A 288,358-nucleotide genomic window follows, 5' to 3' on the forward strand; every position below is an offset into this window, starting at 1 on the left:
AGAATGATGCTCACTGAACTTGGAGATGAATAAATGAACACAGAGAGAACTTCAACAAAGAGAAAATATAAAAAAGAACCAGAGCTGAAGACTACAATAACTGAAATGAAAAATACACTAGATGGAATTACAGCAGATTAGATGATGCAGAAGAAGCTGAGAAGCCCAACATGGGACTCAAACCCCTCACCCCTTAGGGAGGATGCAGAAGAATGTATCAAGAAGAGAGAGAGAGAGAGAGAGAGAGAGAGTAGTTTAAGGGATCTCTGGGACAACATCAAGCATGTTAACATCTGCACTATAGGCATCCCAAAAGGAAAAGAGAGAGTGAAAGGGATAGAAAGCTTATTTGAAGAAATAATGCCTGAAAACTTCCCTAACCTGGTGAAGGAAACAGGTATTCAAGTCCAGGAAGCATAGAGAGTGCCCCCCCATCAAAGAACCCAAAAAGATCCACACCAAGATATATTATGATTTAAATGTCAAAAGTTAAAGAAACAACCTTAAAGGCAAGAGAGAAACAACTAGTTATGTTCAAGGGAGCCACCGTAAGACTATCAGCTTATTCTTCCGGAGAAACTTTAGAGGCCAGAAGGGAGTGGCACTATATAGTCAAAGTGCTGAAAGGAAAAAACTTACAGGCAAGAATACCTGGCAAGGTTAGCATACAGAATTGAAGGAGAGAGAAAGAATTTCCCAGACAAACAAAAGCTGAAGGAGTTCATAACACCTAAACCAGCCACACAAGAAATGTTAAAGGGACTTCTTTAATTGGAAAAGAAAAAGCCTAACTAGAAATCAAAAAAAATATATGGAAATAAGAAAATATCACTGGTAAAGCAAACATATAGTAAAGGTAGTGATCAACCACTTACAAAACTAGTGTGAAGGTTAAAAGACAAAGGTAGTAAAATCAACTATAACTACAGTAATTAGTTAAAGGCTACACAAAATAAAAAGAGAGCAAGAGAAAAAGAAAGAACAGTGAAGAACTACAAAAAACCAAGAAAACAATGAACAAAATGGCAATAGGTACCATTTAAGTGTAAGTAGTTTAAATGCTCTAATCAAAAGGCGTAAGGTGGTTGAACAGATAAAAATACAAGACCCATCTGTATACTGCCTACAAGAGACTCATTTCAGATCTGAAGATACAGAGACTAAAAGTGAAGGATGAAAAAGGATATTTCATGCAAATGGAAACAAAAAAGCTAGGGTGGCAATATTTATATCAGACAAAATAGACTTAAAAGCAAAGGCTATAACAAGAGACAAAGAAAGATATTACATAATGATAAAAGAGTCAATCAAACAAAATAACACTTATAAGTACTTATGCACCCAACATAGTACAACTAAATATAGATAAAGCATATTTATATTTAACAGAACAAAAGGGAGAAATTGACAGTAATACAATAATACTAAGGAACTTTAATACCCCACTTACGGCAATGGGTAGATCATTCAGACAGAAAATCAATATGGGAACACTAGCCTTAAACAACATATTAGATCAGATGAACTTAATAGATATCTACAGAACATTTCATCCCAAGACAGCAGAACACACATTTTTTTTAAGTGCACGTGGAACATCCTCCTGAATAGATGGCATGTTAGGACACAAAACAAGTTTCAGTAAATTTAAGATTAAAATCATATCAAGCATATTTTCAGACTACAATGCTGTGAGACTAGAAATCAACTACAAGAAGAAAACTGGAAATAACACAAACACATGGTGAATAAACAACATGCTACCAAACAACAGTGGGTCAATGAAGAAATCAAAGAAGAAGAAATAAAAAAAAAATACCCAGAGACAAATAAAAATGAAAACACAACCTTCCAAAATAAAAACAGAAACAGATTCATAGATCCAGAGGAGAAACTAGTGGTTGCCAGAGAAGATGAGGCTGGCGGGGATGAGTGAAATAGGTGAAGGGAATTAAGAGGTACAAACTTCTAGTTATAAATGTCATGGGGATGTGTCATGGGGAGTAGAGTCAATGGTATTGTAATAACTTTAAATGGTGACAGATGGTGACTAGACTTACTTTGGTGATCATCTTAAAAATGTGTATAAATAGTGAATTACTATGTCGTATACCTGAACCTGATATAATATACTTATATTAATTATTGTTAATCATACTTCAATAAAAATAGGTAAAACATTTTCACAGCAATATCTAGATTAGTATTTGACCAAACAACTGGGCACCATAGCCTAGCAGAGTTGACACATAAAATTAACTATCACAAAGACCAAAGGAGGGACAATGAAAGCCCAAATCGGGAGATGGAGCTAGGGCAGGGGCTTGAGAAGAGCCATAGACAAACTCAAAGTCTGTGATCAGAAGTGAAGAGTCTGTATTGGATTGGTCAGGGCCAGGGAACCACAAGATACAAGTTGAACTGATGGTGAACTTGACCCCACCCTACCTCTTCTGATTGTGCTGAGTGGTGGTGCAGATGATACAGATCCAAACTCCTGAGGTCTTCCACTGCAGGCTTTGCTCAAGTGGGCAGAGGCTATTTTTCTTCCCTTGTTTCTCTAGCAAAATGTATCAATACCTGTCCTAAAAGTCTCATTTCTTTAGGGTGCCTTCTTAGTGTTGCAGAGCCAAGTTTTAGTTCTCTAATCTCATGTGACAGTAAATTCTAACCTTTTGTTAATAAAAAATAAAAATGAGAATGAACTTGAGGACACGGGGAGGGGGAAGGGTAAGCTGGGACAAAGTGAGAGAGTGGCATGGACATATATACACTACCAAATGTGAAATAGATAGCTAGTGGGAAGCAGCCGCATAGCACAGGGAGATCAGCTCAGTGCTTTGTGACCACCTAGAGGGGTGGGATAGGGAGGGTGGGAGGGAGACGCAAGAGGGAGGAGATATGGGGATATATATATATATATATATATATATATATATATATATATATATATGGCTGATTTACTTTGTTATAAAGCAGAAACTAACACACCATTGTGAAGCAATTAGACTCCAATAAAGATGTTAAAAAAATGAATTATAAACTTGTTTGATAGAAAGCAGATGGGGAAACTCATGCCTGGTCCAGGTACTTTTGCAGTACGACTGTTTGCTTGAAAAGTATCTCCTTCACAACACTTTGAAGTATTCTCTTTATCCTTCCCTCCATGGACACATTTTTTTGTGTGTTGTACTAGCTACCAACCTATTGTTTCTTAACTCATGCCCACCCTTCTATACTTGGCTCTATGGTGTCAGTCTAAGAGTCTGCAAACTACATTTTCAAGATACCTTTGCAATCCAAAGGGAGGAACTAGCAGGAGACTGGAAAGCAGGAGAAAGGGAGAAGGGACACTCATCCTGTTCCCAGGTCCTGTAAGCATCCTTTCAGCAGAAGGAGATACAGGAGCAGCAGATGCTTCCAGCTCCTGCATTTTTTGGTTTGCCAAACAGCAGCTGCAAGGCCTCCTCCTCAGAAGTCTAAGCACGAGCTGTGCAGTACCTCTTCTGAGTACTGGAACATGGCCCTCAAGAGACCTCAGTTCAGAGCTTTGAGTGCCACTGGGAAGCATGCATAACCCCTGAAAAGTCCAAGATTAGATGGGCGCTGCCCTCTCAGAGATCTGAGCACCAGTCGTTCAAGGAACGGACTCAGGAATCCAAGATCAGATGAGCAGTGCCTTCCTCAGAGGTTTGAGAGCCAGCCATTGCAGTACCTTCTCAGGAGTCGAAGCACCAGACTGCAGTGTCCCCTCAGGGGTCCGAGTACCAACCATGTGGGCCCACCGCTGCCCAGAGGTCTGTGCACCAGCTGAGAGCACCCCTTCACTGTCATAACTCCAACTCCATGGCAGCGCTTCATCTGAGGTCCTAGGATCTGGTAACATCCATCTTTTCCTTTTTGTTCTCCAAGCCCTAGGGGTGATGGCTGCCTCCTAGGGTTATCTCAAAGTCCAATTTTTGTTCTACTAGCTTTCCAACACCTTCCAAATTCATTGCCAGTATTAAACATCCTGTATTTGAAAAAACTAATTTTGCTTCTTTTTATAGCCCGGACCCTGAAATATGCACACATCTCAACTTTCCCACAGTCTGGGTAGCTGGAACATTCTAGGATTGCTGTCCTCAGGGTAGGTTGATACTATGGAAGAGCAGAAGGAGAAAAAAATTAGATTTGTGGGTTTTTTTAAAAGTTCTTCTGAAGGCCAAGACAGAGAATAATTTTGAGATTTAAGAACTTGAATTTTGATTTCAAAAGCAGAGCTCTCAGGTCAATTTATTTGTCCTAAACAATAAGTATTCTCTCTCTCTCTCAGACTATATAAGTATTCTGAAAGGTAGGGAGAAGGCAAAAATTGTTGGAAATGTAAGCAAAATACATAGAGGCTATTGAAGGTTTCTGAAAAGGGGCCTTGTTTCTTGCCCCTCCCCTCTCAGATTAGCAATACAGCCATACATAGGTCTGGGAATCTGAGAGCAGAAGAGAGGTTTGTCTTCTTATCTGGAAAGCACTGCACTGGAACTCCCACTCCTACCCTGTTGTAGGGGCAGTGACTAGAGACAGTCTATGTGAATAGCAGATACAGAGTCTCAGTATGAGGAACGGAGGGCACCCAAGACCACTCCATCAGGGTTCCTGCCACTCCAGGCTGAGAAAGAGAGCTGGCCCACCCAGAGTGGTCTAGAGTTGTGACAAATGATGCTTTTGATGGAAATTAAGTGGAAGATGTAGCTGGAGTCTTCCTGAGAGTATGGATGCTTGTGTAGATGCCAGTGTAGAGAAGAAATGACCATACCTAAGGGCCACAGGGAACTGGTATGGAAAGTGAATCCAGCCGGCACTGATAATCCTGCCTGAACTGTGGTTCCTGTTCCCAGGACAGTGAATTCAGCATGTACAGAGGATCGAGCCTGGACACAGAGTCCAAGATGGACAAATGTCTCATCCTCATGCCATGACACTAGGTCATCGCTGCCCCAGGAACTTAGAAGATACTAAATGGGGGAGAAAAATGGTGATAGAAAAGTCCTATATTGACTTTCTAACTAAATTTTATTGAATTTTAATGGAAACGTCTAACTTCAGCAGAGTTGACTAAGATTGTATTCTCTCTCATCAGATGGAATTGGGGGGGGCTTGAAGGAAATTATGTTACTACAGAAGTATATAGAAATATTGCTTTTTGCACATCCGAACACATGGACGTTTATCCCACTATATATATTTAGTGTGACCCTCCTTTACAAAGAAGTGCTGGTGCAAGACATTTTTAGGCTAGAGGTGCTTTTTCCTGCCTAAAGTATGGTTTTGTGTCTAGGAGGAACAAAAATAATGTTTTGTTGCTTGCAATATAAAACAGAATAAATGAATCATTATAAAGATTCTGAGTTTGTCCCTCAATTAAAAAGAAAAAGAAAATATCTGAGGCATCTAATATAATCTAGGAGACCAAAAGCACAAAACTAAAACTACTTTTGACTTACTTACTTTTATAGTTATTTTTAAAATATTTATGTATTTTTCGCTGTGTTGGGTCTTCGTTGAGGCACGTGGGCTTTCTCTAGTTGCGGCGAGCAGGGGCTAATCTTTGTTGTGGTGCGTGAACTTCTCATTGTGGGGGCTTCTCTTGTTGAGCAAGGCCTCTGGGTGTGCGGGCTCAGTAGTTGTGGCTCGCATGCTCTAGAACACAGGCTCAGTAGTTGTGGCGCATGGGCTTAGTTGCTCTGCGGCATGTGGGATCTTCCTGGACCTGGGCTCGAACCCATGTCCCCTGCACTGGCAGGCAGATTCTTAACCACTGCGCCACCAGGGAAGTCCTTGACTTACTTTTAAAAGTCAGAAGTGTTCAAGAATTTTTCCTATACTTAAGAAAATGTTTAATTTTTAGTCTACGTGGGTAACGTAAAATATGCTACATTTTTGAGTTCCCAAATCATCTTCAAAGTTAGACAGAATGAAGTTAGATTCTAGAGAAAAAAAATGTCAAAGGAAATCAGTTGTAGTGTTGTGTGATGACAGGGTTCCTAGTCAAAAGCAATAAATGTGGTCCAATCTAACAATCACTGGGTGAGACTTTACCCTGTGTCAGGTGTTGTACTGAACATTTTGAAGAGAGAGGCTCTGCCTTGGAGTTGCCCACAGCTTGGCAAATTTTTAGTGATTTGGGAAGGGATCTGTCAATATTAATGATTGAGGAAAAAAACCTGTGTACTCTTGTGAACCGGCTTTGGATGAAAAAAAAAGTCTTACTGACTCACACGATATGGGAGGCCTTCAACAATTTATCTTTAATTTAAAAGGCAGAATTCAAGTATCTATGTATAAATAAAAGAGGATTTTTAATTGTAATGACTCAGAAATGGAAATAGTTGAGCTTAAGATTAAAACAGCTATCACTAGGTATTAATGTTTTAGTATCTAACCAACAATTTTGGTGATTCCTTCTAACCAACATTAGTCTCAGTGCTGGTGTATTGTGTGTTTGTGAAAAATAATGTTTTAATCAATTCACATTTGATTGAAACAATAATTGGACCCAGATACCCATTTACAATAGCATTACTACAATAAAACTTCATTTAGAAGTCAACTTCTAATAAAAACTCAATTCAATTTAACAATAATTTCTATGGCATATATTATGTATACGTGAAGTACTGAGTGAGGTGCTCTGAGGGATGTTAGAATGAGTAAAGCTAGTCTCAATTTTCAAAGATGAGGGCGGGGGCTTTTAAAATCGTCTTAACGACTATATTTCCAATACTTAGGATAGTTCTTAATACATAATTGGCTTTCAGATAAACCTCTGTAAAGTATTAGCTATGATGCGAGGCTTTACATGTGATGTACTTTAAACAGGAAGTACAACTAGGTCATAGAAATGTGAGGCAGTAAAACAGGTACCTTACCCTCTTGCCATTTTATCTAAGCACACGGAAACCCACTCAAACATAAAGTGCATGTGTACACATACTACACACACACACACACACACACACACACACACGCAACCACAAACACCATGTTTCCTGTAGTCTGCAAGATAGATTTCCTGTAAGTTGATCCGTCCCTAACTAAATGCTATATTGACAGAGAAGTAAGATCCTGGCAGATACAACAATTGTGTGGCGTAACCGTTATTTTCCACCACTGAGAATTTTAAACAGACAAATGAAACCTTGAGGATTTTTCCTTAAATATTTGCTATATCCATTATTGAGAGCCCAGTTCTTCTGAAATATAACATGTAAAATTTCAAATAAAATTACTTTTTAAATGCTGACCTTTTGTTTCTGAGTTTTTCTTGCACAGTTACCATAGATATTCCATGGATCTATGGGAGAGTTATAGGTCCCAATAAAATCACCCAACTCTATTCAACTGTGGGAGTCAATGACACTGTGTTGTCTGAGATGTGCATCTCTTGGGCCCCAAGAACACAGATTTGCTCTTTTCAGCTCTCTAGGTGAATCTTACTATCTGGCAATAAATATTTTACCTTTACTTCCTCTGATTATAGATTTAATCTAGTTTTGTTTTTAAGACAACTCTTCTATTGCCTTCATTCTTGGAGGAAACACTGGAATATATTTTTAATCTTTGTGTTTTAAGTTTACTATCAAAGACAGGGCATCTCTTCTCTTTGGGTAGGAGATAACAGCAATCTAGATGACTCCTTACATATGACCTTTTTGTCTGTTTGTTTTTATTGAGTGTTCTCTTATTTCCTGGCATTTGGGTCACCCATCTCTTTCTCACAGGGTCACTAGACTTGATTTAGTCAGAACAATAGTCTGTCTCAACTGTGGGGTTAATAAGGTATTTCCTGTGCTGTTGAATATTTGCCTTTCTGACTACTGATAAAATCATCTTTGCTATTTGTCTTGGTCTCAAGAGAAAAAAAAATGTGTATTCACCTTCAAAGCATGCAAGATAATGAAGAAATAGCTCCTGGATCAAGGAATGTCACAATCAGTGTAACTTTAATATCTTTTGTGTCTCTGTGACTTTCATGTTCTGATGCTGTTATTACTGACCCTCAAGTTTAATGAGAGAGCGGCAAGTGTGCTCCATTTCTGAGCTCATGTGCCAAAGTCTGATGGCCACCGACCTGCTCTGGTTAAAACGTCTTTCTCATTTTAAAATTAGAAACGAAAAGAATCTGTTCCTATAAATCATGAATGCTGGGTGAAAATTGACTAAATGATTAAAAGGCTGGTTTTTTTTGTTTGTTTGTTTTTAAACAGAGCTCTGCAAACGATCTGGTCTGGCTGCCGGAAGCTGTGTGTAGGGTGAGAGCCTGGAGGACCTGGGTGGCCTGCTGTCTTCCAGTTTAGAGACCGAAAGCTAAGGTTAGTTTGGGAGAGCCTTTGAAAAGTGTGTGGAAGTATCTAAAGGTCTGTGACAATTTCAAAGGTAAAATATCAATAGCATAATGGACTTCCATGGATCTATATTTGCTCTTGATGTTGGCTGAAGTTATAAAAACTGAGGCTGTCACATCTCTGTGTGTCTGTAAGAGACAAAACAAGCGCCTTTCCCCTTTGTACAAAAAGTTAGTCTTTTATAAGTGTCTGTCGGTCAATATAGCCCTTTTGCATCTGTGCCTAGAAATCTGGGGGGAAACCCTTTTGGAAATTAATTGGTCATAGGAATTTGTGTTTGTACACAAATGTGGGATGTGTCTAATGTCTACTTCCAATAAGAGGCACATGGGATAGGAGCAGGGTGGAAGGCAGGTACCAGACACTTCCTCTGTGGTGAGGAGAGGATCTTGATTGGTTGGAAGTGTCTAAAAGAGACAGCTAGGACCCTGGACTCCTGCCCCACTCCCTGAAGTCAGATGAAGCCCTTTCCACACCTGCCAGAGGACTGGAGAATTGTTTGGAGAGACTGAACTCTAGTGATACTCAGGCACAGCTGGAGGTAGGGTGACAAACCTGGATGAAATTCTTTGATAAAAACAGTAGGGGATATATATATATATATGAATTGTATTAGATTATTGAAACTGTTTTGCATAGCTTGGAAAAGAGAAAACTAACTTGGTAATCCTTTCCTGGTTTGAATAATGAGCCTAATGTGTGTTGGAAGGAACTGCAGGTGGAATATGAATGATCCTTTCTGGTTTGTCTGGAAGTGTCTTCTCAATGGACAAATCTAAAGGGTTATGAATTTTAAATGTCTTCTCTCTTTGTTCTAAAAAAAATGAGACATTTTATAAAAATACACCAAAGCTATAGAACACAGAATATTTATTCTGTTCTCTCTGGAATGACTCTTATTTAGTTGCTAGCCGCCACTCTCCCCCACCCCTGCCTTAATGATCCGCTGATTTTCTTATTTTTTTATTTCTTATTTTCTGGTTTTATTCTCTAGGAGACTTTCTCAACTTTATTTTTCCAATGCTTCTCTTGAATTCTTCATTTCTGCTATAGTATTTTTAACTTCCAAGATGTCTTTTTTGTTCTCTGATGGTGCTTTGTTTTTTCAGTCTCCTATTTATATTTAAAATGCAATATCTTCTCTTGTCTACTGATAAGAATTAATTATTATACTTTGAAGATTTCGTGACTACTTGCTCTGCTCCCTGGAGTTATTTTCTTTCTTAAAAAACTTTTTTCCTATATGTTCATTTTTTTTAAACATCTTTATTGCAGTGTAATTGCTTCACAATGGTGTGTTAGTTTCTGCTTTATAACAAAGTGAATCAGCTATACGTACACACATATCCCCATATCTCCTCCCTCTTGCGTCTCCCTCCCATCTTCCCTATCCCACCCCTCTATGTGGTCAAAAAGCACTGAGCTTATCTCCCTGTGCTATGTGGTTGCTTCCCACTAACTATCTATTTTACATTTGGTAGTGTATATATGTCCATGCCACTCTCTCACTTTGTCCTAGCTTACCCTTCCCCCTTCCCATGTCCTCAAGTCCATTCTCTACGTCTGTGTCTTTATTCCTGTCCTGCCCCTAGGTTTTTCAGAAACATTTTTTTTTTTTTTAGATTCCATATATATGTGTTAGCATACAGTATTCATTTTTCTCTTTCTGACTTACTTCACTCTGTATGACAGACTCTAGGTCCATCCACCTCACTACAAATAACTCAATTTCGTTTCTTTTTATGGCTGAGTTATGTTCCATTCTATATATGTGCCACATCTTCGTTATCCATTCACCTGTTGATGGACACTTAGGTTGCTTCCATGTCCTGGCTATTGTAAATAAAGCTGCAGTGAACATCGTGCTACATGACTCTTCTTGAATTATGGTTTTCTCAGGGTATATGCCCAATAGTGGGATTGCTGGGTCATATGGTAATTCTATTTTTAGTTTTTTTGTTTTTGTTTTTGTTTTTTTGCGGTACACGGGCCTCTCACTGTTGTGGCTTCTCCATTGCGGAGCACAGGCTCCGGACGCGCAGGCTCAGCAGCCATGGCTCGTGGGCCCAGCCGCTCCGCGGCATGTGGGATCTTCCCGGACCGGGGCACGAACCCGTGTCCCCTTCATCGGCAGGCAGACTCTCAACCACTGCGCCACCAGGGAAGCCCTATTCCTAGGTATTTTATTCTTTTGTTGCAATGGTAAATGAGAGTGTTTCCTTAATTTCTCTTTCAGATTTTTCATCATTAGTGTATAGGAATGCCAGAGATTTCTGTGCATTAATTTTGTATCCTGCTACTTTACCAAATTCACTGGTTAGCTCTAGTATTTTTCTGGTAGCATCTTTAGGATTCTCTATGTATAGTATCATGTCATCTGCAAACAGTGACAGCTTTACTTCTTCTTTTCCGGTTTGGATTCCTTTTACTTCTCTGATTGCTGTGGCTAAAACTTCCAAAACTATGTTGAATAATAGTGGTGAGAGTGGATAACGTTGTCTTGTTCCTGATCTTAGTGGAAATGCTTTCAGTTTTTCACCATTGAGGATGATGTTGGCTGTGGGCTTGTCATATATGGCCTTTATTATGTTGAGGAAAGTTCCCTCTATGCCTACTTTCTGCAGGGTTTTTATCATAAATGGGTGTTGAATTTTGTCAAAAGCTTTCTCTGCATCTATTGAGATGATCATATGTTTTTTCTGCCTCTATTTGTTAATATGGTGTGTCACATTGATTGATTCACGTATATTGAAGAATCTTTGCATTCCTGGGATAAACTCCCCTTGATCATGGTATATGATCCTTTTAATGTGCTGTTGGATTCTGTTTGCTAGTATTTTGTTGAGGATTTTTGCATCTGTATTCATCAGGGCTATTGACCTGTAGTTTTCTTTCTTTGTGACATCTTTGTCTGGTTTTGGTGTTAGGGTGATGGTGGCCTTGTAGAATGAGTTTGGCAGTATTCCTCCCTTTGCTATATTTTGGAAGAGTTTGAGAAGGATAGGTGTTAGCTCTTCTCTAAATGTTTCATAGAATTTGCCTGTGAATCCATTTGGTCCTGCGTTTTTGTTTGTTGGAAGATTTTTAATCACAGTCTCAATTTCAGTGCTTTTGATTGGTCTGTTTTTATATTCTATTTCTTCCTTGTTCAGTCTCGGAAGGTTGTGCTTTTCTGTGAATTTGTCCATTTCTTCCAGATTGTCCATTTTATTGGCATAGAGTTGCTTGTAGTAATCTCTCATGATCCTCTGTATTTCTGCAGTGTCAGTTGTTACTTCTCCTTTTTCATTTGTAATTCTGTTGATTTGAGTATTCTCCCTTTTTTTCTTCATGAGTCTGGCTAGTGGTTTATCAATTTTGTTTATATTCTCAAAGAACCAGCTTTTAGTTTTATTGATCTTTGCTATCGTTTCCTTCATTTCTTTTTCATTTATTTCTGTATATATGCATATGTGCACAAGTTTATGTATGTACATGTGTGTGTATAATATCTATGTATGTATATCAGACCTTGGTCTCTAATATCATTCCCTTTTGAAAGGAAACAGGGCTCCTTGGAGAAGTTGCTAATTCCAGGGCTGAGGCAGGGTAGGTTAAAAGATGATCCTAGAATATCTCATCTTGCTAGATTATTATGTTAGCCACTAGTTTTGGTGGCTATTTAAAATTACATTAATTAAAATTAAATATAATTAACAAATGTGTTCCTCATTTGCACCAGCCACATTTCAAAAGCTCAGTAGCCACATGGGGCCAGTGGCTGCAGCATTGGATAGCATAGATATGGAAAATCCCCAGCATTGCAGAAAATCCTATTGGATGGCATTATGCCAGAAAGTATAAAGGAGTGCTCCCAGAAATAATGAGATCATATCACAAGAACATATGAACCAGTTTGAAGGGAAGAAGGGGGAAATTTGAGCTCTGAAATTGTTAAAAACATTAATGACTTATATACCATTGGAAAAATAGAAATCCATGAATCCATACTGATGATAAGTAAATAAATACATGTATAAATGGGGAGAGGAGGGCTCTTACTTACAATAGAATGCTAAGGACTAACCAGTAAACGTGCAAGGAATCTTGTCGTTCAAAATCACCATTTTGGGTCTTCCCTGGTGGCACAGTCATTAAGAATCCTCCTGCCAATGCAGTGGACATGGGTTCAAGCCCTGGTCCAGGAAGATCCCCCATGCCGCAGAGCAACTAAACTCATGTACCACAACTACTGAGCCTGTCCTCTCGAGCCCGTGAGCCACAACCACTGAAGCCCGTGCGCCTAGAGCCTGTGCTCTGCCCCAAGAGAAGCTACCGCAGTGAGAAGCCCGCGCACTGCAACAAAGAGTAGCCCCTGCTCGCCGCAACTAGAGAAAGCCAGCGCACAGCAACGAAGACCCAACGCAGCCAAAAATAAATAAATTTAAAAAAACCCCAAGAGACAACAAAATCACCATTTTGCAACCATCATGGTACAGACTGGTTCAGTTAAGACTCATTAATGGATGCTGAATTTATAGGGAAATTTTGATGAAGGGCAGGATAGTTACATGGTCTCTGTGATGTATTGATTGTAAGGAAAAAATTGTAACTACGGTGGAGAAATAGATACACCTTGACTGGGTGATCAAAATTAACATGAGGGGCAGATGGACGTTGAGTGCCTCCAGATGGGCTAACCTGGGAAGAACATATCACTCAGGTAGTGTTCTGGCTGGGATCCATTACCTGAACCTACTCTCCAAGGAACGATTAGACCAACCCATGATAAGTAATGTTTTACTTGGGATATGAAAACTAATGAAATCCCTGATTCTAGACAAGATTCTGTACTGGAGGGGAAAAAGGCTGTAAAGGACATTGTCATTAGATCAACTGATAGAACTGGATCATGGTGCTTAGACAAAAGTGTTGTATTAATGTTAAATTTACTGAGGTTGATTACTATATAGTGATTATCTAAGAGAATATTCTCATTCTTAGGAAATACACATTGAAGCGTTTAGGGGCAAAGGACCAAGATGCATGCAACTTACTCTCAAAGGGTTCTAAAAAATTGTACACACACACACACGCAGGCACACACACCACAAGAGATAAAGCAAATGGGGTAAAACGTTAACAATATACAAATCTGGATAAAAGCCATTTGAATCTTCTTTGTACTATTATTCTTTAAACTTTTTGTAAGGTTGAAATTATTTCCAAATGAAAAGATTTTAAAAAATCTTCTTAACCTTGTCCTTGAAGGTTTTTTGTCATCTGGTCCCCACTAGTTCTCTGCCCTTGTATCTGATGTTCACTCTCTCCCTCTCCCTGGGACCTGGAATACGCCAGGCTTGTTCTAGACTTAGGGATTTTACATCTGCTTTTCGCTCTGCCTGGAATGCTCTCCCTGGATCTTTGCAAGGCTGGTGTCCTCACATCACTGAGATTCAGGTCTCTGTCCAAATGTCATCTCCTCAAAGAGGCCTTCCCTGAAATGCTGTGCATTTCTTCTTTATACTTATCACTAACTGAAATTGCGCACTTTTTTTAATTGCGTGTTTCTTTAGGTGAATGCACATTACATGAGGACAGGGACTTTGTCTTGTCAACTGCCGGGCCCTTGATATCCAGAACAGCCATTCAATAAATATTTGTTGAATGAATAAATTAAGGAGAAGGAGTTTTCTTCATGGTCACTGTGGCCTTGACTGTATCATTAACATTTCTAGCAGGTTAAGCACTCGTTTATGACCCCTCTAGGAGCTGGTCCTGGGTCCTCTGCACCTTGGCAGTGACACTGAAGAGTTCATGCCTGGAGTCAGATGTCTCAGGTCCTAGTGTAGCTCTGACATCTATCTGTTCTTGCCTTTGGGTATGGTACTGACCTCATAGGCTTTTTGGGTGAAGATTTAATGGGTAATAAATAAAAAGTGTTTAGCACAGGTGCCTAACACATAGTAAAGAGTCAGTAAAAACTTGCTACTTCAATTATTATTGTATCTGCCTAGCACAAAGCCTGCCAGATCAGAAGTATTTAATGAATATTGAATTGCCAAATATATGAATGCCATTCTTATTTCTTTTTGTTCTTTATTTTGGAAAATACTTCCTAATTTTGGTTGCTGTCTTTTGTTGGCAGAGAAACAAAAAGTCAAAGATTGAAACAATCTATGTACTTATGAGTTAAAATTTTTAAACTTTTTTAAAGAATTTATTTTATGATATTGTTTGAAAGAATCTAAATGTTAGATTTTTGTGCATGTGTTGTTCTGATTATAATGGATTTTTTTCCACAGTGATTTAAAAGCATAGTTTAACTATGCATTTAAGGATGGCATTATCCTTTGTTTTCCAGTGAATTGCAAAAAATACATAGCTCAGTTGAACTATCTTTAATGCTATTTTTTCCTTTACTTGTTTTGTTCGTTTTTTTTCACAAAATCTCTATAAGAACTCATTTTAAAGAGAAAAGAAAATCTCTTTTATTTACTTCTATTCGTCATATTCACATTATTTTTCAGTTTATTTGCTCGGTTTTATGTATTCATTAATTGTGATTTAAAATCCCTGTTGGCATGTCCTTTCAATATTTTAGAGTAATTTTAATTTTTTGTTCCAGAGTGCAAAACATTTTAAATTTGTTTGTGAATCTATGTCTTTCTCCATATGTTTAGGACTTTATTTTTCTATCTATAATTTATATATTATTTTAATTCTTATTCATAAATGTAACATTTCTTACCCTCTTCTAGATGTGATCATTACTAATTCTGACTTATAATAAATTATTAGTATACTTTTGTTACTTTTTGTCTGCATTACTGATAATATTTTATCCCATTTGCTTTTTTAATTAAGGCTTTTTCTTTTTTTGATGGTACATTTTTATCGTTGAATAATGCAAGAAGTTTTAATACCCTGTTTCATTTCTTTTAGATTATGTTACATTAGACTTAAAATCTGTAAGGACCTGGTGTAAAGTTGTTTAAAAAGAATTTATGATCAGAATCTGTACCCGTTACTCTAATCTTTATTCTAAATTAAAAATCAGAATGCATGTATGACAAAAGATTTCACCCCCAGCATCCATTTTGGAAATGTAGAGAACTCAATAAGGCGTTGTGAATTAGGGTATTTTCTGATAGCCACACCAGTGAAGTCAACACTTTGTATCTGCTCTGTGACCTCAGGGGGCTCGACGTGGATCACTCATGTTTGTTTTGAGGATCCAGCAGGGTAAGACTGTTGAGCTACTGGAGTACTGTTTCCCTTGTATTTAAAAAACTCAGCTTGGTTAATAGTTATTAATTCTTACTTTAAAAAACATAGTTTGACAAGGATTATGGGCTGAAATGTGTCCCTCCAAAATTCATGTGTTGAAGTCTGAACGTAACTATTTGGAGGTAAAACTTTCAAAGAGGTGATTAAGTTAAAAGGAGGCCATTGGGGTGGGCCCTAATCCAACATGTCTGATGTCTTTATAAGAAGAGGAAATTTGGACACATAGACACGGGGGATGTGTGCACACAGAGTAAAGGCCATGTGAAGACATAGCAAGAAGGTGGCCATCTGTAAGCCAAGGAGAGAGGCCTTAGAAGAAACCAGACCTTGAACTTGGACTTCTAGCCTCTGGACTGTAAGGAAATAAATTTCTGTTGTTTAAGCCACCCAGTATGTGGTACTTCGTTATGGCAGTCCTAGTAGACTAATACAGTTAGTCTCTCAAGACTTCTCTTTGTTTGACAAAGAGATTTTTTCAGCTTTAATGGTTGTTGAAAAATGTTCTCATTCCTCAAATTTGTTTATATACCTGAAGCAGAGGTATATAAAATGTGTGGGCTATTAATATTCTTTAACTTAACCTACATTCTGTCATTCCCTTATCCAGTGTTATTACTTTATTCTCATTTAAGTAAGACTTAAGGCTAGAAAGGTTATTAAAAATTTCACTATATAATGAAGTGAGAATAGTACTTTCCAAAAGATATGAAATCTTTTCTGGATTATCCCATGGAGGACTTTAAAAAATGGGATACAGGAAACGGGAGAGATCCCAGTAAGACTTAATATTCCAAAGTTTTTTCTCTCTCAGGCAATTAACAGAAGTTCTCCTTTGTCACGTCCAAGATTCAAGTCACAATTCATAACAATGATTTTTCTTCTCTATGATGTGAGCATTATTATCATCAAAGAACATGCTCAGTTTTACCAAGTGAGTTTACTTGATGGACTAAGTTTTATTTTATTTTTTTAAATAAAGTGTTCAAATACTTAAATTAATGTTTAATTAAACATTAGAGTGCATTCTACTCTAGGTATAGGTAATTATTTTAATTTTAACTTTATAATTTATTTTTATTGAAGTATCGTTGACTTACAGTATTATATTAATTTCAGATGTACAGCATAGTGATTTGATATTTTTATAGATTACACACCATATGAAGTTATCACAAAATATTGACAGTATTCCCAAACTAGTAATTGCCGAAGGGAAAAATGGTGGGGGAAGGGTGAAGTAGGTGAAGCAGATTAAGGGGTACAAACTACCAGTTATAAAATAAATCACAGGGATCTAAGTTTTAAATACATATTTTAATATTTTTTCAGACATTCAGTTTTTAAACGTAATTGCTTATACAGTTTAAAATCTGAATCTGAAAAAGCAAACCATCCTTTATCTCTGCTTTTCAGTCTTCTGGTCTTTTTATTTGGTGAACTGTGTTATCATTTCTATCAGCAGCCTGTGGAATTTGTAGAGGAAGCACGGGTCCCGTTGGCATCTTCTTAGAAGCAGACAGAAATGTTCCACAGCTGTCTCTTCATAAGTTCAGTTTCCCTTGTCCAGGTGTGCATGCTTTGGCCAGTCTGCTAAATGTGCTGAGTCACAGGTAGTACGTTCAGTGAGCCCTTTGTCTTCTCATTTTAGGCAAAGGAACTAATTGCTCTGATATGTTAACTCGATAACATCACTTAGTCCCATAAATGAAAAGGCAGGAGGGGCCAGAACTGGGAATCTAGTGTGAGGAGAAGTTGCCATGGATTTGGAAGCACAGGGCATTTGGACAGGGATGGGTGTAAGAGCATCACAAACCTGGGTGGGAAACGGAATCTGGAGTCACCAGAATCACCCGGTGGTGGGTGTGAGATGTGATACAGAAAGTGGGTGTGAGGACTGAGTGAGGAGGTGTGCACGGTGGACAGGCCTTGGAGTTCATGGAAGGTACTCTGTGTCCGGAAACCGGGAGCCTCGGGCAGCGTTGCTCAGGAAGGTGGGCCAGGAGACCCAGGCACTGGGGATGCAGGTGAGTCGGCCTGAACAAAAGGGAGTGGACTCCAGCTGGGCTGCAGGGTCTGGAGCCTGTAGTTCAGGCTGGGCTTCAGAAACCGGAGGGAGCTCCCCAGACAGGGGAAGAGCAGGGCGACTAGTGGAGGATGCAAGGGTCCCAGGACAGGTAGAGGCTGCTTGCCACCTTTGTTCCAGGCCTTTTGCTCAATTTGGGCCCACTAGTCTGGCAGGTGTATGTCAAGAGCCTGGGAGGGGTCAGCCATGCTTGCAGCAAAAGCAAAAGCCTACACCTAACATATTACTGGATTTGATTAATTTTATTTAACATTAAAGTTAAATGTTTAAGAAGCTCAGGTAATTTAAGTAGTTCAGGTAAGCACTAGGTGAGTACTTTTTTTTTTTTTTAAAGAAAAAGAAAGAAGTCCAGTAACAAGATAATGGTCTGAAATACTTCAGCAGTATTTCTAAAAACTGCTTTGCTTTTCAGGAGAAACTTCATCTAAATCCAATGTCATAATTAGAGTAAGCAGAGAGGTACTTTGTGTCTGAAAGTATTTACTAACTTGGGGGTTTTTATTTCTCTGTTGGGACCAAGAGCATGTCGGAGGTGGGAATGCTGGGCTTAATGTGCCCAGTGCTACCAAGACACGTGTTTTCATCCAGCTCCTGCCATTTTGGGGCTATAATGGAAGAATTACATGAATCATCAGCTTTCCGAGTGAATCTAATTATACTTCTGAAACAACACTGGGGGGGCTGCCCTGCCATATTATTGTCTCTGCAACTACATCCCATTGACACATAGCCCTGCTGCAAGGATGTGCCTAAGTGCCCATGTGACCTTGTCCCCTGGCTAAGCTGTTTGGATTATGGTGGTCACCTCTCCCAGTGGACTTAATCCATTGTCTGGCAAGTTCGCCAAAGATTCTTCCTCTCAAAAACTTGAATCAGGACTTCACTCATGGTGCAGTGGTTAAGAATCCACCTGCCAATGCAGGGGACACGGGTTCGATCCCTGGGGTCCGGGAAGATCCCATGAGCCGCGGAGCAACTAAGCCCATGCGCCACAACTACTGAACTTGCGCTTTAGGACCTGCGTGTTGCAACTACTGAGCCCACTTGCTGCAATTACTGAAGCCCATGTGCCTAGAGCCCATGCTCCACAACAAGAGAAGCAACCACATTGAGAAGTCCTTGCACCACAACAAAGAGTAGCCCCTGCTCACTGCAACTAGAGAAAGCCTGCGTGCAGCAACGAAGACCCAACACAGCCAAAAAAAATTAATAAGTAAGTAACATTTAAAAAAAACATAAAGTGATTATAGCAGAGGAAAATTCTGTGAGGAGCAGAGCTATAAAAAAAAACCCAACTTGAATCAAAAGACTCAGTTTGTGGTAGGTGCTGAATCTTGAGGTCGTGTAATGTTGGGGTCAAGGTCAGTGCCTTTAAAGGCAAAACCACCTACAAGCTAAAGTTGGGGGCAGTTAGAGAAACTATGAATAAGAAATTCTATCTGCAGCCCAGATACTACAGCAGTTACAGAGAAACAGATGGAAGCCGGAGTGGGGTGGGGGAGTGTGGAGATTGGTGGGGAGAGAGATTTAGATAAAGAAATAGACCAAGAGGCTGAGACAGTATTTGCTTTGACTTTGGATGGCTCCATGTCCTGCGAGGCCCTCTTTATTTGAACTCGCTTGAACTGTGTTTATTCCTTGTTCCTAAACTAACTTTGACTACAACAAACACAAAAAGTTAGGCCAAAGACCTGCTTGTAGAAGTGAGGTATGTTCAAGAGAAGGTAGTTCTTAAAGTAATCAAAGCTTCATGGAGAGAATTTGACACGAATAAAAACCTCTAGACATATTTCAAGCTATGAAGAGTCAGTAAGTGTGAAACTATAAACCATACTGTTCCCAGAAGCTACTTTTACTGAAATATTTTCAGAGTCAGCAGTCAGGAATTTTGGAAACTTCTTGTTTAGTTTATCTGACTTCTGAAAACTTGGCTAATAATTTTAATGTCACCTTTTATTTGGTATTTTATACCTCCTTACCTGGAGATGTCTGAGGGAGGGAAAATGTACTTATAATATTGTGGAAGAGACAAAAGCTTAAGTCTGTACATTCTCAGAGAGAATTTTGTCACATTACCAAGTTGCTGACAAGAGAAGGTGAAAGAAAAGTAATTTATTACTCTCAGCTTGCACCTAAGAGTTATGGTGATGGTTGAGTCATCTGTCCGCCCTGACCTATTTCAGTGATATTTGTGGATTATTTATTTCCCTCTGGCATTATTGGGTGCCAGAGTTTTGTGAAAAGAATTGCAGCTCAGAACTCTGTGGGAGGATGTGTTTTGCTATTGGCTACTTACACAATTAAAAAAAGAGAGAGATGCATTTATATATTGAGTGGGCTGACCAGCCATTTCTTTTGGAGTTTAGTGAAAAGAAGGAAAGAAAACAGTACTATCACCATGAATGAAGATTTGAGAACATTTCAAAACAGGAGTTCAAAGATTAGGGGTAGCAAGGTAGATAGTGGCTGGAGCCACTGAGAGGCCTCTCTCCCTCTAAACTAGTGACTCCCATTTTGGGGGGGAAACCCTCTGGGCTATGCTAATTATCTCAAAAGATACTATGAGATTGATTTTATGAGATTGATTTTTATTCATTGATTTTTATGATATTAAATTTAAAGAAGAAACCATGTCTTCAGGAGAATTAAAAGGGACATTATATGTGAAAATCTCCACCTCGGTGTCTGCTATGTGGAAGTTGTTTCACAGAAGCATTTTTAATTTGGGAGGAGGTGTCACTAATTCAAAAGCCATCATTGTTCTATGATTTTCGAAGAAGATCTTTAAACCTGAAGATTGAATTAATAGGGTCTTGGGAAAGAGAACTGACGCTTTTTCTGTGGTTTTGGACCATTGGTCATGGCAGGAATTAGGATTATCTGATTGTCTAAGTGACTGAAGTTTTCCTATAATAAAGCTGTTTCTATGGCTTAAGGGGTGTGAAGTCTGTGATCAACAGAACATTTTTGATTTGGTAGCAAAAATTCTCTGAAATAAGCAGTGCCCTGCTGATCCTTTCCCTAGTGTCTGTCCGTGTTAAACTTACTCTATGGTAAAAAAATATGTGACCGTGTGTGCTGAGGGGGCTCCTGTCCTTGCTGATTCTTTGAGAGAGGGAAACGATTAGAGATCCAACTTCAGCACAGCTCATCCCGGGTTAAAATGTGAGTTCTTTAACCTGGACGCAGAGTCCTTCTTGATCCAGCCCTTCTTCAGGCCCATCTTCCCTAACACCTTGGGCCTTGTAGACATTAGTTACCACCCATTGTTCTCTGGAAACCAGTCTGTCTCTCTTGCATCCATATTTCCTCTCCCTGAAATGACCTCGTACCACATCTCTCCTGTCTGTTCTTTTTTTTTAAAATAAATTTATTTATTTGTTTATTTCTTTATTGGCTGCTTTGGGTCTTCCTTACTGCACACGGGCTTTCTCTAGTTGCAGCGAGCGGGGGCTACTCTTTGTTGCGGTGCGCGGGTTTCTCACTGCGGTGGCTTCTCTTGTTGCAGAGCGCAGGCTCTAGGTGCATGGCTTCAGTAGTTGTGGCACACAAGCTTAGTTGCTCTGCGGCATGTGGGATCTTCCCTGACCAGGGCTTGAACCCGTGTCCCCTGCACTGGCAGGTGGATTCTTAACCACTGCGCCACCAGGGAAGTCCCACCTGTCTGTTCTTTCAGAGTCACCTCACATGTCTCCGGGCAGCCCTTCTTGACTCTTCCAGTTGCAGTTCCTTTTACAGCCATCATTTCATTTGATCATCACGGCAATTCATGATTTAGGGAGGGCAGATATTAGTCAATAACATCCCCATTTGATGAACGAGGCAAAGGAGCTCAAGATAAGTGACTTACCCGAGGCCAAAAATCTTATAAACAACGGGATCATGACTGGTACCTAGATGTTCCTACACTAAGTCTAGTGTTTTATCCCCGTATCCCACACTGATTTTGGAAGAGAGAGGCCAGGATGGAATTTTACTTCTAGTTTTGGCTGCTGCGGTTGGCAAGGCTAATAAGATGAAACAAGTTTTGGATGAGAATGAGGGACAATTCCTAGAGGAAAATTGTGCTTTACTTTATGAATAAATATTTATTTGGAGTTCAATAGTCGTCTCCTGGTGTAACTGGGGTTTTAGTATTAGTATCTATTAACAGTCTTGTTTATTAGTTTCTTGGCTTAGGGACTTGCCTATATTAAAATCTAATCACACCTCCCTAGATCAGAAGTCAGCAGAACTTGATTCCTAGAGGCACAGGATAATGTTGCCCTTTCACCTCAGTCCTACTGGAGGGCTCTGCTTATGGAGTGACGATTACTTCATTGCTATTGGACAAAACTTTATTGGATCATAGTCAATTTAACATGTGGACAGTGCACATGACAGCAACTCACTTTCCTTGGAAATTTAATTCTTGGTATTCAACTCACTGATATTTTTATTTCTTCATGTTGTGCTTTATATGTTTTTCTTAATTTTATTTCTCTGGGTTTATTTCTTCAAACACTTCTTCATTTCTTTGCCTAGTTTATATTTTTAAATGTTTGTGGACTCCTTTTTCATTAAGTCTTTTCTGAGACATTTAACATCTCTAGGATTTTCCCTCATCAACCAGTCTCTTCATGTTTGTGCACACTTTTGTTTTTATTAACTTGCTTCAGATTCTCTTTAAACATACTTAAAACATATCATGGGTGTGATCTCATCAGTCAGATGCAGGCTAGAGAGAGACATCCCTTTCTTTACTCTTAATTTAATGCTGCTTTTATTGCTAATTTGGATTGTTTATGCCCAAGGGCCATACGTTTCCCAGGAAGCTCATGATAATCTCTTTTCATGGAAAAGATGAGGGAAAGAGTAGGGCTTATGGACAGAAGCCTCACGGGATTATGGGATTCAACAGGAGTTGTCTGGACTAGGACTTGAAATTGTACCCACTGGAGACTGTAACAGAGGTCAGAGTCCTGGGAAAGAGTTGTGAACAAAGAGTGCAAGATGAAGTACCTCGATGTCTCCAGATATGGACAGAGAGTATTAGTATGGATTCTGGGGCCAGTAACTCTGGAGATCGAGGCAGTATGTTAGGGATGAAGTTTGGGGAAGAAGATGACTAGAGCAGGTGCAGGCTGAAGAGGACCCTGGAGCACCAGAGTCAGAACTGGCGCTCAGAGAGGAGAGGAGAGCAGGGCAGCCTGTGAGCACTGGGGTGGAGGCTTGGGAGTGAGGCCATTATCACTCCTGGGACATGGACCAGTGAAAGGAAAACTCAATATTGGACTTTTCTTGACCACACTACGTGGAAGCTTGTGTTCCATTCTCCTAGGAATTTCCTTGCAAATGATTCTCTGTGAATGTAAGAAAAGATGATTAAATGGAACTCCAACCTCATCCCCTTTCTTCTGTCTTGAGAACTAAGGCCATTTTTGCCATTTTCTTTCTTGGGACAGCATTTTGTCTGTGTTGATTAACCTAGAGAAAAAATTATGTTGGTTAGAAAGTATTTCAGGAGAAGAAAGTATTTCATTGGCAAACTTGCGAACTCTGTTATGATGAAGAGAACTGATTTAAAGTAACTTCCACCTCTCAGTTGGAAAACAAATGAAATGTCACTAAGGCAGTTTCTAAATTTCTGGCCATCAGCTCCAGGCTTTCTCCCCATATGTATGTAGTGACAGCGCCCTGTCCCCACTGTAGGAGAAGGACACTCCAGTTTCTGAGCAGGAAGTATATTAGCAGCTGGATTGCTAATCATAAATAAAAAGTTGAATTTTTGACTTAATTGTTGCTCCTTAAAGAGCAGGCACTGGGTGCCCATGATAGCAGGATTTCCTGGGACAGTGACAGATTGCAAGGTTGTCTCTCAACAACAGTTGAGAGACCCTGAAGTCCTACTCTCCTATGAGCTCCAGGCACCATTGGGTCGCTGGGTATTATGGCTGTGCTGCTGGGGTCAACTCTGCTTGTTTCCTAATGCTGTGATACCCGGTCCTGGTCAGATAGTCTTTCCCCTGGTTGGTATTGCCAAGGTCAGGCAAGCCTCATTTCTAAGATAGTACCCATTATGACAGGAGCTGAATGTGGCTGGAACCATGGCCACCCTGACCAGCACCACCATCGCCATCGTAGCAACATAAGAAAATAACTGGGAAGGAAGAGATTTGGGAAGACAATAAAAGGAGGAAGCTTGCCTTCTTTGAGTGGGAACTTGAAATTTGCTACCTGTTTCTAGAGCAGGTTTATCAGCCGCCTAGTCTTCCTTCCTCCATCCTTCCCTTCCTTCCTTCTTTCCTTCATCTCCTCCTGGAATTGAAATATAGATTAGCGTAGCAGTCATATTTTGGAGAGGAATGTATGATAATGTTTTTGTGTTGTCATAAAAACAAATAAAGCAAACAACAATAGCAACAGCAATAAAGGCCAACATCACAATAAAAGAAGCAACCAATACCCCAAAACACTTGATTCGTGGATTCTGTTTTCATACTCTATGTGGAGAAGGGGAGATGTTCCAGTATTAGAAACTCCTCCCTGACCTTTGAAAGATGGAGCGCTTATTAGATTTACATAGTTAATTTTAAAGAATAGTCAATAGAAAAAAAGGATTTATTAAAGTTGTGGATGGTGGGTCATGACAAGGACCTTCTATCTTGAGGAGGAAGATAATTTCATTTCCCCCCAAATATGTTTCAATACAATTTAAAATATCATGTCAACCTTATCTTCAAATTATTTTGGCTTGCAGGCAAATATCCTTGCAACTCCAACCTTTAAGATGCCCTCAAAACTAAATAACATTAAAGTTATACAGCAATGCAAATGAGCTTTTGACATTAGTGGAAACACTTTCAACGTGTTGATAAACTGCAACTTAATTAGCAATCTGCTGTAACTAAGTCATTTAATGAAAAATAATGCTGATGTATTCCTGAGTGACTCTTACATGTACATCAGGTAAAAATGCATGGTAATAAGTTTTCTCATGAAGGTTCTGTAGCTATGTGAAATATATAGATGACATTCTAAGAAACCAAAAATACTAAAATAGTCTGACCGGGCATTTAAAGATGTTAGTTCTGAGCAGTGATGCGATCTCACTGAATTTGGAATATTTAAGCTTCAGCATCTTAGATATTCACAGGGGTGTTCTACTCCTCCGAATCGTATAATTGTCTGGGTAAAACTTGCCCGTCCTTTGAACCCCAGCTCAGATGTCAGCTCCTTCAGGTAAACTTTCTTATTCTTCCCCCTTCCTTTGAATATCCACCCCCCCCTTTCTTCTATCTCTCTTAAAATATTTGACCCTTCCTGCCCTCCTCGTGTTGTAGTTTGTCTTATTTGTTCTACTAGATAAGCACCCTGAAGGTCACGATTCATTTCCTTCACCTTTGCATCTCTTACAATGAGGATATTATAGAAGTTAATTTAATAAACAAATGTCTCCTTATTCTATTATCCTGCTTTGTTTTCTTCGTGGATATTACCATTAGCATTTTGCTGTGGTTTTTTTCTTACTCACTTATCATTCTCTTACTCTCAACTTAAATGAAGCCCCACAAGGAGCAGGGACCTTACCTGTCTTGTTTATACTTCAGTATTCCCAGCACTTAGCATGATAGCTGACACATAGCAGGAGCTCAATAAATGTTGTCAGCTGATTACGTAATTGAATGTAGAGATGTATAAATTATTCAATGATGCAAATAAAAATTATAGAGGAAAGTGTATGTTGGAGGCCCAATTATCTTTATTGATTCATAGGTATGTCTCAAACTACAAGCCCCTTCCAGTCGTTTCCATGAACATTCTAAGGCCTTTCTCTTTTTCACTGTTTCATGGATCACAGGCACCGCTGGCCAGGTAAGAAATGGAAGAGCAATGAGAATCAAGAACTCACTCATAGTTACAAAGTATCGATGAGAGAGGCGAGATGAGAATTCACAGCTCAAGAATTTTGGTCCATGAATCTTTTTTCTCTGTCTTAATTTGTGGTAGATTTACTATGAAACTAAGGAAGCATAAGCTTCAGACCCTTCCCTTGCATGGGCCCCTTCCAAAGCCCTGGACCTAATTTTGTATTTTTAATTTTTATTTTATTTCTCTTTTAAAGAGGATCTCCCCATCCTCAGTTATATGAACCTCATGCCCCACGAAACCTAGATGCATCTTTCCTCCTCCTCCAAACTCTAACTTTGCCTCAGTTCTGCACAGCCACTCACCACACTAGCATTCTTTGAAATCTGTACTCTTTCAGTTTCTGCTTTTCTTGAGTTCTCCGATTGCTCTCTGTGTATTGATATTCTACCAAAGCTTTCCCCCAGTCTCAAAAATTATAAAAAATACTGTGGATTTGTAATCAGACTACCAAGTTTAAATACAGATTGTGATTTCATAATGTTCCCTGGCCTTTAGTTATCGGGATAGTCTAAATTTCCCATGTTTTAAGGAATATTCAAAGCCTGGATTTAGAGATTTTATTTAGCCTGAAAGCAGTTTTGTTTTTCTCTATAACCAATTAGGCCCTCACGTGTAATGAGAAGCATGTCACATCTTTAATAAATACCTGAACAGACCTGGGTCATTGTCACAAACAAAATTCCATCAACTCTAAGAACCAAATACCCTGGCTGTGCAAGAATTTGGGGGGCACCAGATACCCATGATGTTTTAGCTTTTAATTCCCCTCCAGGTCTATACATTGCATTTTCAATTTTTTTCCTGAATTATTTCCAAAATGCATCAGAAGCACAAAACTATATTTTCAGTCTTTACTGTTTTCTCTAAACATCTCCCTGAATTTTAAAATTTGGTTGTTCTTTAAATGTTGAAAACTTCAGTAGGGAAAACACCTTTTCTTTCCCCTTACTTGTATTTTTCAGCTTCCAAACATAAGGCACGCTATAGCAGCAGCTGCAAGCATGAATAAAAACACAATAATAAATGAGTTGGAGCTCAAAGAAAACATTCCAGGCCAGTTCTTGCATCCCCTATGCCAGCCTTGGCAGAGGTTTTATGTTGCTGGGTCAGCTGGTGGGAAGGCTGCAGGGAAATCAGGAGAGCTGCCTGCTGGCGATGATAGCTCTGCTCCTCTCTGCTCCTGCAGGTGTTGGGCCAGCTCCGGGGGCATAGTAGGTGCTTAGCAATTGTCTGCTGAATTGGTTGCCAGTACCAGGAATCTAGAATGGCAGCAGCAAAGGAAAGCGATATGATGGCCACCATTTATTGAGCACTTACTATATGCTCGAGCATATGCACAGTGCTCTATATGCACAGTCTCGAAGGGCACTGGACATTTTGCTTGAGCTGTTCTGTTGTAGCTGTTTTGGCATAGCTATTTGGACACTTTAGCAAACAAACCATGATGTTTTCAGCTTTCTAAATACCAAGTCACTGACACTCTGACTCTCTCTGAGCCATAGCCCATTACCAACTCCCAGTCCCGAGGCAGGGCTCAGGCAGGCGTGAGGGATAGGAAGCCTCTCACTTGAAAGCACACGAAGCAGGGTTCATATGATTATCACACTTGCTAAGTACAAAAAGCCTTCTCATGCCATCAAGCATCCTAAAAGGCAACTATTCATTCTCTGAGAATTCGCTCTTGTGTATCTCGCTGTCTCAGATTTCTTTTTGAACGTGTAATGGTCATACTCAGTGATTTTTAATTAACAAGCACATGTATTTACTTAAAAATAAAACTTTTTGATTTCCAGTTGGAAAACTAGAGCAGTGGATCTCAGTGCTCCTAGAGGCGCATGTGAGAATACAAGTTTTAAAAAAGGATATTCAGTATGTAATATACTTTTATCGCTGGAAAAGGATAAGAGTAATCATTAAAAATATCAACTACACAAAAATAAGTAAAATAGATAGTAAAAGTCCCCCACAGTTAGGGTGGGCATTTAGGATCGAGCAGCAGGCAGTGATAGCTGTATTTATTATTCGATGACGAAAAACAACAACAGCAAAACAATGATTTTCCTACATCAAAACAAGCAGAGCAAAAATTCTTGCTTCAGGGCTTCCCTGGTGGCGCAGTGGTTGAGAGTCCGCCTGCCGATGCAGGGGACGCGGGTTCGTATCCCGGTCCGGGAGGATTCCACATGCCGCGGAGCGGCTGGGCCCGTGAGCCATGGCCACTGAGCCTGTGTGTCCGGAGCCTGTGCTCCGCAACGTGAGAGGCCACAACAGTGAGAGGCCCACGTACCACAAAAAAAAAAAAAAAATTCTTGCTTCAGTCTCTACAAGCTGAATCTCACACACCTATCTGGTAGACCTTGTCCAAGTTCACATGACTTTGTAACCATCAGAGTCATGTCTGTCTGATTCACCAGGCTTGCCCTTTTCAACTATACTTTCTGTGCCAAGCAGAAGATCTGAAAAACAGTGACCAAGCAATTGCAACCCACTGCAGGCAGCCTTTGGTGCAAGATGCTGGGTGTTGAACAACCTTGGCTGATAGCCCTGGCTGGGGCATGAGGTAGGTTGGGACAACATTCAGATCCTGCAACCTGAAGATGTCCTCTGCCCTTTGAAGGGCTCTGGGTGGCTGATCCTGGTGTTTTGGGGGCACTTGCTGCCTTGGCTGAGATATAATAGCTTTGCCACCTCATGGAAGTGTCAGCTGGTGTCATATCACAATGTCATCTATGAGTAAGGATGGACGGGAAGCAGCCACACTTGTCAGAGCTGTTTGCAGTTTTGTAATGCTGTGGCGAAAATGGGCCATTATAACCATTGTCTTAGAAGAAAAGCCATAGTAACAGCAAGCTATGAAATGATGTTTTGGCCTGTTAGTCTGTCTGCCCTAGATAGAGAAAATGATATTCATGGAACTTTCTCTCTGCTCCCACCAAAAGGTTATACTTAGCAGAGCCCTGCTGAGGTTGTATGTATTGTGAGATGTGATGCGGATAATTGATCCCTTTACTCAAAGATCCCTTTTGTTAATGTTTAATAAATAAGCAAAACCCACTAAAGGCTGTGGTCAGTTGATCTGGCTATGGTGAGAATCTTTTCTCTCTCAGCTGGAGAGGCTTAGGGACTTACAGCATTGAATTTTGAGATTATAGGAACAAATAGGTTTAGCTATTTCCATTGCCAGAGGTAGAAAATATTTGGAAGTAAAATGCCATGAAACAATTATTGGAATTCCAGGGACCAGAATTATAAAATATTAGAATTGGAAAGAGGATTGGAGAGTAATGATTTTTTTAAACATTTATTCATTCATTAATTTAACAAATATTTATTGATCGCCTACTATATCCCAGGCATTGTTCTGGTATTCATTGGAATCAGTGAATAAAGTGGACAAAAATCTCTTTCAACCCTGTTTCCACTGAGTTCTAGAAAAGTCACAACCTTAAAATCGCACAGCTAATTAGGAGGAAAATTATTCTTGGACCCTAGTTCTCCCACTTCAAGCTTTGAGCTATTTCCATGATATCCCATCACCTTAGTTCTAATAATATACAGATGAAGTCAGTGTCTGCATTGAATAAAGTGTTGTGTTTATATTTTATAGCAGATTTTTTTGTTGTTCATTGAAATAACAGAGCTCTGTGCATACTATGCACAGAGTGCCTGGCATATAGCAAGCATTCCACAAATATATGTTGAATACATGAATGAGGATAAGCAATGAACAAGAGAGACACATTTCCTGCCCTTGTGGAGTTTACATTCTAGAGGTTGTGTGAGATATTAAACATGGTCACACATTATTTGCAGCTCCTCCCATCAAGAGGTGGAACATAAAAGTTTTAAAATTTACTTTATATTGAGATATGATTGACATATAACATTTGTGAAGTTTAAGGTGTACAAACTTCTTGGTTGGATATATTTACGTATTGCAATATGATTACCACTGTAGCGTTAGCTATCACCTTTATCATGTCACATAATTATCATTTTTTGTGTGTGTGGTGAGAACAATTAAGACCTAGTGTCTTAGCAACTTTGAAGTTTACGATAACAGTATTGACTATAATCACTATGCTGTGCGTTAGGTGTCCAGAACTTATTTATTTACTAGTTGCAAGTTTGTACCCTTAAACAACATCTTTCCTATCTCCCCACCCAACAGTCCCTGGTAAACACCCTTCTACTCTGTGTTTTTATGAGTTCAGCTTTTTAAAATCCCACATATAAGTGATGTCATAGAATATTTGTGTTTCTGATTTATCCCACTTAGCATAATACCCTCAAGTTTTATCTATGTTGTTGCAGATGGCAGAATTTCCTTCTTTATCACGGCTGAATAACGTTCCATTGTACGTATATACCAATTCTTCCATTCATCCACTGACAGGCACTTAGGTTATTTCCGTATCTTGGCTATTGTGAATAATGCTTCAGTGAACACGGGTGTGCTGATATCTCTTCAAGACACTGATTTCAGTTCCTTTGGTTATGTACCCAGGAAAGGGATTGTTGGATCATATGGTAGTTCAATTTTTAATTCTTTGAGGAGCCTCCATACTGTTTCTCATAATGGCTGTACCAATTTACATTCCCATCAACAGTGCACAGGTATTTCCTTTTCTCCACTTTCTCACCGACACTTGTTATTTCTCATCTTTTTGATAATAGTCATTTTAACATGTGTGAGGTGATACATTATTGTGGTTTTAATTTTCATTTCCCTGATGATTAGTGGCATTGAGCATCTTTTCATATACCTATTGGCCATCTGTATGTCTTCTTTGGAAAAATCTCTATTTGGGTCCTTTGCTCATTTTAATAGTGGATTATTTGCCTTTTTGCTATTGAGTTCTTTATGTATTTTGGATATTAACCCTTATCAGATATAAGGTTTGTGAATGCTTTCTCTCATTCTATAAGTTGCCTTTTCAATTTATTGTTTCCTTTGCTGTGTGGAAGCTCTTTAGTTTAATGTAGTCCCACTTGTTTATTTTAAGATGTGGAGCCTATTTTCCCATACCTAAAATCTAGGTTGACCTTGTGACTTGCTCGAGCAACAAAATGCAACTTTTGTGATCTTATAGGATATCCTTGAAGCTTCTTTTCTTACTTTCTTCTTCTTTTTTTAAAAAAATATTTATTTACTTATTTGGTTGCACTGAGTCTTAGTTGCGGCAGGCAGGCTACTTAGTTGCAGCTTGCTAGCTCCTTAGTTGTGGCATGTGAGCTCTTAGCTGTGGCATGCATGTGGGTTCTAGTTCCCTGACCAGGGATCAAACCTGGGCCCCCTGCATTGGCATTGTGGCGTCTTAACCACTGCACCACCAGGGAAGTCCCTGCTCTTACCTTCTGAGAACACTTTTGCTACCTTGTGAAGAAGTCTGATTGAACTTTCTTGAAGATGAAAGATCACACAGGGAGAGAGTCTCAGCTCTTCCAGCTATCCCCGCCAAGCCTGCCTGGTTCTTAATCTACCTGACAGTGGAGTGGCATGAAGAACCTCAGCCAAACACAGAATCAGGAGAAACAACAATCGTTGTTTTAAGCCAGTACTTTTCCAGCAATAGAAAAGCAATATAGAGGGAGATAGATAGTTATTAATTTAATAATCATGTAAATTATAATTACAAGTCAAAATAAGTGCTATAGAGGAAAGGAACATGGTACCATGAAAGTATGTAAAAGAGGAATGGATTCTCTCTGGAAAATTAGCAAAGACTTCTATAAAGAGTAAAGTTTATGTTGAAATCTAAAAGCTGAGTTAAAGTTAGAAGCATGAGGGAAATGTGTTTCATTTAGAGGGAAGAATATGTGCAAAGGCACTGTGGTGTGGGAAAGTGTGATGTATTTAATGATCTGAGAGAAGGTCAATTCAGCTAGAGGGTTGAGGGAGAGGGAAAGAGGCAGAGGATGTGATTTATAGGACCTTGTAGGCTATGTTAATATTTTTGGTTTTTATCCTAAAAGCAATGGAAAAGGTTTTAAGCTGGTGTAGGGGTAGGACGGAAGTGGTGTTAACATGCATGGGTTTACATATAAAAAAGTCAGTGTGACTGTGAATGGAGAATGAATTGTGAGCCATCCAGACTGGATAGAAGAGAACTGGTAATTATAACTACTGTTTATTGCAGTGGTTCAGATGAGAAGCTGCCCCAGGATGAGTCAGTGGAGATGGAGGGAAGTAGACAAAGATCTACTGGATTAGATGTTGGAAGGCAAGGGGCATGAAAGTCTCAAGGAAGATTCCTAAGTTTCTGGCTTGGGTTACTGAATGTAAGGTAGTGCCATTCAAGAGAAAATACTGGAAGAGGAACTGGGCTTTATATTGTGTGGGAGGTGGCAAGGAGGCCATGAGATAATTTGGAAATGTTTAATTTGATGAGACTTAGTTCTTTTAATATATCCACATGGAGAAGTCAAGAGAATATTGAAATCTGGAACTCAGAGGAGAGTTTGGGCAAGAGATATACATTTAAGGGCCATTTGATTATAGATAGAAATTGAAGTTGTGAGCACGAATGAGATTTCCCCAGTAGAGAGGATAGTGTAAGAAGCAGAAGGAGCCTGAGCGTGAATTTTGGAGAGCTCCAACATTTAAAGAAAGCTAAATTAATGACCAGGCAGTGGAGGAATGTGTTGATTTTCAGTTTGCTCCTCTCACCCACTCCCAGCCCTCCTCTGCCCTGCTCTGTGCTGGGAGTGGGGTGTTTACTTCTCCTGACTGTGTTACCTGGGCTTCCTTGCCTCTGGCTTCTGGGTGGGTCAGCTAATGGGAAGCATTGATGGGAATTTGGGAGTAGGAAGAGAAAAAGGTCAAGGGATTTATTTCCTACCCCCTCTTTGTTCCCTCATCACCTGGATGTGGTTCTGGTGAGGCTGTGATTCTTTATTACAACTCCTCTCAGGTATCCCATCTTCCAAGGATCCCAGCACTCTCTAGGCTTGTGTAACAGCATTCCGTCCTCTTGCCCCTTCAAACATAGGGGCAGTAATGACTTCCTGCTGACTCACCCCATCCCCAGGTGCCCGCCTTCACCCTCCCAAACCTGTAAAGAGTCTTCGCATTAACTATGAGTATAGCATGTGTTTTCTGCCAGGACTCTGGCTGTGAAAAAGATAAAATGGATAAAACTTCAAAGGAGACAGAGAGTTAGGGGACAAGTGACAGTATGCTATGATGGAAACCAAAGGAATGGAAGGCTTTAAGAAGCAAGGTGTAGAAAATAAACTTATGGTTACTGGGGGGTGGCAGGGGAGGAATAAACTGAAAGATTGGGATTGACATATACACACTACTATATATAAAATAGATAACTAGGGCTTCCCTGGTGGTACAGTGGTTAAGAATCCACCTGCCGGTGGGACCTTCAAGATGGCAGAGGAGTAAGATGCGGAGATCACCTTCCTCCCCACAGATACACCAGAACACGTGGAACAACTCCTACAGGACACCTACTGAACGCTAGCAGAAGAACTCAGACCTCCCAAAAGGCAAGAAACTCCCCACGTACCTGGGTAGGGAAAAAGAAAAAACAGAGACAAAAGAATAGGAACAGGAACTGCGCCTCTGGGAGGGAGCTGTGAAGGAGGAAAAGTTTCCACACACTAGAAGCCGCTTCGTCAGTGGGGCTGACAGGGTCTAGGTGCTCCAGCCTGGTGTCAGGCCTGAGTCTCTGAGGTGAGAGAGCCAAGTTCAGGACATTGGACCACCAGAGACCTCTGGGCTCCACGTAATATCACTCAGCAAGAGCTCTCCCAGAGATCTCTGTCTCAATGCTAAGACCCACCTCCACCCAACGACCAGCAAACTCCAGTGCTTGATGCCCCATGCTAAACAACAAGCAAGACTGGAACACAACCACACCCATTAGCAGAGAGGCTGCCTAAAATCATACTAAGTTAACAGACACCTATAAAACACACCACCAGATGCGGCCCTGCCCACCAGAAAGACAAGATCCAGCCACACGCGCCAGAACACAGGCACCAATCCCCTCCACCAGGAAGCCTACACAAGCCACTGAACCAGCCTTACCCACTAGGGGCAAACACCAAAAAGAAAAAGGGAACTACGAACCTGCAGCCTGCGAAAAGGAGACACCAAACACAGTAAGTTAAGAAAAATTAGAAGACAGAGAAATATGCAGCAGATGAAGGAGCAAGATAAAAACCCACCAGACGAAACAAATGAAGAGGAAATAGGCAGTCTACCTGAAAAGAATTCAGAGCAATGATAGTAAAGTTAATCCAAAATCTTGGAAATAGAATGGAGAAAATACACAAACGTTTAACAAGGACCTAGAACAACTAAAGAGCAAAAAAACAATGATGAGTAACACAATAACTGAAATTAAATTTTCTCTAGAAGGAATCAATAGCAGAATAACTGAGGCAGAAAAACGGATAAATGACCTGGAAGATAAAATAGTGGAAATGACTATCACAGAGCAGAATAAAGAAAAAAGAATGAAAAGAATTGAGGACAGTCTCAGAGACCTGTGGGACAACATTAAATGCACCAACATTTGAATTACAGGGGTCCCAGAAGAAGAAGAGAATAAAAAGGGGACTGAGAAAATATTTGAAGAGATTATAGTTGAAAACATCGCTACTATGGGAAAGGAAATAGTCAATCAAATCCATGAGGTGCAGAGAGTCCAAACAGGATAAATCCAAGTAGAAACACGCCAAGACACATATTAATCAAACTATCAAAAATTAAATACAAAGAAAAAATATTAAAAGCAGCAAGAGAAGAGCAACAAATAACATACAAGGGAATCCCCATAAGGTTAACAGCTGATTTTCAGCAGAAACTCTGCAAACCAGAGTGGAGTGGCAGGACGTATTTAAAGTGATGAAAGGGAAAAACCTACAACCAAGAATACTCTACCCAGCAAGGATCTCATTCAGATTTGACAGAGAAATTAAAACCTTTACAGACAAGCAAAAGCTACGAGAATTCAGCACCACCAAACCAGCTTTACAACAAATGCTAAAGGAACTTCTCTAGGCAGGAAACACAAGAGAAGGAAAAGACCTACAATAACGAACCCAAAACAATTAAGAAAATGGTAATAGGAACATACATATTGATAATTACCTTAAATGAAAATGGATTAAATGCTCCAACCAAAAGACATAGATTGGCTGAATGGATACAAAAACAAGACCCATATATATGCTGTCTACAAGAGACCCATTTCAGACCTAGGGACACATACAGACTGAAAGTGAGGGGATGAAAAAAGTTATTCCATGAAAAAGGAAATCAAAAGAAAGCTGGAGTAGCAATTCTCATATCAGACAAAATAGACTTTAAAACAAAGGCTATTACAAGAGACAAAGAAGGACACTACATAATGATCAAGGGATCAATCCAAGAAGAGAGTATAACAATTGTAAATATTTATGCACCCAACCTAGGAGCACCTCAATACATAAGGCATATGCTAACAGCCATAAAAGGGGAAATCAACAGTAACACAATAAGAGTAGGGGGCTTTAACACCCCACTTTCAACAATAACAGATCATCCAAAATGAAAATAAATAAGGAGAGAGAAGCTTTAAATGGCACATTAAGCAAGATAGACTTAATTGATATTTATAGGACATTCCATCCAAAAACAACAGAATACACTTTCTTCTCAAGTGCTCATGGAACATTCTCCAGGATAGGTCATATCTTTGGGCACAAATCAAGCCTTGGTAAATTTAAGAAAATTGAAATTGTATCAAGTATCTTTTCCGACCACAATGCTATGAGACTAGATATCAATTACAGGAAAAAAACCGTAAAAATACAAACACATGGAGGCTAAACAACACACTACTTAATAACCAAGAGATCACTGAAGAAATCCAAGAGGAAATAAAAAAATACCTAGAAACAAATGACAATGGAAACATGACGACCCAAAACCTATGGGATGCAGCAAAAGCTGTTCTAAGAGGGAAGTTTATAGCAATACAATCCTACCTTAAGAAACAAGAAACATCTCAAATAAACAACCTAACCTCACACCTAAAGAAATTAGAGAAAGAAGAACAAAAAACCCCTAAATTAGCAGAAGGAAAGAAGTCATAAAGATCAGATCAGAAATAAATGAAAAAGAAATGAAGGAAACAATAGCAAAGATCAATAAAACTAAAAGCTGGTTCTTTGAAAGGATAAACAAAATTGATAAACCATTAGCCAGACTCATCAAGAAGAAAAGGGAGAAGACTCAAACCAATAGAATTAGGAATGAAAAAGGAGAAATAACAACTGACACTGCAGAAATACAAAGGATCCTGAGAGATCACTACAAGCAACTCTATGCCAATAAAATGGACAACCTGGAAGAAATGGACAAATTCTTAGAAATGCACAACCTTCCGAGACTGAACCAGGAAGAAATAGAAAATATGAACAGACCAATCACAAGCACTGAAATTGAAACTGTGATTAAAAATCTTCCAACAAACAAAAGCCCAGGACCAGATGGCTTCACAGGCGAATTCTATCAAGCATTTAGTGAAGAGCTAACACCTATCCTTCTCAAACTCTTCCAAAATATAGCAGAGGGAGGAACACTCCCAAACTTATTCTATGAGGCCACCATCACCCTAATACCAAAACCAGACAAGGATGTCACAAAGAAAGAAAACTACAGACCAATATCACTGATGAACATACATGCAAAAATCCTCAACAAAATACTAGGAAACAGAATCCAACAGCACATTAAATGGATCATACACCGTGATCAAGTGGTTTATCCCAGGAATGCAAAGATTCTTCAATATATGCAAATCAATCAATGTGATACACCATATTAACAAATTGAAGGAGAAAATCCATATGATCATCTCAATAGATGCACAAAAAGCTTTCGACAAAATTCAACATCCATTTATGATAAAAACTCTCCGGAAGATAGGCATAGAGGGAACTTTCCTCAACATAATAAAGGCCATATATGACAAACCCACAGCCAGCATCATCCTCAATGGTGAAAAACAAACCATTTCCACTAAGATCAAGAACAAGACAAGGTTGCCAAGTCTCACCACTATTATTCAACATAGTTTTGGAAGTTTTAGCCACAGCGATCAGAGAAGAAAAAGAAATAAAAGGCATCCAAATCAGAAAAGAAGAAGTCAAGCTGTCAGTGTTTGCAGATGACATGATACTATACATAGAGAATCCTAAAGATGCTACCAGAAAACTACTAGAGCTAATCAATGAATTTGGTAAAGTTGCAGGATACAAAATTAATATACAGAAATCTCTTGCATTCCTCTACACTAATGATGAAAAATCTGAAAGAGAAATTAAGGAAACACTCCCATTTACCACTGCAACAAAAGAATAAAATACCTAGGAATAAACCTGCCTAGGGAGACAAAAGGCCTGTATGCAGAAAACTACAAGACACTGATGAAAGAAATTAAAGGTGAAACAGATGGAGAGATATACCATGTTTTTGGATTGGAAGAATCAACATTGTGAAAATGACTATACTACCCAAAGTAATCTACAGATTCAGTGCAATCACTTTCAAACTACCAATGGCATTTTTCACAGAACTAGAACAAAAAATTTCACAATTTGTATTGAAACACAAAAGACCCCGAATAGCCAAAGCAATCTTGAGAAAGAAAAATGGAGCTGCACGAATCAGGCTCCCGGACTTCAGACTATACTACAAAGCTACAGTAATCAAGACAGTATGGTACTGCCAAATAACAGAAATATAGATCAGTGGAACAAAATAGAAAGCCCATAGATGAATGCATACACATATGGTCACCTTATTTTTGCTAAGGAAGAGAAGAATATACAATGGAGAAAAGACAGCCTCTTCAATAAATAGTGCTGGGAAAACTGGACAGCTACATGTAAAAGAATGAAATTACAACACTCCCTAATGCCATACACAAAAATAAACTCAAAATGGATTAAAGACCTAAGTGTAAAGCCAGACACTATCAAACTCTTAGAGGAAAACATAGGCAGAACACTCTATGACATCAATCACAGCAAGATCCTTTTTGGCCCACCTCCTAGAGAAATGGAAATAAAACAAAAATAAACAAATGTGATCTAATGAAACTTAAACGCTTTTGCACAGCAAAAGAAACCCTAAGGAAGACAAAAGGACAACCCTCAGAGTGGGAAAAAATATTTGCCAACAAAGCAACTGACAAAGGATTAATCTCCATAATATACAAGCAGCTCATGCAGCTCAATAACAGAAAACCAAACAACGCAATCCAAAAATGGGCAGAAGACCTAAATATACATTTCTCCAAAGAAGGTATACAGATTGCCAACAAAGACATGGAAGGATGCTCAATGTCACTAACTATTAGAGAAATGCGAATTCAAAGTACAATGAGGTATCACCTCACACCAGTCAGAATGGCCATCATCAAAAAATCTAGAAACAATAAATGCTGGAGTGGGTGTTGAGAAAAGGGAACCCTCTTGCATTGCTGGTGGGAATGTAAATTGATACAGCCACTATGGAGAAAAGTATGGAGGTTCCTTAAAAAACCAACAATAGAACTACCGTAGGACCCAGCCATCGCACTACTGGGCATATACCCTGAGAAAACCATAATTCAAAAGGAGTCATATACCACAATGTTTGTTGCAGGTCTATTTACAATAGCCACGACATGGTATCAACCTAAGTGTCCATCGACAGATGAGTGGATAAAGAAGGTGTGGCACATATATACAATGGAATATTACTCAGCCATAAAAAGAAACGAAATTGAGTTATTTGTAATCATGTGGATGGACCTAGAGAAGATGTGGCACATATATACAATGGAATATTACTCAGCCATAAAAAGAAACGAAATTGAATTATTTGTAATCATGTGGATGGACCTAGAGACTGTCATACAGAGTGAAGTTAAGTCAGAAAGAGAAAAATAAATACCGTATGCTAACACATATATATGGAATCTAAAAAAGTCGACCTTTTATCTCTCTAAGGGATAGCATGGAAGGCAGCACACCCAGCAGTAGTCACTTTCATGAGGCTAGGTTCCAAAGTCAATATGCAAGGCAAAAGTTAAGTGTTAGCAATGCCTTGAATTACTTCCTAAGTTCTTGTATAATTTCTCTTTTGCTCTTCCTTGCTGCCCTGAAATTGCTTTTTTCCAAAAAACGTTAACTCTCAATATTTGCCCGTGGCTCTGTTTTCTAGGGAACCTGAAATAAAACAAATAGCTACTTACTTTACAGTTCACAGAGATAATGTCTCTAAATGGTAGTCTGTACTCAGTAAATGCTAGTTCTCTTTCCTCCTTTTACCTTCTTCTTTTACCTCTCCAACAAAAAATAATTATATTTTTCTGTCTTCTGCATTATCCTCCTATTAATATACTAAGCACGATTTATACAGTGGTTATAAACTCTTAACTAAAAAATTCCTAATGAAATTAAGAGAATAAGAGTAAGCATCTTTACAACTAGATAATGTGCAGAGAGTTCTATGTTTTCTTGTCATAATTATATGAGCACAGTTAAATCTCTAAAGTGTTGATACATCAGGGACTCGATCTGCGTTGGTGAAATGCTTGCAGAGAAGATAATACACTGCATTACCTCCAGCCACTCTGTTGAAAAGCACTGGGTTTGGTAACACATCTGTCAACCCAAGGTTACCTGAAAACAGTTCCCTTCGCAGTAGACTATAGCACTCTACCAAGAGTAATCGTTTTATGTCTTTTTCAAGAGATTTATTTGTGCTTTTTTGTTGTTGTCTTTTTACAATTGTAGAAATACAGTCTAAAGGAAAATTCTTTTACTTTCCCCCTCTCCTGAAATACAAGATTTCTAGCCATTTGGGATTATTATATCTGCTTGCTCATTTGATTTCACAGTCACTTGTCTTCTTTTCCCAAATTCCTATGGATTAAGTTACCTTTTAAAAATAGTTCTTACAACCTCCCTAGAATAAGTTAATCTCATTATGAAAGTTTTCAAATTAAAATTAGAAACCATAGTCTTACTAGTTAACCTAATCCCTAGATTTAAACCCCCCCCACCCCCCCTCAATTTTTCTTCTCTGAAGAATCATTTTTTATTTTATGGTTAAGTTCTAGTTTTACTCTTCTTTTGTTATTCAGATACTGTATATATCTTATATATTTTTTTCTTTTTTTAAAAAAATTAAGGCTTTGTTTTAATCAAGGTTAAATAATCTTATTATTTAAGGAATAAAGTATTCCACAGTACTATGGCAAGCAGCAGAACTCTGATTGCTCCGCCTTCTGGAGCCAAAATTCTTCTTCCAAAGGCAACTACTTTGAACTCTTTTGGCTGGTTATTTTGGTAGTACCCACAGCTCCAAAACACAGACTTTTACTGTTATATCTTGAGTTTTCCATTTCAAGCATTATTCATTGACTTCCTGCTGTGGGAGATGAGGATTTAGTTCTTTTCCCTGTCCTATTCCCTCAGACACTCAACAGAGTTCTGTCTCTTCCTCTGTTATGACTTACACCTTCGTTTTGATTGGCTACATTCTTCAGTAGCTTTGAAGTGTATGGATGGTTAGTCTTTTGAGATCTTGCAAGTCTAAAAATGTTCTATTCGACTCTCACACTAATTTTACGATTTCTGTGGTTGCATAACTTCACACTGAAAAGAATTGTTTCTCAAAATTTTCTTCAGTCTTTTCTTCTCCTTGGTCTTAGTTTCAGTAATTTCTATTTACTTGTCTTAAAGTTCATTGATCCTTTTTATTTTGCAGTGTTCAATTTGATGTTATCCCAAATATTTTAAAATATTTAGATATTGTATTTTTTCTTCTTCTTCTTCTTTTTTTTTTTTGCGGTACGCGGGCCTCTCACTGTTGTGGCCTCTCCCGTTGCGGAGCACAGGCTCCGGACACACAGGCTCAGCGGCCATGGCTCACGGGCCCAGCCGCTCCGCGACATGTGGGATCCTCCCGGACCGGGGCACGAACCCGTGTCCCCTGCATCGGCAGGTGGACTCTCAACCACTGCGCCACCAGGGAAGCCCTAGATATTGTATTTTTTAATTCTAGAAATTCAATTTGATTTTTTTTCTTTTTAGAATTTCCACATCTCTCTTGAAATTATTCCCTCTTTATATGCATCCTTTTCTATCAATTTAAAATATTTATAAAGTTATTTAAAAATCTTTGGCTGTTAATTCCATCATCTGGGTCATCTATTCCTCTCCGTTTATTGACTATGTTACATTGTCCTTCTTGGCATGTCTGTTGACTTATTTTGTATATTGAATATTGTGGATGATACAATGTAGACACTTGATTACCTTCTTTTTTTCTCCCCCACCCCAGCTTTATTGAGGTATTATTGACAAATACATTGCAACATATTTAAAGGGCACAATGTGATGCTTTGATATATGTATAGTGAAATGATTCCCACATTCAAGTTAATTAAGACATCTATCAACTCGAATAGTTACCCTTTTTTTGCAGGGGTGGGTGGGATAAGAACTTGATCACCTTCTTCTAAAGAGGATTGTCTGATTACTCTGATCCTACAGTGGCCTGGTTCTAAACTTTGTTGAGATAGGTTTGTGTTTTTTTTCCCCTTAGTCTAAAACTTCAGCCCTTAGTTCTGGGATATGGCCTTTAATTCTAAGGTGTGGCTCCTCTGATATCTTAGTAACAGCTCAGGACTTCATCTTAATTGCTATATTCATGCTATTAGGCAGCTGCTAACATCTCACTTCTTATCCTTCCAGCTGCTGCTTCCCACTAGATTCCTTACAGTCTTGCTCTTTGCATTTCGTTTTAGGAGTCAGTAACCATTTGAGGGCATTTAAAAAACTATTTATTTATTTATTTGGCTGTGCCAGGTCTTAGTTGTCACATGCAGAATCTTTGTTGCTGTGTGCGAGATCTTTGTTGAGGCACGTGGGATCTCTAGTTGCAACATGTGGGTTCTGTTAGTTGTGGCATGCAGGCTCTTAGTTGCGGCATGCAGGATCTAGTTAGGTTTTGTGACTTTTCTCTCTGTAGTTCTCTCCTTTCTAGATTCCCTTCACCCAATTTCCCACCAGTGTGGTAACCTTAAACTTTGATCTCCGACTCCCTAGGCACCTCTCCTTTCTGTATGGGCTCCCCTCCTGTGCATCTGGGAAGTACTATTAGTGGCAACCAGAAAGCACTGTAAATGAAAAAGTCTGTTAAATTTGGGTATCATTCGTGTACTTTCCTTCTTTCAAGGCTCCTATCTCCTTATTTCTGCCTGCTTTTCATTGCTCGCTAGTGGTTTTAGAAAGTTGTTTTATATTTTGTCCAAAATGTTGATATTTTTATAATAATTATTAAAGGGAAGATACATCAGACATAAAATATATTGCTATAACCTAAAATTAATGAAGGTTTTGGAATAATCGAATGGGATATATTCACAGAACAGGAGCTAATCTAACACTGAATGTTAAAAAATATGACTGTTGTTAAAAGGTCTTTGGCCATCAATGATGGATACCTCTCACTTTTCTTGGGACTTTCCCACTTTCTCTCTCCAAATCTATTCTTCTACCAGTTCCAGGCACCCTAACCTCTGCCTCCCAGTCTTCCATGTGTAAATTTTAAAATTCCCATTACTTTATCACTTTGCTGTTGACTCCGTAAGCCAGGACACAGAACTGATCCCCTTTACTTTTTTCCAGATGAACTCCAACTATAAGAAGGTTTTCATCTGTGAGTACTCTTTTTTTTTTTTCCGGTACGCGGGCCTCTCACCGCCGCAGCCTCTCCCGATGCACAGGCTCCGGAGGCGCAGGCCCAGCGGCCACGGCCCACGGGCCCAGCCGCTCCGCGGCACACGGGATCCTCCCGGACCGGGGCACGAACCCACGCCCCCCGCATCGGCAGGCAGACTCTCAACCACTGCGCCACCAGGGAAGCCCATGTGAATACTCTTTATTGAATCTTTTTGGGGTTATAGAGAGTTGTCATGTCCGCCATGCACAGCATTTCCATTAAAACACCCCCATGCAAGGTTTCCACCTTCCAAAGTGTCTCCTCCCTGTTGTCAGCAGGCATTCTCACTTCCCTGTCTTCAGGGCACCTGCCCTCCCTCTCAGATTATTTCCTCTTTTCTCTTCTACATTTATATTTCAGAAAAGATGACTAAATTGCCTTTGGTTGGTTGAGGATCCCCCTGGGTTCTCATCCTCAGTAGCCAGTGGCTCATCTGAACACATAGGTGCTTATCCTCAGAGGAAATACGGCAAAGCTCTTATTTCTCTGTCTTATTCCATGATGGTGTCTTGTTCTCATTCTTTCGATCTTTGCTTTCCCAGATTATCTTGGACCTTGTTTTTATTTTATTTTATTTTTCATTATTTTTATATGTAAAAGTGGCCCTTAACTTTTTCTAAACAAAAAGGCCATTTCTACACTTTATAAGAGATTTACAAATATATTTTTGGTGCTTTGGTCTTTGTAAATCAGTTGATTTTGGTGAATTATGACAGAGCCATTGATAAGTTTGAGGTCCCTATTAACCCTGGATCATATTATTCTATGACTCACTAATGTGAAATAGAAGTAAGTAGGCCTTATTCTATTCTCAGCTACGTAGCTGTTAAATACTAGGCCACACAAAATCATATGCTCTCCAATGACTTCTTGCTCATACCAGAGAGTAATTATACTGTTTCTGTTGTTGTTGTTCTGTTTTTTTTTTTTAGTTTGTCCATGGTCACATCAGTGGATGGTGATTATTCCACCTTTATGTATAAGAATAAAGCAGACTGTGTGTAAAATGAGAGCATCGAGCCCAGGCACTGGTGGGAAATCTTTGTCTTGGCTCCCAGTGACTGGTAATCAAGGAGCAAACAACAGTGGTGGTCAGGTTGCCATGAAACTGAGTGTTACGATCCTCTGGATTTAGGTTAACTGTCACTATGGTTTTCTCAGAGTCGGTTCTGACATTTCTCAATCACCATAACCTTAGAGTGTCTTGTCTACTCGATAGAAAACACACACAATGTGGCCTCTATATTGTTGCTTCGTTTTCCTCTCCTTTGGACTTGGGAAGAACCAGCTCATTCAGGGAACTGGAATCTCCCTAACTTCCGTAGAGCAACTAGATGCAATAAAGAACAAAGCAAGGATACAGAACCCATTTTGTTATTTCTAGATCTGGTTGGACATCAGGAATAGTATGAAAGAACTTCTTTAAGTGATAGTGAATAATGAAGATTAAGGGCATTTACACATTGATCATATAAGAGACGAGCTATTTCATTTGTTGGTCGTCCAAGAGCTAAGCTAACAATCATTGTGTACTTACCATGTACCAGTGCATAACATGTGTTTTTGATCACAACTCATCCTCGCAATACCCAGTGAGATAGGCAGCTTTATTATCCTTCATTCACAAATGAGAAGTAGGCTGAGGATTACATAAAGTGTTCAAAGTGACAGGTTTCATAAGTGGTGGCACTGGCATTCAAGTCCAGGTGGCCCTGCTCCAGGACCTACACAGTGGACCAGAATTGACACATCAGTTTAGTTAGTCACAGATTTAATAAATGGGTATGGTCAGCTGATTTCTAGGGGCCCGCTTCTACCCAAAGGTAATAACGTCAAGGACTCCATGGGCCTGTTTCCAAGGACTGGTTTTTCCAAGTTCCGAAATCTTCACTGTCTCAGATTGCTCACAAAGTTTATCCAGACTTGAGTCTCCACTTCTATGCTTTTTGGAGTGAATATCCCATATTAAGGGCTCTTTTATCAATTGTCATGCATACTTCTTCCCTCTGTATGAAGCATTTGAGATATTAGGAGGGAAAGGAAGAATGAATTAGACAGTAGAAGGAGATTTTAGTGCAAAAAATATTGCTTCCCCCTTGCCCTGCTTTTTTTAACCCCAGGAAGAGTCCTGGAGAAAAATGTAGGGTACTCAGAGAGTAGCCCACTGGAAACAGGTCCCAATATTTAGAAAGATCTGTGATTTCCCAGTGGCTGGAAATATTTTAATTGGGAGGCTGATTCAGTGCAAATGGCCTGCAGCACCCAGCTGTGCCTGAACAATTTTGACAGACACTTGAGTCATCAGTTAACGCTCTGCTGTATGCGCAATGAATCAGCTTTATTTATTATCCCTTTTAATGGTTGACATTGCTGGAAATTGTTGTGCTCTACTGTATTTTGTTGTTGTTCTTAATCATACTTTGATTTAGCTTGGTAATGAAAGCCAAGGAAATGTGCTGTTATGCAATTTTTGATTCAGATTTAACATGTCCATATAATTTGGCCTGAGTGTCTGGCTCTAGAGGAAAAATCCCCGTAAATGAACAACTGAGTCTTTATCCAATATGAGTATGAGATCAAATCACTGGATTTTGAAAATACTGTGTTTACTAGCCCTGGGTATTTCCTAATAAAGACAGGGGCTGGGGCTGGGGAGCCACTTTGTTTAAAGTATTTGGCTACTGTCATGTAGTGATTCATTCATAACGGTATTTCTCCTCTGGACAACAACAACAGCAAAAAGAACATTTCAATAAAACGAAAAGGCAACCTACTTAATGAGAGGAAATATTTGCAAATCATACATCTCATAAGGGACTAATATCCAAAATTAATAAAGAACTTATACAACTAAAACCAAAAACAAACGAAAAAAACCAAACAATCTGATTAAAAAATAGGCAAAAGATCTGAGTAGATATAGGTCTCAAAGAAGACATACAGATGGCCAACAGGTACATGAAAGGATGCTCTACATTATTAATCATCAGGGAAATGCAAAACCACCATGAGATATCACCTCACACTGTTAGAATGGTTATTATCAAAAAGAACACAAATAAGTGTTAGCAAGGAAGTGGAGAAAAGGGAACATTTATGCACTGTTGGTGGGAATGTAAATTGGTGCAGCCACTATAGAAGGCTCCTCAAAAAATTAAAAATAGAACTATCATATGATCCAGCAATTCCACTTCTGGATATTTATCAAAAGAAAAGGAAAACATTAATTCAAAAAGATGTATGCACCCTCATGTTCATTGCCTCATTACTTACAATAGCCAAGACATGGAAACAACCTAAGTGTCCACTGATGGACTAATAGATAAAGAAACTGTGTCATATATACAATGAAATACTATTCAGCCATAAAGAAGAAGGAAATCTTGCCGTTTGCCACAGCATGAGTGGACTCAAGGGTATTATGTTAAGTGAAGTCAGACAGAGAAAGACAAATACTATATGAAGCTTCTTATATGTGGAATTTAAACTAAGCTCATAGATGCAGAGTACAGATTGGTGGTTGCTAGATGTGGTGGTGAGGGTGTGAGTGGGAGAAATGGATGAAATTTTTTTTTAAGTTCAAATAAGTTGGAAAGAAAAGAGGACTTTTTTTATGGTGCCTAGATGAAGAGAGAAACTATAACGTCTTTCTTTGTTTCGTGCCACTTGAGAAATGACTAGATTATCTAAGCTCTAGCTACTGTACTGTGTACTTTGATAGTGCATTTTAGCCAGTGGCATGGATAGTATGATTTTTCCTACTTTACTGATGAGAGAGATGAAGTAAAGAAATGTTAACAAAAGTGGCTAATGTCACATAACTGAAGATCAGATCTTCTGACTTTGACCTAGGGCTCTTTCTGCTACTGCCTGTGATTTTCACACCATATTCCACAGAGATGCCTCGGGTGGTCATGTGTGTTGTGTGGCGATGGGGAAAGGGAAAAGGAGTGTTTGAAGGGAAGGTTGAGCTGATGAGCTCCCCTCCACCTTCAGATCAGAGCAATATTGCCTTGATTCATTTTAGGTACTAGGATTCCACAAGGATTTCATTTAAAAAGAGATTTCAGTTCAGTTCAGTTCAATAAACATACTTTGATTACCTATTCCTTCAATATTCTATTCAGTAGATATTGGTGGAGTCTGTTCTTCGATCTGGGGATACAAACACAAATAACATGTGGTGTCTGTCCTCATCATTGAATGTGTGACTTTGGGGTGGGAGTGAGGAAGGGAATTTCGAGACTGAGGGACCACAGATATTTAGAGATGAGAACTTTTGCTAACCCCACGGTGACATGGGCTAGGTAAAGTTTGGCTTTTGCTGACTCTCCAGTCCTGTGTCAGCATCCTCATTTCTCACATAGGTGAGGTTGAAGGACATCCTCTTAGAACAGCTCTGAAGAGAAAACCAGAAAAGCCAAGAGGACTGTAGTGCCTTCTTGTTCTCACCTGAGTGTTGCTAGGAGAACAGAGTTGAAGCTACAAGTTGGATGCAAGATTCCAATCTTAAGTGTTTTTAGTTAGACTACACCTCTTTTGCTAGCTGGATTGTATTCACACATTTTTTTTTCAGGCAGGAAATTCTGTATGTGAGCCCTTAGAAGCTATCAACAGCCAATCTGGATTCAATTAGAATGATAAATGGTCCATCATATTCTGATAGTCTCAGGAGATGCCACATAACCGCTGGAAAAAACACACAGAATTCATGAAACATTAGTACAATCAATGCATGTATTTTCCTCAAGATGCTATTGTTTCAGCGTTAATAGACAGTTACCTGAATTTTAGAGACAAACATGATAACCATTAACAAATGCCCATTTTATGTTCTAAAGTTAATTATATTTGTGCTGCAATGTCACTCTTACAGATATTAATGCTCATTCCTCAGGATATAAGGACAGTTTTAGCTGGGCTTCTAGTGACATAGTAGAGACCTTCCTTGAAATTACTTATTTTGAGAGTTTTCCAATTACTGGTGGCAATCCTGTTAGCAACGAGCAGGGAACTTTTTGTTAGCATAATGAACCCTACTCAGAAATCAAGTCTTTGACTCAGGGTTTGACCTGACTATAGGATTTAGACTTGCTAATGGCTAAGCTGTAAACTTCTAACTACTTGCAGGTCTATCCTATAGTGTGTATATTAGTTTGCTAGGGTTACCATAACAATGTACAATGGACTGGGTGGTTTAAGCAACAGAAATTAATTTTCTCACAATTCTGGAGTCTGGAAGTCCAAGATTAAGATGTTGGCAGGGTTGGCTTCTTTTGAGAGCTCTGAGGAAAGGGTCTATTCCAGACTTCTCTCCTTGGCTTTGTGAAAATGAATAAAGGAAAACCTCATTCAAAATGGAGTCAAGAAGCCTGGAAGGAGGAGCTCTCACACATGAACCACTCAACACAGCTGACTTTACAATCCCAGCAGGAAGAAGCTCACGTTACATACCTCAGCAGGAAGAAAGAAGATTTTCTCCTTGTTCAACAACAACCCAGCCAATGAGAAACTGCCACAACCCTCACTCTTTCCAATGAACTTTCATTCAAAACAGGCCCTCCCAACTTCCTTTCCTCTATAAAAGAACTCTCCTCTCCTTTGTTCTCTGGACTTGCCTATGGTTCCCCATGGTTTGCACACCCTGAATCACAATTCCTTTGCTATTCCTGAATAAGCTCCATTTTGCTGGCTAAACCGCTTACATTTTTATTTTAAAGGTTGACAGTCTATAGATGGCTGTCTTCTTCCTATGTCTTCACATGGCCTTCCTTGCATGTGTGTCTGTGTCCCAATCTCTTTGTCTAAGGAGACCAGTCATACTGTATTATGCCCACCCCTATGACCTCATGTTACCTTAATTATCTCTTTAAAGATCTGTCTCCACATACACTCACATTGTGAGATTCTGGGGCTTAGGAATTCAACATATGAATTTTGAAGGGATACAATTCAGCCCATAGTAGCGTGTATTTGGGATAAGGCATCTTAGTTAGAACATTTCATGTAGATATGAATTGGTGCACATTTTTCAAAATAAACTTTGGCTTCATTAATAGCATGGGAAAAACATGAACTGAAATTTTATTTTGGTTTATTATTTTAAAGCTCTAAACACAGGTAACAGATTTATGCACGTGTAAATCTCTCAAGAGTGCTATAAGATACTATAAATGGAAAAAGGAAGATAAACTCTTTGTTATAGAACCGTGGTGATGGACATTGCACAATAGATAACTAGATACTTAAGACTAACTCATTATGTGGTAGGAATAAAGAGGAAATGGACACTCTCCGGTTTAAGCCTTAGCGATGGGGTTACAATAAGATTATTATTGTTATGAGACCTTATTTAAAATTGCCTCATGCTGACTGATTTTGAGGAATTAAATATTATTCTGGCGAAATCAGTTATAAGAATTATAGGATTTGTTGAATCCCAAGAGCTGCTTTAGATTAAGTGGAATCAAATTCTGAACAAGATAAGCACATATATCATTATGATGCCAGCCTCCTGGGTAGTGTTACTGAGCCACTCACTGTAATGCCAGCCTGTTCTCTAGGCTAGTTCAATTGTTGCCTGAAATTCCAGAAATGCAAAGCATCTTCTTGCAAAGTGTACATGTATTTATTTTACAAATAGTTTCTTAGCACTGGCCATGTACTATTTGAATGACTTGAATCTCCTGGCTAATTGAATCTCTATAATAACTATGTGGAAGGCACTACTATAATTATCAATTCCATTTTATAAACAGGGAATCAGAGGCACAGATAGGATAAGTTACTTGTCCATAGTCACACAGCTGGCTAGTGATAATGCTGAGATTCTGGCTCTAAGGTCTGGGCTTTTGCTGACTGTGTCGTGCTACCAGGAAACTAAGGGAAATGAAGAGAGATTGTGACCCCATACGGACAAGAAGAGGGTGATGCTGAGGAAGGTCCACAAAACAGGCAGAGCAAAAGGGTCTCTGAGGACAGACCAAACGATAGGACTGTGCCCTTTGGTCCTGGGTCAGAAGCTATTTGTTCTCTCACCTCCCACCCCATGACCTCCTCCATCTTCTGGCCCATCTCTCTGTTCCCCTTCACAGCTAACCCACTGGGAAGACTTGTCTGTATTCAGTTTCTATGTCATCTCCTTTTCTCTCTTCTTCCCACTTGAATCTGATTTCCATCCTTTCTGCCTGGTGAAAGGGATCTTGCCAACGTCACCCCTTTCTTGCCGCATACAGTATCTGTTTGTTTGTTCTTATCTTAGACAAACTTTCAGAAGCATGCCACACAGTGTGTGCTTCTTTCTTTTCCTGAAACATTTTGTTCTCTTAGTACCTCCCCCTATCTCATCAGCTACTGCTTCTCGATCTGTTCCTGCCTTCCTTTTATGATGTTGGAATACCTTTCAGGGGCTCCTTCTGGGCCTTCATCTCCTTTCTACTTGTATTATTTTCTTAGGTAATTGCCATGGACTGAATTGTGCTTCTCCTCAAATTCATATGTTGAAATGGTTGCCAATGTGGCTACATCTGGAAATAGGATCTTTAGGAGGTTAAGATTAAATGAGGTCATAAGGGTGGGGCCTTAACCTGACAGGACTGTGGCTTTATAAGAAGAGGAAGATTTCTCTCTCTCTCTCTCTCTCTCTCTCTCTCTCTGCCATATGAGAACACAGTGAGTAGGAAACTGTTTGCAAGCCAGGAAGAGAGGCCTCACCAGAATCTGACCAGGCTGGCACCCTGATCTCAGACTCCTAGCCTCCAGAATTATTAGAAAATAAATTTCTATTGTTTTAAGTCCCTCAGTCTATGGTATTTGGTATGTCAGTCTGAGCTGACTGATACAGTGATCCCATCAACACTTTGGTTTTAAATACCATATACTACATGCTGATGACATAAAGATTTCTATCTTTAACATTCTCCACTAAGCTTTAAATTCATATATGAAACTGCCTATCTGACTTACATTTGATGTACAATAAATATGTCAAAGTTAATATCAAGTAGTCTTGATGTTTATCTGCAGATTGGTTTCTCTCTATCTTCCCCTTCTCAGTAAGTAATACCATTGTCTATCCCTCCAGTAATTCAAGCCAAAAATTTGAGTTGTTCTTGAGTCTTTTCTTTCCCTTATTCTCCATGTCTCTTTCGTCAGTAATCCCTGTCAGCTTTGCTTCCAGAACATATTTCAAGTCCATCTATTTGTCTCCGTCTTCACTTCATAAGCTTAACCCAAATTGCTACAGTTGTTTGCTGGATTACCATATTTCTTCCTAGCTAGACATCCTTCAATTCTATTCTCCTGAAAGCAGGGAAAATCACCATCTTAGAAAATAACTTGGACTATGTCACTTACCTGCTTAAAATCTTTCAGTGACCTCCACTTGCCCTTAGAATAAAATCTAAATTCTCTACCATGATCTACAAGGTCTACTTGTTTGCTGCTGTATCTCCCAGAGTTTAGAAGAGTGCCTGGCATGAAGTAGGAACTCACTAAGGCAATGTTGAATAGATAAAAGATCTGTTCTTTGTATCTCTAGCCTTATTTCCTACTATTCTCCCCCAACTCATGAACCTTCAACCACACTTGCTTTTTTTATTCTCTTGAAGAAATATTGAAATGTTTGGAGAATATGAACTATTAGAGAATATGACATATTTCTTCCTCAGGACATTTGCATTTATTTCTAAGAAGAATCTTCTTCCCACGATATTTGCGTGACTGCCCTCTTGCTTATCATTCCGTTTTCATCTCAAGTGCTGCCTTCTCAGAGGGGCCCACCCTGACCACCCTCTATTCCTTTCTCTATTACATTGCTTCTATATTTAGGTATGCCAGAATTAGGAGTGCCTCTCTGTCTGCTGGAGTAGACCATAACTGAGATAGAAGCTGCATGGTCTTCAAAGACTGAAAACCATTAAAGGGTTTCAATCACCATTTGCTAACAGGGTTGGACTCTTGGATATTCTAGATAAACAGTCCTGGACGAGGATTATTCTTAGGGAGGTTTCCATAGAGACATTGTGGACACCAGGACACAACTCATATTCAAGCCTCTGTGGGGAAACTCAGCAACTGTTCACGGAAAGAATGTGGATATTCTGAGCCTAGAGTGTATGCTGAGGTGTGCTACACAGATCTGCCCTTCAGTACTGAGGCTTCATTCCTCCAGCTGCTGGAAGACTTGCTGCTGACAGTCATAGCTGAGTCCTTCCTCAGGACCTGCCCTCCAGCAAAGGGAGCTGCACTTGCCCAAGTATATTCACCCTCCCCAGGGGAGACCCCTTTCAAAGACTAGTTGTTGGAGGTTAGGAGTTACAAAGATCTTGTCCTGTTGTCTTGAACTGGGACATCTCTGAAAGGCTATCAGCTCCACTGCTTCCTATGGATAGGCACCTACGTCACATGTCAGTTTCTCCTCTGCCCACTCCTGCTTCCTCCACTCCCAATAACTTCACTGATTTGTTATTCCCAAGGGCACACCCAGTGATTCACCTAATGCAGGTCTGTGTCTCAGACCTTGTTCCAGAGGCATGCTGCCTGTGACAAGCACTTTTGTCTGTTATCCCAAGACAGAAGTTATGGGCCTGTGGGGATATCCAATTTCCACTTTCCTTTGCTTTATTGGGGTTACAAAGATAAAACTTTCTTTGTAATTAGATATGTATTAAAAGAACACTACAGCAAGATTTCTAAACAAAGAAGCTGTAAGCTGGGGCTTCATTGGGGGCAGATATGTGAACCAATTTAGCCTTCTTTGCTTAAGAACAATAGAAAATAGTTGTAGTCTGCAAATCCCATCAATTTCCTGTGATTTATGAGCAGATTAATACATGCATTTTGGTGTTAGGTGTTTCAGGCACATGTGGATGATTTTCTTGAAAATCTGTCGTATCATGCTGTTTTATTTTTTCATAGTACTTGTCATTATGTAAAAGCATCTTTAGTTTTGGGGTTTATTTACTCACTGTCTTTCTGCTTTCACTAAAATAGGAGCTCCCTGAAAGCAGGGAGCATGTCATTCTTGTTTCCTGCTATAGCCCCAGCTTCCAGCATCTTGCCCAGCATGCAAAAAGTCTTGATAAATGACTGTTAAATGAATGCTTCTCTGTGCTCTTCTTTCCTGTTTTCTGATGTGTAGGTAAATGGTCAAGGGTCTTTAGTCTGGCGTGTAGAGCCAGTGAGAACCCTGAGTCCTGCAGATGTTGATTAAGGTGGAGACGAGGAGGGTCTGGTCCTCCTAGAAGGTTCTTATAAACTGCCAAGAGGGGAGCTAGGACAGGCAAGATTTGAAGCTCATCTGGATGGGAGGCTGCCAGGCCAGGAAGTCAGGACAAGAAGTAGATTATGAAGCCAAGAGGAGAATCCAGAAACCAGAGAGCAGGTCTTTGTAGATTACAATGCTGTGAATGTAGGTTTCTGAGCTGGGACTGAATCCAGTGTTGGCCAAGTCACTCAATGTGCCTGAGTCCTGGGTTTCCTTATCTACCTAATAAGGTTAATAACAACACCCACGAAGTCTTATTGTGAAGACTTAGCAAATTAAATCTTGCACATGGAACATACAGTAAATGTTAGTTCCTTTTTTAATATATAATTTTGAAAGATTACTTTCCAATTACATTTATTAAAAAATATCGGTTATAGTCCCCGTGTTGTACAATACATCTTTGAACCTATCTTATACCCAAGAGTTTATACCTCCTATTCCCCCACCCCTGTATCACTCCTCCTCCCCTCCCCACTGGTAACCACTAGTTTGTTCTCTATATCTGTGAGTCTGTTTCTTTTCTGTATTATTCACTAGTGTGTTGTATTTTTTAGATTCCACGTATAGGTGATAGCATACAGTATTTGTCTTTCTCTGTCTGACTCATTTCACTTAGCATAATGCCCTCCAAGTCTACCCGTGTTGCTGCAAATGGCAAACATTAGAACACTCTCTAACACCATACACAAAAATAAACTCAAAATGGATTAAAGACCTAAATGTAAAACAGGACGCTATAAACTCCTAGAGGAAAACATAGGCAGAACACTCTTTGATGTAAATTGCAGCAATATTTTTCTTGCATTGGTCTCCTAAAGTACAGGTAATAAAAGCAAATATAAACAAATGTTAGTTCTTCTTAAATAAGCCAGCCAGTGGGTCGGAAAGACAGGGCAGAAGCTAGTTGGAGAAGCAAGTCTTGTGATTTGTGCGCTCACAGAATGAATAACTGAGGTTAGATGTCTGTCTGCTCATAGTGGCTGGACTTGCCATTTTACCCTTGATCTAGGGCCTAAACCAGAGGTAGCAGGAGGCACAGAACTTTGCAGCTGAGGCAGGATCCTGTGAGCTTTCTCTGCGAGCTCAGGGAAAGCCAGGGAGTCCCACACAAGCGGGACAGGCTCACCATGCAGAATAATTGAGAAGTTCAGGAGCGCAAAAGCAGAACCTAGAGACAGCCCTGCTCTGAGACCCCTTTAATTAGAGGGAGGGAACAGGAAGCCTTACATTTCTGCTTCAGGGAGTCAGCCCAGCAGTCAGCATATCCGAGAGATCAGAAGGCTCTCCTCTCCACCACAGTCTTCTGTGCTGACTCTCCAGCTACGAGCTCCTCTTGACTTAACAGATGAGGTTGGCTCTACCCTGATCAGTTCTAGGTTTGTGATTTCTGAGCCTGCAACCAGCACAGGCTGTTAAGTCCACTCTCTGGCAATTTTATCTAAGGGTCCCTTTAAGTAAATATCAGCCTTTCTTTTCTCTCTAGCCAGAAAAAACGGACCCTGTTAAATTTAATGGCAGTGCTTTAAATTAGTGAGTCATCATTCCTCCGATGTGAACTCCCTGTAATGTGCCACGAGACCTTTCTAGCAGCCTGCACTCAGAATTGCAGAGCTGATCCCTCATGGCTAAAGTATCTACAGGTTCTGCGCCTGTGAATGAAAGCAGTAGAACGGATTAAGCTGTATCTGAAGGCTGCTTGAGACTTAGAGGAAACACAGCACTTTTACTTTACTGGTGTTCCTTTCCTTCAGGTAGACTTGCAAGCTTGTCTAAACTTTTGGAATTGTTTCTGTGGGTTACATAATTATAAGGATAGCAAAAGTTGCCTTGAAAGAGCTAGAAAAACCCATAGAATAAAAGGTTGGTAATGATATGAAGTTTGAAATCACCTTGAGAGTCCAACTGATGATTAGGAAAAAGGTTTTTAGATTTGGGGCCAGGTTCTAAAACTTGGGTTCTGGTCACAATTCAGCTGAAAACTGGCCATCTGACTGTGGACAAATCATTCCTCCTTCTAGAGTCTTATTCTTCTGGGAAATTGGGAAGGGCTAGTACTAGAACAGATGATTGTCAAGATCCCCTTCAGTGCCAACATTCTGGAAAATGACCTCTTCTAGCACATGTGCATGTATGTGTGTGTATGTGAGTGCACACACACACATATGAATACACACACACACACACACCCATAAGGAAGATTGGTCCTAGGTTTCTATCTTAAATAATGGGCTAGATGCCAAGGCTATTTCCGGAGATTGGGAAGTCTGCCATGGGGAGCACTGTGCTTTTATTGGAATGTGTTAGGTTTGAGATGCCTGAAAGCAGGTGCCTGCCACGTAGGCAAATTAAATACAAATCTAGAGCTCAGAAGTGAATTTGAGATAGAAATTTGCGAGTCAGCAGTATACAGATAATATTTAACCCCATGGGAATTGATGGGCTCACCTAGGAATAAAGTTTAGAGAACAAAAGGCGAAATTTCTAAAAGAGGAGTTCCAGGCATGTTTTAAACAATGGAACAGTTGAAGAAGTGTATGATATTCTACGTTGGACATGATTGGAGGGTATCAGCCATTTGGGTATTCGTTATTTCTGCTAAAAGAACTCATCGACTTCTCTCTGTTGTTAAACTCTGTTAATGTAAATCCGGTTTATATACTCTCATTCAAGTGGAATCAGATGTGTTTGTGTAAAATAAAAGCTGAAATGTTCACTACTGGGTGCTTACAAGGATCCACTCCCCCCTCCATCATTACAGAACACCATTTTTTGTCCCTGTGTCTCAGGGAAAGTGAGGCAGCCTCTAGCTCTAACCATTGACCTGATTGGTCTAAGAGTAGTCTCACGTCCTTTGCCTGTGATTGGTTCAGGGATTGTCATGTGACCCAGTTCAGGGCAGTGGAATGAGAGGAGAGATTTTCTGGGGTTTCTGTGGAACCCTGGGAAATCTATGGATTTTCTGGGGTTTCTGATACTCCTGGGAAAGTTTCGGGAAGTGGCTCCTTTTTCTCCAAAGTTGTTGTGCATGGATGTGAGGACTAGAAGTGTAAGGACCAAGGATGATTAGAGGAGGGCAAATCTCAGAGAACAGCAGCGAAAAAAGAGGAGAGGACCCTGGATAAAGTAAGCCCTGAAGCTCACCTTGTGTCTAGACTTTTAGAACTGGTAGCCAGTATATTTCACTTTAAGCAACTTTGAATTGGATTTTTGGTACTTGTGGCTAAAAGTAGCCTCTATGATATACAGTCTTGCTAAATTAAATAGTTCATTTATAGGTAGAAACTTGCAAAGTACAAAATGTTTGGCTCCATATGTCTTATCTCCAAACATTTCATTTGTGTTTTTAAAATAAAGGTTGAAGCTGCGACAGAAGTGAAAAGAACCTGTCTTTTCAAGGGTGATATTAAAAGTTCTCGCTTTCATATTTAGCTGTCACTGGCAGACCTCTTTGACTGCTGAGAGGCACAGGTTCCAGAATTAGATCCTCAGTCCCCTTTGTTGATCTTTTTTTTTTTTTTTTTTTTTTTTTTTGCGGTACGCGGGCCTCTCACTGTTGTGGCCTCTCCCGTTGCGGAGCACAGGCTCCGGACACACAGGCTCAGCGGCCATGGCTCACGGGCCCAGCCCCTCCGCGGCATGTGGGATCTTCCTGGACTGGGGCACGAACCCGTGTCCCCTGCATCGGCAGGCGGACTCCCAACCACTGCGCCACCAGGGAAGCCCCCCTTTGTTGATCTTACTGTGAATGCTAACTCTGCCTGTCAGATCACAAGCCCTGAGCTAGAGGTGTGTTAGGAGGGAGAGGGTGAGAGGGAGAATGAGGAACAGGGTTCAAGGGCATGGGTACTTGTGAGAATCAACAACCTGTGCAACGAATCCTGTGAAGTTTGCTCAGGGTGACAGAAATGAGAGCGGTTCTTAGTTCTAATCTTCCTTATCAATAATGGTTGCAAAAAAGGGAAAAGGAAACCAACCTGTATTAAGTAGCTACTCTTTTAGAGACACTCTGCTTGGAGCTAGGAGCTTTTGTGCGTGTGGGGTGGTAGAGACAGGACACTCTCATTAAGGTATGTGTCTTCTCCTGCTTGCATGTTGGGTGGCATATTATTGTATTTAATTCTCAAAGAAGTTCTTTGCAGTGTTATTATTCCTGTGTTTATAGAGTGAACAGAGGCATAGAGAAGTTGAGTAGCTGGCTTAAATTCACACATGGTGTTGAATCAAATCAGATTAAGCCACTCTTTTCACTATGTTATCCACACTTCCTCCACCATTCCCATCCTCACCCCTCATTCTCACCCTTACCGCTCTCTTGGGTAAAGTGTCTCAAGTCAGCCTGTCTTAAAATGGGGATAAGAAGTAGTTCTGGGTTACACTTTGCTGGCCTTAGTGATAGGCACAAAGTCTGGAGAGAGAGTGGTTTCTAAACAATCCCTTCTTCCAGATTCCTTTGCCCAGCTTCACCCATGGTCTTGCTGGTCAGTTCATTTCCTGGCAGAAGTTTGTGATGTTTATTTGCTTCTGTTCTTACTCTTAGTTTATCTGTTTCCTGTTTATATGGTTTTTCAATAGACTCCCTCTCAAACCCAAATAGATTTTTATCAGTTCAGTAAGGATAAAATGTAGGAAGGATCTGAGTGTCCAGGAACAATTATTACTTGCAAAATATACTTTAGCATGCTACATGGTCGTGCTAGCTGCTTCTTCCTGTAAGTGATCTCACCTATGCTTTTCATACATATTACTTCCTGAGGAGAGATGTCTACTCTCTCATTCTTTTGTATTGTTTGTCGTTCCTGGTATAGTGCTCTGCAGATAAGAAGTGCTTAGTAGATATGATACTTGTTAATTGCCAACGTGATTGTAGCAGATGAGTTTCAGTAGTGAGGACTCAGAGGTAATGCAGTTAGGGAAGAAAAACACAACTTTCTGTTGGAGGCACAAAGATTACTGTACAAACAAGAAATGTCACATTTCTACTCTTTCTTAATCTCAACATCATTTTGACTCAGCCTACATCTTAGTTGTTATTGTGGCTTTCTTCCATTTTGTGTGTTGCACAAGAATTCCAAGACTAACAAGGGTGTGGAGATTAGAGGAGGGCCTTGAGTCTCCATTTCATCGAGACAAGCCCTAATGCCTTCATTTGCAAGCCTGGATTATCCAGATGGGCCCAACGTAATCACAAAGGTCCTTATAAGAGGGAGGCAGGAGGGTCATGGTTGTAGATGTGACAAAGGAAGCAAAAGTCAGAGAGAGAGAGAATCAGAGATGCTATACTGCTGGCTTTGAAGACGGAGGAAGGGGCTGTAAGCCAGTGAATGAAGGTGGCCTTTAGAAGCTGGAAAGGGGAAGGAAATGGGTTCTCTTCTAGAGCCTCCAAAGGAATTCAGCCCTTCCCTGATTTTTTTCCCCCAAGTGAGACCCATTTTGAACTTCTGACCACCAGAACCATAAGATAATGAATTTGTGTTTTAAATCACCAGGTTCGTGGTAATTTGTTATAGCAGCCATAGAAAAAGGATACAGATGTGCAGTATTTTGAAGCTTTGTGTCCTGTTACTTTCTTTCTAAATGGGGGCCTGGAGCAGGACTGTGGTGGTGGGTTGGGTTTGTACCATGGTGCTATTCTCCTGTGCTGCATTGCTGGGATATTGCTTGGAGCAGGGGCTATTCTATGGATTGACAATGATGCGTTTCCATTTTTTCCCCTCACCATTTCTATCTCCCCCTCTATCTCTTCAGTAAATCTCTACATTGAGCTCCAAGTTATGAAGAGATAGACCGTCTTGAATAGAAGAGGGAAAATTCTGTGCAAACAAATCACACATGTATAGCTCAGTAAATCATCTTACCAAATGTACTTACAGAATAAATACATTTTAAGCAGTGTTTGTTTTTTTTTTTTCAATTTTCTGACCGTGCTGCACGGCATGTGGGATCTTAGTTCCCCGACCAGGGATTGAACGCATACCCCCTGCATTGGAAGCATGAAGTCTTAACCACTGGACCACCAGGGAAGTCCCTAAGCAGTGGGTTTTGATCCAGGAAAGAATCTCAGATACCCCCGCCTGTCGGATAAGTCTGTTTTTGTTGGCTCACTTGCTTTTTTCCTGCTCTCAGTGAACCTAAAACTCCTTCTCTGCTACCCTTTATATATGTATTCATATGTGTATGTATCTGTGTGGGCATATCTATATGTCAAATTATTATATACGTATCACTGTATATAAAACTACCATGCATAATCTCACTTCATAAAAGGAATGAAGAGTTAAATTTTTCTAATTTATCATTTTTCTAGAAAAGACTAGTTAGAAAAAATTTTGGTTGCTTTGTGAGAAGAAGGATGGAGCAAATGTTTGTTTGAAGATTATGCTAAGAGTTTTCTTGGAAAACATGGGTTTATGTGCTCTAAATGATGTGACAACAGAACATCGGATGAGATTCTTGGCTCCTTTAAAGCCATGAATGGTGTGTCCCTATTTTTCTTCTGGCAATTGTTAATATATATTTTCTTCTCCTCGGGCTATAACTGATAAAATGAACAGTTGAAAAGCAGAGACTTGTATCAAACATTAACCTGGAATGAACTATACTAATTTGAACTGAATCCAAATATTACATTTGTATTCAATCATAAATGCTTCAGTTTTCTTCCTAAGAAGTGAACTGGTTTGAACCAGAACTGAGCCTGTATATACTTTTCCCCCGAAATCACTGAATTGGGAGAAAGCAGAACAGTCAGAATGTCCCCTGAACAAAATTTGAGCTGAACTATTTCATTTGGTTTGAATCTCTGATGAAAAGGGAATTGTATCTCCATATGTTTATCTTCATCTCTGGCTTTCCTTTATCTTTTAGGTGCAAAAAGCATGAGGATCTCTTGTTATTCTCTAGCTTTCACAACCATAATTAGTCATACTAAAAATGTTGTACAGAGTTCCAGGTCATATTATCAAAAAGACTCACCCTTATATGGGCACACACAGGGACTGACAAGGGGACAAGTGGAGGCCTACCTGTGACCAGGGAACTAGGAAGAAGTATTCATAAGACTAATTGGTCCTTTACCACTTTTTTTAAAAGAGCAATCCATTCATCTTGACTTCCTGCTGGCGTTCCCATTGTGTTGAGACCTTTTTTCATAGGCCTTGAAGATCATTTTGAGTTGGTGCTATCTACTATTTCTCTGGTTGGATGGGTTTTTGGATTAGAGGTAGGAATGGGGGTGCATATAGGGGTTGCCTTACTGGGTAATGATTAGGAAACTTGTCAATATTAGGTTTCTTCGGAATCAACTCTTCTGAGTCAGGCTCTAGATGGAACCCATCTTTCAATATAATAAATTATGCTTTGCTGTAAAATCTACAATACAGAGTGAAGACCTTTAAAATCATGTATCTTGTCCCTTTGATAGAGAAGGCCAGTTCTCTGTAATACTTTCTTTGGGATTTTCTACCAACCTTTGAAAATAAGAAACCCAGTCCACACTGGCATGTAGAATAATTCTCTAAAGGGATTATTTTCCTCATAGGCTTCGCAATCAAACAAGTTTCTTAAGTTTCTTGATTCTACCCATTATTGTGTTTGAACTTTTTTGCCAGGTTATTACCTCCTTCTTTTACTTTTAGGCATTTGTAATCAAATATATCTTTCCTTAGTTCTGTTATTTGCTTCACTAAGACCTTATTCTTAAATATTTCTCAATATCAGTTCATTACTCTTTAATTAGCCTTTATATATTTTTTAAAATGAAGTTATGATAGCTGACTACATTTTGCAGTTTGTAAATGCCTTTCTAAAAGTATGTTTTGCATTTCTAATCCCTGATGATTATATTGCCCTTGTAATTGCATAAGTAGAGAAAACATTGAGAATTTAATCTAAGTACATTTTTATAGCAAACAGTAATTATGGAAACAGATAGAGTAAAAATTAATATAGCAAATTACCTAGGTTCATGTGTGCTCTCTGAGGAGCACACAGACTATAATAGATTTTATGGAGATTTAAAGACTAAAGTAGAAGATTTATTACTGATCATTTGAAGATGATAACGTTCTCTCTGATCTTGATTTTCAGCTTGCAAATCACTTTTGTGTACATAATCTCATTTTGCCCTGATCACAACCCCAGAAACAAGGCAGAGAAGGAACAGTTATTTGTAGACTTGGAAAGGATAATTACCTATTCCAAGGACAAGAGCTGGGAGTGGAAGAGTACAACTTGTTCTTGCTTCTCTCAACAATAAGCTTATGTCCTCCTTATCACCCGCTGCTGCTTCCTGAAGTTTTTGCAAACACTTCTCTATTTCATTTTTGTTTAGTTTTACAAAAACAGTAGTTTTTCTTGGCTTTGATCTGAATGAACCTCTAGGTCCAAACAGTTTGAAAAAGTCTGAGAAACAACATTCAGACCAAATTTATCTCATCTTTGGAGTAAAAAAATGTTTCCCTTAGGACCACACAAACAAACCTAATTCCCACTGAAATTCTGACCAAAGGATTTTATTTGTCTTCTAATTAGATGTTATTTTATTTCCTATATCTACTAAGAGTTACATGTAAAAAAAGTTTTTAAAATCCTGCTTTTGTTCATTAGCCTACAGTGAGTTTATGAATTTAGGAAGAATTAAGGCAGGGAGGCATATTCTACAATAGCCCTGACCTGAGTGGGAGACCAGTGCCCTAGTCCTATATCTACCACTGATTCCTTATGCCCATCTGAGCATCATTTAATCAATCTATAATGTGAAATAGTTAGACTAGCTGATCTCCGCAGTTCCCCCTGCTAACTCTAAGATTCCAAGGTCCTGGGCTTAAAATTGTTGATTTCTGATTATGCCAGATCTTCCAGCCTATCTTCTAGAATAGCGAGATCTATATTCTTCTAATTACATGATGGGAGCAATATTAGAGTTGTTTACAGCAGAGACTGCTATGTGTCCACCAAAGCTTATTTCCTCTAGCTTCTGGTACACAGCAGGTGACTAAGTTCTGGCCTCTGGAATGTGGGTAGAATGTGAGCTCTTTCAAGTCTGATTGCAAAGCACTCAGCCCAGCCATCTTTCTCTGTCCCTCACCTCTGGCCAGAAGCTCAGGACTTGCTGGTTTCAGGTGAGAGTGGAGACACAAGATAGAAGGAATTTGAGTCCTTGAAGCTCTGTGGGGAAGGTGGACGGTTCAACACGTGACTAGAATACATGTGAGTGAGAAATAAACATCTGTGAGTCCACTGAGATTATCTTTTACTGCAACTGGTACCAGAGTTGGATACTGACATAATACAAAAAATTAAAATATGCATCATTGGTTTGATGGTCAGGTGGTGGCAAATAAAGAAGAGATAGAGTCACCTGGAAGGCTGAAGGGCTCTATTTTGCTGTGGCAAAATGTTTGGTAAAACTATCACCTGTGGGGACTTCCCTGGTGGTCCAGTGGTTAGGACTCGGTACTTCCACTGTTGGGGGCCCGGGTTCCATCCCTGGTTGGGGAACTAAGATCTCACAAGCTGCACGGAGCGGCCAAGAAAGTCACCTGTGACAACTTGGAAGGCATATATTTGCCTAGGACTATGTAGCTCTGGCATCAATGAGCGTCATTGTGATTATATTGGCTGTCATTGACTGTTTTGAGAAAAATAGTATAATAAAGAGATAATGCAAGATTTGGCTAGTTCTTAAGCAGATAATTAAGGGAATAGAGAAATTCTACATATTAAGGTCCTTACAGGTTGCAAAAGGCACCTACTTCTGGACTCTGAATAGTAGGCTTTAAGATTAAAAGGGATTTATTGAAAAAGACCAGTAAGAGTTTTCAGTTAAACACAACTCAGATTAACAGTGTTACCTTCACACTAAATTGTATTATTTCAGATAGCCTCAATGTATTCATCATTAAATTGGGAGAGAGAGAGACAGACAGACAGACGTGGGGTGAAGCTAAGAAATAAGGCAGGTTTGAGAACTATGTCTGAGAAAGAATTTTGGATGTGATGATTGGCACTTAAAACTGACTGGAAACGGCTTCTGGCCTATGAAATTTTTGAGGGATTCTACTGCCAAAAAAAGCATGAACCTGTTCTAAGTTTGGGACTGACTAGAGACCTTAAAACAACCTTGGGCAGGAAGCGGGCTGCAAAAGATGCACAGCCTACAAATGTCTGTTTCAGATATGGCCTTGCAGGTTAGTGGACAGAGAAAAATCTCCGAAGGTAGTGTCTGTGGCCATGGAAACTGATGGACAAAAGAGTACCTTCCAAGAGCAGAATCAGTGTGTAAATAAGGAACTTCCCCAACTCCCAGAGTTGAGGGCCTTCACTATGGCTGCCCAGCAGGATTTCTTTTTTCTTTTTTCGTTGACCCAGAACTGCTATGTATCTTACATTCTTTCCTATTTTGAATGGGACATTTTATTACAATTATCCTGTCCCCACCTCACCATTGGATGTAGGCTGTTTGTGCAGGAGTGGACAGATAATTTGATACTTAGTTCTTAAGTCACTGTTTTTATTAACGTCCTATCTGCTGGGCTACAGGAAGTCACCTGATAGAACTGATAGCTTAAGGGGAGAGCCTGCCTTTTGAACTGGCTGCAGTGACTTCATGGGCTTTGTAAGCACCTTGTGTGGAGGTGCTTACTAGATACGAGGAAGTGTAACATTGAAATTTAGTGACAAGCAGGATGGACCATGGCAGAATTGCCATGTGTTAACAATGTCATTTCTCCTATCTCTTGGCAAACAGTGAGGCTGCTTTTCCCACTCTTGCTTTATGTGGTCATTTGATTGAGGTTTGGCCAATGCCATGCAGACCGACGAATGTCTGCCTCTTCTGGGCCTGGTCCAGAAAAACCTCTAGCACAGTCTCCTGTGCTCTCTCTTGTCACTTGGCTAGAAGCAAAACACTCTGAAGTTCTAAGGCAGGGGTTGGGCAAACTACAGCCTGTGGGTCAAATCCTGTCCACCACCTATTTTAAATCAAGTTTTACTGGACACAGGCAAGCTCATTGTTTAGGTATTGTCTGTGACTGTTTTCCTACTACGACAGCAAACTTGAGTAGTTGCAACAGGGACTGACTGTTCAGGCCTGCAAAGGTTAAGATATTTACTAGCTGTCCTTTACAGAAAGAATTTTCTGGGTCCTGTTTTAGGGCATGGCAGATGGGAGGATTCTGGATTTCTCTATCAATTCATGGAAGACCACTCACTGGTCTCTAATTTAGATTTTACTAGAATTAATTCTGTTGTGTTAGGAATCGAGATCTTTTGGATTTACCTGTGCAGCAACTAGAATTAACTTGACTGACCTGCTGTGACTGAGACTTAAATGTGGAAGGACCTGTTTTGCCTATGACCAGGGTCTCAGTGTGAGATTCATGTCTATAAACAGTAAAATAGACCTAACTTTTCAAAAGGAAGCTTTGAAAGGAATTTTGGCTCCAAGAAGGAAGAGAGATTAATGCATTCTTCCAAGAAAATTCTGCTTACACCTGTATTTTTAAGGATTAATTTTTTTCGGGTGAAGAATTGTCTTGTGGTTTACATTAATTTCATTTGTCATCACAAGAAATTAATGCATAAAATGCATACTCCAGTTGTCTTTTAAATGTTTGTTCTTATGGAGTGCTTAGTTACAGACTCTTAGGCTGAATGCAAGCTCTGTTTTGCCATTATATGGCCCTAGCAGAGCATCTGTGTGTCTGACAGCTTTTAACTGAGCTGCCTTTGCTTTCTTCTTAAAGTGGACCTTTACTGAATATGTTAAAAAATATAACCACGTTCCTTGACAGATCAACTCTACATTGATTGTTAACTTTGGAAAATACCCCATAGAAGTTAAATATATAAAGCATATCTTCAGAAAGGTTTACACCAGACCCCTGGCTCATCCTGGCATGTACCAGCTCCAGTAGCACCAGGTGGTCCTCTGGCACCAGGCTACCTGCATGTCGTACAAACCCGGGCTCCCGGATCACCACAATGCTGGCTGGCTCCCACAGCTCCAGGCAACTCTTATGGCCTCAGGTTCCCACTCAGCATCTGACAGGGACAGAGCAAAGGGACAAAGTAGGTGATTAAATAGTTAATTCCACTAGGAGATTGTAAGTAAAGAAAAAAGTGTGGGAGACCCCTGTAAGTTAATGATCACTCAAGAAAGCAAGTTTGCTTAGCAACAAAACCATGCAACAGAAACATGAAACATGCCCCCAAATAATAAAACAATGGTGGAATGAGACCCATATCCTGCCTAGTGAGCTCAGTAAGTTAACAGTTCTTAGGACATGCTCCTCTGAGCACACTAAACACAAAAGTATAAGGAAAGGGTGGCATTATACTGAAACCTGAGATGACTTGCCATTCTTAGTATATGTTACCACCTTTTTGCTCATTTCCATTGCACCATGACAGTCCCAGCTTGACCATATAGGGACAAGAAAACTCCCCCACCCGACATGGAGGAGGAACTGATGTCTACTCAAGAATGAAGAAGAAGGTGGTCCTCTCCCCCTCCCTACTTTTCCTTTGATTATAAAACTGTAGCCCACTAAGTTCTAGGGGTGCAGCACCCTCTCACCTGCCCACCTGGAAGCCTTACAAGCATCCTATTCTAATAAATCACTTCTTATCTATCACTTTGCCTGTTGCTGAATTCTTTCTGTGCTGAGACATAAAGAACCAGAACTCCTTGGAGCCCCCCAAGACACATTTCTGTGATTTCACCCCCCCGAAACCCTAGCTCCAGGCAGGTACCTGTGAACTCAGTTTCCAAGATACAAAAATTCTCAACAAACCAAATTCAATAGCACATTAAAATGATCATAAACCATGATCAAGTGGGTTTCTTCCTTGGGATGCAAGGATGATTCAACTTATGCAAATGAATAAATGTGATACACCACATTAATAGAATGAAAGATAAAAATCATACAGTCATCTCAATAGATACAGAAAAATTGTTTGAAAAAATTCAACATCCATTTATGAGAAAAACTCTCAACAAAGTTGTTGTTGAGGGAACGTGCCTCAACATAATAAAGGCCGTATATGACAAAACCACAGCTAACATCATACTCAACAGTGAAAAGTCACGCAGACACGTAAGCCCCTTCTCCAACCGTTATGGAACTTCCCCCATAAGTTCCCCAGCCCTCTTCCTCTTCTGACTTGTAACCCCTCCCCTCCTACTATAGCCTTTCTACAGACTCTTGCTGTGAGGAATGTCCCCTGTCGTGCAAACCTGTCCAAGCACCAGCCAGTAAACATGTTGTGGTTCCTGCTTCTTGTGGTCACATTCTTTTCTTTGATCAGCCCCAAATACCTCGGAACGTGACAGTTGGGTTGATTGATCATTGCTCTGCTGGGAAATGGCAGCTCTTTGGATTGAGTGACACCCCACTGGATTTTTATGCTTCTGCCTTATGTCCCAGCCTCCTCTGACAACCTTATTTAAATATAATACTGCAGTTGCTCTTTACATAATTATTCTGTTTTTTCTCCTTGGTATTAATAATCATATTTATAAATTTGTTAATTTCCTCTCTGCCCCACTAGAATGTAAGTTCCATGAAGAAGGAAATTTAGCTGTCTTGCCTCTTCAGTGCCTAGCACGGCTCCTCCACCTAGAACATATCAGATAAATGTTGGTATTGGTTGTGTCGACTGAAATAAAAGAGCACAATGTAGAAGTTGTGAGTTACGTTTTTTTTGTTGAAGTATAGTTGATTTACAATGTTGTGTCAATCTCTGCTGTACAGCAAAGTGACTCAGTTATACACATATATACATTCTTTTTTTTCTTTTGGTGAGTTAAGTTTTATTCAGAGGACTATAGCTCCAGAGACAGGCTCTCAGCACTGAGGAACTCCTCTGAAGAGGTAAGGGAGGAGCCAGCATATATATGAACTTTCTTGCTGGGAAAAACTTGTAGTCAGGTATGAAAAGATTACTGATAGTCACAAAGAACAGATGATTTTAGTGCTTTTCTATGAGAAGATGCAGGAATCTGGGGTCATTGAACTTTTCATCAGATATGTATCTAATCTAGAAGCCAGTATATCAAAAGCACGGAATGCTTCCTGTTTTTCTGCTTCCTGAATTCCCCTCAGGGTGCACTGTCAGTGGGTGACTACAGTGGCTAATGGCTTGATCCTTGTAGAATTGGAATGGCAGGCAACATTTTTTTCTTTACAATTGAATGAATGAATGACTATATAAATGATTACCTCTATTAAAACTCATGTGAGATTTTTTCCACATGTCATGGTACACACCTAGGTTCAGCTAGCCCTTTTATAAGTGTCAGTTTATAATCCAAACCAATAAATGATTATCTCAAAAACTCGTTAAGCATGGATTTCTTAATTGTTCTTTTGGGTAAGTCTGTATGAGATTTTAAACTAAATACATACAAATAAGGAGAAGCATATTGTATTAGTAATATACTCTCTGCTACAACTAGTGGAATACCTCACTAAAAGTGCCTTAGACCGTTGAGGTTTGTTATTCTTCCATAACAAGGAGCTAAGAGGTAGCCCATTCCAGGGCTGGATCCATGCTCAATAATGTCAGAACATTTGGATAAACTTTTGCCTTATGGTCACAAAGTTGTGGCAGCAACTCCAAACCTCATGTCCTAAAATGGTGTCCTAAGCAGGAAGGAAGGAGGAGAGCACAGAACTTTCTAGTCTTAGTCAACAGAGGAGAATCCTTTCCAGCAGTCTTAGAAAACTTTACAGATTCCATCAGCCAGCCTAGGGTCATGTGCCCATGCTTAGAACACTCACTGACAGGAGGGGATAAGATTTGTGTGTCTGGCTTAAGCTGATTTATCCTCTGCCTTCACGAAGAGAAAAAAATCTCTAACAAATCCTGAATTAAATTGGGATTTGCCAGTCAAGAAGAAGGGAGGAGGGAATTCCCTGGTGGTCCAATGGTTAGGACTCCACGCTTCCACTGCCAGGGGCCCAGGCTCAATCCCTGCGAGGAACTAAGATCCCTTTGGTTGGGCAATTGATAATATCTGCTGCATATAACTGAGTCTCTAGCCCCCAAATTTTTATTTCCCCCCAGTTTTGCTTATCCTTTTTATTAGTTAAAAGTTTTGGGGCATCCAGTAATAAAAAATCTTAAATTTTAAAAGTATCTGGATTTGTGTGTATCAATCAATCGATTTTTTTTAAAGTCATGCCAGTTTTCTCTTTTTTTTTTTGTAATATTTACTTATTTATTCATTTAATTTCAGCATGCAAACTCTTAGTTGTGGCATGTGGTATCTAGTTCCTTGACCAGGGATCAAACCCGGGCCCCCTGCATTTGTGAGCAGAGTCTTAGCCACTGGACCACCAGGTAAGTCCCAGTCAATCAATTTTTAAGTATTTACTGATCACTTACGATGGGCTCTGCATTTTGCTAAATTCTGTTTTCTGGTCTGATGAAGGCAAAAGGTATAAAAACACAAAAAGGAATAGAGAATGTAGTTGGAAAGATTCTATACCTAACTCTCAGATGAGAACTGCTTTCTGATTTTCTGGAGACCGTCATTAGTGCTCACTTAACTGTTCAAATAATGGTTAACTTTGTGTGCAAGGTGTTTCTTCCACAGAACCTTACCTGGCAGGGGATTGTTTTCACTGTTTGGGGATTTGTAAAAGGAAGGGGAGGATCCAGATGTAACGTAAAGCTTGTCTTGCTTCTGTGGCTTCTCCAGAATAGTTTCATGTTCATTTCGAGTAGCAACAAACAACTGTGGGGCTAGTGGAGCTAGGACAAATCACAAGGTTGTGACTCAAAAGGATGGCAGGTCTTTCTCAACTTAACGAACAAGCATAAAACCCTGTGACCTGGGGTCTCTGGGACAGATTTACGCAATGGCCTGTTTTAGTTTTTGTTTCTTTGGCATATAGACCATTAATGACGCCATTTTGCCCCTCACGGCTTTTATGAATCACTGCGCAGTGATACCTGACTGCCTCGATAGGTTATAGTGCTGTTTCTAGGAGTACTCAGCTTTTTTGCCTTTTGAGATGCTGAATCTTTTTTTTTCTTTTATTTATTTATTTTCTTTTTATTTTTTTTTTACATCTTTATTGGAGTATAACTGCTTTACAATGGCGTGTTAATTTCTGCTTTATAACAAAGTGAATCAGTTACACATATACATATGTTCCCATATCGCTTCCCTCTTGCGTCTCCCTCCCTCCCACCCTCCCTATCCCACCCCTCTAGGTGGTCACAAAGCACCGAGCTGATCTCCCTGTGCCATGCGGCTGCTTCCCACTAGCTATCTATTTTACGTTTGGTAGTGTATATATGTCCATGCCACTCTCTCACTTTGTCACAGCTCCCCCTTCCCCCTCCCCATATCCTCAAGTCTGTTCTCCAGTAGGTCTGTGTCTTTATTCCTGTCTTACCCCTAGGTTCTTCATGCTATTTTTTTTTCTTAGATTCCATATATATGTGTTAGCATATGGTATTTGTCTTTCTCTTTCTGACTTACTTCACTCTGTATGACAGACTGTAGGTCTATCCACCTCATTACAAATAGCTCAATTTTGTTTCTTTTTATGGCTGAGTAATATTCCATTGTATATATGTGCCACATCTTCTTTATCCATTCATCTGTTGATGGACACTTAGGTTGTTTCCATCTCCTGGCTATTGTAAATAGAGCTGCAATGAACATTTTGGTACATGACTCTTTTTGAATTTTGGTTTTCTCAGGGTATATGCCCAGTAGTGGGATTGCTGGGTCATATGATAGTTCTATTTGTAGTTTTTTAAGGGACCTGCTGGATCTTTAATGAGTTTGAATCGACTCTGCTCTCCTTAGTTAGCCACTTTAGAGAGTCTAGTGCCTCGCTATTCGACGTGTCATCCATTGACCAGCGACACTGGCCTTAATGGAACGTGCTAGAAATGCAAAGCCTCAGGATCCATCTCAGACCTACTGAATCAGAATCTGGATTTTAATAGGATCCCCAGGGGATTCTTATGCACGTTCAAGTTTAAGAAGCGCTTGTCTAGTAGACTTTATCCATGGTTATTGCTGTGGTTGCTGTCCTTGTTTTCATCATCGTCATCATCATCATCATCATCATCATCATCATCATTACATGTACCAAGTGAGAGTCACAGGGAGCACTGTTAACTAAAAACAGACAAGCAGGCCACAACTCAAACACGGAGACCTCTTCTCGTTGTCTCACATCTTTCCCAGCTGGCCCTCTGTGAGAAAATCCTACTGAGAACTTGAAGGAAGGGTCCTTTAACAGAAGGGCAGTGTGAAAAGGGGTCTCAAAGGTTCTGAACATGACTCTGCATCAGATAGATTCGTTATACAGCACACAGATTTCTGAATCCCACCCTAGATCTCTTGTATCAGAATCTCCTCCGAGGGCCTTGGAATCTGGACTTTTCAGTAATTCCAGGAATTCCTGTGCAGCCCTCCTGGCACCAGTTCACATAATAGCATTGGGAACAGCAGTTTGGGCCCCACTTGTTCCATTTGGTGCTGACATTTTCACCCCCACAATGTGACTCATTGTCATAGACCTCAGATTAAACATGTCTACTATTGGGGGAATTACTAGAAATCTAAATATAACTTGGATGCTCTTGTGGCCTCCTGAACTTCTACTGCCCTGGCCAGGTTTAATTCTTCTTTTTCCCTTTTGTATTCTGTGTGGAATGGTGGAAAGAACCCCCAGATCAGGTCCTGGTTCCAGCTGTACCATGGTTTGAATTCATTTTGGGCCAGAAGTATCATTTTGCAGATAAGGTCTGAGGACAAAAAGTTTCAGGTAATTGTGGGCAAGCTGCTAAACCTTTCTGGTTTTTTCATCTGTAGAGTAACAGTGTTGAACTGAAGTTCCTTTTCCTAAAACCCATTGTGGGATTCTAGGAAGATCCAGGTCCATTTTCTCATCTTTCAACAATTTAATTGGCTTCTAAGTCTAGCACTGATGTTACTGCAGTATGAATGACCATATAGCAAGCTGAAGCAGACCTTTAGTGACTCTGAAAAGACTCATGTACATTAATATTTACTTGGTAAGAATGACATTTAGAATGTATTTTGATGAATGGTCCTGGAAGTAAACAATTCCATATACCAGCCAGATTCTTGGAGCCTGCATTTGTTTGGGGATGTAGAAAACCAAGACATATAATTTTTCAGTCTTGTCCATGGGCAGTAGTTTTCTTTCAAGGATTTTCAGTGGAATTTCTGTTTATTTAAAAATTCCAAGTAATTCCTTCAGAATTTAGTAAATATCATTGATCATCTTATGGGGAATATTTTAGGAGTCAAAATGGTATTACTTCAGTTGTGCATATTTTCTAAACTATGAGGACCCCTGTGAGGTGAGAACATGTGTTTTTAAGGAGGAACTTAAGTCATCCGGAAAGTTCAAAGTGAGAGTCATAGGGACTCCACAGCTTGGTTGTGGAGAAATGCCAAGTCCAAGTTAGAAGAGTCTTTGGCTAATATCAGGTCTGAAACGCACACTGAACAGGAAGCCACAGCAGGGTGAAAGAAGGCCAGGGAGGGGCAATTTGTTGCTCATGAGACCCAGCTGAAGGAGACTGGGCTGGGAGGACGGCCTGGCACTGCCCCTTCCCACAGATCTCAGTCTTACCGCTCACAGTGTTCTCTTTCCTATTCTTGGAACCTCACACAGCTTTCTGTTTGGGCCCAAGAGTTGTATCATTTCACAGTTAAGATCTGAGGAGCCAGAAAATGCTGGTGTCCCACGGTGAGGTCAGGACATGCAGACACACGTTTGTCTAACTCTCACAGTAGAGTATTCTCAGAGGAATGTCTGTGGCTTACCATGGTGCTGTGTTTAAAGAGAGAAACGATGAATTTTCCAATACTATGTTTTTCAAATCTTTAAAAACAATCATTAATATGATTACTACGTTTTTCTAATAGAATTTTTTAATTGATGAAACCACATTATGTACAACGAAGCTGCTCTGGCTGAACTAGGGAAGGGACTCTGCCTTTTTGGTCATCCCTTCATTTCCTCTTCAAATCCTTATCAGTCCATGTAGTCCAGTGACACAAGTACAGTTTATTAACCCCTGCTTTATGGTATCATCTTTGTAAAATTTGCTTTTCTTATTTGAAGTCTGAACCCTCACCCATATCCTTCAGCAGTCTTAGAAAATTTTAATTATCATTTTCTGGGTCTCATGTCATCCTAGTGAAAAACATATTCCCATTTTTCAAGTCAGCTCATAATTCTTTTCTTGGGGGCAAACTTTGCTGGCCCTTCAAGGTTGATTTAAATGCTTCCTCTTCTGCCCTCCAATAGTGCTTTCTAGGAGCCTGTCTGTATCCCCATGTAGCCACCTTGATAGAGGGAATCTCATGATTAGCCATTCCAGTCCCAAGTTCCTGTTTCCAGAGAGATAGTTAATGCTATGCAATGAGAGTTTGTTTTCAGATCACATTCCAGGCAGAAAGTGCCTTTTCCGGACCAAAAAGGGGTTCACGCATTTCATTTCATCTCAACAGAAGAATAACGCTCATTTTGGCAGAGACTCATGAGCCTCCAAATGGAGAGTCGTGTCAAAAAGACAGAAAGCTGCAGCTTCGTCCAGGCTCTCCCAGGTTGCCAAAGAGCAAAGGCAACTGTAGGGGGAGAGAACTAAAACTTTCCAAAAATGTCATTTGATAATAATTTAGTATTTAAACGTTATACTTTGGCATCATCCATTAGCAAAGGTAGAGCTTTTTCGGATGAGTAAGAAGGAAACTGAGGCAGGAACCAGGCATCCCTATATATAGATGGGAAAAGAGAGGCATGGGACATACAGAAGAGGAGCAGAAAAATTGCCTTAGCCACACTGGTTCCCCAGAGAACTGGGACTGGAAAAATGTTCCTAAATCCCCTGTACTTTGTGGGGAAGTCATCATTTGCAAGTGTGTGTTGTGAACCATATACACAGAAACATGACCTGTGAGAGGATGAAGACTCAAATTGAGAAGAGCTGACCAGGGTGCTGACGTTCTCCTGACTTGTCCGTCAAGTTTTATGTTTCCGGCGTCTATCCTCCCACCAAAATCTTAACTGACATTTCAACTCCTACTAGATTGCTTCCTCACTTTAGGAGCACATTTTGCACTGGATAAATACGTGTCGAAAGAGTTTCATGAACAACTTCTTTTTCTAGTCTCCATTTAAAGCATGAGGAGGACTTGCTCATGTCACAGACCTGAGTCCCTGTGAGACGTGATATTCTGTACTTCAGTGCTAGAAATCTAGCACTTCTTTATTTTGGTTAAAGGTGCCTCTTTCTTAAATCTCCTCACTTTCTCTTCACTCGAATGACCAGCACTAGCTAGCACTTGCCTGTGGTTAGAAAACTTACGCTTACAGTGCAAATTACTGCATGCTGTCTTCATGAGACTAACTTCTGTCTGTGCATGCTTTGTGCTATACTGTCACCTTTCACATGCTGTAATTTATTGTCACCCATCTTCCTTTCCCACTAGGCTATGTGGTCCTGGATGCAGGGATTAGTCTCCATTCATAGCTGGCTCTTCACATTTAGCATATATTTTGGCTCGTGGAAAGTGTACCATAAAAGTTTGTTGAACAAATGATTTGTCTGAAATAAATGTTTTGAGAGTATTTTAAAAATATTCGTTGGTGTGCTTTGTTATTGATACATCTTTTTACCCTGTGGCTCGTCCTTTTCCTTATCTAGACAAGTGTGCTGCATTTGTTGCCTCCACTTATTTGGGATTGAAGTGACACACTTCTAGAAATAGGAAAAAAAAAAATCTGAGTCAGTATTTTGCCTACATCTGGAGAAGGAGGAAGGGGAGAGACCTCAATGCATAGAAATTGATGGAGAAGAAAATTCTCATGAGGGAGAAGAGTCAGGTTTCCCCCCACTTCCGAGGTTAGGAAGGATTCTCTGGGCTGGGGAGAAGGAAAGAAATGAGAGCACGGGCAGGTGTAAAGTTTGTGAGAACAGGGGCCAGGGTCTGGACCTGGAGGGATACTGTGGGAAGGAGCAGTGCTAGGATCCAGACACCACGTAGCTGGCCTTGAGTAACCTCCAGCCATGGTCTACACAGGAGCCCTATTTTCTGTACTTCTGTCCATGCTGGGTGAGACCATCCTTCAAAAGCAGCCTGTAGCTCACCACTGATTGTCCAGAGGAAACTGCATCCATCTGTGCCACAAAGACCTGTGAGGATGCCATGTGCATCCCAAGCTCAGAGTGAAATCATGGAAGCCAGATCCCTTCCAGTGGCCCCCAAGGTCTTGAATGCTGTACCTGTATTACTTCTCTGATGCCATCTCCTATAACTTCCCCCCTTGCTCCCTGCACTGTAGCCATGCTGGCCTCCTTGTTTTTCCTGGAGCCCCCCAGGAATACTGTCAACTTAAGGCCTTTGCGCTGGCTGTTCCTCCTGCCTAGAAGGGCTCTTATCTAGAAATTCACCTGTCGTGGCTCAAATGTAACCTCCTCAAAGAGATCTTCACTGACCATTCTGTTTATAATTGCAACCCAACCAAAGCCCACCCCTGGCACTCCAGATCCTGGTCTACTTTTTCTTTTTTCCATAGTACTTGCCACATTCTAACATACTATATGCTTTACTCATGTATTAAGTCTTGTGTTTATTGTCTATCTTGCTTTGCTAGAATACAAGTTCCACATGGGCAGGAATCTCTGTTTTTTTCCACAGATGTATCCCAGACATCTAGAGCAGTGTCTCACATCCATTAAATGCTCAATAAATATTTCTGGAATGAATGAATATGGTAAGAGAGAACTGCTTTTTAAAAAAAATTTATATTGGAATATAGTTCATTTACAATATTGTGTTAGTTTCAGGTGTACAGCAAAGTGATTTAGTTATATACATACATATATCTATTCTTTTTTAAATTCTTTTCCCATATAGGTTATTACAGAGCACTGAGTAGAGTTTCCGGTGCTATATAGTAGGTCCTTGTTGATTATCTATTTGATATATAGTAGTGCGTATATGTTAATCCCAACTTCGTAATTTATGAAAAGTAGTATCTAGTCATAGGTTTGCCTCTGATGTAACCACAAAACCTTTATTACTCACAGCTGCAGAAACCTGAAATATGTGACATACAAGTGAGCATATCCTTCTGAGACCAGGCATTTGTGTCACACTGGACACAAGTTTGTGTTTGTTTTTAATTAGACTTCTTCACTAAACAGAATTAAATCTTGCAAACCATGAATTCACAAATTAGGTCACACATTGCAGCGACTATTAACATTTTTGGGTAATTAACCTTTTTGAGAGTCTAATTGACCTTATACTTTCTCCGTAGGGAATAGGTACATATAAATATACCAAATCTGCTCACATTTAGAAAGGGCCCTTTGATTTCAGTTTAGAACCTTTCTCTAAGAGGAGCCAGGGTAGGGCACTTGAACTTGAAAGAAGTGTTTCATCTTCTCATCTTTTACTATCCCACTTCCACCCCCAAATGTCTTAAAATAAAGGTGTTTTATGAAACAGTATGGTGGCAGGAGTCTCCTTTGTAGAATCTTGTTCACAGTCTTTATTCTTTAGTTTAAAGTTAATGATTCTGAGTATTTCCCAGAGAAGTCAGTCGAATTAAAAAACTATTAGTATTCTCAAATACTATTAGCCACCTGGGGCCCAGGCTGAATCAATCCAATAGTTATCTACCCTACAGCTGACACTGAGTAGTCTATCACTGTGGTCCAGAAGCTCCCAGTAACGCTGTGTTCAATTGATCCGGAGAGGTTGGCTTCATTCCTCCAGGCAGTGAGTGCTTACCTGTTGAAAGCTATATCATACGTGTGGTGCAAGGAGAATGAAACTACCATGGTGCCAAACTTTTAAAAGGCGAGTCTCGCAATTCTTCCTGGAACTGTGAAACTTTAGTGGGATTGCTAGAGTTTCCTTACTGCCCTAAAGGGTATGTTTTTCTTTTTACAAAATAAACTGGTTTAAAATAAATTTTATTTTAAAAATTTGTTAGATTTTACAGTCATATATTTAGGTAATTAGAGAAAACTGAGATCTCATAAAACATGTTTCTGGCTTTTAGGACTAGTAAGAACTCTGTTATATGTGGGTAAATAATGAGGCACTGCTATGCAGAGCACCAGTTAGTTACTGTATCTATTCCATCAGGGGAATGTTTCAAAGAATTAGATATTTGTATTAAGTTTGTAAACAGAGGTTTTGGTGCCCAGGAGCCATTAGATATCACTGTTTAACACTGTCATTGAATAGATTGTTGATTTGTCTTTTGCAAAGGAGTGTCAAGGTCACATGCTAATTGACCTAGAACTGTGATTTTTTTTTTTTTTTTTTTTTTTAAAGAGTAACTTTCTTTAGTCATGGTCTGAAATGTTCTTCCTGAAGTTTTGGAAAGTGTGATTGACACTCTGCTAAATTTACTCTAACTTGTGCATTAAGTCAGAAATTTTGGCAAACCTTACTTCTTCAAGTGTTTTGTTTCCTATTTTTCCTCAGTGCGTTCATGAGAATCTTGATCTACCCGGTCCTGATAGCTGCGTATCGGATCTTTCTGAAATTATTCCGTAGCATTTTGAAAACAGTAGAAAAGATTTGTGAAGAATGACTACATCCTCAACAAGTAACAAAAGTTTTATGTCTTACCAAAGGATTTAATTCATCAATCACACATTAGGGTTCTGTTATTAATTTCCAGTTTATCTTCGTTAAAAATATTAGTGGAAGCACTCAGCCAGGTTACCTCTGCCATAACTCAGGATGAGTTCTCCTGTTTTATAGTCTAGACTTTGCTGACCTTCTTTTACTCCATATCATTCTTGTCACAGGTGTTTGGGTAGGAAGATTATTATTTGTGTTTCACGTTCTTTTTACTACTGACCAAAAATTCTGTCTCTAATCTGCAAAAGTTCAAAGTCCATGTAACAGAAAATTTTAATGTACTGTATTACTATCAAGGATTATTTTCTTTCATACTCTGTGCAAAATGTCCACCGCTAATTCTTTATTAACATGGAAATAGCATCTCTGTCTGGCTGCAAGTCTCTCTAGTGGGGCTGTCTGTGTCATACTGACTCCTGGGTGCAACCTCTCCATCCTCTGTCTGTCAGTGGGCATAGAGAGGGAGCAGTGAGAAAAAAACCTGAATCTTATTACTTCCCAAGGTAGATCTTGCTGTTCGTGAAGAGCTTGACTTATTAGGAACTTCAGCCTTATACTGATCCAGATCTGTCTTCTGGAACTTTCACTAGTCCCTGTTCTGATCTTTGAATCACACATCGTCTGACCTCCTTGTAGCCCTATAGCCTATTGATGCAAACAATGACTGTGAACCATGAAAAAATGACTGTGGAAAAACATTTACTTTGCGATTACTGTAAAAATAACGTGCTCATTGTTTAAGATTTAGAAAATATAGACATATAAATAGGAAATTAAGAATAATCTATTATTCACCTCAATAGATGCTGAAAAAGCCATTTGATAAAATTCAACATCCATTCATGATAAAAACTCTCATCAAAATGGGTATAGAGCGAACATATCTCAACACAATAAAGGCCATTTACGACAAAGCCACAGTCAATGTAACATGCAATGGCGAAAAGCTGAAAGCCTTCCCATTAAATTTAAGAACAAGAAAAGGATGCCCACTATCATCGCTTCTATTTAACATAATATTGGAAGTCCTAGTCACAGCAATCAGACAGGAAAAAGAAATAAAAGGTATTCAAGTTGGAAGGGGAAGAGGTAAAACTGTCACTATTTGTAGATAACATGGTACTCTATATAGAGAACCCTAAAGTCTCCACTCAAAAACTATTAGAACTAATGAATGAATTCAGCAAGGTTTCAGGATACAAGATTAATATACAGAAATCTGTTGCATTTCTATACACTAATAATGAACTATGAGAAAGAAAAAAAATCCCATTTAAAATTGCATCAAAAAGAATAAAATACTTAGGAATAAACTTAACCAAGAAGATGAAAGACCTATAGTCTTAAAACTTAACCAAGAAGATGAAAGACCGATACCTATAAAACACTGAGGAAGTAAATTGAGGATGATTCAAAGAAATAGAAAGATCCTATGCTCTTGGATTAGAAGAATCATATTATTAAAATGGCCACACTCCCCAGAGCAATGTACACATTTAATGCAATCCCTATCAAAATACTCCTGCCATTCTCCCCAGAACTAGAACAAATAATCCTAAAATAGATATGGAATCACAAAAGATCCAGAATTGCCAAAGCAATCCTGAGAAGAAAGAACAAAGCTGGAGGTACAACCCTCCCAGATTTCAGACTGCAAAGTTAAAGTAATCAAAACAGCATGGTATTGGCACAAAAACAGACACATAGATCAATAGAACAGAATAGAGAGCCCAGAAATAAGCCCACGCACCTATGGTCAATTAATCTATGACAAATGAGTCAAGAATATACAATGGAGAAAAGACGGGCTCTTCAGAAGACAGTGGTACTGGGAAAACTGGACAGCCATATGTAAAGCAATGAGATTAGAACATTCCCTCACACCATACACAAAAATAAACACAAAATGGTTTAAAGACCTAAATGTACGACTTGAAACCATAAAACTCCTAGAAGAGGACATAGGCAGGACACTGACATAAATCATAGCAGTATTTTCTTAACTCAGTCTCCCAAGGCAAAAGAAATAAAAGCAAAAATAAGCAAATGAGACCTAGTTAAACTTAAAAACTTTTGCACAACAAAGGAAAGCGTCAACAAAATGAAAAGACAACCTACGGAATGGGAGAAAATATTTGTTGACAATGCCACCGACAAGGAGTTAATATCCAAAATATATAAACAGCTCATACAACTCAATATCAAAATACAAACAATCCTATCAAAGAATGGGCAGAAGAACTGAATAGACATTTTTTCAAAGAAGACATACAGACTGCTAGCAGGCACATGTAAAAATGCTCGACACTGCATTAGAGAAATGTAAATCAAAACCACAATGAGGTATCATCTCACAGCTGTCAGAATGGCTATCTCAAAAAGTCTACAAGTAACAAATGTTGAAGAAGGTGAGGGAAAAAAGGGACCCTGTTACACTTAAATTTGTGTAAGAGTGCAAATTGGAATTTGCACAAAGGAATGCAAATTGGTGCAGCCACTATAAAAAACAGTATGAAGTTTCCTTAAAAAACTAAAAATAGAACTACTCTATGATCCAGCAATTCAGCTCCTGAGTAAATATCTGGAAAAAATGAAAATATTAATTTGAAAAGATACATGCATCTCAGTGTTCATAGCAGCATTTACAATAGCCAAGACATGAAGCAACCCAAGTGTCCATCAACAGATGATTGGATTAAGAAGGTAATATATATATGTGTGTATATAATATGATATATAATATGTGTATATATATATATACATATATATAATGTAATATTACTCGGCCATAAAAAGAATGAAATACTGCCATTTGCAGCAATGTGGATGGACCTAGAGAATATTATGCTTAGTGAAATAAGTCTGACAGAGAAAGACAAATACCATGTGATATGACTTATATGTGGAACCTAAAAGAACCCACAAATGAATGTATATACAAAACAGAAACAGACTCACAGACATGGAAAACAAAATTGTGTTTACCAAAGGGGAGAGGGACTGGTGGGAGGGATAAATTAGGAGTATGGGATTAACAGATACAAACTACTGTATATAAAATAGATAAGCAACAAGGATTTACTGTATAGCACAAGAAATTATACCCATTATTTTGTAATCACCTATAATGGAATGTAGTCTACAAAAATAAAAAATAAATTAAATCTATTATTATAATAATTATAATATTCACTTTCATTTGATAGAATTTCACATCTATGTGTATTTTCCAACAGTTTGATCCTATTGTATACCCAGTTTTGTTTTCTAAATATGAAATGAATTTGTAAATTCAGTCTCTTCATTGAAAAAGATCAGAAGACACACCTATTCCACACATTACTTATGTTAGTGATTACTACATACATTGGGATGTTAGGATTTCATGGTCATGCCCAATATCATATTCTTCCTGTAAAATGCATAGTGGGGAATGTGAAGAACAATTTTGCTATAGAGCTCTGCTGAATGTTAGTCTGTTTCAGAGTAAAACCCTGTGCTATGTTCCTCCTGAGGCTGGCATGGAATTCTTGACATTCATTCTTCATGCTTGAATGGAGAGGCAAACAGTAAGAAGTGATTATTCCTAAACACAGCAAAGAAAATTTCTATTTGTTTGTTGTTCTCTCTCACAATAACCTATCTCTGACAAATCCCAGGACTCCTTTCCCAGGCCAGTACATGACCGGGCAGGTTCTGGATTAATTACAGTTGAGGTAGTTTGCAGGTAGCCGTGGCCAAGGCTTTGGGTAACTCTTGTACCTTAACCAGCGTCTTCCTTAGCAGCGTGGGTGAAGTCAGGGATAATTCTCTTCTCTTCATACTCATTTACAAAGGTTTTAATCAACATAAGACCCCGCAAACCTTGAGCTTGACCCAAAATGAATTTTTCCGGGATTCCTATGCAAGCTTTAGGCCTGTCCTAATTGTGTATAGCCATTGGAAGGATAAAAAGAAGATTTGGGAGTATGGATTAGCAGGAAGTGAAGTTTGTTGAACTTTGGATCAACTTTCAATGCAATTGAAGGCACAATTTGATAGTTACAGAGGCCTCGAACAGTAAGGAATTGGCTAACTTCAGTTCCAGAGAAGATGCTAGGAAAAAACACTGAGTAGATCTGCAATCATCTGGAGCAGCTGTAATTGGTGTTGCTCAGATTATGCTTAGAAAACAGTGTTCGGTTTTGATTTCAACACTTGAAAAATGATGTGGAATAGGGCCAGAGAAGAAAAACCTGACATTTTCTGGCATTTTAAATTGTCACTTGTACTATTTAAGTTAAAACAAAATTCCCCCAAAGCAACTAACCAACAAAGAATGTGAATTTTGGGTCTGACAGATTGCAGTTTGAATATAGGCAATATCTCCTTTAGCTTTGTAACCTTGGAAGTTAAAAAATGCTAATATTAAATATATTAAAATATTTATAGTTATCATACAGGATGGCATGAAATATAGCAATAAAATGAACATTTTTAGTTCTGCTCTAGGAGGGTTGTGTGCAGACAGAATATCTGTCCGCTATACTATCAGAAATGGAGGTTGGGTTATCAAAAAAGTTTCTCCGAGTTTGTTTTCTTATCTATTAATAGGAATAATGATCCCTGATTCACAGGATTTCTGTGACGATTAGATGAGATAGATTGTGTGAAAACAGCAAGGAGAGTACCCTCTTAGGAGTGGTCCCACCCACTGCCCACATTCCCACGGCCCATTCAAGCCAGCACACACACCCTGGCCTCTGCCCAGCCCACCTCTGAACCAAAGCTCATCAAGAGCAGCGAAAGAGCCTCTTGGTTCCTAACACTGATTTCAGGGCAGCCTTTGTCTCTTTTCTCCACTTTCTCTTCTTGAAGACCATCTGCTGTTGTTTGTGCAACGCTGCTTGCTCTTTGTTTTCCTCCTACTGTTCTCACTAGTCTCGCTCATTCTCCTCCTCAGCTTCTTCCTTCTTTACTTATCCCTTAAATGCCAGTGTATCCCCAGGCATCCGTCCTTAGCCTCTTTTTTCTTTTCTCTATATAGTCTCCCTGTGTGATTTATTGACTTGGTGTTCAAACTACTACTTCAGGCTGGTAATACAAATCTCTATTGCCAGCCACAGATTTCTTCTGATCACCAATCAATTTCCTGTTGGTCCTGTGCCATTAAATAATTGACAACATTTCCCAAACAAAAGTCATTGTCATGCACCTATTCCATATATATATATATATATTTGTGTGTGTGTGTGTTTGTTTGTTTGTTTTGTTTGCTTGTTTGTTTTTGTTCCATATATATTGATTGGGTGCCTGAGATGTGCCAAACCTTGACTATTTCTCCAACCCTATGTTCAGTCTGTTCCTCAGCTGGTGCCCTGCCTTACAGTCAAGTGGCGCTATAGAGTCTCCCCAATCCATCATGCTCCCTTATGTTTCTATGCGTAGAAAGAAGGAAGAAAGAGGCCACCTGATCTTGGACCAATAGAGAAAACTACTTGAGGTCCTGATTTTCCAGATTCCTGATTCCAGTCCTCATGAGACCCAGCTTTGTTCTGCTGATTCTTGACTTCTGTGAAATAAATACACCTGTTATTTCTCCAATAAAATTTCCTTTAAGGTTGGGCTAGTTTGAATGGATTTATTCTTGAAGATCAAGGAGATTTGAAGTAAATGGCCTTTTCTTGGAGGGAGCTTTGGAGGTGTTGTGGTTCCAATAATGAGCTAATCTGCTCCCTTAATAAATGAAATCAATGGTCTCTGCATAATGGCATGGCTGCAGATTGCTTTCCTTTAGGGTAATTTGGGATGATGGCTAAGAACCAGGTGCTTCTCCCGATGCCATGAGATGACACAAGGGACCCCAGAGAAGGAAGGGAGGGAAAGAAAGGATGGAACAGGGAGAGGTTGTACCCTCGAGGGTGGCCTCTCAAGTGGCAGTTATGAGATGCTTTTTTGTTATTGTTCTTCAAGCCCAAATCAGCACTGAAATGGTGTTGAGAGGTGCAGGTGGAGAAAATACAGACTGAGTTGTGTTTGGGAGGGGGGCTATTTGGGGAGGGCTGAGCAGCGAGTGGGCTTCGGTGGGGCAGGACAAACAGCCTGGAGCCAAATGCCTGGCTGAGGTGGAAAGGGACTTGGGGAAAGTGTGAACGGTGGACCCGGAAGGTGTGCACATTATCTGAGGATTCCAAGAAGCATCTGAAGAAAGAGAATTCTTTACAAACCAGGTTTGGTAAATAAACTTCAAGCATGGGTGATTCAAAAGTCATTAGAATTTGCATATTAAAGGAAAGGAGACTCCCTGCTAACACTTAAAATGAGGGAATAAAATTAGGTTATCTCTAAGTCCCCTTTCCTAAAATATACCTTTTAGTCCCTCCCTATCACTTTTTTTTCAATCTGAACAATAAACAACTGTGACCAATCAGGGTCTTATGAGATTATTACTTTTTATGCCACAGAAACACGGGCTCCAAGTCTAGTACACAGCTCAATGCTGAGGGAGCTAAAAAATACTGAGGCCTGGGCATAGCACGCTGCCCAAGCAGAATTCTGATTTAGTTGGCTTGGGACATTGTTTTTAAAAGCTCCCCAGTGGTTCTAACGCATGACCAAGGCTATGAACTACTGCAGTGATGACTTTAGATCGTTTAACCTGTGGTTTTCAGGAAACTATCTATAACAGCATCTATGTCCCTTTAAATGGGACAGAAATCTATTGAAAAAGATTCCAAAATCATCAATAATCAAAGGAAGAGAAAGGGGGATGTCATAGAAAGCTAAGGTTGGTCTTATCTGTCAGTCTCTCTGTGTCTGATCTTTTAGCTTGTGAGTGACCCAAGCTCTTTCTGTAGTGTCTTTTTCCCTTTGGCGGTCTACCTTCAGGACATTTCATTTTCTTCAGCTGCTTTAAAAGAAGGTGGATGAAGAGTCTATTTTGTTGCTTGTTTGATTAAAAAGTTTGGCTGGACAAAATTGAAAACTATTCACGTACGATTGGGGGACAGGGAATACACTGTATTAATCTATACTATGAACAAGCATGGGGGATATGAAAGCTTTGCTGTGCTTTCTTAATTTCCACTTTTCCATTTAATTTGGAATTGGAGACATAAAGTGGCAATTCTTAACCTTTTTAGAATTAAAAAGTACCCAACAGATATTTGTGTAATATCATTACCTGTCTCACCAGCTCTGGCCTCAAGGATGCGGCATGGCACAGGTATGGTTGAAGTCAAAGGATATAAGAGGAGCCCTCCTTGAGAGGTCACTGAAAATTGTTGGCACCAGTGGCTGAGATTTTTTTGGTTTTTGTTCATGTCTGGTACCATCTTCCTCACTATTTGGGCAGAAAGCTTGGCTTTAGCTCTTGTACATTTTTCCTTAATGTGCAGCTTTTTTCTACCTGATTACCTTGGGTAGAAAAGGTTCTGATACAGTTCTAGTATTCTCATTGTGGGAAGGTGGATTCTAGAGTGAAAGGCAATCTGTTACTCTTTTATGACAACTAACTGCCAACTAGGCTCAAGTCTTTGTTCTGGAGAAAAATTAGAAATTATCTACATTCCATTAAAAATAAAGGCTCATGTAGCAATGCTCCTTGCCACTTACTTTTCAGTTGTTATTTCAGGTAGCTTATATGTTACTCTGTAAACCAGCAGAACTTCATGACTTTACAGATGTAACGTTGAAAACAACCTTTGGATAAAAGTAAATGTCTGCACATAATCTTAGGAGTATCCAATTGTATAATTTTTCACCAGGTTCCAATGCAAGAGAATGGTAAGAGAGTATAAAGAACTAGTTTGCAAGGAGAGTAATGTCATTTTTCTTGAATCACGTATATTACTTTAAGCTGTAAATATATCTTTATTAGCTTTCCACCTGGGGAAGCTAGAATTAAATTCCCAACAATGTGATCACAATCAGACTTACTCTCATTTGTTTTATCTAGTTTTAGCTTATAAAGGTTGGTATTACTACAAATGAAAACAAAATCTGAAGGTAGCTTGTGGTTTTTTTCTATTCTTTGGGTTTTACTTTCTAGTCATAGGAAAATATAATATTATGGGCTACCAAAGCTGGTGAGGACAAGAAGCAGTCACTGGAACACTATGAGTGAGATGGTGCAAATTTATATGGCTTTTAGAAAGCAAAGGATGTTGATATCTTTAAATTATTTATGCTGTTTAATGCAGTGATTCCACTTTTATGAGTTTATATAAAAGAAACTGCCCTAAGTAAGTAATAATTTAAAAAATGTTTCATGTGCATATTCATCATAATGTTATTTAAATGTAAGAAAGTTAGAAGCAATCTTAATGCCCAGCTATAGGGGAAAGGCTAAGTAAACTATAGGACACCCACTGTATGAAATATTACAGTGCCATTTAAAAGAAGGAATATAGATATATAGAAAAATGTTTATGATATTATATGAAAACAGCAGAGTAAAAAAAATTGTGTAAGATGTGCAAGCGCAACTTGGTTAAAAAACAAAACCAAAATCTATGCATAAATCCCTGTAAAAATACATTATATTGTTTATTTCTGGACGGTAAGATCAGGAAAAATCTTTTTTTTGTTGTTCTGGCTGCACTGTGTGGCATGCGGGATATTCGTTCCTTGACCTGGAATCGAACCCATGCCCCCCACAGTGGAAGCAAGGAGTCTTAAGCACTGGACTGCCAGGGAATTCCCAGATCAGGAATAATCTTTAAATGTTTTTCCTATTTTATGTATATTTCCAAATTTTGTAGGAAAAAGATAAATTTAAAACATTAAATATAAATAAGTAAAATGATGGGGTAACTGGTTTATGGGCTAAAGAGCTGCAGAGAAATTGAGGAAGAAAGGAGGCATCCTTTCCTTGGTGGGTGAAAGGCTATCAGAAGAGATCACCAGGGTGAATGCACAGGCTGCTTTGCAAATAGTAAAGCCCCCATATATTTCTCGGTTTCCCAGTCTTTGTGAGCCATTGGATTGTTCAACTGTGATTTTAAAATTTGTTTTAATCAGAGACTTTTTGTTTAGAAGAAATGTCATATAGAAGCACAACAGATGGAATAAAATTAGGTTCTCTCTCTCTCGCTCTCTCTCTCTCTCTCTCTATATATATATATATATATTTTGTGTGTGTGTGTCTGTGTGTGTGTGTGGTACGCGGGCCTCTCACTGCTGTGGCCTCTCCCGTTGCGGAGCACAGGCTCCGGACCCGCAGGCTCAGCGGCCATGGCTCATGGGCCCAGCCGCTCCGCGGCATGTGGGATCTTCCCGGACCGGGGCACGAACCCGTGTCCCCTGCATCGGCAGGCGGACTCTCAACCACTGTGCCGCCAGGGAAGCCCAACAGTCTTCATTTTAAAGTCTATTTTATCTGATATGAATCTTGCTATTCCACCTTTCTTTTGATTTCCATTTGCAGGGGATATCTTTTTCCATCCCCTCACTTTCAGTCTGTGTGTGTCCCTAGGTCTGAAGTGGGTCTCTTGTAGACAGCATATATATGGGTCTTGTTTTTGTATCCATTCAGCCAGTTGGTGTCTTTTGGCTGAGGCATTTAATCCATCTACATTCAACGTTATTATCGATATGTATGTTCCTATTACCATTTTCTTAATTGTTTTGGTTTGCTTTTGTGGGTCTTTTTCTTCTTTTGTGTTTTCTGCTTAGAGAAGTTTCTTTAGCATTTGTTGTAAAGCTGGTTTGGTGGTGCTGAATTGTCTTAGCTTTTGCTTGTCTGTAAACGTTTTAATTTCTCCGTCAAATCTGAATGAGATCCTTGCCGGGTAGAGTAATCTTGGTTTTAGGTTTTTCCCTTTCATCACTTTCAATATGTCATGCCACTCCCTTCTGGCTTTTAGAGTTTCTGCTGAAAGATCAGCTGTTAACCGTATGAGGATTCCCTTGTATGTTATTTGTTGCTTTTCCCTTGCTGCTTTTAATACTTTTTCTTTGTATTTAATTTTTGATAGTTTGATTAATATGTGTCTTAGCATGTTTCTCTTTGGGTTTATCCTGTATGGTACCCTCTGTGCTTCCCGGACTTGATTGACTATTTCCTTTCCCATGTTAGGGAAGTTTTCATCTATAATCTCTTCAAATATTTTCTCAGACTCTTTCTTTTTCTCTTCTTCTGGGACCCCTATAATTCACATGTTGGTGCATTTAATGTTGTCCCAGAGGTCTCTGAGACTGTCCTCAATTCTTTTCATTCTTTTTTCTTTATTCTGCTCCCTGACAGTTATTTCCACCATTTTATCTTCCAGGTCACTTATCTGTTCTCCTGCCTCAGTTATTCTGCTATTGATTCCTTCTAGAGTATTTTTAATTTCAGTTACTGTGTTGTTCATCACTGTGTGTTTGCTTTTTAGTGCTTCTAGATACTTGTTAAACGTTTCTTGTACTTTCTCCATTGTGTTTCTGAGGTTTTGGATCATCTTTACTATCATTACTCTGAATTCTTTTTCAGATACGTTGCCTATTTTGTCTTCATTTATTTGGTCTTTTAGGTTTTTACCTTGCTCCTTTTTCTGTAACACGTTTTTTTGGTCGTTTCATTTTTTTTTTTTTTTGATGGGTGGGGCTGTATTCCTGTCTTACTGGTTGTTTGGCCTGAGGGGTCCCACACTGGAGTTTGCAGGCAGTTGGGTAGAGCTGGGTCCTGGTGCCGAGATGAGGACCTCTGGGAGACCTCACTCCGATTAATATTCCCTGGGGTCTGAGGTTCTCTGTTAGTCCAGCAGTTTGGACACAGCGCTCCCACCTCAGGAGCTCAGGCCAACCTCCAGCCTGGGAAGCAAGATTCTGCAAGCTGCATGGCGGGGCAAAAAAAAAAAATAAGAAAAAAAGGAGCAATACAATAACAAAGAATAAAAAATAAAATAAAATTTGAAAGATAAAAAATATATTAGGAAAAATAAAAATATAATTGAAGGAACTGCAGCAAGGTAACAAAACCACAAGAGAAAAAAAAAAGGAGGGGGAGGGAACAAGCCAAAAGGAGCAGAACAATAAAGCATAAAGAATAAAATAAAATTAGAAAAATAAATGATTTATTAGAAAAAATAGAAATATAAATGAATCAATAACAACAAGGTAAAACAGAACCCCAACCTAAAAGAAGAAGAAAAAAAAGACCTTGGTATGGGAGGCAGAGTTTAGGGGTGTGGAACTTAGGCAAGGGCAGGGTTTAGGGTGGGGCGGGGCCTAAGGGGTGACGTTTGAGCATGGGGCGGGGCCTAGGCTCAGGACCCACAAGGCTGGAAAAGGTTTTGGGGGCGGGGCCTAGGCGGGGAGATATCCATGCGTGGGACAGGGCCTCTGCTTAGGACCTGCGTGGAAGGGGAGAGGCAGCACGTCCAAAGTGGGGGGTGTCCAGAGTGTGGAGTTCCAGAGTTTGGAGGTAGGGCCCTGGGTGAGGGTGTGTGTGTGGGGTTTAAGCCCAGCCAGGTTGGAGGCGGTCTCCGAGTGCAGAGTCAGGGCCCTGAGTGGGAGTGCAGGGGCGGGGCTGGGGCTCTGCGCAGCAGGAGGGAGGCTCTGAGGGCAGAGGATTAGGCCCGGGAGCCCAACAGGCTCCCGGGCACCTAAGACAGGGAAAGCACTGGCTGCGTTCCCTTCCCTTCCTTCGCGCCCCTCCCCCACCATCTCCCCCAGGGTCTCCCCAGTCGCTGCTGGACCCCTAACCATGGGTGGGTCCCGCTGGGTGTAGGAACTCCTCCTCTCCCCCAGCCGCCCCTCAGGGGTGCCGGTCCTGGAGGTCCGGCCTTTACTTTTGCTCACCCTTCCCTCCCTCCCACTCCCCCAGGACCTGCATGGCTGGAGGGGGCCTCGGTGGGCAGAGGATCGGGCCTGGGATCTCAGCAGGTTCCTGGGGGTCCAAGAGAGCAGGGGAAACCTGACCACACTCCCTTTTGATCATCTGCCCTCCCAGTGGTCCCCCAATTTCCCCCCTCAGGCGTGGGATCCCTTCCCCTCCCCCAGCTGCCCCTCAGGGGCACCAGTCCCATCCTGCCTCCACTTCTCCTCCCCCTTCACTCCCCTCATGCCCCACATCCTACTCAGTCGTTGGGGGTTCCTCCCGTCCCCTTAGGTGTCCGTGGTCCCCCACCAGTGCCTGGTAGGTGCCCTAGTTGTGAGGAGATGCGAGTTCCATGTCTTCCTTGTCCACCATCTTGACTCTCCCATAGTCTACAGTGGTACGTTTGTTACGATTGATGATTCTACACTGACACATCATAATCACCCAAAGTCCGTAATTTATTTATGTTTCACTCTTGGTGTTGTACATTCTATGAGTTTGGACAAAGTTTAATGACATGTATCCATCTCTATGGTATCAGAGTGTTTTCACTGTCCTAAAGGTCAGATGTTTTTAAGGTGGCAGGTCTAATTGCTTCAGATCCTATGTAAAGTGGCATAAAGATAAAAAGAGTGTAATTGAACTGTATTAACTAGACTGATATGCAAGTGGAATAACAAAGAAGTAGGGGAGGATGTACAATTGGTGCTTCTGTATGGGCTTCATGGGCCAGTCTCACTGGCTTCAGCAAGAGGCCTTTGGGAATCCAGACCGGAAAGGAGGAAAGTGGTATCCGTCACATGGAGGCCTAAAGAACTGCTTCATAATTCCAGGAAAGACACCCTCTAAGGATTCCTAGAGGAATCTGAAAGGGCTGGAGTCATAGAAATGCTTTTTGGGTTACATTAAACACAACCAGATTTTTACCCTAAACTGCTGTGTTTACATAAGCAAAGAGCAGATAAACTTTATGCAAGTTTATGAATTGTTTCCTCCTTGATGCCACAGTCCTGTTGCTTTTTTCAGCAAAGTAATAAAATAGTTTTAATGAAACCGATAGAAATGATTCCCCCTGCAGACATGTGGTAATCCTCAGCTTGTGACCCAAGGCCCTGCAGTTCTGGGTTACTGAGTAAGGGAATTATTTCATATTATGTTAGATGCAAAGGGGATTCCCCAGTGTTCTGTGATGGCGACAGAAACATATTAAGAACCACAAATAAAAATAGCAGCATAATTAAAATATAACGTAAAAGTTAAGAAGTTCAAACCTCAGCTTGTTCTGTCCTTCATCCCGAGACCTCTTGACAGAAGTGTGTCAAAATTTTGCTTTTTGAAGAGATCTCATTTTAATGTTTTAAATTAAAGGCAGACCATTTTTGTGGAATTAGCACAACTTTGAAGTAATGAGAATTATGCTACTTTGATTTGCTTTTTCCCTGAAGATTTTTTTTTTTTTTAAATCTGACATAACCACATTACGTTACAGGCACCAGGTCATTCATCCAGTGCCAGGGGCTTGGGGCAGTTGAAAGGGACACAGAGACCCCCATGTGTATCACATTACCTACAGAGTGTCCTATAGAGTGTCTACCATTCTGTGGACTCTGGTCAGGACCCTGGTTCAAGCCCGACTGACAAATTTCACAGCATTTTATTAGTTTCAATATTAGAATATCTTCGTTTTCGCTTCTCTGTTTCACCTACTTCCTATCAGCAGTGCCACACTCATAACTAACAGGGCAAGAGAGGCGATCCTGTTGCTTACCGGTTCAGGAGGCTTGTCTTGTTTGATGTATCATGATACGCCAATAAGTTCAGCATTCTGCATTTTCCCCCTCTTTTTTTAACTGAGACATAAAATGCATAATATGAGGTATATTAATTGAAACATATATTTTAAGGAGTTTTTACATATGTATACACTTGTGTAACCACTACACAGATTAAGATATAGACTATTTCCAGGAGGTTTCCTGATGCCCCTTGCTGGTTAATGACACTATCCTGGAAGTAACCATTTTTCTGACTTCTCTACATACAGAACGCTTTCCTTTGCATCTGGCTTTTTTTTTTGCTCAACACCAGGTCTGTGAGATTTATCCAAGTGTTTCATCCATGAGCAGTTTCATTTTTTTTTTATTGCCATGCCATATTCCCCTGGATGAATCCACCACATTTTATTTATTTATTCTCCAGTTGATGGATTGTTTCCAGTCTATGACTTTTATGAGTAAACCTACTCTGAACACTCGTGTATATATCTTTTGGTGGATGGAGATAAGCATTCACTACTCTTGGGCATATGGCCAAGACTAGCATTGCTAGGGTATAGGTAGGTATATGTTTAGTTGACTAGTTTCCCTTAGTATTTACATGTTACATAACCATAGTACAATATCACAACCAGGAGACTGATGTTGATACTATGTGTGTGTATAGTTCTATACCATCTTATTACCTATGTATATGTGTGTAACCAGCACCCCAGTTAAGGTTCAGAACCATTCCATCGCCACAAAGATCGCCCTCCTGCTATCCCTTTGCAGCCACGGCCAACCCTTTTTCCTCCACCATCCCTAATTCTTGACACCCACTAGCCTGTCATCCATCTCTAAAATTTTGTCATTTCAAGAATATAAGATGAATGGAATTATACAGTAGTGACCTTTTGAGACTGCCTTTTTTCACTCAGGATAATGTCCTCAAGATCCATCCAATTTATTGCATGTATCAATGATGGTTACTTTTTATTGTGCAGTAGTGTTCCATGACATGACATGACCTCTGGTTCTAGGGCAGGGGTCCCCAATCCCGGGCCGCGGACTGGTACCGGCGAGTGAGCGAAGCTTCATCTGCCACTCCCCATTTCTCCATCACTCACATTACCGCCTAAACCATCCCCCCCACCCCCAATTCGTGGAAAGAGTGTTTTCCATGAAACCAGTCCCTGGTGCCAAAAAGGTTGGGGACCGCTGTTCTAGGGTATTTGTCCAATGGAGGAGAGAAGCTGTAGTTGCACATGATAAATGTAATCTGACTGGATAATTTTCATCGAAGCTCATAGAAGTCATGACGAATAAGCAAAAGATGATGATGATGATGATGACAGTGACAATCAGAATATGTTCAGTTGAAGAAAAATCTGTTACAAACTCCTGCTGAGTTGTTGCCAGTGTCCTCATCAAGAAACAAGTAGGAGTCCAGTTGCCATGTGAGTCCCTTTAATCAATGTTCTTTTTTTTTTTTAGATTTTTAAAAATTTTTATTTTTTTCATTTATTTATTTTTGGCTGCATTGGGTCTTCGTTGCTGCACGTGGGCTTTCTCTAGTTGTGGCGAGTGGGGGCTACTCTCTTTGTTGTGGTGCGCAGGCTTCTCATTGCGGTGGCTTCTCTTGTTGCAGAGCACGGGCTCTAGGTGCCTGGGCTCAGTAGTTGTGGCTTGCGGGCTTTAGAGTGCAGGCTCAGAAGTTGTGGTGCACGGGCTTAGTCGCTCCGCGGCATGTGGGATCTTCTTGGACCAGGGCTCGAACCCGTGTCTCCTGCATTGGCAGGTGGATTCTTAACCACTGAGCCACCAGGGAAACCCTTAATCAATGTTCTTGACATTTCCTAGAAATAAAGCTAAAGAATAAGAAGTGGCAAGAGATTCTCAATGAGATATCAGGTATGAGGGTGCTCCTTAGCTTACATTAGATCGCTGGCTACGTTTATTAAGTAAAAACAATGTGGCAATGGCAAATTTATATATTGGTTTGATGAAACCTACTCTGTTACGAAGATGCTTTCAATATTTTATTTCCCTTTTATCAATAACAAACCAATAAGGAAGGTGTTATTATTGTTGCAGTTTTAAAATGAGGAAATTGAGGCACAGAGGATTAAATAATTTACCCCAGAAATATAAATAGTAAGTGGTAGTGTTAGATTATACTGTAAGTGGTGTCAGCTGGGGCTGTGATTATCTGGGGACGGTATGAGGCTGAAACTACCAAGAGGGCTCACTTACACGTCTCCCAGTCTGTGCTGGCTTTTCTAGGAGCTCAGCTGGGACTGTCAACCACAGTGTCTCGATTTTCCTCCATATGCTTCATGGGACTTGAGATCCTAACAGTATGGTGGCCAAAGGAAATGTTTCAAGCATGAATGCAGAAGATGCAGATTTCTTAAGGTTCAGACTTTGAAACTAGACAGCATTACTTCCACTGCATTCCATTGGTGATAGCTGTCTAAGGGCCAGCCAAGATTCAGAGGAAGGGGATATTGACAGGAGGGGCAAAGAATCTGTGGTTGCCTTTTTTTTTTTTGCGGTACGTGGGCCTCTCACTGTTGTGGCCTCTCCCGTTGCGGAGCACAGGCTCCGGACGCGCAGGCTCGGCGGCCATGGCTCACGGGCCCAGCCGCTCCGCGGCACGTGGGATCTTCCCGGAACGGGGCACGAACCCGTGTCCCCTGCATCGGCAGGCGGACTCTCAATGTGGTTGCCTTTAATCTACTGTAAGCACTGACTAATTCAAACAAGAAAAATGATGTAGGGCAATGGTTGCTTTAATAACAGGTCTGTTTCCGGTCCTTGCATCTGACCTCATATTTGGTATCACTTCATTTTGTCTTAGCCAACAAAGCCTGATATTTAAACATACAGATTTAATTGATCAATAGAATTTCATGAATAGAATTAATATTTCAAAACGTATTATTGTCTAAGGTGAATTTTGGAAAAATCACAACTTCACAATTATCAGCTTAGGTGGTATCAGGTATGGACTTCTCATCAGTCAATCCTCTACTCCCTTTAGGGGTGCTAGAGTCCTTGAGAGTTCTTGTAATGTTTGAAGCAGGGCCAGTGTATTGGAACTGATTTTTGAAAAACATAGTCAGAACTTAGTCATGCATATAGTGCTGTTCATATCTAAAACATTATCTTGGAAGCTTCGCAATTGTTCCAATAATACTGCCTTATTAAAAAAGAATTTATGGAACTATTACTTTGGAATTGCTTTCAGAGTCTGTAACACTCACTTTGAAAATCCAAGCCAGTTATTTTTTTTTTTTTAGTGTGACTAATTTTTTAAGTGCTATGAGCTGAACAGACCTAAGTCTGATGAATGTGGCATGGGGGTCAAACTACGACTGCTGGTTTTGATGCTAAAAAAGATTTAATGACAAACTAATTAGGATTGATTTTCTTATTGCTTATAAATTGGCTTCTGATAGCAGTTCCAGGAAAAAAAAATCAAACATATTTTGAGCAATAGCTTCCTATTAAATTAGTGTGCCTCTCAGGGAATCCACTTTGAAAAAGGCAGCACATATTTGGATGTATAAATTCTGGCATATTTATTCAAAAAAGCAGATGAGTTACTTTATCTTCATCTTATATCACTTATAGTCTGATCTCATGTTTTTCTGATGTATGTACCATGTATATAATATTAGTATTTTATACATATGTAGTGATTTTAACTTTTAAAATATTTTACAAACTTTTAAATCTTCGCAGTGAGGTCATGAACATATTATTTCATGAATATATTGTTCAGTTTCGAAATGAGGAAATCAAGTTATAGAGATTTAAGAACCTTTCTAAAAAAAGAAACAAAAATAAATAAATAATAAAAAAGAAACAATAGATGGTAAATGCCAGAACTGCAATAAAATCAGAGTTTTTTCCTTCATAATGCAGTAATAGTCCTTTTTATGACATGGTATCAGAAACAGTGGAAGAAGATAGCTATTTTGTAAAGGTGTTTGGATCTCAAAGAATAAATTAAGGTAAAATAATATTTTTTCAGAGAAGCGTTTAAAAAAGCTTTTGCAGGGCTGATCTGAACCATTAATTTTTCTCATAAGAATCTCAATTGATTCAGTAAATAATTCCATTCCCATCACTTTGGGTTCAATGGATTTTCTCCTTGTTTCTAACTGTAGTATCCTAAGCAGGGTGCTTTTGTGGCACTTTAAAGCGGTGCATTGGATTTTTCTAACACTGTACCTAAGATCAATGGTACCCAAACCGCATGTCAGTCTGCGAACTCACTGCTGTTCAATTAATGCCTGTGGAAAAAGAGGTCCATACTCCTGATAGAATCCCAGGAACAAGTCCCTTCCTCAGGAGGAGAAATTGCCTGTGACCAAGAATGAGTGGGCTGCCGTACAATCCTTGGACCTGTCCTAAGTACTTCGGCAACTGCCCACTAACCTCTGCATGTTTCTCAGCAGAGTGAAGAATACAGTTCATTGTAATAAGCCCTAGGCCAGAAGATGTCCCTATAATCATGGATGTGTAGCTCTTCTCTGAGCATTGTCTGCAATTTCCTGCTTTAATTAAAGGATGAGAGTTTCTGAAGAATGTTAGCCTACAAGGACTGCAGTCGGAGAACTTAGTCTCTCTCCAAGTGCCATTTCAGCTTTCTATCAACCTTACAGGTAACCCAAGACTGAGATCTCAGAATTCTGCCTGGCCTTGCTTTTGCTTCCGGCATGAATGAATAATTTCTGTCTTCCATCCTATCCTTGCTGATAGCAGTCTGTCTTCCTGTTCAGTCCAGCAAGGTTGGGCTTTCAGGTGTAGTAAAGGGGGACAAAGTGAAGAAGGTGGTCTTTTTTCCCCCCCATGAAAATGTTCCAAAGGTGGGAAACTTTTGCAAAATTGCTGGTCTTTTTCTTTTTTAAACAGAGCAAAATTCTTATATTATGAGAAATTCTAGTTTCTAGATTATAAATAATAGGGGGAATTTCTCAGGTTGACTGACGACAGAGACATGTGCAGCCTTCTTCTGTATGAAGAAAAGAGCAGACAGATTCCAAAAATGGGAAAAATAGCTGTAGACTGTGCCAGAAAGGGTTCCAAAATTCTATTCTTAAGCCCCTTGAAAGGTCAGAGCTCCAAACTTTGTTGTTCAGTTAAACCAAAACTTGGAGGAGCAAGAATTTCTAAACTAGAATTCATGACATTGCTCTGTGTAGATCAGAGGGTACGGATCTCCAAAAATGGGAACATATATTTACATGTGGGTACATCTAGGACATGTAGACAAGGGTTCAGAGAGGAAGATTATTAAAATACAACAATTTCTTCTAAATCTTCAGTGGATCATGTAAAAATTAAATCAGTGGGTGACTTAAGGTGTTGTATAAAACCAAATCACAAAATAAGTCCTATAATCCTGAGATGCAAGTGAGTAAGAACTCCTTTCACACATATCCAGGTTCTTTATCAGAATGAAATGTTGTTTTTAAGGGAAATATTTTTGTTTTTTAAGAAGTATGCTGAGAACAGGGTGGAGAAATACGAGAACACTGAGAAATAAGAGTGATGACCCAAGGTTCTATGGTTGTATTAACCTTATTTTTTAAATAAATTTTAAAAAGGAAAAAAGGAGAGATTAAATTAGTGAAGACTGGAATATTTAAGTGTATTAAGTAGGTGGAAGATAGGAGATGAAGAAAAGATAGAAAGAGGTCCTGCTCCTGTCATATACTCCATGATAATTAGCCATGTTCTAGACTGAGACAGCAGACCCTCCCAAATGGGAAGCCATGACCTCAGTATTGCAAACATGCCTCTCACCAAGGCTGCTGATAAAAATTGTTAGCATTCAGAGATTAAGAATTCCTTTTTTGTTTTTTTTAGAAGAGCAAGTAACCAGTTAGGCAGGGCTAATTCTCCTAATTTAGTTCTGTTACACCATGCCTAAAGAGAGAAAAAAAGATGGGTAGGACCATGGTGTTTGTCCTTAAAGGACTCCTATGGCACTACAATTTATTTCATTTTTTAAAACTAGTTTTAAAATTTAGGCTTTTATACATGGGTTGGAAATTACAGAAACCGATAGGAAAATACCATGAAATACTCTCCAACCAGAGGGGGATTGGGGCTCTTTCTCTTCCTCTGCTTCATTCTTCCCATCCTTACTGGGGGAAGGATTTTTTAGCATAACAATACACTGCAGGATTTGCCTGGTAATACCTTAAATGATTGTGACCTCGACATCCACAGTTGGGCAAGAAACCCTTGTTCTAAGTCTGAGGTTCTCACTTCAGGCATATAGGTGGACCAGGCTATGTAGGTGTGGAGAGGCTGTGAGGTATCGATGAGGAAAGCATAACATGCACACGCCTGAAGCTCTGTGGTCATGTGGCCCATTGTACAACCCTGAGACTGATGGTGTGTAGCTGGCTCAGCTGGGGTGGTCTTTTGCACATTTCCAAGCTAGACTCCATACAGAACTGTTCCCGTCTTATGTGTACATAAGTTCTGTTGTATATAACTTTGGCCTTGAAGGGGGCCAGCTGAGCTTCCACAAGTCTGATTTGGTGCTCAGTCCTTTAGGTGTTAGCTTCCAGAAATGCGTACTGTCTTTCTTCTTTGTATTTTCAATAAGTAAACCATATATGATTTAGCCGAGGTTGTGTGTCTGTCATCAGTGCAATCCTACTCCTGACGGCGGCCAATATGCTGATTATACCCACACATCTGAGTTTCTCTACAAAAGGTAATAAACATTAGCAAGACAGACATTGTCTTGTTGGTACTCTGCTTTGAAGAACATGAGGATCCACATTCCCTTCTAGGATAAAGCCAGGAATATATCCCCCCAGCCAGGGTCATACCAGGAAATAGGTCCCCTGGGTTATAAAAATTAAGGGAAATATGGAGTAGAAACCCTGAAAGGAAGTTTGAGTTGTGAAATAGCAGAGGGGCTGCAAGGTCAATGGGGAGAGAATTCCAGGTGCCCATCAGAGGCAGACTCTGTGAATTGAATCCATCCAGATGGAAATGGCAAAAGACTATTTTGCATCATCCTGAAGCCCCTATATATGTTCATGTCGAGCTATTCGAGATTATTCTTCTAGTCACTGAGCCAGTATTTTCTTTGAGATATTGGAGATAAAATTAAATTAGAAAATATTAATCAGTTCTGTGTACTCTATGTGTCTTTTACCTCGTTTAGCAATTTTACTAGAATAAACTTTTTACTTTGTTGATCTTTATTTTCTATTTCATTAATTTCTGCTCATCCAGCACGTGGCTTCATTCTTTATATACATGCTCTTTGGTGGTTGTTTCCCTTTTCGCATCATGACTTGTCCAGATCTCTGGGGCTCATCCAATCCTCTGGTACAATGCAGTACCCAGCTCTAATTTGCTACTTGCTCTTCAATGTGTTAAGGTATCCAGCCTTTTTTGCAGAAACACGTATTGCTGCCATTTGGAACTGTTCTCAATTAACAGATTCCACAACACCAGAGTCAGGCTTTAAAATACATTTTTTTTTTTGGACAGTGCCTAAAATGTGGAGCCCAAAGACTGTACTTCCACTGTATCTTAGAATATTATTTCATCAGAAGGGGTATTTAGGTGGACTTTTGAAGTGTTGGCACTTTTGGCGAGTTTGGAGGATCCCCGCAGAAAAGGCAGGGAGTATTTTCTTCTAATGCTAGTCCTTGAGTGGTTCCCAGCGTGCTGCTTCCTCTCTCACATACATATGTTAAAGTTGCTTCAGTGAAGTGGTGAGCAAATTCTTGATTATTTCCAATTTTCTCATTTTTCTTCAGGTTATTTACTTTACATCACTTTGGCATAAAATTCTCTGTACTATTTTGAGGACATGAAAGATAAACTCTTTGTAAATTCCCAGTTCTCCACAGAGATGGACACCAAAGTCAATTCGTTTTCTGTTGTTACTGTGTTCAGTGCACACATGCCATGGGGTTGTGAAACAATAAGTATATACCCTCCTTAAAAACTCATAATCTGTTGGGAAATAGTTATGTGGATAACATTAGAAGTGTCAAAGAAGATAAATTGCTGGGGAAAAAACTCCATGGATTGTGTGTGTTCGTGTTTGTGTGTGTGCACGTGCACACGTATACACATATATGTACTCTTGTCCTGGGGGTAGGGCTGTTGAAGATGATATGCAAGGGAAGGACTTCAGTTCTTCTGAAGGATGGATGATATTTCACCAGATGAAGTTGGAGGAAAAAGGCTTTTCAATGGAGAGAACAGGGAGATAAAGCCAGGAATGGAAGAAGTATGGTTCTAGAGATTGCAGTTTGTTTATTCTCGTGATGTTAACATAACTGCCTCATTACAGACTGCAACAGAGAGATTAAATATCCTCATCAAACACACATGAGGAAGCTAAGGAAATGGAAGTGGAAATCACTTCTTCCAATTCATATACTACCTTCCCATCAAATTTCTAAGGAAATAATGTGTGAGCTGTCCCAGCAAAAATTTGGAGGAGGTATTAAGCCATATGCAATGCTCTCTAGGACCAACCCTGGTCCAGTGGTAAAGGAAAGAGAGAAGTGAAGTAATATTTATGGAACATCTTTCCATCAGATCTAGATACCTACTGACATACTTCTATTTAACACTCATAATGATTGGTTTTATAGGCGTCAGGGCTGTGTTTCAAAAGATTAACTTTATGTTTATGCTGTTCCCCACAAAAAATCCACCAAGTAAGGATAAATAAACTTCATTTGTTCATTTTAGTTGAGAATTAAAGGGTAAAGTGGCTTCGCCTAGGCAAAGAGACAGGGAAGGAATGCTTGGGCCAAGGAAGCCAGTTGGAAGAGACAAAGGGATTGGAGAGGCATGATGAGGTCAGATAGCTAAGGCCGTATCAATGTGCAGTTGACACTCATTCATCCATTTATCAATTCATTCATTGCACAAATATTTATTGAGCTCTTGCAATGTGTAAGACACACTGCCCTGTGGACTCAGGATATAACAGTAACCAGATAGACCAGATCCTTCTTCTCATACGGTTTACATTCTTGTGGGTAGTTGCACACAAATAAAAAGCCAATGAATAAGAAAAGAAAATATTAGATAGTGGTGAAAAGTGCTGTACAGAGAAATATAAAAAACTAACCAGTATAGCTAGATGGCTGCTTTAGATTGGATTGGATGGTTGGACGATCAAGGAAGATAATGTACATAGGCTGAAGTTTGAATGGCAAAATCAAAACAAAATACCAACCCAGAACACACAAACAAACATCATCTAGCTATATGAAAGCCAGGAAAAATAGAATTCTGAGTGCAATGTTCCTGAACTTAGAATCCTACTATAAGCTCAAGGAACTTAAGAAGCTAGGGTAGTTGGAGCATAGTGGAAAAAGGGAGAATGATATGAACTGAGGCCAGGTGAGTAGGCAGGTGTCAGATCACTTATGGCATTGTGGGAAGTTTGTATTTTATCTTATGGGTAATGGGAAACAGTTGAAGAGATTTAAATTAGAAATGATCTCATATAACATTTTAAAAGATTTTTAAAACCTCACTGACTGCTGTGTAGAGAGTGAACCTAGAGGCTCGAGAATAAAATCAAGACCAGCTGGAGATCACAGCATCATATGAGAGAGAGTATTGTCTTGGACGTATATGGTTGCCTAAGAGGTTACGAGAAGAGGATGGGCTCAGAACTGAATCATTCATGCCAATGAAGACTTATGCAAAAATCTATGAGATATGATGGTATAAAGAGTGACGAGCTGCCAAACACTTGGAACACAAGCATTCGTGCAGCAATGCTTCCGGATGCAAAGTGCTTCTTTTTACTCCCCAACTTTTAAAAGACACTGATAGCCTTTGAAGTTTCTGAAAAAGGCTCATAAAATTGAAAATTTTCTTTGATGTTATCAATGTGCAAATAATGATTGAAAACCAGGCACTGCCTTCATAGATAGTGCAGAGTTTCATCTAGATCCATGCTGAAGGGACATTGTGTAACAGCCATTTCTCCGTGATGTGCCACAAAATATTAGAAGAAATGTAAGCAACTATGAGTATTTATGGACTGCATAATGTCACCTGACAAAGGCACGGCTTCAATTTTCCTCTGCTGCTCTCCCAAAGCCACAGAGCATTTGGATGACTGCAAGACACGTTCAGCAAGGAAGTAAATCAATGGAAATCTAAGCCTCGTATTTTCTTTTCTTTGAAATCTTTTATTTTAAGCTAATGTAAGCTTGATATAAATCAAGACAGCTATTATAATAACAACATACATTTTCCTTAATCACCATCAGTTAAAAATAATGTTTGACTTTAAAACCTGAAGAAGATAGTAACTTCATTTTACTTGTGTACAGTAGGATTTGATGTCATCTCACGAACTTTTGTAGTGAAATAATACCTAATTCAGACTTACATGATTTTTATGAAGACACTTTTTGATGCCTAATTCATATTTGATCCTCTCAGTAAGTTTCTGTCAATACTTTGCACCCTAGGGTGAGTTGGTAAGAAGAATTTCCCCCACTACAATTAGCTTGAAGTCAGGGCACTTAGAGGATAGGAACTTTAATTAGAATTAGGGAAGCAATAATTTGGGTGACTTTAAGGAAGATTTTCTGAGTGGATAACCATGAACATCAAGTAGGTACTGGGTACATCCTAGGGAAATCTTGGAGAACAAGACCAAAAGACAAGATGTTGGCATCACCTAGATGGCAAAGGTGCAGCAAATTAGAGGCAAGAAGTTGTAGTATGAATAATGTGGGTGGTTGAGTCAGAGCCATCTCAATTACTGTTGTAAGGTTTTGGGGAATGTTATATGCAAGAGAGTTTCATAATTGGTAAAGAATTAATATAAATGTTAGATATTTTTATTTTTGAGAAGATGCTAGGAAGAAAATGATTGCACAGATGGCTCACTAGAATTTGAGAGCTACTGTTCCAGTGAAAGGACAAACAGTATTACCCAGTCCAATACAGAGTAGGAGAACCTCCGACTTCCACACAGATTCAGGGACACTGCTGGACCACAGTATTAGAGGGTGGCATACAGTAAAAAAGCAAGAAATATAAATGGGCCTGAATTCTGGAGAAACTCTTGTTAGCTTAAGTTTAGCTCTCTGTACATTTTATCATCAGAGTAGCAAGTTCTCAAAGCCTGGGGTGGAACTGTAGACATAGGGTTAAGGTAAGTTACAAAACTCACCAAAATTTAGTCTTGGTGCATTAATCTAAAAGTTGATGTATATCTAACAGTCATTTCCTACTTTTCCCCTACTAACAGATTCTGATTTTCTTCATAAATTGGATAGATAGATTATTCTGGGAAACTGATCACATCCAGACTCAAGGAATGATTCCTGCTTGCTAGTCTAAATCAGTTATGGCAATTCCATCCCCCTTGCCAATAAGTGGTTTCGAAATGGCAAGTGACCCAATTCTATTTAAAAAAATGGAAAGCTAATGCCAGAGGGATTTGAAGCTGATGGTACACTGGCAGTAACTATAGCAACAACAACAAACAAATCTAGCCCCTGGCTAAATTGACTTAAATTTCCAGGCATAAATATTATTTACCTCAGTATATATTTTAGATACTCTATGTCGGAAAATCGTGAAATTATGAAACACGTAAAAATAGAGAAAAAGCCCACTGTGAAGAGACAAAACAGTGAACAAATCTAGACTCAGAGATAATCCAGATATTGAAATCAGACAGGGATTTTATTTTATTTTATTTTATTTTATTTATTTATTTTTTAACATCTTTATTGGGGTATAATTTCTTTACAATGGTGTGTTAGTTTCTGCTTTATAACAAAGTGAATCAGTTATACATATACACATGTTCCTATATCTCTTCCCTCTTGCGTCTCCCTCCCTGCCACCCTCCCTATCCCACCCCTCCAGGCGGTCACAAAGCACCGAGCCGATATCCCTGTGCCATGCGGCTGCTTCCCACTAGCTATCTACCTTACCACTAGCTATCTACCGTTTGTTAGTGTATATATGTCCATGCCTCTCTCTCGCCCAGACAGGGATTTTAAAATAAGTCTGGTTAATATGTTAGATGCTCCAATATGGAAAAAGTAAAAACATGCTATAGCCGGTTGAGAATTTTAACAAAGAGATGGAAAGTATAAGAAAGAGTCACATGAAAATGCTAGAAATAAAAAATACAGACATGATAATGCCTTCAGCAGGCTTATGAGTAGTTTCCATACAGCTGAGACAAGAATTAGTAAACTTGAGGAAATTGCTCAAACTGAAATTCAAAGAAAAAAAGTGAAATGAATATAAGCATACCTCAGAGATATTGCAGTTTGGTTCCAGACCACTGTAATACAGCAAATATTGCAATAAGTGTGCCACGCAAATTTTTTGATTTCTCAGTGCATATGAAAGTTATGTTTATGCTATGCTGTAGTCTATTATGTGTGCAATAGCATTATGTCTAAAAAACAACATACATACCTTAATTAAAAATACTTTATTGCTAAAATTGCTAACCATCATCTGACAATGCAGGATTGCCACAAACTGCAGTAAAACAAGGTATGCCTGTAAAAACAGAGCACCCAAGAGCTTGGGATAATATCAAACAGTCTAACATAGGTATAACTGGACTCTCCAAAGGGGAAAATTGAGAGAATGTGGTGTGATAATATATGAAGATGTAATGTTGATAATTTTCTAAGAATTATGAACGATATCAAACCACAGATCTAAGAATATTAGAGAACCACACTGAGGATGAATATTGAAAAAATCACTCAGACACATCATAATCAAACATCTCGTAACCAAAGATAAAGAGACAATCTTGAAAACATCCAGAAAATTTAAAAACACAGAGAGACACCTTATATTCAGAGGAACAAAGGAAATATTATAATTACAGCAGACTTTCTTCAGAAACTCTGCAAGCCAGAAGACAATGAATCAACATCTTTAAAATACTGGAGGAAAAAAACCCAACAACAACAACCAAAAACCTGTCAACCCAGAATCTATACCCAGCAAAATTGTCTTCAGCATTGGTCATGATGTCACCATGCCTGCATAGACAGATTTTGAAATCTTTCCTGACTGCTCCAGTCAATTCTGACCACACCCTTCTCTGAATTTCTATAGCTCTGATCTTCGAATCACATGTTAGGTGTTTGATTCTTTCCTATAGTGTCTGTTCTTCAGGAATTACATGTCTGGAAGTCTCCAGAAAGTTGATAGTTTTCAGAAGGAGAGAAAATTCTGCTGCACTTTCCTGTCCCTAGCTCAGTGCTGGGCTCATGGTAGGAAGGTGACACATTTAAATCAAGTTTCTTCGTTGGTTGCTTTTGACTAGAAGGTGGCATATTTTTCTCATGTATTATAATAGATTTTTCTCATGTAATAGGGGCAAGGAGTCTATCTGATAGGCAAAATAGAAAAAGAGAGGACAGATAAGGCAGTTACCTTTTCTATGCCAATGTTGCTCTTTATTTTCTTATAAGCAGAGTCTCTCCCTGCTCTAAGCACTCCCTACCTCACTTCTCTTCCTCTACCCCCAAAAGATACGCTTTGTCTGGTGAAATCTTCGATACATTGTTTGGAGACAGAAGAGCAGGAGCCTTCTCACTGGACTCACCCTCAACATCGATAATTCGAGAACTGCTTTCTTTGGAGCAAGGGGATAAGGAAGGTCGGCCACAGAAGGCTTTGTTTTGTTGAGTGGGGCATTGAAGTTGAAGATGCTTGTGAGAATAGACAGAGATTAAAGGGGGGCTGCAGGGGAGACATGAGGGTTCTGTAGTGGGAGAAGAACTTTAGCAGAGAAGATATTAGAGATCTAAGGAGGAAAATTTGAAAGTTTTGCTGAGGTGTGTTAAGTAACTCTGTATCCCCTGACGTTGCCAACACTTTAGAAGTTGGATTTATTAGGAGGGGAGGGAAGAGGGTAATACTGCAAATGCTGACTCTGGCCTCACAGAGGGTGCCGGGTAGGGTCAGTGGTAACCACAGGAAGTCTAACCTTCATGGATTAATTAAGTACCATTGCCATGATGAAAAGAACAGCTGCAATTCTGAGTTTTGTCAAGATCTGCCTGGACACTGCAGATAAACAACACTTCAAAAAATCATTTAGTTTTTAAAGTGGGCAGGTGGAAGCTTTATTTTCGCTTCCCAGTGGGAATTATATTTTGAGCCTGGGAGTAGATACACAGGCTAAATTTTGCTTATCAAAATGGAAACTATGGACAGACCTTAAATGATTACCTTAGTAGTCAAAGAGGCCTAGACAAATACGGATAATCTCTAAATACAATGTACTTTAAATATAAACAACAAACTTATAATGGTACTGAGAGACCACAGCGGCAACTAGATATATTTTAACAAGCCTGTGCCTCCTTTTCCACACATCTTCCTTTAATGGGCATTCTCCTTTCACAAGAAGTACCTGCCTTGCACACACTAGGTCTGCTTCTCTCTAGGTGTGAGTACTATACTCCTGGCCGGCAAAGCTAGCCAATAAGCAGATGCTGTACGTTAGCTTTGATCGCCATTAACTAAATGAGGCTGAAATTGTGCTCGTTATGAAAAGATTCTCAAATCCACATCCAGAGCTACTCCTGACGAGATGCAGCCAGACCGCCAAGCAGGACCCTGCTATAGCACGAAGAGAGGCTCCTGCCCAGACACTGCTACTGAATACATAACTAGTTGAGTCAATAGCTGACTTAGAAGGTATTTTCTAGATTTTCTTGTACAATGGGAAGATGGGTCTGGGTGTAGTTACCTGAGGCTATTTCTGAGAAAGTGTACAGAAACTGTAGTAGATTGTTTCCAAAGGCGGCCTCACAGTTCCTCCCATCCAGCGTGCAATTTTATAGTGTGACTTTGCCCTTTCCCATTAAGAGATGGAGTTTATTTCCTTTCCCTTAAATCTGCCTGGCTTCAAAGGCTCACTTTGAATAACAGAATGTGGTAGAAATGACATTCTAGAATTTCCAGGCCTAAGCCTTAAGAGACCTTGCAGCTTTTGCTCTTGCCCTCTCGGAGCCCAGAGCAACAGTTTAAACGAGTCTGACTACCTTCCTTCCAAGTGGGTGGCCATGTCGGAAAAAGGCCTTGAATGATGCGGGATTACAAAGAAATAGAAACTCAGCCTTTCCCTGGCCATTCCAGCCACCCCGGTGGCAATCCCGCTGGGAGAAATGGATGTGAATCCACCGTGGGTTCTCCAGCCCATCTAAGCTCCTCCAGCTGACATCATGTGAGGTGCAGCCTTGCTCCCACTGCAGAATCGTCAGCAAATAAATGCTCTTTATTATTTTCAGCCACATTGTTTTGGGAGCAATTTCTCATGTAGCAATAAATAACCAATACCTAAGTAAACTAGCAGTGTAATAGTAATAAATATCAATGATGGTGATGATAGCAGTTAACATTTATATAATACCTCATATGTGCCAGCACTCTTCTAAATACTCTGCTTAAATTACTAATTTAATTTATTAATTTATTTTATTTTTGCTGTGTTACATCTTCGTTTCTGTGCGAGGGCTTTCTCTAGTTGTGGCAAGCGGGGGCCACTCTTCATCGCGGTGCACAGGCCTTTCACTATCGCGGCCTCTCTTGTTGCGGAGCACAGCCTCCAGACGCGCAGGCTCCGTAGTTGTGGCTCACGGGCCTAGTTGCTCCGCGGCATGTGGGATCCTCCCAGACCAGGGCTCGAACCCGTGTCCCCTGCGTTAGCAGGCAGATTCTCAACCACTGCGCCACCAGGGAAGCCCACTAATTTAATTTAAATGGCCCTGTGAGGTAGGTATGATAACTTATGTTCATTTTAAAAGATGAGAAACTTGAGACCCAGAAAGGTTACAAAGTCCAAAGTCACAAAGTAAGTGGTAGAGGTGAGACTACATGAACACCTCTTAGGTGCTAGGTACTGTCTCAGGTCCTTTCTATATATCATCTCTTAATTCTCGTACACCCTGACTCATGACATAAATATTAGTTCCTCTGTTTTATAGGTGAGTAAACTAAGACTTGGAATCTGGTTAATGCGAGAGACAGCTTTTAAACCCAATGTAGCTGACTCCAGTGCCCAGTCTCTTTTCACTTTATGATGTGGAGTACCATCCACATTCAATTAGTTGTTCAAAATCATCTACAGGATGTCTTCCTGAAAACCTTTATGAATGTTGGATGTGGAACAAGGTAAGGATGTCCCCTCTCCTCACTCTTATGCAATACTGTATTATAGGCCTTTGCAGCGGGCAAGAAAAATAAATGAAAGTCATACTAAAGGAATAACTAAAACTGTCCCCATTTACAGACAATGTGACTTCCTGTATATAAAAAAAGGAATGAGAAGGGAATAACTAAAACTGTCAGCATTTACAGACAGTGTGACTTCCTGTATATAAAAAACTCCCACCAATAGAATAAGTGAATCTAACAAGGTCACTATGCAAAAATCAATCATATTTTCATACACTGTGAATAAATAATTAGAAATTGAAATTAAAAGTATCAGTTTTAATAGCACCAAAACCATGAAGTACTTAGGTGTAAATCTAACAAAACATTTGCAAGATCTGTATGTGGAAACTGGAAGACACTGATGAAAGAAATCAAAGACTTGAATAAGAGATATATCATGTTCATGGATTGGAAGACTCAATATTGTTAAGATATTAATTCTCTCCAAATTGATCTATAGATTAAATTGCAAGTCCAACCAAAATTCCACCAGGATTTTTTTATCTTAATCTTTTATTGAGGTGAAATTCACAAAACAAAATTAACCATTTTAAAGTGAACAATTCGGTGGCATTTAGTACATTCACAGTGCTGTGCAATCGTCTCTATCTGGTTTTCATCATCCCTAAAGGAGACCCTGTACCTGCTAAACAGTCACTCCCCTTCCCTCCCTTATCCTCAGCCCCTGACAACCACCAGTCTACTCTGTCTCTGTGGGTTTGCCAATTCTGAACATTCATATAGGTGGGATCATACAATATATGGCCCTTTGTGTCTGATTTCTTTCACTTAGCGAGTTTTTGAGGTTCATCCACACTATAGCAAGTAAAAGAGCTTCATTCCTTTTATGGCTGAATAATATTCCATTGTATAGATGAACCACCATTTGTTTATCAGTTTGTCAGTTGATGGGCATTTGGACTGTTTCCACCTCTTGGCTATTGTGAACAGTGCTGCAATGAACATGCATGTCTGTGGGCTTGTTTGAATCCCTGTTTTCAATTGTTTGGGGTCAGATGAGTTTTGTAGTCTCTCAACACACCTTCCCTGGGTTTTCTATCTCACTTCACATTTTACTGCTCTTTGTCCTTCTGTTTAACAGATCTAGCCCCAAGGCACCGAGAAGCTGATTCATACATTTCTTTTTCTTTCTTTTTTTTTTTTGAAGATTTTTTTGATGTGGACCATTTTTGAAGTCTTTATTGAATTTGTTACAATATTGCTTCTGTTTTATGTGTTGGCTTTTTGGCCACAAGGCATGTGGGATCCTAGCTCCCCAACCAGGCATCGAACCCACACCCCCTGCGTTGGAAGGTGAAGTCTTAACTGGTGGACTGCCAGGGAAGTCCCTGATTCATACATTTCTTAATCTGAACAGGGGCTGCATTCACTGTGTGAAAATTCTTCAGAGTTCTAGGTGCAGGTGCTGTGGCGGTAATTTTTCCTTATAAGCATCTGGACCAATCAGGGTTATTGACTCTAAATACCAGAAACAAACTCTAACCAAGCAGAATTAATTCAATGAGATAATCCTGTAGCTCACAGAATTCACAGGGATCTGGACAATCAGACTTGAGAATATGCAGGAACTGTGGGGAATATGCAGGAACTGTGGGGTGGTGGGTACAGTGGACATCCTAGGACACCCCCGGCCACACCCTAGGAAGAGCTGTGTCAGCAGGCTGTCCTGGGTGTCCAGACTTTGAACAGAATCCACAGGCATCATTAAGGTGGGATACACACTGTTTTAGCTCCCAGCAGACACACACAGACATATACAGAAACACACATGCAAACACAGACACAGAAAAATATACTCACATACCACTCTTATGCCCAGAGGCAGAGCTCTTCATGTAAGCCTAAATTATAACAATTTGAAAAGTCTAGAGAATTCCCTAGCGGTCCAGTGGTTGGGACTCCGTGCTTCCACTGCAGGGGGCATAGGTTCGATCCCTGGTCAAGGAACTAAGGTCATGCATGCCATGGGGCATGGCAAAAAAAAAAAAAAAAAAAATCCAGCTGAAGACTTGATAATATCTCCTGTCCCAGGTCCTGCGAAGGCTGGATAAAATCCCTTCATACAGAACTACCTTCCTCTCCCTTTCCTGTGGAGACAGCCCTTGACTCCTTGTCTGAAGAAAACAGGACACTTTCTTGAATAAGATGAAATGGTACTGCTCAAACTATCAATTTTCACAGACCACTGTTGTTCCTTTTTAATTCACTGTTGCTTCCTTCTGGAGGCTATGAGAGGAATTTTTTTTCCCCCTTCTTTTCCAGTTCATATATTTTTGTTTGTTTGTTTTTGTATGTATGTATGTATATATGCGTCTATGTATTTATTGAGATATACTTGACATATAACATTGTGTTTGTTTAAGGTATACAATTTAAGGTTTGATACATTTATATATTGCAATATGATTACCGCCCTAGCATTAGCTAACACCTCTATCATGTTACATAATTATCATTTCTTTTTTTGTGGTAAGAACAATTAAGATCTAGTCTCTTAGCAACTATTAAGTTTATCATATGGCATTTTTTTTAACTTTTTATTTTGGAGTATAACGGATTAACAATGTTGTGATAGTTTCAGGTGCACAGCAAAGTGGCTCAGCCATACATATACATGTATCCATTCTCCCCCAAACTCCCCTATCATACAGGATTGTTGCTTATAATCACTATGCTGTGCATTAGCTCTCCAGAACTTATTTGTCTACTAGTTGTAAGTCTGTACCTTTAAACAACATCTCTCCAGTTCCCCCACCCCGTAGTCCCTGATAACCACCATTCTACTCTCTGCTTTACAAGTTAGACTTTTTTAGATTTCACATATAAGTGATATCATACAGCATTTGTCTTTCTCTGTCTGACTTACCTTACCTAGCACAATGCCCTCAAGGTCCATCCATGTTGTAGCAAATGTCAAGATTTCTTTCTTTTGAATGGCTGAATAATATTGTTTTTTTGGTGTGTGCTTATATACATATATGTGTATATGTATACACACACATATACATAATCTCACATCTTCTTTATCCATTCATCCACTGACAGACACTTAGATTGTTTCTATATCTTGGCTATTGTGAATAATGCTGCAATCCAGCAGAATTTGTGTGTGAGTGTGTGTGTGTGTGTGTGTGTGTAAAAATCAACAAACTGGTTCTAAAATCTATCCAGAAAGGCAAAGAAGTAGAATACCCAAAATAATTTGGAAAGAGAACAACAGAGCCAAAAGACTCTCACTACGCTATTTTGAGACTTACTAAAAAGCTACAGTAATCAAAGTATTGTGGTGTTGACTAAAGGATATACATACAAATCAACAAAATAGAGTCCAGAAAATGACAATAGATTTTAAACAATAGATCAATAGATTTTAAACAAAGGCAATTTGAAGGAGATAGTTGGTTGACGCTCCACAAAAGAGTACAGTTGACCCTTGAACAACATGGTTTTGAACTGTGCAGGTTCACTTATACATGAATTTTTTTTCAAGAGTAAATACTACAGTCACGGGGGGAAGAGGAGGGTGGGATGACTTGGGAGATTAGGTTCGACATAAATACACTACAATGTGTAAAACAGATTGGTAGTGGGAATCTGCAGTATAGCACAGCGAGCTCAGCTCGGTGCTCTGTGATGACCTAGATGGGCGGGATGGGTGGGGGGATGGGAGGGAGGTCCAAGAGGGAGGGGATATATGTATACATAGAGCTGATTCACTTCATTGCAGAAACTAACACCACATTGTAAAGCAATTATACTCCAATTAAAAAAAAAGTAAATACTATGGTACTACAGGATCCATAGTTGCTTGTATCTGTGGATGTGGAACGAAGGACACGGAGAGCCAACTGTAAAGTTACATGTGGATTTTTGACTGTAGGGTAGGGCATCCTTGCCCCCGAATTGTTCAAGACTCAACTGTATATCCAAACAGTTAACAAACACGTGGAAGATGCTCATTCTTATTAGTCATTAGGGAAGTGAAAATTATGAAAAGTATGTAGGTGTCTAACTGAATTACTTTGCTGTACACCTGAAACTAACACCACATTATAAATCAACTGTAATATAAAATAAAAATTAAATTTAAAAAAACACAAGAAGCAAAAGAACAAAAACAAAATAGGATAGCACTACTCAACCTTCCAAAGGGTTAGAATTAAAGATTGAAAATTACAATTTTCAGTGATGGTGTAACTGGAACTCTTAGATGCCCCTGCTGGGAGAATAAACTGGTACAATCATTTTGAAGAACTGTTTGACTGTTTCTACTAAAGCTGAACATTGCATACCCCATGACACAGCCATTCCACTTCTAGAAATATCCCAAGAGAAATGCATGCCTCAGTGCCCTAAAATACATGTTCAGGAATGTTCATAGCACTATTATTTCCCATAGTGGAAAAAGCCCCAAATGGCCGTTAATAGAATGGATGAATAAATTAGAATATTCATACATGGAATCCTGTATAGCAATGAAAAAGAACAAACCACTGCTATATACTATGGCATGGATGAATTTCACAAAAGTAATGTTGTTGAAAGAAGCCAGATATAAAAGAATATATACCATATGACCCTATTTACATAAGGTTCAAAACAGGAAAATCTGTATTTGAAATCAGATAGTTGATTCCATCTGAAGAGAGAAGAGAAAAATGACTGGTTGGCATGGGGCACAAGCAGAGACTTCTGAGATGCTGGTAGTATTTCATTTCTTAACCTGAGTAGGGGCTGCCTTCACTTTGTGAAAATGCTTCAGCTTGTATGATTTTGATTTGAGCACTTTTCTCCATGTAAGTCTTTCTTTAATAAGAAATTTATTTTAAAAATATGTATACATATTTGGTTTTGCCTTTTTTTGATCTTAAAATGGAATCAGACTGAACATATTCTTATATGATTTGCTTTTTCATTTAACGTTCTTATTTTGCATTTATATGTTTATATATTTATTTCATATGTTGATACATGCAACTAGAGTTTAGTACGATCATAACTGTGTTTTAGAAAAATCATTCTTGTTGTTTTGTAGAGAATGGATTTGAGGAGGAAAAACCAGTGGCAGGGAGACAAGTCAGAAGATGATTGCCAAAATTTTGGAGAAATTAGGTGGCCCGATCAAAGGCAGTGGAAATAACCGTGACAATAGGGCCTGAAATTTAAGAACTGATCTTATGGCATTCCCGTAAGATCTGGTGACTAATTGGATATTGGAAGTAGCAGAAAGTACGAGGTCTAATGTAACTTCCAAGTTTCTTTTTACATGGACCATAGGCTGGTATTCCAATATACCAGGGTTTTCCATCCCTGGCTACACATTAGAATCACTTAGAGGACTTTAAAAAAAAATAATAGTGTGCTTTCCTCTTCAATAAAGATCAATTAAATTGGAATATCTAAGGGGAGGGACCATGCTTTGGTGCATTTTCAAGAAACCAGGTGATTTCATTTGTGGCTAGGGTTGAGAACTGTTGCACTAGATTTTAAATTTCTTGTGGGAACATCTAATTTGTCATTGAATCCTGAGAACCTGGCAAATGTTTGGCATTCAGTATGTGTTTAACAGAATTCATTGATAAATTAAGGAGTATAGGAAAGAGGACCATGTTCTGTTGAATTTGAGATGCTGTGATGCACCCATGAGATGCTGTGTAATGGATTCATAGGGCTCTATGGCTCTAACTACAGAGAGAACTTGGGGCTGGAATGTAAACTTAGGAAACATGACAATATGACTGGTGGTTTAAGCCAAAGGTGTAGATATAAACATGGCTCAGGAGGGCGGCGTAGACTGAGAAACAAGAAGAGAAATCTAGGGGAATAGATGAATGAATAATCCAGTCCTTGAATTCATGGCCCATAACCTTGGTGCAGGAATTGCATTGTTTATACTTCTTCCTCTTCTACCATCCCTCTGAGGACAGGGACCCCACTTCCTATGAACAGACATTCTTGGTACAATGTCTTACCTGCCTGGCTGTCGGTGTTTTGACTTTCTGCACCTCAAAGTCCCAGTGGCTGCCCCACTGGCCACGATTGCATCTATTTCAATTCCCTGGCTTTCTAAGTCTTTGGTGTTTTGCTGCCATTACTTCCTTTGCTGAGTCATATTTTGGAACATGACTATTACAGCTGAGAGATTTTTGATGCCTATAGAGTTCTCTACAATTTTTTAAAAATATGCATATATCTTCTTTTTTTAAAGAGTTTTCTTTTGATGTGGACCATTTTGAAAGTCTTTATTGAATTTGTTATAATATTGCTTCTGCTTTATGTTTGGGGTTTTTTTTGGCCACAAGCCTTGTGGGATCTTAGCTTCCTGACCAGGGATCTAACCAGCCCCTGCGTTGGAAGGCTAAGTCTTAACCACTGAACCGCCAAGGAAGTCCCCAAAATATGCATATATCTTCTTTTTGGTAAACCTTTGGTAAATAAAAGGCTTATTGGGATTGACATATATACACTATTGATACTACGTATAAAATAGATAACTAATGAGAACCTGCTGTATAGCACAGGGAACTCTACTCAGTGCTCTGTGGTGACCTAAATGGGAAGGAAATCCAAAAAAGAGGGGATATATGTATGTGTACAGCTGATTCACTTTGCTGTATAGCAGAAACTAACACAACATTGTAAAGCAACTATACTCCAATAAAAAATTTTTTAAAAACCTTGTTTAGATGATTTTAACCTTGTGATCATCCTTAAAACCAGTAAACATGTGTTTTATACTGTCTTAGAGAATGAAAGGATAAAAACATCCCACTTATACATAATAATATTACCCATTTCAAATGTGTTCACTAGTATATTTTTCATCATAAATATTCTCTATTTACAGTCTGGAATAATCACCACTAGTGGGGTGCAAACAGCTTCCTCTTTGTGTCGTTAAAAAAAGCAGTGAATGAAAATGTTTTCAAATTTAAATTTTGCAAGGTTTAATTTTATGCGAAGGGATCAGACATAGCAAATTCTTATATATAAATTTATCTGATTATGGCAGAAAATATTTCTAGGCAGCAATTCGTCTTACTAATATGTTATCAAGAAACTCCATTCATTAGCTAATTGCCATTTTGTTTTGGTGATCGTTGCATTTAGAATAATACCTTACTTTTGTTGAATGCTTGAAAATTTGCCAAAAAAAATTTTGAATTTAATAACTTGTTGAGAACTTGCTACGTTGATTGATGTGCTCGATGCTGAGAATGTTGAGATAAACAGTTCATGTTTTTAAGAAGAGGATGCTGTATCAGTCAGGGTTCCATTAGAGAAGCGGAATCAATAGGACACATTTTTATCTATCAGTATCTATAGCTATCTACTTCTATATCTACACCTATAGATCTCTATATATAGAGAGATCTATCTATATCTATCTACTTCTATATCTATATCTATTTCTTTATATATGGTAGTGGATGTATTCTAGAGATTTGACCTTATGCAATCATAGAAGCTAAATAGTCTGGGGGAGATTATTTCTTCTGTATCCGAAGCTTCATTCTGGAGGCAGCAGTGCAGGCATTTGAGAGGGGCAGATGGATGTGAAGTGGGGCAGCAAGGAATGGATGAGCTGTAACCCACAAGGATGGACTGGACTTCTTGTCAGTGTCTCCCTGCCTTTAATCCTTGATGGAGTGTATTTTGGTGAAGCTGGGGTTCTATATCATGGCGTTTAACAAGCTCCTGGCCTAGGACTCAGAGAAGCTGAAGAAGAAGCCAGCACGACCGTGAGTGCTGCGGGCGCTGAGGCCCGGCTGCTGCCCCAACCCCTCCAGGGGGCTCTGCAGAAAAGCAGCACTGAGTGTGAGATGCAGCATTGCCTCAGGTTCACCGAGCCTCCGAAAAGATGGCTGCTGCTTCACTACCACCTTCCACATCCTTCCTAATGCCTCCTGCAGCCCAGACTAACCTAGAATTATGCAGGGAAGGGAATTCTGGGAAATGTAGTTGCATTCTAGCTAAGTTGATGCAGTGCAGCTACATGTGCATGTCCATTCCTTAGCGACCCTGGGAAGAAGTGAAGAAAAATATACCCATTTTACTGATGAGGAAGGGCATCGAGACTCTGAAAAGTCATGCACCGCCAAGGCCTACGTAATGAGAGAAGGGTGGAGCCAGGGTCAGAGCACACATCTGATTCCCGACCCTGTGCTCTTCCAGCGCTCCCGCTGCCTGTAGACTGCCGCCATGCCAAGTGTACATTGCTCCCCAGTCGTATGTACGTAGATTTGATGTCTGATTTTTTTCTGATCTCCCACAGATGAAATTCATATTGAAATCATCACCCTTTGCTCCAGTAAATCCAGGAGGACTAGAAAATGAATTGTCCTTTATGAGAGGAACACTAACAAAACTTTGAAAGAACTGATTTAAATTTTAAAACAATTGATTTTGCTTTCCTCAGTTCTCTTTTTCTCCTCTCTCAGATTTTCTTCTCTGATAATTGCAGGGAGACCTATTTCAGGAATGATTTGTAATACCTGAGTGGACTGCTTTCTGGATGGAATGCAGAGACTTGGTCTCCCCAGGGCTGACTCATTTCATTGCAACTGGATAACAATGTGCTATTACTTCCAAAGATCAAAGTCTCCAACTTCCCTAAAGATTACATTGTGGGTAGAAGCAAGAAAGGAGGGGTTGAGAGTAGTGAGTGTATTTAACAAATTACTCCTCAGTAACTGAGAGCTAAAGCTCTGCAGATGGTCTGATAAGAATTCATTTTCAGTGTTGAAAAATGGTAACATCCAGGGCATAAATTCTTGTAGCTGCAAGTTAGGTTTAATTTGGTATCAGTTACTGATGTTCTGTGGAAGGTTAAATAAAAAATCATTTAACTTCTCTTTAGCTCCACTTCCTTTTATATGAAATGGGACTAATTTTTTCCCCACTACTTCCTACAAAGACATAAACTGAAAATTAATAGCTAGTAATATAACAGTTGGGATGAAATGACAGGCTACAGCTTTGTAAGTGCAATCTTATATTTAATCTTGGCTCTTCCAATCAAGATTTCTGATTCTGATGACGATAAGTCCTCAAAGTGCTGAAAATCGACTGCAGTCTCATCTCCAGTAATCTCACTTACTGCAGCCAGTTCAAATCATGTTTTGTTTCTTTTTAGCTTTATAATCAGTAACTCATGAAAAAAGCAGCCCATTCAATGATACTCTTTTTCAAGTTTTTAAAAATTAGCATTTTGGCTTGTCATATGTCTAATTCGTCCTACTAGAACTCTGCTTTGTGGAAAATTTCTAGCACAGTGCCTAAAACAGGGTATTTTATAAATATTAGTTTTATCTTCATCAGTCTGAAAAATATAGCTGTGCTTTTCAGTAGAATCTTCATTTTATACCTGGTAAAATCATAGAGTTTCTTTCTGGGTTGGAAGCATTGTATTGTCCAAACTAAACTTTGTCCTTATTTCATAATTAAAGAGTTATTGACATTTATTTATTTTATTTTTATTTTTATTTTGGGGATGGATTTGGGGAACCGATACATTTAGTGTTGAGCAAGAGAAATCAAGAAAGAGAAATACTCTATTTATGCTGCACCCTTTGGGGCTCTATTTTCAGAGTCGGGTTCTCTTGTTCTAATGCTACTGAAAACTTGATTGGGGATTTTGTTCTGGATCCAACTTTTCAGGGACAGAGTGTCCATCTTTGTTGTTCCCCTAGTTTGGTAGATACATCTGGCCCCAAGTGCCAAGGGTACAAAGGTCTCATTAAAGGTACTAAAATATGTTTGCACACTCCTTCTCAGTATGTGGATGTCAAGCCAGACACTTCACTAGCTACCTAAGGGCCATTTCACCGTCTGGAGAAGCAACCTAACTTTTCCACACTTTTGCTTCTGATCTGGACAAAAACATATTCTTCTTAAGGAAAGGAAGAAAGCAAGCTAGGGCATCACAGTCTGGGTGTGTTGGGGGCTTGCACCATTAAAATAAATAGAAAATCCGGATCAAGGTTGAGGGAAAGACAAACAGGTTAATTCTTAAGACATGGGACTCTCTGTCCTGGTGATCAAACAATTCTATCATCCAGGTTTTTTATTAAAAAAAAACCTTTTCTACCTTTGGTAGAAATGGCAGAACTAAATAAAACCTGAAGAAGCCAACCAGATGGGTCATGGGTGCAGTGAAACCAAGGGGGATGTGGCCAGGCAGAGAAAGGTCTTCCAGGTATCACTCTATTTGCACTGGAAGATGTAACGTGACCTTTGAGAGATGCACCTGAGGGACAATTACAAGGAAAGGACACCTGTAGAGGGGAGAACAGGGATTTCAGGGAGAGAAAAAACAGCTTCCTACTTTTGCCTCATACTGGATAAAAAAGGTTGGAAGAGGCGGTGAGCAGAGAAAATTGACTAGTGTTAGTGAGTGTGGACCTTTTAGTTCCTTCTCTCTGCAGGTCCCTTTGATTCTCCAGATCGACTCTTGTTTTCCAGCTGAACCCTGGGTCCCACTCCAACATTCATAACAACGTTGTTTTCCTTTTTCTATCACTTAACCGGTTCTCCCTGATGTTTTTCATAAACACCATGAGGCCAGGGCTTTGTCTCTCTTGTTCTCAGTAACATGGCTGGCATCTATCTGGCAGAGTGACACATATGAGACACTTTACTAATATCCGCTGAGTAACTTCATGGTATCACAAACCTCCCTTCCAGTTACCCGCACAAAGCTCGGGGGTGGTCTCTGATGTGTGTCATTGATTCACACCTTGCTGTATTTTCCTGCTTCCTTCCCACTCCCCTACCCTGGTTTCCAATACCATCATTACCTCACCCTTGGATTATTGCCATTGCTTTTTAGCTATTCCTCCCCCTTCTGGTCTTTTCTAGAAATTGATGTTTTATTGCCTTAATAATTTTTCCTAAGCACTATTTTTTTTTAACTTATTTTATTTATTTATTTTTGGCTATGTTAGGTCTTCGTTTCTGCACGTGGGCTTCGTTCTGCACGTGCGACGAGCGGGGGCTACTCTTCGTTGCGGTGCGCAGGCTTCTTATTGCGGTGGCTTCTCTCGTTGTGGAGCACGGGCTCTAGGCACCCGGGCTTCAGTAGTTGTGGCACGTGGGCTTAGTAGTTGCGGCATGCGGGCTCCAGAGCGCAGGCTCAGTAGTTGTGGCGCACGGGCTTAGTTGCTCTGCTGCATGTGGGATCTTCCCAGACCAGGGCTTCAACCCATGTCCCCTGCCTTGGCTGATGGATTCTTAACCACTGTGCCACCAGGGAAGCCCCCTAAGCACTATTTAAATCATAATACTTTCCTGCACACAGAATGACTCCTCTTCACTTACCTCTTATCATCTAAACTGATCTAACTTCTTAATTGGGCTTACTTCCCTCATTTAATGGGGGAATTAAACGAGATCATCTAAAAAAATCCAATCTTGCGTTAACACCCACATAGTTCTACTTCTCTTTATGATTTTTTTTCAGAAGGAAGAGGTTTGGGACCCTTGAAAGTGTCTGGTTGATCATCTTGAGTGAGAGAATTGGGGCATAGGGTCTGATGCACTTCTCTTTGAAAAGGCGTGGGTCATTGGGGAATAGGAGAACAGATACAGAAGCATCTGTGGTTTTGACCCAGTGGCCCCCACTAGAAGAACACAGGAAGCTCCCCAGGGCAGGTGGAGGCCCTATGGAGGCGGCAGATGGCACTAATAGGCGTGGATGTCAACAAGCATCTGAGGAAAACCAGCCTGCTTTAGCCTATGGCTGAGAAGGCTAAGAAGGATGCAGCTAGCCACTATTCAATTAACAAGGCACACAATTTGCGTGTTGCATTGTAATTTCAAATAGTTATAGTTTGCATTTGATAAGTGGGGAGTAAGTAGTCTTCACTCATCCCTATGGTATTGGCTAATAATTTTTCTTAAGTTATAGAAAAGTATACACAAGAATACGAAATAGGGCTTCCCTGGTGGCGCAGTGGTTGAGAGTCCGCCTGCCGATGCAGGGGACACGGGTTCGTGCCCCGGTCCTGGAAGATCCCACATGCCGCGGAGCGGCTGGGCCCGTGAGCCATGGCCGCTGGGCCTGCGCGTCCGGAGCCTGTGCTCCGCAGCGGAAGAGGCCACAACAGTGAGAGGCCCGCGTACGCAAAAAAAAAAAAAAAAAGAATACGAAATAGGTAAAGTTTTCTGTGATATTTATTTATTGTTTTTTATTTTATTGGAGTATAGTTAATTTACAATGTGTTAGTTTTAGGTATACAGCAAAGTGATTCAGTTAAACATATACATGTATTCATTCTTTTTTAGATTCTTTTCTCATATAGGTTATCACAGACTATTGAGTATAGTTCCCTGTGCTATATAGCGGGTCCTTGTAGGTTATTTATCTTATGTAAGTTTTCTGTGATTTATATTTGAAGTAAATCTGATAGAGCTTTCCTCATGCCATGCCACATAGTTTCTAGTGAAGGAAAGAGAGCACAGAGGATTTAGAATCAAAAGGACATTTTGTGGTTCATCCTGAAATATTACCCACTAAAGTTGGGAAATATGAGTGGCAACTCTTTAAGTTTCTGTGTTATAGTCGTCCTCATTTTTGTTTGGTTCATCTTTAGGCCCCTAGAACTAATTCCATCTGGGGAGCTGGGGTTCAGGGACCAAACGTGTCTGGCATCTACCCAGCAGCACCATATTTCCATGATTTTTTTTCCCTGGAATTGTCCACATGAAATGTCTATCCCAGACCAAGTGGACTTCTAACTGGACCCTCTGTTTCCCTAAACTTAGATGGCAGACTGAACATCAGGGTGATTCAGTGATAGAACCATGGGATGGGGAATCAGAAAGAAACCTCACAGACCTGCTAAGAGGCCAAACATCAGCTCTAAACCAGCATTGTCGTCTTGTGCAAGTCAGTTATCCCTCATAAGCCTCAAGGCCCTCACTTGTCAAATGTGGACATTAGTTCAGAAAGCCCCAGATCTTGAGGGTTACATGATATAATGTACAGGCAAGTTCTTTACACATTTTAAAGTGGGGCATGGCTCTGAGCTGTTATCCTATCTTGTACTCTTCTCTGATTTCATGTATTTCTCCAAGGAAGAGGCCGTAACTCCTCATTTTGTCTTCCCTGACACATCTTTCGTTCTAGAGATGCTGTGGGACAGAGAGCAGAAATTATACAACTAAACTGTCATACGCATCCAGATAAGTGCTAAAACCTAAATTTGGTGTCGCCTCTTAACTCCTCACAGGGCTTGCTGCAGCCATTTGCCACAGCCGACCACTGAAAAATCTTATTTTGAGAATACATGGCTAAATGGAAATGCTTTGAAAGTAGGACTGTTAGGCTGTAGGGAAACTTAGAAAAGACAGAGACTTTCTGATGTGGGATTTAGAGCCAGACACACAGCATATACTCTCTTTCGTTGGGAGCCTTAGGTATTTTGCTTTATTTGGTCACTTGTATACAGCTGCTCAGGACACAGTTCTCTTTAGGGGCAAACACAGCTGAAGGATGTACAGTCTTCAGAAGACAGCTGGGAGACAAAACCTTATGAGATTATGTCACCCTTTGCCTCTTAATAATTGAGCAACATTATGGTCATCCCTTGTTATACAGGGGGCATTTGTTCCAGGACCTCCATGAACACCAAATCCGCTGATGCTAAAGTCCCTCATGTAAAGTGGAATAGTACAGTCATCCCTCCACATTCACGGATTCAACCAAACATAGATGCAGAACCTGCAGATGAGGAGGGCTAGCTGTATATAATTTGACATGTTTGTACACTATCTATTTTTTAACCCATGTAACAGGTTTTTAAGTGTACATTATTGTTGACTGTAGGTACAATGTTGTGTAGCCGATCTCAAGAGCTTTTTTTTCTCGCTTAACTGAAACTTAACGCCCATTGATTAGTAACTTCTCATTTCCCCTTTCCTTCAGCCCTGGCAACCACCATTCTACTCTTTGATTCCAGACATTTAACTATTCTTGAAACCTCATATAAGTGGAATCATGCAGTATTCATCCTTTCGTGACTGGTTTATTTCACTTGGCAAAACGTCCCCCAGCTTCACCCACATTGTCACATATTGCAGAATTTCCTTCTTTTGAAAGGCAGGGTAATATTCCATTGTATGTGTACACCACATTTCCTTTATGCATTTATCCACTGATGGATATTTAGGTTGTTACCATGTCTTGGTTATTGTGAATAGAGCTGCAATGAACATAGAAATGCTAATATCTCTTCAAGATCCTGATTTCAATTTTTTTGATAAATATGCAGAAGTGAGATTGCTCTATCATATGGTAGTTCTATTTTTAATGCCTTGAGGAACTTCCATACTCCTTTTCATACAGCTACACCATTTTGCATGCTCACCAGCAGTTGTATAGTTGACCCTTGAACAACATGGGGGTTGGGAGTGCTAACCCCATTTCCCACCCTGTTAAAAATCCACCTGTGACTTTACAATTGGCCTTCCTATCTGTGGTTTTGCATACGGATTCAACCAACCTCAGATCATGTAGTACTGTAGTACATATTTATTGAAAAAAAAAATCTATATATTAGTGTACCTGTGCAGTTCAAACCTGTGTTGTTCAAGGGTCACCTATATACTGTATTTTAATGGCTATTATATTCCCCTGGTTCAAAGGTGCTTTGCCCTTGGCTAACCATCTTCCAGAAGGAGGCACCAGAAGGTACCTCTAAATGTGTTTATAACTTCATACTTATAAGCTTCTTCTCTTCCTTTTGCCGTGATAGATAGACTCAGCTAGAACTGCCAAGTACAAAGAAAAAACTTCAGCAAGGATGAAGTAATCTGAGTCTCTGACCAAACCTGCTAAATATTAATTAAAAGTGGATGGTCACACAATTTTAAAAGATGAAGTTTTTAAGAGCTCTGAGCATAAGACGTCTGATCTTACTCTTTTCTTAAACACCATGGTAGATGGACAATTTTAGCAGAGAGAAGAAAGACTCAAAGTGGTAAAACTAGCACTTACCATTTGCAAGGTGCTCGTACTTCTACACCCTCTATGTCCATGAACTCAATTCAGTAATTCTCTCAGCATCCTTCAAGGTAGGGACAGTTGTGATCTGTATTTTATGGAAGCTGATTAATGGAGAAGTGAAGCAGCATGCCCACATCACATAGACAGTAACTGGCAAAGCTAGACTTTCCACCCAGGGCCTGTCTCTATAGCTGGTGCTCAGAACCACTGCTTTGTCTCCTTTGTAATAGGTGAGCAGATCTGCGATCAAGGCAGTTAGAGGGGCTCTCCGCTTCTGTTAGCTTGGGTAACTGAAGACTCCTTTGCAGACTCAGACCCATGTGGCACCTGAGTCAATCCTGAGGAGAGCGAGAAGCCCATTAGCAACTCAGCTGCAGTAGGTGAATACAGAATTATTTGTGCTGGCACAGACCCAGCGTCCCTGGAGTGAATCCTGACTGTCCCCTGCCATCAGTCACAATTTGAGCTTTCCCTAATCTTTGCTCTATTGGCCTTGGCAGCTGGATGAGGCTTCAGCTCAATTCTCCAACCTGAATTTTATATCCCTGAGACTGGGACCGCTCTGAATTCCAACCAGCTTCTCTGCAGCTCTGGGTTTGGCCTAGCTTTTACAAGTCTTCTCAGGATGGAAGGTGAGAAAAATCAGATCTTTCTCTTGATGTCCTCAGCCACTGACTGGGATTCTGCTGTGAATAGCTTGGAACCGATGTTAGCCTTTAATTACCCTGGCTGTTCACAACCTACCATAGCCATTTGGCCCTATTGATGGATCAGTTAACTTGCTCTGACGATGTCTTACAGATGAATGCTAGTATAGGAGGCCCTCCTATAGCTGAGGTTAGATTTTCCAGTCCACTTCCAACTGCCTGTCCCCCCTCTTTCCTATCAGCTTTTGTCACAGCTTGACTCATGCTCTGACCTGCTTGAATTAGGATAATTCCCTTTATACAGAACCCCCGGGCAGAGGTACTGTCAGTTCTGTGCAGCTCCTCAAGTTCCACAACCAGGACCAGCCTGGAAGACTGTGAAGCCAGAGGTCTTTGATGCCACGTGGTGCCCTCACATTACCCAGATACCCTCACTCTCTCACCCTTTCCTTGCCTCTTCTTTCTCATATGTTAGGGCCCAGCTGTTAACATTAGTGACAATGAATTATTCAGGTAAACCGCTCAGAGACGACGCAGAGGGTTATGAAGGACTCAGCGGATAATTCAGCAACAAAAGCATTTTTAAAGTTAGAAAAAAAAATCAAACCAAATGTTTGCAAGGAAACCAACATTAGCAGTATTCCTTTAAATTTATAATATATCTTCTTTGTTCGTGTGTATGTTTTGACCACTTTCATCACCATACAAAGATATTATTGACGGTTACTATTGACTGTATTCCCCACACTGTACATTTCCTATCCGTGACTTACTTTGCACCTGGAAGTTTGTGCCTCTTATTCTCCCTCACCTGTTTCCCTCATCCCCTCACCGCCTCTCCTCTGGCAACCACCTCTTTGCTTTCTGTATCTCTGACTCTTTCTGTTTCTGTTTTGTGATGTTTGTTCATTTGTTTTGTTTTTTAGATTCCAGTGAAATCATGTGGTATTTCTCTCTCTGACTTATTTCACTCAGCATAATACCCACTACGTCCAACCGTGTTGTTGCAAATGGCAAGACTTCATTCTTTTTCTGGCTGAGTAGTAGTGCATTTTATATATATGATATATAAACATACACCTCACATCTTCATTCATTTATTGATGGACACTTGGGTTGTCTCCATATCTTGGCTATTGTGAATAATGCTGCCATGAACATAGGGGTGCATATATCTTTTCGATAAATATTCTTTTGGATTTTCTTTGGATAAATACCCAGAAGTGGAATTGCAGGAACATATGGTTGTTCTATTTTCAATGTTTTGAAGAACCCACATACTGTTTTCCATAGCGGCTGCACCAATTTACATCCCCACCAACAGTGCCTGACGATTCCCTTTTCTCCACACCCACGCCAGTGCTTGTTATTTCTTGCCATTTTGCGTGGTTTGTTATGCACCAAAGCTGACGGATGGATGCATGTTATCTCATTTGATCCCCATGATTGCCCTGCAGTGAGAACAGGACTAAGATGCTTAACTTGTAAGTGGCAGAGCCAGGAACAGGACCTGGGTAGCTCTCAACTCCTATGCACCTGTGTTCTCCAACGCACCCCCTCTGCTTCTCAGTCGGCCCGAGGAGTATCTGATGAGATCGAGTGGAATAGTGAAACACTGGATTAGAAAGAGCTTTAGGGATAACCTGCACTCCTCTCTCATCGCACACTTGAGGGATCTGAGGCCTGGGAGGGTTTGCCTAGGTTCTTAAAGCTCGGAAGGTACGTAGCAGGGATGCTGTCCCCAGGTTTGTCCCTCACTCTCCTTCTCATGCTCTCTGCTTCATGAACCTCTCTACTCCACCTTCAGGCCCCCCAAAATTCACTGTCTTAAAGCGAGATAGTGACAGTAAGGTGGTATTGTGGTGGGGACATTGTAGGTTTATGACAAGCACGAGTATGTGTTTGTGTGTTTGGTGTGGGCTGCTTTTAGAACTCTGAAATTAACAAGAGGTAGCCAGCTGCCTCTTCGCCTGCCTAAAGTTTACCTTCAGCAGTGGATTCCCCTTCTCAGAGAGAGCAGATGGCCTCCTTCTAGAAGCACATTACTGGTAACAGTTTCTCCCTGTTGTTTAGCAGTAGCGCTGCCTAAAAGCCTGGTGAAGGAACCTCTGGAGAAGAGGTACCTCTGTCCAGAAAAGGAAAGGGAAATAGACCCTGATTTTAGGCAAGTCACACACAGGGGCATACAGAGAGCAGAACTTAACTCTACTGTGGCCTCCTGGGCAGAGGGCTGCCACTTCTACATCTTTATTTCTTTTCATCCCCATAAAGACCTTTCTTTGCCAATCTGTATGTATTCAAACAGCCATCCACCAACCTTTGGGGTGCAAGTAAAGCACCTCAACCTTACCCCCGCCTTGCCCCAAGCCTGAACAGAGGCCTGAAAATGGGGGGTACCACTATGAACCAGCACTTTTCCTCTGTTAGTGTTGATTTGCAGCCCTTCCCTTTCAGGTCTACTACTTTAGGTATATTGTTTCTATTCTGTGAAATGTCTCCCTTTAGAGATTGTTTCTAAGAAGGTAATTAGATAGGCAGACAGAAATAGGATGTGCAGTAATGAGAGCAGGCTGTATGGTCTGGGAAGGTTTTTCATGCCTGTAATGGGGAGAGGGCCAAAGCAAGATTACTGGTGTTTAGTAAAGTGGCAGGTACAATTGTCTCTTTTCCCTTATCAAATTACAACCCTCTTGTTATTCCATTTCCTGACTTTGAATTCTTCCTTTTGTAAAGTTATATACTAACTGGAGAAATGGAACACCTTATCATTGCCAACATAGATATGTATATATATAATATATATTCTTTTAAAAAAAATAAGAAAATAGGGGAAATGTACTTGAATCTTAATCGCTTGTTTTTTTTCTAGAGCATTTCTTTTGTGGTTCTCCTTTCTGAGTCTTAGGTGGCTTATCTGTGTATCAGAAGCATAGCGAGAGGGAGAAGGGGAAGAGCAAGGCCATGGCCCTGGGGATTCAGGCAGCAAGATAAAGGCTCCTCTCCTCCCCGCACTGAGGGAGGAAACAGGAAGTGATGGGGATGGCCTGACTTTAGCCCTACAGAGACTTTTATTTTATTTAGTTATTTATTTTTTGATAGTAGCCTTGGACTTGGGTGTGATCAACAGTGATATGTGCGTGGAGAAACAAACAAAATAGGGGTGAATTAACAGAAGTATAGTCTCTACAGCAGCCTTTAAATCATTTGATTGTAAGAGGTGAATTCTTTTAAATAATTTAAAAAGAGGAATAACAAAAAATGGCATTATGCACACTTCTTAGACAAGATACAACTAATTTGGCTAAATATTGGATAAGGGGAGCTGAAAGCCCTAGGGAAAATCAAGTGACTGGTTTCATCCAAGTCTTCTATATATATGTGGGCAATAGCTCTCATTGTCATATTAGGAAAACTGAGAAGAGAAAATAGATGTAATTGTCTATTCATGTCACTGCGTTGCTCAGAATCCTTGAGTAGCTTCTGAGTTTTACTCTAGATATCCAGTGAAAACTTCTAGCCCTGGCCTTCAAAACTGCACACCATGCTTACCTTGCTTGTCTGCTCTCATCTCCAGCATCCAGCAGGAACCCTCTTCTGCAGCACAAGCAACCTCCCTGTAGGATCCTGAGGTCAGATTTTTCCATTCTCCCTATTCATTAGGTTCATACTCTGAGCAGGTGCTCAACCAGCCCTAGAGATTTTGCTCGGGTTCCTTGCACACACTGGAGTCTCCAGATATCTCATCTTGTGTGCTCCTACCCAGGATCAGGTTAGTGTTTTTGTTTGTTTATTTATTTATTTTCTTTTGGCTGCACTGCACGGCATGCGGATCTTCCAGGACCAGGTCTTATTATTTTCTTTTTTTTAACATCTTTATTGGAGTATAATTGCTTTACAATGGTGTGTTAGTTTCTGCTTTATAACAAAGTGAATCAGTTATACACAGTTATACAGTTATACATATATATATGTTCCCATATATCTTCCCTCTTGCGTCTCCCTCCCTCCCACCCTCCCTACCCCACCCCTCTAGGTGGTCACAAAGCACCAAGCTGATCTCCCTGTGCTATGTGGCTGCTTCCCACTAGCTATCTATTTTACGTTTGGTAGTGTATATGTGTCCATGCCACTCTCTCACCTCGTCACAGCTTACCCTTCCCCCTCCCCATATCCTCAAGTCCATGCTCTAGTAGGTCTGTGTCTTTATTCCCGTCTTACCCCTATGTTCTTCATGACCTTTTTTTTTTCTTCCTTAGATTCCATATATATGTGTTAGCATACAGTATTTGTTTTTCTCTTTCTGACTTACTTCAGTCTTAGATCCATCCACCTGACTACAAATAACTCAATTTCGTTTCTTTTTATGGCTGAGTAATATTCCATTGTATATATGTGCCACGTCTTCTTTATCCATTTATCTGTTGATGGACACTTAGGTTGCTTCCATGTCCTGGCTATTGTAAATAGAGCTGCAATGAACATTGTGGTACATGACTCTTTTTGAATTATGGTTTTCTCAGGGTATATGCCCAATAGTGGGATTGCTGGGTCATATGGTAATTCTATTTTTAGTTTTTTAAGGAACCTGCATACAGTTCTCCATAGTGGCTGTATCAATTTACAATCCCACCAACAGTGCAAGAGTGTTCCCTTTTCTCCACACCCTCTCCAGCATTTATTGTTTCTAGATTTTTTGATGATAGCCATTCTGACTGGTGTGAGATGATATCTCACTGTAGTTTTGATTTGCATTTCTCTAGTGATTAATGATGTTGAGCATCCTTTCATGTGTTTGTTGGCAATCTGTATATCTTCTTTGGAGAAATATCTATGTAGGTCTTCTGCCCATTTATGGATTGGGTTGTTTGCTTTTTTGTTATCGAGCTGCATGAGCTGCTTGTAAATTTTGGAGATTAATCCTTGGTCAGTTGCTTCATTTGCAAATATTTTCTCCCATTCTGAGGCTTGTCTTTTGTTCTTGTTTATGGTTTCCTTTGCTGTGCAAAAGCTTTTAAGTTTCATTAGGTCCCATTTGTTTATTTTTGCTTTTATTTCCATTTCTCTAGGAGGTGGGTCAAAAAGGATTTTGCTGTGATTTATGTCATAGAGTGTTCTGCCTATGTTGTCCTCTAAGAGTTTGATAGTTTCTGGCCTTACATTTAGGTCTTTAATCCATTTTGAGTTTATTTTTGTGTATGACGTTAGAATTTCATTCTTTTACATGTAGCTGTCCAGTTTTCCCAGCACCACTTATTGAAGAGGCTGTCTTTTCTCCACTGTATATTCTTGCATCCTTTATCAAAGATAAGGTGACCATATGTGTGTGGGTTTATCTCTGGGCTTTCTATCCTGCTCCATTGATCTATATTTCTGTTTTTGTGCCAGTACCATACTGTCTTGATTACTGTAGCTTTGTAGTATAGTCTGAAGTCAGGGAGCCTGATTCCTCCAGCTCCGTTTTTTGTTCTCAAGATTGCTTTGGCTATTTGGGGTCTTTTGTGTTTCCATACAGATTGTGAAATTTTTTGTTCTAGTTCTGTGAAAAATGCCAGTGGTAGTTTGATAGGGATTGTATTGAATCTGTAGATTGCTTTGGGTAGTAGAGTCATTTTCACAATGTTGATTCTTCCAATCCAAGAACATGGTATATCTCTCCACCTATTTGTATCATCTTTAATTTCTTTCATCAGTGTCTTTTATAATTTTCTGCATACAGGTCTTTTGTCACTTTAGGTAGGTTTATTCCTAGATATTTTATTCTTTCTGTTGCAATGGTAAATGGGAGTGTTTTCCTAATTTCACTTTCAGATTTTTCATCATTAGTGTATAGGAATGCCAGAGATTTCTGTGCATTAATTTTGTATCCTGCTACTTCACCAAATTCCCTGATTAGCTCTAGTAGATTTCTGGTAGCATCTTTAGGATTCTCTATGTATAGTATCATGTCATCTGCAAACAGTGACAGCTTTACTTTTTTTTTCCGATTTGCATTCCTTTTATTTCTTTTTCTTCTCTGATTGCTGTGGGTAAAACTTCCCAAACTATGTTGAATAAGAGTGGTGAGAGTGGGCAGCCTTGTCTTGTTCCTGATCTTAGTGGAAATGCTTTCAGTTTGTCACCATTGAGGATGATGTTGGCTGTGGTTTTGTCATATATGGCCTTTATTATGTTGCGAAAAGTTCCTTCTATGCCTACATTCTCCAGGGTTTTTATCATAAATGGGTGTTGTATTTTGTCAAAAGCTTTTTCTGCATCTATTGAGATGATCATATGGTTTTTCTCCTTCAATTTGTTAATATGGTGTATCACGTTGATTGATTTGCATATATTGAAGAATCCTTGCATTCCTGGGATAAACCCCACTTGATCATGGTGTATGATCCTTTTAATGTGCTGTTGGATTCTGTTTGCTAGTATTTTGTTGAGGATTTTTACATCTATGTGCATCAGTGATATTGGCCTGTAGTTTTCTGTTTTAGTGACATCTTTGTCTGGTTTTAGTATCAAGGTGATGGTGGCCTTATAAAATGAGTTTGGAAGTGTTCCTCCCTGTGCTATATTTTGGAAGAGTTTGAGAAGGATAGGTGTTAGCTCTTCTCTAAATGTTTGATAGAATTCGCCTGATCTTCACCATTTTTAAGTGTACCGTTTAATAGTATTAAGTACCTTCATATTGTTGTGCAGACCTCACCACAATCCATCTCTAGAACTCTTTTCATCTTGCAAATCTGAAACTCTGTACCTGTTAAACAATAACTCCCTATTTACCGCTCCCCCCATCCCCTGGCAACTACCATTCTGCTTTCTGTCTCTATGAATTGGACTACTCTAGGTACCTCATGTAAGTGGTTCCTTTTTCTGAATGAATTATTTCACTTAGCTTAATGTCCTTAAGGTCCATCCATGTTGTAGTATATGTAAGAATTTTCTTAAAAATAAGGCTGAATAATATTCCATTGTGTCATGTAAAACATTTTGCTTGTCTTTTCATCTATCAATGGACATATGGGTTGCCTCATTATTATAGTTATTGAGAATAATTCTGCTATCAACGTGGGTGTACAAATATTTCTTTGAGACCCTGCTTGCAATACTTTTGGGTATATCCCAGAAGTGGAATTGCTGGATCACACGTAAATCTATTTTTAATTTTTTGAGGTACCACCATACTGTTTTCCACAGTGGCTGGGCTATTTTACATTCCCACCAACAGTGCAAAAATGTTCCAGTTTCTTCACATATTTGCCAACACTTCTGTGATCTATCCTGGAGAATATCCCATGTGCACTTGAGAAGAACATGTATTCTGTTTTTGTTGAGTGAAATTGTTCTCTGTATGTCTGTTAGGTGTAGTTGTTTTATGGTGTTGTTCAAGTCCTTTTTTTTAAAACGTATCATATGTCTGGTTGTTCTATCCATTATTGGGAATGGGGCATTGAAGTCTCCAACTATTATTGTGGAATAGGGTTCCCTTTTCTCCACATCCTCACCAACATTTGTTATTTCTTGGCTTTTTTGATGATAGTCATTCTGACATGTGTGGGGTGATATCTCACTGTGGTTTTGATTTGTATTTCTCTAATGATTAATAATGTTGACCACCTTTTTATATATCTGTTGGCCATTTTTATGGTTCCTTTGGAGAAATGTCTATTCAGGTCTTTTGCCTATTTTTTTTTTCAGTAATATGTTTTGTTTTTGTTTTTATAAAAGGTATACCTAGGACATACTTTTTTTTCCCAAAGACATATTTATAAGGAATTTTTTTAACATAAAGGGATAGAAAAAGATATACCATGCAGTTTTAATCAAAATATAGCTGATGTAATGATATTAATTTAAATTAAGTAACCCTTAAGACAAGAAGCATTATTAGCAAAAAGAAAAAATATCATTACATAGAAAATAATTTGCTAGGAATATATAATCAGAAACATGTATTCTTTTAAGAAAATAATCCTCAAAAATATAGAGAGGGGCTTCCCTGGTGGTGCAGTGGTTGAGAGTCCGCCTGCCGATGCAGGGGACACGGGTTCGTGCCCCGGTCCGGGAAGATCCCACGTGCTGCGGAGCGGCTGGGCCCGTGAGCCATGGCTGCTGAGCCTGCGCGTCCACAGCCTGTGCTCCGCAACGGGAGAGGCCACAGCAGTGAGAGGCCCGCATAACACACAAAAAAAAACCCCCAAAAACAAAAACAAACAAACAAAAAATATAGAGAGTAAAAACTGAACGAATTGCAAGGAGAAATTGACTAATATGTAATTTAAATGGGGATTTGTTTTTTTAATTTTTATTGGAGTATAGTTGATTTACAATGTTGTGTTAGTTTCAGGTGTACAGCAAAGTGAATCAGTTATACATATACATATGTTGACTCTTTTTTTAGATTCTTTTCCCATATAGGCCATTACAGAGTATTGAGTAGAGTTCCCTGTGCTATACAGTAAGTTCTTATTAGTTATCTATTTTATACAAAGTAGTGTATATATGTCAATCCCAATCTCCCAGTTTATTCCTCCCCGCATCCCCTAGTAACCATACATCTGTTTTCTACATCTGTGACTCTACTTCTGTTTTGTAAATAAGTTCAATTTTTTAATTGTATATTTGTATGTATTGCAAAATGATCACTAAAATGTCTAACATTTGTCACCATACAAACTTACAAAATTTTTTTCTTGTGATAACTTTTAAGATTTATTCTCTTTGTAACTTCCAAATATGCTATACAGCATTATTTTCTTTATTTTTAAATCAGGTTAAAAAAATTTTTTTTGGCTCATCAGTGTTGACAATGGAGACAAGTTTGGATAGTGATCCGTCCTACTTCTGCAGGGCAACTATGACGCATGGCCACGCTCTTACTGGAAAGGTTGTCCCCCTCATTCCTCCTGGCTTGTCCAATTGTGTGGTCTGATGATTGTGCCTTGATCACAGTCATCTACAGATTACACGTGTAGGTGTGTCTCCTAGGTGAGATCTTCACTGGTTGGTATCCTGTTGATAATAGTCATTTTTCTATAGAAAAATTACTATTACATAGCTGATGTTGTAATAACTTGAAAAATATCAAAGCATTGCTTTTGGAAATCAATACACCTATTTGTAATGCTTGTTGTTTTTGTGGCTTTGAGGTGCTAGTACATTATTTTTCTCCATCCTGATGCTTCTGTCCTTTCATGATCCTTCACTTCTGCTGAACGGTCTTTGTCCAAAAATAACAGTAGGAATGCTCAATACAAATTTTAAAAATTCTTTATTGTATTTTACATGTAAATGATTTACAAACGTATTATTAATTCTTTCCCCAAAAGCTAATAGAAGAGATTCTATTATTACATCTTGCAGATGAAGAAACTAAGCCCCACATGTTACACAGATGAGTAAATTTTAAATCCATTGCTCTTTCCATTTCTTCATGCTAAATCCTTTGCTTGGTCCTTCAGAATCTTTTCCATGCTGTAGTCAATCTGAAACATCCAGCTCATCAGATAATATGTTATCCCTCATGCCCCAAATTTGCATATTTCACAGGAATATTGATATCTTTACATAAAAGAAATGATTAGCAATAAGATTTCTAGACCACTTGCTTAGTAATGTCACTTCCAGTTATAACTGAGTGGAAGAAGTCTCCTTAGCCCCTAGCATTTAAAATTGAGTTATTCCTGAGATTGTAAATAAAAGGCTAAATGTGGTCTGTCCACCTTCCTCAGCATCCGTGGCGGCAGGGTGCACTATTAACTGCAGAGAGAGGTCAGAGGTAAAGTCACAGAAGGCCAGTGCTAGGAGAGACCTTAACAGCCATCCAGCCCAGAGCCTCGCCTAGGGTCAAGGAAGATGAGGCTGGAGGTGGGGCATGGGGGTGGGATGGAGAGCCTGCTAGAATCCTGTGATGAACTGGCAGGAGAGTTGAGGCTAGGGCCTGGGTCTCCCTTCTTATGTTTCATCAGAAGACTCTCAACTGACACATTTGTACCTGAATCCAGAACAAATTTTCTACCCTGTGAGGTGCTTGTACAAATAGAATTTCAGAATAATAAGGATGCTAATAAAAACCAGTTCCTGCCAAGAAGAGCTAACCTAACATTACTACTGATACATATGTACATTATCCTAAAAAGGTACATTCCTCAGCAAGGTGAAAAGAATTTGCAGATGACAGAGTTCAGACAGGTTCCTTGTCTGAACAAGAACATAGTGCACTATTTTGAGTCTTGCCTGTGGGCAGGATGCATATTTCAATTAGTCAATCAGCAAGTGATCACTGTACTCTGCAAGGCCTCCTGAAGGATGCCAAGAAGGTTTCCTGCCTATGGGGAGCTTCTAATGTATTGGGAGGCCCAATTAACACCCACAGAATAATTAGGAACAATTAAATACAAAACTGAAAATTATCGACCCAGAGTTCAACAGACGAAATCTGGGTGTTGAGACCTCCTCTCCCACCGCCTTGCCCCGCCATCAGTACAATTGCAACTTCAGCTGGATGTGATCAATAAGAAAAATGGGGAAGTGTCAGCAACTCTTGCACAGGTAGGACGGTGTTGTATGGGAACCATTCTTGGCACAGTGGGATAAGATCCCTGATGTAAACTCAGAACGAACTCTTTGCCCGGCCCAGCCTTGTATGTTTTAGCCATTCTATGTTCCCTTGAGCTTCTGGCCCACCCTGATAACCAAGGCCTGAGCTCTTTTGCCACATTCAGGGTCAACCTTTTTAAGAGTTTGAACTTGTTCTGTCTCGAACTCTGCATCTTGCTTGTTTCTGCAGAGCCCTGGCCTTTCACCTCTTCTCCCGACTGGACCTCTGACTTGCCCTTCTGCTGGAGTCTCAGTACTATTCCTCTGGTACTAATGGTGGCCATTTTAGTGGATATATTTTATATCCACCCATTGTGTTAGGTTATCTCTCCACTGAGGGTAACATCTGACTCAGTCAAGCCTCTAGCCTGTCACAAAAATGCTTACCTGTGGGGCTGGGATTTCCTTGCAAAAGGCACCTGAACTATTCATTCAATCCTTCCTATATTAACTTTTCAATCATTTGCTGAGAAATTACTAAACTGGGCACTGTGCTAGTTGTCAGAGTTGTAGAAACATTGAAACATGGTCCCTTCCACAAGGAGTCAGTTCTCGGTCTAGTGTGGGAGACAGATAAGAATATAAGAAAGTTCAATGTCCTGAGTTAAAGTTTTGAGAGGTATAATCGCAGGGCACTTTGAAAATACAGCTGTGGAATGTTGATCCATATTGAGGGCATGTGTGTTGGGGGAGTGACAGTAGGATGAGGTCTCAGGAAAGGTTTCTGAGCAGAGCTGAACTAACAAATAATACCTGCTGAAATTTTTGAGCAGCCATGAAGATTATCGTCTTCTTACAAGAGCCTGGAAGATCCACACACATTTTTGTATTTGGGAATGAGTCATTTCAGTCCCTTGTCATCTCAGTTTAATTGCTTGTGAGTAGGTGCAGGGTTAATAGCCATGCCTCTATTAAATGTTAGCAAGAGGAATACATTTATGAAAAATGCCTAGCATTTTGCTGGAATTGTCTCAGAAACCACCAAAGTGTGCTGATTCCTACCTGAGCCAGCACTTGTGGGGAAGCAAAATAGGATCTGAAGAGATGCAGATGTGGTGAACTTGTGTACTTCTTTTCTAAAGACGTAATTAATGCATGTGGCACAACATTCAAACAGTAGAAAAGGTGGTATGGTATGAAGGGAGTCTAATTCCTGCCCTGGCCCCCCATTCCCTAGTACTCTCTTTGGAGGCAATCCACGTTACCAGTTTCTTATGCACCCAAAGATGGTCTATGCATTTAGAAGTGTGTATGTATATATATATTCATATATCTTATATTCATATTTCCCCACATATAATAATTGTAGCACACCATTCTGTGCCTTGCTTTTTCTCACTTTATTACCTCATCAAATATTTGTTGCAAGTCTAATGTGTGCTATACATTGTTTTATGTGTTAGGAATACAACAGTAAGCAAAAGAAAAATCCATGCCCTCAGGAAGCTTATATTTCAAAACATCTTTCCATATCACTACATTTGTTCCTGCTTCTTTATAATAGCTTCATAATCTGTCTTTGCATGGATGCGCCATAATTTGTTTTACCAGGCCTTTATTTGTGGATACTTAGTTTGTTTCTAATCTCCTATCTAGTGGCTATCCTTATATATAGAGTGCCTGGAAGAGAGCTTTCAATAGAGTAGGCACTCATTTGTTGAATGAATGGATAAATCCTTTCACACATGTAGGGGTATATTTGGGGATAAGTGACTGGAGGTTGAATCCATAAGTCAAAGGGTACGTGCATTTTAAATTTCAAAAGATATTGCTAAATTTTCTCAATTTATGTTTGAAGCAATTTATACTCTCACCAGCAATATATACGAGTAAAGTCCTGTTTCTCCTTACCACCATATGTCAATCTGATGAGTTAAAATGCTACGCCGTTTAATTTTAATTTGTATTGCCCAGAATGAAACTAAGCATCTTTTCTTATGCTGAGAGGTCATTTGCTTTTTTTCTGTGACCCATCTATTCACACCCTCTACTCTTCTACTGCATCGATGGTCTTCTAGTTATTGGTTGTAGAGCTTATTATATATCAAAAAAAGATTCCTTTGCTGTGATATGAGTTGCAAATATTTTTCTCAGTCTGTTAGTCTTCTTTTGATTCTGCCTATGAATTTTTGCAATGTTGTATACATTTTCTTTATTTTTCTGTAACTGAATTTACATAAAATTCAATCATTTGTTTCATGGCTTTTACCTTTTGTGTTAAGAAAGATCTTCTTCCCTCTGAAAAAATTTTTTAAATTCTATGATTTCTTCTTGCACTTTTATGCTTTTATTTTTTACAGTTAAATCTTTGATACATATGAAATTTAGTGTGAACATGTGAAGTAGGGATCTCATTTTTTTCAGATGGTTATCCCATCCCATTTCCCAATAACATTTATTGAGTTGTCTATCTTTTATTTCCTGATATGAAAACATCACTATTATTTTTATCACATATCTTCTTAACTAAATATTGTAATATTTTCATCTTTTTTTTAGATTTTTCAGTCTGCTCTACTAAGCTGAGATTCAGTTGAGCTTTAATCTGGCTGCCTGTAAAAGAAAACCCAAATAATAGTTGTTTAAACAAGACAGGATTTTATTTCTCTCTCACATAACATGAAGGTTGGAGGAAGCAGTCAGCACTGTAGCAGTGGCGGTACAATATCATAAAAGTACCAAATTCTTTCCATCATTCTGCTGTGAAAACTTTCGTGCTGGCTTCCAGCCTCAAGTGCCTCATGGTGACAGTATGGCTGCTGTAGTTCCAGCAACCATATATAAATTTTAAGCAGGGTACAGCCACTGTGGAAAACAGTATGGAGGTTCTTCAAAAAACTAAAAATAGAACTACATATGATCCCCTTTTGATCCCACAACTCCAATCTTGGGTATACGTCTGAAAAAAAAAAAAAAGAAAACATAATTCAGAAAGATACATGCGTCCCAACGTCACAGAAGCATTATTTACAGTAGCCAAGATATGGAAGCAACCTAAGTGGGATGAAGAAGGTGCGGCATTATATATACACAACACACACACACACACACCACATATATACACAATGCAATACTACTCAGCCATAAAAAAGAATAAAAATTTGCCATTTGCAACAACATGGATGGACTTGTAGGACATTATGCTTAGTGAAATAAGTCAGACAGAGAAAGATAAATACTGTATGTTATCACTTATATGTGGAACCTATAAAATGAAACAAACTAGTGAATATAACCAAAAAGAAACATACTCACAGATAAAGAGAACAAACTACTGGTTACCAGTGGGGAGATGAAGTGGGGAGGGGCAAGGTACAAGTAGGGGGTTAAGAGGTACAAACTACTATGTATAAAATAAATAAGCTACAAGGATATATTGTACACATTGTACATTAGCATTCTCACCTTGGCATCTGGATAAATCAGTAGTTGGGATGAGAACCAGAAGTCAGAGGATGAGCTTTAGCACAACAGCATCTCGATGCCTCCGCCCGCCCTCTCCTCTCCTCATTGCATCCTCAGCCATGCGCTCAGTCTGTTGTTCTTCCCCTTACTCCTTATTCATGCATTCATTCCAAAAATAACTACTGAACACTTACTGCACGCTGGCTTCTAAGGATACAGCAGAGAGCAAGACAAAAGGTCTGCCTTTGTGGAGCTTAGTAGTAAGCAGAGAAGATATGCTGTTAACTAACCAAATTACAATAACGTGTCTAGCTGTGTCTACCCCATCTCGCTGTCATTCACCTCCAAAGTCTACATCTTATCCCCTCTCTCTGGGCATATGGAAACTAGGGTTGAGGGGGTAGACAAGGAACAGAGGAGGTGACTCTTTTCCTATGTTCTCCAAACCTTGTACTTTTGGGGGTAGAGTACTCAGTTTTCAATTTAATGTTAAAGATATTTTTTGTTTCCAAACTTAAGTTACAATTCACATCATAGTGTCACCTTACAAACTGTAAAGCATTTTAGAATTTGCAAAGTCCTTTTACAGTCATTACCACCTTAGACTCAAAACAATACTGTGAGATGAATGATCCATTTTATGGAGGAGAAAACCAAGGCTCCTGGAAGCTAAGCTACTTGTATCATTAGTGGTAGAGCTGAAACTTGAACTCTTCTGTCTGATTTACAATGGTTATGGGCACGTTCTAGATTTAAACCTGACTTTGCCTCACTGATGCTTCATAGACCATCTATTGCTCTAGGAAAATGTTAACAATCATAGCTTGTGTTACTTTAGTAAATCATTACAGAGACAGCAATTAGATTTTATCTTGGCTGTTTTCAGGAATTACACTGCAGGTGGCACACTGACATATTCAAACACAGGAATGCGTTTGCCAAGTGGTTTCCTAGAAGCTGCCTGTTTTTGATTCCCTTGCAACACTAGTAGTGGCTGGAGGTCAGCAAGAGGGGGCAGGACAGGAGACAGGAGACTGCAGGAGCGAGGGCCCTAACGTACATGCACCACTCAGAGTTCCATGGCATAAAGTGGGTTAAATCTGGGAGACGGTAAGAAAAGTTGTCAAGAATCCCAGGGCTCATTACAGTGAGAGTTAATCAGCAGGAGAGAAACCAACCAGACTGGGCCTCAGGCTGGCTTCATGGGCCTGGGACCTGTGCAGTCCCTTGAGGAATGGCGCTTAAAAGGGACCTGTGATCAAAAGAGCCCCAAACTGGGTTTAACGTTCTGCTGTTGCTATCTTGAAATTCTTGATCATTACATCTTTATACATTTAGTACAGTGGGGGGATGAAAGGTGCAGAGGAAGGAGATATGTGAAATATGCTTGTGGTCGGTCATTTCCCTCCTCACTTGCTTATATCACTCACCATGCCCCGTGAGCACAAGATGCCTATGGGCACAGGGTGTCTCTGAAAACAGGGTGTCCATGAGCACAGGATATCCATGAGCACAGGATGCCAAAACACTGGATGCCCTTGAGCACAGGGAGCCCTTTAAGCACAGGATACAATGACCAGAGGGTGCCCACGAGCACAGGATTCTGTGAGCCCAGGGTGCTATCAGCACAGGGTACCCATGATTAGAGGGTGCATGGGAGATCAGTGAGACTCAAGGCGGGGACGAGGTAAGCACGTTACATCTAGGATTGAGTGAGGGGAGATGATGACAATCTTGATAATCCAGGCTTTCCATTCTAACCAGAATGTGCTTCAAGCACAGAAAGAAGGCAGTAGCGTCCTAAGAAACACAAATGACCAAGGATCTCTATCACGTTCTTTCCCACTCCTGTACCTCCCTGCATTAGCCAACCACTTATGCTGAAATGATGACATAGAAGGAAAGGGAAAGATGGGGTAACCCAGAGTTTCTTATCATTTCGCTCCTTCCTTTCGCATCAGCAAGCCAAAAAGATAGTTAGATCATATATGCATACATAAACAAGTGCAAGAAAAACAGGTGATTTTGTTTTGTGCAGTTTTCCCACTCTTCCGGTTAGAAAAACATACATATGCTTGTACTAGTTCTGATATACAAATTGTGTAATTTTGGTGATGCTGCATATGAGGTAAGTGCTCTTGTATTTTCATTTAAAACTGGCGTTGCACAATATCATCAAGATGAATGGTCAAATTCAGACTATAAGTTAAAATTTTTTCTTTATTTATAATAACATTAAATACTAAATTTTTAAAAATTCCATGATGAGTGAAGAGAGAAGCCATGGAAGAAAGACAAAGTTTGTATACAAGCACTTTTAAAGCACGTTTTCTCCTGCTTTTGGAATAAGGTTCCTGCATTTTCACTTTGCAGTGGGCTCCACAAATGATGTAGCCAGGCCTGTTTCTCCCACACAGGGTGGAGAAATCTTCAGCACCCTGGAAGGCCTGAAAAGATCAGGGAGGGCTCAAGAGTTAGTGATTTTGTGTTTGGGTCAAATTAGAGGATATTCATTAAAGGAGGCCCAGACAAGTGCATCGGGAGCCTGGGGGACAGTCAAGTCGCCTTGATACAGACCCTAACTGGCCGCAGAGGCGTGTAGTACCCAGTGAGGCTTCCTAGTCATTTTCTGGCCTTTGGGTGGCTTCTGTGAGCACCCTGGAGGGAACGGGCCCAGGAAGAGGAAACGGCGGCTGCTAGCAGCTCCAAGAACCAGGTGGCTGTGAGGTGCAGTGTCTGAGTTGAGGTGTTTCTGACATCCTGTCAACTTCTCGTACTAAATATTATTGCTACACTTGAGCGCCGAACACGTGAGGTCAGCCAAATCGTGTTTTGTGAGTTTTCAAGTAGCCCAGGGAAACAGGTCTCCTTGTACCAGATATCTAAGCAATAAAACATCATGAAAGCATTGGCTCTGCCAACCCAGGGTACATGGGTGCAGTGAGACAGGAAAGCAAAGCTGTTGCTGGAGGTTGGATCTGAACCCCATGTGGGCAGCGGCTGGCAAGCATGAACACTAAATGCATCTAAACCTCACTGTTCTCTCTGTTCGCATCTGGCAAATAGGGCGAAATTCATAGGCTTTCCCGGACAGAACGCTCCTTGCTTCCCACTCTAAGCTGCTGACTTGGAGCCTGTCCCCGTGGACACTTTCCCTCCTTCCTTCGTGCTGTCACGTCACCGACAGGGAGAGGGATGTATATCCATGCAAAACCAACCGTGTGGCAAACTGTCCTTAACATCTTCCATTTGCCTCTTGTTGAGCCTCACTAACAATGCTAACAGCCTACGATAATAAATACACACCACATAAGAATTTTCGCCAAATTTAAAAATCGACTCAAGAAGTCTCAGAACTTCTTCTCCCACCCTTATTTGTACCCACACGTTGGATACTCCTTTGGGAAGATATACTCTTTTTAAACCTTGGGAGTAACCAAGGCAATAGTGTGCTGAATAGGAAATACACTGCATTTAGTATCAGAACTTGCCACTAGGGCACCTGAAAAAGTTATTTTACATCAGGGAGCCTCCTCTGTTAAATGGGGAAAGAAGTTCCCTTCCTCTGTAGATTGTGTGGGTATGGCTTTGTTAGCGGTTGGGGTCTATGCAAGTGTTAGTTATCGTTATTACAGTTGGTACTTAAATTTCTGTTGAATTGTTGAATCTTCAAGGAAACTTGGTGAAGAAGTCCCCTGAGTCATTACTATGATTGTCCTAACCTCAGCTTGACATTAGATGTCCCAAAGGCAAAAAATGACTGAGGAGAAAGGATGAGGGCCAGTGGCTGGAGCATCCTGGCTAATTCTCAAAATAAATTTGACATACTCAAGACTGACATACTTGAAACTGATCAAGAGGTGTGCTGGGACATGGCCAGTAGCAAAAAAGAAATACTAAAGACAAATTTACAGCTCAAAGAAATCCCTTCACCTTATGCAGTTCACATGTGTTCTTTTAGAACTGTAAATACTTTTAAAATCAGTTTGTCTTCATTTTTAGGTGGCACAAAATTCTATTAAATTCCATAGCAAAAAATTTGACAAACTGCTTGTTAGAAAGAGGTAACAGTAATTAATGTTTGTAACATGTCTTAGTCTTTACAAAGCACTTCTTTAATCATAATGCATTTGTTTCTCACAGTAACCTTGTGGGAGTAGTAATTATTGTTTACCTGTTTTATTGGTGACAATACTGGGCTCAGTATCTTATCAAGAAGAACTAAAAATTGGCAGGACCGCAACTTGAACCCAGGTCTTTTCACTCCAATATCCATGAAGTTTAATAAAAAGTACAGTTAATAGTCAGATACTGTGACTAGAGACGGAACTAGCCCAGCACTCAGGGATTCTGGTTCCATCTCTGTCACCAGGCAGAGTTGCCTCAGTCCCTCCTTTTCACTAGGTCTCAGTTTCTTCATCGGCAAAATGAAGAGGCTCAGTGGAGCACCCGGAGTTGTCTCCCGTTCCTTCATCACTTGATCGGTGTGAAGAAAAAAAAAATGCAGTTGAACAGCATTGAAAAGAAATGACTTCAATGGGGCTTCCCTGGTGGCTCAGTGGTTGAGAGTCCGCCTGCCGATGCAGGGGACACGGGTTCGTGCCCCGGTCCGGGAAGATCCCACATGCCGCGGAGCGGCTGGGCCCGTGAGCCATGGCCGCTGAGCCTGCGCGTCTGGAGCCTGTGCTCCGCAACGGGAGAGGCCACAGCAGTGAGAGGCCCATGTACCGCAAAAAAAAAAGGTGGCAAGAAATGACTTCGATGCTGTCTATTTCAGAAAATGTGTTTTTTGTTTGGCTTATGGGAGGAGGAGGGCAAGTAGGAACAGCCAGGCAAGTGCCAGGACTAGTCCAGGCAAATGTTCTCACCCAGCGTAAGTCCTGCAGGAAAAGAAATCCCACCGGGCATTTGGAATTCATGGCGGACCTGAATAGGAAGCAGCTGTGGTTGTGTACCCTGCACGCAGTCCAGTCTCTGAGCCTGAAGATAGGAGGACGCTCCATCAGGAGGGTGGGAGTTGATCCCCAACTAATAAGTGAAGGTTTCAGAGGCACTGAACCCGCGCCACAAGCATCGTGCCTTTCCCAGAGGAGCGCATACTCGTTAGTCATAAATAAGTCCTGTGAAATGTCTCCCACGTTCCATGTGAATATTTCAAACATCGTGCTTAGCCAAGACAAAAAAAAAAAAAAAAAAAAAAGAACAAAAACAAAAGAGATCTTTACCTTTTAAGCTTTAAATTTGTCTGCTTGTTTATTACCAGATTTAATCTCCTGAAAGAAATTTTGGCATGACATCTTTAAAATTGCTCCTCTCTGACATTTATAGGCAAGGCCCAAATATTCAGGCCAAGACTGGGGCTTTTGGGGCCCCATCTACTCTTTATACTTCTTCCCCTTCCAGGTACTGGAGGTCTTCTCATACTGGAGGTCAGGCAAATTGCTGTGAGAGAAATCTGTGGTGGGGAAGCAGGTTTCCCTGGGGCCGTGAGCACCCAGGCATGCAAGTCGTTGGAATGTATTTCTACAGCTGTGTTACTCCCCATTTATTTATGCGGCAAAACTTTACTGAGCAGCCCTTAGGTATCAGGCACTGTTCTGCACATTAGTGGAGGCAGGAGCCGGAAGACGAATAAGATACCGTTTAACTAGTGGTTACCAGTGGGGAGAGGGGCAGGGGGATGGGCAAGATACGGAAAGGGGATTAAGAGACAAAAACTACTAGGTTTAAAATAGATAAGATACAAGGATATAACATACAGCACAAGGAATATAGCCAATATTTTATAATAACTTTAAATGCAGTATAATCTATAAAAATATCAAATCACTGTGTTGTACCCCTGAAACTAATGCAACATTGTAAATCAACTACACTTCAATAAAAAAAGGACACAGTTTGTCTCAAGGAACCCTCAGTTTTAGTGAGAGAGAGAGCTAGGTAAAGGAATCTAAGGAAACATTGCAAAATGTGTGCTTGGAGAACATAAAGGGGTCAGGCATACAGAAGAAGGCTGCCTGAGAGAAGGGAATTCAGAAAAGCCTCAGAGAGCAGATGACATTTGAACTGGGTTTTGTGGGAAGAGTTTCACCTAAAGAGAAGGGATAGGCGAGGAGAAGAATCTTCTAGAGAGAGATTAAGGCATGTTCAAGGCAGGGAGGTGAAAGAACATGGTCTCTTCTGGGAGCCTGGCCCTCCTTTGCATGGCAGGCGCCCAGGATTTACGTGTGGAAGAGGTGTGATATTAGCCTGGCAGTTTGAACATCAGCCAGAAGGTGAAGGGGGCTTGTATTCTATCAGGCTGGGGGATTCGATCTTTTTCTCAAGGCAATGAGAACCCTGTTTTTGGATGATCATTCTGGCAGAAATACTGAGTTGGCCAAAATGTTCGTTCGCGTTTTTCCATAAGATGTGACGGAAAATAGAAAGGATGGATTAGAGGATTAGAGGGAAGACAGGCTAGAGAAACTTAGATCATAAGATCTAAGAGGCAAAGGAGGGAGCACATGTGAGAGAGATACAGGAGGCCAAATTGAGAGGACTTGATGTCCTGCTGCACAGACCCAATAAGCAACATGGTCATGGGGCTTGGGAATGGGACGTGATCATGACAGGAGAGGGTGATGAGCAGTGCCTGTCCTTGATTGTTGGGTTAACAAATACTAACTGAGTGATCTGTTGGTATGGAGGGCTGGGGTCAGGGGTGATCGGGGAAGTGGGTGCAGCAGTGGTAAGGCTTCTTCCCTCTCTCCAGCAGCTTGTCATCTGCCTCGCTGTTCAAGGGGTGACCTGAGGTCTGCGGACCGGCAGCATCAGCGTCGCCTGGCACCTTGTGCGGCATCTTGGGCCCCACCGGCATTACTGAGTGGGACTTTACTTTCTAACAAGATCCCCAGGTCAGTGAGACACACGTTAAAGTTTGAGAAGCCTGGCCGAGGGTAACGCTTAGAACTTCTTCCATTGGCAGGAGGATTGTAGAGGGAGTAACAGCAGAGAGATAGCATAAGGCATAAAACAAAAGTGCCAAAAATTCAAACGGTTCATCACAAGACTGTGGAGCCAGACATTGATGTTTCTCTCTGTCCTGAAGTTTATAACTGCTGGGAACTATGCCTCATTACTAATCTTGACTCTGATATTTTTCCACTTCATATTTCTACTGCTATCCTTTATGTACATGAGACACTTAAAGGTGCTTAAAGGGTTGTAAAGTGAGTAAAGCTATTTTGAGAACAACTAAGATAACAAAATAGACAAAAAATAACAAACTTGATCCCTGGCATCTTCAGAAACTCGTTATTCCTGGGATATAAGGAGCTGGTGAGTATGGCTTTAATAAAGACTGAGCTAAATTCTCCAACTTCTAGGTCAGAGAAGAGACAAAGTTAGGGTCACATGGTGGCAGGGCTTGGTTGGGAGCCGGGCAGCTCCAGGCAAGGAGCAAGAGACTGAATCATTGTGACATCTCTGTTAAGCCTCAGGAACTGTGTTTTGCTCAAGACATGAATTTGGGGGGTTGGCTGTGGCTCTTGCCTTTTCAGCCTCTCATCCATTTTGTTAGGACGGATTTACTGGGGTGAAAATTTGATATGGATCCAGAAATCTGCGGACAGATAGTAATAACATTTGATGGAAGTTGTAAAGATGACTCGGGCCCGTAAAAAAAAAAGGGCTCTGCAAAATGCCTAAAGCACACCAAGATAAAGAACAGGATATGTTGCCTTCTCACAAGCTTAAGATGGCATTCAGCTCTAGGAACAGGCTTAATCTAAGCTTTGGCATACGCCATCACACTCAAGACTTCCAAAGTCTGATGATGTATTAGTTGTACCAAGATCGTGGGAGAAGGTAGATCACATTCAATTGCCCCCATGATGACTGGAATGACTATGTGTTGGAGCGGAGAAGTGACAAAGAAGAATGCATGAACTTCAGAAGCGCTAAAGTGATGCAGTCTAAACAAATCACAGGTGACTTTAGTGACAATGTGAAATTGTTTTTCAAGTACATCATAAACGATAGGGATATTCTGTTCTGAACTATTCTTGTTTCTACGAGCGCCAGCTGTGAAGAGAATGTATTTATTAGGGACAGGACAAAAACTTTGAAACAGAAACAACAGAGGCCATAGCTACTCTGACAGAATGGCTAGTTTCCATTACAGAAATCACTTTGGGGTGGTTTTTAATAGCACTGTCCTGGGCGGCACTTTGCACTTAGTTACTTCACTCAGTTTTCTCATCTGTAAGGTGAGATGCATCTAAAGTAGACTGAATGGATCCATCAAACCATCCTGTGGTTATTTCTCCAGTTCCTGGGTGTACAGTAAAAAATTATGCTCCTATCTTAGCTCCTTAAAGGGTGGAGTTTAGGATACTGTGGTAGCAAGAGTGGAATGAAAGTCTCCTCTCTCCACCGTCCTGTACCAAAATTGCAAAGACATGGGAGGAAGGCAGAGGGTGGTGAATGCCATCACATTTTCATTTTATCCACTTGTTTGACCTGTGCAGAAGATGTGGGATTGACAATGAATTATTCCAAGTTTAATTAACTGGTGGCTTGAATTATATTTTCTTCTCTAGATATAATATTTTCACCAGCATAAATACACAAATTCTCTGACACCTGTTTGGTAGCTACAGATCTGGCCACCTCCAAACTCATATTTAACCCTACTTCAGAGAGTGGGATCTAACTTTGTGAGAGAAGAACAAAGAGAAAGGGCTGGATGTTGCAAACTCCTAAGTAGGGGAAAGTTAATTCCTCATGGTGAAAACTTTGACCAATGGGGAATATTTGACAGGAGGGATCTGGGCAGATCAATAGCAGACCTCAAGAAGAATGTCCTATGGCTTGTAAGATACGTGCATCCAGGGTGAGGGTGGAAAAATCTCTGTGAGAATTCAAGGGCATGCCTCCTGTTTCTTTTAGGAAAGGAAGGCTATAACTGGTGGATAGACTTCCAGACGAGACCTCGAAAGTATTTAATCCATTTTGTAGCTACTCTGAGAGATCTGGCAGGACTGGAGATTAGCTAGGAGCTAAGCCTGAACTCCCCAGGGAGCCCCTAGAGCCTCTGGGCTGTATGTTATCCTCTGGGCCTGGCAGCCAAAGCTGGGAGCGCTGGGAATGGGGAAGATGGAAAGGACACTCAGCCTGCTGGTAAGAGAGGGCGTGGGGAGGGGTGGGCAGTCGAGGAGCGCCCGTCACTCCATGTGAATGCTTGCCGGGCAGCAGAAAATCTTCAGTTGTCAGTTTACTGCTAGTGAAGACCCAGTAAAGCCCCAAATAGATTTGCCCCAAAATAGAAAGGTGAACGGGAGGGAGATATTCTCGGGTAAGGAAAGCAGTGAAGCGGTGTTTTGTTTTCCTTCTCTTTTTTTCTTTGTTATACTTGTCTCAATTGTTATACTTGTCTCAATATACTTGTCTCAATTGACATTATTTTTAAAGAGACTGCTTCTGTGCTGGGAAAGGAGAGTGTTCTGATGTGCAGATTTGGGCCATTAAATGAATAGAACGGAAGGCCATTTTCATCCATCCCCCAAGCTCCTCATATTTTTAAGTTCTCATTTTTGTTCTTATTTGAAAAGAGGTGACTCTTTTCCTGGATTGACTTATTACCTGTAGAAAAAGATACAAGGGAGAACATTGAGAATTTGGAAGGAAGAATATTGATAACTTCATAGAATGTTTGCTGAGGAAATACATATATATATGTAAATATATAAATATAAATTTTTAGAAATATATATATATATATATATATATATATATATATATATATGTTTTTAGGTAAGTACCAAACGGAATGTTTGGTTTTCTTCCTTTACCCTTCAAAGTACATTCTTATTAGGTTTTCTGTAAGATTAAATGACAAGGGAATGGGCAAGGTAAACATAGGGCTTGGAAAATTACTTTTTGTTGGAAAAACTACATTGGCTTAATCCTAACCTGCACTTAAACCAGGGCAGCACACAGCTACACAATTTAGCATCGTAAACTGTGTCCTGATGCCCGTGACGTCCATAACAGCCCCTTCTCATGGCCAACACATATTTTAACTTCTCAAACTTTTTAATTACAAGGATGTTTCTATGCTATCTAGTAAGAAAGTCTCCACTGGAGAAAATGTGATGCCCAGATAAGAAGTATTTCTTCCTTCCTTTTATTGTTCTGGTAAGTATTCTAGAAGGATAGTTCAAAAATCAGTGACAGCTGCCTGTCAAGAAGACATTCTGTCAAATTAAACAATATAGTGTTTTGCAGTGTGACGGGAAATTCCTACTTTTAATAGAATTGTCACAAAGTCTCATCACCAACTACAGACAGGTACATGGTTTAGTTGTGAGTCACCAGAGTTAGCACTGACTAGAGACCTTACCTGAGGGACCAGACTTAGTAAGAAGAGAATGAGAGACACTTGTGGTTTTGGTGGAATGCCCGTGTGGGTTCTGTTTATACAGGACTAAAGTGACTTGAAGGTCTGTTTTCTCTGTTGATGTTTTACATCTATCTTAGTTTTGCTAGAATCTCTTGAGGTTATCAGTTGATGTTCTTTTTGCCAGGGATCTGTGTCAAGCAATTTTTTGTAGTTCTCAGGATATTTGGTAACCTACAAAAACCTTTCTATGAGGAAATGTCCTTAGAAAAACAATCCTGTTTAAATTCTTTGGCAGAAAATTTCCATCAATACACTCATAAATGCAGACTCCCGTCTACTCTAATCTGTTTACTCATGAATTTATTAATATAAAATAAATTTCAAGTTCAATATTATTGAATTATATTTAATATTATAAGAATTATCTTTAATATTATAAGAATTATCTTTAAATTCTTGTTTATTACATTATTACAATCATTAAATTTTTATTATTTCAAATCTCATAAATAATTCATAACAGTGGAAATAATCATTAACTGCTATTCATTTCACAGCATCCCAAATTTCACATGGTTTTGCTGTTCTTAAGTCACCCTTGAGCATCACTTTTATATTGTTTTGGTAATATGACCATCAACCTGTATTTATTTTTCTATCACATAGCTCTCATAACTAAAATATGGCAGCTAAAACCAACCTCTCCCTGGATTCGTGGTTCCTAAGAAAGTCAAAATCTTGTATGAAACCAACTCTCTGCTTTCTCTCTTCCTAGGAAAACAACACTAAATAGTTCAGGTTGGGTCCTGTATTAATTCATGATCAAAGTTGGAAGAGTACTTATTACCCACTTTTAGTTTCCACAAAGAGAGATATTTTCCTTAACATCCCTTACTCTGCCCTACCCAGGGCAAGAGATTTGAATTTTCCGATTCTAGAGTTTGAGGGTAGAATCTGACTGTGACCCCCAGCTCAGTCCTTTCCTCTGCCCTTTCTTGTTGCGATGTGTCTAGCTGCAGAAAGCACACATTCTGCTCTGCTCCTCTAAGCTGTCTAAATTTCAGGGGGCAGGCTCAACCTTTGTAGGGAGATGGTGAACAGAGGTGTCCTTAAGTGACCCTCCCCAGATCCCAACATCTGGTACATGGGCTGAGGATCTTGGGAAATAAACAAGGAGTTGAACTTGGGGAGAAAAGTAACACTCACAGAGATTGAGACTTTGGAATGGGTCAGGCCCTGTTTTTATTGTGTCAAGTTTGGCATCTGCAGGTGTCTGTATTGTGTGATGCTGCTAGTTACTACCATTGTGGGTAGAGTTGGGGGTTGGTGAGATGGACTTTTAACTTGTGTGGCCAGGGCAAGTGAGTTTATGTTTTAAAGTTTGGCCTGCTTCAGTTTGGCTTGCTATTACAAGAAGGCGGGGATGGGATTAGATCCTTCATGTGTTGGATAAACAATCAGCATGTACTGCATCAACAGTATTTTTCAGCTGGGTTGATAGGCAGGAGCTTTAACTTTCATGGGATCTAAGTTCTGCGCACCTTACAGAGCACTCATGAGGCTCAAGATTTTAGTTTTTCCGGCCAGATCTAAGGAGGCAGTCTAAATTCCATTTTGCACTCTAGACCAAGGAAGACGAAGGAGGCTCTAGGCTAAGTTTCAGTGAATGTGGCTTATTCATAAGCTTGGGTTATTCCCTGTTGTGTGATTTAAAACTGACTCTGGATTTCTTATTGACAGTATCTTTATCCTTAGCTTTGGTTTTCAGAGAGCCAAGCTGTAAATCTAACCATAGAAGTGTGGTAGACTTTATTAATAAAATAATAAAAAGAGTTTGGAAGCTCTTATTACAATAAAAAATATGGCATATTTTTCAATGGATATAAATAATAAATTTGTTGTGGACCCAGAAGCTAGGAAGATAATGAAAAAGGTCCTTTCTAGGTATTCTCTGTTTCCAAGGATCAGATTTGCTTAGAAAGTCAAGAAGGAGCTGGAGAGATCTCAAAATTGTTCTTCAAAAAGACAAAGAGGGCTATGTGCTCTCTGAGCAGCAGGAAGAAATGGGAGCAGGAAGAAGTGCGATTGATGGAGACTAAGACATAGAAGCTCACATGTAGATTGGTGACATCTTGGGCTGCTGGATGAAACCCTCTGTTGCATTTAAGTCTAACCAGGGCAGAGTCAAGATGGCATACCAAGAGGATGCAGAATTCGTGTCTCCTCACAACTAGGGCACCTACCAGGCACAGGAGGGGGACCACAGACACATAAGGGGATGGGAGGAACCCCCAGCGAGTGGTTGTTTCAATTATAGTTTTATTTTTCCTAATATAATTTTTATCTTTCTAATTCTATTTTGTTTTTTATTCTTTGATATAATACTGCTCCTTTTTTTCCTTCTTTTTGTTTTTCTTTTTTTTCTTTCTTTTTTTAACCAAGCCATGAAGCTTGTGGGATCTTGGTTCCCAGGACAGAGGTCAGGCACGAGCTCCTGTGGTGGGAGCTCTGAGTCCCAACCACTGGACTAACAGAGAACCTCAGACCCCAGAGAATATCAATCGGAGTGACACCTCCCAGAGATCCTCATCTCAGCACCAAGACCCAGCTCTATCCAACTGCCTGAAAACTCCAGTACTGGACCTCTCAAGCCAAACAAACAATAAGACAGGTTGGAAGAAGAAGAAGGAACAAGGTAAAAAGCTACAAGACCAAAAATAAGGACGAAATAGGCAACCTACCTGAGAAAGAATTCAGAGTAATGATAGTAAAGATGATCCAAAATCTCAGAAAGAGAATGGAGAAAATACAAGAAACATTTAACAAGGATCTAGAAGAACTAAAGAGCAAACAATGATGAACAACACAATAAATGAAATTAAAAATTGTCTAGAAGGAATCAATAGCAGAATAACTGAGGCAGAAGAACAGATAAGTGACCAACAAGATACAATAGTGGAAATAACTACCACAGAGCAGAATAAAGAAAAAAGAATGAAAATAATTGAGGATAGTCTCAGAGACCACTGGGACAACATTAAACACACCAACATTCAAATTATAGGGGTCCCAGAAGAAGAAGATAAAGAGAAAGGGACTGAGAAAATATTTGAAGAGATTATAGTTGAAAACTTCCCTAATATGGGAAAGGAAATAGTTAATCAAGTCCAGGAAGCACAGAGAGTCCCATACAGGATAAATCCAAGGAGAAACACACCAAGACAAATATTAATCAAACTATCAAAAATTAAATACAAAGAAAAAATATTAAAAGCAGCAAGGGAAAAGCAACAAATAATATACAAGGGAATTCCAATAAGGTTAACAACTGATTTTTCAGCAGAAACTCTGCAAGCCAGAAGGGAGTGGCAGGAGATATTTAAAGTGATGAAAGGGAAAACCTACAACCAAGATTACTCTGCCCAGCAAGGATCTCATTCAGATTTGACAGAGAATTAAAACCTTTACAGATAAACAAGAGCTAAGAGAATTCAGCACCACCAAACTAGCTTTACAACAAATGCTAAAGGAACTTCTCTAGGCAGCAAACACAAGAGAAGGAAAAGGCCTACAATAACAAACCCAAAACAATTAAGAAAATGGTAATAGATACATATATATCGATAACTACCTTACATGTAAATGGATTAAATGCTCCCACCAAAAGAGATAGGCTGGCTGAATGGATACAAAAACAAGACCCATATATATGCTGTCTACAAGAGACCCACTTCAGACCTAGGGACACATACAGACTGAAAGTGAGGGGTTGGAAAAAGATATTCCATGCAAATGGAAATCAAAAGAAAGCTGGAGTAGCAATTCTCATATCAGACAAAATAGACTTTAAAGACTATTAAAAGAGACAAAGAAGGACACTACATAATGATCAAGGGATCAGTCCAAGAAGAAGGTATAACAATTGTAAATATTTATGAACCCAACATAGGAGCACATCAATGCATAAGGCAAATGCTAACAGCCATAAAAGGGGAAATTGACAGTAACACAATAAGAGTAGTGAACTTTAACACCCCACTTTCACCAATGGACAGATCAACCAAAATGAAAATAAATAAAAACACAAGCTTTAAATGACACATTAAACAAGATGGACTTAATTGATATTTATAGGACATTCCATCCAAAAAGAACAGAATACACTTTCTTCTCAAGTGCTCATGGGACGTTCTCCAGGATAGATCATACCTTGGGTCACAAATCAAGCCTTGATAAATTTAAGAAAATTGAAATCGTATCAAGTATCTTTTCCAACCACAGCGCTATAAGACTAGATATCAATTACAGGAAAACATCTGTAAAAAATACAAACACATGGGGGCTAAACAATACACTACTAAATAACCAAGAGATCATTGAAGAAATCAAAGAAGGAATCAAAAAATACCTAGAAACAACTGACAATGAAAACAAAACTACCCAAAAACTCTGGGATGCAGCAAAAGCAGTTCTAAGAGGGAAGCTTATAGCAATACAAACATACCTCAAGAAACAACAAAAATCTCAAATAAACAAACTAAACTTACACCTAAAGCAATTAGAGAAAGAAGAATAAAAAAACCCAAAGTTAGCAGAGGGAAAGAAGTAATAAAGATACGGCTAGAAATAAATGAAGGGAATGCTAACAAAGATCAATAAAACTAAAAGTTGGCACTTTCAGAAGATAAACAAAATTAATAAATCACTAGCCAGACTCATCAAGAAAAAAAAGAAGACTCAAATCAGTAGAATTAGAAATGAAAAAGTAGAAGTAACAACTGACACTGCAGAAATACAAAGGATCATGAGGCATTACTACAAGCAACTATATGCCAATAAAATGGACAACCTGGAAGAAATGGACAAATTCTTAAAAAAGCACAACCTTCCGAGACTGAACCAGGAAGTAATAGAATATATAAACAGACCAATCACAAGCACTGAAATTGAAACTATGACTAAGAAACTTCCAACAAACAAAAGCCCAGTACCAGATGGCTTCACAGGTGAATTCTATCAAACATTTAGAGAAGAGCTAACACCTATCCTTCTCAAACTCTTCCAAAATATAGCAGAGGGAGGAACATTCCCAAACTCATTCTACAAGGCCACCATCACCCTGATACCAAAACCAGACAAAGACACCACAAAAAAGAAAACTACAGGCCAATATCACTGACGAACATAGATGCAAAAATCCTCAACAAAATACTAGCAAACAGAATCCAACAGCACATTAAGAGGATCATACAACATGATCAGGTGGGGTTTATCCCAGGAATGGAAGGATTCCTCAATATAATCAATCAGTGTGATTCACCATATTAACAAATTAAAGGATAAAAACCATATGATCATCTCAATAGATGCACAAAAAGCTTTTGACAAAATTCAACACCCATTTATGATAAAAAGTCTCCAGAAAGTAAGCATAGAGGGAACCTACCTCAACATAATAAAGGCTATCATATATGACAAAGCCAACATCTTTCTCAGTGGTGAAAAACTGAAACCATTTCCACTAAGATCAGGAACAAGACAAGCTTGCCCAGTCTCACCACTATTATTCAACATAGTTTTGGAACAGTTAGCCACAGCAATCAGAGGAGATAAAGAAATTAAAGGAATCCAAATCGGAAAAGAAGAAGTAAAGCAGTCATTGTTTGCAGATGACATGATACTATACATAGAGAATCCTAAAGATGCTACCAGAAAACTACTAGAGCTAATCAATTAATTTGGTAAAGTAGCAGGACACAACATTAATGCACAGAAATCTCTGGCATTCCTATACACCAATGATGAAAAATCTGAAACAGAAATTAAGGAAATACTCCCATTTACCTTTGCAAAAAAAGAATAAAATACCTAGGAATAAGCCTACCTAAGGAGGCAAAAGACCTGTACTCAGAAAACTATAAAACACTGATGAAAGAAATCAAAGATAACATAAACAGATGGAGAGATATACCATGCTCCTGGATTAGAAGAATCAATACTGTGAAAATGACTATACTACCAAAAGCAATCTACAGGTTTAATGCAATTCCTATCAAATTACCAATGGCATTTGTCACAGAACTAGAGCAAGAAATTTTACAATTTGTATGGAAACACAAAAGACCCCGAATAGCCAAAGAAATCTTGAGAAAGAAAGACGGAGCTGGAACAATCAGGCTCCCAGACTTCAGACTATACTACAAAGCTACAGTAAACAAGACATTATAGTACTGGCACAAAAACAGAAATATAGATCAATGGAACAGGATAGAAACCCAGAGATAAACCCACGCACATATGGTCACCTTATCTTTTTTTTTTTTCTTTTGCGGTACGCAGGCCTCTCACTGTTGTGGCCTCTCCCGTTGCGGAGCACAGGCTCCGGACGTGCAGGCTCAGCGGCCATGGCTCACGGGCCCAGCTGCTCCGCGGCATGTGGGATCCTCCCGGACTGGGGCACGAACCTGTGTCCCCTGCATCGGCAGGCGGACTCTCAACCACTGCTCCACCAGGGAAGCCCAGGTCACCTTATCTTTGAGAAAGGAGGGAAGAATATACAATAGAGAAAAGACAGTCTCTTCAATAAGTGGTGCTGGGAAAACTGGACAGCTACATGTAAAAGAATGAAATTAGAACACTCCCTAACACCATACACAAAAATAAACTCAAAATGGATTAAAGATCTGAATGTAAGGCCAGACACTCTAAAACTCTTAGAGGAAAACATAGGCAGAACACTCTATGACATAAATCACAGCAAGGTCCTTTTTGACCCACCTCCTAGAGAAATGGAAATAAAAACAAAAATAAACAAATGGCACCCAATGAAACTTAAAAGTTTTTGCACAGCAAAGGAAACCATAAAAAAGACGAAAAGACAACCCTCAGAATGCGAGAAAATATTTGCAAATGAAGCAACTGACAAAGGATTAATTTCCAAAATTTATAAGCAGCTCACGCAGCTCAATAACAAAAAAACAACCCAATCCAAAAATGGGCTAAAGATCTAAATAGACATTTCTCTGAAGAAGATATACAGATTGCCAACAAACACATGAAAGGATGCTCAACATCACTAATCATTCAAGAAAGTCAAACCAAAACTACAATGAGGTATCACCTTACACCAGTCAGAATGGCCATCGTCAAAAAATCTACAAACAATAAATGCTGGAGAGGGTGTGGAGAAAAGGGAACACTTTTGCACTGTTGGTGGGAATGTAAATTGATACAGTCACTATGGAGAACAGCATAGAGGTTCCTTACAAAACTAAAAATAGAACAGTCGACCTAGCAATCCCACTACTGGGCATATACTCTGAGAAAACCATAATTCAAAAAGAGTCATGTACCACAATGTTCATTGCAGCTCTATTTACAATCGCCAGGACATGGAAGCAACCTAAGTGTCCATCGACAGATGAATGGATAAAGATGTGGCACATATATAGAATGGAATATTACTCAGACATAAAAAGATACGAAATTGAGTTATTTGTATGGAGGTGGATGGACATAGAGTCTGTCATACAGAGTGAAGTAAGTCAGAAAGAGAGAAACAAATACCATATGCTAACACATATATATGGAATCTAAGAAAAAAAAAGGTTCTGAAGGACCTAGGGGCAGGACAGGAATAAAGACGCAAATGTAAAGGATGGACTTGAGGACACGGGGAGAGGGAATGGTAAGCTGGGACGAAGTGAGAGAGTGGCATGGACATATGTACACTACCAAATGTAAGATAGATAGCTAGGGGGAAGGAGCCGCATAGCACAGGGAGATCAGCTCGGTGCTTTGTGACCACCTAGAGGGGTGGGATAGGGAGGGTGGGAGGGAGAAGCAAGAGGGAGGGGATATGGGGACATATGTATACGTATAGCTGATTCATTTTGTTATACAGGAGAAACTAACACACCATTGTAAAGCAATTATACTCCAATAAAGATGTTAAAAAAAAAGGAAGAGTAGGTGATTTAGATACAAAGTCAGCATCGTGATTCTCTGCACCCATCTAGGGTAAGGGTACATGCAGGTTGACTGAGTGCTCCTATCCCTTAACAGAATTAGCTAATATGATAATAGGTTGCTTTGTAAGAAGCACAACATGATAATATGGCTAGGAAAGGAATAGGAAAAAGAGCTAGTAATTTCCTAATCAGTAAAATGGGGATAATAATACTGTTTTGCATGGTTGTAAGAATTCACAATAATATAGGAAGTTTTGGGCCTTGGTCTGTTGCAGAGGCGATTTTCCACCTGGGGTATTTTAATGTTATTCTTGGCAGATAGAATTGTTTAAAGACAGAGAGGAAGGAGAGTTAGTACTCAACCTTTCCCCAACTCCTCTCTGCATTGCCCTGTTTATTCCTACTTTTTGCTTGGAGTACTTGGAAATGAACTAGTCTTGCTACCATCAGTTTTGTTTATTTTTTTTTTTTGAGAGATGAATAAATGGCTTATTTAGTTCATTCATTCCCAAAGCTTCACACCTCACTCTCCCACTTTCAAAATAAGTCACAAAGAACAGGGGCGCACAGTTTCCACCACCTTCCCACCTGACAGAGCACTGTAGGGACAGTGTCACCTTGATTGAAAGCCGTGCGTTACAGACACTTTTAAGGGCACACTCTCTTCAAACTAGAAACCCCACCAAGTAAAACAGGCTCATCCGTCAGTTTAAACCTGTGCAGCATTTTGGGTGCCTCCGTAGAACACCAGGGTCCCCCAGCACAGTTTAAAACTCCTGTTTCAGATAAGCCCTTCTCTGCGAATCATTGGGAACTTTCCAGAGAGCCAGCTGCTTCTACCTGAAGTGCACATACAAAGATTTCACATGATCAATTCTTCCATCCACTGAGATAAACAGTCCACAAAATTAAGCTGCCTTCAGTTTTGCTGCCCTGAACCTGTTTTCTGTTTGCAGCCAGGGAAGGCTTGCTAATGCTCACATCTGATCATGTCACTGTCACTTCACTTTGTGGAACACGGCAAAGCCTACTTTGAATAAGAGATGAGGTTTGTATAGTTCAGCACAGTTAAAAGGTCTGGGGTACACTGGATTGTGCCTACCATGCAGCCTCCTCTCTCACCACTCGCTCACCTCCCACCTTTGTGCTTGTTACTCCTTTCAAACCAAACCCTTCCCACCCCAGGACCACATACATTCCTGCTCCTGAAATACCTGCCCCCTTCACAAGCCCATCTGCACCTTAAATTCTGAGCATCATACACTTACCTTAGACAACACATCCTCCAGGCAGCCTTCCCTGGAACCCAAGATTAGGACAGGCTCTCCTAGGGCCTTTAGTATCCTGGTGTTCCTTCTATCATCATGTTTATTGCACTGTATCTGAGCTTCACACTGTGTTCATTGAGGTGTTGCTTCAGCAAGTTCACAGGATATTTTCAAATTTTGAAATTTAGACCCAGAGAGCTGTTGGACATCACATGGACCACTGTATTAAGTTACTTGGACCTAGCTACTTAATAAATTGAACTGTTAGGTATTTCTTTTAACCTGGGGCACATGAAAACATTAATGATACATAAAAGACAAAGTCTGGAAACCTCTGCCCTATTGCAATTTCCTCTTTACTTGTCTGGGTGTCTCAATAGAACATCTTTTATGTTATGAAACTTTTTTGGAATCAGTGGAAACTTTTTGTCCCATTTTCTAGAAAAAAAAATTGCATATGCACCTGCATTTAAGAGATTCTTGGGCCCTTGCAGCTCATCTGTGGACCTTCCAGAGTAAGAACATGTAATACAGGTTTGCCTTAGGCTGAATGAATGAATGAGAAGCTTAACCCATCTGATTTCACATCTGCAGAACAGTCAGAGGAAATCAGAACACTGGAAGTAGCCTTAAGAAGGGAGAAGTGTTTCAGTTGTTTGCCAGAAGAAGAAAGTAGAGATTTAGCTCTACACTTTGGGGATTTGAGAGTCTAATTAATAAGATCTCTCTTTTGGATTCTGAATCAATTGATAGCAGACACAGGGGCTGAATAGGACCGACTTATCAGTTCTATTAATGTTGTGGATGTAATAGACAAGAAGCTGAAATTGGACTCTAATTGGGGAGGGGGCTCTGGTTATTATATGGGCAATGGGAGGCATTGAAGAGCTCTGGCTTTGTTGGTCCATAAGACAAGAAACACCAGATAGATCATAAGAGATGGAGTTACACGTGAGCAGCGATTGCTGATGCGTGCCTGCCCATAGGAAAAATGCCAACCCATCGGTGTCAACCTCTCAGTGGTTTCCCTAGGTGAATCTGTCATCCCTTAAGTATGGACAGGAAATAGCATACCAGGTATGTTCCCAGTACTTCCTCAAGAGAGTTTAAGTGCTGGAAGCTCCTATTTTTAGGATCCAGGCAGGATCTCGGGGAAGGGAAGACGATTACCCTTATACTTACCTATTTTCATTGTCATAATTTTTGTTGTTTGTTTTTTGGTCTGTTAATAGACACATGACCCGAAATCTCACTCAGAAGATCCCAAGAGGTCTTTAGGCATCAGGGAGACAATTAGTACACCTTCAGAAGAGGTTCAAACAGACCTCATATTTTTAGAGGTGTGTTCTTCCTTATCTCTGTCTCTACGTCTGTGTGTCCTTGGTCACCCTGTACCTCTGTCTGTTTATATTAATTGTGAGCTTCACTGCCGTTGCAGCCAGTGACCTGTTCCATTTGCCACGAGACCACTGGAGCCCCCCAACCTAGCACCGGGCTGTCTCTCTCTGGTGTCTGCAGCGCCTTGCCTTGATTTGGTGACAGATCATCCTATTTCAGTTACAGATGCTGTTGATGACATTGCTGTAAGAGCACAGGACCTTGTCGTTTCCTGTGCTAGATTTATTTATTCATTTATTTTTACCAGTGAAATGATTTCATTTGTCATTCTGATTGCTTTTGTCTTTAATTTCCTGAAAGGATGATGACTTCTATCTAAATTATTAGAAATATTTCCTCATCTGGAATGAATTACCCTTTTTCAGAACAAACCCTTCCCCTGACAATTTATTATACTCTGTTGTAAATCCGAAGATGAGCTTTCTTTCCCTGCATGGGGAATAAGCGGGATAGAAAAGATTTCATCTGAAGTGTCAATGTCAAAATTCTGGGTGAACGGGGGAGGCACCATTCCTGAGTGGCTGGGTAGGTAAATTCCTACCCGGCTGATCTCACGTCACTGATTTGATTGTTTAATGCAAAGTTTGGGAGGGGAGGGGAGGGGAGGTTACAGAAGGTTGGAAAGATTCATAGAAATTGTTCTGTGCTGTGTTTGAAGGCAGGACTTCTGATTAGCATATAAACAGTATGCTATCTCCTTACCTAGTGGTTACAGTTTTAGTTCTACTATTCGGTTATCAAAAGAAAATCAGTAAGTATGAAATAACCTAGGACCTGGCCTTTTGGAATTAGAAATATATAAATTGGGAGGAAAGACTGAATTGAGGATCAGTAGAAGCACCTGAGCCCACTTCATGTTGTTGATGCAAAGTCATGGGTGATCGTGGCGTCCGAAATAGAAGATGATTCTTTGTTCACCTGGGCAAATGGAGTAAGGTAAAAGTCGCAGAGCTGAAAAGCGCAGACCATTCTCAGAAACGATTAATGTAAGAAGACCCTAGATGTTAGATGTGTGAACTCGAACGCCCTCAGGATCCAGGCAGGGTTTGGAAATGAATGAGAAATGAATGAGAAAGGAAAGCACAACTGCAAACATCAAAAGACAATGGGGGCTTCCCTGGAGGCACAGTGGTTGAGAGTCCGCCTGCCAATGCAGGGGACACAGGTTCGAGCCCTGGTCCGGGAAGATCCCACATGCCGTGGAGCAACTGGGCCCATGCGCCACAACTACTGGGCCTGCACTCTAGAGCCCACAAGCGACAATTACTGAAGCCCATGTGCCATAGCTACTGAAGCCCACGCACCTAAAGCCTGTGTTCCACAACAAGAGAAGCCACTGCAATGAGAAGCCCGCGCACTCGCAACGAAGACCCAATGCAGCCAAAAAATAAAATAAATAAATAAAAATTAAAAAAAAAAAAAGACAATGGGAAGGGAATTCCCTGGTGATCCAGTGATTAGGACTCCGTGCTTTCTCTGCCCGGGTTCGATCCCTGATCAGGGAACTAAGATCCCACAAGCCGAGGCTCAAAAAAAAAAAAAAAAAAAGACAACGGAAAAAAAGACCATCAGAAAACTCGTGCCTGTGTGAAGAGACAGTTGCTTCTTACTCTCCATTTTTGCTATGTGAGGTTATGAGCCCAGAAGTGCAAGATCTTGCAAGATTTTAAAGAAATTATTCAAAGAATTATTTTATTCTCACTTGAAAAAGTTGTTTAGAGAAGAATTTGTATGAAATCTCTCCATTTCTAAATGCCGTCAACTAATTTAAATTTTTCAAACTTGGTGCAGTTCAGGCGACACATTTCTATCCCTTGAATTTAGCCCATGGGCCACCCAGGCACACTTCTGCTCTCTGATGAGAAGCCAAGGAAGATTTATTGAGCAAAGGGAATGGCATTCATTCTTTTTTCATCCATTTAACATCTATCTGTCAAGTGCCTGTGCTCTGCTCGGTCCTGTGACATGGTACCAGCCTTCATGAAACTTATACTCTAGTTGGGGAGGCAAGTGACAAAATAGGAAAAGAGACTATGACACACCATTCAGGTAGCGATAAATGTTGTGGAAAATAGAAGTTCAGTTAAAGGGCACAGAGGAGGGTAGAGGGTGCTGTTTTAAATGTCACTGGCAAAGGTCTCTCTGAGTAGACTCTGTTGGAACAGAGGCCCACACAGAGTAAGGGGCACATTGTGTAGTGGGAGGGGTGGGGGTAGGGGAGAGGGGAAGCCCCAGGCTGAGTACAGAGGCCCTGAAGCACGAGGGTACTTTGCTGTGTTGCATCTGGAGGAAAGAGGCCAGGATGGCCGAAGCAAAATGAGCAAAAGGGAAGTTTCACCAGGCGAGTCAGAGTCTCAGAAGTAGCAAGACTTCGTATCACATGGGGCCAGGTGGGGCTGCTGTTAAATGCTGCCCATCCTTCCAAAGGGGGATAAACAGTAGGGAAAAATACTGATAGTCGTTGGAGCTAAGTGATGGGTGGATGGGTTCCCAGGGGGGTTTGTTGTAGCTTCTACTTTTGTGTAAGTTCAGTAGTTTTTATTTTATTTTTTTTTAACATCTTTATTGGAGTATAATTGCTTTACAGTGGTGTGTTAGTTTCTGCTGTATAACAAAGTGAATCAACTTTACATATACATATATCCCCATATCTCCTCCCTCTTGCATCTCCCTCCCACCCTCCCTACCCCACCCCTCTAGGTGAACACAAAGCACCGAGCTAATCTCCCTGTGCTATGCGGCTGCTTCCAACTAGCTGTCTATTTTACCTTTGGTAGTGTATATATGTCCATACAACCACTATGGAGAACAGTATGGAGGTTCCTTAAAAACTAAAAATAGAACTAGCATACGACCCAGCAATCCCACTACTCATATACCCTGAGAAAACCATAATTCAAAAAGAGTTATGTACCACAATGTTCATTGCAGCTCTATTTACAATCGCCAGGATATGGAAGCAACCTAAGTGTCCATTGACAGATGAATGGATAAAGAAGATGTGGCACATATATACAATGGAATATTACTCAGCCATAAAAAGAAACGACATTGAGTTATTTGTAGTGAGGTGGATGGACCTAGAGTCTTCATACAGAGTGAAGTAAGTGAGAAAGAGAAAAACAAATAACATATGCCAACACATATATATGGAATCTAAAAAGAAAAAAAATATAGTTCTGAAGAACCTAGGGGCAGGACAGGAATAAAGACACAAACGTAGAGAATGGACTTGAGGACACGGGGAGGGGGAAGTGTAAGCTGGGACGAAGTGAGAGAGTTCAGTAGTTTTTAAAACAAAATTTTAAAAAGTTCTGTTCAAGTTTTGTATTTCCCCTTCTTATTCTAGTTGTTTCTCTGAACTTTCAAAATACCTTAGTTTTTGAATAACTCAGTCAAAAGGTACCTGGATTTTGTAATTTATCCATCATCCTGTGTGTGTCTTTTCTTCTCAATTAATTTGTAAGTACCTGAAAATCAGGACCTTGATTCACATTTCTTTTCAGTCTTAGCAGTTAGCACATTGCTAGGGACACAGAATTTGCTCATTAGTATTAACTGATGGGTGGATTAAACAAACACGTGAGTGTCTAGTTTATGCCTAGATGTGTGATAGGTAAGGGTGGGAGAAAGGATGCTAAGATATGGTTCTTGTTCTCTAGGACCTTCCAGTATTCTGGTAGACACCGATGTTACAGGGAAGAATGTTGAGCTTGTTACAGAGAATGAGGTAAATGGTAAAAGTGGACTCTAGTGGTCAGATAAGCAGAGAAAATGTTGATTATTTCACATAAAGCTGCTCTGTTTATACTCCCAGGCTTTACTTGCTGGATACCAAGTGAAAGCAAAATGAAACAAATGCAAAAATAAAAACTTTTATTCCAATATGGTAATCTTAATTTGATGTGAAACACTTTTAATATTTCCTTTGGGCAACTCTCAATATTGTTAAGGAAAAAAAAAACACTAGTGTTTTGGAGATTTTTTTTTTTCCTTTTGCTCTCTCCACTGTCAAAGCAAAAATTGCACTGGACAAAGGTAAACAGGCAAGGAAGGCTTAACTTAAGGCTACTGCAGTAGAGGAAAGAGGTTAGAACTCAGTCTGAATGCAATTCTGCTGAAACAAAGAGTAGGAGGATTTTTAAGCACCTGGGGAAGAGAGAGCACTGGACATCAGTGTTTGCAAATTTGCTTTTACCCAAAGGAAAAGCAGACTTCTTTGTGTGTCTTTATGACAGGAGGTAGTTTTACACATTGGAGCAAAGTGCCTGCTGAAGTTAGGCTCACAGAAACTAGGAGATAGGGGTGCTATTTCCCTTGAGGCTTACATTTCAAAGAGATGGCTCCAAAGCCTTGAGAAAGATATTTCTGGCTTGTAATACTGGCAAGAGGCTTAAAAAAAATGTACATCGGGACTTCCCTGGTGGCAGTGGTTAATAATCCACCTGCCAGTGCAGGGGACATGAGTTCAATCCCTGGCCCAGGAAGATCCCACATGCTGCGGAGCAACTAAGCCCATGCACCACAACTACTGAGCCCATGTGCCACAACTACTGAAGTCCATGTGCCTAGAGCCCATGCTCCACAAGAGAAGTCACCACAATGAGAAGCCTGCACACCATAAGGAAGAGTAGGCCCTGCTAGCCGCAACTAGAGAAAGCCCACATACAGCAACGAAGACCCAACGCAGCCAAAAATAAATAAGTTAAAAAATTAGAAAAATATGTATATATATCTCAAAGAGGCAGAGAAAGAATTTACAATGATGTATTTACTGGAGTAGATGCTATAAGAACAGGGGGTTAGAGTCTGGAGCTGGGGAGAAGCTGGTCTAAAGTTTAGTCAGGCTGAGGGCCATCTTGGTCGCCACCTTCTCCTCTCCAAAATGGCATCTGGGGGTGTGGGCAGTGGTGTGGCTTGCATGATCTCCTGGTGACTGGGAAGATGTGGTCCTCAAATATTGTGGTTTCTCTGTCTCCATGGTGATGTTCCTTGTGTGCCTGGCTGCTGCTTATCCTGGTAGCCCTCATGGCTGAGTGTGCAACATGTGTGATATTGCCCAGTCTCTCTTGGCTTGATAAGAGTCTAAAGCAGTGACTGTCAATCATGGCTGATCCCTCACTTGCCAGTAGGGAGAATGGAGATGAGTAGGCATGGATAGTGTGTGAGATAAAGTCTTCCATGAGTCCAAACATGAAATAGGACAAAATCCTTTGCTTTCAAGATCTTTTTCAATGTATCTAACATTCTCCTTTTTAAAAAAAAATTTATTTTATTATATTTTTATTTATTGTTTCTGGCTGTGTTGGGTCTCTTGCTGCACGTGGGCTTCCTCTGGTTGTGGCGAGTGGGGGCTACTCTTCATTGCAGTGCGCGGGCTTCTCATTGCAGTGGCTTCTTTTGTTGCGGAGCACGGGCTCTAGGCACGTGGGCTTCAGTAGTTTTGGCATGTGGGCTCAGTAGTTGTGGCTCGTGGGTTCCAGAGCGCAGGCTCAGCAGCTGTGGCACATGGGCTTAGTTGCTCCATGGCATATCTTCCCGGACCATGGCTTGAACCTGTGTCCCTGCATTGGCAAGTGGACTCTTAACCACTGTGCCACCAGGGAAGCCCTCTCCATTTTTTCTTGGTTGAAATCTGAAAAGGGTGAATGGGAACATACATGACTGACTACCTCTACCACTTCTATTTCCCTTTCTCTGTCCCTCTTCTTGCTACAGGCTGGCTGGACCAGGCTTCTCTTTTTTTTTCCCTTAATTGAGGTCCTCATCGTCTCATAGGGCAGGAAGCCTCAGGGTCCAGCTTGCATGGGAGGAAGGCTCAAGGTTTTTAGAAGAGACAACTCAATTATCAAGGCTTAGTACTCAGTAAGCTAAAGGAATTTGGAAAATCTTCTCTCTAGTCTGCTGTTTAAGCTTACAGTTTTGTCCTGGGACATAAACCTCAAGATTTGGCCTCAGAGTGCTTCCCTGGTGGCGCAGTGGTTGAGAGTCTGCCTGCTGATGCAGGGGAAACGGGTTTGTGCCCCGGTCCAGGAAGATCCCACATGCCGCGGAGCGGCTGGGCCCGTGAGCCATGGCCGCTGAGCCTGCGCGTCCGGAGCCTGTGCTCCGCATCGGGAGAGGCCACAACAGTGAGAGGCCCGCGTACCGCAAAAAAAAAAAAAAAAAAAAAAAAGATTTGGCCTCAGAGGGTAGAAGGCTACAAGGCAATAAGATTTAAGAAGAAAGTTAAAGTTAGTTTAATATTTGCAAAATATTATCTCTCTTGCAAATGGTTTACTTCTATTTAAAAAGTTGTTATGCAAAGTGTGCTGGGGTAGGTGAACTGTGAGCTCAAAGGAAGAGTATAACAAGTGTAAAAAATCAATAAAGAGAAACCTCAATTAAATAGAGTCAGGAGACCAAAAGGGGGAGCACTCACATCCTGCAATGATTGCTGAGCCCAGCAAGAAGAAAGACTCCTCTTCTTTCCTGGCAAGGACTTGGCCAATGAAAAGCCATGGACTCCCTGTTTAATACAGGTCTCCTGACTTCCTTTTCCCCTCTGTAAAAGGGGTCTCTTTCCCTGCCATGCAGGAACTTGCACATGGTTTGCCATGGTTGCAGACCCCAGGTTGCAATTCTCAGCTGGTCCCAAATAACGCCCCCCCCCCTTTTTTTTTGCTGGGGAAATAACTGGCAGTCTGTTTTCGGTCAACATTTTGGTGGCCCATATGAGGACCACAGAAGACCCCTGAAGGCTCTGGGGCTGGTGAGCAAACAAGTGAGGTACCCACATGGAGCTCATTGTCTCTCTCACCGCTTTTCTTGCTGACCCCGGTGCTTGAAGCTATGTCTTTTCTCCTCAATCTAAGCCTCCGTCTTTGTGTTTGAAGATTTCTAGGTTTTATTCTGGATTTATTTTAAGATTTCGTCCTTGCTGATTAAGGCCTTGTTCTGCATTCAAGTACCGAAGTTTGACACTTTGGTCTGATTTTGAGATCAGACTCTTTCATCTGAAAGTGGCTGATAAGACTTTGGCCCATTCCTTTGGGAACAGGGATTGCTTCACTGAGACTGTGCCTAAATTGTACGATAATTGGGAATAGAGGCTGTTTTATGGGAACTGGCTTAGAAGTCTTCAGCCTGGCTCCTCCAGGACCAAGCTGTTCCCTTAGAACTAGCTGGTATTAAGCCTGCATGTTGTTTGTTTGAGTCACAAGTTGTTTGAGATACTTGAACAGTTTAAGCTGCTTGAATTTAATTGTTTGAGCTGTATTAGCTGTTTGAAAATTATTCTTTTATTCTATAGAAAAACATCTGAGAAATGGGATCCCAGTTTTCCAAATATTTTTTGAGGGTGTTCCCCAACCCCCCTTCAGGGACTCTGGAGATTATGTTTAAAGACTGAGGTCCTTCCTCATGTGCAGATGGGATGGGAAACTGTGTCCACTCCAGATCTGGCAAACTGGCTTCCTCAAACTCTAGATGAAGTCATCTCAAAGCAAGACAACCAAAATTCTTAATCTTCAACTCCAGCAAACGAAGGCTTCTAAAGGAAACCAAAACGCTTCTAGTTTCTGCTATTATTGCAAAGAGCCAGGGCGCTGGAAAAGAGATTGTTATACATTTAAGTGCTTCAGTGCCTTCAGACCTCTAACCAGCCTTTCCAGTGTCCTCCCAATTCTCAATGACAGAGCTCCAAGGAACTACGGGGGCCCTTCCCAATCCTCCCTCTTAATCAGCTCAGAGAAGCATTTTTCCAGATTGGGGATGAATCTCTTCCAGTCCTAACTGACACTGGAGCCACACTCCCAATGCTCAGTCCCGCTACTGTAAAGCAGCCCCTGCCTCAGAGAGTACTAAAACAGTTCAAATAGTGGGGATCTCCAAGGAACCTCAAGAGGTTCCTGTCTCTGAACCTGTTTCCTTTTGTTTAGGCCCTTTGAGAGATACATACCCTTTTCTCTTTAGTTCCTCCCTCTATCCATTTATTAGGCTGAGATTTCTTAAAGAAGTATCATGCCAGAATTTTTTTTCTCCCAAAAGGGAGAAATAGTCCTAGAACTTGATGGTAATCATCAAAAAAGCTAACCAGGTGAATTAAATGACCCTTTGACATCTTTTATTTGTTCTGTCTCTGATGGTACTAGAGCTGATTCTGGAAACAGTGATCATTTGTCCCTACTGAGTCAGCTATCACTTTCCGTATGGGCAAAATCTCCAGCTGATGCTGGCAAAGTTCACAGGGCACCTCCCATCAAGATTCAGATAGATACTTCCAAACGTCTTCCCAGAATTAATCAATACACTTTAAGTGAAGAAGCCGTCCAAGGCATAAAGCCCATAATAGGAGATTACAAGGCTTCAGGCCTCATTGGCCCTTGTAACACTCCCATTTTACCAGTGAGAAAACCTAAGGGCTTTGTCCAGGACCCCCAAGCAATAAACCACATCCTGTTTTTCCTAACACTCATACATTACGAACATTCATTCCATCTGGAACTAAATTCTTTACTGCAATTCATTTATGCATTTCATTCCTTGGTATTCCAGTTGATGAAGCTACCCTATGCCTTTTTGCCTTCACTTGGGAAGAAACAAACAATTCACCTGGATAGTGATGAGTCCAGGTTTTACTGAGACTCCTTATTTCCTCACCAATCCTGAAGGCTGATCTGGATGATGTAAGGTTCCCTAGAGGTTCAACTTTGTTTCAGTATGTGGATGATTTGCTTCTTTGCTCTGTTTCTCAAGCATCCTCACAGGAAGACAGCATTCGCTTGCTAAAACTTTCAGCCTTAAAGGGACTTAAGATTGCCAAAGGAAAATTGCAGTTTGCCCAAACCCGGGTTTGATATTTAGGGCTTCAACTAGGTCCAGATAGATTTCACGGTGTCCTAAGATTCCCGGAATCCAAAACTAAGTGCCAACCGTGAGGTTTTCTCATGCTATTTGATTATTACTGAAATTGCCTTCCAAATTTCTCTCTTCTGGGCAAATCTTTGGTATGTTTTTACTCAACAATAACAACCCCAATCCATTTTTATGAGAAGGACTCGATGACATAATCTTCAAGGCCTTAAAGGAAAGTTTGATAGACCTACCTGAACATGGGTGTCCCAAATCAGATTCCCTTTTTCCTTTTTGCCTATGAAAACAAAGGGAGTACCCTTGGGGTACTCACCCCAAAACATGGGGATTACCGTTGACTCATAGGGTATTATAGACAGTAACTGGACCCTGTGGCATGCAGATACCCCCTTTGCCTTAGAGCCATTATGGCCACTGCCTTTTTGGTTAAGGCCACCAAGAAAATGGCTGTGGGATTCCTTTAACCATTTTTGTACCTCATGCAATAGAAGTCCTCCTGAATTCTCATCACACTCAATGTTTCTCAGTCAGCTGACTTACCTCCTGTGAAGTCCTTTTGTTAATTGCTCCTCATATAACTCTTATTTTGTAATAACCTTAATCCTGCTGACTCTTCTCCCCTCCATCACTGACAGAGTCCCTCACGACTGCTTAATGATGTTGGATCACCACCTGACTCCTCTGATAATCTGTAGGAAATTGCTTTGGGTAACGTTGACTTCTAATGGTTCACTGATGGTTCTTATTTAAAAGGTAACAACGGCAAATGTAGCGCTGGGGATACTATTGCAACTCTTTTTGATGTTGTTCAGGCAGCATGTTTACCTGTGGCTACTATAGCCCAAGAGGCTGAATTACATGCTCTTAAATAAACTTTTTCTTTAACCAAGGACAAAACTGCCCATATTTACACAGATAGTATATATGCTTTCAGAGTAGCAAATGATTTTGGAATGTCATGGAAGCAACATGACTTCCTTACTTCCAGCAAAAATAAAACTTAAAATGACCTCTGTGTTCAGGGATTATTGGTGCAATAATTTTACCTGCCGCCTTAGCTACTCTTAATATTCCAGGGCACTCTAAACTTGACTCTCTGGAACTAAGGGAAATCACCTTGCTGACATTTCTGCAAGGAATGCTCCCTTAAAGGAACTAGCGGCAGCCAAACCTCTGTCATAGTCTAAAGGAGTCTTTCCCCAAATGATAATTTAGAAAACCTGGCTAAAGAAGCCCAACCTTTGGCACCAGAAAAGGAAAAACAAGATTGGAAATTCAACAATTGTTGGTTTAATTAAAAAGTGCTCTGTTTACCTTGTCATGCAGAGAGTTGCACCGTGGTTCACCATGGTTACAGACCCCAAATTGCAATCCTCAGCTGATCCCAAAAAAACCATTTTTGCTGGAGAAATACCTAGTAGTCTATTTGCTTTAGATCAACACAAGAGATATGGAAGTTTGACTACAAGCTGGATAAGGAAGGAAAACCTAGAGAGAAATAAAAGTTTCAAGTGAATAGGTCAGATTTAAAAATCTGAAAATAGTACTTACTAAAGAGGGGAGTGGGAGACTCTTCCCAGGAGAATTTAAAATTTTGGGGTTTGAGCAGTTCCAGATCGCATAATTTTTCAGATATATCTCTCAGCTGGAGAATGAATTCTAGTTTTCATTCTGAAGAGCCCATGTATTCCGGACATGGTAATATGCAACGAAACTGGGTAACCAAAACCAGCACCATCTTCAGGCAAAGGAAATTTTGTTGCCCTAAGTTGTAAGTTCCTTCTCCCTCTTCTGTTTCTTCTCCCTCTCCCTCTTCACCCCCTATCCACACCCACACCCATTCTAATTAAGCTCAGCCTGTAGGTTATCAAGGTATACGTAAAACCTCACTGTATGTATAGGAAACTATTTCAGAAACTTGTTGTTGAGAGACTATGAAAATGTCTGTGCATCAATGTGTTGACATTTTGTGAGCTAGTGTGATGAGAAGCCCCAGGATACAAATTTCCTCAAATAGCTTATAGTCACCATGGATCTCCACACACAGAGCCTGCAAGGTTCTCCATCTGCACAAACAGCCCATGATTCAGTTATTCACACCACACTTCTCTTTGAGATGCCTTTTAATGTACAGGGATCAATTAAAAGTGAAACAGTACTTTTATTTAAATGTCATCTCATAAAGGCAGGCAACACAAATAACCTTTTCCTGGAGCGATTCTATTCTAATGTACTCCTCACAGATGGCAAAGCCTTCTCTTCATCCCAGTCACTTGACCAAGTCTGCTCACATTTATTTCCCTAAAAGTTATTTATTGCCAACTGGAAAAAAAAAACATGCAGAAAAAATTTTATAAGAAGAAAAACATTTTGGAATACACAAAAAAATCAACTTGTTTTTTCCCTCAGCTGCCTTCTTTTTGAGAGTTTATCTCTTGGACTTTGAATTTCATGACTAGTGGTCTGTCAGTGGGACAAATAAGGTAGAGCCACATGTACATACTGTGAAGCAAAGTTGAAGACTAAAAGGGGAAAGGGCATTTTCAGGAAAGTCCATTCTTTATTCTCATTTTTTTTCTTATGGCTTTTCAAAAGATAACTGGCCCTGAAAACTAATTTTCTTTCATGCTATTTTGTATTTTTAGACCAGCAGCGTGAGGGACAATGAAGCAAAATAACAAAGGCGGCAATCATGAAAATTAGTATCTTCAACACGCTGCTTACCCTTATTTGCCTTTCGAAAACACCTGCCTACAGTGTTTCTTTCCACTCATTATGGGCTTGTCTGATCAGTGTTTTGCATGTCATGCAGACAACTTGATTATCTGAAAACTCACAAAGTATAATTTCTTCTTTTTGTGACTGTTGTCCTAAGGTATGAAAGAGGTGGAATCCTGAAGTCGTGCAAGTTCAAAGAAAGTTTTCAGATTTTTCTCCTTGCCTCCTATACTCTCACTTTCCCTTTCCCTCACCACCACCCCCCTTCCTTCTATGGTTGAAATAAGAAAACTTTGGCATTAGCTTGAGTTGGCTTTAAATGCCTGCTCTCATAGGCAGAAGCTATTATATTTAGTCTTGAGTAAATCAGTAAATTTTTTAAGAACCTCCGTTTTCATATCGGGAAGTGAATATGATATTGCTTTCCTTGTATGACTTTTATGAGATTTGGAGATATTTGGGAAATATTGGGTTGGCCAAAAATTTCATTCCAGTTTTTCTGTAAAATCTTTTTTTAATTTAATTTTTTTAACATCTTTTTTTTTTCATCTTTATTGGAGTATAATTGCTTTACAATGGTGTGTTAGTTTCTGCTTTATAACAAAGTGAATCAGTTATACATATGTTCCCATATCTCTTCCCTCTTGTGTCTCCCTCCCTCCCACCCTCCCTAACCCACCCCTCCAGGCGGTCATAAAGCTCCGAGCTGATCTCCCTGTGCTAGGCGGCTCCTTCCCACTAACTATCGACCTTACATTTGGTAGTGTATATATGTCCATGCCTCTGTCTCGCTTTGTCACAGCTTACCCTTCCCACTCCCCATATCCTCAAGTCCATTCTCTAGTAGGTCTGTGTCTTTATTCCTGTCTTACCCCTAGGTTCTTCATCACATTTTTTCCCTTAAATTCCATATATATGTGTTAGCATACAGTATTTGTTTTTCTCTTTCTGACTTACTTCACTCTGTATGACAGACTCTAGGTCTATCCACCTCAGTACAAATAGCTCAATTTTGTTCCTTTTTATGGCTGCATAATATTCCATTGTATATATGTGCCACATCTTCTTTATCCATTCATCCGATGATGGACATGTAGGTTGTTTCCATCTCCGGGCTATTGTAAATAGAGCTGCAATGAACATTTTGGTACATGACTCTTTTTGAATTATGGTTTTCTCAGGGTATATGCCCAGTAGTGAGATTGCTGGGTCATATGGTAGTTCTATTTGTAGTTTTTTAAGGAACCACCATACTGTTCTCCACAGTGGCTGTATCAATTTACATTCCCACCAGCAGTGCAAGACAGTTCCCTTTTCTCCACACCCTCTCCAGCATTTATTGTTTCTAGATTTTTTTGATGATGGCCATTCTGACTGGTGTGAGATGATATCTCATTGTAGTTTTGATTTGCATTTCTCTAATGATTAATGATGTTGAGCATCCTTTCATGTGTTTGTTGGCAGTCTGTATATCTTCTCTGGAGAAATGTCTATTTTAGTCTTCTGCCCATTTTTGGATTGGGTTGTTTGGTTTTTTGTTATTGAGCTGCATGAGCTGCTTATAAATTTTGGAGATTAATCCTTTGTCAGTTGCTTCATTTGCAAATATTTTCTTCCATTCTGAGGGTTGTCTTTTGGTCTTGTTTATGGTTTCCTTTGCTGTACAAAAGCTTTGAAGTTTCATTCGGTCCCATTTGTTTATTTTTGTTTTTATTTCCATTTCTCTAGGAGGTGGGTCAAAAAGGATCTTGCTGTGATTTATGTCATAGAGTGTTCTGCCTATGTTTTCCTCTAAGAGTTTGATAGTGTCTGGCCTGACATTTAGGTCTTTAATCCATTTTGAGCTTATTTCTGTGTATGGTGTTAGGGAGTGATCTAATCTCATACTTTTACATGTACCTGTCCAATTTTCCCAGCACCACTTATTGAAGAGGCTGTCCTTCCTCCACTGTACATTCCTGCCTCCTTTATCAAAGATAAGGTGACCATATGTGCGTGGGTTTATCTCTGGCCTTTCTATCCTGTTCCATTGATCAGTCTTTCTGTTTTTGTGCCTGTACCATGCTGTCTTGATTACTGTAGCTTTGTAGTATAGTCTGAAGTCAGGGAGCCTGATTCCTCCAGCTCCATTTTTTGTTCTCAAGATTGCTTTGGCTATTCGGGGTCTTTGGTGTTTCCATACAAATTGTGAAAGTTTTTGTTCTAGTTCTGTGAAAAATGCCAGTGGTAGTTTGATAGGGATTGCATTGAATCTGTAGATTGCTTTGGGTAGTAGAGTCTTTTTCACAATGTTGATTCTTCCAATCCAAGAACATGGTATATCTCTCCATCTATTTGTATCATCTTTAATTTCTTTCATCAGTGTCTTATAGTTTTCTGCATACAGGTCTTTTGTCTCCTTAGGTAGGTTTATTCCTAGATATTTTGTTCTTTTTGTTGCAGTGGTAAATGGGAGTGTTTTCTTGATTTCACTTTCAGATTTTTCATCATTAGTGTATAGGAGTGCCAGAGATTTTGGTGCATTAATTTTGTATCCTGCACTTTACCAAATTCATTGATTAACTCTAGTAGTTTTCTGGTAGCATCTTTAGGATTCTCTATGTATAACACCATGTCATCTGCAAACAGTGACAGCTTTACTTCTTCTTTTCTGATTTGGATTCCTTTTATTTCCTTTTCTTCTCTGATTGCTGTGGCTAAAACTTCCAAAACTATGTTGAATAAGAGTGGTGAGAGTGGGCAACCTTGTCTTGTTCCTGATCTTAGTGGAAATGCTTTCAGTTTTTCACCATTGAGGACGATGTTGGCTGTGGATGTGTCATATATGGCCTTTATCATGTTGAGGAAAGTTCCCTCTATGCCTACATTCTGCAGGGTTTTTATCATAAATGGGTGTTGAATTTTGTCAAAAGCTTTCTCTGCATCAATTGAGATGATCATATGGTTTTTCTCCTTCAATTTGTTAATATGGTGTATCACGTTGATTGATTTGCGTATATTGAAGAATCCTTGCATTCCTGGAATAAACCCCACTTGATCATGGTGTGTGATCCTTTTAATGTGCTGTTGGATTCTGTTTGCTAGTAGTTTGTTGAGGATTTTTGCTTCTATGTTCATCAGTGATATTGGCCTGTAGTTTTCTTTCTTTGTGACATCCTTGTCTGGTTTTGGTATCAGGGTGATGGTGGCCTCGTAGAATGAGTTTGGGAGTGTTCCTCCCTCTGCTATATTTTGGAAGAGTATGAGAAGGATAGGTGTTAGCTCTTCTCTAAATGTTTGATAGAATTCGCCTGTGACGCCATCTGGTCCTGGGCTTTTGTTTGTTGGAAGATTTTTAATCACAGTTTCGATTTCAGTGCTTGTGATTGGTCTGTTCATATTTTCTATTTCTTCGTGATTCAGTCTTGGCAGGTTGTGCATTTCTAAGAATTTGTTCATTTCTTCCAGGTTGTCCATTTTATTGGCATATAGTTGCTTGTAGTAATCTCTCATGATCCTTTGTATTTCCGCAGTGTCAGTTGTTACTTTTCCTTTTTCATATCTAATTCTATTGATTTTGGTGGTGTGTTTTGGGGTGTCTGTGGACTTATTATGATTTTAGGCAGCCTCTTTGCTAATGGGTGGGGTTGTGTTCCTGTCTTGCTAGTTGTTTGGCATAGGATGTCCAGCACTGTAGCTTGCTGGTCGTTGAGTGAAGCTGTGTGTTGGTGTTGAGATGGAGATCTCTGGGAGATTTTTGCGATTTGATATTACATGGAGCTAGGAGGTCTCTTGTGGACCCGTGTCCTAAAGTTGGCTCTCCCACCTCAGAGGCACAGCAGGGACTCCTGGCTGCAGCACCAAGAGCCTTTCATCCACACGGCTCAGAATAAAAGGGAGAAAAAGTAGAAAGAAAGAATTAGTAGAAGTAGGGAGAGAGAGAGAGAGAGAAAGAAAGAAAGAAAAAGAAAGAAAGGAGGGAGGGAGGGAGGAAGGAAGGAGGGAAGGAAGGAAAAAAAGAGGAGATAAAGTAAAATAAAATAAAGATAAAATATAATAAAGTTATTAAAATAAAAATATAATTATTAAGATAAAAAATTTAAAAAAAACACGGATAGAACCCTAGGACAAATGGTGGAAGCAAAGCTATACAGACAAAATCTCACACAGAAGCACACACACTCACAAAAAGAGGAAAAGGGGAAAAAAATCATAAATCTTGCTCTCAAAGTCCACCTCCTCAATTTGGGGTGATTTGTTGTCTAAAGGAGGGAAGGAAGGAAGGAAAGAAAGAAAGATAAAGTATAGTAACGTTATTAAAATAAAAAACAATTATTAAGAAAAAAATTTTTAAAAAAAAGGACGGATAGAACCCTCGGACAAATGGTGGAAGCAAAGCTCTACAGACAAAATCTCACACAGAAGCATACACATACACACTCACAAAAAGAGGAAAAGGGGAAAAAATCACAAATCTTCCTCTCAAAGTCCACCTCCTTAATTTGGGATGATTGGTTGTCTATTCAGGTATTCCACAGATGCAGGTACATCAAGTTGATTGTGGAGCTTTAATCCGCTGCTCCTGAGGCTGCTGGGAGAGATTTCCCTTTCTCTTCTTTGTTCTCACAGCTCCCTGGGTTCAGCTTTGGATTTGGCCCCGCCTCTGCGTTTAGGTCGCCAGAGGGCGTCTGTTCTTCGCTCAGACAGGACGGGTTAAAGGAGCAGCTGCTTCCGGGACTCTGGCTCACTCAGGCCGGGTGGAGGGAGGGGAACGGAGTGTGGGGCGGGCCTGCGGCAGCAGAGGCCGGCGTAACGTTGCACCAGCCTGAGGCGCGCCGTGTGTTCTCCGGGAGGAGTTGACGCTGGATCCCGGGACCCTGGCAGTGGCGGGCTGCACAGGCTCCCCGGAAGGGGGGTGTGGATAGTGACCTGTGCTCGCACACAGGCTTCTTGGTGGCGGCAGCAGCAGCCTTAGCGTCTCATGCCCGTCTCTGGGGTCCGTGCTTTTAGCCGCGGCTCGCGCCTGTCTCTGGAGCTCCTTTAAGCAGCGCTCTTCATTCCGTCTCCTCGCGCAGCAGGAAACAAAGAGGTAAGAAAAAGTCTCTTGCGTCTTCGGCAGGTGCAGACTTTTCCCCGGACTCCCTCCCCGCTAGCCGTGGTGCACTAACCCCCTGCAGGCTGTGTTCACGCCGCCAACCCCAGTCCTCTCCCTGCGCTCTGACCGAAGCCCGAGCCTCAGCTCCCAGCCCCCGCCGGCCCCGGCGGGTGAGCAGACAAGCCTCTCGGGCTGGTGAGTGCTGGTCGGCACCAATGCTTTGTGCGGGAACCTCTCCGCTTTGCCCTCCGCACCCCTCTGGCTGCGCTCTCCGCCGCAGCTCCGAAGCTTTCCGCCTCCGCCACCCGCAGTCTCTGCCCGCGAAAGGGCTTCGTAGTGTGTGGAAACCCTTCCTCCTTCACGGCTCCCTCCCACTGGTGCAGGTCCCGTACCTATTCTTTTGTCTCTGTTTTTTCTTTTTTCTTTTGCCCTACCCAGGTACGGGGGGGGGGGGTTTCTTGCCTTTTGGGGGGTCTGAGGTCTTCTGCCAGCGTTCAGTAGGTGTTCTGTAGGAGTTATTCCACATGTAGATGTGTTTCTGGTGTATCTGTGGGGAGGAAGGTGATCTCTGCGTCTTATTCTTCCGCCATCTTCACGGAAGCCTCGTTAACATCTTTCTTGGGTTATAATTGCTTTACAATGGTGTGTTAGTTTCTGATTTATAACAAAGTGAATCAACTATACATATACATATGTCCCCATATCCCCTCCCTCTCGCGTCTCCCTCTCACCCTCCCTATCCCACCCCTCTAGGTGGTCACAAAGCACTGAGCTGATCTCCCTGTGCTATGCAGCTGCTTCCCATTAGCTATCTGTTTTACATTTGGTAGTGTGTATATGTCCATGCCACTCTCTCACTTCATCCCGGCTTACCCTTCCCCTTCCCGTGTCCTCAAGTCCATTCTCTGCATCTGCATCTTTATTCCTTTCCTGCCCCTAGGTTTTTCAGAACCATTTTTTTTAATTCCATATATATGTGTTAGCATATGGTATTTGTTTTTCTCTTTCTGACTTACTTCACTCTGTATGAGAGACTCTATGTCCATCCACCTCCATACAAATAACTCAATTTTGTTTCTTTTTATGGCTGAGTAATATTCCATTGTATATATGTGCCACATCTTCTTTATCCATTCATCTGTCAGTGGACACTTAGGTTGCTTCCATGTCCTGGCGATTGTAAATAGAGCTGCAGTGAACATTGTGGTACATGACTCTTTTTGAATTCTGGTTTTCTCAGGGTATATGCCCAGTAGTGGGATTGCTGGAACGTACGGTAGTTGTATTTTTAGTATTTCTGTAAAATCTTATGGAAAAAACCCGAATGAACTTTTTGGCGAACCCAAATATATGGCACAGTGCACATAGTAGGTATTCAATAAGCGGTAGCTACTATCATAATTTATTCAACAATTATTGTTTACCAACCATGTGTAAGAAACTATATTGAGGTACTTATCGTTGTGTTTTGACAAAGGTGTCAAGGTGCTATCTAACAAATAGTCTGATTGTTTGGCTGATAAATAGCAGATTTCATCATAGGCAAGCAAAGCCAAGGCAAGCTGCTGTTTATGACTTGTGATTGTATTTCCTGATGTGATAAGGGGGCAGGCCTTATTCAAGTACTGTTGACGTATCAGTGTTCATTGTTGTACATGGGAAGGGTATGCCCTCAGATGTGAACACTTTAATCCTGTAACAGTCCAAACACCCTCTCAGTTGTCATAATGCTAGGCCTTTTTGTTTAGACAACAGGCAATGGCTGACATAATGAACTTCTGTATATGTATTTATTTAATATGCAAATGTGCATGACCTCTGGTACTATTCCTAGGGAGACAAGAGATGTGGAAAACTTCCTTATCAAAAAGCTGTGCTAAAAAATTAGTGGGATTGACTTAAAAAGACGAAGACCCAACAGAATGCCTTCCTTGTACTTCTTTCTATAGTTATTTCCCATCTGCCCAGTCTTTCCCTCTCCTGTTCCACAGTTAAATTTTAAGATTTCAAAAACATTTATTTTCTTTGGCACAATGGAACTTGCGTATTTTGCAGTTATCAGGCAGTATAACTGATCGGCATCCTTTTAATGGGCTAAACAAATTATGTATCACCTTTTCTGGGCATAGAATATTTCAGGGGTTAGGGGGTGTGTTGTAATGGTTAAGAGTTCTGGAGTCGGGCTGCTGGCATTCAAATTCCAGCTGCACTATTTCCTGGTGCTTTGTACTTGTACAAGTTATTTAACCTCCCTGAGTCTTGAGTCCTTGTCAGTAAAATAAGGTTTATTGAGAGGCTCAAACAAAATCATGGTCTATAATACTTAATGCATGCCTGCATATAGAAGACACTTTAAAAATTGTAGGTACAGTCATCCATTGGCATCTTTGATGGATTGGTTCCAGGACCCCCCTGAGATACCAAAATCCACAGACGCTCAAGTCCTTTATATAAAATGGCGTTAATATTTGCATGTAATCTATGCACATCCTCCTCTATCTTTTAAATCATCTCTGATAACATGTAATACAATGTAAATGCTATGTAAATAGTTGCCAACCCCCGGCAAATTCAAGTTTTGCTTTTTGGAACTTTCTGGAATTAAAAAAAAATTTTTGTTCTGGTTGGCTTAATCCATGGATGCAGAACCCACAGATATGGAGGGCCGATCCTATTATTATTAGGATTGCATAGCATCTTAATCGGAATTATAACTAGGTTTGTTGCGCTGAGCCGTCACATACGTGAAATTTTATTGGCCGTTCGTATACTGTACTGATTTACAGGGCCATTTCACTTCAGACAGATTTACAAATGTACAGAGTTCAGGACTGGACTTCTGTTGCTGTTTAAAGTATCTTCTCTCTGTCCTCGCCCTCCTCCCATTCCTATAAAGATTCATCTTGGATGAGGAAGCCAGCGAACAATTGGCATATTTGATTTCATACAGATTTTATAAAATAAGGCTATGTGGAGGGCCAAATCTTTACTTTCTGACAAATTTTGTAAGAAAAACCCAACAAGAATCTTTGGATCTTTGCTTCTGGATTTCCAGTAAACTAAGCAAATTGTGCTGGTATAGCTATCTGCTCCTGTGATAGTTAATTGAAAGGCACACCGCCTGTGCTGTCATGTCTACCTGGGTGCTAAACACAAACTTTGATTTATATTTTGAAACTTGAGTCATCTGAGAATAAAATAATCTCAGCTGTTAAGTGTACTGCGTTGTTGTTTTGGCTCAGGTGCTGGTACTTTGTATTTGAAAATAAAATCTTAATTCCTTTGCTGACATTCCCCTGTGTAACGCCACAGCTGGTGGCAGTTTGGAATTATTCTGCGTCCATCTCTGCCGTGAGATCGCTCACGTCTGCGATGAACTGTTGGAGGATTACAAAAATACCACGAGGCAGATTGTCATTTCCCCTGGAGGAATGAATGGGGTGGAGGCGGGCAGCCCAGGAGGCAGCCCTGTTTCCAAGACCCCTGCCGGCCTCCCTGCCGGTCCTCTCTGGCCCTTCACCCTCGAGGCTCTCATGCACTTGCCCTCTTGTTCTCTAGCTTTCTATTTCTCGCTCTTCCTGTCTGTCTGTCTCTGTCTCTCTGTCTCTCCCTCCACCCACCCCCCCTTATATGCCTGTGCCATCGCCTGCATCGTTTGGTCTCTTTATTTCTATGGCACTCATCTCCATGGAATCTAACCACTCAGACAAACACATTAGGTTAAATATAGGCCTGTGTAGGAAGAGAGGGAACGTGTCCCTCCTGCTGCCTGCCCTCCGGGATGATCCATGCTGGATTAAGTGAAAGGGACAGAGGCAGATGGCTCCCACCCGTGAGCGCTGCAGAGGGCATCGTAGGACCAATCAACAGTCATTTCTCCCCAGCTGAAGGGACTGCTCCAAAGACCTATGAATGCCTCCAGGAAGCAGAAGGAATATGGGGGCCTGCGCCTGACGCTGCCACTCACCGGCACTGCAAGGTGGGCAGATCGCCTCTCCTCCAATTCCGTCAGCTGAAAATGTAGGGGTTGGTCAGGTGATTGCTGAAGATGCCTTTACCCCCAACCCTGAGTGATTTCATGAGCTCCCTCAAATGATCCAGGCTTTCAGGGGAGGCTTTCTTCTAGTCACACACTTAAGGCCAGAGCCTTGATAACTCACCAGCTCAAAAGGCTGTCAGTCACATAGAGGACAGATTTGTGGTTGCTAAAGGGGAGGGGCGTGGGAGAGAAGAATGGCTGGGAGTTTGGGTTTGGTAGATGCAAACTATTACATGTGGAACAGATAAATACCAAGGTCCTACTGTGTAGCACAGGGAACTATATTCAGTATCCCGGAATAAACCATAATGGAAAAGAATTTTTTAAAAAAAAGTATGTATATGTATAACTGAGTCACCTTGCTGTACAGCAGAGACTGACACAACACTGTAAATCAACTATACTTCAATTAAAAAATTTTTTAATTAAAAAAAATAAAAACAATTTACCACCCAAAAAAGGCTGTCAATCAAAGGATTGGTGGGCAGGAGTAATGTTCCTGAGATTCTCCCCTGTCCCCCCCAGCCCCCTGCAAGTATGCTGGTGGGGGCAACCTGGAGATGGTCCATAAGACCCAGGGCCTGATCAGCTTCCCCAGGGCCGTCATCTGGCAAGGAGAGTTGACGTTGAGATAATGCGGTGCTCAGTAAGGAGGTTCTGCAGCAGGAATGACATCAGAAAATGTGGAGAGGGTTCTGAGCAGGTGCCACCAGGTGACACCTCTACAGATCTTGCATAGGAAGTAAAACCACAGTTGTTTCAGGAACGGAGTAAGTGTAGGTATGATGGGATGTGGGGTGGGGGAACCTGCAGAGGGAAAGGGAAAACTGGTTGAGCCTCTGATGCCCAAGTCTTGTTTTTCTGACATTTTTTATGTTTCTCTACTTGATCTTTATCCCTGCCCCTCCAAGAAGGAGTTTAGCAAGTAGTGCTGAGTCAGGGGGATCTTTGTGTCCTTGGTTTCCGGAAAGCATACACCAAAGCCAAGTCTAGGTTATATTAATATATTGATGTGAATTATTTCAAAACTGAATGATGTGAAATGTTTGACTTAGAATGATAAACTGAATAATGTTCCTTGATATTACAAGAGCTTAATTTCTTTATCAGCCAAAAAAACATAAAGGTACTAACTTGTGAAATTGGCTTATGTAGAGAGACTAAAGAAAATTGTTTTAGGCACTTTAGCACTACACAGTAATACTGAAAGCACAGCCATAACAAAGGGTATTTTCTGACTATTAATGGTCCACAGACATGGACAAACCAAGCCTAACAAACAAAACCAACATGTCCTACTTGAAGCAAGTGTGAAGAATGAAAATGTCATTACCAATTGTAGTCCTACTGTGCTTAAAATTATTAATGCCTTTTTTGAAGGTTCCAAAATTAACTAAAAGTTATTCATATATTCATTTATTCAGCAGAAATATACTGAATGCCTAATTTATGTCAGGAATAGTGCTGGGTGTTAAGGATACAATACTGTTAAGATACCTATGGTCCTTGCTCTCACTTAACCTCCTGTAATCAAAAAGCATGATAAATGCTATTATCATTCATCCATTCATTCAACGAACATTTGTTGAACAGTTACTATCCCAGATTCTGTTCTAGGTTTTTGGGATCCTGTGGGGGAACAAGACAGGCAAAATGCCTGCCCTCAAGGACCTTCTATTCCAGTGGAAAAGTTCAGTACTTTAGGATATTGTAGGGAGTTAAGGAAAGCTTTCTAGAAGACCTGGTTTCCAAATTGAGACCTGAAAGGTGAGAAGTTAAATAGGAAATATTGTAGGCGGAAGTAATAATGTACACTTAGACCTGAGGGTGATAGTAAACAAGGCAATTTCAAAAAGCTGAAAGGAGTTCAATATGGCTGTCACATCACATGCCACATTTGATGAATGTCCAGAGACGAAGCAGGAGAGGTGGGTCAGGTCAGGTCTCAAGGGGTCATGCCAGCCGTGGTAAGTATTTATGACTTTATTCTAAGGTAAAGGGCAGACATCAAAGGGTATTAAAAGGAGGAGAGAAATAATTAGATCTGTATTTAGAAAAATGTAACTGGCCACAAGGTGGAGAACATATGGCAGGTCAAGATGGGAAGCATGCAGACAAGTTAAGAGACTGTTTCAGTTGTCAAGGTAGTGAACATGGTGACCTGGAAAAGGGAAATAGCAGTGACGGTGGAGAGAGTGAATCTAGACATAGCTTCAATAGGACATAGTGATCGATTAGATGTAAGTGATTAAGAAAAAGGAGGAGGTGATGTTGATCACCAGGTATCTTGCTAAGACAGTGGCATTACCAGTAGGGAACACAAAGGAACAGTAGATTTCAGGTGGGTGATAATGAATTTAGTACAGTTTTGGACAGGTTGGTAGCCTGTGTGTTGCCTCCATATGGAGATGCCCAAGTAGTGTGTGAATTGGAAGCTCAGGAGAAAAGTCTGAGCTGCAAAGATGTATATTTGAATCATCAGCATCAACATGACACTTGAAGCCATGGGATTAGATGCGCTGGCCCGGGAAGAGTATGAGGGGACCCTAACTCTGAAGAAATATGGTTATAACGTTTAACATTTAAGTGATAAAGAGAAAGAAACGGCTGAAAAGGAGACTGAGAAACAATGACCAGGGAAGCAAGACAAAAACCATGAGCAGGTGGTAACATAGACACTCATGGCGGCGGGGGATACATTTCAGGGAGGAGTGCCCTCCAATGTCCACACAGCTGCTGAGAAATCAAATAAGAGTAAAGGAGAATGGCTACAACGTGGATGGACTTAAAGAGTATTATGCTTAGTGAAATAAGTCAGGCAGAGAAAGACAAGTACTATATGATATCACTTATACGTGGAATCTAAAATATAAAACAAACACATGAATATAACGAAACAGAAAGAGACTCAAAGATATAGAGGACAAACTAGTGGTTACCAGTGGGGAGAGGGGAGGGGGAAGGGGAAATACAGGAATAGAGGATTAAGAGGTACAAACTACTATGTTTAAAATAGATAAGCAACAAGGATATATTGTATAGCACAGGGAAATATAGCCATCATTTTATAATAACTTTAATGGAGTATAGTCTATAAAAATATCAAATCACTATGTACACCAAATCACTATGTACACCAGAAACTAATATAATATTGTAAATCAACTATATCTCAATAAACAAAATTTCGAAAGAGTAAAAGAGAATATTAGCCATTTTGTAGTAAGTAGGAAATAGTAGAAAAGAGAATGTGGAGACAGCAAGGGAGGATAATGCTTTCAAGAAGTTGGTTATAAATGAGAGGAAAGACTAGGGCAGTCGATGGAGGGGTGGAGAGAAAATTTCTTTTTAAATGGGCACCTGAGCCTGTTTAATTGTAATGGAAAGGAGCCGGAGTAGAGAGTGAGAGATTAAAGGGAAGATGGGGTACTTGAAAAATCCAAGTCCCTGAGAGAGGGAGACAAAATTCAAGGCACAGCATAAGATTAATATGAGCTGGGAGAAGAGATTCATTTTCTGCTGTTTTAGAGGGAAGGAAGAAGGCGTGAGTGTGGGTGCAGGTAAATTTGCAAGAGCGGAGGGAGGTACCGCCTGATGGATTCTATTTTCCCTGAGAATGAGAAGAGAAAATTTGCCGTGAGCAAGGGCAAGGTGGCAGGATCGGAGTCCTGAAAAATGAGGAAGCTCTGAAATCAGCCCTGCAGTGAATGGAGGAGAGGCTGATTAGGGAGAGGTAGAAGTTTGACCTGTAGCACCAAAGGCTCCAGTCAAGCAGGAGCTTGTGATTTTCAAGTGAAGCCCATTTGGGAGGCTGTGTGATTTTTCTCTAGAAGCCTAGTGTGGGTTCAGAGAATTGGGCACGTGAATGCATTGAGGATTTTTTTTTTTTTTTTTTGCCTAAGTGGGTCAGTGGAAAGAAAATGGAGCAAAGGAGTTGGTAAGACAACAGTTGATGTGACGGAGCATGAGATTTATAATGGGAAGGCGAGTGAAGAGAGAAGGCTGCTGATTGAAAAGGAAAACAATGAGAGGGGAGGTCAAAGAAGCATCTTGGTGAAATCAAACGGCAGCTGGAATACCTGAGTGAAAAAACTGGACAGATAGGGAGTTACGGAAACAAGAACAATTTCACTGAGGAACTTTCCTGATGACCTTGCTAGATTCTGCCTCTTTCCTTGCTCAGTTTGGCCGTTGCTCTCTAATAGTTATGGTTAGTTTCATAAAATATTCAGAGAAGGGTAAATGTAAACATCAGCATGAGAAAATTGAGTGGAGTGGTTATGAGCTCAAGTTCTAAGGTTGGGTTATTGGGTTAAAATCCTATCTCGTCCACGTATCCGTTGTGTGACTTTGAGTAAGTCATCTTCCCTCTCTGAACCTGTTTTCTCACTTATAAAATTGAGAGAAAAAGATATCTACTAAAAAAAAAAATAGTTAAATGAGTCCATACCCATAAAGTATTTAGAATAGTTTCTGGCACATAGGAAGGACCCAATAAATGTTAGTGTTGGGCTGTGCCCCACAGTCCTGCAGTCCTTGCAGTTGCTCAGTCATGAGACCGAAGAAAGAGTCTGGAGTCAGTGACGGAGACATCAGTGATTTATTGGACAGGGAACCTTACAAGTCAGAAGCAAAGGTCCCCGAGCGACACCCCACCACGTACACTGACGGCTGACGGCATGCAGGACACGGTAGCAATCCAGCACTCTTCGCTGCCCAGGGGAGAAGGAGGCTACCAGTTATAGGGGCATGAGAAGGGCTCCTTGGCTGCCTGGGGGGGTGGGGGACTGCTGGAGGGTGTCCCCCCTGGCTCTTTGGGTTAGCAACCATCTTGAGGGCCCTTTCCTGCTGATGACCGAACATGCTGGAGCTTTTCTGGGCTGAGGGCTAGAACAATCGTTAGCTGGGGGTCCAGCACAGGTAGTTTCTGATTAAACTTTCTACTTAGGAAGGGGAGGCAATCATGTGCATAAGATGAGGGAGAGGCAGGGCCGGGTTGGGCAGGAGATGTACATGCAGAGAACAAGAGAACAGCCGTCTTATGGGGCCTGACCATACGGTTAGCTATTATTATCATTACCCTTATTATTAGAACTCACATGATGCTAGGTCCAAAAAGGGTCCTAGAGACAATTTTGTCTAATTAGCTCATTTTACAGATAAGGAACCTGAGGGCCATTGAGAAATGTTGACATTCCCAAGTCAGGCAGTAGACCCAGGGCTGGATCACAGTGGAGTATGTAACACAGGGACGCGAAGCCCAGCAGAGAGTTCCTCCACACGCCTTTCTTGTGCCTTCCCCGTAGCGTGAAGGCATCCTGCACAAGAGGCAGTGCAAGTAGCCCCAGAGGCCTGGGCAAGGTCACCAAACTGCCTCTTCATGGGCTTTGTGCCGCTCCTTGTCATAACAAAGAAAATTGCACTTTCACAGGCTCCAGTGTATTTTCTGTTGTTCTATGAAATACAGGCAGCAGCAGCTCCCATCCAATTTATTGTCCTGTCCAGATGGTGGAAGAAAGGACATAATGAAAGTCATTGATGGTATTGTAAAGGGAGGGCTCCGTAAGCAGCGACACTTTCCAGGCTTTGATTGTTTACGGTCTTCCAGCCAAAACTAAATGCAAACCGATCTGTCCTGGTCTGAAGTAACAGAGCTCATGCTAAGAAAGATTGGTGATTACTTTCTCAATTCCCGTGCCTCAAAAGATAGTGTGCCCAGATATTTTTCTGACTCATGGCCTCTGGGTCTCTGTTGTGACTGAATACCCAGGCAACCCAAGCTGGGATATGTGTCACTTCTAAAATTTGCCTAAGCTAATTACTGAAGAACTTAAACGGAAGCCGTGGAATCATACAGGGTAAATCATGCTGATGAGATTTCCAAACCAGTTTGGGTTCAGGTGGCTCCATTCAGTTCAAATCCCTGTGTGCTCCACATCAAAATCTTGATTTGTGGTTTCTCAGCTGTGGCACCAGCCTTCCTACACGATGGTCAGGATTTTGTTTTGTTTTGCTTTTTGTGGTGGTTGCTGTTTTTTTTCTTTCTAATTGAGATTAGAAACCAAGGCTATGTGAATTATTTGTAATTGTTACATTTGCCATCATGCTCTGTATTTAGGTCTAGAGAAGTAGTCGTTTAACCTTCACTGCATGTCAGAATTACTAGGTAAGTTTTTACAAAACAGGGATCTCTGGGTGTTATTTTTCAAGACAGTGTTGAGAACCATTGTTCTAGATCCATGCTTCAGAAACTTTAACGTGCTCATGAATTTCACTACTACCCAAGTAATAATTCTTATTTCTCAGAGTGTGATCCCCAGATAAGCACCACTGACATCGCTAAGAGCCTGTTAGCCATGCACTCTCAGGCCCCACCCCAGACCTACTGAATCATAATTTGCACTTTAAAAGGATCCCAGATTTATCATGTACACATTGCAGATTGAGAAGGACTGCTCTAGAGAGTTTTCTTTCTTTCTGAAGACCACGATTTGGGTTTGCTGTCACCAAGTAGAGGCTGTGCCTACTGAGTTATGGCATGGAGATCGTAACAACTGGGTTTCCCCAAGTCAAAGATTATCAAAGGCTTTTCCATGTTACTATTAACATATAATACGACTTTTCCAAAGAGTAAGGTAAAACTGTACAAATAGAATGATTCCAATTATACAAAATGCAAATGAAAGAAATACATATTATCTCCAAATTGTAAAAATGTGATTGACTTTTACTTCTTCATTTTATATTGCTTTGGGCCTTATCAGTTTTCTATGATGCACGTATATGATACTATAATCAGAAAAAGAAGATATTTCAAGCGAGAAAAAATCCTATTTAAAACGTCTAGCTTTCTCATTATTTTTTACTCTTCTTCGTCACTACAGGGCAAATTTTTATTTCAGTGTTGAAGTAAATCTAGGGATATTACTTAAACATATTTATTCTCAAGGATTTTCTAGCATTAAGCAAATAACCTGATTTTCAAAAAGGGCAAGAAACTAAGTATTTCAGATCATATAGTGATGAACTTCCTGTCAATCTTAAAAAAAAAAATTTTCAAGAAAAAAAACAAACTCACTCTTCGAGTGTAGAGGGGAGGTGACTGTGGAGGCTGCATAAGTAACAAAAAACAGATGATGACAGATTAGTTCTAATTCCTTTTATAGATAAGTCAATAGAATAGTAAATAAAGGGAATCTTTAAATCATGTCTATCTTGATGTTTCCCTCTCAAAACATTTCATGGTATTTTCATTATAATATTAAAAATATCGAGAACTGTGGGATGAATGATATCATAGTTGGTAGTGATCAGTCAGGATCCCAGTAGGAATGGAACATTCAAACAGGTTAATTGAAGAGCATTTAATAAAGGGATTATTTGCAAAGATAGGGCATGTTTTAGGAAAACCAGCATGGGATGGTACAGTATCTAGGGGTTGGTAACAGTACCTAGGGGTTGGTAACAGTGGAGAATTTTTACCACCCACAGCCTGAAGGGGCCAGGGAAAGGAGAGGTTTCCAGAATGAAGAGAGGGCTCCTGTATGCACTGTTTAATAGAGAAACAGGGCCAAACCATAGGACCTGACAGAGAGTCGGGGATTAAATGCCTTCCCCTCACTCTTCCCCTCTGAACTTCAGTCGGTGCCACTTATTAGCCAAAACACCCAACTGCCAGAGGCCAGGGAACCCGTCCAAACAGGTTAGCCTCCCAGAGCACAGGGCAAGGTTGTAAGTAGACCCATAAATGCGTGTGGAAAATATCAGCAATAAACCGAAGTAGATCCCTAATGGGCTGAAGGATGGGAGAGAATGCGAAACAACTGGTTAATGGTTTAGAAATCCACCTGTGGTTTTGCTCCATTCAACGTTTCATCAGTGATTTGGATGAAGATACAGAGGGCACATGGAAGCAATGTGAAGATGTCACAAAGCTGGGGTAGAGGACACATCAGATGACGGGCTCAGTATTCAAGATAATGATGTTCTCGTTCTAATATGAAATACGTATTTAATAGATATAACTGAAAGGCTAACATTTGAGTTAAAAACGCCAACTGTTTCTATAATTGTAGGAGAGATATGACTAATATCACTTATCAATAAGGGTTGTAATTGAGAAAATCAGTGTAAATAATCAGTCATGTGAAAAGACTGCCCCCCCCCAAACTAATACGATTTTAGTGTGAATTAGAATCAAAGGGTCCAGAAAAAAGATGGGTGTAGTCTCACTTTCTTCTATGCTGAACAGACGGTAATGATAACCTGAACTGTGTGCAGGAGATTTACGGTCAGGATGGTAAATATTTAACCTTGGAGAATGAGATGCCATTGAGGAAAGGAGGCAGAGGAAAAAAAATCCTGGAGCTTATTTCCAAATGTCTGAAGGACTCTCCCGTGAAAGAGGGAGATGGCTTTCTTCTGGCTCTGGGGGCAGAGGGTTGTAGGCACACGGAGCAGCAATCAGATGACAGGAAGGGTGAACATCTAAATGATCTGTGCCACTGAAAATCAACTGGATCTACTTGTGGCTGGTAAACTTTTTTTTTTTAATTGAAGTATAGTTGATTTACAATGTTGCGTTAGTTTCAGGTGTACGGCCCAGTGATTCAGTTTATATATATATATATATATATATATATATATATATAAAATATCTTATACCAATTACTCTTTTTTTTTTTTTGCGGTACATGGGCCTCTCACTGTTGTGGCCTCTCCCGTTGCGGAGCACAGGCTCCGGACGCGCAGGCTCAGCGGCCATGGCTCACGGGCCCAGCCGCTCCGCGGCATGTGGGATCTTCCCGGACCGGGGCACGAACCCGTGTCCCCTACATCGGCAGGCGGACTCTCAACCACTGCGCCACCAGGGAAGCCCACCAATTACTCTTTTAAAGAAAAAGCCAGTCCCAATTCCAAATCTAATAGTTAAAAACAAATTTTAAGTTAGACCTTCATTTAGTTCCTTATTTAATTTTCCTCTTGTAAAAGTTCGAATAAACTAAAAAGGTCTAAAAAAATGAAAGCAAAAATCTCTGGAAATCTTACTACCCTGAAATAATCACAATCAATGTTTTGGTGAACATTCTTCCAGACCTCTGTTTGTGAGTACCACCATATGGCTTTTTGGATCCATAGAAAGATAATTTTATATCGGCAGGTTTATATTATACATACTTCTAGGCCATCTGCTCTTTATATATCATGTTGTTGAAATATTTCCATGTTAGTGAATGCTTTTTAATGCTCTCTATGGATATGAATATAACCTTTGAAAAGCCATTTAAATAGATTATAAAATTTTTAAGATGCATGTACTGGTTCTTTTAAAAATGGACTACTGAGACAATATTGTGTCCAAGCTGATACAGTTTCAGCTCTCTTCCTGGATGACAGCAGTTCTCAAGAGGATAGGTCCACGATGATGTAGCAAGGATGCGTGGGATGCTGGGGAAAGCTGCAGCTCTGGGGCTTCAGTTAAAATTAATTTTCTAACTTAATTTCAAGAACAAAAAAGTATTTATTGACTCATTGCTGTGGTAAGAAATTTAGTGTTTTTCCCTCCTTTTCTCTCCCTGTTACACATATTGAGTGGATTTAATCAGATTTATATTAATTTTAACATACTTATTTTTTAGTGTCTAACAGATTATTTTATCTGCCGTTCTTGAAGATCAAAATGTCCTGTTCTTTCTGTCTAAAAGCTCATGATCATGTTGGATTTTTTTTTTCTCCTGTGCTTTGTTGTTTCATATTGTGAGCACACCCTCAGTAGGCCTTTATCTATAGAAATCTTTTGCCCCATGGCCCAGAGATGCATCCCTCCATATAGGTTTTGCATTTGATAATGCTGAATGTCTCAGCGACTGACTTTTAGGGTAATTTGTATTTGAGAGGCTTTTACACCATATAGGTAGTTTAAACTCAAACCATACCTTATATGAGTGCAGGCAGGTGGGGGCTGTAATTTCTTACATTCTACCCAGAATCCTAGCCAGGATGCAGGCTCTTTTGTCACCTCTTTGTGCTGGTGAAAATAATTTTCTTCATTTCCTCTTTCACTGAGGTTCTGGCTTTGACTAAAAGGGTCTCAGAGGGGCAGCTATTACCATACTCAGTGTTAAAATACGAAAGCTTTCCCCCGAAACTGACAGCAAGACCAGGATGTTCCCAATCAGCACTTCTATTCTTATACTAGAGGAACTACTAGGGAAATAATGCAAGGGAAACAGGAGGCATGTGGGTTCAAAAGGAAGAAGTAAAACTTTTTATGCTTAGATAATGTGATTGCTTCATAAAGAATCCAAAAGAATCTATAAACTATTGTAAATAATAAGTGGATTTAGCAGTGTTGCCAAATACAAGGTCAATATGGAAAAATCAATTGTGTCTCTGTATAGTTAGCACCCAAGAGTTGGAACAATAAAATTAAAAAACAATAGCATTTATAAAAACATCAAAAACTTTGAATACCTAGGAATTAACTTAATGAAACATGTGTGAAACATCTATCATTAAAATAACAATGAAGAAATTAAGGAAGACCTAAATGGAGATGTATAAATGGAGAGATACTATATATTAATGTATTGGAAGATTTAATATGGCTGTTGATTCTTCTCAGATTTATCTGTGGACTCAATGTAGCCTCAGTCAAAATCAGAGTAGCTTCTTCGGGGGTGAAAATTGGCAGACATGGTTCCAAACTGTATGTGATGATGCAAAAGCCACAGATAGCCAAGACAGTCTTGAATAAATCTGGAGGTCTTCTTCCACCAGATCTTGACTTACAGTATAGTTGTAATACTGTAGTAGTTAAGCCATCTTGGCATTGGTGCAAAGCTAGACAAACAGAACAATAAAGCAGAGATGCTAGAAATAGAAACATACATATATGACCATTTGGTTTACCAAATGGTATCACTTCTATTAAGTGAGGAGAACAGATGATCTTTTCAATGAATAGTGCTGGAGCAATTAGAAACATGGGAAAAAAACAGAACCTTTGACTCCTATATCAAACTATACATAAAAATTAATTTGAAGTGGATCATAGAACTTTAAGCATCTTATTGGAAGATAGAAATAAATTAAGCTCTAGTATAAGAAACTATTTTCACGACTTTCTGGTCAGCCATGATTCTTCCAGAAGACCCAAGAGGTAGTCATCACAAAAGTGACAAAGCAAAGTAACAACTATTGGACTTTATTAAAATTAAGAACTTCTTTAACAGAAGACTACCTGTGTGACCTCAGATAAATTACTGAATATGTGAACAGGAAATCCATAGACCAGAAGTTATTTACAATACAAAGGTCTTATATACAGAATATGTGAAGTTCTAAAACTAATAAGAAAAAGACAAAGTACCAATAAAAAGGCAAAAGATGTGAACAGGCACTTCACAAAAGATACAGCCAATAAGCACATGAAACAGCTCAAAATGATTCGTCATCAGACAAATGCAAGTTAAAACCACAATGAGATATCACCTTATTGTTTTATTTTGTAGGTTATAGCTATATATTTATTTTTATTTTAGTTATTTTTTAACATCTTTATTGGGGTATAATTGCTTTACAATGGTGTGTTAGTTTCTGCTTTATAACAAAGTGAATCAGTTATACATATACATATGTTCCCATATCTCTTCCCTCTTGAGTCTCCCTCCCTCCCACCCTCCCTATCCCACCCCTCCAGGCGGTCACAAAGCACCGAGCTGATCTCCCTGTGCTATGCGGCTGCTTCCCACTAGCTATCTACCTTACGTTTGGTAGTGTATATATGTCCATGCCTCTCTCTCACTTTGTCACAGCTCACCCTTCCCCCTCCCCATATCCTCAAGTCCGTTCTCTAGTAGGTCTGTGTCTTTATTCCTGTCTTACCCCTAGGTTCTTCATGACATATTTTTTTCTTAAATTCCATATATATGTGTTAGCATACGGTATTTGTCTTTTTCTTTCTGACTTACTTCACTCTGTATGACAGACTTTAGGTCTATCCACCTCATTACAAATAGCTCAATTTCGTTTCTTTTTATGGCTGAGTAATATTCCATTGTATATATGTGCCACATCTTCTTTATCCATTCTACCGATGATGGGCACTTAGGTTGTTTCCATCTCCAGGCTATTATAAATAGAGTTGCAATGAACATTTTGGTACATGACTCTTTTTGAATTATGGTTTTCTCAGGGTATATGCCCAGTAGTGGGATTGCTGGGTCATATGGTAGTTCTATTTGTAGTTTTTTAAGGAACCTCCATACTGTTCTCCATAGTGGCTGTACCAATTCACATTCCCACCAGCAGTGCAAGAGTGTTCCCTTTTCTCCACACCCTCTCCAGCATTTATTGTTTCTAGATTTTTTGATGATGGCCATTCTGACTGGTGTGAGATGATATCTCATTGTAGTTTTGATTTGCATTTCTCTAATGATTAATGATGTTGAGCATTCTTTCATGTATTTGTTGGCAGTCTGTATATCTTCTTTGGAGAAATGTCTATTTAGGTCTTCTGCCCATTTTTGGATTGGGTTGTTTGTTTTCTTGTTATTGAGTTGCATGAGGTGCTTGTAAATTTTGGAAATTAATCCTTTGTCAGTAGCTTCATTTGCAAATATTTTCTTCCATTCAGAGGGTTGTCTTTTGGTCTTTTTTATGGTTTCCTTTGCTGTGCAAAAGCTTTGAAGTTTCATTCGGTCCCATTTGTTTATTTTTGTTTTTATTTCCATTTCTCTAGGAGGTGGGTCAAAAAGGATCTTGCTGTGATTTATATCATAGAGTGTTCTGCCTATGTTTTCCTCTAAGAGTTTGATAGTTTCTGGCCTTACATTTAGGTCTTTAATCCATTTTGAGCTTATTTTTGTGTATGGTGTTAGGGAGTGATCTAATCTTATACTTTTATATGTACCTGTCCAGTTTTCCCAGCGCCACTTATTAAAGAGGCTGCCCTTTCTCCACTGTACATTCCTGCCTCCTTTATCAAAGATAAGGTGACCATATGTGCGTGGGTTTATCTCTGGGCTTTCTATCTTTTCCATTGATCTGTTTTTTGTGCCAGTACCATACTGTCTTGATTACTGTAGCTTTGTAGTATTGTCTGAAGTCGGGGAGCCTGATTGTTTCAGCTCTGTTTTTCGTTCTCAAGATTGCTTTGGCTATTCAGGGTCTTTGGTGTTTCCATACAAATTGTGAAAGTTTTTGTTCTAGTTCTGTGAAAAATGCCAGTGGTAGTTTGATAGGGATTGCATTGAATCTGTAGATTGCTTTGGGTAGTAGAGTCATTTTCACAATGTTGATTCTTCCAATCCAAGAACATGGTATATCTCTCCATCTATTTGTATCATCTTTAATTTCTTTGACAATGTCTAGTGCTGCTGAGGATGTGGAATAACTGGAACTCTCATAATGCTGGTAAACTGGTAAACTGGTTCAGTCACTTTGGAAAACAATTTGGCAGCATCTATTAAAGTTAAATGTATAGTTACCTTATGACCCAATAAGTTCACTTTTAGGTACCAACCAGCTGTGTGGCTTTAGACACATCTCTTTTCCTCTTAAGGTCTCAATTCCTTCTGTAAGTTAATTTTTTTGGACCAGAAGATTTTTGAAATCTCTTCTATTTCTATAATTTTCCCTTAGTTTATATTATTCATTGCATTGTTATATATTACACATATATTTATATTATATATTACATTATATTATTTGATATTATACATGTAAGTTTCCATTTGATTTCTGTTGGAATAATAAGAGTACCATAGACCAAAATTAGACATGAACTTTAGGGTTTCTTAAGTGTTTTGCCTTGCTCTTGCTCTTATTATGTATATAGAAATGGGTGAGAGAGGAAAACATAGAAGAGCTCAAAATAACCTGGACTCAAAAAACAATTACTATAGGGAAATTATTAAGAGAACATTAAGAAGTATTACTTCTTTTTCTGTAACCAAACAAAATTTAAGTTACAGTCATATGTAGCAGGATGTAGATGCTTTCTCGCTTCATAAATTTAATGAAAATTATACCTGATATTTACATCCTGTTTCTAGAGAATTAAAATTACACTATATATATATATATATATATATATTTTTTTTTTTTTTTGTGGTACGTGGGCCTCTCACCGCTGTGGCCTCTCCCGTTGTGGAGCACAGGCTCCGGACACGCAGGCCCAGTGGCCATGGCTCACAGGCCCAGCCGCTCCACGGCACGTGGGATCCTCCCGGACCGGGGCACAAACCTGCGTCCCCTGCATCGGCAAGCGGACCCCCAACCACTGCGCCACCAGGGAAGCCCCTACACTATATTTTAATGAATATTTTCATCTTTTCAATTAGAAATAAAATTTAATGAATATATTACTATCTCATTTGGCAGTTAATTAGAACTTTTCAGAGCATATGCAACAGTTGAGAGCTTAAATGCTGTTGATTCTCATCTTTGCTTTTCCAAGCACCGAAAAAGTTTTGGTGTTTGACATTTCTTATCTAAAAGTATTTATAGGGAAAGAATAACATTTGCTTGGCATATTTATAGGTTTTATTTGTCCCTATATCTATTACAGACCTTCTGTTTCTAGTTAGAAAGTCACTGGTGATGAGAACTCCCACCTTCACAATGAGAAGCAATATTAACTATATAATCATAGTTAAAAAAGAAAACCTCAGTGATCTAAGGACTCAAAGAAACCCAAATGAACTAAATCCTAATTAGTGATGAGCCTTTCTGGGGGAGAAGAGACCTTCTCTAGCACAACAGCAGTAGGAGGTGAAGGAGACACTAGCCAAATTTTTAACAAACTTCATGGCTGCGTGTGGGCTGGAGTGAAGGATTAGAAGCTGTAGCCACAGAGCAGCCTTCATCAGCCCATCACAGACCTTCACCAAGTATGCCAAGTAACCAAGGTTGGAGTCACGATGGGAGAGATGACAGCCAGCTACATGAGGCCTTCCCCTCCTGCAAGGCAGCAGCTACTGAAGGCTGGGGCAGGGCAGCGGTATGGAGAGGAATCCCTCAGAGTCTCTCAGGTGCCTTGTTAGTCTGAATCACATCGTAGACCCCAGTGGTTATTCAAAGGATGAGAAGAGCCCTCTCTCCCTGACATTAGGAATGATAAAGGTAGTAACTTTATCATTGGATCATGTTTGATCCCTCAAGGTTGTGGCTCTTTGTTTTACAGCCACATGCAGAGCCACAGCTACCCGAACGTGTGCTCTGTGCCAGAAAGGCTGTGCTCAGAGGCTGTAATAGGGGTCTCAACAAATGTCCTGGGCACTCTAGATTTAAAACTGTGTAATGTTTAACCTAACTCCTTTAGGAGAACTTCATCAAATGCGGGCTATTATTATGGCAGCTGAGTGAGCAGGACAGAGTCTGAAGAGAAACCAGCCATTCATAGGCTTAATTATTGATCTCTGGGTAAGGAAGTAGCTAAAGAAAAGAAAAAACTTCTGTTAACTTGCCTGTCATGAAGATAGTTTGCTAAAAAAAACCATAGGAGGTGATTTTATGTTCATTTTATTCTTTAACAGGAAGAATCTAGAGTGTTGTTTTATATGAAAATTCTCTGTGTGAACTTGTTAAGAATTAGATCCAAGTGTATAGTCTGTTTCCTGAATGGCTTTGGTAACATATAACTGCATAGATGGACTTCCTGTGTGTGATGCTAGTGAGGCTCTTGGGCCATAGTAGAGACTGAATGGTTGACCATGGGCCACCATCTGCCAGGTGAAGAACCACAACTAGCTGAAGTGCTTGCTGAAGGCAAAGGAAATACAGAATGTGTAGCAGCAGAAGGTAGTTGAAAATACCAGCTATGACCACATGACCAGTTACAGAAACAAGGACTGTAATTGTCATATGAATTTCTTCCTTATTTTGTTATGCATATATTTGTGGGCATATATACATATATCAAGCAAATATCTTTGTTTTCTTCCCTCTCTTATTTCCTTCTTATGTAACATAAAATGTATTGACTTTATATCAGTATTTAAATACTGTTAATTTTACATCATAGTATTTAAGTTATAAGGTATCAGGAGAAGAGTAAATATCACTCGAGGATTTTATCTTCTTTTCTTGGGAAGGGATAATGCACTTTTGGTGTTACACAGGATAGCTGTTTCATGTTAGGTGGAATTATGATTTTATTATTGTCTTTATTTGGAGATTAAGAAATTGTGTACGGGTGCCAAGTTGACAAGGGGTAGACTTGTGATGATTCATTTTATGTGATTTGACTGGTATACAGGATGCTCAGATAGCTCGTAAAATCATTTCTGGGTTTGTGAAGGCATCTCCAGAAGAAGTTAGGATTTGAATCAGTAGACTGAGTGAAGAAGATTGCCTTTATTAATGTAGGTGGGCATCAAACAAATCCATTGAGGTCCTGAATAGAACAAAAATGTGGAGGAAGGGCGAATTTGCTCTCTCTGCTTGCCCTTAGACCTAATCAGTGTTTCTGTTTCTCAAATTTTTGGATTCAGACTTGGACTTAAAATCCAGTCCCCATCGGACCAGAAATCCATCAAGCTCAAGGGTCTACAGGTATCAGGCAAAAACCTGCCTACATGGGGAAACTGGCCGTGTTCAGATACTCAGTGTCAGATACTCAATGTTTAGGTACTGTTGCCAACTCACGTGACTGTTTTTTCATTTATTCAAGTATTTACGTGATGCCCTCTATGTACTGGACACTTCTCTAGGAACTAGGAATTCTTCAGTGAAAAAGGTCCAGGGGGTCCTTGACCTCATGGAGCCTGCATCCTAGCTTGAGAGAGAAAGACAACAAACAAATCAACAAGTAAATAATATATAAGATGGTGATAAATGCTATGGAGAAAAATAAGACAGGAAGAAGGGTTAGAGAGGCACAGAGGGAAGATTTAAGGAACTTAAATGAATCAATAAGGAAAAGACTAACACTACACAAATACAGAAAATAAGTCAATGGAAATATAGGTGTAAGTTATAAACAAGCATTTCACAGAAGAGGAGAGCTGAGTGCCTAATAAACATACAAAAATGTATCACTAGTCATCAGGAAAAGAAAAATTAAAATAATGACACCATCTCCTAAAGTTCCATCAGCTCAAATTATAGTTGGAAAATACCAATTTTTGTCAAGGCTGTGCAATAACAGACACTCTCATCAACTTTAGGTAAGTAGTATAAAAATTGGCTCAGTCTTCTTGGAAAGCAGCTGGCATATTTTACTGAAGTTGAATAGATGCATACTAAACAAGTCCACTCCTAGTACCAATTTCTGTATCAGTCGGAAAGCTAGAAAATGCTTTGGGTAACAGACCCAATACATGGCCCATGATACATGGTCATTATGGGTTGGCTGGAGATCAGACTCTACGTCATTGTCACCCCTTCTCAGGGATTCGTGCTGATGGAGCAGCTACTATGTGGAACCCTTCCAGCACTATAGAAGAGAGAAAAGAACATTGCCTGTATTGCTTCTCAAACCTGCCGCCCCAAAATGTCACATATCACTTTAGCTCACACTTCATTAGCCCAACATGGCCATACCTAAACTACGTGGGCAGTGAAGTGTAATCCTGACATGAGCCTTGATGGGAAACAGCAGCAGAATATATGTGATCAGCCTTAATGATGTTTACAGCACATGCCCTAGAGAAACTCTTGCAGACACATACTGGGAGCCACATACAGAAATCCCATGCAGCACTGTTGATAAAAGCACAGAATGTCCATCAACAGTAAAATGGATAAACAAACTGTGTTATATTCACAAATGAAATACTAAACAGCAATGAACAAAATGAACTACTGCTACACTATTGTGGTTAAATCTCAAAATGTTGAGTGTAAGAGAAAGGCATAGAAGCATACTGTGTGATTCATTTATACAAAGTGCGAAATCAGAAAATATAAACAACATATTGTGTTGGGATATGTACATATGTGGTAAAACTATTCGAAAAGCAAGCAAATGAGTAATTAGAAATACAGGGTTTTGTTTACTTCTGGGCAAGCAAGGGTTGGAGGAGGAAGGGGGATCTCAGAGGGGAGCACACACATATGGATTCAAAGATACTGGTTATATTCTATTTTTTTAAGTTGGCTGGTGGTAGATGAATTTTATTTTATTTTTATTCTTAAAATATATATATATATCTTAGTCTGCTTGGGCTGCTATAACAAAAATGGGTGGATTAAACAATAGAAATTTATTTCTCACAGTTGTGGGGCTGGAGACTGAGAGGAGGACGCTGGAAAATTTGGTTCCTGATGAGAACCTTCTTCTTGGTTTGAATGTAGTTATTTATTGCCATATGGCAGAGAGAAAGATCATCTCTTTCATGTCTCTTCTTTTAAGGGCACTAATCCCATTCATGAGGGCTCCACCCTCATGATCTAATTACATCCTAGAGGCCCCACCTCCAAATCAGCTATACATATCTTGCATGTATGATATTTCACAATAAAAATAGAGGTCTTTAAAGTAACCTTTCCTGAACAACAAGTGACTTGATTGTCTGCCTTTAATGGCAACTTCTTGGATTCTCATTCTGCTAAGCACACATACCCAATGCCAATGCCAAGGGACGGACCTCCCTAAATGGTGACATTGAGGGAAGAGGGATTGGGTTCTACTTTGAAGACAGTTGATTTTTACTGGACTGTCCATGTCAACAGAGAAGAACATTTCAGGATCCTGAAAAGACTTTTCTCTCACCTGTTCTGTGGTTCAGTGTGGCTTAATGGATATCCCGTATTACAAATTGTCTGAGAAGAATTGTCTGTACCACAATTGTGTACAATTTACCTGTTTTATATTACTCTCTCCACTGTTCTCTGAACTCTAGAAGGGCAGGGAGATTTCTTTTTCATGATTGCAATTCCAGCAACCACCATAGAGTCTGGTGTATCATAATAGACACTTGGTGAAAATTTGCTAAATGAAGAAATGAATGGATACAGCATCAATCATAAATACAGAAAACTTTGAAATAATTCCTTGTATATTGATTTGGATAAATGTTGCTGTGACTTGTAACTGAAATTAGTAAAGATACAAATCGGTAACAGGATTAACTACCCAAGAGGTACTTATCTCTTAATTGTTTGAAGAACACCCCCATCCTTTTTGTAATTTTCTCTGTGTCCAGTAGAGGATAAGAGCTCTCTGATACACACACACACACATACACATACACACACACACCACATCATGCATATATGAGAGCTAAGCAAGCCTGTTTGGACTAATGCATCAGTGAGGCTGCCATCTTCAAGAAAGAAAGGTGTTCACAAATTTAAGTAGTAAAAAATCAAAATAGGAGTCTGTTCACCCAAATGAATGTCTGTTTGAAATGTGAGTAGGAGACATTTTCCCACAGAGGAGGCTTCCTGAGCGCTTACCTCATGAAGGTCACCATAGTGAACATTCTCTCCTCCTAGCCTCCCTCACAACCCCTCCTGCATCTGAATTTCAGGGAAAGAAGTGTGAGGGACCAGCATTGCAGAGGCCCGTCATCTACCCCTCTCAGTCAATAATCCTCCTGAGAAGGATTGTATGATCTCACCTAACAAACACTGAATACTTAAAAGCACCAATTATAAGCTTAAAAAGGTAGAGTCGTCTGTATTTTGTCAGATTTTTTCATATAATATATACAGTATGCTTGTTGCCTTTCTCTTTCTCTCTGTCTGTCTGTCTGTGTCTCTCTTTCTCTGTCACACACACACACTTTTTACATAATTTTGTTTGAAACCTACATCCCAGAAAAACCCACAGACGCTCCCTGGTAAACCAGAGTACATGACAGGATTACCCAGCAGGCCTGCGAGAGGAAGAAAGCTGGGTCACAGCCCCCTTTCCAACACTGCCTCTCCCTAGAGGAATTAATTTGCCTGCCTCGATAACATTGCATGTGACATGACTGTCCCTTGAAAAGGAAACATGTTCCAAGTCACTACATTATGGTACATTTTTGTGATCAGTTTGAGCAATTTCAGATCCAGGGATTTTGGTCACACACGATGGTCTAATCAAATTAAGGTAAATGAACACATCACGATTAGATAGTAAACTTAATCAAGGGCACAGGGCTGCATGGATGACATATATTTAAATCAGAAGTGGCTATCTCTGTAATTATATAGTCCAGTCATTCCTGGATCCCCAAGCAGGACAGTTGTATATCTTATAATATAATGAAGGGTAGAGAGCCTAAAGAAAGAAGTGGGTAAAAGGGCATTAAGTAAAGGAGGAACAAATGAGGAGAGAGGTAAAGGAGACCAGATGGGGAGGCAGCAGGGGGATGAAAGAGTTAAAAAAAGATTGGGATTGACATGTACACACTACTTTATATAAAATAGATAACTAACAAGGACCTACTGTATAGCACAGGGAACTCTACTCAATACTGTGTAATGGCCTACATGGGAAAAGAATGAAAAAAGAGTGGGTATATGTATACGTATAACACTTTGCTGTACACCTGAAACTTAACACATTGTAAATCAACTATGCTCCAATAAAAATTTTTAGAAGAAGAAAAAAAGAGAAAAACGGGAGAATGGAGAGAACGGCTTCTTCTCAACTCTTACAAATAGCCTATAATTCAGAGTTGCATATTGCCCTTTACAATATTTCCATTGGATAGGAATTTGTGTTCATCTTCTCATTGATTCAAGAAGCATTTATTTAAAACCTGTTCTGTGTCAGGTCTCGTTCTAGGTTCTGGAAATAAAACAGTGGGAAACAGATGTAGCCTGTTCTATTATATAACTTATACTTTAGTACAGAGAGACAACAACAACAGCGGTAAAGCTTAACAAAAGCAAATAAGACAGATTTCAGAGATAAATCTTAGAGCTTATATGAATTTCCTATTGTAGTTATAAATTGTCACAAATTTAGTGTCCTAAAACAACACAGATTTATCTCTTACACTTGTGATGGTCAGAAATTTAAGTGGGTCGGCAGGGCTGTGTTCCTTCTGAAGGCTCTAGGAGAAAATCCATTTCCTTACCTCTTGCAGCTTCTAGAGGCTGCCTGCATTCCTTAGCTCATGGCCCTGCATTACTCTGTTTCTGTCAGCACATCTCCATCTCTGACTCTGTACCTCCTGCTTTCCCCTTATAGGACCTCTTACACTGGGCCACCTGGATAACCCAGGATTTTATTTCAAGATCCTTAATTTAATGATATCTACCAAGTCTCTTTTTCCATGTAAGGCACCATATTCTAGAAATTAGGACATGGACATCTTTGGGTAGTCATTATTCAGCTTACCACAGAGCGCCTTAAGTGAACTGTTCAACTTCCTGCATCTGGTCCAGACCATCAGTCTTCTGCATCCAAATGCACTGATCTTTCTCCTTTACCAAGGCTGAATCCCCTCACCCTCTGTTCATGTTCAACCTGCTGAAGACACAAGAGTCCATTTTGATGTTCTTTGATGTTTCCTACATTTTTAACTACCCTCCTTCACTCCTGTAGTGTTCTGAAGCTGGTGAGAACAAACCTAACTTATCCAAAGATATCAGTAACTGATAACGGATTAATATGTCTCTCCATTCAACAAATATTTACTGAGCGCTGCATATGTGCTAAATGCAGAACCAGAGTGAAAAACAAAACAGCTGTTGCTCTTGCCTTGCTGGAACTTTTACTCTTGAGGGAGAGATAGCTATTAAATTATCTAACACATAATTATGCATTCCAGTAAGTGTTAAGAAAGAAATGAAAAGGATTTGATGCCATGATAATTAGGGGAGTTAATTAGACAGGGAGGTCAAGGACAGACTTTTTCTGGAGGGAACACTGAAGCACACACTGAAGGATGAGCAGGGGCCTCCCATGGGAAGGAAGGTGGTGGAGAAAGGCCTTTGTGGGTGGTTTCACAGGAAGGGCAAGCTCAAAGGCTCTGAGATAGGGAAGAGCTTGATAACTTGGAAACGTATTTAAAAATCTGAAGAAGAATGTGTTGGGTGGGGAGGGACATCTGAGATGAGATCAGTCTGACACGTAGGGAGAGTGTAAGTCATGCAGGCCACAGACTGTGGGCAAGACTTTGGATTTTATTTTAAAGTGCACTGGAAAGTTATTGAAGGATTTCAAGGTGAGAGGAAAGTGATTTAATTGTATTTATGCTTTCAAAAGTTGACTTTGGAATGCCCTGGTGATCCAGTGGTTAGGACTCTGCACTTCCACTGCCGAGGGCTGGGGTTCAATCCATGGTCAGGGAACTAAGATCCCACAAGCTGCACGGCGTGGCCAATAAATAAATAAAAGACGACTTTGGCTGTTGTGAGAATACCTTGGGAAGAGATCCAAGATGGAAGCCCAGAGACTAATAAGAAAGCTGGTGTCATGGAGACGATGAAGGGCTTGGACCAGAGCTGGGCTGCGGAGGAGGTGGGAAGTGGGGGAGGTATGAGATGCTTTCTGGAGTAGCAGCAGCAGGATCTGCTGGTGGATGAGATCTGGGGACTGATGGTATGTGTGAATCACGCCTGATTCCCGGGCCACAAGCTTGAGCATCTAGGTAGATGGTGGGACTGTTTTGTGAGATGGCAAAGACCAGAAGAGGAAAGTCAATAAATTCCTTGTTAGAGCCCTTAAGTTTGAGATTTTTGTGGAATTTCAAGAGAAGATGTCAAGTAGGCAGTTGGATAAATGAGTCTGGAGGTCAGAGGAGAGGCCAGAGTTAGACATAAATTTAGAACCTATCACCATAGAGATTGTATTTGAAACTATGGGAATGGATGAGATCAGCTGGGGAGAGAGTGTGGAAGCACAAAAGGAAATTTCTGTGAGATTGGGTCAAGGTCAGAGATATAGAGAAAAATCAGAGAAATACAGTGTCAACAAAACCAAGAGAAGAGAGTCTTTGGAGAAGAGCAAGTGGTAACAGAGCTCACCACAGTGACCATTGTTTCTGGCAAAATAAAATTACATAAATATAAATGTATTTTTATAATATATATAATATTATACACTATATTACATAATTATATATAATATATACTCTATAATTATATAGTATTACATAATTATATGCTATATATATTTTATATATATATTATATATAATTATAGATGATACATAATATAAAATTTATTGATATAGTTATATATCCTAAAGTAGAGCAGCTTCAAACTCCACACCAGACAAGTACAAGCTCACACATGTTAAGAAGAGATATTTTCCTTCATTTGTTTCTGAGAAAGCCAAAAGCAGCCCCTGACTGCTGGAAACTGGTCTGATGCTTACAGCCAGGCCATGCTGTTCTCCTATTGGACAGAAATTCACAGAACATCAGACAAGGTCACTTTGACACCATATGATAAATGAGTCAAAACAAAAACACCATGCAACCCACAAAATAGCAAACATCCCCAGTTCTCAGCTAAAATGAGTGATGGCTACTTCTTTACCAACTACAGTTGTATCCCCATTTTAAGCCTCCCTCCCCATAGATCAGATTTGTTCAGACACCCAGTCATAGACTTGCTCCTGCTTTCTGACAGCACTCAATCTAGAGTGAGCCCCTGCTTCCTTCAACTCTCCCCAAAATTACCCACCCAAAGCCTAAATCCTATAATAGCATCTTTCTAACTCGCCCTCCCTTAAGGGCTTTATAGCACCCCTCGTGGGCATTCTCCTTCAGTGCAAGAGGTCTGCAGAGCCCTGGCGGTCTTTGGTTGAAGGGCATTAACATTTTTAGATCTTTTATGCACAGCTGAAGTGTTTTTAATGCTCTTTTGTGTTTCTGAATGCATTGAAAAATACATGCAGATGATCAATTGAGTTTTCCCTTTTCCACAGCCAAAAGATGGATTAACTGTAAGTTCATTTTTATATGATTTCTTCTGTTTTTATAAACTAGCTTTTAATCATGGAAGTATTCCATGGACACAGTAACAAATTTAAAACTGTAGAGAAGGCATGCAATATAAAGTATGACTCTTCCTTTAACTATTTTCCTGTGGCAGCTCCTCTGCACCACCTTCACAGGGGAACCTTTGCTAAACTTTTCCTCTGACTTGGTTTTTCTCATAGCTGTCATACTTCTATTTCTAAACTTATAAACTTTAGACATTATCTACTGATCTTCTGCAATGAAACCTGAAGAAGTTATCACATTAATTTTCCTTCCACCTCTTTTTCTCAGTCTACTTCCCAAACATTTTTAGTTATCTTTATTTTTATACTTCTAGAGTTCACAATAATCTACCAATCTATCTATATCTATCATCTATCTATCTATCATCTATCTATCTTTCAATCTATCTCTATATATTCTCTTAGAATTCTCTATATGCCTTCTTTGTTTCTCCTGTAGGATAATTTTTAAAATGAAACCCCAAATGGGATGTGTCAATACAATATAAACATGTAAACATTATTCCCTATAGAATCAACTATTATGGCAGAAGCCATAAATGAGAGCTCCATATCAATAAAACTTTGCCACTCATAGTAGAAGCTTCCAAGAATCAAGGCCTGATGAATCTTCTTTAAATTTATTGCCATCTTTCTTCTCTATTCTGAGTGACAGTAGCTATCAATACTTTCACATCCCACACGACCCTCATCCTGAAATGTTTGTTTTGTTTGATCGTACTCCTTTCTTGACAAATTAATATTTAAAGTGTAGGATGTATTCATAGGAAACTTTATAAATCCTTACTTGTCTGCAAATGTGTTTGAAAATAAACTGTGGTATAAAATTTTTTATTCTAAATCTTTTACCTTAAGAATTTTGAAAATGTTGCTCAATTTTTTTAGCATCCACTGTTAGTAATGAGAAATCTCAAGTCAGTCTGGTTCTGTTCTCTTGCAGGTAATTTGGGGTTTTTTTTCCTCTCTGCTTTTATGATTTTTTCTTTATCCTTGGGGTGGTGAATGTTCAGCGGGATATACCTACAAAGGAATATTTTCCAATGCTGTTTGGCACTTGGTAAACGAAGACCCAACACAGCCATAAATAAATAAATAAATAAATTTAAATCATATGGGCTTCTAAGAAGACCTCTGCTTTAAAAAAAAAAAACAACAAAAAAAAGAATTACCATATGATCCAGAAATCCCACTACTGGGCATATACCCAGAGAAAACCATAATTCAAAAAGACACATGCACCTCAATGTTAATTTCAGCACTATTTACAATAGCCAGGTCATGGAAGCAACCTAAACGCCCATCGACAGGTGAATGGATAAAGAAGATGTGGTACATATATACAATGGAATATTACTCAGCCATAAAAAGGAACGAAATTGGGTCATTTGGTTGAGATGTGGATGTATCTAGAGACTGTCATACAGAGTGAAGTAAGTCAGAAAGAGAAAAACAAATATCACATATTAATGCATATATGTGGAACCTAGAAAAATGGTACAGATGAACCAGGTTGCAGGGCACAAATTGAGACACAGATGTAGAGAACAAACCTATGGAAACCAAGGGGGAAAAGCAGCAAGGGGGTGGTGGTGGGATGAATTGGGTGATTGGGATTGACATGTATACACTGATGTGTATAAAATTGATGACTAATAAGAACCTGCTGTATAAAAAAATAAAATTAAAAAATTTAAAAAAAATCAAAAAATATATAAAATATCTTTGTAGAATGCTACCTTTTGGAAATGCTAATTTTCTTTATTATCTGTCTGGTTTTTCTTTAATTGTTTTCCTCTCTTTATTATTCTCTTTCATTGGATTACTTCAGGTTTACTTTGCACTTCTTTCTCTAGGTTTTTAAGGTTTAAGTTTTTCTAGGTTTTTAAGGGCCATGGATTTTTAGATTTGTTTTCCTTTATGATATAAGAATTTAAAGCCATAAATTTCCCCCTAGGCACTGCTTTAGTTAAATCCCAAGATTTTGATATGTTGTATTTTTATTACCATTTTGCTTACTATGATTTTATTATCATTTAGCTTGCTAAATTGAATTATGAGGGTTCTTGCTAAAACTGGCATTTTCACGGAAGTGCACAGATGGGCACAGGGGAAGGTTCAGGATAATGACTAAAGTTTTATCAAGCAAAGAATCTTTGTCAGCACATAGGGCTGACAGACCTTAGATCAGAACCAGTCTCCTGACCCCTCATCCTGTGTTATTTGGGTTTTGAAATGGCTTTTCTTATGATTTATTAAAATGTCTTAGCATCTTTATACCCCACTTGCCCAGTCCCATTAGATGAGAACCTAGGTACTAATACAGGAAGTTGAATTTTCTGCTGATTTTAAAAACAATAATGGTAGCAATAATATATGTAGTCAATTTTTACTGTGGGCCTAGATATTATTTTATATATTTTATACATATTATACTTAATGATGCATTTATTCTATTTATTCATTTAATTTTCACAATAAATTCTATAAGAGAGGTATCTCATACAGTTTCCAAGAATAAATCCTTCCAACCTCATACTTATTGGTTGCTCTTCTGGAATCATTAACCTCACAGCAGGTTAAAAGATTGATGATTCTCACTTTGTGTTCCATTGCAAATATTATAGGAAAAAACCATAGATCTCAGGTTTTATTTCTAGCATTTAATACTAACTGAACAAATGTTAATTGGCAGAACAAATATGTAGCAGATATTATCCTGGTCACTCAGAGTAACAGTGGTGAGCAGAAAGGGAAGTGGGGGCTGCCCAGCAGTTTGTAGTAGGGGAGATAGACTAGTTCAAATGATCACATGACAATGTAACCATGCAACTATCATAACTGGTATAAAAGAAATATACATAGGCCATAAAAATGGGACTCAAACTGGGGTCAGGAGGACTCGAGAGCCCTTTCCTGAGAAACTGATGTGTTGGCTGAGATATGAAGCATGAGTAAGAGCTGACTAGGTGAAGGTGAACGTTCAGGTGGAAGAAGGAGGATTAAGGCAGAGGGAAGAGCACTTACAAAGGCCCTGGGGGGAGAAGGAACATGGTTCTTGATGGATTTGATGGCCACAGTGATCAGCATGGCTTGAGGGGCAAATTGTGATGGAGGAAGGAAATTGATGGAATATGAATAGGAGGCTAGAGAGGTACACAGGGAACCATGTGAGGCAAAGCCTCGTATATGTATGTAGGATTTTGGTCTTTTAACAACAGTGGGGAACAATAGAGACATTATCAGATTTGCATTTTGAAAAGATTGCTTTGGGTATCTATGTGGAATCTGAATTTTCCTTTCTTATGCAAGGAAGCTTCCTGTTCATCTTCCCAAGTTGCCACAGTTTCTGCTTTCTAAATAACATAAAATTTTTTTAAAGCATTAAGAAAAAACTCTCCTCCTTCCAGTGATTATAAACGATTTTCCTTTATTCTCTTCTTGGTCTTCCATATTAAGAATGTTTTCTCATTTCCTTTTATATCTCCTGCAACACAAAACTTGGATTTTATTTTGGTTTTCCTAATTTCATCATCCACATCTTACAAAATCATGTGCCTCTATAATTACATCATCTATTTTTTTTTTCTATCAGCATGTAGTGAAAATTAGACTGACTTCAGTTTAGCCAACAGAAGGCCTAAGAAAAATTAGTAAGTAGGCCAAAATGTGTGTGTACCACTCATCTTCCCTGATGGCATTTTTCTCCCATTCATGCCTCTCTGCCTCTCGTACTTACTGACCTGAATGTCTTCCTATATCTGTGTTTGCCCTGCTTTTGCATCAGCTCACTTGCCTTCCATAAGATACAGAGTCGGGCTTCCCTGGTGGCGCAGTGGTTGAGAGTCCGCCTGCCGATGCAGGGGACACGGGTTCGTGCGCCGGTCCGGGAAGATCCCACATGCCGCGGAGCGGCTGGGCCCGTGAGCCATGGCCGCTGAGCCTATGCGTCCGGAGCCTGTGCTCTGCAACGGGAGAGGCCACAACAGTGAGAGGCCACATACCGCAAAAAAAAAAAAAAAAAAAGATGCAGAGTCATAGCTACTCTCAATGACTGGAGGAAACTCTATACCCTGGGATTCAAACTGACAGGTCAGGTAAAGATTTGGCAGAAGTTTATTAATTTGTTTTTGGAAAAATGTATAAATAAATGGTCAAAGCTCTGAAGAAAAGGAAAACAATATCTGGGTTTTGATCCTGGCTCCTCTAGAGCTGTGTGACCCCAGGTCAGTCACTTTAACTCAAGGACCCTGTTTCCTCACTTGCTGAACTCTTGATCCCTTCTCAAGTGTGGAACAACTTCTGTGACTGTATAATTCTTTTTTGTTGGCTGATTGGATCTCTTCCTGAAGATCTCTTCCCACGGAATTATTAAAGTTCAGTGGCTAATTCATCTGTAACATCAGGGATACTAGTGAGAATTCATAGTCAGGGTGAAGATATTTGGAAAAGGTCCTAGTACCAACCTAGAGAATGCTTATGTTGGATTAAAACCAGGGAGAGGCTGGAGTTTTACATCTAAAACCATTATTCAGTGTCTGGTGTATGTTAGTTTAAAAGCAGCCATCCTTGTTATCCCCTCAAGATCACATGTTGTGTTTATTTTTACCATGTCTTATCTTCACTGTTGTATTTTTATCCTTTGGCTTCAAGGGTGCCCTTCATAGAGATGTGTGAAGACACAAAAACTCCCATTTGGGAATATGCATTGCTACATCCTTCCTGGTAGTGTTTTCAGTAAAAATAGTTTCTCTTGATAAAAATTATGGATAAAAATGTAAAAACCTAACAGCTGGTGGCCCCTTTAACAAACTGAACATAACAACTTTCTGTGCTGAGAGACAAATGTGAATTATAAGAGCAGAGGGGTCGTGTGCAGGTGCATTTGAAGGTCAGCCTCCATTGAAGGCCAAGGGCCTACTGAGGGGAAACATCAGTTAAGAGCCCCACATGAGAAGAAACATAAAAAATTTAGAGTTTTTCTAGATCAGCTCTTTGCTTGTAGCATACAGAGGGAATTTTCTCAACTTATCTCAGTTAATGAAAATGTTTAACAGAGGGCTGTAGACGGGGCAGAAGTCAAGAGAGATTCTTCATAAGCATCCAGGAATACAGTCACATCCTGGCCTTATAGGAACCAGAACCAGGTCCAAAGGGCTCCTGGGACCACCAGCATGGGTCATGTGGTCCTACAGTTGGGCTCTATAGTTAATGTCTACTTCTCAATCACCTGCTACCACCAATCGCCCTTACCCTCTTCTTTCTTTTGTATAATGTCTGCTTATTTATAGCTTCTCTTCCCCATATCTCTGGTTTGCATGTGGACCCCCATGACTTTTATAAACTACCTTTTATTTCCTGTTTCTATTGATAAAAGTCCTCATTTTCAACTCATTTACCCTAGAGAAAGAATTAAATTGGCCTGGTTCATATTTTCTTACAGGGCCAGGTCATGGACTGCTATTCATGGATTGACTGACTTTGGGTCAACTACCACACTTGGTTCAATGGGCTGTGACCAGAGAAGGAATCATACGAGTCACATAATTCAAATCCCACAATAGCCTAAGGGGTTGTGGGCAGAGGCTACTCCCCTTAGAAGGATAGTGAATATGAGTGATACCATCATGATTGGCGTGTCCAATCCAGAGACATTTTGGGGGACATGAAATGGTCTCCACTTACCTGCCTCTTGAAATTAAAAAGAGAACAAAGCCTATAATTAGTACAATAAATAGTAGCTGTTGAAATGAGATGGAGTCAGGCCAAGGAGCTAATTGAAAAAGAAGGTTCAATGGAAGAGAAGGTTCTAGGAACAATAGTGGGAGGAAAAGAAGAAAGGAAAGGGGGGGAAGAGAAGGAGTGAAGATCGGGACAGAGGGTGGCCCAGCCTGGTAGGAGACAGAGATCAAGTTTGCAAAGGAAACAAGGAGGAGGGAAGGGAGCGTTAGTTTTCTAGAGAGGGTGGAGTGATCTTAGAGGTTAGCATCACACAGCCTTGCTGCTTCAGGGCTATGGTTATTGCAGTGGTTATAACCAGAGCTACAGCCTTTTAAAATTCAAGTTAAAGTCTGATAATACTAAGTCTTGAGGAAACTGTGGAGCAATAGGAACTGTAATACACTGCTGGCAAGAGTTAAAATGGTATAAACACTTAGCAGAACAGTTTAGCCTGACCTAGTAAAGTTGAAGATGCACATACTCATGGCCCAGCAATTCCACTTCAGTGTGTATAACCTGAAGAAACTCTGGCATATATGCACTAGGATACGTTTTTCAAGAATATGTATAGCAGTATTGTTCCTAAATGCCAAAAGCTAATAACAGCCTAAATGTCTATCAACAGTAGAATGGATAAAATTTTGGTATAGTCACACAATGAATGTAATGAATATAATGAAAATGAATGAACTTCAGTGATGTACACCATACGTGAATCTTATAAAAACAGTGTTAGTAAAAGGAGCCAGAGACAAGAGAATATATGTGTATAACGTCATTTAAATTGGTAAAACCAAGCTACCATGTTTAGGGACCTACCCTTAACTGGTACCAAGAAAAAAAAAAATATAATTTTATCTTAGAGAATTGCCCTGTTGTGTCAGAATATAACATAGGATGGTAAAAGAGAGTGTACAGTAAGTTGGAGAAGGGGTCAGGAGGAAGTAAACTTCATTTTTCTTCATTATAATACTTCCAAATAATAAGTTTGAAAGAAGCAATGAAATACTTTAAAATGTTGACAAATCTGATCCAACGTTGATAGGTTTATTTACAAGATGAAGAAAAGATGTGCATTTTTTAAATCAGAAAATGATATGTAGGGAGATTAAAAAAAGAGTAAAACTAGAACTCATTTTTCATTTTGTTAAAATAAGTAATTGATTTCTGAGTGTGCAGAATGTTTTTATTAAGAAATGGTGGAAATCATTCTGGTTGTCTATGTGTTTGCCCAGCCAAACATTCCTTATACTACCAAAAGCATTTTCAGGATGAATAAAACACAATAGTGGATATTCACAAAGGCTGGCACAATAACAGCCAACAAATTTATTACTAAAAAAAAATTTTCTCTAGGTTTAAAATACTCTTGTCAATTGGTGACATTCAATAATACCCTGAAGTCATAGCACGTCCTTTAAAACCTCAAAGATAATAGTAAATTTGCATGGCTGCCAGCTGAAATGGTAGTCTTCCTGTTTTTATCTCCTTGACCAGCTCCCTACTGGAACACAAAGGGGATTTGAGTGTCAAAGGAAATGATCTTAATAGACAGGGAAGGTTTATGAATCATAATTAATGGAGCAAGAAATTTAATCACTGGGGATGCAGCCTACTGAACAAAATTTGTATGGAGAAAAGTTATGAAAAATAAAATAGACGTGAACAAAAAACCAACTTGTATGGAGCCCCTGTGGACTTCGAGGGATCCTGGCCTGTTATGAAGTGTCTGAACTCTGGGATCTTTGCCTGATAAGGAGAATGTCAGGACCGTATTGATGAGGGAAGCAAGTCGTTGAGGAAAAACGTTGCTTCCTAAAAACTGTGACCATTTGCTGGCCAAATGGCAAGATATACTTTGTTCCATGGATGAGAACAGTTTGGAATAAAGGTTACGCTGTGAAGAGATGCTAGAAGTCTCTTCTTGAGGAACTAAAATTCAGGGGAAAAATTAGCCAGAATCAAACTTTAAAAATAAGGTTTCAAAAAGGCAACATACAACTCTATGACCAGTAGCTAGCAATAGGATTAGAACAGCACTTCTGAAAGGTTTCCACTGAAATAATCCTAACCACCAAGTCCTGACTCATTTATCGCAATGACTAAGGAAAGTGAAACAGGCTTTAGCAGCAAATAGAAAATTTGTGATGTATATTATGTTATTTTAAAAGTAGATGTCATTTTTGTGCTCTGTTCATAACACTTTTTTTTTTTTTTTTTTTTACTATACACGATGTTTTGAATCATTTCCCATCAAGTAGAATTTATGTTCTAAAAAGACCATCCAGAAAATGCCCCATTGTGAAGGAGTGATCCCCACCCCTCCGGGATTCTGAGAAGTCTGGGGTGTCAGCAAGACCTAGACACACCCATTCCCCTATTTGCTAAAGGTGGGTTCTGCTTTAAACCCCAGAGAGGACTTTTAAGTCATAAACATTCTAGAGGTAAATAGGACCCAAGCTATAACCTACTCAAATCTTGTTGTTTTAACTGAAAGAAAAACTAAAGTACAAGGTTATTGCATTAATTTGGCCACAAAAGCAGAACTAAAGTTAGGTTTTCTAATTCCTATTCCATTAGTACAAAGTCCCGACAGTTTCCTTGCATGACAAACCCTCATCCTCTGACAGATCTCACCACACTTCCCTGTACATCGCTGGTCTCCAGCTCCCAGTATAGAAACTGGTACATAGAAAATACTCACTAAATATTTACTCAGAGGATGAATATTCAAGTTCATATTCCTATGTGTGGAGTTGCTAGGCCACAGGAACGTGTCTTTTATATTTTTATGGATCTTGCCAAGGCTTTCTACAAAATGATTCTGCTACTGGCTTCTCCCACCAGCAACGTGGGAAGGTGTCTGGCTGACTGCGTTCTCCCCAGTGACTCTCCTCAGGCTTTTAAGTTTTGCCAGTGAGATATAAAAAATTCTATTTATATGTTCTAATATTCTTTTTGTTTGATTATGGGAGAGGACGAGCACTTTTTCATCTCCTTTTGAGCATTTTATTTCTTTTTTTTATGAATTATCTATTCATGTCCCTTGCCCTTTTTATTATTGTTTTTTTCTTAACCATAATTTAAAGGTATCTTTTACGTTAACAAAATAGCTCTTTTTTCTGTCAGCTGAGTTGCAAATGTTTTTTCCCCATATTTTATTTTTACTGCCTTTACTATAATCTCTTTTGATACATATGTTTAAAATTTGTATATCATTCAATCTTTCAATGCTTCATGATTCAGAGTTTTATATCATATTTTAAAAGACCTTCCCCTTGCAAGATAATTTTTAGAATCAACATTATTTTTCCAGTGTGCTTATAATTTAAGTTTATATATTGATTCTCCATAAATATATTTTGATGGCAGAGGTAGAGATCTAGCTAACCAAATGTTTTGGGACTGTTCAATCATTTAAAAGTGCAGTTACCTTAAAAATAGCTATGATTGGGTCCGTGGTGACAACTGAGTGGTGTATGTAGCGTAGCTTTGTCTTGGAGAATTCAAGTGTGGTGTTAGTCAATTCAGATATTGGTATAGGCAGCATCACTTGCTTCCTCCCAGCTTCTGACTGTTCTATTTCTTCACGGATCAATTGCCAAGCTGCATGCACACATGCTCTTGAACTTTAATTAAAGTCGGGAAACCTGGGTTCTAATCCAAAATCTGTCTGTTTGCATGACGTTAAGCAAATTACTTCTCAGAGTTGCAATTTCTTTTTTTACGAAATGAGGATATGAGATGAGGATGTCCAAGAGCTTTCCAGAAATAAAATCGTACCATCCTATAATGTCTTCCAGTTTCCACTTCACATCTACAGATATTATAAATAATCCACAGTGAGATAGCCTGTTGGAATCTGAAAATTATGCAAACTGTCTTCATCCCCTATATTCCTCATCCCCAAAAGAGCTTTTACTTTTGATGCTCCCTCTGCCCGGAATGTTTTTCTTAAAATTACCTGCATATTTCTTGGCCTCTCTTCCTTCAGGTCTGTGATCAAGTGCAACTCTGAGTTCCCTGGTGGCCTAGTGGTTAGGATTTCGGGCTTTCACTGCTGTGGCCCAGGGTTCAATCCCTGGTTGGGGAACTGAGATCCCGCAAGCCGTGAGGCACGGTCAAAAAAAAAAAAAAAAAAAAAAAAGACAAAATCCCAAATGCAACTCCGGCAGAGAGGCCTTTGCTTACTACCTTAATGCCATATCAAGCTCCACTCCCAAATCTGTTCCTTTCACTTTACTCTGCTGAAGTTTGTTGTATAGAACTTTTTTTTTAAACATCTTTATTGGAGTATAATTGCTTTACAATGGTGTGTTAGCTTCTGCTGTATAACAAAGTGAATCACCAATTGTATAGAACTTTTACTACCTGACATATTACATATGTACATACTGTCGTATCTCCAAAATAGTATGTGTATCAGTCAGGTTTTGCTGCAGCAACAAATGGCCCCAGCACCCCAGTGGTTTGCAACAACAAACATTCATCGCTTGCTTATGTCACACGACGGCTGTGGATAGGCTGCAGCATTTCTTGGTTCTTCTGAGCTCACTCAGGCTCAGCTAGGCTGGCTTCCACTTCAAGACTTGAGTTGAAAAAACATTCTTTCTCTAGGATAAACTGTCCTTATGGTGAAAGGCAGGAATATAAATGGAAGCAGAGCCAAAGCAGGATATCTCATTTAAAAATTCTGCTCAGACGTGACAGTCACATCTGCTCATATTCCATTAGCCAAAGCATGTCATGTAACCAAGCACAAAGTCAAAAAGGCAAGTAGAATATATGCTCCTCTCACAGGATCAAGGCCAAGTCACCTGACAATCAATGGGGATCTAATTAGATGCAATAATCCTATTGTTAAGGACAATAATCCAATCTATCAAAAAATATAAATTTCACAGCTTGGTTCTTTTTCTGTAGTATCCCTAAGGCCTAGAAGAGTAGGCATTCAACAAATATTATTTGATGGATAAAAACACAATCCTTTCATCCCTCCTAGCTCCACTCTCAACAAACCCCCACTTGGCTTTACCCTCACCACCATGGCCTTGGTGTGGCAAAGAGAGATGAGATGGACGGAATAATCTTTTATAGTCCTTGTGGGCAAGTGACTATGGGATAATGAAAGGCACTTTCAGCTTTGAAATGAAATGCCTGTGTTTTATGGGGACTCCTTAAACAATGTGCTTTTCTCACAAATTTCAGCATCAGTATTGACACGCTGCTCATTTCATGTCGGAGATATGGTGGCACCTGGGGCCAGCAGCATCACTGCCACGGCCAGTTCTACCACCCTCACCCTGCTCCTTTCCTGCTCGCTTGGCATTGGTCTCTCCTGAGACGGAGTGGAAAGCAGACACTGTCAGGCTGGGCAGACAAAGCCTCGCTCTTCTTTTCCCCAGCGACGCAGAACAGCTTTTCGGATAAGTGATTTCATGATGGCATTTCAAAGTGAAATATATGGAATACCTAAGTAATTATGTTGCCTCTTGACTAAGCCACTAAGCCTGGGTATCAGTAGTGGCTAGGGCTTGTGTTCTGGAGTCCAACAGACTGGTTTTAAATGCCTGGTGTATTTTTTAGCTGATTGACTTTGGGTTTGTTACTTCCTTCTCTAAGCCTCAGTTTTAAAATTTATAAACTTATGTCAATAATGGGGCATTATGAGAATTTAAAAAGCGATGTTTTAAAGTGTTTAGCATAATACTGGCACACAGCAAGCACTTAATAAATGACATCTGTTATTTCCCAGAGTACTTGAATATGTAGTGACTCGTAGTCTCAACATTACCCCGTCCTATCCACGAGGAGGAAAAGAGGTGTAAAATACGAAATACGCTCAACGCTACATATTCAGGGCTGAAACCCAGGCTTCTTATTCCTCTGTTCTATGGATACAAACGGTAGACTGTATTAAAACGTTTATCCAGTTCTTTTTATAAATGTGTGATGTGAGGCTTCCATCCTCCACCCACCCTCTAGGGCTATTTCCCAGAGTAGATTCACTGGACTCTAGCTTCTGAGGCTGTTAATAGTTGTTCCAGAAGAAAGGGTCTATGGTCAGACAAGTTTAATGGTAGATTTAAAAGGCTGAGCAGTTTTCTTTTTTTGCAGAGCCTTTACTATGCTAGTGTTCATCCTGAATCTCCAAGAGGGAAATGCAGAATAGAAAATTTCCCATTTTTTAAAATTAATTAATTGTATCTACTTTTGGATGTGTTGGGTCTTCGTTGCTGCATGCTGGCTTTCTCTAGTTGCGGCGAGCGGGGGCTACTCTTCGTTGTGGTTCGTGGGCTTCTTATCGCGGTGGCTTCTCTTGTTGTGGAGCATGGGCTCTAGGTGCGCAGGCTTCAGTAGTTGTGGTGCGCGGGCTCAGTAGTTGTGGTGCACGGGCTTAGCTGCTCCACAGCATGTGGGATCTTCCCGGACCAGGGATCAAACCCGTGTCCCCTGCGTTGGCAGGCCAATTCCTAACCACTGCGCCACCATGGAAGCCCTCCCATTTTTATTTGACCACAAAATCCTGTCTCAGCCATTCTTGCTCCACAAGGAGAGAGCCTTCTGCAGGACACCCCTTGTGAAACACTCCAAGGGCAGCTTAAAAGTGTTATGTCATGCTAACACGACACAGATGTAGAAAGACATAGAAGGCACACTAGGAACTGGATGTATTAAACAAGTGCAAAAATGAAATAGGTAAATAAAAACTCTATAGACGCCGATTAAAACTAGATTAGTGAGGTCATTTTGTAGAGTGGCAAGTTGGGTGATGATGTGCATGATGAGATCGAGTGAAACCAAGGGGCAGTGACTTCATTCCATGTGGCTTTAACTTTGGACAACAATGTCGTCAGATTTCCCAATGGCGAAGGGCGTTTTTTCTAGGTTTGCATCCCTCGTATTCTCAGCCATAACGATTGTTCATATTTAAGTTTTGCAGCTTATCTAATTATGCTTTTCCCTATCCTTCAAATCCTCCTAGCTCCTGGCATTTTGCCCTTAAAATTGAATTAGTTCAGTGCTCTGATGTTACAGAAACCAGATCTATTTGGAGTTGTAGAGCCAGTGTCACCAATGACTTAATGGAGATCCGATACATTCACTGCCTAATGAAGCATAGGCCTCTGTATACATAAAAATAAAACTGCTATGGATTTCTTTCTTTTTCTAGTTTCGGTTTCTTTCATATAATATTCTCATGTTGTCTCTGAAAGAAATTAAGGATGTATAAGTAGCCAGATGCCCAAGTCAAAAATAAGAAACTTTTGGGACTTCCCTGGTGGTCCAGTGGTTAAGACCGTAGCCTTCCAATGCAGGGGGTGTGGGTTTGATCCCTGGTCAGGGAGCTAAGACCCCACATGCCTCACAGCCAAAAAACCAAAAAATAAAAACACAGAAGCAATATTGTAACAATTTAAAAATTTTTTTAAAAAGAAACTTCTTAGTATTTTTTAAGTCTATCAACAGCAAAAGCCTTTTTACTGTTTGGGATTATTCAAAACACAATATTCAGCTTGATTCTGTCGATAACCAGCTACGTAGTCAGTACGTATAGGCATTATTAGCCCCACCTGACATTAAGTTTTAGAGAAACAAAGGCAGTTCCATGGAAACTGCATCCTTAGGGTCTCTTCTTCTCACGAGTACATGAGAAATTAATTGCTTTTTTTTTAATAGGTGTTTCTTTTAGAGTTTATGTTCTTTAAAATTATCACAGTGTCACAAACCCTGAGAGAAATAAGTATAATGTCAACGTGAGCCAGTCATATGTCATTTTTCAACTAAGAGAGTGAGTTTGCACAGCATTTGCAAGCAGGATATTTTAAGTGGGTCACAAGCAGAAGTGGTTAACTGACTCCCAAATTATAGCTCTAGAATCTATCTCAAACTTCACATCCATTTATTCAACTGTCTGCTGGATATTTCCACTCAGATGTTCCAGAGGCACCTCAGACACATGTCAAATATTTAACTCAACAGCTCTGTCCCCGTCCTGTGCTCCTCTCTTGTAGCCTTGGTTGTAGCATCCCCCTTGAAATCTTGATCTTTCCCTCTTCCTTAGCTTAATAACAGGGTTAATCACCAATTTCCACTGCTTTCCCTTAAACTTTTCTCCAGTCTCCTGTCCATCCCTTTACTCATGTGGAGCTTCAACCACTACCTAGAGGCTAACCTCGCTGCTTTCGTTCTAGCCCCCTTCGAACTTTCCACACACTGATAATTGCTAGAAGGACTCGTTCAAAACCAAACTGGATCATATCATTAACCTGATTGCAAGTCTTCATTGACTCCCTGTCCACTCCTAATGGGAGAAGGTCCCGGCTTCTTAGCACAGCTCACAGGATCCTCTGTGTGTGGCTTCACTTGACTCTTCGTCCTTTTCCCTGTCCAATAATTATTGTTCCAGGAACCCTGAAATACTTGTACTTTGGCACAGAAGCCATGTTGTTTCTTACCTCTATGCTGTTCTTTGTTTATGATCTTCTCTTTCATGTAATACAACTCCACTCTTATCTCTTCCTTTCATTTTCTCCTAAAAAAAAAAAAATTCCACCATTTTAAAGATCTGTTCAGGACTCAAGAGTTCTAGAAATCTTGCATGGCCTCCTGTCTTCCCCAAGCCACCTAGATCACATTAGGCTTTTCCCCTGATTACGCTTATGATTATCTGTGAAGATCGAAAATGCTGTGCTTGCTACGTTATGGAATAGTTAACCTGATGTGTGCCTGTCTCCCCCACTGAACTGGGAATTACTTGTAAGGAAGGACTGAGTCTTAAAATATTTTTGTTTCTCAACACCTGGCACAGGACTTGGCATAAAGTAGGCACCCCATGAATATTCCTGAATTGAATAATTATTCAAAGGCATCAGTCACTTTTAGAAATGTTTCTGTAAACCTATATGAGAAATCGTTTATTGGCAACAACATGACTTACAAAAAATAATGTCCAACTGAAAGACAGTTGATAAGTGGGCATTTTGGGGAAGGAATCTAAAAGTTATGTGACACTGGAAAAGCTCCAGATCGGTGTGATGATTCTCTCTACAAGAAACTGGATCATAGTATTTCTACCCTTGCAGAGGAAGTTTCTGAGCACTGGGGAGAGACAACTGTGCATCTGCAATGAGGCTGGGAATGTCTGCTTCTCTCTGCCTCGATCAGCTTGGGTACCATGTAAAGAAGAAAAAGAAGTCTTACTCTCTTCTACTCTTTTTCTCTTTCTCTCCCCTGCCCCCTTCCTACTCCTCAAGTGTACCTCTGTTGGAAAGGGGAGCAGGGAATTTGCAGTTTTCTCACAGGTCCAATCCATTAAATGGTCTTACCTCTGAATACCCTCATTGTGTGTAAGTGAGAATTTTTGGACATTTTTCTGGCAAGAAGAGAGTAAGACCCTTTCATGTAAATGTTACTCATGCTCTAAAATGTCATACTGTCCATTTAGCTGTTCCCTTCTTTTTTGTCTGTGTGGTTTACTTTCCCCTTTAAAGAAGCATTTATGAAGCCTGTGCTGTGCCTCCAGCCCTGTGGAGGATATGAAGGAAATACAGGGCTCTGGCTCTGTCCACAAGGACCCCAGACGCTCTGGGTGGGGAGAAAACACAAACAAGCCTGTGTATCAAATGTGCTACATATAATCAAGCTTGTGGGCCTCTCCCTGGGTCCCTGTCATCAGGATGCAATCTTTTCCTTTGCTCTGTTAAACTGATGAAACTCAAATGCTGACCCATGTACAAAAATAGAATAAGGAGCCAATTGTTATTGCTATGTTTCTGTTTCTAAATAAAAATTATAGAAAATTCTAGTTCTTGGGCTCCCCTGACCTCCATTTGTCTATACCAAGGTAGGGCTGCCATTCCCAAAGACATATATGTATGTCACAGTCCCACCTTAGATACACAGCGAGTATTTATTATTCTGCAGCTTCTGATTTAGCCCTAGGGATGCCTATTGCCTCTGTCAAATGCTACATCTTTATAATGTATTTATCCTTTGCCTTTGGTCTTTGCACAGCTTAACGATTACTGAGATGCTGCAGCTTTTCAATTTTTTTAACCAGTGTTCATTATAAGAACTGGGCTGTGGGAGTAGCCTCCTCTGTGCCTCTTTCTTCCCCTTTTTCCAGTCAAGTCTCCACCTTATCCCATTTACTTCTTCTGGCTGCACGTTGCCTCCCTGCCCATACAGCTTCAGTGATACCCCGTAGCTCGCCACGTCAAGTCCTCAGTCTGGTGGCCACAGGATGCCTCTGTCCGGACCGTCCTACCTGTTGGACTTCCTCTCCTTCTTCCTGTTCCCAAACTCAATGCATTCTCATCCCCAACGTCCTGAAAGCCTGCTCATCCCTTACTGTTGCCCTTACGTTGCTCTTGCTGTTCTCCTCCACTAAGATGGCCTCCCTCCTGCCCACAGTGCAGCAAGCAGAGAAAGAGATGGGACATTGCATGGATGCAGGGAGAATCTCAGTTCTGCTTCCTCAAAACTCCTGTCAACTCGGGCAAGTTATTAAGCAATCTTGTTTCCAAATCCTCATAGAAAATGAGCATCATAATAGCTTCCTTGCGTTCTGAAGATTAAAGGAAATATATATGTATTCCTCTCACCCTTAGTGCTCTGCTGATTCTCTTCATTGTACTTATAAAATCTTATACTACAGTGGGAATCAAGGTACATCTTCCCTTTCTTATCCATATCTGACCCTCAGTTCAACCCTAAGTTCTTTGAGGACTGAGGCTGTATCTTACCCATCTTTGTATTCCTCCAGAAAACTGATCAGAGTGTCGTAAGCTCTGGAACTACTGGCTGAAACTTGGAGATTTCTGTTTACTGAACTTTTCATAGCTGTAGACAATTCCTGGAAAGATTTAAAAACAAATGAAATGATAATCAAGTTACTTCAACCTCAAAGAGCCACAGCATTAGAGTCATTATTAATAGCAGTCTTTGAGGCCTGACTGCCTGGTTTAAAATCTTAGCTCTGACATTTGCTTGCTGTATAACCTGGTGCAACTTACTTTCTGTCTCTGTGACTCAGTTTCCTCATCTGTCAAGTGGGAGGTGGGATAGTTACGATGCCCACCTCACAGGGCTGCTATGAGGGTTAAATGAAGTAGAACATGCAAACTCACTTAGAGAAACGCCTGGCACGAAATCAAAACTCTCTAAGCGTTAGTTATGACTATTATTAACATTTGGGTTGCTTTTTCTATGCTGCTAGTTAAAATACAAAGGACTTTTGAGGCTGCGTTGTGAACAGTTGAATTGGTTTGAGAGTATAATTCCTCTTTGGTTTCGCCTCCTCCGCTCTTCTTTTGTGGGAATCTGGATCTCTCCATAGGCTTTCTCCATGTCTTCCTTGGATGACCTACACCTCCACAACTTGTTCTGATGCAAAGACAATTGATTGGTCTTCTTTAGAACTGTGCCACTTATGATTAGGAAATTCTATCCCCTACTTAAGTGTTAGCTCTTAACTTCCTCTTTTACTATGGTCCAGATTTCATAGTGTTTGCCCAGCGTGCTTGGTACTCTGTTTATTTCCTTGGTTATGTTGATCTCCTTATATAAGAGAGTGCACTGAAGGACCTACTTAAGTCTCAGTTTCAGCTAAGAGCCCAAGGCAAATGATAGCACACTACAAAGTGAGGTGCACGGTCCTCACCTGCAGGACCCACAAAGGAAGAAGTGGTCAAAACCCAGTATTTTTCAACTCTTAGCTGAACATCTATCGTTAGCCTTTAAAAAATTAGGACAACAATCCCACATGTGCTGGGATGCCCAGTTTTGCCCCTACTCCCCGCAATAAGCATGAAGAAGGAGGACCTATCCTTCATGCTAAGCCTAGGGCAAGGAGAGTCTCCAGGTCTACTCAGATGCTCTGGACCTTGAGTAGCCCAGGGGATTGGTGTCTGGCTCAGACCTTAAGAAATCTAAAGGGTGCGTGACTCTGGCAGGCTGCTCTGAGAGCAGCGTGAATGAACGAGAGAAATGCATCGTTACAACATAAGCTACCAGAGCTTATTGGAGGCAAGATGTATGACTGTTTCCATGGGCCAGATGTGGGCATAAATGAGAGATAGCGAGTGACTTTTATTAGATAAAGTTCAAGACAGCTGCCGATAGGGTGAGGAGGCCTTGGCAGGTAGGAGCTGGAAGGGTACCATAAGATGCCCAGTGCTGAGGAAGGACATGAGCAACCAGAGTAGAGAGGCAGTGTTTAATCAAGGGGGTGGCAGACAAGAGATCTTCAGAAATATTGTGTCCCCAAACTGGATCCCTAAAAGTGCCCTCTGAGATTAATGAGTCAGGTCCAGAGAGCACCTGTCCCAGACAGGGCCAGTCTAGTCATATTTTTGTTGACCAATTATCCTTTGCCCCAACCAACCCATAGGCTCAGGAAGCATGGAGGGTGAGAAGAGGAAAGGGGAAAAACTAAGGCAGAGATGGAAAGAAGAAAAAAAAGTTCCTACCCTTTACTATTGTACGTGCTCCCTGTAGCTGGTTTAAGTTTGCCAGAGAGGAGAAAATTTAACTTTGGATGAAGACCAACTTTTCACTACACTGAGCTGGAGAAGTTAATTATTGAAATGAGACAGTTTTTTTTTTTTAAGTTTTACTAAAGATATCAGAGGACTTCTAATTATCTGAGAATGACCATAAGACCCCTGGAATCTGTCTGAATTTTCATCCAAAGGGACAGGGAGGAACTTGGCTTCAGGAGTGAACAGCAAAGACACCAGCAGAGTTGGTTTTGGATGAAACACTTGAGCTCTACTTGTCAAATGTTAAGATTACATTTGCTTTCTTGAAGATGGATTTTCTTCCTCTTTTTTATTCTGTCTTCTTTTTGATGACTTTCGAGGTAAAGGATTGAAATTAAAATGTCTTTACCAACTTCAGGTAGCTAGATCAGTATGTAAAATCATACTGTGATTAAAACATCTCTTTAGTTATTTTCAGCAAAGGGAAAGCATAAAAGAATTTTAATAAAATGCTTTTGAGTTTTTACGTTAAGAATGAGAGAGATACAGCTATTTACTACCAGTTGAATTCTGTAAAGAAATAAAAAATTAACTTAGTTCTTAAAAAAAATTTAGAATAGATTTAAATTTACAGAAAAGTTGCTAAATAGTACAGGGAGTGCCTTTATACCCCACACCCAGTTTTATCTATTATTAACATTTTATATTAGTGGGGTATATTGGTCACAATTAATGAACCATTATTAATGAACCACAATTAATGAACACATTATTATTAGCTAAAGCCCGTATTTTTAATATTTGAACAAAATCTTTAGTTTTTATCTAATATTCTTTTTGTGTTCCATGATCCCACCCAGGATATCACATTACATTTCATAGTCATGTCTGCTTAGGATACTCTTAAGTTTGACAGTTTCACAGATTTTCCTTGTTTTTGATGACCTTGACACTTTTGAGGAATACTGGTCAGGTAGTTTGTGGAATGTCCCTCTACTGGGATTTTTCTGATATTTTTCTTATAGTTAGATTGGCGTTACAAGTTTCTGGGAGGAAGACCACAGAGATACAGTGTCATTCTCATCATATTATAACAATGATCTATATTGTCAATATGACTTATCACGTTGATGTGAACTTTGATCACCTGGCTGAGGTACTGTTTTTCAGGTTTCTCCACTTCAGTTTAGTCTTTCCCCACCCTCTGCATATACTGTACTCTTTGGAAGAAAGTCATTATGTACAGCCCACACCTAAAAGAGTGGGGCGTTATTCTCCACCTCCTTGAGTGTGACAGTAAACTCTGCGCTGGAAGTTTATCCACTCTCCTCATTTATTGTTATTAAGCCAATCATTTATTTATATTGATATGAACTCATGGATATTGATTTTATACTTTGGGTTACAATCCAGTACTATATTGTTTATTTTGTTGTAAACTGTTCCAGCTTTGACCATTAAGAACTCTTTCAGTTGGCTCACATGTCCCTTTGAAATACCCCCATCATTGTGGGCTTTTTATTTTCGAGAACTTTCTCACTTTCCTGTACTATAGATTCTCCAGGCTCATATATATATTACCTGCCCCAATCCTAGAATCAGCCATTCCTCCCAGGAGCTCTGGTTGCTTTAATTGGAGGATGGTATTAGAGACCAAGATCTGGGCGATAGCTGTGCTTGTTGCTACTGGGATAATATTTTTTCAAGTATGTTTGATATTATTCAATAAATATTTATTGAATACCTTCTAGTGTGAAATATAGTATTATGCATTGGAGAAGGGGAATTTGCGATTTCCTGACCACTGCCCAAACAGCTGGAATTAAAATCAGCAAAGCCCACCTGTTTAACCATTGTTATTTTCCAGGGGAAAAGTGTTATGTGATAGGAAAGAAGTTGAAAAGGAAAAAATACACAGAGTCCCCACCGAAGAGGGTGGAGGAGTATGACCCAGCAATCCCACTACTGGGCATACACCCTGAGAAAACCATAATTCAGAAAGAGTCATGTACCAAAATGTTCATTGCAGCTCTATTTAAAATAGCCCAGAGATGGAAACAACCTAAGTGCCCATCATCGGATGAATGGATAAAGAAGATGTGGCACATACATACAGTGGAATATTACTCAGCCATAAAAAGAAACAAAATCGAGTTATTTGTACTGAGGTGGATGGACCTAGAGTCTGTCATACAGAGTGAAGTAAGTCAGAAAGAGAAAGACAAATACTGTATGCTAACACATATATATGGAATCTAAGAAAAAAAAAGAAAATGTCATGAAGAACCTAGAGGTAAGATGGGAATAAAGGCACAGACCTACTAGAGAATGGACTTGAGGATATGGGGAGGGGGAAGGGTAAGCTGTGACAAAGTGAGAGAGAGACATGGACATATATACACTACCAAATGTAAGGTAGATAGCTAGTGGGAAGCAGCCACATAGCACAGGGAGATCAGCTCGGTGCTTTGTGACCGCCTGGATGGGTGGGATAGGGAGGGTGGGAGGGAGGGAGACACAAGAGGGAGGAGATATGGGAATATATGTATAACTGATTCACTTTGTTATAAAGCAGAAACTAACACACCATTGCAAAGCAATTATACTCCAATAAAGATGTAAAAAAAAAAAAGGGTTGGGGGGAAGGCCTTGTCTGTGGAGGGTGGGGCCTAAGCAAGGGTGAGGGCTGGGTGGTGGGCGGGGCCAATGCTCAGGACCCACAGGGCTGGAAAAGGCCTTGGGGGCTGTGAGGGATGGGGCTTAGGCTCAAGGAACAGAAGGGGCCCAGAAGGGGCCCACCCTTTTCCACCCCCCACCCCTGGTCTCAGAGGGCAGGGGACCTCACCTGCAAGCCCAGCAGGCTTCCTGGGCTCAAGTGGGCCAGGCAAATGCCCTCCTCTCAGAAGGCCCCTCCCATCTGCCTCTCCTGATCTTCCTGGCCTCCCTCCTATGCCCCCAGGACCAATGCAGCCGGGGTGGGGGGTGGAAAAGGGTGGCCTTGGCGGGCAGGGGACTGGCCTGGGAGCTCAGCAAACTCCCCGGGCCCAAGTGGGCAGGGAAAACGCCCTCTTCTCCTCCCAAAGTGCCTCTCCCACCTGCCTCTCCTGATCTCCCCGACCGCAGGGTCTCCCATCCTGTCTGGCCTCTCCTTCTCCTCCCCCCTCAGTCCCCCCATGTCCTACTGGTTCACTTGTGGTTCCTCCCATCTCATTGGGCATCAGGGTCCCCCGCCAGTGGCCAGCAGGTGCCCTAGTTGTGGGGAGATGCTAACTTGGCGTCTTCCCACACCGCCATCTTGACTCCACCCCCTACATTTACTTATGATAACATGTGTATGATAAAGTAAGACTCATGCACATTTCCTTTAAAAATGTGTATTCCTTGGAATGTACCTACATTCAGAGTTCTAGGAACTAAAGGTCAGGTAGCCAAATAACCTTCAAATAAAGTAGTTTGTTTAGGTCATTCTGACTTTTAAAAACATTTTTATTGAAGTATAGCTGATTTACCATGTTGTGTTAATTTTTGCTGTACAGCAAAGTGACTCAGTTGTTATATATATATTCTTTTTTATATTATTTTCATTCTAGTTTATCACAGGATAATGAATATAGTTCGCTGTGCTATACAGTAGGACCTTGTTGTTTATCCATCCTATATATACTAGTTTGTATTTGCTAATCCCAAGTCCAAATCCTTCCCTCCCCCCACCCCCACCCTGCTTCTTGGCAACCACAAGTCTATTCTCTTCATTTGTGAGTCTGTTTCTGCTTTGTAGAAATGTTTATTTGTGTCATATTTTAGATTCCATATATAAGTGGTATCATATGGTATTTGTCTTTTTTGTTCTGACTTACTTTGCTTAGTATGATAATCTCTAGATCCACCCGTGTTGCTGCAGATGGCATTATTTCATTCTTTTTTTATGGCTAATATTCCATTTTATATACACACACACACATCACATCTTCTTTATCGATTCATCTGTCAATGGACATTTAGATTGTTTCCATGTCTCGGCTATTGTAAATAGTGCTGCTATGAACACAGGAGTGCATGTATCTTTTCAAATTATGGTTTTCTCTGGGTATATGCCCAGTAGTGGGATTGCTGGATCATATGGCAACTCTAGTTTTTTGAGGGTTCTCCATACTGTTTTCCATAGTGACTGTGCCAACTTACATTCCCATTAGCAATGTGGGAGGGTTCCCTTTTCCCTCTCCAACATTTATTATTTGTAGACTTTTTGATGATGGCCATTCTGAACAGTGTGAGGTGGTACCTGCTTGTAGTTTTGACTTGCATTTCTCTAATAATTAGCGATGATCAGCATCTTTTAATGTGCCTGTTGGCCATCTGTATGTCTTCTTTGGAGAAATGTCTATTGAGGTCTTCTGCTCACTTTTCGATTCTGTTGTTTGTTTTTTTCTTATCGAGTTGTATGAGCTGCTTGTATATTTTGGAAATTAAGCCCTTGTCGGTTACATCATTTGCAAATATTTTCTCCCTGTCCGTAGGTTGTTTTTTCATTTTGTTTATGGTTTCCTTTGTTGCACAGGAGCTTGTAAGTTTGATTAGGTCCCATTTGTTTATTTTTGCTTTGATTTCTATTGCCTTGGGAGACTGACCCAAGAAGACATTGGTACGGTCATTCTGAATTTAAGGTGGGAGGATTGATATGACATTTATGCTATCACTTCTCCATCCTGCCAGATATTGCTAATCAACCATGGCACTCTTTTTATTTATTTTTATTTTTTTATTTTTTTCAGCATCCCCCTGGGAACTGTTTTTTTCTTTTTATTGGAGTATAATTGCTTTACAATGGTGTGTTAGTTTCTGCTTTACAACAAAATGAATAAGTTATATATATACATGTGTTCCCATATCTCTTGCCTCTTGCGTCTCCCTCCCTCCCACCCTCCCTATCCCACCCCTACAGGCGGTCACAAAGCACCGAGCTGATCTCCCTGTGCTATGCAGCTGCTTCCCACTAGCTGTCTACCTTACGTTTGGTAGTGTATATATGTCCAAGCCTCTTTCTCGCTTTGTCACAGCTTACCCTTCCCCCTCCCCATATCCTCAAGTCCATTCTCTAGTAGGTCTGTGTCTTTAGGTTCTTCATGACATTTTTTTTTCTTAAATTCCATATATATGTGTTAGCATACAGTATTTGTCTCTCTCTTTCTGACTTACTTCACTCTGTATGACAGACTCTAGGTCTATCCACCTCAGTACAAATAGCTCAATTTCGTTTCTTTTTATGGTTAATATTCCACTGTATATATGTGCCACTTCTTCTTTATCCATTCATCCGATGATGGACACTTAGGTTGTTTCCATCTCCAGGCTATTGTAAATAGAGCTTCAATGAACATTTTGGTACATGACTCTTTTTGAATTTTGGTTTTCTCAGGGTATATGCCCAGTAGTGGGATTGCTGGGTCATATGGTAGTTCTATTTTTAATTTTTTAAGGAACCTCCATACTGTTCTCCATAGTGGCTGTACCAATTCACATTTCCACCAGCAGTGCAGGAGGGTTCCCTTTTCTCCACACCCTCTCCAGCATTTATTGTTTCTAGATTTTTTGATGATGGCCATTCTGACTGGTGTGAGATGATATCTCATTGTAGTTTTGATTTGCATTTCTCTAATGATTAATGATGTTGAGCATTCTTTCATGTGTTTGTTGGCAGTCTGTATATCTTCTTTGGAGAAATGTCTATTTAGGTCTTCTGCCCATTTTTGGATTGGGTTGTTTGGTTTTTTGTTATTGAGCTGCATGAGCTGCTTGTAAATTTTGGAGATTAATCCTTTGTCAGTTGCTTCATTTGCAAATATTTTCTCCCATTCTGAGGGTTGTCTTTTGGTCTTGTTTATGGTTTCCTTTGTTGTGCAAAAGCTTTGAAGTTTCATTAGGTCCCATTTGTTTATTTTTGCTTTTATTTCCATTACTCTAGGAGGTGGGTCAGAAAGGATCTTGCTGTGATTTATGTCATAGAGTGTTCTGCCTATGTTTTCCTCTAAGAGTTTGATAGTTTGTGGCCTTACATTTAGGTCTTTAATCCATTTTGAGCTTATTTTTGTGTATGGTGTTAGGGAGTGATCTAATCTCATACTTTTACATGTACCTGTCCAGTTTTCCCAGCACCACTCATTGAACAGGCTGTCCTTTCTCCACTGTATATTCCTGCCACCTTTATCAAAGATAAGGTGTCCATATGTGTGTGGGTTTATCTCTGGGCTTTCTATCCTGTTCCATTGATCTATCTTTCTGTTTTTGTGCCAGTACCATACCATCTTGATAACTGTAGCTTTGTAGTATAGTCTGAAGTCAGGGAGCCTGATTCCTCCAGTTCCTTTTTTTGTTCTCAAGATTGCTTTGGCTATTCGGGGTCTTTTGTGTTTCCATACAAATTGCGAATTTTTTTGTTCTAGTTCTGTGAAAAATGCCAGTGGTAGTTTGATAGGGATTGCATTGAATCTATAGATTGCTTTGGGTAGTAGAGTCATTTTCACAATGTTGATTCTTCCAATCCAAGAACATGGTATATCTCTCCATCTATTTGTATCATCTTTAATTTCTTTCATCAGTGTCTTATAATTTTCTGCATACAGGTCTTTTGTCTCCTTAGGTAGGTTTATTCCTAGATATTTTATTCTTTTTGTTGCAATGGTAAATGGGAGTGTTTTCTTGATTTCACTTTCAGATTTTTCATCATTGGTATATAGGAATGCCAGAGATTTCTGTGCATTAATTTTGTATCCGGCCACTTTACCAAATTCATTGATTAGCTCTAGTAGTTTTCTGGTAGCATCCTTAGGATTCTCTATGTATAGGATCATGTCATCTGCAAACAGTGACAGCTTTACTTCTTCTTTTCCGATTTAGATTCCTTTTATTTCCTTTTCTTCTCTGATTGCTGTGGCTAAAACTTCCAAAACTATGTTGAATAAGAGTGGTGAGAGTGGGCAACCTTGTCTTGTTCCTGATCTTAGTGGAAATGCTTTCAGTTTTTGACCATTGAGGATGATGTTGGCTGTGGGCATGTCATATATGGCCTTTATTATGTTGAAGAAAGTTCCCTCTATGCCTACTTTCTGCAGGCCTTTATCATAAATGGGTGTTGAATTTTGTCAAAAGCTTTCTCTGCATCTATTGAGATGATCATATGTTTTTTCTCCTTCAATTTGTTAATATGGTTTATCACATTGATAGATTTGCGTATACTGAAGAATCCTTGCATTCCTGGAATAAACCCCACTTGATCATGGTGTATGATCCTTTTAATGTGCTGTTGGATTCTTTTTGCTAGTATTTTGTTGAGGATTTTTGCATCTATGTTCATCAGTGATATTGGCCTGTAGTTTTCTTTCTTTGTGACATCCTTGTCTGGTTTTGGTATCAGGGTAATGGTGGCCTCGTAGAATGAGATTGGGAGTGTTCCTCCCTGTGCTATATTTTGGAAGAGTTTGAGAAGGATAGGTGTTAGCTCTTCTCTAGATGTTTGATAGAATTCGCCTGTGAAGCCATCTGGTCCTGGGCTTTTGTTTGTTGGAAGATTTTTAATCACAGTTTCAATTTCAGTGCTTGTGATTGGTCTGTTCATATTTTCTTATTCTTCCTGACTCAGGCTTGGCAGGTTGTGCCTAGGAATTTGTCCATTTCTTCCAGGTTGTCCATTTTATTGGCATAGAGTTGCTTGCAGTAATTCTGCAGTGTCAGTTGTTACTTCTCCTTTTTCATTTCTAATTCTATTGATTTGAGTCTTCTCCCTTTTTTTCTTCATGAGTCTGGCTAATGGTTTATCAATTTTGTTTATCTTCTCAAAGAACCAGCTTTTAGTTTTATTAATCTTTGCTATCATTTCCTTCATTTCTTTTTCATTTATTTCTGATCTGATTTTTATGATTTCTTTCCTTCTGCTAACTTTGGGGATTTTTTGTTCTTCTTTCTCTAATTGCTTTAGGTGCAAGGTTAGTTTGTTCATTCGAGATGTTTCCTGTTTCTTAACGTAGGATTGTATTGCTATAAACTTCCCCCTTAGAACTGCTTTTGCTGCATCCCATTGATTTTGGGTCGTCGTGTCTCCATTGTCATTTGTTTCTAGGTATTTTTTTATTTCCTCTTTGATTTCTTCAGTGATCACTTCGTTATTAAGCAGTGTATTCTTTAGCCTCCATGTGTTTCTGTTTTTTACAGATCTTTTCCCATAATTGATATCTAGTCTCATAGCGTTGCGGTCGGAAAAGATACATGATACAATTTCAATTTTCTTAAATTTACCAAGGCTTGATTTGTGGCCCATGATATGATCTATCCTGGAGAATGTTCCATGAGCACTAGAGAAAAATGTGTATTCTGTTGTTTTTGGATGGAGTGTCCTATAAATATCAATTAAGTCCATCTTGTTTAATGTATCATTTAAAGCTTGTGTTTCCTTATTTATTTTCATTTTGGATGATCTGTCCATTGTTGAAAGTGGGGTGTTAAAGTCCCCTACTATGAATGTGTTACTGTCGATTTCCCCTTTTATGGTTGTCAGTATTTGCCTTATGTATTGAGGTGCACCTATGTTGGGTGCATAAATATTTACAATTGTTATATTTTCTTGTTGGATCGATCCCTTGATCATTATGTAGTGTCCTTCTTTGTCTCTTTTAATAGTCCTTATTTTAAAGTCTATTTTGTCTGATATGAGAATTGCTACTCCAGCTTTCTTTTGGTTTCCATTTGCATGGAATATCTTTTTCCATCCCCTTACTTTCAGTCTGTATGTGTCTCTAGGTCTGAAGTGGGTCTCTTGTAGACAGCATATATAAGGGTCTTGTTTTTGTATCCATTCAGCTAATCTGTGTCTTTTGGTGAGAGCATTTAGTCCATTTACATTTAAGGTAATTATCGATATGTATGTTCCTATTCCCATTTTCTAAATTGTTTTGGGTTCGTTATTATAGGTCTTTTCCTTCTCTTGTGTTTCTTGCCTAGAGAAGATCCTTTAGCATTTGTTGTAAAGCTGGTTTGGTGGTGCTGAACTCTCTCAGCTTTTGCTTGTCTGTAAAGGTTTTAATTTCTCCATCAAATCTGAATGAGATCCTTGCTGGGTAGAGTAGTCTTGGCTGCAGGTTTTTCTCCTTCATCACTTTCAGTATGTCCTGCCAGTCCCTTCTGGCTTGTAGGGTTTCTGCTGAGAGATCAGCTGTTAACCTTATGGGGATTCCCTTATGTGTTATTTGTTGTTTTTCCCTTGCTGCTTGTAATATGCTTTCTTTGTATTTAATTTTTGACAGTTTGATTAATATGTGTCTTCGTGTATTTCTCCTTGGATTTATCCTGTATGGGACTCTCTGTGCTTCCTGGACTTGATTAACAATTTCCTTTCCCATATTAGGGAAGTTTTCAACTATAATCTCTTCAAATATTTTCTCAGTCTCTTTCTTTTTCTCTTCTTCTTCTGGAACCCCTATAATTCGAATGTTGGTGCGTTTAATGTTGTCCCAGAGGTCTCTGAGACTGTCCTCAGTTCTTTTCATTCTTTTTTCTTTTTTCTGCTCTGCAGGAGTTATTTCCACTATTTTATCTTCCAGGTCACTTATCCGTTCTTCTGCCTCAGTTATTCTGCTATTGATCCCATCTAGAGTACTTTTAGTTTCTTTTATTGTGTTGTTCATCGTTGCTTGTTTCGTCTTTATTTCTTCTAGGTCCTTGTTAACTGTTTCTTGCATTTTGTCCATTCTATTTCCAAGATTTCGGATCATCCTTACTATCATTATTCTGAATTCTTTTTCAGGTAGACTGCCTATTTCCTCTTCATTTGTTAGGTCTGGTGCATTTTTATCTTGCTCCTTTATCTGCTGTGTGTTTTTCTGTCTTCTCATTTTGCTTATCTTACTGTGTTTGGGGTCTCCTTTTTGCAGACTGCAGGTTCGTAGTTACCGCTGTTTTTGATGTCTGTCTCCAGTGGCTAAGGTTGGTTCAGTGGGTTGTGTAGGCTTCCTGGTGGAGGGGACTAGTGCCTGTGTTGTGGTGGATGAGGCTGGATCTTGTCTCTCTAGTGGGCAGGTTCACGTCTGGTGGTGTGTTTTGGGGTGTCTGTGGCCTTATTATGATTTTAGGCAGCCTCTCTGCTAAAGGGTGGGGTTGTGTTCCTGTTTTGCTAGTTGTTTGGTGTAGGTTGTCCAGCACTGTGGCTTGCTGGACGTTGAGTGAAGCTGGGTGCTGGTGTTGAGATGGAGGTCTCTGGGAGATTTTTGCCGTTTGATATTATGTGGAGCTGGGAGGTCTCTTGTTGACCAGTGTCCTGAAGTTGGCTCTCCTACCTCAGGCAGAGCCCTGACTCCTGGCTGGAGCACCAAGAGCCTTTCATCCACACGGCTCAGAATTAAAGGGAGAAAAAGTAGAGGGAGTTAGTAGAAGTATGAGGAAAGAAAGAAGGAAAGGAGGGAAGGAAGAAAGAAAGAAAGAAGCAAAGAAGGAAAGAAGGAAAGAAAGGAGGGAGGGAGGGGAAGGAGGAAGGAAGGAAGGAGGGAAAGAAGGAAAAAAGACAGAAAGAAAGAAGATACAGTAAAAATAAAGTATAATAAAGTTATTGAATTAAAAAATTCTTATTTAGGAAAAAAAGGGACGGATAGAACCTTAGGACAAATGTTGGAGGCAAAGCTATACAGACAAAATCTTACACAGAAGCATACACATACACCCTCACTAAAAGAGGTAAATGGGGAAAAATCATAAATCTTGCTGTCAGAGACCACCTCCTCAATTTCGGATGATTCGTTGTCTAAAGGAGGGAAGGAAGGAAGGAAAGAAAGAAAGAATGAAGGTAAAGTATAATAACGTTATTTAAATTGATTAAGAAAAGAATTTAAAAAAAAACCATGGACGGATAGAACCCTAGGACAAATGGTGGAATCAAGACTATACAGACAAGATCTCACACAGAAGCATACACATACACATTCGCAAAAAGAGGAAAAGGGAAAAAAAATCATAGATCTTGCTCCTAAAGTCCACTTCCTTAATTTGGGATGATTGGTTGTCTATTCAGGTATTCCACAGATGCAGGGTATATCAACTTGATTGTGGAGCTTTAATCCGCTGCTTCTGAGGCTGCTGGGAGAGATTTCCCTTTCTCTTCTTTGTTCTCACAGCTCCCAGGGGTTTAGCTTCGGATTTGGCCCTGCCTCTGCGTGTAGGTCGCTGGAGGTTGTCTGTTTTTTGCTCAGACAGGATGGGGTTAAAGGAGCCGCTGATTCGGGGGCTCTGGCTCACTCAGGCTGGGGGTAGGGAGGGGCATAGAGTTTGGGGCGAGCCTGCGGCGGCAGAGGCCAGCGTGACGTTGCACCAGCCTGCGGCGCGCCGTGCGTTCTCCCGGGGGAGTTGTCCCTGGATCAGGAGACCCTGGCCGTGGTGGGCTGCACAGGCTCCCCGGAAGGGCGGTGTGGATAGTGACCTGTGCTCGCACACAGGCTTCTTGGTGGCGGCAGCAGCAGCCTTAGCGTCTCATGCCCGTCTCTGGGGTCCGTGCTTTTAGCCGCGGCTCGCGCCCATCTCTGAAGCTCCTTTAAGCAGCGCTCTTGATCCCCTCTCCTCGCACACCAGGAAACAAAGAGGTAAGAAAAAGTCTTTTGCCTCTTCGGCAGGTGCAGACTTTTCCCTGGACTCCCTCCCGGCCAGCCATGGTGCACTAACCCCTTCAGGCTGGGTTCACGCCGCCAACCCCGGTCCTCTCCCTGCGCTCCGACCGGTGCCCGAGCCTCAGCTCCCAGCCCCGCCCGCCCCGGCGGGGGGAGCAGACAAGCCTCTCAGGCAGGTGAGTGCCCATCGGCAGCGATCCTCTGCGCGGGAATCTCTCCGCTTTGCCCTCCGCACCCCTGTTGCTGTGCTCTCCTCCGTGGCTCCGAAGCTTCCCCCTCCGCCACCCACAGTCTCCGCCCGCGAAGGGGCTTCCTAGTGTGTGGAAACCTTTCCTCCTTCACAGCTCCCTCCCACTGGTGCAGGTCCCGTCCCTATCCTTTTGTCTCTGTTTATTCTTTTTTCTTTTGCCCTACCCAGGTACGTGGGGGGTTTCTTGCCTTTTGGGAGGTCTGAGGTCTTCTGCCAGCGTTCAGTAGGTGTTCTGTAGGAGCTGTTCCACGTGTAGATGTATTTCTGGTGTATCTGTGGGGAGGAAGGTGATTTCCGAGTCTTACTCTTCCGCCATCTTCCTGGAATTCTCGGCACTCATTAGAGCTAAGACTCAATCTGACAAGCCTCATTACCACTCCAGGAAGCCACTGCCAGTAGAAGGAGCTCCTAAGATGAAACATCTTAGCCATTTGCGTGTGTGGGTATGGCAAGAAATTTTGCAGAGGACTTGAGGACAAATGAGCTCAGGGAAGTGAATTTTTGCTTGAATTTGATTTCTGTCTCAATTCTTCCAATGAGAACATCATAATTAGCTTTATATATATATATATATATATATATATATATATATATATATACACACACACACACACATATACATATACAAATAAATACATATGCATATGTATAAATATATATGTACACCCCTGAAGGGGCTTGAAGACTTTCTAGGGGTACATGGCTTTGGCAACTTTAAGGAGATCATTTTGTAGATGTTCAGTTTCCATGTGTCACTTGCTCAAGCTGATGTGTCTGAGACCCACTCCTGCAGTCAGGTTTTGTCTTTCCTTCCTTCCTTTTCACACTTGACTGTCTCCTACTGTGCAAAAGAAATGTGCACCCATCTGAATCTTATGAGGCATTTCCCAGGCTATAAAAAAAAACCTCTGGGACAACACTAAATGAACCAACATTTGAATTATAGGGGTCCCAGAAAAAGAAGAGAAAAAGAAAGGGTCTGAGAAAATATTTGTAGAGATTATAGTGGAAAACTTCCCTTACATGGGAAAGGAAACAGTCACCCAAGTCCAGGAAGCACAGAGTCCCATACAGGATAAACCGTAGGAAAAACACACAAAGACATATTAATCAAACTAACAAAAAGTAAATTCAAAGAAAAAGTATTAAGAGCAGCAAGGGAAAAGCAACAACTAATAAACAAAAGAATCCCCATAAGGTTATCAGCTGGTTTTTCAGCAGAAACTCTGCAAGCCAGAAGGGAGTGGCAGGATATACTTAAAGTGATTAAAGAGAAAAACCTACAAGCAAGATTACTCTACCTGGCAAGGATCTCATTCAGATTCGACAGAGAAATCAAAAGCTTTTCAGACAAGCAAAAGCTATGAGAATTCAGCACCACCAAACCAGCTTTACAACAAATGGGAAAGAAACTTCTTCTAGGCCGGAAACACAAGTGAAGAAAAACACTCACAAAAGAAACCCAAAACAATTAAGAAAATGGTAATAGGAACATACATATCGATAATAACCAGAATGTAAATGGATTAAATGCCCCAACGAAAAGACACAGCTCGCTAAACGGAAATTAAAAACAAGACCCATATATATGCTGTCTACAAGAGACCCGCTTCAGACCTAGGGACACATACAGACTGAAAGTGAAGCGATGGAAAAAGGTATTCCATGCAAATGGAAATCAAAAGAAAGCTGGAGTAGCAATACTCATATCAGATAAAATAGCCTTTAAAATAAATACTGTTAAAAGAGATAAGGAGGGACACTACATAATGATCAAAGGATCAATCCAAGAGCAAGATATAACAATTACAAATATTTATGCACCCAACACAGGAGCACCTAAGTACATAAGGCAAATCCAAGAGCAAGATATAACAATTACAAATATTTATGCACCCAACACAGGAGCACCTAAGTACATAAGGCAAATGCTAACAACCATGAAAGGAGAAATCGACATAAAAGTATCAAAATAATAGTAGGGGACTTTAACACCCCACTTACACCAATGGACAGATCATCCAAACAGAAAATAAATAAGGAAACACAAGCTTTAAATGACACAAGAGACCAGATAAATTTAATTGATATTTATAGAACATTCCACCCAAAAGTGGCAGAATACCCTTTCTTCTCAAGTGTACACAGAACATTCTCCAGGATAGATGACTTGGGTTACAAATCAAACCTTGGAAATTTCAAGAAAATTGAAATCGTATCAAGCATCTCAAACACTATGAGATTGGAAATCAGTTACAGAAAAAAAAATGTAAAAAACACAAATACATGCAGGCTAAACAGTGCACTACTAAATAACCAAGAGATCACTGAAGAAATCAAAGAAGAAATTTTAAAAATACATAGAAACAAATGACAATGAAAACATGATGACCCAAAACTTATGGGATGCAGCAAAAGCAGTTCTAAGAGAGAAGTTTACAGCAACTCAATCTCACCTCAAGAAACAAGAAAAGTCTCAATCTAACCCTACACTTAAAACAACTAGAGAAAGAAGAACAAAGAAAACGCAAAGTCAGTAGAAGGAAACAAATCATAAAGATCAGAGCAGAAATAATGAAATAGAAATGAAGAAAACAATAGCAAAGTTCAATAAAACGAAAAGCTGGTTCTTTGAGAAGATAAACAAAATTGATAAACCCTTAGCCAGACTCATCAAGAAAAAAAGGGAGAGGATGCAAATCAATAAAATTAGAAATGAAAAATGAGAAATCACAATTGACACCACAGAAATACAAAGGATTATAAGAGACTACTACAAACAACTATATGCCACTAAAATGCACAACCACGAAGAAATGGACAAAATCTTGGAAAGGTACAATTTTCCAAGACTGAACCAGGAAGAAATAGAAAATATGAACAGACCTATCACAAGTAATGAAATTGAAACCATAATTTAAAATGTCCCAACAAATAAAAGTCCAGGACCAGATGGCTTCACAGGTGAATTCTATCAAACATTTAGAGAAGAGCTAACACCCATCCTTCTCAAACTCTTTCAAAACAATTGCAGAGGGAGGAACACTCCCAAATTCAGTCTACAAAGCCACCATCACCCTGATACCAAAACCAGAAAAAGTTATCAAAAAAAAAAAATTATAGACCAATATCACTGATGAACATAGTTGCAAAAATCCTGAATAAAATACCAGCAAACAAAAGCCAGCAACACATTAAAAGTATCATACACCATGATCAAGTGGGATTTATCCCAGGGATGCAAGGACTCTTCAATATACACAAATCAATCAGTGTAATCCACCATATTAACAAACTGAAGAATAAAAACCATACGATCATCTCAATCAACACCCATTTATGATAAAAACTCTCCAGAAAATGGGCATAGAGGGAACCTATTTAAACATAATAAAGGCCATATATGACAAACTCACAGCAACCATCATACTGAACAGTGAAAAACTGAAAGCATTTCCACTAAGATCAAGAACAGACAAGGATGTCCACTCTTGCCACTCTTATTCAACATAATTTTGGAAGTCCTAGCCACTGCAATCAGAGAAGAAAAAGAAATACAAATTGGAAAAGAAGAAGTAAAACTGTCACAGATTTGCAGATGACATGACACTATACATAGAAAATCCTAAAGATGCCACGAGAAAACTACTAGAACTAATCAATGAATTTGGTAAGGTCGCAGGATGCAAAATTAATGCATAAATCTCTGGCATTCCTATTCACCAACAGCGAAAAATCAGAAAGAGAAATTAAGGAAACAATCTCATTTACCATCAAAACAAAAAGAATAAAATACCTAGGAATAATCCTGCCTACGGAGGCAAAAGACTTGTACTCAGAAAACTATAAAACACTGATGAACGAAATCAAAGATACATAAACAGATGCAGAAATATACCACGTTCTTGGATTGGAAGAATCAATATTGTGAAAATGACTATACTACCCAAAGCAATCTGTAGATTCAATGCAATCCGTATCAAACTACCAATGGCATTCTTCACAGAATTAGAACAAAAAATTTTACAATTCGTATGGAAACAGAAAAGGCCCTGAATAGCCAAAGCAATCTTGAGAAAGAAAAATGGAGGTGGAAGAATCAGGCTCCCTGACTTCAAACTATGCCACAAAGCTACAGTAATCAAGACAGTATGGTACTGGCACCAAAACAGAAATACAGATCAATGGTACAGGATAGAATGCCCAGAGATAAACCCATGCACATATGGGCATCTAGTTTACGACAAAGGAGGCAGGAACCTACAATGGAGAAAAGACAGCTTCTTCAATATGTGGTGGTGGGAAAACTGGACAGCTACATGTAAAAGGATGAAATTTAGAACACTGCTTAACACCGTACACAAAAATAAACTCCAAATGGATTAGACACATCAATGTAAGATGAGACACTATAAAACTCTTAGAGGAAAACATAGGAAAAACACTCTTTGACATAAACCACAGCAAGGTCTTTTTTGACCCACCTCCTAGAGTAATGGAAATAAAAACATAAATTAAAAAATTGGACTTAATTAAACTTAAAAGCTTTTGCACAGCAAAGGAAACCATGAACCAGACAACCTTCAGAATGGGAGAAAATATTTGCAAATGAAACAAGAGACAAAGGATTAATCTCCAAAATATACAAACATGGAGCTCAATATCAAAAAAACAAACAATCCAGTTAAAAAAATGGGTGGAAGACCTAAATAGACATTTCACCAAGGAAGACATACAGATGGTCAAGAGGCACATGATAAGATGCTCAACATCACTAATTATTAGAGAAATGCAAATCAAAACTACAGTGAGGTATCACCTCACACCAGTCAGAATGGCCATCATCAAAAAATCTACAAACAATAAATGCTGGAAAGGGTGTGGTGAAAAGGGAACCCTCCTGCACTGTTGGTGGGAATGTAAAGTGATACAGCCACTATGGAGAACAGTACGGAGGTTCCTTAAAAAACTAAAAATAGAACTACCATATGACACAGCAATCCCCCTACTGGGCATATACCCTGAGAAAACCATAATTCAAAAAGAGACATGTACCACAATGATCATTGCAGCTCTATACAATAGCCAGGACATGGAAGCAACCTAAGTGTCCACTGACAGATGAATGGATAAAGAAGATGTGGCACATATATACAATGGAATATTACTCAGCCATAAAAAGAAATGAAATTGAGTTATTTGTAGTGAGGTTGATGGACCTAGAGTCTTTCATACAGAGTGAAGTAAGTCAGAAAGAGAAAAACAAATATCGTATGCTAACACATACATGTGGAATCTAAAAAAAAAAAAAAAAAAAAGGTTCTGAAGAATGTAGGGGCAGGGTAAGCTGGGACGAAGTGAGAGAGTGGCATGGACATATATACACTACCTGTAAGGCCAGCAGGTCCGGGGAAGGGCCCAGGGAGTCAGATGGAATCCCCGCCAGGGTGGTTGATGCAGCCGGACCCACGAGTGGCATCAGCCCAGGACTTTCCACCTGCTCAGGAAACAGATCTGAGACTTTCCACTCGGCCCCAGTCTTCCTGCTCCCCAAGGGGCAGAACCAACGGCTCTGAGGCTGATGCAACTGACACCTGACATTGCCACAACACCCAAAAGATTACCAAAAAAGGGGGCTGCTTCACACAGCAAGCGCCTCCCCTACGTCCACCCCTATAAATTTTGTTTGCGCCCGCACCTGGGCGCGACTTCTCTCGTCCCTTTCTCTCGGACCAGTGAACCTCGCCCGGGAGCGTTCCCAAATGAAGCTTGTTTAAGCTCTCCTCCGTTTTTGGTGCCGTTCCTTACATTTGGTGCCGAAACCTGGGAGGGGTACCCAGCCCCACAAATTACCGCGGGGCCACCCCTCCCCACCAGGGGACGACCGGGGACCTCTGCTCACCCACCCAATCCAGCAGAAGCAGGGTAAGTTCCTCCTTCATTCCCCTTGACCCCCGGGGTCCCTACCCACCAGACTCCCTGTTCTTAACCGCGGCTGCATCAGGGACTCCTCCATCCTCCCTCCGAGCCTCGGGTGATTGTGGAGACGTCCCAACCGCCTGACTGCTCTCCGATCCGCCGTTACCAGAGATTGTGACCAGAGACGTCTCTCCACCTGGGGACAGACCGGAGGTCATGGGGACTTCAGAATCCAAACCAGATCCTAAGGCACCACTGGGATGTCTCCTGGCCAACTTTACAAAACTCGGCTTTTCTTAAGACCTCCGCCACAGGCGGCTCACATTCTATTCTACCGAGGCCTGGCCACAGTACCCTCTAGACAATCAATCTAAATGGCCTCCTGAAGGGACTTCCGATTTCAACATCCTCCGCGATTTAGATAACTACTGCCGCAGGACAGGTAAATGGTCCGAGGTCCCCTAGTCCAGGCCTTCTGGTATTTATGCTCCTGCCCTTCCCTATGCGTCGATTGTTCCACTTCCCAGATCCTTCTTGCCAAACAAACATCTACTACATCCAAGCCCCTAATTTCCTTTGACGATGACCCCTCTCCACTAGCCGACCCACCCGAATCTCTCACCTCTCTCCCCGCTCCAGAGCTCCTCTCCAACGCCCACCCTACCCTGGACCAGCCCCTCTCCCTCCTGAGCCCACCCCAGCACCCCCCACCGCTCCCCTGCTTCCCCCGGCAACCTCCCCCTTGGCTTCCCCTTCCCCCGCTTCCTCCCCCTCCACCTCTCTCTCCTCGCCAGTCAGCTCACACACCCGCTCTCACCACCACGACTACCAAGACCCAAACCTTCTCTGTCCCTTAAGAGAGGTGGCCGGAGCGGAAGGATTGGTTAGAGTTCATGTTCCCTTTTCCCTCCAAGATCTCTCTCAAATAGAAAAGCGATTAGGCTCCTTCTCTGCCGACTCCTCCCGCTACATCAAAGAATTTCGCTACCTCTCTCAAGCTTACGATCTAACCTGGCACGACATCTTTGTGATCCTATCTTCCACTCTGACCCCCGACGAGAGGGAACGAATTCAAACTGCTGCCCGAAACCACGCAGATCAGGTCCACCTCACTGATAACTCTATGCCCGTCGGAGCCACTGCCGTTCCTGACACCGATCCGGGCTGGAGTTATCAGGACGGCCAAGACGGTCAGCGCAAACGCGATCTAATGATCCAATGCCTCTTGGCTGGTATGCAGGCTGCCTCCCACAAGATTGTCAACTTCGAAAAGCTAAAAGAGATAACCCAAGAGCCCAATGAAAATCCAGCCGTTTTTCTCAACCGCCTTACAGAGGCCCTAACTCTACACCCGCTTGGACCCTGACACCCCCGCAGGCGCAACTGTCTTGGCCACCCACTGTATCACCCAATCAGCCCCTGATAGCAGAAAAAAACTTAAGCGGGCAGAGGACGGCCCCCAGACTCCCATCCGAGACCTGGTAAAAATGGCCTTTAACGTCTACAATGCCCGTGAGGATTTGGCAGAATCCAGCCGACAGGCTCGGATGCACCAAAACGTGGCCCTCCAGACCCAAGCCCTCGTAGCCGCCCTGCGGCTGGCCATCTCCCATGGACAACATCCACGGGACCCGCCGAAGGCAACCCCACCAGGGGCCTGCGTCAAGTGCGGAAAAGAGGGGCACTGGGCTTGCCAATGTCCCAATCCCCGGCCTCCTTCCAAGCCCTGCCCTGACTGGGGGCTAACAGGCCATTGGAAAAGTGACTGCCCTACGGCCGGCCCTCCCTCAGCGCCTCCACGTGGAGGGCGGACCGACCCGACGGCTCCACCACTCAAACTCCTGGGATTGGCTGACGACTGACAACACCTGGACTCGAAGACCCCCATCACCCTCGCCGAGCCCAGGGTAGTGCTACAGGTAGTGGGTAAGTCCATCTCATTCCTCGTGGACACAGGGGCTACCTATTCGGTCTTGCTTACATATTCCGGGCCAGTTTTTCCTTCCCAGATCTCGGTTATGGGCATCCACGGTAAGCCGTCCTCCCCGCTCCAGACCGGCCCCCTCTCATGTTACATCGAGAGGCTCCCTTTCACTCATTCTTTCTTAGTCATACCGTCCTGCCTGGTTCCTCTGCTAGGTCGTGATGTTCTCTTCCAATTAGGGGCCTCTCTCCAACTGGCCAGGCTTGATCCTAAGGCCTCCTCCTCTCAACTCCTGCTCCCCCTCCTCGGTCTGGTAGTGGAACCCTCTCCCTCCTCTCTTCCTCCTCCCATCTCCCCCAACTGGATAGACCCCCAGGTCTGGGACACATCAAAACCCATAATAGCGACACACCACCCCCCTGTCCTAATCCGTCTTAAAGACCTCTCCAAGTTTCCATCCAGGCCCCAATTCCCCATTTCTGAAACTCATCTAAGGGGCTTACGACCTATTATCACCAGACTCTTAGACCAGGGGCTCCTCATCCCCACGGACTCTCCCTGCAACACCCCCATCCTGCCTGTCCGCAAGGCCTCAGGAGATTACCGCCTGGTCCAGGACCTCCGACTGATCAATGAGGCGATAATTCCCCTCCACCCAGTCGTGCCAAACCCATACACTTTGCTCTCCCATATTCCCCCGTCCACCACCCGTTTTACGGTCCTCGATCTCAAAGACGCCTTCTTTTCTATCCCTCTACACCCTGATTCCTACTTCCTTTTTGCTTTCACCTGGACAGATCCAGATACCCAGGCTTCCCGCCAGCTCACCCGGACGGTTCTTCCCCAGGGCTTCCGCGACAGCCCCCACCTCTTTGGCCAGGCTCTGGCGCGGGACCTCGCTTCCTGCCCTCTCACCCCCAGTATAGTCCTCCAATATGTGGATGACCTCCTCCTCTGTAGCCCATCTCTCAGCCTCTCAAAACAACACACTGCTGACCTCCTCAATTATCTCGGCTCTCGCGGCTATCGGGTCTCTCCAACCAAGGCCCAACTGTCTACACCCTCAGTAACCTACCTGGGAATCCACCTTACCCCACAACAAAGAGCCTGACAGCCAACCGCACGCAGGCCATCTGCGACCTCCAACCTCCAGAGACAGCTGACCAGATTCTCTCCTTTCTGGGCCTAATAGGATTTTTCCAACACTGGATCCCTAACTTTGCTCTTCTTGCTAAACCCCTATATTTAGCTGCTAAAGAAACCCCCCAAGGACCCCTTACCTCTCCCTCCACTGTTCGATGGGCCTTTCTCACCCTCACAGACACCCTGATATCCTCCCCTCCCCTTTCTCTGCCTAACCCAGACCGTCCTTTCCACCTCTTTGTAGATGAACGGATCGGAATAGCTAAAAAAGAACCTCACAATTTGCTATGGCAGCCGCCCAAACCTAACTAATGATGCACTCCCTTGCAATTCATCCCTCCCTGTAACTACGCCAGTGGGGGCCCCACCAGGCTTGTTCTTTTGGTGTAACGGCTCCCTTACAAAAGAGGTCAACTCTTCCTCCCCTTCCCATGTATCCCCATCACCCTTGTTCCACAACTCACATTATATGGCCAAGCCGAATTTCTCTCACTTACCACACAACTTTTTGGCTGACAAAAAAGGGCCATCTTTCTCCCTATGGTCGCAGGCATTTCCCTCGCCTCCTCTCTCGTTGCTGCGGGCATCGGGGGAGGAGCCCTAACAAACACACACTGTCTCAACATCCCGTGACCTAGAACAGAAACTCCAGCTAGCCATCGAGGCTTCTGCCGCCTCCATCACCTCCCTCCAGCGCCAGATCACCTCAGTAGCCCGAGTTGCCCTCCAAAATCGACGCGCCCTGGACCTTCTGACAGCCGACAAAGGAGGTACCTGACTCTTCCTACAGGAAGAATGCTGCTACTATATCAACGAGACAGCGGTCGTTGAGGACAATGTAGATGCTCTCTGGCACTTAAAAGAAGAACTCCAACGCAGGCAGCGACAATCCACCTCCCCCATCCCCAATTGGTGGCGGTCCACCCTCTATACCTGGCTGACACCAATCCTAGGCCCCTTAATCCTTATCTGCATCCTATTCATGCTTGCCCCGTTTACTCAGGTTTCTCCGCAGCCGTATACAAGAAGTCTCTCGGGTGGCGGTGAATCAGATGCTCTTCCACCCATATACCTTACTACCCACAGAACCCCCCGCTGCCGCCCTCCCCTAACCTCCAGACCGCTAGCCGCCCGACTCCCTTCCGGCGCCCCCGTACAGCAGGAAGTAGCCAGAGACCAAACGTCGCCCCATTACACCAAAGAAGTCGGGATGTAAGGCCAGCAGGTCCGGGGAAGGGCCCAGGGAGTCAGACGGAACCCCCGCCAGGGTGGTTGATGCAGCCGGACCCACGAGTGGCATCAGCCCGGGACTTTCCACCTGCTCAGGAAACAGACCCGGGACTTTCCACTCGGCCCCGGTCTTCCCGCTCCCTGAGGGGCAGAACCAACGGCTCTGAGGCTGATGCAACCGACACCTGACATTGCCACAACACCCGAAAGATTACCAAAAAAGGGGGCTGCTTCACACAGCAAGCGCCTCCCCTGCGTCTACCCCTATAAATTTTGTTCGTGCCCGCACCCGGGCACAACTTCTCTGGCCCCTTTCTCTCGGACCAGTGAACCTCACCCGTGAGCGTTCCCAAATAAAGCTTGTTTAAGCTCTCCTCCGTTTTTGGTGCCGTTCCTTACACTACCAAATGTAAAATAGCTAGCTAGTGGGAAGCAGCTGCATAGCACAGGGAGATCAGCTCAGTGTTTTGTGACCACCTAGAGGGGGGGGATAGAGAGGGTGAGAGGGAGACAAAAGAGGGAGGAGATATGGAGATATATATATATATCTATATATACGTATAGCTGATTCACTTTGTTATAAAGGTTATTATAAAGCTGACACATCATTATATAAAGCAATTATACTCCAATAAAGATGTTAAAAAAAAACTCCTGGATCTAATAGATAATTATTGCAAGGTCACAGGATACATGGTTAATACACAAAAACCAATTCATTTCCAATATACCATCAAAAAACAATTGGAATTTGAAATTAATAAACTTGAAAAACTCAAAAAGTGGAGAGAAAGGAAACAATCTAATTAGACATGGGCAAGACATGAAGATACATTCATCAAAGAAGATACAGGGCTTGCCTGGTGGCGCAGTGGTTGAGAGTCTGCCTGCTGATGCAGGGGACACAGGTTCGTGCCCCGGTCCAGGAAGATCCCACATGCCGCGGAGCGGCTGGGCCTGTGAGCCATGGCCGCTGAGCCTGAGCCTGCGCCTCCGGAGCCCGTGCTCTGCAACGGGAGCGGCCGCGACAGTGAGGGGCCCACGTACTGCAAAGAAAATAAATAAATAAATAAAAATTTTAAAAAAGAAGATAACAAATAGGCTTGTGAAAATATGTTCAACATCATTAGCTATTAGGGAATTGCTAATTAAAACCACAGTGAGATACTACTACACACCTACTAGAAAGGCTAAAATAAAAAAAAGGGACTTCAGTGCTAGTGAGAATATAGAGAAATTGGATCGTTCATATATTTCTTGTGGAAATGTAAAATGGTACAGCTACTCCGGGAAATGGCTTGGCAATCTTTAAAAACTAAATATGCAGCTACCATAAGATCCAGGAAGTGTACTTCTGGACATTTATCCCAGAGAAATAAAGAATTATGTTCATGCAAAAACCTGTATATAAATGCATATAGCAGTTTTATTTATAATAGCCCCAAACCAAAACAATCCAGATATTCTTCAATGAGTGAATGGTTAAACAAACTGCTATACAGTCATACCATAGAATTCTGCTTGGCAATAAAAAGTAATGAACTATTGATACATGCAACAATTAGTTGAATCTCTAGAGAATCTGTTGACTGAAAAAAGCCAGTCACAAAGTTTATATACTTCATAATTTCATTCATATAACATCCTTGAAATGATAAGACCACAGAAATGGAGAATAGATTAGTGGTTGCTAGGGTTAAGGAGGGGGTGGGAATAAGGGAAGTGGATGTGGCTATAAAAGGGTGGCATGAAGCACCTTGATGTTGATGTAAATGTTCTGTATCTTGACTGTATCAATGTCAATATCCTGTAATGTGCTTGTTCAAGATGTTACTATTGAGATAACTTGGGAAGGGTACACAGGATCTCTCTTGTTTCTTACAATCCCATAAGAATTTACAACTATCTCAAAATTAAAAGTTTAATTTAAAAAGTCAGTGAAAGTTTATTCATTCAATTGAATCAAATCTAAAGCAAGAAAACCCATTTAGCCATTTCCCAAGACACATACACATTATGAAGTGAAAATAAGTTACACTCCATTTGCAATTTATATCATCTGAGGAAAATCATCATATCACATATGAATATATCTGTTTAAAACTCTAACTTTATACACCCAAAGCCCAGGAGGTATGAGGAAATCAGACAATGGCTGATTAAATACTAGTTTAATAAACACTAGTTTATGAATAAATAAATATTTATATCTAGCTTCATTTGTTAACTGAACAAAGACTATATCATGAAAGTGTCCTTAAAATGTTTCCTGGCTTGTAATTGTCTCAGCTTGTCCCTTTTTTATTCATTCTCTCTATGAGAACTTTTAAGGACTGACATATGGGATGCTTGATCACCATGAACTTGAGACTGGACATTATCTAAGTGGAAGGGTGAGCTATGTCAATACAAATGGAGAGACAAAAACAACTTTGAAGGAAATAAGGGATGTGAGAAAGTCCAGAAGGCTCTGGAACAAGTTCCCCACAGTGAAGAAGGATCAAAAACTGGAAAGATTCAATCAGGCTGGGCAAAAGATATATGATGTATCATAGGAGGATAAGACAAGACTATGAAGCCCATTCAAAAAGAAAAAAGGACTTCAAGGAAGAAGAGTAGAAATGCAGCTCTTGGTTCATTGGGAGAACAGAATAAAGGAACATGTCCTGAACTCTGAATAACTGAAAAGAAAAGATGAAAAACTCATTAGGAATAATGATCTTTCTCACTGAAGAAAGGCAAAATACAGTTTCCCATTCTTCATTTGTGACTAAGAAACTTGCCCAGGCTTTACTTTCCTACAATCATTATTTATGTTATGGTTGATCACTGTTCTTAATCAAATCCTCTTCTATGTAAATATTCACATGCAGTGTGCTTCTTGGTACTATTTATCTTATGATAAGTCAAAAAATAGTTTTAGGCCTCAGTGATTGTGAATAAATTGAACTTATTTCTCACCTGCATCCATCTCCTCTCTTGCAATTAACATCTCTCAGCCTTGACTCTCCTCCAGACACCAGCCAAGAGAAAAACCACCTGGATTAAATGAGCCTCCGTGGGTGCTCTTTTGATCATAAAAACCCAAATTGAAAGGACAGATCATTAATTGAATTTCTTTTCTTTTTTAGTTACAAAGTAACGACAAATGCATATTTATGAAAATCATTTTTTTAAAAAAGTCCAGGTACTGTTTCTTTTTCTACTTTATGCCAAGAATAAAGATCAGTGCTTCGGTGACTGGCATCAGTGGTGTCTGAGATTTCCTCCGCTCTTTGCATTGTCAGTTGGGATTGAGTGTCTAAAAGGTGTCTTTCAACAAACGGGGTGTTGGCTGTTCAGTTACGTTTTGCTTTTCCCTGGTGGCTACTTAGCATCTGGGGTGGTCCCTCCCAATGGTAAGGCTCACCCTTCTCAGAGTGACTGGAAATGTACAGCCTATTATTCAGTGACTGCCAGCAAATAAAGAACTTTTCTTGTTTCCCATTCTGCCTCCATTGCCAAAAGAATGTGTTGCTCTAATATCTAATAACCTTTATCAGCTGCTGGGTTCTGTTATTTCCAGTTATGATTACTTGGACTTTCCATATTGTGCTGCCATTTTCACAGCAGGGGCTTCAGAGACATTGCAAAAGAATCTTAAAACTATTGCTTCTGGGGGCTTCCCTGGTGGCGCAGTGGTTGAGAGTCCGCCTGCCGATGCAGGGGACACGGGTTCGTGCCCCGGTCCGGGAAGATCCCACATGCTACAGAGCGGCTGGGCCCGTGAGCCATGGCCGCTGAGTCTGCGCGTCCGGAGCCTGTGCTCCGCAACGGGAGAGGCCACAACAGTGAGAGGCCCGCGTACCGCAAAAAAAACCCCAAAAACTATTGCTTCTGAAACCTCACTAAACCAAAGTAGTCATATCTTCCATAGTTCCCAAACTGTAACATCTTGGCAAAAAAGCTAGTGTTCTTCTTCCAAGTAAATTTTGGAGCACTCTCTTAAGTCCTTTGTTTTCTTTCCTTCCCAACTCAGGTCTTTAGACAAAAGTATACTACGTTTTACACAAATGATTATTTCCTTAATAGTAGTGTGGAAAAAAAAACAGTAGTGTGGAAATCAGGTTGTTAAAATTAAAATATATGTTAAACCTACCAGGGATAATTATTGCATAAGAGAACTCCGTTAGAATTATTTGATAAATCAGCTCTTTTGTCTCTCAAATGACCATCCCTAACTTATGTATGTAAAAACAAAATATTCGTATGTCACATGCCCTTAGCTATTAAGTGCTTCTGTAGAATATGATCCCATTACCATCTCTCATTTCAGGGCATGGATTTGAATTCTGGCCAAAGTCACTATTGATTCCCATTGTTTGGAAATGCTTTCTCTGTCTTCCTTTTTCCTAGTTTTTGAAGTGAAAGATCAATAAACTTCAGTCCTGGGTTCTTTTTCCCAGAGACATCAGGGATGGGCAGCAGGGCTGATGTCACTAGAAGAGCAGTGACCATCCTGATTGGCCAGTGCCTTGCTCTGTTGGTCACTAAAGTTTTTGCTATCATCCCTTTTCACAGCAATGTTTTTGTTTCTTTTCAATAACGTATGTAAGGCATCAGTACCGTGGATCAATCATCTAACAAATTGTTTTCCAAGTTGTAGTCCACAATAAGATAACCACTGGAAATTTGCCTTCAGTATGTATGTGTTACTGACTAACAGTTTACCCATACATTTGGGGTATACTATTTCTTCTTACTAACCACCACACACATAGCACAGTTATTATCTATAATAATATTGAGATCACTGAGTCTTATTTAAAAATATAGATTTCGGGCTTCCCTGGTGGCGCAGTGGTTGGGAGTCCGCCTGCCGATGCAGGGGACACGGGTTCTTGCCCCGGTCCGGGAGGATCCCACATGCTACAGAGCGGCTGGGCCCGTGAGCCATGGCCGCTGAGCCTGCGCGTCCGGAGCCTGTGCTCTGCAGTGGGAGAGGCCACAACGGTGAGAGACCCATGTACCGCAAAAAAAAAAATATATATATATATATGTGTATATATATATATATATATATATATTTCCCTCAGAGTATTAAAAATACTCTTTAAAAACAGATGGTATGATATGAAATATATGTAAATTCTAAACATCCTAAGATCATAAAATTATATAAGCTTTTTATAATTAAGTTGGATCTAACTTAATTCCCTTATACTAATATAGCTACGATTTTTTTGTGTATTATCCTCAGAAAAGATGGACAAACACTAATATTTTATACTCTATTTTTTCTAAGACAATGGTCTCAATTCTTTCAACAAATATTTCTTGGGCACCCACTGTGTGTCTCACACATACTCTAGGAACTTTGGGTATACCCATTAATTCAACAAAGATTCCTGATCTGTGGTTCTTATATTCTAGTAGGGAAAGTTAGACAATAAATGATAAATATAAGTGAAGGCTAAGGAAAAAGGAGAGAGTAGAGTAGGAGAAGGGGGGTTGGGAGTGTGAGGATGGCACCTAAAACAGGTAAGGAAATTAGCCACGCAATTCTGGGGAAAGGAGTGTCTGGCCAGAGGAAAGGACTGCAGCACAGGCCCTAAGGTAGGGCCTGTCTGGCATTTTGGAGAAGAGCAAAAGCCAGTCTGGAGCGGGGAGACTTGGAAGAGGAATAGGGCAGTAGGTGAGAGGGTGTGCTGGGGCAGGTAAGACCAGGAACTTGCTCTGAGTGAGATGGGGTGCCACTGAAGGGTTCTGAGCAGAGGAGTGCTCTGTTATGTACATTTTCAAAGGATCATACTATACTGCCTGCATTAAAGAGACTATAGGGGACTACAGGAGACAAGCAGGAAGACAGGTCAGAAGCAAGTGCCAAAATCCAGGCAAGATATATGCCAGCTTGGAGGTGGATAGTGACAACGGAGGGGTGAAATGGGTGTAGGGGTGACGTACAATGAGAACTCAAGGACGACTCCAAGGCTAGTGCCTGAGAAACTGGAAGAAGGAAGTTGTTATCAATTGAGATCGAAAAATTGCGGGTGGAACTGGTTTGAGGGGAAAAGATTAGGAATTCAGTTTTGAACACCTAGAGTTTGAGGTGTTTTTGAGACATCCAAGTGGATATGTAAGGAGGAAGTTGGATAGATATGTCTAGAGTTTGAGAGGCTAGAGATTTCATGTCATTTCTGATCTAATTCTCTACTCAAAACTAATAAAACATTCACCCGGGAAATTAGCACATTTCCAATATGGACACTGTGCAATTTTGTGTACGATTTTGTGTGAATTTTGCTGGAAGCCTTGAAAACAGATTCTCTGATTCTTGATTTTAACTGAAAACATCCCCAAACACAATTTGACTCAATTTTGATTTGATTCTCTTACCTTGATATTCTGGGCAGTGAGTGAAATTTCAATGGTAATGGCTTTCTGTCCTTAAAAGCCACTTATTCATTCATTCATGATTTAAACATCTATTCAGCTTCTATAACATGTGAGGCTCTTATTCTTCCCCATAGTCCATTATCTTGTTTGAGCAGCAAAACTAGCCAGGTCAGGGGGAAATGAATTTGAAAAAAACACCTTGTAGCATAAAAATTGGAAGGACAACCTGATTTTGAGAACTGCACTGAGGGAATCCTGACGTGAGGGCAGCAGTTCAGAGACTATAAGAGCAGCAAACAAAACCACTATCTTGGACCATGTGAGTTTTTGCTGCCCACAGAGAACTGTCGAAGAAATATTTTGCATGTAATATGTGTGTTTTAAGTCTTAGAGTTCCTTGAAAACTAAAAATTGTCCTCACATATTCAGAGTTGTTGTTTTTTTAAAATTGGAGAAAGCAGAAGGTGGGATCAAGAGACTAACCTAAAAAAACTTATGTTCCAGCATTTTAAATTTTCCTTTTTTACTTTAAATTTCATGAGACATAAATATTAGAAGGGCAAAGGACACCTGTGGGTAGAATGCAGTAGAGAAACAGTACAAAAATTCCATCAAAAGTAGAAATGCAATTCAACAAATGTGTGTTGAGTGTCCCCCACATGCAAGGATTGGCTGAAAATGTGAAGAGCAATAAGAAACAGTCCTCTCCAATATTCATAACATAATAGGATAGAGAACTTTACATAAACACATAAATGACACTAATATGAGGCAGACTGTGCTACACAGGGAAAGGAGAGATTAAATTATGAGTGATATGATTATGCTTCTTAGAGGAGTAAGGGCTTCTGCTAGGTTTTTAATAAAATACTAATAATAAGAACCAGAAACCAGATGAAGAGGAATTTCTACTCAGAGAGAACCTGAGCATAGATCTGGATGCAGGAATGAAAGGCATGTATGGGACAGTTAATGGTCTAGTGTTAGCAGAGCATTAAAAAGTAGCGGTTAAGTTAAATGTACATATTCACACATGTATAAATAACATAATGTGAGTGAAAACATCCAAGCATGGTGCCTGGCAAAGAGTAGAGGCTCAGTGTGTTAATCAAATGTTATCTTGCATTTGAATATGATTAAGAAAGTGTGATAATGAATAAAAATTAGATGAAAATGTTAGGAAAAGTGAAAATTAGTAACTATGGAAGGACATAGCTTGTGAAGATATTTCAGGCTGCATGCAATTAGAGATAGATTTATAGCTTTTGAAATTATTTTTGATAGATTTGTTGATGTATAATTGACATACAATAAATTGTACATATTTAAATTGTACAATTATTACATATGATTACACCCATGAAACCAATTTCACAATCAAGATAATGAACGTATCCATCACACCCCCAAATTTTCTCACGTCTCTTTGTAATCCCCCTCTTCTACTTCTCTTCCTCTTAATCCCCAGGCAACCAATGATTTGCTTTCTGTCAACGATAAATTAATTTGCATTTCCTATAATTCTATATACATGGAATCCTCAAGTATATTCTCTTTTTTGTCATGATCCTTTCACCCAACATAAATACTTCGAGAGTCAACCGTGTTGTACTGTATATCAGTAGTTCATTTCTTTATGAATGTACTACTGAGTACTGTTTCTTTATGTGGATATACCACAGCTTATTTCCATTCACTAGTGATGAACATTTGGGCTGTTTCCACTTGGGGGCTATTACAAGTAAAGCTGCTATGAACATCCATGTATAAGTCTTTTAATGAATATATGCTTTTGTTTCTCTTGGGTAAATATCTAGGCATGGAATGGCTGGATCACGTGGTAGGTACACACTTAACGTTTTTAAGAAACTGCCAAATTCTCTTCCAAAGCAGTTGTACCATTTTACATTCCCACAGTAGTGTGAGTTCTGGTTCCTCTACATCCTTGCCAGCATTGGGTATAATTTGTTTTTTTTTGTTTTTTTTTTTTTTGCGGTAGGCGGCCCTCTCATTGTGGCGTCTCCCGTTGCAGAGCACAGGCCCCGGACGCGCAGGCTCAGCGGCCATGGCTTACGGGCCCAGCCGCTCCGCGGCACGTGGGATCTTCCCAGACCGGGGCACGAACCCGTGTCCCCTGCATCGGCAGGCAGACTCTCAACCACTGCGCCACCAGGGAAGCCCTAATTTGGCTTTTTAGAAATTTATTATCTTACCCCAATCACACACAAATAGCCTTTCTCCACTGATGGGATAAGTTCAATAGACTATGTTTTCAATAAATTTTTAAAATAACAAAATATCCATATTGTTCAGAAAAGATAGATAAATGCCATAGAAAACAGCTAAAAGGGTTAAGGGGATTGACTTCTGGAAAGTGGGCCGAGAGGTAGGAAGAAAAGGGGCAGGATAGTATTAGTATTTATGATATTCTAAAGACTATTAAATTTTTTAACATACCATGGATTATTTTAACAGGTAATTCAAAGATTTTTAAATGACTAAACCAAAGTAGTCTCAGAATTTTTTCCACAAGAGTGCAAAGAACCCCGTTAACTGTGTTTAAATTAAAATTGACTATAACATGAAATTCTTATTAGGTACTTTGTATTGTAAATACACTGTAGATTAATCATCACAATTAATGTACTTTGTAGCCCTTAAGTCAAAAGCAGCATTGTTACAGATAACCTGGAGATGATAAACGGTTCAAAAATCCCTGTTTATCCTAAAGAGAGTTCACACTGAAATAATGTATAAACATTATGAAGACAAGCACTTTTTATAGTCATTAGCCACACCTCATTAAATGTTTGGCCTTTGGAAGGTATTGGTGTAGATTAAATTTAAATAACTGACAAAGGTTGAATAATTTACAATTAAAAACACAGCTTTAGGCTTCCCTGGTGGCGCAGTGGTTGAGAATCCGCCTGCCAATGCAGGGGACGCGGGTTCGTGCCCCGGTCCGGGAAGATCCCACATGCCGCGGGGCGGCTGGGCCCGTGAGCCATGGCCGCTGAGCCTGCGCATCCGGAGCCTGTGCTCCGCAACGGGAGAGGCCACAGCAGTGACAGGCCCGCGTAACGCAAAAAAAAAAAAAAAAAAAGACACAGCTTTAATTCATGTGTGTTAATGGTTGTACAGTCTCATTATTGCTACTGTGACTGCTCTGGTTACAAAATGGATAAGACCTGAGGAGGCAGCATAATATAAAAGTGAAGCACGTGATCTTTGGCTTCAGAAAGCTTGGGTTTCGATTCTGACATCATTTACTAGCTATGTGACAACATGTAAGGTGACATTACAAAGCCTCAGTTTTTTCATTTCTAAAACTAGCATTAAAATGATACCAACTTGTTAAGATTGTTTTGAGGAGTACATGATGTAAACTCCAAGCATAGTGCCTGGCACATAAGTGATCAATAAAGTTCAGCTATTGTTAGTACCTGGGACTCATTACTGTAAAATGTTCCAAGAGCTAAAAGTTAAGTACAATAGGGGGTTTTAATTGGAAAATGATTAGATTTTATCAACATTCATGCCAATTAAAGTAGTTAATAATTAAAATCCTAGAAGGACTTGAATGATTTTATAATGAGAAATAGATATCAACCTCTAGTTGATTGGTTAATTGGTATATACGGACTGCACTAAGGTTCTTTTGAATCATTATTGTTCTCTTTCCAAATGAATGGCAGGGCATATTCTCTAGTTAAGGTAATGGAGCTAACGTTAGTTCTGCAAAGATAATTTTAAGTCATGGTTTGGAGATGAAGATATAAGATTATAGTAAATTCTGTAAGCAGTTAAGAGTGCTGACACTAATTTTCTTTTGATTTATCTTCAAATTCACCAACTTTTTCTTCTGTCATCTCCATTGTGCTGTTAAGTCCATCCAATAAAATTTTTTATTCAGATATTGTATATTTCAGTTTTGGAATTTCCATTTGGTTCTTTGTAAAATTTTTTATTTTTCTCCTGAGAATTTATATCTTTTCAATCATTTCAAGCATATTTTCCATTATGTTACTGAGCATAGTTATAAGAGCTACTTTAAATACTTGTTTGCTATTTTCAGCATCAGGGTCAGTGGCCAATGATCATCTTTTCTTTTGAGAATGGTACACATGTTCTTGTTCTTCAACAAGAACTTTTGAATTGTAGCTGGACATTGTGAATGGTAAGTTGTGGAGACTGTGTTCTGTTATAGTCCTCTGATGAGTGTTGAATTTTTTGGTCTAGAAGTCAATTAACTTGGTTGAACTAAAGCTGAAAATTCGGTGCCTTGGAAAGCAGCTCAAATCCTACTCAGCTTTTTAATCCTTAAGTGGTCTGCCTGCAGTTTACCATGCACATGTGTAATTCAGGGATAGATCAGAGGTTTGGGCAAACTGTATACACAGAATTTGTGTCTCCTCTCTCTCTGGTTCTCACCTTCCTGCAATTCCACCCTCACTTTCCAGTGGCTCTTGGTTGCCTGAAATCTGTCCTTTAGACAACAGGACTGCAAGTTTTCTGTAAGAGTTTTAGTCACCTTATGCAGCAGTGACTGGAGTCTGCCCTCACTTTACAAGCCACAAAATTCAGGAAACTCTCCTTGTATCATTCCTTTTGTTGAAATGCTAACTTCCCTGCTTTGTTTTTCTGCTGTGTTTTTCTCCAGTGCCTTTATGTGGTTGATCTTTGTATTTTTCCCAGAGTTTATAGTTGTTGTTTGTGGAAGGGTCAGTCTCCTAGAAGCTTACTCAGCCATACCAGAAGCACACTGACCGCTAATTATACTTAAGTTCTACTCTCCACTGGATGTGGGCAGGATTAGTGGTAAAGCCTGCAAAGACGTCTGGACCACTCTCCCTTTCCCAAGAGAAAGGACTCTCATCTGAAGGTATTAGTTTCCAGAACACTGATGCGATTGTATTTCCATGTGGGTAGGGTTGCTATTTGTTCAAGAGTCATCCTGACTCTTTAAGATGAGTTGATGACAAATTCCACAAGTATAAAAACAAAATCACTCTGCTTTTTTCTCTCTTCTCTTTTTATCAGGAACACTCAGACACTTTCGTTGTTTCACCTTCAGGTACTTAAATGGAGCTACATTGAAAGTCTGGGTTTAAGTGGACAAAAAGACCTCAGATCTAAGCCATGTTTGGGAAACCTAAGAGCACTACATTCGAGTTTGGGAGATAAGCATCTTTGATCATTCTGTTTTTAAGTATTCAGTTTCATTTTATAATTTCCCCTTAAGAATAGCAACAATAGTAGTGACAGTGGGCATCACAAAAAGTGAGAGATGTAGGGGAGGGAAAGCAAAGAGAAATGTAGTAGAGGAAATTCTGTCCGGGGAGCTCAAAATTTCTTAGAAGCTAAAAAGAATTTTTAAAATCTTTACGTGTTATATAATCAAATCACATCCAAGTTCCCACAATAAGCTGCACAGCAAGGGCTAGAACCCAGATGTGCTTACTTCAGCCCAGTAAGTTTCCAACCACACCATCTGCCAACAAGCAGTCTATAAATCTAGACCCCCCAAATCAAAGAACTTTGTTGCTGGAGGGATTATGAGCCTCATCATTAAACTTCAAGCCCTACTGGAAAATCTCTGAATTTTTGTTCCACTAAAACATTTCCTATTATAATTGAGAAATTTCTTGCTCTAGTAAAGTTCCTTATGTAGTTTGGTAGCTTAAGAATCATTAAAAAAAAAAACATTAAGAAACACTTCCCGGGCTTCCCCAGTGGCGCAGTGGTTGAGAGTCCGCCTGCCGATGCAGGGTACACGGGTTTGTGCCCCGGTCCGCGAAGATCCCACATGCCGCGGAGCGGCTGGGCCCGTGAGCCATGGCCGCTGGGCCTGCGCGTCCGGAGGCTGTGCTCCGCAACGGGAGAGGCCGCGACAGTGAGAGGCCCGCATACCGCAAAAAAAAAAACACTTCCCCCTTCTGCCTTAAAAATTTTACAGTTAAAAAAAAATCCTTACCTAATTATGTGAACAATGTGTGTTAAGTTATAACAAAGTATATTTTCTGTGCCAACTATTAGGACCTAATAAAATGAATATCCCTATGGTTATCTGAAAATAGGTCTGCTTTTATGCCAATTTACAATACTATAAACCCTTATTAAAACTTGGCTGATTGGTATAGAGTAATAAGGTATTCTTTAAGTCTGAAAATGCTAAAAAGCTATTCAACAACCTGGCCTTATTTATGTGCGAATCAGTTCTATAAATGCTTCACAAGTTACTCTACAGCTATAAGATTCCCCCCCTTTAAAAATGCTAAATACAGACAAAAGCCAATTGCTCCCAGATGTGTTCATAAAAAGTACCTCTCCAGAGGCAACCACATGGTCTCTGACCCTGACTTACTGCTATTCTGTGACTCCATCAGGCCCATACCTAGATAGAACCAGCTGTGTAAGGAAGCACACCAGTAGTTTCATGACCAGCCTAAAGAGTATATCATTATACTGTTCAGCCCACAGCCGGGAGTTATACAAAGTATGTTCTGGCCCAGAAGCTTCCAGGACAACTTCAATCCTCTAAATTCTCTACTTCTCATTTAAAATCCCATACTTTTCCTATTGAAATGGTCATACTTTTTACTTTCATTACCATAAATAATCCATGTATATAAAACAGCAACGATTTTTTTAAGGTTTCTTAGTCTTTCCTTCTGCATCTAATTCTTCTAAGGCTTCACTTCCCTTTTTCTCTTCTTGTACTCAGCAGAACAAGCCACTAAGCTCTAGTTCTTTGGATGTGAACCTGTGTCTGATACATCATTTATAACTAGTAGAACTGTTTTTAAAGAAAACCAATGTGTGTCACGAGTGAACGAAATTTTTTTTCCCAGTTGACCTTTCCAGTCGTCTGCAGTGTCTTTGTTTTGTCAGGATGTAAACATCTACTATTCACACAGAAATGGAAAGTCATGTTGAGTGCAAGATGTAGATATCTTACATGGGTTCCAAGGATGGTGAAGGTGGTGATTGTTGAAGCTGGGTGACGAGTTCATGGCAGCTCCCTGTCATACTCTAATTGTATGCTTGCAAATTTCCACATTAAAAAGTAAATTTAAAAAATAGAAAGAGGATCTCTTGAATACAGCTAGTCACTCCAGACTCTACCATTTCAAGGGACCTATGAACAGATAACCCTTTAAAGTGCATGTATTTAGGATCGCTAAACTGTATGCAGATGAACCTCCTATTTCCAGATATTTGTGATCTGGAACTCTATGAAAACTGTGGAAAATCAAGAAATTAGCGGAACCAGTAACTAATAAGAACCTGCTGTATACCACAGGGAACTCTACTCAATACTCTGTAAGGCCTATATGGAAAAGAATCTAAAAAAAAAGTAGATCTGTGTATATGTATAACTGATTCACTTTGCTGTACACCTGAAACTAAGACAACATTGTAAATCAACTATATTCCAATAAAAATTTTTTAAAAAAGAAAGAATTAGCAGAACCAAACTCCCTTTCCAACCATACTAACTGATGAGAACAGAGCCCTCATCATCCTATGTCTGTGCCACTTGCCCTTCTTTTGACATTAAGCTGCTGCACAGGTGACATGCACATCAGTACTTCCAGTGCTGACTGCTTTGCCATCAACCTAGATCTTCCCAGGCTCATTATAAAAAATGTAACTGCTACTTAAGGAGACTTGAATGCCACCCTATTTAATGATGGAGATTCTGATCCTTATCTGGACTCATCATCACCTAAGAATTCCAGATTTATGAGGAAAACCTGCTAAAATGTCTAGAATTAAAGTTTTATGTTGGAGTCTTTTCTGAACAGTAAATCATAAAACTTTAAAGGCAATCGTTCATCCTTTTAAAGACTTACAGAGACTCTGATATTTCTTAGGATGTTTCAATTATTAAATACATTTCATTAACAGAAAATTGTCTCCTTTATTCCTTATGTAAATTTCTCGTGCCAGAATTTTGTTGTATAGGTCCCTAACTCAATCATTTCCATGGGGAATTATTTATTCCATTATTTAGTTGAGAACTGAAAACATGCCAGGCATTCTCAAGTGCTGATATAACAATAAACAAAACAAACAAGTAGTTCTAAAGTAGCTTATATTTAACAGGGAAACAGACAATAAAAAATAAATAAGTGGGCTTCCACTTATTTATAAGTGGGTGGCGCAGTGGTTGAGAGTCCGCCTGCCGATGCAGGGGACACGGGTTCGTACCCCGGTCCGGGAAGATCCCACGTGCCGCGGAGCGGCTGGGCCCGTGAGCCATGGCCGCTGAGCCTGCGCGTCCGGAGCCTGTGCTCCGCAACGGGAGAGGCCACAGCAGTGAGAGGCCCGCGTACCGCAAAATAAATAAATAAATAAATACTATACTAGATGTTGACAAGTGCTCTGGAAATAAACAAAGCAGTGAAAGAGGGACAGGGATGCTAGGGAGGGAGAGTTAATGTTTCTTGCCAAGAAATACTTCATTGGTAAGTTGATATCCACAGGGCTTTGACATGCAAAGTAAGCAACAAAACAATTTCTGAAGAAAGAATGTTACAGACAAAAAGGAACAGCAAAGGCTTTACAGCATCAACATACTTAGTGAGTTCAAGAAACAGCCGGGAAGCAAGTAGGACTAGGTAATAGGGTGCGGCCAGATCATGGAGGACATTGCAGGCCTCCTTGTAGAAGAAAATCATTGTTTCTCCTGAGCCAAATAGAAGCCATCAAAGGGCTTCAAACGGAGGAGTGATGGGACATGATTTATATTTTTACAAGGATCCCTCTGGCTACTGTCTGAAGGACAGACTGTAAAGAGGCAAGGTTACAACAAGGAGACCAGTAAGGAGGCTAAAGTCATAATCAAGGCTGCCTGGCCCTGGGTAGTAGTGGTGGAATTTGTGAGTGGTGATTAAACTCCAGACATATTTTTAGGACAGAGCCAACAGGATTTGCTGATAGAATGTAAGAAATGTCGAGAATGACTGGTAGAAAAGCATTGCCATTTGCTGAGAAAGGAAAGACCATAAGAGAGCAAAGCAAAGCAGCACGCAGACCATTTTCTGACTCTGAGTTTGTTGCTCCTTTTTTCCCAAATGGCAACAGTTGCATAAAATTCACGGCGCAATAGGAGAACCAGGAGATGGCATGACCAGGGTTACCACCACACTCTCAACAAACACAAGAATGAGTTCCCAAGAGCACTTTCTTGTCACTCTCTACATCCCATCCTTCTCTCCCAGAACACAGAAATAGAGAACACGAGTTTGAGAATTTGGCATATCGCGTCTATAAAGTTGTGGACACAAAATACTCATCTTGTTAAAAAATATTCAGGGTCTCTTTCTTCCATGTCACGTAAATACAAACCCTTTCCTCTGCCCCTCTCCTTTTTTGTTTGCTATTCTTATCGCTCTTTCAGAACTCTAGGTGTGCCCTTTTGAGAAAAATAAAGGTTCAAAGAAAGAAGTGTCACATTCAAGGTACAGGTTTGTTCCACGCGGCTGTATGGGCTCCAGCACCTTTGCTGAGTTTGCACTCCTTTTGTTTTGTAGGCATAGATTCTCGAAGTAGTTGCCCATAACCTGGATGTTAGAACTTCAGAATTTCAGACCCTAGCATCATCACGTTGACTCCCTGCCCTAAACTGACAGGCAGGGAGGTAAATTCTTTTCAGACAGATACCATAAACCATCTCATCATCAGTCATCACCACATTGCTCTTTTTCTTTGAAATAAATACACCCAGTGATTTTGCTTCTAAGGTAATGTTTTTCAACCTTTATTCCCAGCATGAGTTTAATCCTGCCTGTATTCCTACATTCCTCTTCAAAGGCTCTGCTTCATCCTGGCTGGGCCTCTGAGAGACCCGTTCCCTGCCAGGATACAGAGTGAGCAGTCAGTTCACTTGATCGTGAACTTTGATCCTCCAACAAAGAATTGTTTTTTGAGTGAGTACAAAACAGTCTTCAAAGGGTCACTGTGTGCAATGCATTGTGCTAGATACCGTATAGGATAAAATACAAAAAAAGACTGACTCTCTTGAAGGCATGACAAACCTTACAATCTTTTCTGAAGACATACTGATCACTTTACGTCTGAAAATATTTAGTGTTTCTAGAAGATAGAAGGTAAGATCTACGGGAGCTAAGAGACTGCAAATTGCCTACAGCTGTATCTGTAAGAGAACACACTGCCTCACAGGAAGCCAAAGTCCAAGTCCCTTCTTGAGGTCCAGATGAGTCTGGAAGGGTACCACCTGTGTTCTGGGTAGAAGCAGAAACCAGTCGAACAGAAAGGAGGGGGATGACCACTGAGGCAGGTCAGCAAGAGGCTCCCAAGGAGCCAGACGATGCGTGGATAGCCTAGGGGAAAGCATGAATCAAATCCCAGGTGTGGTGGTAGGAGGGAAAGCAGGATGGGCCCGTGGAGCAAGGGCAGGTCAAGGACAGAAACCTGGGCTGAGCCTGTAGAGAGGAAGTACAGAAGGAAGGCGGGAATCGTGCTTGACAGTAAAACCAGCTCCCCGGGCTTTCTTCCTGAATTCCCACTCCCAAAGCTTCTCAGCCCCAAGCAGCATTGATGTCCCCCTCGGTAAAACCCCATACTCTGTACACACAGTGGAAGTACCCACGCTGTATGTATATGTGCCTAACCTCTCACACACAGTGGAAGTTCAGTGAATACTCGGGGAAGTGAGCTGAAGGCAGGTGGTGCAGGAAGGAAGTTAGGACAGTACTTAAGAGTCTCAATGCAGAGAAGCCAGAAGACAATTATGCTGGTTTCCTATGGCTGCTGTAGCGAAGTGCCACAAGCTTGGTGGCTTAAAACAATATACATTCATTCTCTTAGAGTTCTCGAGGCCAGAATCCAAAATCAGCTTCACTAAGCCAAAGTCAATGTTCCAGGAGGGACAACCCTCCCTTCCGAGGTTCTAGGGGAGAATCTCTTCCTTGCCTCTTCCAGCTGCTGGTGGCTGCATCACTCCAATCACCGCATTTCTGGTCACATTGCCTTCTCCTATTCTGTCCATTCGTGAAATCTCCTCCTGCCTCTCATAAAAAATCTGTGATTGAATTTAGGGCTTACCCAGATAATGCAGAATAATCTCCTCATCTGCAGATCCTTCATTTAATTACATCTGAGAAGATCCTTTTTTTGCCATAGAAGGTAACATTCATAGTTTCCAAGGATGGGGACATGGATATCTTTGGGGAGGCCATTATTCAATCTACTACAACAGTGAACTTGGTTACATATTAAGGCAGAAAAGAAGGAAGTGGAAGGAATACAAGAGGGAGAGACACTTCTCTGAGAATACCTTGTATAGTTCTGACTTTGGGGAACATGTTAATGTTCTTCTTTTTTAAAATTTTATTTATTTTTGGCTGCATTGGGTCTTCGTTGCTGTGCGCAGGCTTTCTCCAGTTGTGACAAGCAAGGGCTACTCTTCATTGCAGTGTGCAGGCTGCTCATTGCGATGGCTTCTCTTGTTGCGGAGCATGGGCTCTAGGCGCACAGGCTTCAGTGGTTGCAGCACGCGGGCTAAGTAGTTGCGGCGCACAGGCTCTAGGGTGCGTGGGCTTCAGTGTGGTGCAGGGGCTTAGTTGTTCTGCGGCATGTGGGATCTTCCCGGACCAGGGATCGAACCCATGTCCCGTGTTGGCAGGTAGATTCTTAACAACTGCGCTATCAGGGAAGTCCGTTAACGTTCTTTTTATTTAAAAATAAAGTTAGACAACAAGATGGAGAAAGGGAAAAAAACCTAAAGCTGAAAGCAAACTGAAAGAAATTACCAGTATTTCAAATAAATAACATAACCACACCTAAGAGGGTGGGAGAGAAAATGCTAATCCGAGCAATATATGATCACAGTATTTAACCACATACCCTCAGCCCTAGGAGTGATAGAGTGCCAAAAAGGCACCCAGAGACAAATAACCAAAAACAAATCCTGAACTATTTTTGTAGGTTTTTTGTAATGGTTTGAACAAAGCAATTCTGAAACTATTTTAGATGCATTGCAGGAATGAACAAATGAGTAAATATATTGATGTTTTTGAGAACCTGGATTTTCACTGTGGAAGAAGGAGTATGCAAATATGGAATGGGGAAAAGTAAAAAAGAACTTTGTGTGGAGAACTTAGAATTGGTGGTACTGATGTGATTTATAATTTCTAAAATATGTATATGTATGTGTATATGCCTGTATATGTATACATGTATATTTATGTGTGTGTATTTAAGTATGTGTGTTTATATGTGTATACACAAGCATATGTTTCCTAGATCTGCCCACTAGGGACTAGAAGCAAAGACATCCCAGTAGCAATGAACACACCAAGTACCCAGGCATTGATCTCTAATACCATTCCTCACTAGAAAACATGAGGACTCCTCAGAGACATGGCTGATTCCAGAACTTGGGAATTTTAAGTAGAAACTGGAAATGTGCAAGAAGAAACTGGAAAATCTTATGCCAAAAAGTAAGGAAGTACTCAGCAAGTGATAGGGTATGTCACAAGGCACATGAAGCAAACCCTCTGGCTCACACTGGTCATATCTGTGATCATTTGGGCACTAAAATCATTAAGGACAGTAATGAATAATAAACCATTGAAAAAAACTGGAATCCGTGATTCATTTATCTAATAAATCAATCAAGGATAAATCAATAAATGGGGGAGAATGGCAGGATCTTGCTTACAGTAAAAATGCCAAGTGCGGACAGAAAAATGTAGAAGAGCTAGAGCGGGCAAATAACCATTTTGCAACCATCATATTAAAGGCTGGTTCAGATGAGTACCGTCAATGATGCTAAATCTAGGGGGAAATTTTTATTAAATTTGAGTTGTCTTACAGCATCTCCCCTGAATTGCTTATTAATTACAAGGAAAAAAGATAGTAATTATATGGTGGAGAATTGAACCTGTTGACTGGATTCAAAAATTAACATCAACATAAGGACAGATGGACATCAGAGTCTCAAGATGCAATGTCCTGACAAGGATACGACATCACTTATGAAGCATTCCAGTCAAGGCATTTTTTTACATAATTTTTTTAGGTTATGTTGTATTTTCATTTTTATTCAGTTCAAGAAATTTTCTTTCTTTTTTTTTTTTTTTGGCTGCACGGCATACGGGGTCTTATTTCCCCAACCAGGGATTGAACCCACACCCCCTGCAGTGGAAACAAGGAGTCTTTTGGGTTTTTTTTTTTAATATTTATTTATTTGGTTGCACCGGGTCTTAGTTGTGGCAGGCAGGCTCCTTAGTTGTGGCTTGCTGGCTCCTTAGTTGTGGCATGTGAACTCTTAGTTGCGGCATGCATGTGGGTTCTAGTTCCCTGACCAGGGATCGAACTCAGGCCCCCTGCACTGGGAGCGCAGCGTTTTAACCACTGCACCACCAGGGAAGTCCTCAATCAAGGCATTTTTGAAGTTCATCTACTCTGACTATTAAGTTCCAGTGTTGGTCCTCAGCTTTCTTCACCCTCTCATTCAGAAGATGAAAGTATCTTTTTTTTTTTTTTTTTTTTTGCGGTACGCGGGCCTCTCACTGCCGTGGCCTCTCCCGTTGCGGAACACAGGCTCCGGACGCGCAGGCTCAGCGGCCATGGCTCACGGGCCCCGCCGCTCCGCGGCATGTGGGATCCTCCCGGACCGGGGCACGAACCCGCGTCCCCTGCATTGGCAGGCGGACTCCCAACCACTGCGCCACCAGGGAAGCTCGAAAGTATCTTTTTATAAAACCAGAGAGTGCTGCTGGATTTCACATCTGGCTTTTAGTTAGTTGTATGCTGCTCACCCTCATTTATTCCTGTAGTAAAGATGATAATATATATGTAATAAAAATACTACTCTATACTTACTTTATTCTGTTCTTATTGTATTTATTCTATTCTTATTATTATTATACTCATTCTAAGGCAGCCAAAGTGAAGAAAATTAATTAGTAGAAATCTTTAAGATCTTGAAGTAAGAATTTCTTTTTGTGTTTTGAAGTTCCTAAAAGTTCCTGAGAAGGGAAAGTATAGAACAAAAACAAAATGTGCAAAAAATGATTCCTGCATCTCTATGTCTGTCAACACCAAAAAAGAGGACTCCAGAAATGAGAAGATCAGGAAGAATTCATTGCAGTTGTTCATCACAAGATAATCAGAACCTGAATGCAACACAGCTGATGGCTTCCTTTCTTCCAAGCACTCTGCTCCCTTAGCTGCTCTTGGTTTTGTTTCTTCTTTGCTGCTTCTCAATCTCTTTAACTCACTCCTTCTCAACAGAATCTTTAAAAGTTTCCATTCCTTAGGGCTCTATGTTTTATGCCTTAAGTTGACATTCTGTCCCTGGATAATCTCATTCATGCTCCTGTGATTTTCATTAATGTGCCAATGACTCCCAAACCAGAATCTCTAGCACAGATGGCACTCTCCAAGGTCCTGAGTCACATATCCAATTCTCTACTGGATATCTCCACCCATGAGTGACACAAACTCATGTCCAATTCCCAAAGCTGCTTCTCGGTGTTTTTACAACTTCTCAACCAAACACCTGGGAGTCATCTTTGACATTCCTCATCACACACCATCCATTCCCACTTAATCCCCAAGTCCTGATGATCTACCCACTTAATAACTCTTAAATATGTCCACTTCTTTTTATTCCTTAATCACCACCATTTCTCACACTTTCCTAGCTGACCTCCCTGCATCTGTTTTTGGTTGCTCCAAACTATTCTCCACATAGGAGTCAGAATAATCGTTTAAAGTGTGAAATTGATTCAGGGTATTTTCTACTCAAAGCCTTCTGTGGTTTCCCATTACCCTCAAGATAAAATCCTGAATCATTAATATATTTCATTTCATGCTACAGTTTTCCTGGTTCTCTTTATGCCAGCCTTATGCTGTGTTTTCAGTTCCTTGGGTATATCTTGCTTTCTCACATCAGGACATTCAAACATGCCATTTCCCAGGTTTGTGACCTCCTGCTTCCCCATTCCTAGCTTAGCTAATTCCTATTTGTCCTTCATATTTCAACTGAAACCATCTGTTTCTTAAGGAGGCTCTTTGTAATGGTGATTCCTCATTTCTTCTCCTTCATCCTCAGTCCTTTCTCTTTTTTCCTACCCTGCTCTGTGTACCAGAAGGTTCAGACCTACCACCTGCCTCACTGGGGCTCCCTTGCCCTATGGTTCTGGCTGGGATGGCAATGGAAGCACTTGTAGGAAAGCAGAGGGCAAGAAGAGAGAGACCTCAGGGGAAGAGAGTGAAACTGAGCAGGACCCTGTGGGACCTTCCTGAAGACAGACCCCAGTGTGCCCAACCTCTTGTTTGTAGAAAAGCTTTAGCTCCCTAGGTCTTCTCTGAATTACAAAGAGCAAATTTAATCAGAGAAGTGAGAAAATGCAGAAACAAAGGAAAATAGTCAAGCAAGACAAAACACCTTTAGTTCCTCCTCAAGGGCTATAGATAACATCCTGAGCCATATCCTTGAGTTGTTTTGCAGATACTAAGACCCCCACCAAGTAGAAGTTGTTAACTGCTGACCACCAGCACGTAGACCCCAGACAGGTTGCAACCAGAAGGTTGATGATGTTGACTCCCAAAATACCACCCAGTTACCTCACTACCAACCAATGAGAAGCATGTCCACAAACTGATTGGGCACGTTGGGACCCTCTCCCTCATCTTGCCTTTAAAAACCCTTCCTGAGGAGTTTGGGATTAACAGGTACACATTACTATATATAAAATAGACATCTAACAAGGACCTACTGTGTAGCACAGGAACTATGTTCAATATTTTGTAATAACCTATAAGGGAAAAGAATCTGAAAAAAATAGATATATATGTATGTATAACTGAATCACTTCGCTGTACACCTGAAACTAACACAATACTGTAAATCAACTCTACTTCAATTTTTAAAAAAACCCTTCCCTGAACTCCATCAGGGAGTTAGGTCTTTCGAGTGTGAGCTGCCAATTCTCCTTGTTTGGTCCCATGTCGGGTGCCTTGCAGTAAACACCGTACTTTCCTTCACCACAGCCCAGTGTCAGTAATTTGGTTTTGCTGCGTGTTGGGTGAGTGGACTCAAGTTTGGTTCTGTAACAAGAGAAGCCCTTGCTCCTCCCCTGCCTTGACTCTGGGATTCTAGGAGTGGCCATGCCCTCTTCTCAGTGCTAGTTCTCACCAGGTGAAATATATAAAGGCTCCCCCATGATACTAGTCTCTAAATAACTCAACATCCACTGGTCACATAAGCCTGTTGACACCTCTGTAAATTGCCTTATCGTTTGAGTAGAATTCTGTTGGGACTCTGACTGTTACACTATCCCTGACTCATTGTTTTATGCTCCCCAAATCCTCTTTATTTTCTCTTAGATAACACTCTCCAACCATGTATGGAAGAACTTGTTGAAAGTTTACCTTGTGCACTTGATTATAAGCCCCACAGAGTCCATATCTGTCTTTTCACTATTGTATCTCCAGCACCTAGTACACTATCATGTTGTGTCGTTAAATATCTATTTACTAAATGAAGGAATAACATTGAATGGTGATTGTGGAAATGGAGGGGTATGCGGGACATAAAGAGGGTGGCTCAAATAAAACTGCTAAACACAAATCAGCAAAATTTTCCAATCCATTACAGCACATATAAACTACTTAAATGAAATACTGTATGTAAATAAACTGAAAATAATAGAGCACTATTTTATTTACATGCCTCTTAATGTTGAAATTAACTCCTCAGGGTCTTTCTGTTCAACCTCTTGCTTTTTGTTGTAAGCTGTCCCCTGAGTTGGAGAGAGCTGAGCTGGATGATGATGGGAGAGCACATGGAAAGGAAGACACGCACAGACACTCATCCTGTTTATAGAGCTGCAAAATGTCCTCAAATTCCAGCAGCATTAAGAGTTGCTGCAGCCAATATTAAGCTATGCAAGATGCACATTTCTTAAGGAAATTGAATTTTCAGAGAAGAATGGGATCAGCTTTCGAAAAATTGTCTAATATTTCAAATGAAATATTTACTTTTATCCATTCAGTTTTTTAAAAACTAGAGTTAAAGATTGTGCATAATTACTCTCATGGGAAAAAAACACCAACCCACCACAGAAATAAAGTTTGTAGACTCAGAAATGGAAAAATACTGAGACATCAATACTTCAGGAGCTGACTGTCTAGGTATGTCGAGCCACATAACAGAACGATCCTTCTGTAGGTCACGTTGGCACCTAAACTCAAGTTTAGAAGGGCAGTATTTAATACTACAAGAGATAGGGGACTTCAAATCCTTATTTATTTAGTGAGTTGTCAGGCTTCTTAGAAAAATACAGATTACTGGGATCATTAGAATTAGGAAATGCTAATATATAATAATGTTCCTCCGCAAGGGGCAGCCTGGGGATCCTCCACCTATACTCATTTTTCCAGATCTTTCCTGAGCTGAACAGGAAAGATAGGAGACTGGCCAGAAGCACGCAGGCACTCCAGTCTCGCACTGCTCCAGGAGTCTGCTCACCCACATCTTTTCCTACACACACTGCTAAGCTTCACTTGCTCCTATTAGTCCCACAAATCTCCAGCCATTTTCCAGGAAACCCACACCATTCGTTTCACATCCACTGTCACCTGTGTTTGCTCAAACCAGACTCCCATTCTACCTAGTCCAGGTAGGATTCTCAGACACCCTCAATCCACACACCATCTCTATGGGGCTTCAGTGAACGTGGCTGCTCACAGAATTATGGTCCCACATGATGGAGATGCAAGAAATCTATTAGACCTGGCTCAAGTCTCCTGTTTTACGGATAGGAAAGATAGACCCACAGGAGCAAAAGGACTTGCTTTTCCCTCAGAGTTGCAGAGTGGTGGGCAAAAACTGCTAGTTCTCCAGCTTCTCAGCAAGTCACTGAGTTTCCAAGCAGCCCACCCAATCACTGAGCTTGCAAGCAGTTCAGTGTATAGTTCTACAACTGGTAACCTCCAATGTGGAGAGAGTCTATGACTTTGTTGCATTTTCAACATAATTCATAAAATCATTTCCTTGATCCAAAAGGTGAAGTTTACTTTCTGCATTTTCTTCTCAATCTCCCTCTCCCTCTCTCTTTCTCTCTCCACCACACCCTTCCTCCTCCTCTCTCTTTCTCCTCTTACTTTATCTAGTTTTCTTCTTTAAAAACACAACAGGTTTATTGAGAATAATTAGGAAAATACAAAAAACGTACAAAAAAATCCATCCATAATCTCATGACATGGAGAAAACAGTATATTTTCATCTCATTTTTCTGTGTGCATCTGGATTTGTATGTGTAGAATCCCAGCCTGAATCTAAGCTGAGTACCCTGAACTCTATAGCTGCTCAATACCAACAAAGCAACCTAAAGTAAACAAAACTGATAGAACTCTTTGTAAGTTCATAGGAGACAGCTTCAGGAACTCCTAGGCACAGCCAGTGAGGCTGAATTATACAAATTGAGGCAATGGACAGCAAAATTTGTGACACAGGCAGTCATGAGACTTCATTTGCACACACAAGCTAGACTAATGAAACCTAGAAAAACTCAGCCCACAAACATATTACAAAATAGATATCATATACTACATACAGTTTTGTATCCTGCACTTTTAATGTTTAATAAGTGGTACTTCACATCATCAAAGTACTTTAAAAAGATACAGTGGCTATTCACCTACGCCATTTGATATGAGCAATGACACAACGATTACAATGACCATGGCACAGGGTTCCTGATGTGGACACTCTCATTTGTGCCTCCAAGTGAGGGCTGCAAAGTGACAAGCAGATTCCTTCTCCTCCGAAATGAAATTGGGCTAGAAATACTGGAGAGTGTGTTTCTATTTATCAGCAAAGACTGATTTCTAAATGAGCTTAGGAGGATCACACAACTACTACTCTGTATTGTTCAATGCTTTCATGGGGCTTCCATCAATGTTCCCTGACAGTCGTGTATGATGCATTTTAGTATTTGCAACGTTTGTCTAAATTCCTCTGCCCTGTATCCCTACAGAATGTGCTGGTCTTGCTAAATAAATGTTCCCTTAGCATTTGAAAAATATAAAATATCTGGTCTTAAAAATGTTTATCTAAATTATTCTCATTGTTGCCTCACTTAAGTTTTATCCCCAACTGTATTTGTATGGTGTGGAGATAAATTGTTCCTATTTTAAACCCTATTCAGGAGAATGTGGAAGGAAGAGCCAACTGAAAAATAGAAAACAAAAATAGGCAAGTGTGAATGCTAGAGTCACATTTGTGCATTTACCTGCTGCTCTGTGACCACGCCACTGCCGAGCTCACAAATCACAGCCATGTTGCACTGCAACTGGCTCTCGGCACTTTGACTTCCCCGGAACTTCTCCTAGTTTTTTTGTTTTGTTTTATGTTCTTTTTATAGACTTTCTTTGTTAGAACAGTTTTAGGTTCACAGCAAAAGTGAGCAGAAGGTACAGAGATTTCCCATATACCTTCTGCCCCTGTTGATCAACATCCTCCACCAGAGTGGTACATTTGCTACAACTGATGAACCTACATTGACTTATAATCATTCAAAGTCCCTAGTTTACTTTAGGTTTCACTCTTGGTATTGTACATTCTGTGGGTTTGGACAAATGTATAATGACATGGATCCACCATTACAGTATCATACAGTATAGCTGTTTTTTTTTTTTTTTACATCTTTATTGGAGTGCAATTGGTTTACAATGTTGTATTAATACAGTATAGTTTTAATGCCCTAAAAAATCCTCTGTGCTCTGCCTATTCATCCTCCCTCCCCACTAACCCGTCAACCACTGACTTAACCATCACATTTACCAACCACAAACAGCCAACCACAGATCAAAGAATCTCTTCTAAATACTTTCAATACTGAAAAATCCAATTTTATTTCATATCTGCACACAAAATTTTTCAGAGCATTTCATCTAAGATGTCAGTGTATTTGGCCATTTACTTAGAACTGAGGGACTAAATAAAATAACTTTTCAGTGATTTTGCCTATGTCTGATATTAACAGGCTGAAAACTCATCCTAGCAACTGATTTTGCCTTCATGTCACTTGGATGGTTCTATTAAAAAATATTCCTTTTCCTGCTCATGTGTCAAAGTCCAGCTCAGCTATTACCTTGTACGAAGAGTTTTCCTGGCTATTCCCAGCTGCAATTATTCTCCTTGTTTCATATGCCAACCTCTATCATTTGACTTGTCGAGGCTTAGCTGATTTTAGGTCATTGGATATGTGTCTCATCTTCCACTGGATTATAAGATAACGCATATGGTGAAGGCTAGCATGGATTGAGCAGAGCGCCTGGCTCATGTTAAGCAAGTACTTAATGAATGTGTACTGTTTCCTTACACCCAGAGGGAGGCAGTGTCTAATTTATCTTTGTAGACTTCCATGACCCCATCAGTGTCATGCATATGTTCAGGAAGCACTTGTTAAAGTGGCTTGTGTTTAACTCCACATCATCAAATTCTCTAAATGTACTAAAAGTCAGAACATAATGTCTTAGGTTTATGAACACGGGCTTGACTTTTTGATGTTATTTTTTTAATGGGACCTAAAAATGTTATGTGTAATTGAGTACCTGACCCACTGTAGTAATGGCCATCACACTGACAATGGTGATAGCAGTATCACGTCTGTCTTATCTGATTCACAGAGGCATCTCGTATCTGTTTATCATACTCCTTTCACCCTCCCAAAACATGATTACTTGAGTCATAAAAATTATCGCCATTTTTGTGCTCATTCACAGGTACAAATCAGCATACATAATTTCCTCTAAATGTCGCATATATCAGAGTCCAGATTGCCTTTATTTGCTTTAAAGTGGGGAGATATATATATACTTTTACTTACATACTCAGATGGACGAAAAAGGAAAATTCCAGCTGCTAATAACTAAAGTGTTATTTGTTTCTATTTTCAAATTTTACTTTTTCTAGCCTGTTTCTGTTAAATTCACTGTTTTGCTTTCTTCTTCTATAAAGATGACCCTTCACTGTGTCCTTCTAGCCTTAGCTGCTCTCCTGCCTCTCAAACCTACATCTTCAACTACCCACAGCATACTCCCTCTTGAACTTCCAGCCAGCCCCATCTAGGAAGCTCTTCATCCTCTCAGAGAGAAACAGTGTTCTCTCCTTACTCCCCAAGTCACTAATGTCATCACTCATCACTAATCTCATCACTCTCCTCCAGGTCCCCAGGCTCATCCAGGCTTAACACCCCAGGCATCACCTTCTGTTCTTTCCTCTCCCTCACATCATCGCAGTGTTCACCAAGCTCATCCCATTCTTTATTTTTGGTTTCCCTCCATTTTACCCTCCTTTTTCTATACCACCTTGCATATTTCAGATTCTTAGTCACTCCACACATAAGCATGATATAACAGTGTCTGAACTATTCCTAAAATGGCAATCTCATCACCTTGTGTTATCGTTCCAAAACTTCAGTGACTTTTCCATGCCAGGATAAAATCTAATGTAGCCTACTGTATGTACTTCTACTTCAGTTCTACTAGAACTTGGCATAAGACTCAATTTTTTTCCTAATAATCGCCTTCAAAATCTTTTTTTTTTCCTTCCAGACATTTCTTGTTTTCCTTTCAGCTCGAATTTCTTCTCCCTCCTTAAGCCTTCTTTTACCCACACGGCTGGAAAGGACCTCTTCTTCCACAAAATTTCTTTGCTTTAGTGTTTATTCCACTCATTCCGCAATAATTATTTATTATCTTATCTGCTGTGGTTCAGGCTGTTACTGTATTTAAATTTCCTCATATGCATCTTGTTTCTCCAACTGGAATGTAAATACTGAATCTGAGGAATAATAGGGAACCAGAGACTTAAATTTCCCTGTATCCGTTACATTCTCAGCATGGTATTTGGCACATATACATAGACACTAAATAAACAATTATTGGTTCAATTTTTTATTACCCTTTTTATTGCTATTAAACATGCTGGTTTCAGGATCTAAAATATCCTCAGTGTTTGGTGGGGTTTGAATAAAAAAGTAATCCAGGAGAAAACAAGAAACTAATCCATTTTCCCTCTTATACACTGTCTGCTGTTTTCAACCAAAGCATCTTGCTCATACTGTGAAAGCAGACCCAGACATTGCATCACAATTCCTCATTAGCCATTCCCAAAAAGCACAGCATGCTGACGCAGTCCTATTCATCAGAGGTATTTCCTGGAGAAGAAAAAGTCTCCATCGTTGACGTACCTCTGTCTTTTATTCTGAGACATACGGAATGTTGGCCTTTGCACTTTTGCAGGGATTTACCATAATAGATGAGGCCCAAGGCAATGACGGTATTAATGTCATAAACCGGATGAGATGCTCACGAAGCAGAAAGCAATGACTAAAACCATCCCCTTGCTCATTACAGCCCCTTTTGAAAAATTTACAGTAACAATTAACCATTTGTGTTTCATTCCTCTAGGTGATGAGAATGGTATGGACCTTAGCTCTGCTAATCACCTCCGGCTAATGTTCTCATTAGTCTCCCAGGGTTATGATACACTCTGTCAGTGTGGCAAAAGCAGTAGGAAGGGAAAGTTCACAAAATCTGAGTTGGAAAGGCTATCTAGGTTTGAGTTGTTTTTGTTATGGGCTGAACCATATCACTCCAGAATTCATAGGTTGAAGTTGTAAACCTCAGTATCTCTGAATGTGACTGTATTTAGAGATAAAAATGTGGTCATTAGGATGGGCCCTAATCCAATATAACTGATGTCTTCATAAGAAGAAGAGATTAGGACACAGACACGCAGAGTGAGAAGACTAACCTGGAGACACAGGAAGATGGCCATCTACAAACCAAGGAGGGAGGTCTCATAAGAATCCCACGCTACTGATACTTTGTCCTCAGACTTCCAGCCTCCAGAACTATGAGACAAAACATTTCTGGTGTTGAGGCCACTATGAGTGGGTCTATTTGTCTAGGGGTAAAACTTGTAATTAATAAAGCTGTTAAAGTGGCTGGGGGAGGGGGAAGTGGGGAGTTCCTAATCGACGGGCACAAAGGTTCAGTTAAGAGGATGAATGAATAGTCTCTAAAGACCTGCTGTACAGCATTGTACCTATGGTCGACAATAATGTATTGTACACGTAGAATTTTATTAAGAGGGTAGATCTCATGCTGAGTACTCTTACCACAGTAAATAAAATTTTTAAAATAATATATCTGTTAAAAACATAATTCTTTGTCTTTGAGGAAATTCTTAAACTTTGTTCCCTGAGATCTTAAATTGCAAAGATATCAGCTGTTATATTAGGCAATTTCCCAAATTATCCAAACTTCCCCAATCTCTTCCAGTGTCTAATAGGTAGCAAATTTACCACACCACACTCAGTTGTGCAAAGAAAATGTAACTTCTTTTTCTGTATACAACAGTATTAATCTTTGTATATGTGTCTACGCACAGGATAATATAAAGAAATATTAATTTAAACTCTATTCAGTGTAATAATTTAAACAGTTCCTTTAGCTAAATGCTTTCTCACTTGAAATAATATAGTTAATCTCTCAGATTCTCCTCCCTTCCCCGGCTCCACAAAAGTGGAGGGTGGGTGAAAGAAAAATATCAGGAAATACAACGTTAGAGGGGCCAGTTGAGGAAGGCGTCTATACGCCATCCTAAGAAACTTGGGCATTGTTCTATGGGCAACAGGGATTCATTTGAGAAGTTTTAGGCAGGAGATTAGTTGATGAGTTTGGGGTAGGCACTGCTAGTTAGCCAATGCATCTATTCCCCTCTTTTCTCCTTGCCCACCTCCCATGGTGGAGGTTGGGGGAATAAAATGAAACATTTACTTGCTAACCCACGTTATAGCTAAGAGGGCTACAGGACCCAGTTCTAACCCATGAACTGTGAGAGTAAACCCATCAGGGACATTCTGTGAAAATTTTGTCTTCCTAGAAAAAAAGAACAGACGTTCACAAAGCTTTGAAACATAAAGGCTGTCAAGTAAGACCTACTGCATAGAGTTGTAGCTACCATCTTGCAATCATGAGGCATCAAGCATGAGGACAAAAACCCAACAGTGAATAATAGCAAAGCAGAAGTAAAAAAAACCAGGGTCCTTGATGCTATCATGGAACCACTCAGTCAGCTCTGAACTGGTACCTCGAGACAAACCCTCAGGTTGCAGAAAACTTACGTTGTATTATTTAAATCACCACTACCTGTGTTTTCTCTTATTTGCAGCTGAGCAAAGCCTTCACAATTGGTACAGTGGGACACAGAGCGCCCTGACCTGAGTGAGGATTTGAAACGCAGCAAAACTAAACTCAAAGAGACCATTTAGGGTGTTATTCTAATAATACAAGCAAAAGATGAGAATGGGGCCTGAAAAGAGAGGGCAGGCACATAGATATTCAGAAAGTAAAATTTAACTTCACTATAGTTAGGAGCGTAGGACAGGCGATTTAGGTCTTGGCTTATGTGGTTGGGCCACAGGATACAGAAGTGGCAGACTGACTGTGAAGATGAATTTTGCTTGAGAACCATCCAATCCGAGGTACCTCATCATGTGGACATATCCAGTGGACAGATTAACTTGTAAGTAAAAACATTTCTATCTAATGATGTAGGTTTGGGATTCATTAAGGTCACAGCTAAAACCACTAGAGTGGGAGAGATCACCCAGAGAGTGTGCAAAACTGGAGGGGCCAAGAATAAAACCCTAGGGAACACCAGGATTGAAGAAGGGCAGAGGGGAAGAAGGAGCAAAAGCAAAGTCTGAGTAGAAGCACCGGGTCTAAGCTGCTAGAATGTCTGAATCCTGGCTGAGCCTTAGCTATCTGTGTAAAATTATCAAAAGATAAAACTACCAGAGAAAATCTGACACAAAAATCAAAGCTGAATGTATTGCTTTCTTGAGGAAAGGAGAGCTATTCTGGTCAAGCTCGGTCATATTCAGGAAAGCAAACTGCTAATCTTATATAGATTTTTGTGAGGATGAGTTTGTTTGGGTTTGAGTTGGTCACGGAGGTAAGAGTGAGTTGACTTCTCAGCCTTTGAAGAGTGTTTCCTGGAACCAGTCCACTTCCCACTGTCTGACTCTCTAAATGTCAGTCTGTCCCTGACTGGTTGGCTTTCAAAGGCATATTCAATGAACTGAGTTGTCACTGACCTATCAGAGATGTTTAAAACCAGTTCTGGGGTTTGCTTGCTAACATAGTCATAGAACTGTCACTGATTAATTTAAAAGTTTAAAACCTTTTCTGTTGGTTATGGCCATGGCTATAGAAGGATCAGACTTTTCCTAGGTGAGGGGGACTTTTTTATTCTCAGAGTGAAATGCTACGAAGATCAAGTAAGATAGGGACTGACGTATATTCATCAGTTTTAGCAATTTAACCTCAGGAGCCTTTCAATGGGGTCGATGAGGGATTAAAATACTACAATTCTGCACTAACCTAGTCATGCTTACAATTTTCTCCCAGCTCAGGAAGTCAAAAGGAAAAAGCAGGATCAAGGAAAATATACAGGACAGTGGTAAAGTAAAACTAGCATTTATTGAGGGCTTGCCATAAACTAGAAGTCGTGCTAGGTGCTTGACATACATACGTTAGTTCATTTAATTCTCACAGCTATGCCTTAAGGCAGCTGTTAGGAGCAGTAGTAGTAGTCCCATTTTACAGAAGATAAAACTGTGGCTCAGGATATTAAATAACATTTCCAAGGTCATACGGCCAGTGATTGTCAGGGAAATAGCTGGAGACAAGGCTTATGCAAACTCGAAGTCTACATGCATGTCTTTGTACCACATTGCTGCTAAAGAGATGAAGTGAGCTATGAGAAGCAGCTGTTCCATCTCTTCCCATGATCCCCTTCTCCTCTTAAATTATTCCCCCAACCACCTGCAAGGCAGTGACCAGGAAAGTAGACGCAACTAGAGAGCCTAAGAGTGCAGACCCTAAGAAATAAAGTCATGGCATTGCTCACACATAAAGAGCAGATATTTCTGTTCACTCATCAGAAATGTTTTAAATATTCATTTTCTCTCAGTGTTTCATGTAGGTGGCCATTAAAACCATGCAGCCCTTGGCCAAGTATCAAGCAAGTTGTTTCCTTGACTGACAGCTACTCATGCGTTCAGCCTTACAATTACAAAGTGATACTTTCTATAAGAGAAATCTATAGCTCATAAGACAATGTTAACAATCTTGAGATTGAAATGAGTCACTCAGTAAATGAAATGTATATTGGTAATTTGGTAACCATTTATTATTATTATTTATACTTCTTAATCCATCCTGGGATGGTAGAGTGTTGTTTCTGTGTGATTATTCATTAAAACACAGCTGAATTAAAAAAGAAATTTTTTTAAAACACAGATGAATCAGAGAAATACAACATATAACATTCTGGAGATCCCAGAACCTTCAGTCTTTGGGAACATTTGGGTTGATACTGCCCTTAAAAAAGACTGACATACCAGCTCTAAAAACAAGTTATTTTAGACTACTGTGCAGCATGACCAGTCACCGAAGAAAAACACCATAGGCTGAGCTGGCTCTCCCCCTGAAGCACCCCCTGAAGCTGGCTCTCCCCCTGAAGCACCCCCTGAAGCTGGCTCTCCCCCTGAAGCACCCTCTGAAGCTGGCTCTCCCCCTGAAGCACCCCCTGAGGCTGGCTCTCCCCCTGAAGCACCCTCTGAAGCTGGCTCTCCCCCTGAAGCACCCCCTGAATCTGGCTCTCCCCCTGAAGCACCCCCATGGGGATTTCTCATAGTCCCTCAGGAAGTATCTCCACTGATATTTCACTTATTGAGCCATTTACCACCTGACTGTGTCTTGGGGTCATGGTAAGGCATTCAGCTACATCCTGGAACAGTCTGTCTTCTCACCAATAATGACAGCTTCAAATACAAAAGACAACTTAAATTTTATAACAGCATGTGGGAAATGCTTCTTTTGTGCTCCTTATCATGAAGTTCTGCTATCCGCAAGATGGCGCAGAATACACAGGCTGTTTTGCTCTACAAAGACATTTGCTGTAACAAATTTCGATCATCATGGCATTTCACATTGATGATGTATTTATAGCATGTTAGAAAGAGACTGGAGGAAACCCAAATATGAACATCTGTAACGAATTCAATAGGACTTATTCACTGAAATGTTACATCTTCATAATGAAAAACCACCACTCAATCCCACCAAGTTGTTTATAAATTAGCTGAGAATTTTCCCACTTAAATTAATACTGTCATCTTTCAATGAATGTCCTATGGGGATATAATCCTTCTATGGTTCAGTATAGCTCCTATCAGACATCCTAAAATGATTAATTCTACCAAAGAGTATGGAGAATAATTTTTTTTAATCTTTAAAAGCAAATCCCTGCATTAAAATCCACCGTACATCTCTGCAAGGAGAACAAACAGCTTGCTCTCAATCTAGAAAATAACCAATGAAAAAGATCTTCTGCCATTGAGCTAGACAGCCTGACACTGGGCTGTTGGTGGCAGACGAGTCTACAGTATTCATGCAACAGAATGATGGTCACTCTGGGACAGCTGAGGGAAGGTTCTCAAACACCATCATCAAGGAGGAGACATACAGTGGGACGGGAGTGTCAGCACTCCTTAACCCAGAGAGGCTTTGTAGGGAAAATGATTCCTAAAATCTGATGCGTACAAGTGAGGTTAATTCTTGATTAGCAGGGCCAATCCCAAAATGGAATAGAGCTTTCCCTCTCCATGTGGTTCTATATGAATTCCAGCAGGAGACATGAAAAATCATGCCAAGGCAGGGCATTATCCATATGACCTGGTCCCAAAGGTTCATCTTGTTCCCCTTCATGGAACCCAAACTTCCACCAAAGCTTTCTGCTTGTCTGAGTGAAGAAGGCAACAGATCCAAAACTCTTTGCCTCTTATTTGTCCCTCTACCAATGAAAGCAAATGGAGTATCTGAGAACCACAACTGCTTGAAGATAATCCCAGTAGCTACAATGTAGGCTATCCATATGATATGTTCCCTGGGTTGCCTTTTTTAGAAATCAGAACCCTGGAGAGAAAAGAAGTCACCATTTAGCACATCACAGAGGCACTGAAAGGAAAAACCATACAGTCGGTTTTGGGCGACAATTGAATGCAGACTCAGGATGAAGACTCCATTTGAAGGTCTTAAAAGTTCAGCTGGGGAAGCAATTTCCCCTGGAAGCTTTTTCCCCCCCCCCCAAAATTATATCTAACAAATGCAGTCATGCAAACAGACAAGTGAGGAAAAAAAAAAAAAAAAGAAAAAATTGATGAGCTCCACAAAAGATAAATAGGGTTAGAAGTCCACGGAGCCAGAAGCTAAGAAGCCAAACAAAACTCTTTTGCTGATTTTGGTTTTAAGCGCCATATCTGTGACCCATGTAACATTTTAAGAGCTGAATAACTTAAAATGCACTGTTACTTCATTCAGAATAAAGCCGTGCTGGTCATATTCTTTTGTTCTTATTTCTCTATTCTCTAGAAAAACATATCTTTCCATATTTGTCTTTAAGAGGATGCTATACATAGATGGAAGATGAATAGATGTACTTCAAATCTGTGCCAAGACTGAGACAAAAAAGGAAATTTGGGTTCTGTTATATTCATATCACCCACTCATCTGCTACGTTCCTTAAATTGACGTAAAATGGAATCACTTAATGCATATTTGAAAATTGTTCTCAGATTCCCCATGAAACCAATATCAGCATACAAAGAATGACCATGAATTAACAGCTGATAAACTGCACAAGGGAGGTCCCCCCACTGCCGCTGCTTTAGTGTCAAACACAACAGTCCCTTTGCCTGTCATTAACCCCCAGGAATGGTTCAACGGTCTTCTTTTATTTCTGCTTTAGCTAAACATTTATCTGTTCCTTAGACATCCCTGATGAACTTCAGAGTAATCCTGCATTGTTTCTGCATGCATTTGCCGTGTATTCAAAATTCACTTAGCGTGTACCATGAAAAGTTAATTAGCCTCCTTTTTCTCAGTGCTGTATTATTTTTCATAACTACAGATAATGACATTTCTAGCAGCCTTTAAGCTAGGAATTGGTTTTTTTTGTTTGCATATATAAAGAAAGCAGTTTAAGGCTTCCCTGGTGGCGTAGTGGTTGAGAGTCCGCCTGCCAATGCAGGGGACACACGGGTTCGTATCCCGGTCCGGGAAGATCCCACATGCCACGGAGCGGCTGGGCCCGTGAGCCATGGCTGCTGAGCCTGTGCTCCGGAGCCTGTGCTCCGCAACGGGAGAGGCCACAACAGTGAGAGGCCCGCGTACCGCAAAAAAAAAAAAAAAAAAAAGAAAGCAATTTGTTTGGAGGGAAAGTTTTATTATACAATATAAACAATATACTATGGTTTCTTTTTGTTTTCCCTATCTATTTTAAACCTTAGAAAATATTAGATTCAGCTTTCCTTTAGCAGTTAGTCTTTGCTGACTCTGATATGAAGTGATCATAGGTACCAGAATTTCAAAAATGTTTACAATTTCCTCCTAGTCCCAATAACTCAAAGCTATAATTTCTTCCAGGAATTCTTTAAAGCTTCTCCATTACTAAAGCACAGAGGAGTGGATTATGGGTAGGGATGAGCCCTGCACCACCCTCCACGCTCCTGCCGGTCCTCACCAAGCTCTCAACTTTCTGACACCCTGCTGGAAGGCCCCAGCTGACATCACTACCCTACCTTCATCCTATTCCAGACTCAGGCTCTCCCTTCTTTTCTGCTCCAGTTCTTTTCTCCTCTTTTAAACCCTCTCCTTCCCCTTCCTTTTGGCTCCCTTGAAGTGTATGCTCCATATTACTCAGTTGGTGCTGAGGCCCACCACAGACATGTGATGTGGATGGGAAAATGGCTCTGAGCAAAGCCGGGATTTGCTTAGATATTGCTGGAACTCTGGATTTTGCTTAGACTTCTCTTACCACGCAACATAATTAGCCAGTATTTTGTTGAAATTCAAAAATGTTGTCTGCTTTAAGTAAGTATAAAATATCCTGAGTGACTACGAATGTAAATGGCATAATCAGAGTAAGCAACTCACATCTTCCATTAATGTAACCATTAATGACAAAACATAGACTTCCAACCATGGACTTGCAACACAGGGAACTGTGTGTCTGTAAATAACAGCTTTAGAGTCTTTTCTTTAAAATAAGAACTTGTCTTACTGAAATTAAAGTGTTCTGTTTTTACTAAATTTGAAAGTCTCCATTAGCTGAAAGAGCCAATCACTGGAGTTCATCTTAGTTCTGGTGTTTTAGCAATGAGTTCTTGATGGCCTTGTCTGACTCTGCATGGTGGTGCTAGTCATCACGTAAAACTGAGGAAGTGAACATTTCACCCTATTCATAACTAGAAGGTCATGATTTTTTATACCTTCTTCAATGCATTATATATGAAACCCAGATTTATAAAAATATATCCTTATAGGAACAAAACTTTTAGACTATATCTATCTGTAGTATTGCGAAGTGTCCCAGACACATGAGGTGCTCTGGCCACACCACTGCCTAAAGTGTCCAAAGAAGATGGTCCATGGTGATCATTGGGTTATTTACCGTTTACTAGTAAGTCTTGGTTCACTCACCCATTTCTTTTTGCATATTCCAGAGTTGTTGTCAACCTGCCTTTACTGTCATTTTGACTATGTCCACAGAGGTTGGTAACAGGTTCTCATTGGGGTGGAATTCTGTAAATGTGGATGGAAGTGTTGCCAGGCAGAGACATGACCATTGACTTTGGCAACATGGAAATAATTTGTGACTTTGACAAGAGTAGTTGTAATGGAGTAAAGAGGGGAACAGAAACTCAATTATGTAGATAAAGGAAAAGATAGGAAATGGAAATAGCAAATATTGACTATGAGAAATTATGCTGTGAATGAGGAGCAAAAAGATGAGACCATAGTTGGAATGGATATAGGGGAGAATTTTTTAAAGATGAGATATCCTGGAGTATATTTGTATCTTTTATACAAATATTTACTTATCATTTTTCATATGAAAAAGAAAGAAGAGGAGAAGAGGAGGAGAAAGATCCAAAAAAAAGAGGCCAATTTCCCTTAAATGTGAATTCAAGTCTCTGCCTCTATAGAAACGGGGGGAAAAAAAAAACCACTTTAGAAACTCTTAAATATTAAGCTGTTTCCACTTCCATCAAAACAAAATAAAATAAATATTTGTAGTCTAATCTCAGCAAGTGGAACCCCCCCCCCGCAACTTACACTGACAAACTGATCTCCCTCACTTAAAATCTTATTCTCAGATTTAAAACTAGTCATTCATGAGGCACTAATTCAAAAATAGCATTAATTCCTACACTTCTAGGTCCTCAAATAATTATATAGGACTAATAAAAGCCCCTAACAAAATCTGAATTTAATAAGGGGAATAAAACTGAGACACAAAAAATTAAATGCTAATAGAGACAAGAATACAAGGGATGTCACAAGATGGTTTTGAGAAACTGGTACAAAAGCATTTGGAGGGGGATCGCTCTGTTTGCCAGAAAGTCAGAAAAGCCTTCCTAGAGGTGGCAGTGGGATTTGATCTGCATATTGAGGGAGGGTAGAATTTGACCAAGTGGAAAGAATTTAAAGACAGCATATTGGGTAAAGAAACTAACTAGAACTAGCACATTACAAGGAGATAGATGTACAATACACCATGTTGGGGAATGAAAAATAAGCCAACAAGGTAGAAAAGATTTTTACTTGTTCTGAGTGTTTAAATTTGACACAAATTACTTGTTCTGAGTGTTTAAATTTGACACAAATTTAATACATTTGAAGGGTGCATCACTAAATAGTTTATTTTTGTTTTCTTAGGAAGTTGTCTAACTGACTGCCTAAGCTTCAGTTTCCCCTTGAGATGGCTCCTACAGTTTGTGGCTTCATATTTTTTGATTATTAATAATTTGAAAAATATTTCATCTGTTTCATACCTCACTATCAGTAAAGTAACACAAACTTACTGAGAATGCTGTCAAACTTCCATTAACGTTTTTATTGTTGGCATTAGTGGTGTTAGTGTTCTGTGTGTGTATGTGCATGTATTCTTCATATATAACACAAACAGATGGAAAGATATAGCATGTTCATGGATTGCAAGAATTAATATTGTTAAGATGACCATACCACCCAAGGCAATACACAGAGTAAATGTAATCCCTATTAAAATACCAATGGCATTTTTCACAGAACTAGAACAAATAACTCTAAAATTTGTATGGAAACACAAAAGACTCTGAATGGCTAAAAGAGTCTTGAGAAAGAAGAAGAGCTGAGGAATCATACTCCCTGACTTCAGACTATACTACAAAGCTACAATAATCAAAATAGTATGGTACTGGCACACAACAGACACATAGATCAATGGAACAGAATAGAGAGCCCAGAAAGGAAGCCACACTTATATAGGCAGTTAATCTACAACAAAGAGGGCAAGAATATACAATGGGAAAAAGACAGCCTCTTCATAAATGGTGTTGGGAAAACTGGACAGCTACATGCAAAAGAATCAAACTGGACTACTCTCTCACACCTTGAAAAAAAAGAAACTCAAAATGGATTAAAGATTTAACTGTAAGACCTGGAACCATAAAACTTCTCAAAGAAAATGTAAGCAGTAAGGTCTTTGACATCAGGCTTAGTAATATATTTTTTGCTCTATCTCCTCAGATAAGGGAAAGGAAAGCAAAAGTAAGCAAATGGGACTATATCAAACTAAAAAACTTTGACAGGGAAGAAAACTACCAACAAAATGGAAAGGGCACCTAGTGAATGGCAGAAGATATTTGCAAACAATATGTATGATAAGGGACTAATATCCAAAATACACAAAGAACTCACACAACTCAACATCAAAAAACCAAAAAACCTGATTAAAAATTGGCAGAGGATCTAAACAGACATCTTTCCAAAGAAGACATACAAATAGCCAACAGGCACAGGAAAAGATGTTCGACATCACTAAGCATTAGGGAAATGTAAATCAAAATCACAATGAACTATCATCTCACACCTGTCAGAATGGCTATTATCAAAAAGACAACAAATAATTGTTGTCGAAGATGTGGAGAAAAGGGAACTCTTGCGCCCTGTTGGTGGGAATGTAAATTGGTGCATCCACTATTGACAACAGTACGGAGATTTCCCCCAAATTAAAAAATAGACCACTATATGATCCAGCAATTCCATTTCTGGCTATTTATTCAAAGAAAATGAAAACATTAACTAGAAAAGTATATGCCCTCCTATGTTCATAGCAACTTTATTCACAATAGCAAAGATACAGAAGCAACCCAAGTGCCCATCAATAGATGAATGGAAAAAATAAAGAAGATATGATATACACATACACAAAATGGAATATATTATTACTCAACCATAAAAAAGAATGAAATCTTGCCATTTGGAATGACATGGATGGATATAGAAAGTATATCCCTAAGTGAAATAAGCCAGACAAGAGAAAAACAAATACCATACGATTTTCACTCATATATGGAAGAATCTAAAAAACAAAGCAAAGGACATAACAAAACAGAAACAGAGTTATAGATGTAGAGAACAAACAGGTGGTTGCCTGAGGAGAAGGGGTGGGGGAAGGGAAGAAATAGGTGAGGGATTTAAAAAAATTAAGTTCTAATACTTGGAAGATTCTCTCATATACTTGCTTTTGATTCTATACATTTTGAACCTTATTTCTCTTCTACTCTCAACATACATCCAGAGCTGGGCACTATAGGACATCATGATACAACCTCTCTAGCCCTGCTGCCCCTTTGTAATTCACTACAAAGAGCAGGGGGCATATTCCTGGAAGCTGTTTCTACCCCAAGACAATAACTAACCTAGGGTCAGACATGACTGCAAGCCATGTAAAAACAGCCCACTAACACCAAAGTAAATCAAATTCCCCTTAGCTAGATCCCAAAATGCCTACAGCCACTCTAATACCACTCACTATGAGAGGAAGTGTGATAGGGGTAAGTATATGTGGAAGGAGGTAACAGTGTTAACTAATTAAGGTTAAAATGACAACTACTGCAAATTTTACAAAATCACGTGACCATGTGAACACACACTAAGACCACCTCTGTGCCTTAAAGGGGGGCCTGCAAGGAAGGGGCCCTAAAGCTTAAGCCTAGTTCGTTTTATATTAAATCCATCTCTGAGTATCTGCATTTAAGTAGTAAAATGGGGAAACAATTTTAAAAGTTGTGTGGCCTCTAGCTTTCTTTATTCAACAATCAAAGAGTGATTTCATTTGTTCACTGTAGTACCTGACATTTAAAGAATACATATTACTAGAACACATGGTCCTTGACAAGGTGGTCAATACATATACACATGTGAAGCAGCTAGAGAGTAATTCCTGATGAATGACTGCTTACTGGTCATATTGAGACCTAGTAGTGATAAAAGGGTTGGGTGTCCTAAAGTTAGCTGGTAATCATGAGATGATGGTATTGGTCAGGAGATACAATTTGAGCCTATTCTAAAACATAAATGCCATCAACCACAGTGGGGCTGGGTCTGAGGACAGAGCTCTGTCTTAGATACCAGCTTCTGCAGCCCTGGAAGAAGAAGGGGGTGGGGAATCTATCAAGCATGTCCAAATGCATTAAAAATATCACCCATTGTATTCCAGGAGTTACTGTACCCAACTCCTTTTCAGAAGGACAATGTCTCCATTTAATAGTAGTCTGCTGACTGGGCAGCAGAGATTTGCAGTCAACATTCATTTCTCTTATATAAGCTTTTAGTGTAATAAATTCCTTTGTATTGACATAAGAAAAGCAATGCTTGCTTGCGTGGACTGTAGACCAGACTACGGAAAAAGCCCCATTATGTTGAATTGGATATTATAATGGTATTTGATAAGTTGGTGATTCTAACTGTAGGGCTCATCACACTTGGAAACTAGCACTTTTTCATAACTTTTTTTATCCTTCCACTTCAGAACATTTTCATCCTTTTCATCACTTGGCTGATGTCAAGCAGATTGTCAAAATTATTGTTTACAATACTCATATCCTCAGAGCAGTCTATAGATTTTTTCCTAAGAGGATTTTGAAATAATACCAGTGCAGAGAGTTAAACTTGAACAACCATCTCCCAAACTTCTGATAATCAAGTTCTAATTTGATCTTCATTTCATTCCCTACATACAGTCCTCTGTGACTTATTTAAAGAATGTAATAAAAGAAACATAAGGGAATAATGTGAAAGGATTCATGTTTACCATTAGAATATTTATCCTTGAAAACAGCAGATTATCATCATCTTGGCTATATAATCATACCTTGACAAATGTTTGTTGCCTGTGACAAGGACCAATATAGTTTATAGAATCCACTCCTTTTTTTCCTCTCTTTACTTAGCATTACAAAACTAAAGCGAAAGTAAATTTAAAGTAATCCTAAAAAGCTAAAAATATATTTTAATGTTAGAACTGCTTGAGATTCATTAAATGATGTTAAAAGAAAAGCATGCTAGAGAAGAAAATTTTAAAAAAAGAAAAAAAAACACTCTTTGGTTAAATGGGTACAAAAGCCAACTATTTACATGTTAATTACCTTTCAGGAAGAACTACTGAATTTGTGTGATAGAAGTATTGCCATTAAATGTCTGGTTTGCTCAAATATTGGAGGGATGCAAAAATAAGAGCTCTTTAATTGACGGGTAAATTGGACCAGCAAGACATTTATGTTCATTTGCATTTAACTAAAGTAGGTTAATCATAGAAGATGGTCAACTTCAGAAAATTTCCGAAATGTTTCATGTTTTCTTTTTTTTAAGAGCTAATATTTACTTAGTCTGAAACAAATGTAATGCAACTCCTGCAGACTATAACTTGGGGCCTAGTTTGTTTTTCTTTTTCTTGTTTTACTTATACCATGCAGTTTACTTTCCACGAAACACACAGAGAAGTCTGCAGGAGAGGAGATTTTTAGAATACCTCCCTACCATGTACCTGATAACCATATAATCCCAGTCAAAACTTCTAAGTAGGCTGTACTTAGGGTCCACATATAATTTGCCATTCAAATGAGCATAGTTTTGAAATTACAAGGGAGTACTATTGTTAATAACTAGATCAGAGAAACAGGTAACTGAGATCAGCAGTATCTAATGGTATAGATCTAACACAACCTCCCAGCTGAAACTCCTTGATTTGAAAGTTGCTCCACCCTCACTATGTTCTACGCCTCTCCTGAAGAGCAGGTCTAAAAGCTTTGGCCTTGCCCTTTGGCCCCAGCTGGCTGAACACTCACGCTGGAGGAAACCAATCGATCCAATCAAACAGCCTAGATTGAGCCAATCAGACTTCCCCCTTCCTAAATTTGAATAGAGACCACCAGAGAACGATGTACACTGAATAGGAAAGTTATGTGTTGATTCATGCTGGATCTGCACCACATACCAGCCGAACTTGCAACAGAGCAACAGAACAGGAAGAAGTCAGGCTGGAGAGGAAAATCAAAAATAAGAGAGAAAGAGAGATGAGGCATCATGAGCGCTCAAGAAACCTAACTTTGCAATTCAAACCTCGATATGGCTCAGTTGAACTTAAAATGTATTCCTCAATTACAAAACTAAATATATTCTTACCATATGATCCAGAAATTGTGCCTTGGTATTTTTCCAAATGAACTGAGAACTTTTCCACACAGTAACCTGCACACGATGTTTATAGCATTTTTATTCATAGCTGCCAAAACTTGGAAGAAACCAAGGTGTCCTTCAGCAGGTGAATGGATAAATAAACTGTGGTTCATCCAGACAATGGAATATTATGGGGTTAAAAAGAAATGAGCTATCAAGCCATGAAAAGACATAGAGGAAACAAATGCATATTACTGGGTGAAAGAAGCCAATCTGAAAAGGCTACATACTATATGATTCCAACTGTATGACCTTCTGGAAAAGGCAAAATTATGGACACAGTAAAAGAATCAGTGGTTGCCAGTGTTAGGAGAAGGAAAGGATGAATACGCAGAGCACAGGGGATTTTTAGGGCAGTGAAACTATTCTGTATGATGCTATAATGGTGAACTCAGGTGACTATATATTTGTCCAACCTCACAGAATGTACAACACCAAGAGTGAACCTAATGTAAACTACGGACCTTGGGTGATTATGATGAGTCAATGTAGGTTTATCGATTATAAAAAATGTACCACTCTGGTGAGAAATATAAATAGCGGGGCAAGTTGCGCATGGGTGGGGACAGGGTGTATAGAACTCTCTGTACTTTCCACTCCATTTTGCTGTGAACCTAAAACTTCACTAAAAAGTAAAGTTTACAAATTTAGAAAAGAAAAAGAGAAATATGGAAAAAGGTCTAGAATTTACATGTTTCTACTAAAAGGGATTATCTCTAAATGGTGGAATTATGAATGCCTTAATTTCTTTCCTCTTTTTATTTGACAGTATTCCCCCAAATTTAAGGGGGTTTTTTGGTTTTTGTTTTTTGGTTTTTTTTGCGATACGCGGGCCTCTCACTGCTGCGGCCTCTCCCGTTGCAGAGCACAGGCTCCGGACACGCAGGCCCAGCAGCCATGGCTCACAGGCACAGCTGCTCCGCGGCATGTGGGATCTTCCCGGACTGGGGCACGAACCCATGTCCCCTGCATCGGCAGGCGGACTCTCAACCACTGTGCCACCAGGGAAGCCCAGGTTTATTTTTTATGTGCTATTTTTGTTTGCTTCTCAAATATTGTGAGGTTTTGTCTTTAAAGAATCCTCCAAATAACTTCTATTTATACTGACTATCTTGATTTGGGTTTACTTTATGTCCCAACATCGTTTCTGATTGGAACGTAGGTAAAGAACGATGATGCTTTATCTTCTTCCTTCAATCAAAGCCAGTCTCATTCATATTGAGGAATAAATGACTCAGATGGACTCTGTATGTATTTACACCTTATTAAAGGAAAAGTCCTTAAAATAAAGAAATTGTAATGTTTCCACATAGAGTAATTTTTTTTCTTTTTTTTTAATTGAGGTAAAATACTAGTAAATGAGAGAAATAAGTTAAATATTTTGAAAATGAATTTTAGGCCACTGTTGGACAAAATACTCAGTTGCATTCTTGAGATCAAGATGAGAAATACTGGATGATAATATAATTAGCTGGCTCAAATAGAAGACTATTTAGTGATTAAAAGCATGAACTCAGTCTCCGACTGTCTGGGTTATAATCTTAGCTCCATAGCTCAGGTGACCCTGAGAAGTTACTTTGTTTCTAAGTTTTGGGGTTTTTTCCAATGATAAGAATGAAATAATATTGTCATACAATCTTTACAGCATTGCTGTATTATATTAAATAATGTACGCAATGCAATTATTGAAGTACCTTGCACTTGATAAGCAATTAATCATTAGTGTAAATTAATGGATTAACGTCAAACTGCTAAAAAGACACAAGAGTTTTGTCCCAGAACTATGTTCTTTTCTATGACTTTCTATCATTTTTCCAGTGAATGAATAAAGATGGCATGATAATTGTTGCTTAATATCTTTTGAACACAATTTAGAATGTACTTAATTCAATGGCTGGCTGAATAAATATTCAAAGTTTTTTCAAAATACTTAAATGATACCTAGAAGAAAAAGAAAAAATTTAAATAAAGATAATTGTAAAATCCTAAACTTTTGTTCAGAAAAATATCAAGACACAAGTCCAGGCTAGAAGAAAATTTCCTTAATTCAAATGAAAATTAGGGGTTTTAGCTACTCATGCACCACAGTGCAAGACTAGTTACTCTTAACTTTGTTAAGTTTTAACGATCAGAAGACCATTAAATATGAGATCAAAGAGGCTGGCCAGATTGATGAGGTAATCTGACACAGATATTTTTTATTCTAAAAATGTCTGAAGAAATAGAAGATATTTTGACTTCAAAAAGAAAAATACTTGTGAAGATACACAGGAACTAAATCCATTATTACGAAATATTTTAAAGCAAGAGGATGTTGATGTCTTCTCTGTTAATTCAGAAGGTAAAATTAGAGCCAGTGTGTGAAATTCAAAGAAAGCGGGTATCATATCAATGTAAGTTTCAATGTAAGTAGAGGAATTAGTATTGCCTGCCTGTAGGTCGGTCTGGGTGTGTAAGTGGTGAACCAGCTCAGAGATGAGCTGTTCTTTGCAGAATAGGGGGCTTTGTAGGAAAGAATCCTGACCTGAGGTAGAAATTTGGACAAGATGAGACATAGCTGCCCTTAGGCTTCTAGGACTCTAGGGTTCTAAGATTCATTTATCTGTTAACTTTACTGAACTTGCCTGTTAAGAATGGTTTTTCAAATGTATGATACTAAAAAAAAATATTTTAAGAGAAAAAGACAACTTAAAATTAGCTGAAATTTCAGAAAGGCATTTTAAAAATTAGTACAGATATATCTACCATTTTCACCTATACAAAAAGAACAGAAAAACCTATCCTTATGGTTTTAAAAAATGGTATTAAACTAGTGCTTTTAATATTAAAGGCCCTTTACAGTGTTAGTCAAATAGAAGAGAGATCTCTTCAGTAGTGGTTTGACTACATTAGCGAGTATAATTCTATATGCCCAGGCTTATCCATCTAAAATGGACACATTTACTGCAACGCCTTCCTTTGAGGAACGGAACATTTTGTTTATACCTTTTTCATGGCGTGTCCTCATTTGTTTATTATTTCATTTCACAACTTCTCAGTCTCTTCTCCAACATCACCACAATATCACCAGAAGCTCTAAGTCTTTCTCATACTCATACCTCAAACATTGTAGTTCAAGTCAACTCTTTTTCCAGGCTTGGGAGACTCTGCATAACTTGGCTCCTGAACGCCTCCCCCCCCACCAGTCACACACCTCTCCCCCCACCATTCCCACACCTCCCTCACGGCCACTCACACGGCTTCTCTTTTTGTTCCCATGCTAGCTCCATCCTGTGGGTGCCATTGCCAATGTCTGGACCCTTCTTTGCTGGGCAACTTCTTCTCATTATTTAGTTCCCAGTTTCGAAGTCACCTTGGAGTAGCCTCTCCTAAAAGAAGCATCGAAATCTAGCCTCACCTCTACCACTGACTTGTTATTTTCTTAGTCCCTTGTTTGTCTGTTCCCATTATAAATCTTATCCCAATTGGTAGGTCTTTTACCTATTAGTTTGCATGTGTTTTATCTACCCTCCCTATTGCAATCTAAGCTCTAAGTGGAAAAG

The 288,358-nt window shown here is 40.2% G+C and overlaps 1 long non-coding RNA gene across 1 annotated transcript; it reads left to right on the forward strand.

Annotated features, from left to right (window-relative positions):
* Positions 1-8,295: 8,295 nt before the first annotated feature.
* Positions 8,296-231,354, forward strand: LOC309831940. Its single transcript, XR_014297647.1, has 3 exons — positions 8,296-8,351; positions 142,598-142,736; positions 231,292-231,354. It is a non-coding gene; the product is annotated as an uncharacterized lncRNA (long non-coding RNA).
* Positions 231,355-288,358: the final 57,004 nt, after the last annotated feature.

This window comes from Grampus griseus (genome assembly GCF_964374135.1).
Source record: "Grampus griseus genome assembly, chromosome: 13".
Lineage (NCBI taxonomy): Eukaryota > Metazoa > Chordata > Mammalia > Artiodactyla > Delphinidae > Grampus > Grampus griseus.